Source organism: Hemiscyllium ocellatum, chromosome 32, assembly GCF_020745735.1.
Source record: "Hemiscyllium ocellatum isolate sHemOce1 chromosome 32, sHemOce1.pat.X.cur, whole genome shotgun sequence".
Taxonomy (NCBI): domain Eukaryota; kingdom Metazoa; phylum Chordata; class Chondrichthyes; order Orectolobiformes; family Hemiscylliidae; genus Hemiscyllium; species Hemiscyllium ocellatum.
The window spans coordinates 6,492,665-6,728,692 of NC_083432.1; the positions used below are offsets into that span (position 1 = coordinate 6,492,665).

Consider the following 236,028-nt stretch of genomic DNA (forward strand, 5'->3'; position numbering starts at 1 on the left):
CTCCTTGTCATTTTAAGGAAACTTAAAGCTCAAAATCCCATTAAATTGTAAAATTCAAAGACTAACTCTGCCTTACCATGTTGTGGCTAAACGTTGTTTTGGGCACAGAGTTGACAGTTTATGACATAGTGCTCCTCACCCTATTCCCAGCCTGTCTACCACACCCAGGTCCTGAACATTTCCTGAGTTTGTCTTACTCTCCGGGTGGCCATGTAAAGCATGAAATGCCGACAGGTCACTCCTGTAATCCATAGCCAACATATATTTTCCCTCTTTTAGGATCACCTTCTGTTCGACCTAAATCTTGTCCTTTCACTTTGACCACCCTGGTGGGGTTGGGGGGTAACAACCCTGTAATTATTCCCTGTAACTTGGGATCACCACTGTGAGATGCCCAAATCTTACACGAGTTTAGCAGGTTCAACCTTAGTTATCTTTTCTATTAATCCTGTCCCTTTGTGCCATATCATTCCAGTATGCACTACTTCTCTAACCAATTTACTTTTACTTCCAGGTAGTGTGGTCTTAAAGGGGCTTTAACTTTCTCTGGAATGTATTAACCACTTCCGGCTGTTTTGAATCTGCTGAGCAACAATGGAGCAGAGGGGAGGAGTGCACCATCTTCTGAATGTCATTCCGCTTGCTTCCCAGACGGGAAGAAAAAGGAATTCCGTCAGGCTGCTGCAGGCAGACAGATCACTGCCCTGATCCTGAAAACCTTCAGTTGTTCTATTACAAAGGCTGTGGCTGTCCAGTCCATGACCTGTGCCTCTATATTTATCTCCCTTGACTCCCTTGCATTTGAAAACCACACCCTGTATACCATAGGCTCTCTATTATATCAGAAGAATCACCAATTAAAAAACTTTGGAATTTCCCGATCAACCTGGAATCACTCACCTTAGGATTCCTGGTCCTGAAATTGAAGAGTCATGCAACTGGTTGTCATGTCACAAGTTAGCAGCTAACCATGGTTTGCTTTGGAGACAAACAGCTGGGAATCCCCTACCCTGCAAGAGGGGAGTCCAGAGGGTAATCCGATTTTGATGATGGCTGTCCTTTATGCATCCATTAAGGAGGAATTGTACAGGTGTGTGTTCGGTGGGAAGGCTCAACAGAATCAAACCCAGTGTGTGTGTGTGACCACCTGGCTGGACGCTGGTGTCTCTCTGCAATTGGACGTTAGAGGGTGATAGGTGTGATGCTGCCACCTGCAGGGTGGGTATGGATAGGTCAACACTCAGTAAGGCAGTGATTGATATTAACACTGTCTCAAGGTGGGGGAACACAGTCATGTCCTCATCAAGCCAGTGCTGGTATAGAGGACCGACTAAGGTTGCAATGTTATCAATATGGCTTCTACAGTAGCCTAAATTCCCAAAAATGTCCTTAGGCCTTTGTGATCAGTTGGCAGGGGCACGTTTTGGATGAGGTTCTCATATTTCTAATTTTCCCAGGAGTAATCTATTTCCTGGACAGTGCACTTCCTGCTTAAATATTTGGGTTTTTTGGGGTTGACCTTAACTCAGAGACCATTAACAAAATCTCCTGGAGTGCTTATGTTCCACGGCAAAAGTCAATCATCTGTGTACTGGACCAAGCAGTCCAGACGGGATAAACGCTCCGAGCCCTTAGCTAACCTTTCATCAAAGTTTGAAGGTGACTTATACAAACGTTGAGGGAGGCAGATTCAAGTATATTGGGTGCCCAGAAACGTTGAGGCGAATTAATACTGACACTTTGTGTTCAGCATGATAGACCAAAACCCATTACTGATGTCTCGAATTGTGAAGTAATTAATGCTTGGCATCAGATTGAGCATAGTGTTTGGGCTATTTGCCATGTGGGGGCACTGAAGCGTCGGGGGACAGAGGCGGGGAGGACCTAATTCAGTGACAGGAACTAACCATTTCCTAACAGGTCAGGGAGGGCTGTTGTTCATGGACGTCATCGGTTACAACATTCCCTGCTGTAAGAGGCTCCCAATAGCTTTGGCTATCTCAGTTTCTGCTCTTTTCGGATATGGATATTGAATTGAATTGAACTGAATTGAGTTGAATTTATTATCATGTGTACCGAGGCACAGTGAAAAGCTTTGTCTTGCAAGCAATACAGGCAGATCACAGAGTTAAGTGGCAAAGATAGAAAATAATAGGTAAACAGCGGCAAAAACAAAAATACAGGTACAGGTGAATGTTAAGGGTTTGTGAGTCCATTCAGTATTCTAACAACAGTGGGGTAGATACTGTTACAAAACCAGCTGGTCCATGCGTACCTTCTCCCCGACAGAGAGGTTGTAGAAAAACGTTGCCAGGGTGGGATGGATCTTTAAGAATGATAGCAGTCTTTCCTTGACAGTGGGCCTGGTAGATGGATTCTATTGATGGGAGGTTGGCCTTTGTGATTGTCAAGGCCAAGTTTACCACTCTCTGTAACCGTCCCCAATCTTGAATGGTACAGTTGCCATACCAGGTAGTGATACATCCGAACAGATGGCGCACCTATAAAAGTTAGCAAGGGCATTCAAAGTCATGCCAAATTTCCTCAGCTGTGTCTTGTTGAACCTTTGTAACCAGTGCGTCCACATGAAGAATCCAAGAAAGCTTGTTGTGGATGACCACTCCCAGGAGCTTAACACTCTACACTCGTTCCATCTCTGTGCAGTTAATGTGTAGGAGGACATGAGTAAGTTTATGTTATCCCAGTTCCAGTACAGAAGTTTATATTACCCCAGCTACAGTACAGAAGATTATATTGTCCCAGTTCAAGTGCAGAAGTTTATATTACCCCAGTGCGAGTACAGAAGATTATATTCCCCCAGTACCAGTACAGAAGTTTATATTATCCCCGTTCCAATACAGAAGTTTATATTATCCCCGTTCCAGTACAGAAGGTTATATTATCCCAGTACCAGTACAGAAGTTTATTTTATCCCCGTTCCAATACAGAAGTTTATATTATCCCAGTTCCAGTTCAGAACTTTATATTACCCCAGTTCCAGTATAGAAGTTTATATTATCCCCGTTCCAGTACAGAAGGTTATATTATCCCAGTTCCAGTACAGAAGTTTATATTATCCCCGTTCCAGTACAGAAGTTTATAATACCCCAACTACAGTACAGAAGTGTATATTACCCCAGTTCCAGTACAGAAGTTTATGATTTCTCCATTCCAGTACAGAGGTTTATATTACACCAGTTCCAGTACGGAAGTTTATATTATCCCAGCTGCAGTACAGAAATTTATATTAACGCAGCTACAGTACAGAGGTTTATATTACCCCAGTTACAGTACAGAAGTTTATATTGTCCCAGTTCCAGTTCAGATGTTTATATTACCGCAGTGCGAGTACAGAAGTTTATATTACCACTGTTACAGTACAGAAGGTTATATTACCTCAGCTACAGTACAGAACTTTATATTATCCCCAGTTGCAGTACAGAATTTTATATTACCCCAGTTACAGTACAGAAGTTTGTATTACCCCAGTTACAGTACAGAAGTTTATATTACTTCAGCTACAGTACAGAAGGCTATATTACCCCAGTAACAGTTCAGAAGTTTATGATTTCTCTATTCCAGTACAGTTTATATTGTCCCAGTTATAGTACGGATGTTAATATTACCACAGCTACAGTACAGAAGTTTCTATTACCCCTGTTCCAGTACAGACGTTTATGTTACCCCGTTCCAGTACAGAACTATATATTAGCCCAGCTACAGTACAGAAGTTTATATTACCCCAGTTACAATACAGAAGTTTATATTATCCTCAGTTGCAGTACAGAAGGTTATGATTTCTCCATTCCAGTACAGAAGTTTATATTATCCTCAGTTGCAGTACAGAAGTTTATGATTTCTCCATTCCAGTACAGAAGTTTATATTACCCCAGTTACAGTATAGACATTTATATTACTCCAGCTACAGTACAGAAGTTTATATTGATCCAGTTACAGTACAAAATTTAATAATACCCCAGTTCCAGTGCAGAAGATTATATTACCCCAGCTACAGTACAGAAGTTTATATTACCCCAGTTACAGTACAGAGGTTTATATTACCCCAGTTACAGTACAGAAGTTTATATTGTCCCAGTTCCAGTTCAGACGTTTATATTACCGCAGTGCGAGTACAGAAGTTTATATTACCACTGTTACAGTACAGAAGGTTATATTACCTCAGCTACAGTACAGAACTTTATATTATCCCCAGTTGCAGTACAGAATTTTATATTACCCCAGTTACAGTACAAAAGTTTGTATTACCCCAGTTACAGTACAGAAGTTTATATTACTTCAGCTACAGTACAGAAGGCTATATTACCCCAGTAACAGTTCAGAAGTTTATGATTTCTCTATTCCAGTACAGTTTATATTGTCCCAGTTATAGTACGGATGTTAATATTACCACAGCTACAGTACAGAAGTTTATATTACCCCAGTTACAGTACAGAAGTTTATTTTACCCCAGTTACAGTACAGAAGTTTATATTATCCAAATTCCAGTGCAGGAGTTTATACAACCCCAGTTAGAGTACAGAAGTTTATATTACCACAGTTACAATACAGAAGTTTATATTATCCTCAGTTGCAGTACAGAAGTTTATGATTTCTCCATTCCAGTACAGAAGTTTATATTATCCCATTTACAGTATAGACATTTATATTACTCCAGCTACAGTACAGAAGTTTATATTGATCCAGTTACAGTACAAAATTTAATAATACCCCAGTTCCAGTGCAGAAGATTATATTACACCACTTCCAGTACAGAAGTTTATATTACCCCAGTTCCAGTACAGCAGGTTACATTATCCCGTTCCAGTACAGAAGTTTATAACACCCCAACTAAAGTACAGAAGCTTATATTACACCAGTCCCAGTACAGAAGTTTGTATTACGCCAGTTACAGTACAGAAGTTGATATTACCCCAGTTCCTGTACAGAAGTTTATAATACCCCAACTACAGTACAGAAGTGTATATTACACCAGTTCCAGTACGGAAGTTTATATTATCCCAGCTGCAGTACAGAAGTTTATATTACCCCAGTTACAGTACAGAAGTTGATATTACCCTAGTTCCTGTACAGAATTTTATACTACCTCCGTTCCAGTACAGAAATTTATATTATCCCAGTTCCAGTACAGAAGTTTACATTATCCCAGTTACAGTACAGAAGTTTATATTACCAAAGTTACAGTACAGAAGTTTATGTTACCCCAGTTACAGTACAGAAGTTTATATTATCCCCGTTCCAGTACATGAGTTTATACAACTCCAGTTCCAGTACAGAAGTTTATATTACCCCAGTTACAGTACAGAAGTTTATATTACCCCAGTTCCAGTACAGACGTTTATATTATTTCAGTTACAGTACAGAAGTTTATATTACCTCAGCTACAGTACAGAAGGCTATATTACCCCAGTAACAGTTCAGAAGGTTATGATTTCTCTATTCCAGTAAAGAAGTTTATATTGTCCCAGTTACAGTACAGAAGTTTATATTACCCCAGTTCCACTACAGACATTTATATAATCTCAGCAACAGTACAGAAGTTTATATTATCCCCATTCCAGTACAGAAGTTAATATTACCCCAGTCCCAGTACAAAATTTTATATTACCCCAGCTACAGTACAGAAGCTTATATTACACCAGTCCCAGTACAGAAGTTTATATTACCCCAGTTCCACTACAGACATTTATATAATCTCAGCAACAGTACAGAAGTTTATATTATCCCCGTTCCAGTACAGAAGTTTATATTATCCCCGTTCCAGTACAGACGTTTATAGTACCTCAACTACAGTACAGAAGTGTATATTACCCCAGTTCCAGTACAGAAGTTTATGCTTTCTCCATTCCAGTACAGAAGTTTATATTACACCAGTTCCAGTATGGAAGTTTATATTACCCCAGTTACAGTACAGAAGTTGATGTTACCCCAGTTCCAGTACAGAAGGTTATATTACCCCAGTTCCAGTACGGAAGTTTACGTTACCCCAGCTGCAGTACAGAAGTTTATGATTTCTCCATTCCAGTACAGAAGTTTATATTATCCAAATTCCAGTGCAGGAGTTTATACAACCCCAGTTAGAGCACAGAAGTTTATATTACCCCAGTTCCAGTACAGAAGTTTATATTACCCCAGCTACAGTACAGAAGTTGATATTACCCCAGTTCCTGTACAGAATTCTATACTACCCCAGTTCCAGTACAGAAGTTTATATTACCCCTGTTCCAGTACAGAAATTTATGTTACCCTAGCTACAGTACAGATGTTTATGTTATCCCCATTCCAGTACAGAACTCTACATTAGCCCAGCTATAATACAGAAGTTTATTTTATCCCAGTTCCAGTACCGAATTTATATTACCCTAGTTCCAATACAGAAGTTTATATTACCACAGCTACAGTACAGAAGTTTATATTACCCGAGTTCCAGTACAGAGGTTTATATTACACCTGTTCCACTACAGAAGTTTATATTACCACAATTACAGTACAGAAGTTTATACTGTCCCAGTTACAGTACAGAAGATTATATTCCCCCAGTTCCAGTGCAGAAGTTTATATTATCCCAGCTACAGTACAGAATTTATATTGCCCCAGTTACAATACAGAAGTCTATATTACCCCAGTTCGAGTACAGAAGTTTATATTAGCCCAGTTGCAGTACAGAATTTATATGATCCCAGTTGCAGTACAGAATTTTATATTATCCCAGTTCCAGTACAGAAGTTTATATTATCCCAGTTCCAATAGAGAAGTTTATGTTACCCCAGTTCCAGTACAGAAGTTTATACTACCCCCGTTCCAGTACACATGTTTATATTATCCCCAGTTACTGTACAGTAGTTTATATTACTCCAATTCCAGTACAGAAGATTATATTACGTCAGTTCCAGTACAGAAGATTATATTATCCCCATTCTAGTTCAGAAATTTGCATTACCCCAGTTACCGTACAGACGTTTATATTATCCCTGTTCCAGTAGAGGCATTTATGATTTCCACATTCCAGTACAGAAGTTTATATTACACCAGTTGCAGTACAGAATTTATATGATCCCAGTTGCAGTACAGAATTTTATATTATCCCAGTTCCAGTACAGAAGTTTATACTACCCCCGTTCCAGTACAGAAGTTTATATTAGCCCAGCTACAGTACAGAAGTTTATATTATCCCAGTTCCAATAGAGAAGTTTATGTTACCCCAGTTCCAGTACAGAAGTTTATACTACCCCCGTTCCAGTACACATGTTTATATTATCCCCAGTTACTGTACAGAAGTTTATATTACTCCAATTCCAGTACAGAAGATTATATTACGTCAGTTCCAGTACAGAAGATTATATTATCCCCATTCTAGTTCAGAAATTTGCATTACCCCAGTTACCGTACAGACGTTTATATTATCCCCGTTCCAGTAGAGGCATTTATGATTTCCACATTCCAGTACAGAAGTTTATATTACCCCAGCTACAGTACAGAGGTTTATATGACCCCAGTTCCAGTACAGAAATTTATATTATCCCATTTACCGTACAGAAGTTTATATTATCCCTGTTACTGTACAGAAAGTAATATTATCACAGTTCCAGTACAGAAGTTTATATTATCACCGTTCCAGTACAGAAGTTTAGAATTCCCCAGCTACAGTACAGAAGTATATATAATCCCCGTTCCAGTACAGGAGTTTATGATTTCCACATTCCAGTACAGAAGTTTATATTGCACCAGTTACAGCACAGAAGTTTAAATTGTCCCAGTTCCAGTACAGGAGTTTATATTGTCCTCAAATACAGCACAGATGTTTAAATTGTCCCAGTTCCAGTACAGAAGTTTATATTGTCCTCAGTTACAGTACAGATGCTTATACTAACCCAGCTACAGTACAGAAGTTTATATTACCACAGTTCCAGTCCAGAAGTTTATATTACGCCAGTTCCAGTACTGGAGTTTATGGTTTCACCATTCCAGTACAGACGTTTATGTTGTCCCAGTTACAGTACAGAAGTTTATATTATCCCAGTTACAGTACAGAGGTTTATATTATCCCAGTTACAGTACAGAAGTTTATATTGTCCCAGTTCCAGTTCAGACGTTTATATTACCGCAGTGCGAGTACAGAAGTTTATATTACCACTGTTACAGTACAGAAGGTTATATTACCTCAGCTACAGTACAGAACTTTATATTATCCCCAGTTGCAGTACAGAATTTTATATTACCCCAGTTACAGTACAGAAGTTTGTATTACCCCAGTTACAGTACAGAGGTTTATATTACTTCAGCTACAGTACAGAAGGCTATATTACCCCAGTAACAGTTCAGAAGTTTATGATTTCTCTATTCCAGTACAGTTTATATTGTCCCAGTTATAGTACGGATGTTAATATTACCACAGCTACAGTACAGAAGTTTCTATTACCCCTGTTCCAGTACAGAACTATATATTAGCCCAGCTACAGTACAGAAGTTTATATTACCCCAGTTACAATACAGAAGTTTATATTATCCTCAGTTGCAGTACAGAAGTTTATGATTTCTCCATTCCAGTACAGAAGTTTATATTATCCCATTTACAGTATAGAAGTTTATATTACTCCAGCTACAGTACAGAAGTTTATATTGATCCAGTTACAGTACAAAATTTAATAATACCCCAGTTCCAGTGCAGAAGATTATATTACCCCAGCTACAGTACAGAAGTTTATATTACCCCAGTTACAGTACAGAAGTTTATATTACTGCAGCTACAGTACAGAGGTTTATATTACCCCAGTTACAGTACAGAAGTTTATATTGTCCCAGTTCCAGTTCAGACGTTTATATTACCGCAGTGCGAGTACAGAAGTTTATATTACCACTGTTACAGTACAGAAGGTTATATTACCTCAGCTACAGTACAGAACTTTATATTATCCCCAGTTGCAGTACAGAATTTTATATTACCCCAGTTACAGTACAAAAGTTTGTATTACCCCAGTTACAGTACAGAAGTTTATATTACTTCAGCTACAGTACAGAAGGCTATATTACCCCAGTAACAGTTCAGAAGTTTATGATTTCTCTATTCCAGTACAGTTTATATTGTCCCAGTTATAGTACGGATGTTAATATTACCACAGCTACAGTACAGAAGTTTATATTACCCCAGTTACAGTACAGAAGTTTATTTTACCCCAGTTACAGTACAGAAGTTTATATTATCCAAATTCCAGTGCAGGAGTTTATACAACCCCAGTTAGAGTACAGAAGTTTATATTACCACAGTTACAATACAGAAGTTTATATTATCCTCAGTTGCAGTACAGAAGTTTATGATTTCTCCATTCCAGTACAGAAGTTTATATTATCCCATTTACAGTATAGACATTTATATTACTCCAGCTACAGTACAGAAGTTTATATTGATCCAGTTACAGTACAAAATTTAATAATACCCCAGTTCCAGTGCAGAAGATTATATTACACCACTTCCAGTACAGAAGTTTATATTACCCCAGTTCCAGTACAGCAGGTTACATTATCCCGTTCCAGTACAGAAGTTTATAACACCCCAACTAAAGTACAGAAGCTTATATTACACCAGTCCCAGTACAGAAGTTTGTATTACGCCAGTTACAGTACAGAAGTTGATATTACCCCAGTTCCTGTACAGAAGTTTATAATACCCCAACTACAGTACAGAAGTGTATATTACACCAGTTCCAGTACAGAAGTTTATGATTTCTCCATTCCAGTACAGAGGTTTATATTACACCAGTTCCAGTACGGAAGTTTATATTATCCCAGCTGCAGTACAGAAGTTTATATTACCCCAGTTACAGTACAGAAGTTGATATTACCCTAGTTCCTGTACAGAATTTTATACTACCTCCGTTCCAGTACAGAAATTTATATTATCCCAGTTCCAGTACAGAAGTTTACATTATCCCAGTTACAGTACAGAAGTTTATATTACCAAAGTTACAGTACAGAAGTTTATGTTACCCCAGTTACAGTACAGAAGTTTATATTATCCCCGTTCCAGTACATGAGTTTATACAACTCCAGTTCCAGTACAGAAGTTTATATTACCCCAGTTACAGTACAGACGTTTATATTATTTCAGCTACAGTACAGAAGTTTATATTACCTCAGCTACAGTACAGAAGGCTATATTACCCCAGTAACAGTTCAGAAGGTTATGATTTCTCTATTCCAGTAAAGAAGTTTATATTGTCCCAGTTACAGTACAGAAGTTTATATTACCCCAGTTCCACTACAGACATTTATATAATCTCAGCAACAGTACAGAAGTTTATATTATCCCCATTCCAGTACAGAAGTTAATATTACCCCAGTCCCAGTACAAAATTTTATATTACCCCAGCTACAGTACAGAAGCTTATATTACACCAGTCCCAGTACAGAAGTTTATATTACCCCAGTTCCACTACAGACATTTATATAATCTCAGCAACAGTACAGAAGTTTATATTATCCCCGTTCCAGTACAGAAGTTTATATTATCCCCGTTCCAGTACAGACGTTTATAGTACCTCAACTACAGTACAGAAGTGTATATTACCCCAGTTCCAGTACAGAAGTTTATGCTTTCTCCATTCCAGTACAGAAGTTTATATTACACCAGTTCCAGTATGGAAGTTTATATTACCCCAGTTACAGTACAGAAGTTGATGTTACCCCAGTTCCAGTACAGAAGTTTATATTACCCCAGTTCCAGTACGGAAGTTTACGTTACCCCAGCTGCAGTACAGAAGTTTATGATTTCTCCATTCCAGTACAGAAGTTTATATTACACCAGTCCCAGTACAGAAGTATATATTACCCCAGTTACAGTACAGAAGTTGATGTTACCCCAGTTCCAGTACAGAATTTTATATTACCACAGCTAAAGTACAGAAGTTTATGTTGCCCCAGTTACAGTACAGAAGTGTAAGTGGCCCCAGCTACAGTACAGAGGTTTATATTACACCAGTTCCACTACAGAAGTTTATATTACCAAAGCTACAGTACAGAAGTTTATGTTACCCCAGTTACAGTACAGAAGTTGATATTACCCCAGTTCCTGTACAGAATTCTATACTACCCCAGTTCCAGTACAGAAGTTTATATTACCCCTGTTCCAGTACAGAAATTTATGTTACCCTAGCTACAGTACAGATGTTTATGTTATCCCCATTCCAGTACAGAACTCTACATTAGCCCAGCTATAATACAGAAGTTTATTTTATCCCAGTTCCAGTACCGAATTTATATTACCCTAGTTCCAATACAGAAGTTTATATTACCACAGCTACAGTACAGAAGTTTATATTACCCGAGTTCCAGTACAGAGGTTTATATTACACCTGTTCCACTACAGAAGTTTATATTACCACAATTACAGTACAGAAGTTTATACTGTCCCAGTTACAGTACAGAAGATTATATTCCCCCAGTTCCAGTGCAGAAGTTTATATTATCCCAGCTACAGTACAGAATTTATATTGCCCCAGTTACAATACAGAAGTCTATATTACCCCAGTTCGAGTACAGAAGTTTATATTAGCCCAGTTCCAGTACAGAAGTTTATACTACCCCCGTTCCAGTACAGAAGTTTATATTAGCCCAGCTACAGTACAGAAGTTTATATTATCCCAGTTCCAATAGAGAAGTTTATGTTACCCCAGTTCCAGTACAGAAGTTTATATTACCCGAGTTCCAGTACAGAGGTTTATATTACACCTGTTCCACTACAGAAGTTTATATTACCACAATTACAGTACAGAAGTTTATACTGTCCCAGTTACAGTACAGAAGATTATATTCCCCCAGTTCCAGTGCAGAAGTTTATATTATCCCAGCTACAGTACAGAATTTATATTGCCCCAGTTACAATACAGAAGTCTATATTACCCCAGTTCGAGTACAGAAGTTTATATTAGCCCAGTTCCAGTACAGAAGTTTATACTACCCCCGTTCCAGTACAGAAGTTTATATTAGCCCAGCTACAGTACAGAAGTTTATATTATCCCAGTTCCAATAGAGAAGTTTATGTTACCCCAGTTCCAGTACAGAAGTTTATACTACCCCCGTTCCAGTACACATGTTTATATTATCCCCAGTTACTGTACAGTAGTTTATATTACTCCAATTCCAGTACAGAAGATTATATTACGTCAGTTCCAGTACAGAAGATTATATTATCCCCATTCTAGTTCAGAAATTTGCATTACCCCAGTTACCGTACAGACGTTTATATTATCCCCGTTCCAGTAGAGGCATTTATGATTTCCACATTCCAGTACAGAAGTTTATATTACCCCAGCTACAGTACAGAGGTTTATATGACCCCAGTTCCAGTACAGAAATTTATATTATCCCATTTACCGTACAGAAGTTTATATTATCCCTGTTACTGTACAGAAAGTAATATTATCACAGTTCCAGTACAGAAGTTTATATTATCCCCGTTCCAGTACAGAAGTTTAGAATTCCCCAGCTACAGTACAGAAGTATATATAATCCCCGTTCCAGTACAGGAGTTTATGATTTCCACATTCCAGTACAGAAGTTTATATTGCACCAGTTACAGCACAGAAGTTTAAATTGTCCCAGTTCCAGTACAGGAGTTTATATTGTCCTCAAATACAGCACAGATGTTTAAATTGTCCCAGTTCCAGTACAGAAGTTTATATTGTCCTCAGTTACAGTACAGATGCTTATACTAACCCAGCTACAGTACAGAAGTTTATATTACCACAGTTCCAGTCCAGAAGTTTATATTACGCCAGTTCCAGTACTGGAGTTTATGGTTTCACCATTCCAGTACAGAAGTTTATGTTGTCCCAGTTACAGTACAGAAGTTTATATTATCCCAGCTACAGTACAGAAGTTTATATACCCCAGTTCCAGTATAAAAGTTTATATTATCCCAGTTCCAGTACAGAAGTTTATATGACCCCAGATCCAGTACAGTAGTTTATATTAGCCCAGCTAGAGTACAGACGTTTATATTATCCCAGTTCCAGTACAGAAGTTTATATTACCCCAGTTCCAGTACAGAAGTTTATACTACTCCCGTTCCAGTACAGATGTTTATATTACCCCCGTTCCAGTACAGAAGTCAATTATAGCCAAGCTACAGTACAGAATTTATATTGCCCCAGTTACAGTACGAAGGTTATAATACCCCAGTTCCAGTACAGAAGTTTATATTAGCCCAGCTACAGTACAGAATTTATATTACTCCAGTTCCAGTACAGAGGTCTATGTTACCCCAGTTGCAGTACAGACGTTCATATTATCCCAGTTCCAGTACAGGAGTTTATGATTTCCACATTCCAGTACAGAAGTTTATATTGCACCAGTTACAGCACAGAAGTTTAAATTGTCCCAGTTCCAGTACAGGAGTTTATATTGTCCTCAAATACAGCACAGATGTTTAAATTGTCCCAGTTCCAGTACAGAAGTTTATATTGTCCTCAGTTACAGTACAGATGCTTATACTAACCCAGCTACAGTACAGAAGTTTATATTACCACAGTTCCAGTCCAGAAGTTTATATTACGCCAGTTCCAGTACTGGAGTTTATGGTTTCACCATTCCAGTACAGAAGTTTATATTATCCCAGCTACAGTACAGAAGTTTATATACCCCAGTTCCAGTATAAAAGTTTATATTATCCCAGTTCCAGTACAGAAGTTTATATGACCCCAGATCCAGTACAGTAGTTTATATTAGCCCAGCTAGAGTACAGACGTTTATATTATCCCAGTTCCAGTACAGAAGTTTATATTACCCCAGTTCCAGTACAGAAGTTTATACTACTCCCGTTCCAGTACAGATGTTTATATTACCCCCGTTCCAGTACAGAAGTCAATTATAGCCAAGCTACAGTACAGAATTTATATTGCCCCAGTTACAGTATGAAGGTTATAATACCCCAGTTCCAGTACAGAAGTTTATATTAGCCCAGCTACAGTACAGAATTTATATTACTCCAGTTCCAATGCGGAGGTCTATGTTACCCCAGTTGCAGTACAGAAGTTCATATTACCACAGCTACAGTACACGTGTTTATATTACCCAGCTCCAGTACAGAAGTTTATGTTACCCCAGTTCCAGAACAGACGTTTATATTATCCCAGCTACAGTACTGAAGTTTATATTGCCCCAGTTCCAGTACAGAAGTTTATGTTACCCCAGTTCCAGTACAGAAGTTTATACTACCCCCGTTCCAGTACAGAAGTTTATAATAGCCCAGCTACAGTACAAAATATTGCACCAGTTCCAGTACAGAAGTTTATGTTAGCCCAGTTCCACGACAGAAGTTTATATTATCCCAGTTACAGTTCAGAAGTTTATATTATCCCAGTTCCAGTACAGAAGTTTATTTTAGCCCAGCTACAGTACAGAATTTATATTACTCCAGTTCCAATGCAGAGGTCTATGTTACCCCAGTTGCAGTACAGAAGTTCATATTACCACAGCTACAGTACACGTGTTTATATTACCCAGTTCCAATACAGAAGTTTATGTTACCCCAGTTCCAATACAGAAGTTTATATTAGCCCAGTTCCAGAACAGAAGTTCATATTATCCCAGCTACAGTACTGAAGTTTATATTGCCCCAGTTCCAGTACAGAAGTTTATGTTACCCCAGTTCCAGGGCAGAAGTTTATACTACCCCCGTTCCAGTACAGAAGTTTATAATAGCCCAGCTACAGTACAAAATATTGCACCAGTTCCAGTACAGAAGTTTATGTTAGCCCAGTTCCAGTACAGAAGTTTATATTATCCCAGTTACATTTCAGAAGTTTATATTATCCCAGTTCCAGTACAGAAGTTTATTTTAGCCCAGCTACAGTACAGAATTTATATTACTCCAGTTCCAATGCAGATGTTCATGTTAACCCAGTTCCAGTACAGAAGTTTATATTGTCCCAGTTCCAGTACAGAAGATTATATTACGCCTGTTCCTGTGCAGAAGTTTATATTACGCCAGTTACAGTACAGAAGTTTATATTACCCAAGTTATCGTACAGAAGTTTATATTATCCCTCTTCCAGTACAGAAATTTATGTTTACCCAGCTAAAGTACAGACGTTTATATTACCACAGCTACAGTACACGTGTTTATATTACCCAGCTCCAGTACAGAAGTTTATGTTACCCCAGTTCCAGAACAGACGTTTATATTATCCCAGCTACAGTACTGAAGTTTATATTGCCCCAGTTCCAGTACAGAAGTTTATGTTACCCCAGTTCCAGTACAGAAGTTTATACTACCCCCGTTCCAGTACAGAAGTTTATAATAGCCCAGCTACAGTACAAAATATTGCACCAGTTTCAGTACAGAAGTTTATGTTAGCCCAGTTCCACGACAGAAGTTTATATTATCCCAGTTACAGTTCAGAAGTTTATATTATCCCAGTTCCAGTACAGAAGTTTATTTTAGCCCAGCTACAGTACAGAATTTATATTACTCCAGTTCCAATGCAGAGGTCTATGTTACCCCAGTTGCAGTACAGAAGTTCATATTACCACAGCTACAGTACACGTGTTTATATTACCCAGTTCCAATACAGAAGTTTATGTTACCCCAGTTCCAATACAGAAGTTTATATTAGCCCAGTTCCAGAACAGAAGTTCATATTATCCCAGCTACAGTACTGAAGTTTATATTGCCCCAGTTCCAGTACAGAGGTTTATGTTACCCCAGTTCCAGGGCAGAAGTTTATACTACCCCCGTTCCAGTACAGAGGTTTATAATAGCCCAGCTACAGTACAAAATATTGCACCAGTTCCAGTACAGAAGTTTATGTTAGCCCAGTTCCAGTACAGAAGTTTATATTATCCCAGTTACATTTCAGAAGTTTATATTATCCCAGTTCCAGTACAGAAGTTTATTTTAGCCCAGCTACAGTACAGAATTTATATTACTCCAGTTCCAGTGCAGATGTTCATGTTAACCCAGCTCCAGTACAGAAGTTTATATTGTCCCAGTTCCAGTACAGAAGATTATATTACGCCAGTTCCTGTGCAGAAGTTTATATTACGCCAGTTCCAGTACAGAAGTTTATATTACCCCAGTTATCGTACAGAAGTTTATATTATCCCTCTTCCAGTACAGAAATTTATGTTTACCCAGCTAAAGTACAGAAGTTTATATTACCACAGCTACAGTGCAGATGTCTATATTACCCCAGTTACAGCACAGAATTTTAAGTGTCCCCAGTTCCAGTAGAGAAATTTACTTTATACCAGCAACAGCACAGGAGGTTATATTACCCCCGTTCCAATACAGAACTTTATATTACCCCAGTTCCAGTACTGGAGTTTATGATTTCACCATTCCAGTACAGAAGTTTATGTTGTCACAGTTACAGTACAGAAGTTTACTTTATCCAAGCTACAGTACAGAAGTTTATATTACCCCAGTTCCAGTACAGGTCTATATTATCCCAGTTCCAGTACAGAAGTTTATGTTACCCCAGTTCCAGTACAGAAGTTTATATTACCCCAGCTATAGTACAGAAGTTTATATTACACCAGTTCCAGTACAGAAGTTTATGTTACCCCAGTTCCAGTACAGAAGTTTATACTACCCCCGTTCCAGTACAGATGTTTATATTACCCCCGTTCCAGTACAGACATTTATATTATCCCAGCTACAGTACAGAAGTTCATATTACCCCAGTTCCAGTACAGAAGTTTATATTATCCCAGTTCCAGTACAGAAGTTTATGTTACCCCAGTTGAAGTACAGATGTTTATATTACCCCCGTTCCCGTACAGAAGTTTATAATAGCCCAGCTACAGTACAGAATTTATATTGCCCCAGTTACAGTACAGAAGTTTATATTAGCCCAGTTCCAGTACAGAATTTATATTACCCCTGTTCCAGTACAGAAGTTTATATTACCCCAGTACGAGTACAGAAGTTTATATTATCCCAGGTACAGTTCAGAAGTTTATATGACCCCAGTTCCAGTATAGAAGTTTATTTTACCCCAGCTACAGTACAGAGGTTTATATTATCCCAGTTCCAGTACAGAAGTTTATGTTGTCCCAGTTACAGTACAGAGGTATATATTATCCCAGCTACAGTACAGAAGTTTATATTACCCCAGTTCCAGTACTGAAGTTTATGTTACCCCAGTTCCAGTACATAAGTTTATACTCCCTCCGTTCCAGAACAGATTTTAATATTACCCCCGTTCCAGTACAGAAGTTTATAATAGCCCAGCTACAGTACAGAATTTATATTGCCCCAGTTACAGTACAGAAGTTTATATTACCCCAGCTACAGTACAGAGTTTTATGTGACCCCAGTTCCAGAACAGAAGTTTATACTATCCCTGTTGCAGTACAGAGGTTTATACTACCCCCGTTCCAGTACAGTAGTTTATATTATCGCCAGTATCTGTACAGAAGTTTATATTATTCTCTCTTATTCCTGATGAAGGGCTTATGCTCGAAACGTCGAATTCTCTATTCCTGAGATGCTGCCTGGCCTGCTGTGCTTCGACCAGCAACACATTTGCAGCTGTGATCTCCAGCATCTGCAGACCTCATTTTTTACTAGAAGTTTATATTACTCCAGTTCCAGTACAGAAGATTATATTTCGCCAGTTCCTGTACAGAAGATTATATTATCCCCGTTCTAGTTCAGAAATTTATATTACACCAGTTACCGTACAGTAGTTTATATTATCCCTGTTCCAGTACAGAAGGTAATATTATTCCAAGTTCCAGTACAGACGTTTATATTGTCCCAGTTACAGTACAGAAGTTTATATTGTCCACAGTTACAGTACAGATGCTTATACAAACCCAGCTACAGTACAGAAGTTTATATTACCCCAGTTCCAGTAGAGAAGTTTATATTATCCCAGCTAAAGTACAGAAGTTTATATTATCCCAGTTCCAGTACAGAAGTTTATAATAACCCAGCTACAGTACAGAAGCTTATGTTACCCCAGTTCCAGTACAGAAGATTATAATACCCGAGCTACAGTACAGAAGTTTATATTACCCTAGATCCAGTACAGAAGTTTATATTACCCCAGATCCAGTGCAGAAGTTTATATTATATTACTCCAGTTACCGTACAGAAGTTTATATTATCCCCATTCCAGTACAGGAGTTTATGATTTCCACATTCCAATACAGAAGTTTATATTACCCCTGTTCCAGTACAGAAGTTTATATTGTCCCAGTTACAGTACAGAAGTTTATGTTACCCCAGTTCCAGTACAGAAGTTTATACTATCCCTGTTCCAACACAGAAGTTTATACTACCCCCGTTCCAGTACAGTAGTTTATATTTTTGCCAGTAACTGTACAGAAGTTTATATTACTCCAATTCCAGTACAGAAGATTATATTATCCCCGTTCTAGTTCAGAAATTTATATTACACCAGTTACCGTACAGAAGTTTATATTATCCCTGTTCCAGTACAGAAGGTAATATTATCCCAGTTCCAGTACAGAATTTTATATTACCCCAGCTACAGTACAGATGTTTATATTATCCCAGTTCCAGTACAGAAGTTTATGTTACCCCAGTTGAAGTACAGATGTTTATATTACCCCCGTTCCCGTACAGAAGTTTATAATAGCCCAGCTACAGTACAGAATTTATATTGCCCCAGTTACAGTACAGAAGTTTATATTAGCCCAGTTGCAGTACTGAATTTATATTACCCCAGTTCTGGTACAGAAGTTTATATTGTCTCAGTACCAGTACAGAAGTTTATGTTACCCCAGTTCCAGAACAGATTTTAATATTACCCCCGTTCCAGTACAGAAGTTTATAATAGCCCAGCTACAGTACAGAATTTATATTGCCCCAGTTACAGTACAGAAGTTTATATTACCCCAGCTACAGTACAGAGTTTTATGTGACCCCAGTTCCAGAACAGAAGTTTATACTATCCCTGTTGCAGTACAGAGGTTTATACTACCCCCGTTCCAGTACAGTAGTTTATATTATCGCCAGTATCTGTACAGAAGTTTATATTATTCTCTCTTATTCCTGATGAAGGGCTTATGCTCGAAACGTCGAATTCTCTATTCCTGAGATGCTGCCTGGCCTGCTGTGCTTCGACCAGCAACACATTTGCAGCTGTGATCTCCAGCATCTGCAGACCTCATTTTTTACTAGAAGTTTATATTACTCCAGTTCCAGTACAGAAGATTATATTTCGCCAGTTCCTGTACAGAAGATTATATTATCCCCGTTCTAGTTCAGAAATTTATATTACACCAGTTACCGTACAGTAGTTTATATTATCCCTGTTCCAGTACAGAAGGTAATATTATTCCAAGTTCCAGTACAGACGTTTATATTGTCCCAGTTACAGTACAGAAGTTTATATTGTCCACAGTTACAGTACAGATGCTTATACAAACCCAGCTACAGTACAGAAGTTTATATTACCCCAGTTCCAGTAGAGAAGTTTATATTATCCCAGCTAAAGTACAGAAGTTTATATTATCCCAGTTCCAGTACAGAAGTTTATAATAACCCAGCTACAGTACAGAAATTTATGTTACCCCAGTTCCAGTAGAGAAGTTTATATTATCCCAGCTACAGTACAGAAGTTTATATTATGTCCGTTCCAGTACAGAAGTTTATAATTCCCCAGCTACAGTACAGAAGTTTATATTATGTCCGTTCCAGTACAGGAGTTCATGAATTCCACATTCCAGTACAGAAGTTTATATTGCCACAGTTACAGCACGGAATTTTATATTGTCCCAGTCCCAGTACAGAAGTTTATATTGTCCACAGTTACAGTACAGATGCTTATACTACCCCAGCTACAGTACAGAAGTTTATATTACCCCAATTCCAGTGCAGAAGTTTATATTACGCCAGTTCCTGTACTGGAGTTTATGATTTCACCATTCCAGTACAGAAGTTTATTTTGTCCCAGGTACAGTACAGAAGTTTATATTATCCCAGCTACAATACAGAAGTTTATATTACCCCAGTTCCAATACAGAAGTTTATATTACCCCAGCTACAGTACAAAAGTTTATATTATCCCAGTTCCAGTACAGAAGTTTATGTTACACCAGTTCCAGTACAGAAGTTTATACTATCCCCGTTCCAGTACAGAGGTTTATAATAGCCCAGCTACAGTACAGAATTTATATTGCCCCAGTTACAGTACAGAAGTTTATTTATCCCAGCTACAGTACAGAAGTTTATATTACCCCTGTTCCAGTACAGAAGTTTATATTGTCCCAGTTACAGTACAGAAGTTTATGTGACCCCAGTTCCAGTACAGAAGTTTATACTATCCCTGTTGCAATACAGAAGTTTATACTAACCCCGTTACAGTACAGTAGTTTATATTATCGCCAGTATCTGTACAGAAGTTTATATTACTCCAATTCTTACAGAAGATTATATTACGCCAGTTCCTGTACAGAAGATTATATTATCCCCGTTCTAGTTCAGAAATTTATATTACACCAGTTACCGTACAGAAGTTTATATTATCCCTGTTCCAGTACAGAAGGTAATATTATCCCAGTTCCAGTACAGACGTTTATATTGTGCTAGTTACAGTACAGTAGTTTATATTGTCCACAGTTACAGTACAGATGCTTATACTACCCCAGCTACAGTACAGAAGTTTATATTACCCCAGTTCCAGTAGAGAAGTTTATATTATCCCAGCTAAAGTACAGAAGTTTATATTATCGCAGTTACAGTACAGAAGTTTATAATAACCCAGCTACAGTAAAGAAGCTTATGTTACCCCAGTTCCAGTACAGAAGATTATAATACCCGAGCTACAGTACAGAAGTTTATATTACCCTAGATCCAGTACAGAAGTTTATATTACCCCAGATCCAGTGCAGAAGTTTATATTATATTACTCCAGTTACCGTACAGAAGTTTATATTATCCCCATTCCAGTACAGGAGTTTATGATTTCCACATTCCAATACAGAAGTTTATATTACCCCAGCTACAGTACAGAAGCTTATATTACCCCTGTTCCAGTACAGAAGTTTATATTGTCCCAGTTACAGTACAGAAGTTTATGTTACCCCAGTTCCAGTACAGAAGTTTATACTATCCCTGTTCCAACACAGAAGTTTATACTACCCCCGTTCCAGTACAGTAGTTTATATTTTTGCCAGTAACTGTACAGAAGTTTATATTACTCCAATTCCAGTACAGAAGATTATATTATCCCCGTTCTAGTTCAGAAATTTATATTACACCAGTTACCGTACAGAAGTTTATATTATCCCTGTTCCAGTACAGAAGGTAATATTATCCCAGTTCCAGTACAGAAGTTTATATTGTCCCAGTTACAGTAAAGAAGTTTACATTGTCCACAGTTACCGTACAGATGCTTATACTACCCCAGCTACAGTACAGAAGTTAATATTACCCCAGTTTCAGGAGAGACGTTTATTGTTGTGGTTCTGCTCGCCGAGCTGGAAGTTTTTGCTGCAAACGTTTTGTTCCCTGGCTAGGGAACATCATCAGTGCTGTTGGTGCCTCGTGTGAAGCGCTGCTTTGATGTTTCTTCCCTTATTTATATTGGTTTGTTGTTGCCGCTTCCGGGTGTCAGTTTCAGCTGCAGTGATTTGTATGTGGGGTCCAGGTCGATGTGTCTGTTGATGGATGTTCTTGCCGTTTCCGGGTGTCAGTTTCAGCTGTAGTGGTTTGTATATGGTGTCCAGGTCAATGTGTCTGTTGATGGAGTTTGGGGATGAATGCCATGCTTCTAGGAATTCTCTGGCTGTTCTCTGTCTGGCTTGTCCTATGATAGTGGTGTTTTCCCAGTCAAATTCATGTTGCTGGTTGTCTGAGTGTATGGCTACTAGAGATAGCTGGTCGTGTCGTTTTGTGGCTAGCTGATGTTCATGGATGTGGATTGTTAGCTGTCTTCCTGTTTGTCCTATATAGTGTTTTGTGCAGTCCTTGCATGGTATTTTGTAAACTACGTTAGTTTGGCTCATGCTGGGTATTGGGTCCTTTGTTCTAGTGAGTTGTTGTCTGAGTGTGGATGTTGGCTTGTGTGCTGTTATGAGTCCTAAGGGTCGCAGTAGTCTGGCTGTCAGTTCTGAGACGCTCCTGACGTATGGTAGAGTGGCTAGTCCTTTTGGTTGTGGCATGTCCTCCTCGTTCCTCGGTCTATCTCTTAGGCATCTGGTGATAAAGTTGCGTGGGTATCCGTTTTTGGCGAATACCTTGTATAGATGTTCCTCTTCCTCTTTTCGCAGTTCTGGTGTACTGCAGTGTGTTGTGGCCCTTTTGAATAGTGTCCTGATGCAGCTTCGTTTGTGTGTGTTGGGGTGGTTACTTTCATAGTTTAAGACTTGGTGTGTGTGTTGGTTTCCTGTGTACCCTTGTGGTGAATTCTCCGTTGGGTGTTCTCTCTACTAACACGTCTAGGAATGGGAGTTGGCTATCCTTTTCCTCTTCTCGTGTGAATCGGATTCCTGTGAGTGTGGCATTGATGATTCGGTGTGTTTTTTCTATATCTGTGTTTTTGATGATTACAAAGGTGTCATCAACATATCTGATCCAGAGTTTGGGTTGGATTTGTGGTATGGCTGTATGTTCTAACCTTTGCATAACTGCCTCTGCTATGAGTCCCGAGATTGGTGATCCCATGGGTGTTCCATTGATTTGTTCGTATATCTGATTGTTGAATGTAAAGTGTGTGGTGAGGCACAAGTCCAGTAGTTTAAGTATGCCGTCCTTGTTGATAGGTTTGGCCTCCTGTGTTCTGTTGTGTATGTCCAGTAGGTTGGCTATTGTTTCTCTGGCTAGGGTTTTGTCAATTGAAGTGAACAGTGCCGTCACGTCGAATGATACCATGGTTTCTTCTTTGTCTATGTGTGTATTCCTGATGACGTCCAAGAATTCCTGTGTTGATTGTATGGAGTGTTTGGATCCGCTGACTAGGTGTTTCAGTTTTTGTTGTAGTTCTTTGGCCAGTTTGTATGCTGGTGTCCCTGGTAGTGATACTATGGGTCTGAGTGGGATGTCTGGTTTGTGTACTTTGGGTAGTCCATAGAATCTGGGGGTGTTGTTGCTTTCAGGTTTCATTCTTTGCTGTCCGCTTTGGTTATCTGTCCGTTTTTTTGTAGATTCCTTAGTGTGTTGTTTATTCTAATGGTGAGTTGTGGTGTGGGGTCGGAATCCTTCATTTGGTAGGTGTTGGTGTCTGCGAGTAGTTGTTGTGCTTTACTGATGTAGTCTGATTTATCTAGGATGACCGTCATTCTGCCTTTATCTGCCGGTAGTATGATTATGTTTTTGTCATTTTTCAGTGCTTTCAGTGCTTCCCTCTCCTTGGTGTTGAGGTTATGTGTTTGTCGTTTTCTTATCATCATGGGTACTACCGTTTGTCTCACTGTTTGTTGTGTCTCTTCTGTCAGTCCATTGTTCCTGAGTGTGCTTTCTAGTGCTGCTAGGAAGTCTGCTGTGTTGGCATCCCTGTGGTTGTAGTTGAGACCCTTGGCCAGTATAGTTCTTTCCATGTCTGTGAGCTGTCTGTGGGAGAGGTTTTTAACCCAGTTGTGTGTTGTAGTGTCCTCCTTTTTGTGTGTTAGTTTGTCCATTTTTTCTCTTAGTGCTGTTTTTTTGCGGAGTGTTGTCCTGTTCTGTCCTATAGTGATAGCCTGTTCTATGGTCCGGGTCCATTCCAGATTAGTGGTTTTTGAAATTAACGACTTTTGGCACGCCATTTCTTGCTTGTATCTGTGCAGTCGGTTGTGAGCGTCTGTAATCATTACCTGGACCATCCTGAATCCGTTCTTCTTGGCTGTTTCCCTGGCTTGTGGGTTATTTACTGGAGGTCTGTACTTGACACATTGTGGAAGGATTTGATTTTTTTCTGCATTCGTGGAGGAACCGGAGTTGTTCATATGTTGCGCTGAGGCGGTTAGTGCAGGATTCCCATCTCCTGGCTTGTTTCAGCGTTTCTCGCCCGTAAGTGTTTAAAATCTGATTGAAGATTTGTAGCTCGGGTATCCGTTGTTGTGGTTCTGCTCGCCGAGCTGGAAGTTTTTGCTGCAAACGTTTCGTTCCCTGGCTAGGGAACATCATCAGTGCTGTTGGAGCCTTGTGTGAAGCGCTGCTTTGATGTTTCTTCCGGTATTTATATTGGTTTGTTCTTGCCGCTTCCGGGTGTCAGTTTCAGCTGCAGTGATTTGTATGTGGGGTCCAGGTCGATGTGTCTGTTGATGGATGTTCTTGCCGTTTCCGGGTGTCAGTTTCAGCTGTAGTGGTTTGTATATGGTGTCCAGGTCAATGTGTCTGTTGATGGAGTTTGGGGATGAATGCCATGCTTCTAGGAATTCTCTGGCTGTTCTCTGTCTGGCTTGTCCTATGATAGTGGTGTTTTCCCAGTCAAATTCATGTTGCTGGTTGTCTGAGTGTAGGCTACTAGAGATAGCTAGTCGTGTCGTTTTGTGGCTAGCTGATGTTCATGGATGCGGATTGTTAGCTGTCTTCCTGTTTGTCCTATATAGTGTTTTGTGCAGTCCTTGCATGGTATTTTGTAAACTACGTTAGTTTGGCTCATGCTGGGTATTGGGTCCTTTGTTCTAGTGAGTTGTTGTCTGAGCGTGGATGTTGGCTTGTGTGCTGTTATGAGTCCTAAGGGTCGCAGTAGTCTGGCTGTCAGTTCTGAGACGCTCCTGACGTATGGTAGAGTGGCTAGTCCTTTTGGTTGTGGCATGTCCTCCTCGTTCCTCGGTCTATCTCTTAGGCATCTGGTGATAAAGTTGCGTGGGTATCCGTTTTTGGCGAATACCTTGTATAGATGTTCCTCTTCCTCTTTTCGCAGTTCTGGTGTAATGCAGTGTGTTGTGGCCCTTTTGAATAGTTTCCTGATGCAGCTTCGTTTGTGTGTGTTGGGGTGGTTACTTTCATAGTTTAAGACTTGGTCTGTGTGTGTTGGTTTCCTGTGTACCCTTGTGGTGAATTCTCCGTTGGGTGTTCTCTCTACTAACACGTCTAGGAATGGGAGTTGGCTCTCCTTTTCCTCTTCTCGTGTGAATCGGATTCCTGTGAGTGTGGCGTTGATGATTCGGTGTGTTTTTTCTATATCTGTGTTTTGATGATTACAAAGGTGTCATCAACATATCTGATCCAGAGTTTGGGTTGGATTTGTGGCATGGCTGTATGTTCTAACCTTTGCATAACTGCCTCTGCTATGAGTCCCGAGATTGTTTTTTTATCCCAGCTACAGTACAGAAGTTTATATTATGTACGTTCCAGTACAGAAGTTTATAATTCCCCAGCTACAGTACAGAAGTTTATATTATGTCCGTTCCAGTACAGGAGTTTATGATTTCCACATTCCAGTACAGAAGTTTATGTTGCCCCAGTTACAGCACGGAAGTTTATATTGTCCCAGTTCCAGTACAGAAGTTTATGTTACCCAGTTCCAGTCCAGAAGTTTATACTACTCCCGTTCCATTACAGATGTTTATAATTCCCCTGTTCCAGTACAGAAGTCTATAATAGCCAAGCTACAGTACAGAATTTATATTACCCCAGTTACAGGACAGAAGTTTATATTACCCAAGTTCCAGTACAGAAGTTTATATTAGCCCAGCTACAGTACAGATTTTATATTACTCCAGTTCCAGTGCAGAAGTCTATGTTACCCCAGTTCCAGTACAGAAGTTCATAATACCACAGCTACAGTACAGATGTTAATATTACCCAGTTCCAGTACAGACGCTTATATTATCCCAGCTACAGTACAGAAGTTTATATTACCCCAGTTCCAGTACAGAAGTTTATGTTATACCAGTTCCAGTACAGAAGTTTATAATATCCCAGCTACAGTACGGAATTTATATTGCCACAGTTACAGTACAGAAGTTTATATTAGCCCAGCTACAGTACAGAATTTATATTACCCCAGTTGCAGTACAGAAGTTTATATTACCCAAGTTCCAGTACAGAAGTTGATATTAGCCCAGCTACAGTACAGAATTTATATTACCCCAGTTGCAGTACAGAAGTTTATATTACCCAAGTTCCAGTAAAGAAGTTGATATTAGCCCAGTTGAAGTACAGAATTTATATTACCACAGTTGCAGTACAGAAGTTTATATTGTCTCAGTTCCAGTACAGAATTTTATATTATCCCAGGTACAGTTCAGAAGTTTATATGACCCCAGTTCCAGTACAGAAGTTTATATTACCCCAGCTACAATACAGAAATTTATATTACCCCAGTTCCAGTACAGAAGTCTATATTGTCCCAGTTACAGTGCAGACGTTTATATTATCCCAGTTACAGTACAGAATTTTATACTACCCCGTTCCAGTACAGTAGTTTATATTATCACCAGTTACAGTACAGAAGTTTATATTACCACAATTCCAGTACAGAAGATTATATTACACCAGTTCCAGTACAGAAGATTATATTATCACCATTCTAGTTCAGAAACTTATATTACCCCATTTACCGTACAGAAGCTTATATTATCCCTGTTACAGTACAGAAAGTAATATTATCCCAGTTCCAGTACAGTAGTTTATATTATCCCCGTTCCAGTGCAGAAGTTTATAATTCCCCTGTTCCAGTACAGAAGTCTATAATAGCCAAGCTACAGTACAGAATTTATATTACCCCAGTTACTGGACAGAAGTTTATATTACCCAAGTTCCAGTACAGAAGTTTATATTAGCCCAGCTACAGTACAGATTTTATATTACTCCAGTTCCAGTGCAGAAGTCTATGTTACCCCAGTTCCAGTACAGAAGTTCATAATACCACAGCTACAGTACAGATGTTAATATTACCCAGTTCCAGTACAGACGCTTATATTATCCCAGCTCCAGTACAGAAGTTTATATTACCGCAGTTCCAGAACAGAAGTTTATGTTATACCAGTTCCAGTACAGAAGTTTATACTACCCCCGTTCCAGTACAGAAGTTTATAATAGCCCAGCCACAGTACAGAAGTTTATAATATCCCAGCTACAGTACGGAATTTATATTGCCACAGTTACAGTACAGAAGTTTATATTACCCAAGTTCCAGTACAGAAGTTGATATTAGCCCAGTTGAAGTACAGAATTTATATTACCCCAGTTGCAGTAAAGAAGTTTATATTAGCCCAGATGCAGTACAGAATTTATATTACCCCAGTTCCAGTACAGAAGTTTATATTGTCTCAGTTCCAGTACAGAAGTTTATATTATCCCAGGTACAGTTCAGAAGTTTATATGACCCCAGTTCCAGTACAGAAGTTTATATTACCCCAGCTACAATACAGAAGTTTATATTACCCCAGTTCCAGTACAAAAGTCTATATTGTCCCAGTTACAGTGCAGACGTTTATATTATCCCAGTTACAGTACAGAATTTTATACTACCCCGTTCCAGTACAGTAGTTTATATTATCACCAGTTACAGTACAGAAGTTTATATTACCACAATTCCAGTACAGAAGATTATATTACGCCAGTTCCAGTACAGAAGATTATATTATCACCATTCTAGTTCAGAAATTTATATTATCCCATTTACCGTACAGAAGCTTATATTATCCCTGTTACAGTACAGAAAGTAATATTATCCCAGTTCCAGTACAGTAGTTTATATTATCCCCATTCCAGTACAGAAGTTTATAATTCCCCTGCTACAGTACAGAAGTTTATATTATCCCCGTTCCAGTACAGGAGTTTATGATTTCCACATTCCAATACAGAAGTTTATCTTGCACCAGTTACAGCACAGAAGATTAAATTATCCCAGTTCCAGTACAGAAGTTTTTACTACTCCCGTTCCAGTCCAGATGTTTATATTTCCCCTGTTCCAGTACAGAAGTCTATAATAGCCAAGCTACAGTACAGAATTTATATTACCCCAGTTACAGTACAGAAGTTTATATTACCCCAGTTCCAGTATAGGTCTATATTATCCCAGTTTCAGTACAGAAGTTTATGTTACCCCAGTTCCAGTACAGAAGTTTATATTACCCCAGCTATAGTACAGAAGTTTATATTACCCCAGTTCTAGTACAGAAGTTTATGCTACCCCCATTCCAGTACAGATGTTTATATTACCCCCGTTCCAGTACAGAAGTTTATATTATCCCAGCTACAGTACAGAAGTTCATATTATCCCAGTTCCAGTACAGAAGTTTATATTACCCCAGCTACAGTACAGGTCTATATTATCCCAGTTCCAGTACAGAAGTTTATGTTACCCCAGTTCCAGTACAGAAGTTTATATTACCCCAGCTACAGTACAGAAGTTTATATTACACCAGTTCCAGTACAGAAGCTTATGTTACCCCAGTTCCAGTACAGAAGTTTATACTAGCCCCGTTCTAGTACAGATGTTTATATTACCCACGTTCCAGTACAGAAGTTTATATTGTCCCAGTTACAGTACAGAAGTTTATATTATCCCAGCTACAGTACAGAAGTTCATATTATCCCAGTTCCAGTACAGAAGTTTATATTACCCCAGCTACAGTACAGAAGTTTATATTACCCCAGTTCCAGTACAGAAGTTTATGTTACCCCAGTTGAAGTACAGATGTTTATATTACCCCCGTTCCCGTACAGAAGTTTATAATAGCCCAGCTACAGTACAGAATTTATATTGCCCCAGTTACAGTACAGAAGTTTATATTACCCCAGTTGCAGGACAGAAGTTTATAATAGCCCAGCTACAGTACAAAATATTGCACCAGTTCCAGTACAGAAGTTTATATTATCCCAGTTACAGTTCAGAAGTTTATATTATCCCAGTTCCAGTACAGAAGTTTATATTATCCCAGTTACAGTTCAGAAGTTTATATTATCCCAGTTCCAGTACAGAAGTTTATTTTAGCCCAGCTACAGTACAGAATTTATATTACTCCAGTTCCAATGCAGATGTTCATGTTAACCCAGTTCCAGTACAGAAGTTTATATTGTCCCAGTTCCAGTACAGAAGATTATATTACGCCAGTTCCTGTGCAGAAGTTTATATTACCCCAGTTACCGTACAGAAGTTTATATTATCCCTGTTCCAGTACAGAAATTTATGTTTACCCAGCTAAAGTACAGAAGTTTATATTACCACAGCTACAGTGCAGATGTCTATATTACCCCAGTTACAGCACAGAACTTTAAGTGTCCCCAGTTCCAGTACAGAAATTTACTTTATACCAGCAACAGCACAGGAGGTTATATTACCCCCGTTCCAATACAGAACTTTATATTACCCCAGTTCCAGTACTGGAGTTTATATTACGCCAGTTCCAGTACCGGAGTTTATGATTTCACCATTCCAGTACAGAAGTTTATGTTGTCCCAGTTACAGTACAGAAGTTTATTTTATCCAAGCTACAGTACAGAAGTTTATATTACCCCAGTTCCAGTACAGGTCTATATTATCCCAGTTCCAGTACAGAAGTTTATGTTACCCCTGTTCCAGTACAGAAGTTTATATTACACCAGTTCCAGTACAGAAGCTTATGTTACCCCAGTTCCAGTACAGAAGTTTATACTAGCCCCGTTCTAGTACAGATGTTTATATTACCCACGTTCCAGTACAGAAGTTTATATTGTCCCAGTTACAGTACAGAAGTTTATATTATCCCAGCTACAGTACAGAAGTTCATATTATCCCAGTTCCAGTACAGAAGTTTATATTACCCCAGCTACAGTACAGAAGTTTATATTACCCCAGTTCCAGTACAGAAGTTTATGTTACCCCAGTTGAAGTACAGATGTTTATATTACTCCCGTTCCCGTACAGAAGTTTATAATAGCCCAGCTACAGTACAGAATTTATATTGCCCCAGTTACAGTACAGAAGTTTATATTACCCCAGTTGCAGTACAGAAGTTTATAATAGCCCAGCTACAGTACAGAATTTATATTGCCCCAGTTACAGTACAGAAGTTTATATTACCCCAGTTGCAGGACAGAAGTTTATAATAGCCCAGCTACAGTACAGAATTTATATTGCCCCAGTTACAGTACAGAAGTTTATGTTAGCCCAGTTGCAGTACTGAATTTATATTACCCCAGTTCCAGTACAGAAGTTTATATTGTCTCAGTACCAGTACAGAAGTTTATATTATCCCAGGTGCAGTTCAGAAGTTTATATGACCCCAATTCCATTACAGATGTTTATATTACCCCAGCTACAGTACAGAAGTTTATATTATCCCAGTTCCAGTACAGAAGTTTATACTACCCCCGTTCCAGTACAGGTGTTTATATTATCCCAGGTGCAGTTCAGAAGTTTATATGACCCCAATTCCATTACAGATGTTTATATTACCCCAGCTACAGTACAGAAGTTTATATTATCCCAGTTCCAGTACAGAAGTTTATCCTACACCCGTTCCAGTGCAGAAGTTTATGTTAGCCCAGCTACAGTACAGAATTTATATTACTCCAGTTCCAATGCAGAAGTTTATGTTACCACAATTCCAGTACAGACGTTTATATTACCACAGCTACAGTACATACGTTTATATTACACAGTTACAGTGCAGATGTTTATATTATCCTAGTTACAGTACAGAAGTTTATACTACCCCAGCTACAGTACAGAAGTTTATATTACCCCAGTTCCAGTACAGAAGTTTATATTATCCCAGCTATAGTACAGAAGTTTATATTACCCCAGTTCCAGTACAGAAGGTTATATTATCCCAGCTACAGTACAGAAGTTTATATTATCCCAGTTCCAGTAGAGAAGTTTATGTTACCCCAGTTCCAGTACAGAAGTTTATACTACCCCCGTTCCAGTACAGATGCTTATATTATCCCCAGTTACTGTACAGAAGTTTATATTACTCCAATTCCAATACAGAAGATTAAATTACGCCAGTTCCTGTACAGAAGATTATATTATCCCCATTCTCGTTCAGAAATTTATATTACCCCAGTTACCGTACAGAAGTTTATATTATCCCCGTTCCAGTACAGGCGTTTATGATTTCCACATTCCAGTACAGAAGTTTATATTACACCAGTTACAGTACAGAAGTTTATATTATCCCAGCTACAGTACAGAGGTTTATATGACCCCAGTTCCAGTACAGAAGTTTATATTGTCCCAGCTACAGTACAGAATTTTATACTACGCCCTTTACAGTACAGTAGTTTATATTATCACCAGTTACAGTACAGAAGTTTATATTACCACAATTCCAGTACAGAAGATTATATTACGCCAGTTCCTGTACAGAAGATTATATTATCCCCATTCTAGTTCAGAAATTTATATTACCCCATTTACCGTACAGAAGCTTATATTATCCCTGTTACTGTACAGAAAGTAATATTTTCCCAGTTCCAGTACAGAAGTTTATATTATCCCCATTCCAGTACAGAAGTCCATAATTCCCCAGCTACAGTACAGAAGTTTATATTATCCCCGTTCCAGTACAGTTTATGATTTCCACATTCCAGTACAGAAGTTTATATTGCACCAGTTACAGCACAGAAGTTTAAATTGTCCCAGTTCCAGTACAGAAGTTTATATTATCCCCGTTCCAGTACAGTTTATGATTTCCACATTCCAGTCCAGAAGTTTATATTACGCCAGTTCCAGTACTGGAGTTTATGATTTCACCATTCCAGTACAGAAGTTTATGTTGTACCAGTTCCAGTACAGAAGTTTATATTATCCCAGCTACAGTACAGAAGTTTATATACCCCAGTTCCAGTACAGAAGTTTATATTATCCCCGTTCCAGTACAAAAGTTTATGTTACCCCAGTTCCTGTACAGAAGTTTATACTACTCCCGTTCCAGTACAGATGTTTATATTACCCCTGTTCCAGTACAGAAGTCAATAATAGCCAAGCTACACTACAGAATTTATATTGCCCCAGTTACAGTACGGAAGGTTATAATACCCCAGTTCCAGTACAGAGGTTTATATCAGCCCAGCTACAGTACAGAATTTATATTACTCCAGTTCCAATGCAGAAGTCTATGTTACCCCATTTCCAGTACAGAAGTTCATATTACCACAGCTACAGTACACATTTTTATATTACCCAGCTACAGTACAGAAGTTTATATTACCGCAGTTCCAGAACAGAAGTTTATATTATCCCAGCTACAGTACAGAAGTTTATATTACCCCAATTCCAGTACAAAAGATTATATTACGCCAGTTCCTGTACAGAGGTTTACATTATCTCCATTCTAGTTCAGAAATTTATATTACCCAATTAACATACAGAAGTTTTTATTATCCCTGTTATAGTACAGAAAGTAATATTATCCCAGTTCCAGTACAGAAGTTTATATTGCACCAGTTACAGCACTGAAGTTTAAATTGTCCCAGTTCCAGTACAGAAGTTTATATTGTCCTCAGTTACAGTACAGATGCTTATACTACCCCAGCTACAGTACAGAAGTTTATATTAGCCCTGTTCCAGTCCAGAAGTTTATATTACGCCAGTTCCAGTACTGGAGTTTATGATTTCACCATTCCAGTACAGAAGTTTATGTTGTACCAGTTACAGTACAGAAGTTTATATGACCCCAGTTCCAGTACAGTAGTTTATACTACCCCAGCTAGAGTACAGAAGTTTATATTATCCCCGTTCCAGTACAAAAGTTTATGTTACCCCAGTTCCTATACAGAAGTTTATACTACTCCCGTTCCAGTACAGATGTTTATATTACCCCCGTTCCAGTACAGAAGTCAATTATAGCCAAGCTACAGTACAGAATTTATATTGCCCCAGTTACAGTACGGAAGGTTATATTACCCTAGTTCCAGTACAGAAGTTCATATTACCACAGCTACAATACAGATGTTTATATTACCCAGTTACAGTACAGAAGTTTATATTACCCCAGTTCCAGTACAGAAGTTTATATTAGCCCAGCTACAGTACAGAATTTATATTACTCCAGTTCCAATGCAGAAGTTTATGTCAACCCAGTTCCAGTACAGCAGTTAATATTGTCCCAGTTACAGTACAGAAGATTATATTACACCAGTTCCTGTGCAGAAGATTATATTATCCCCATTCTAGTTCAGAAATGTATATTACCCCAGTTGCCGTACAGAAGTTTATATTATCCCTGTTCCAGTACAGAAGTTTATGTTAACCCAGCTAAAGTACAGAAGTTTATATTACCACAGCTTCAGAACAGATGTCTATATTACCCCAGTTACAGTACAGAACTTTAAGTGGCCCCAGTTCCAGTACAGAAATTTACTTTACACCAGCAACAGCACAGGAGTTTATATTACCCCTGTTCCAGTCCATAAGTTTATATTACCCCAGTTCCAGTCCAGAAGTTTATATTACACCAGTTCCAGTACTGGAGTTTATGATTTCACCATTCCAGTACAGAAGTTTATGTTGTACCAGTTACAGTACAGAAGTTTATATGACCCCCGTTCCAGTACAGAAGTTTATATTATCCCAGTTCCAGTACAGAAGTTTATATGACCCCAGTTCCAGTACAGTAGTTTATATTATCCCAGTTCCAGTACAGAAGTTTATATTATCCCAGTTCCAGTACAGAACTTTATGCTACTCCCGTTCCAGTACAGATGTTTATATTACCCCCGTTCCAGTACAGAAGTCAATTATAGCCAAGCTACAGTACAGAATTTATATTGCCCCAGTTACAGTACAGAAGGTTATATTACACCAGTTCCAGTACAGAAGTTTATATTGGCCCAGCTACACTACAGAATTTATATTACACCAGTTCCAATGCAGAAGTCTATGTTACCCCAGTTCCAGTACAGAAGTTCGTATTACCACAGCTACAATACAGATGTTTATATTACCCAGTTACAGTACAGAAGTTTATATTATCCCAGTTCCAGTACAGAAGTTTATATTACCCCAGTTCCAGTACAGATGTTTATACTACTCCCGTTCCAGTACAGATGTTTATATTACCCCCGTTCCAGTACAGAAGTCAATTATAGCCAAGCTACAATACAGATGTTTATATTACCCAGTTACAGTACAGAAGTTTATATTATCCCAGTTCCAGTACAGAAGTTTATATTACCCCAGTTCCAGTACAGAAGTTTATATTAGCCCAGCTACGGTACAGAATTTATATTACTCCAGTTCCAATTCAGAAGTTTATGTCAACCCAGTTCCAGTACAGCAGTTCATATTGTCCCAGTTCCAGTATAGAAGATTATATTACCCCAGTTCCTGTACAGAAGATTATATTATCCCCATTCTAGTTCAGAAATTTATATTACCCCAGTTGCCGTACAGAAGTTTATATTATCCCTGTTCCAGTACAGACGTTTATGTTAACCCAGCTAAAGTACAGAAGTTTATTTTACCACATCTATAGAACAGATGTCTATATTACCCCAGTTACAGTACAGAACTTTAAGTGGCCCCAGTTCCAGTTCAGAAATTTACTTTTCACCAGCAACAGCACAGGAGTTTATATTACCCCTGTTCCAGTCCAGAAGTTTATATTACCCCAGTTCCAGTCCAGAAGTTCATATTATGCCAGTTCCAGTACTGGAGTTTATGATTTCATCATTCCAGTACAGAAGTTTATATTATCCCAGCTACAGTACAGAAGTTTATATTACCCCAGTTCCAGTCCAGAGGTTTATATTACGCCAGTTCCAGTACTGGAGTTTATGATTTCATCATTCCAGTACAGAAGTTTATATTATCCCAGCTACAGTACAGAAGTTTATGTTACCCCCGTTCCAGTACAGAAGCTTATATTATCCCAGTTCCAGTACACAAGTTTATACTACTCCCGTTCCAGTACAGATGTTTATATTACCCCATTGCAGTACAGTGGTTTATAATAGCCAAGCTACAGTACAGAATTTATATTGCCCCAGTTACAGTACAGAAGTTTATATTAGCCCAGCTACACTACAGAATTTATATTACACCAGTTCCAATGCAGAAGTCTATGTTACCCCAGTTCCAGTACAGCAGTTCATATTACCACAGCTACAATACAGATGTTTATATTACCCAGTTACAGTACAGAAGTTTATATTATCCCAGTTCCAGTACAGAAGTTTATATTACCCCAGTTCCAGTACAGAAGTTTATATTAGCCCAGCTACAGTACAGAATTTATATTACTCCAGTTCCAATGCAGACGTTTATGTTAACCCAGTTCCAGTACAGCAGTTAATATTGTCCCAGTTCCAGTACAGAAGATTATATTACACCAGTTGAAGTACAGAAGTTTATATTACCCCAGTTCCAGTACAGAAGTTTATGCTACCCAGTTCCAGTACAGAAGTTTATATTACCCCCGTTCCAGTACAGAAGTTTATAATAGCCCAGCTACAGTACAGAATTTGTATTGCCCCAGTTACAGTACAGAAGTTTATATTAGCCCAGTTCCAGTACAGAAGTTTATAGTACCCCAGCTACAGTACAGAATTTTACACTACCCCCGTTCCAGTACTGTAGTTTATATTATCACCAGTTACAGTACAGAAGTTTATATTACCCCATTTTCAGTACAGAAGTTTATAATTCCCCAGCTACAGTACAGAAATTTATATTATCCATGTTCCAGTACAGGAGTTTATGATTTCCACATTCCAGTACAGAAGTTTATATTGTCCACAGTTACAGCACAGAAGTTTGAATTGTCCCAGTTCCAGTACAGAAGTTTATATTGTCCTCAGTTACAGTACAGATGCTTATACTACCCCAGGTAAAGTACAGAAGTTTATATTACCACAGTTCCAGTCCAGAAGTTTATATTACGCCAGTTCCAGTACTGGAGTTTATGATTTCACCATTCCAGTACAGAAGTTTATGTTGTCCCAGTTACAGTACAGAAGTTTATATTATCCCAGCTAGAGTACAGAAGTTTATATTATCCCAGTTCCAGTACAGAAGTTTATGTTACCCCAGTTCCAGTACAGAAGTTTATATTACCCCCGTTCCAGTACAGAAGTCTATAATAGCCAAGCTACAGTACAGAATTTATATTGCCCCAGTTACAGTACAGAAGGTTATATTACCCCAGTTCCAGTACAGAAGTTTATACTAGCCCAGCTAAAGTACAGAATTTATATTACTCCAGTTCCAATGCAGAAGTCTATGTTACCCCAGTTCCAGTACAGAATTTCATATTACCACAGCTCCAGTACAGATGTTTATATTACCCAGCTACAGTACAGAAGTTTATATTACACCAGTTCTAGTACAGAAGTTTATGTTACCCCAGTTCCAGTACAGAAGTTTATACTACCCCCGTTCCAGTACAGAAGTTTATAATAGCCCAGGTTCAGTACAGAATTTATATTACCCTAGTTCCAGTACAGAGGTTTATATTGTCCCAGTTCCAGTACAGAAGTTTATATTACCCCAGCTACAGTACAGAAGTTTATATTATCCCAGTTCCAGTGCAGAATTTTATATTATCCCAGTTCCAGTGCAGAAATTTATACTACACCCGTTCCAGTACAGAAGTTTATATTAGCCCAGCTACAGTACAGAATTTATATTACTCCAGTTCCAATGCAGAAGTTTATGTTACCCCAGTTCCAGTACAGAAGTTTATATTACCACATCTACAGTACAGATGTTTCTATTACCCAGTTACAGTACAGAGGTTTATATTATCCCAGCTACAGTACAGAAGTTTATCTTATCCCAGTTCCAGTACAGAAGTTTATGTTACCCCAGTTCCAGTACAGAAGATTATATTATCCCCGTTCTAGTTCAGAAATGTATATTACACCAGTTATTGTACAGAAGTTTATATTATCCCTGTTCCAGTACAGAACATAATATTATCCCAGTTACAGTACAGAAGTTTATATTATCCCAGTTACAGTACAGAAGTTTATAATACCCCAGCTACAGTACAGAAGTTTATATTATCCCAGTTCCAGTACAGAAGTTTATATTATCCCAGCTACAGTACAGAAGTTTATATTTTCCCAGTTCCAGTACAGAAGTTTATATTATCCCAGCTACAGTACAGAAGTTTATATTATCCCAGGTACAGTACAGATGTTTATCTTATCCCAGTTCCAGTACAGAAGTTTATGTTACCCCAGTTCCAGTACAGAAGATTATATTATCCCCGTTCTAGTTCAGAAATGTATATTACACCAGTTATTGTACAGAAGTTTATATTATCCCTGTTCCAGTACAGAACATAATATTATCCCAGTTACAGTACAGAAGTTTATATTATCCCAGTTACAGTACAGAAGTTTATAATACCCCAGCTACAGTACAGAAGTTTATATTATCCCAGTTCCAGTACAGAAGTTTATATTATCCCAGCTACAGTACAGAAGTTTATATTTTCCCAGTTCCAGTACAGAAGTTTATATTATCCCAGCTACAGTACAGAAGTTTATATTATCCCAGGTACAGTACAGATGTTTATAATACCCCAGCAACAGTACAGAAGTTTACATTACCCCAGTTCCAGTACAGAAGTTTATATTATCCCAGCTACAGTACAGAAGTTTATATTATCCCTGTTCCAGTACAGAAGTTTTTAATAGCCCAGCTACAGTACAGAATTTATATTGCCCCAGTTACAGTACAGAAGTTTACTTTACGCCAGTTCCACTACAGAAGTTTATATTATCCCAGCTACAGTACAGAAGTTTATATTATCCCAGTTCCAATACAGAAGTTTATATTAGCCCAGCTCCAGTACAGAATTAATATTACTCCAGTTCCAATGCAGAAGTTTATGTTACCCCAGTTCCTGTACAGAAGTTTATATCGTCCCAGTTCCAGTACAGAAGATTATATTACGCCAGTTCCTGTGCAGAAGATTATATCATCCCCATTCTAGTTCAGAAATTTATATTAGCCCAGTTACCGTACAGAAGTTTATATTATCCCTGTTCCAGTACAGAGGTTTATTTTAACCCAGCTAAAGTACAGAAGTTTATATTACCACAGCTACAGTACAGATGTCTATATTACCCCAGTTACAGTACAGAACTTTAAGTGGCCCCAGTCCCAGTACATAATTTACTTTACACCAGCAACAGCACAGGAGTTTATATTACCCCTGTTCCAATACAGAAGTTTCTATTACTCCAGTTCCAGTCCAGAAGTTTATATTACCCCAGTTCCGGTACAGAAGTTTCTATTACTCCAGTTCCAGTACAGAAGTTTATAATAGCCCAGTTGCAGTACGGAATTTATATTACCCCAGTTCCAGTATAGAAGTTTATATTGTCCCAGTTCCAGTACCGAAGTTTATATTATCCCAGCTACAGTTCAGAAGTTTATATGACCCCAGTTCCTGTACAGAAGTTTATATTACCCCAACTACAGTACAGAAGTTTATATTATCCCAGTTCCAGTACAGAATTTTATATTATCCCAGATCCAGTACAGAAGTTTATATTACCCCCGTTCCAGTCCAGATGTTTATATTAGCCCAGCTACAGTACAGAATTTATATTACTCCAGTTCCAATGCAGAAGTCTATGTTACCCCAGTTCCAGTACAGAAGTTCATATTAGCCCAGCTACAGTACAGAAGTTTATATCACCCAGTTACAGTACAGAAGTTTATATTATCCCAGTTACAGTACAGAAGTTTATAATACCCCAGCTACAGTACAGAATTTATATTGCCCCAGTTACAGTACAGCAGCTTATATTACCCCAGTTCCAGTACAGAAGTTTATATTAGCCCAGCTACAGTTCAGAAGTTTATATTATCCCTGTTCCAGTACAGAGGTTTATATTAGCCCAGCTACAGTACAGAATTTATATTACTCCAGTTCCAATGCAGAAGTTTATGTTACCCCAGTTCCAGTACAGAAGTTTATATTGTTCCAGTTACAGTACAGAAGTTTATATTATCCCAGCTACAGTACAGAAGTTTATATTATCCCAGTTCCAGTACAGAAGTTTATACTACCCCCGTTCCAGTACAGATGTTTATATTACTCCAATTCCAGTCCAGAAGTTTATATTATCCCAGCTACAGTACAGAAGTTTATAATTCCCCAGTTCCAGTACAGAAGTTTATATTGTCCCAGTTCCAGTACAGAAGTTTATATTATGTCCGTTCCAGTACAGGAGTTTATGATTTCCACATTCCAGTCCAGAAGTTTATATTACTCCAGTTCCAGTACAACAGTTTATATTACCCCAGTTCCAGTGGTCGGCCTGAGGTTGAGATGTCTTTCTCATTCCCTTAGTTCCTACTTCTTGGGCTGAAATTGTCTCCAGAGTGTAAAGTGGTCTTTAATTCAAGTTGCCCCTTCCAGTACAGTTCTCCAGGTCATCCCCAAGTATAGTGCCTTGCACGTGTTTACTATGTTGATAAAGTAACTTACATTTAGTTATTCCATGTGAATGAGTATCTGTCCCATGATGTGTGTTACAAAAGGCAGTATTGGATATTGTAACTTCCCTATTGACTGAGCTGACCCTAGGTGCTGGGCTGTCTCAGAAACAGTTCAACCGAAACTCTGAACCTTGCAAAGTTGTGTCAACAACAGCTACTCAATATAATCATTCATGGTAAATGCCGTGCATAGCTGTCTGTTCTGATATAATTTGACAGTGAATTCTGCACGCTGCCTGGCTTACTATCTTGTTTCCCTTGTGATTTTTAACTTTGTCTGCCCCAGTCAAATGCCAGCATCTCCACATCTTATTTAGAAGGGATATTCCACTACCTACAATAGAATATCAGAAAAGATTCATAAGAATAGCTCCAGGAATTAACAACTTCAGATATGCAGCTTGATGATTGAAATTGGGATTATTATCCTGAAGACGATTGAGGGAAAATTTCATAGAGGTGTTCAAAATTATGTAGGGTTTGGACAGCGCAGATAGGGGGATGCTGAAGGAGCAAAGCCACAACATATATTTAAGGAAGGCAACAGAAGAAGCAATGGCAACATGAGGAAACTATTTCTTTAGACATTGTTTAAGGACCTGGAATATGCTGACTGAGAGTGTGAAAGAGGTGTGAGGTATTCTGGAGGGAATTGAACTATTATCTCAAAGAGAAGATTATAATGATTTACAGGGAGTTGCACGTGGTCTTTCAGAGATTTGTCATAGACATGGTGGGTACTCTGTGATTATGTCAAATGAGGCTATGAGGAAATCAGGAACTGAATGCATGACCAGAGCTTAGTGTCAGGGAACAGCATGTTGGTGAGTATAAGTTCTTATCTGAATGATTCGTGATTCAGTTCTTCATTCTGCTTGATAACTGATATGGTGGTTTCCAGCTGGGTTAGATTTATTTTTTTTGTGGATGGCACATTACTGACAATCACGCGCATTTTCAGATAGGCATCAGTGTCATGACTGCAAAGCAATAGTCTGGATATGGGAGCAATCATGTGAGTCATCAGCACTATCGCCAGGATACTGCCAAAATCTGTGGTTGCTGCTCTGTCCAATTCACTCAGCCACATCCTAGTAACATATTTGGTGAACTAAACCTCCGTGCAATACAGTGTCTCCATAAGGAAGAAACACCATAAATCTGCTTATGGTTCATGAATATCCTTTTCCTGTTTGAATGACACAATTTGGTCCTCATGGGGTCATTATTGTCTTTACACTTGGGTACAGAACAAGTCCCTCAAGCCTATAGTGTACAAAGAAATGTTGCAGAATCCAACTGACTTCACTCACACAACGAACTTATGGCCCTAGGTTCTTTCTTGTAAACATTTAAAATGTTGCCTTGATCCCATTCAGATTGAATCAGACCAATGTGAGATGAATGGCAGTTCTCTGAAGCTTGTACACAGTGACAGACACACTCAACTTACCAACTCACTGCATTGGGCACTCTGTGCCTTCAGAACAGAATGTAACCAAGTTTTCATTTTAGTGCAGAGCTTGGGTCAATGCTGAGGGGAAACAAAGAACAGTCCTTTTACAAATTACTAGCAGCCCAGTCCTTCATCCTGCTCAACCATTTCATGTCAACTTGCCACAAAAAGTTCTGTACTTTGTTTTAAAGCTTTGGATTTTCTTGTTACCTGCTGTGCTTATCACTGACCTTGCTGATGATATTGGGAGCAGGCCTTCAGGCAAAAGATTATCAAGTGAAAGATTTTCACAACATCTCAATATGCATTACAGTCAACTTTCAAAATATAGTCACAGTTGTAATGTCGGGAATGCTGTTGCCAAATTGTGCACCGTAAACTCCACAAACAGCAATGAAGTAATGATCAGTTCACTTGCTTCGGTTGCTGTTGAGGAATACAGGAATGGAACTGATAGCAGGTGTGTCTAATGCTGATTTCAATTCCCCTGAGAAAGGCAGCATCTCTGGCAGAGCAGCAGTCCCTCAGCACATTCCAGCACAATACTATGTGCTTATGCCTCTGGAGTGACTTTCTAAACCAGAGTTGAGAATGTTAGCACTGAACCAGTGCAATTTGATGTGTATTCAGCACATACCTGCTGTACTGTGAATATTGGAAATCTTTTGTGCTTCAAAATGTTGTCTCCTCTTCAAAGAGATTCTGACTCTCCAGCAGCTGCAGTCCCCACTTTCTCTCACGTCTTAACACACCTCTGGCACAGATGTGCCTTGAACTGAGACTGCCTGGTTCAGAGGAAGGGACACTATCACTCTGCTGGAAGAGCCCCTTACAAAACAATGGCCACTTCACTCTTGAAACCCGTGAATTTACCCTATACATAGAGCAATTGTGGGCAAGTTTGGGGTCAGTGGCAATAGCACCTTAAAATTGAAAAACCTCAGAAAATGCACTATATAGGCCCATCCACAGAATTAGTTAATGAAGATCGATGAGCATCAGTACTGTTCCATCTGCTCTTGTCCTCTGCCCACTCACATACTTTGTTTTTAAGCACATGGTCATCAGGTATGGCTGGAAACAGGTACATTGGTTGACTCCCTTCCTCACTGCCACCCAGATGCTATACACCCTAACATCTGTTCCAGTTGTTGATTCAATGTGCATTTTAATCAGAACAATCATGACAAGTATGGTATATCTCAGTATTCAGTGCTTTCAACTTTCTTCTCCTCATTGCAATATTCCTCTCACAGTCATGTACCTTTGGAAGTTTTGCTTAAGGTGGTAGTGGGGGGTGGGGGGGGCAAGGACTAATGAAATTTTTAGGGTAAAGGTTAATTGATTCCTGTTAGGCAAATAAATCAAAGTAAATGGAGATGTGGAATTAAAAACACAAAGAAAGCATGATCCTCTTGAATGGTAGAGTAGGTTGAGCGGTTGAATACCTATGTCTGTTCCTTATTCATATGCTCATGGGTATCTCAGTCCTCCTCCACATAGTTTTAATCTCTATTGCTTGAAGAGATCCTATTAAAACTTTGACCTTACTGGAATGGAAGCAAATTGAATGGTGTCAAGGGAAGCTGCTTAAAAATTCAAGGTCACTTTCCATTGCAGAGGTGAGAAACTAACTGAATCATTCTTGGCAAGAAGGGTCTATTGCCAATGAGGGACAATCCAGACACCAATAAAACCCTTGCATGGCTCCAGGGCATTAGCACAATTACTGTTACGATATAAACTCTGAGTTATAAATTTTTTAAACTTTGTTTACGTTAATTTTAGGTTTTGACTTGGAGCTAGTTAACATACAAGCTTTTTTTGTCTCTGAAGTTAATAATTAACTAATAAGTATTTCTGTAGCCATGGTGATTTCTTTTAAAACAGTTTGTGAGGTCTACTTTGGCAGCGTAATGGGTTTTTATTATTTTAGGATTTTCTGACCTAATAGGATAGACAACAGTGCCTCCAGGTTTTTGTTAGAAGTTCTTTTTAAGCTTCAGGAAAATCCCAGAACAGAGAGACTTCAGTTTTACTTCCAGTGGTGAGGTTTTGCATGGAGGTGCATGTATACAGCAGTGCTCCTGAGAAGGGGAGAATATAGTAAACTGGATTACTTTATAAAATAGTGATAATCCCAGCATGAAAGTGTTAGGATTAGGACTGGAAGCTGAGTTTGTTTAAACTCAGATATATGATAGCTGTCAGAAGTTCCAGTTGAAGAGTTAGTTACTTTAAACCTATTGAGATGATAAGTGAAATTAATTCTGGGATGAGGATTGTACAAGGGATTTTTCTTGAAACTTGCAAAGCAATGTTTTGGGATTATACTTTCATTGTGTGTTTAAAACTGAATTTCTGATATAAGTAGATTTTAAAAAGATCTTAATTTGTTTTTCTTACCAAATATCCGTAATATTGCATGTTTGTGTCTCAGTGAGACCACCTGACTTATCCAGTAATAATACCAACTGGAAACGGTCAGAGACAGACCCAGCCAAAATCACCTCTTGGAAATACAAATTGGGATCAGTATTTATGGGAAGTTCTAAATGCATTTTGGCAGAAAATTGAAGAGAAGTCACTGTCTCCATTTTCCTTCTCCAAAGAAGAAATGGGCACCGGTTCCCAGCCCAGGGAAAATCATGAAGGAGCTGAGAATTTTCATAATTGTAACGTTTGTGACAAACGATGCATTCAAGAAATTAGAAACAAATATTAGTCTCAGATTAAAACCCTATCCTTAAAAGACAAAGAAGGAGGGGAAATGCAGGAAAATATGGGCAGAATAACAGGCAGCTATCTGGAGAACCATACCCTGACAGGGACAGGAAGGGACACAGGACATAAACAGAAAAACAGCAGTACATAGGGTCAAAAGCGGAAATAATGGTTGAAAAAAATCACCATTCGTGGTTCTTTAATTGAATGCACATTGTATTCAGAATAAAATTAATGAAATAAACACCCAAATACAGGTTAATAGGTATGATATTATATTACAGAGAAGGGTTACAACAACATTTACAAAAGGACAGCAGGAATGGGATGTGTAGTGGGGTAACATTGCTGTAACACAATTGAAAAAGTATAATAAGTAAGAAATTGAATCAGAAGATGTAGAATCCGTATGGGTGGAGGTAAGAAATAAAAAGGGAAAGGAAACATTGGTAGTAATGGTCTACAGGCCCCCTAATAGTCGCTATACAGTGGGACAGAGAATAAATCAGGAGATAATAAAGGCAGAACATTGACTAGGGGTGAATTTAATCTTCATTAAGGTTGGGTTACTTAGATTGGCAAAGGAAGACACAGGGAAGAATTCAGACAGGAAACCGGATCAGTTCCTATGATAATATGTTGTAATTCCAACCAGGAATCTCCTCAGAAACAGTGACCATAAGTTGGTAGAATTTAGCATTCAGTTTGAGAGGGAAAAACTGGGTCAGAAGCAACTATACTAAGCTCAAATAAGGCTAATTACATAGGAATGAAGGCAGATCTGGCTGGAATGGACTGGGAAAGGAGTTTAGTAGCAAAAACAGTTGAGGATTATTCCAGATATTAAAGAAAATAGTTAATGGCTTATAGCAAAGGTATATCCCAGTGAGAAAGGAGGATTCTAGGAAGCGGATGAACCAACCATGGGTTAACCGGGAAAATTAAGGATAATATTAGACTGAAAGAAGAAAATATTTAATATGGCAAAGATTAGTGATAAGCTGGAGGACTGGAAAATCTTATTAACCAACAAAAGGCAGTCAACAACCAAATAAAGTGTTGATAAACTTACAAGTAATATCAAGACAGATAGAAAGTTTCTTTAAATACATAAAAAGGAAGACAGAAATATATAATGTGAACACAGGCACCTGAGCGACCGAAACTGGATAAATAGTAATAGGGAACCAGAGATGGAAGAGGAATTGAATAAATATGTGCATCAGTCTTCACAGTAGAAGACACTGATAACATCCCAAAAATTAAACAAGCAAGGATCAAAAAGACAGTAAATAAATGTAATAACTATCACCCTACAGAAAAAGTGCTAAGAAAATTAATGGGTCCAATGACTGAAAAGCTGCCTGGATCTGATGAGATGCATCCTAGGATACTGAAGGAAATAACTGCAAAGGTAGTGGATGCACTGGTAGTTATTATCCAGGAATCCTTAAATTCTGGAAAAAGTCCCAGAGGATTTGAAAATGCCAATATAACATCTTTATTTTAATAGTGAAACGGACAAAGAAAAAGACAAATCTAGGCTAGTTAGGTTAATGTCTGTTATTGGGAAAATGTTAGAGTCTATTATAAAGGATATAATAGCAGAGCATTTAGAAATGCATAATGTGATCAAGCAAACAGTACTACTTCAAGAAAGGAAATCATGCTTGACAAATTTACAGGAATACTTTGAGGAGATAACAAGTGAGATAGCTAAAGGAAATTCAGTGGATGCAATATATTTGGATTTTCAAAGGTGTTTGATAAGGTACCACTTCGTGAGTTTTGAGAAGATTTGTAGCTCAGGTTGAGGTTCTGGATGTAGGTTTGCTCACTGAGCTGGAAGGGTCGTATTCAGATGCTTCGCCACCACACTAGATAACATATTCAGTGAGCCTTCGAATGAAGGTACCACCCATTAGGCCACTTTAGAAGATATTTGAAGTAGTGCATTATCATGTATAAAGGATTGGCTAATTAATAGATGACAGAAAATTGACCAAAAAGGGGGTACTTTCAGATGGCAACCTGTAACTAATTGTGTGCCACGAGGATCAGTGCTTATCAGTAATTATTTATAATATAGATTCAGGGCTTGGATGAGAAAAAAGTGAATGTACTATGACCACGTTTGTGCCGTCACAAAAGTAGTTGGGAAGACAACTGATGACAATGACACAAGAGACTGCAGAGAGATAGGGACAGCTGAAGAGACTGAACAAAAATCTTGGCAGAGAGAATACAATGTCATAAAATGTAAAATTATTCAAGTTTGAAGAACAGAAACTGAATATTATTTAAATTGAGGAAGACTGCAGAAAGCTACAGAATAGAGGGATTTGATGTCTTCATCCATGAATCACAAAAAGTTAGTATGCAAGTTCAGCAGGTCTCTCAGGGGCCTGTGTTCACATTTTATATTTCTGTCTTCCTTTTTATGTATTTAAAGAAACTTTCTGTCTGTCTTGATATTACTTGTAAGTTTATCAACACTTTATTTGGTTGTTGACTGCCTTTATTTCATGGGGAATGGAAATTAAAAGTTTTGCTAAAACTATCCAAGGCACTACTCAGGCCATAGCTGGAATACTGTGAACACTTTGGGCCTTTGATCCAAGGAATGATATACTGGTAGTGGGACTGGTCCAGAGAAGGTTCAAAATGCTGATATCAGGTTAAGAGGCACTGTCTTATGAGGAGAGGTTGAGTAGATTAGGCCTTTGTTTGGTTGAAAATGGAAGAATGAGAGACGATCTTCTTGAAACATACAAGATTCTTAGAGGAAGTGATAGGATAGATGCGGAAAAATTGTTTCCCCTTGTGGGAGACTCGAGGGTTAGAGGACATAACCTCAGAATAAGGAGTTACAAAACAAAGCTGAGGAGAGGATTATGAATATTTAGGATTCATTACCATTAACTATATTCAAGGCTGAGATAGGTTTTTAACCGGTAAGGGAATCAGGAGGTACGGGAGTGGGGGGTGGGTGGTGGAGAGATGAGTTGAGGGTTTTCAGATCAGCCATGATCTAAACCAGCAAACTTGATGAGCTAAATGGACAACTTCTCCTTCTATGTCTCATCAGTATCTCCTTTCCGATTTTGCATTCAGTTTCAATTTTATGTTCTGTTTTCATGTGTGTGGACTCACATTATAGCACAAAGGCTGGATCTTGGAATTGATTTTTTTTCGTTTCCTGAGGTTCAACAGTTAACAAATTTGTTTTTCCTTTGACTCATGAAAACATTGTTATTTATTGTTCACAGCAGAAACAGTTAACTATATTTTCAAATTTGACACAACTAAAGGTTTGTGCATGATTATGTCATAGACATTTACCTTTAATCTCAGAGATGATCTTTAAGGTTGGTTCAATCTCACTGAATTACGACCAACTGGATTATAACCATCCTACTAATGGCTAGGTCAAGGAGCTCACACAAGTTGAGTAGACAGACCCAAATAAAAACAGTGCTCGAGAAGCTCCACAGGTCTGACGTGTGGGGAGAGAAATCATTTCATTGCACTTGAAATATTAATTCTGGTTCTATTTCCACAGTTGCTGTGAAATTGTTTCATCAGCATTTTCTGTTTTTAATTCAGTTCCCCAGCATCTGCAATACTTTTATTTGAGATAACCTATACTGGCTATTCCAAGGATGGCTAAACAACATAAAAGCTTATATGGAAAAGGCAAGAATTCAGCACTAAAGCAAAATATTCAGAGCTGGTCAGCTGCAGATATGGATGCTGAGAGTGGGAGAAGGCAGTGCAAAGCAGCTGGGGCAGGTGGGCCCTTGTGAGGAATGCAAAGCCAGCACAGACAGACACTTACAGACTGTGGTGTTGAACTATCAACTGTGTTTCTTTGTTTTTCTACTTCTTAGTAATGTTTAACTTTAAATTTGTTTTCTTTATTTTTCTGCTTTGTTACCAAGATTCTGGACCTAGGGCAACAAGTGGCGACTTGTAAACTTTTTACTGTACTCACTTGAGTACGTGTGACAATAAAGTTAATTCAATAGCCTCCTTCTGACTGTAACAATTCTGTGAACCTGCAAAACGGTCTTGCTGAAACTGAGATTGCCACTTAGCACCTGTCGGGAACTGGATTAAGACTCTCCAAAGTAACATAGGTACAGCCAGCAGATCTTGGCTAGCATACAATCACATTACAATCAGGTTTTGTTTTTAAAACGGAGCAAAGTCTTCATAACTGAGGTACCTTACAGATTGTGTTGGAAACAGTTCAGAGAGGTTTTACTAGACTGATACATGGATAACATTTAAAAGGCATCTGGATAAGTAAATGAATAGGAAGGGTTTAGAGGGATTGAGGCCAAATACTGGTAAATTGGAATAGGTTTATTCAGGATATCTGGTCAGCACGGACCAGTTAGACTGAAGGGTCTGTTTCCGGTCTGTACAGCCTACGGCTCCATATCAGCTCTAGCAAGGAGTGGTTATGCTTGCACACCACAGTTATTATGCAAGTGCAAAGTTTCTCTCTCTCCACTGTCGAGGTACAGTTCCATGGACTATGGTGCAAAAACATTACATTGCTTCATTTTTTTAAAAAACCAGATTGTAAAGTCTCAGTGACTGAGGTACGGTGGGCAGCACAGTGGTTAGCACTGTTGCCTCACAGCGCCAGAGACCCGGGTTCAATTCCTGCCTCAGGCAACTGTCTGTGTGGAGTTTGGACATTCTCCCCGTGTGTGCGTGAGTTTCCTCCGGGTGCTCCGGTTTCCTCCCACAGTTCAAAAATGTGCAGGTTAGGTGAATTGGCCATGCTACATTACCTGTAGTGTTCGGTGAAGGGGTAAATGTAGGGGAATGGATCTGGGTGGGTTGTTCTTAGGAGAGTCGGTGTGGAGTTGTTGGGCTGAGGGCCTGTTTCCACACTGTAATTAATCTAATCTAATCTAATTACTTTACTAAGATGACACACTTCATGCCTGAGCAAAGCCTCACAATTGGAAATTCAACCACTGTCATAATCTTCATAGTTCCAAGAAATGACGCTGATCAGGGTCACCAACTTTGGCTGGTCTCTCTTTCCTAAATCAAAATAAGCAGACCCAGGTAGAATGTGAGACTTTCCAGGTGAGATTAAATAGCCAGTACAGATAGAGAAATGATAGTGGTATAGTGGAAACATCACAGGACACAAGTAACACTCACACTATAGAAACCGGTGAAACTTAGGGAAGAAACCTATTACCCTTACCTAGTTTGCTCCACATGCACCTCCAAACCCACATCAATTTGGTCGACTCTTAATTGCCCCTGAAATGATCCAGCAAGCCGCTCAGTTGTACCAAATCACTAGAAAGTCAAAAACCTTGGTATCAGTAATGATAACTGCACAGCCAGCACTGTCAATTCTCAACACCCTCCTTTCTATCATCCGGGGACTTGTACTAATATTAGAAGAGTTCACTCACAGATTATAAACAATGGCAGGCTGTTTCTTGACTAAAGTGTGTTTCTACGGATATGATTGTAAAGGGGGGTTAAAAAAAATCCATGGCTAAACAAGGAGGTCAAGGACAACGTAAAGTCAAAAGCTAAGGTCCACCATATTGCAAAGGCCAGTGGCTGGCTGGAAGATTGGGAAATTTTCAAACACAAAGGGGTACAAAAAAACCTAAAGAAACTAACACAAAATATCAAGAAGGACAGCAAAAGGTTCTATACATATATAAAAGGGAAGAGAGTCACTAGTGTGAGTGCTGGTCCCTTGGAAAATGAAAGCAGAGTGTTAATAGTGGGGAACGCTCAAATGGTAGAGATGCTAAATCAATACTTTGCCTCAGTTTTCATGGTGGAGGACAATAGTACTGTTCCTATTAGAACAGGCAAGTCAGAGCAATATAAAGGGTAAAACTTAGAATAATCAACTTCAATAGGGAAAAAGTACTCAGCAAACTATTTGGATTGAGGACAGACAAGTCCCCTGGGCCTGATGGCTTCCGTCCTAGGTTATTAAAGGAAATAGCAGTGGGGATAGTAGATCCATTGGTTACAATGTTTCAAAATTCCCTGGACATGGGAAAAGTTCTGGTAGATTGGAAAATGTCTAATATAACACCCTTATTCAAAAAGAGAGGGAGGCAAGATGTGGGAAATTACAGACCAGTTAGTTTACCATCTGTTGTTGGGAAAGATTAGAATCAATTATCAAGAAAGTAATATCAGGACATTTGGAAAGACAAAACACTATCCATCAGAGTCAGCATGGTTTTATTAAGATCAAATTTGCTAGAGTTTTTTGAAGATGTAACATGCAAAGTAGATAACGGGGATGTTGTAGATATATTTGGACCTATGGAAGGGATTTGATAAGGAGTCACACAACAGGTTAATTGATAAGGTTGGATCATATGGGATTGGGGTAATTTATTAGCATGGACAAATGTGTGGCCGAAGGATAGAAGATCGAGTCAGGACAAAAGGGTTTTTTTCTGGATGGCTGGATGTAACTAGTGGGCTGCCACTAGGTTCAGTGCTAGGACCCTAGCTATTTATAATCTACATTAAAGACTTGGATACAGGGATAGAAGGTTCTGTAGCCAGATTTGCAGATGACAAAAATAGGCAGGATGGTAAATTTCAATGAGAAAATAAGAACCTGACAAATGGATATGGATAAGTTAGGAGAGTGGGCCAAAATGTGGCAGTTGCAGTTTAATGTGGCTAGGTATGAGGTCATGCATTTGGGTTGAAAAAAATGGAAGGCAACTTATTATGAGGAAAGACATCAGAGTGCTCCAGTGCAGGGGCATCTAGGTGTACTCAGTCATGAGTCTCAGAAAACCAGCATGCAAGTACAGCAGATAATAAAGAAAGTGAATGGAATGTTGGCTTTTCCAGCTAAAGGAATAGAATACAAAGGTAAGGAAGTATTGTTGCAACTATACAAGGTATTGGTGAAACCGCACCTGAAGTATTACGCACATTTGGTCCCCTTATTTGAGGAAAGATGAAGGGGTATTGGAGGCAGTTCAGAGGAGGTTCACTAGATTGATTCCAGAGATGAGGGGTTTGTCATATGAAGAGAGATGGAACAGTTTAGGCCTACATTGTCTGGAATTTAGAAGAATGGGGGGGATCAAATTGAGGTATTCAAGATGATAAAAGGTGTGGATAAAATAGATGTGGAGCAGATGCTTCCTCTTGTGGGGCATTCTAGAACAAGAGGTTGTAGCCTTATGATAAGGGACAGCAAATTTAAAATAGAGTTGAGGAGAAACTCAAAGGGTTGTGAATCTGTGGAATTCACTACCCCAAAGTGCTGTGGATGCTGAGACTGTGAGTAACTTTAAGGAGGAGTTAGATAGATTGTTAATTGGTAATGGGATGGAGGGCTATGGGGAAAATGGGAGAGAAACATATCAGCCATGATTGAATGGCAGAGCAGACTTGATGGGCCAAGTGGCCGAATTCAGCTCCAATATCTTTTGAACTTATAAAGTCTTGAAAAATAAATGTACAACATTGATATAACTATTGTTAGGATCTAGGACCAAATCATCAGATTGTAAACCTTCTGTTCAGGGTACAGGCTTTCTGATGAGAAAGTTAAGGAATGGGAAGATGTCATGAGGGGTGTGCCACAAGGATCAGTGCTGCTGGGGCCTCAATTCTTTACAACTTATATGCATGACTTAGATGAAGTGATTGAAGGTATGATAATTACTGATGACAGAAAGATGGGTAAGGTGCTGAGTTGTGAAGTGTACTTGTGGAGCCTATAATGGGATGCAGATAGGTTAAGTGAGTGGGCAAAGATTTGTCAAATGAAGTACATGGGAAAGTGTTAAATTTTTCATTTTGATAGAAAGAATAAAGGGAAGCATATTAGAATTTGAATAAGATTTTATTGTCACATGTATCCAAGTATAGAAGTACATGAGTACAGTGAAAAGTGCTCGCCATTCCAGCATCATTTAGGTACCTAGATACAAAATCTTACGTGCAAAGTAGAAAATAAAGAAACAAAGTTAAAAGTTAAACATTACAGTCGTTCTTAGAATAACGTAGAAAAATAAAGAAATAAAAGTTCAACAGTCTAAATGGTGAGATGTTGCAGAGCTCTGAGATGCAGAAATATCTGGGGATCCTCATGCATGAATCTCAGAAGGTTAATATGCAAGTACAGCAACTCATCAGGAAGTTAGATTAGATTACTTAGTGTGGAAACAGGCCCTTTGGCCCAACAATTCCACGCCAACCCACCAAAGCGCACCCACCTAGACCCATTCCCCTACACTACGGGCAATTTATCAATTTAGCATGGCCAATTCACCTAACCTGGAAACCGGAGCAAACCCACGCGCACACAGGGAGAATGTGCAAACTCCACACAGTCAGTTGCCTGAGGCGGGAAGTGAATCCGGATCTCTGGCGCTGTGAGGCAGCAGTGCTAACCACTGTGCCACCATGCTAATAGAATGTTACGTTTTATTGCAAGGAGATTTGAAGAATAGGGAGGTTATGTTTAACTTATGGTATTGGTAAAACCGCATCTGCAATACTGGTAAGGATTGTGGTAAGGATACTAATGTAGTGGAAGCAGTTCAGAGATGGTTTACAAGCCCAATACCTGGAAGAAGCAGATTGCCTTGTAAAGACAGACTAGGAAGGCTAGGTCTTCGTCCTCTCTAGTATAGATGAGTTGGAGGTGACTTAATTGAAACATACAAAATGCTGAGGGGACTTAAGCAGATAGATGCTGAAAGGATCTTATGGAAGAATCCAGAACAAAGAGACATAGTTTAAAAATAAAGAGTTGCCAAATTTAAAACCGAGATAAGGACTTTTTTCCCCCTCTGGTGGACTGAGAGACTTAGCAATCCCCTTCCAAAAATACACTGGATGCAGAATCTTTAAATATTTTTAAGGTAGAATATAGAACACATAACAGCGCAGTACAGGCCTTCGGCCCTCGATTTTGCGCCAACCTGTGAAACTAGTCTGAAGCCCATCTAACCAACACTATTCCATTTTTATCCATATGTTTGCCCAGTGACATTTAAATGCCATTAAAGTTAGTGAGTCCACTACTGTTGCAGGCAGGGCATTCCATGCCCCTACTACTCTCTGAGCAAAGACATTACCTCTGACATCTGTCCTATATCTATCACCCCTCAATTTAAAGCTATGTCCCCTCATGCTAACCATCACCATCCAAGTAAAAAGGCTCCCACAGTCCACTGATCACGCTGTCTCTGGTCATTCTGTATGTCTCTATTAAGTCGCTTTTTAACCTTTTTCTCTCTAACGAATACAGCCTCAAGTCTCTCAACCTTTTCTTGTAAGACCTTCCCTCCCTTTCAGGCAACATCCTGCTAAATCTCCTCTGAACCCTTTCCAAACCTTCCACATCCTTCCTATAATGTGGTTACCAGAACTGTATGCACTACTGCAAGTGCAGCCACATCAGATTTCGTACAGCTGCAAGATGACCTCCAAAACCCAATCTGTCTACCAATAAAAGCCAACACACCGTATGCCTTCTTTACAACCCTGTTAACCTGGGTGGCAACTTTCAGGGATCTATGCACATGGACATGGAGATCTCTCTGCTCATCCACACCACCATTAGCCCAGTATTATGTATTCCTCCTACTCCTTCCAAAGTGAATCACCTCACTCTTTTCCACACTAAACTCCATTTGCAACCTCTCAGCCCAGCTCTGCAGCTTATCTATGTCCCTCTGTAACCTGCAACATCTTTCCGCATTATCCACAACTCCACTGACCTTATTGCCATCTGCAAACTTACTAACCCATCCTTCTACACCCTCATCCAGGTCATTTATAAAAATGACCAAAAGCAGTGGCCCCAAAATAGATCCTTGTGGTACACTACAAGTAACTGAACTCCAGGATGAACATTTCCCATCAACCACCACCCTCTTGTCTTCTTTCAGCTAGCCAATTTCTGATCCAAACCGCTAAAATCACCCTCAATCCCATGCCTCTGTATTTTCTACAATAGCTTACCATGGGGAACCTTATCAAGTGCCTTACTGAAATCCATATATACCACATCAACCTCTTTATCCTCATCCATCTGTTTGGTCACCTTCTCAAAGAACTCAATAAGGTTTGTGAGGCACAAACTACGCTTCACAAAAACATGTTGACTATCCCTAATCCAACTATTCCTTTCTCAATGATTATAAATTCTCTCTCTTGTAATCCTTTCCAACACTTTACCCACAACCAAAGTAAGGCTCACTGGTCTATAAATACCATGGTTGCCTCTACTTCCCTTCTTGAACAAGGGGACATTTGCTATCCTTCAGTCTTCTGGCACTATTCCTGTAGACAATGACAACATAAACATCAAAGCCAAAGGCTCTGCAATCTCCTCCCTAGCTTCCCAGAGAATCCTAGGATAAATCCCACCCAGCCCAGGGGACTTCGCAATTCTAGAAAGTGAAAATAGATAACACCTCCCCCTTATGAACCTCAATCCTGCCTAGTCTAATAGCCTCTACCTCAGTATTCTGCTCAACAGCATGGTCCTTTTCCTGTGTGAACACTGATGCAAAATATTCACTTAGCACCTCTCTTATTTCTTCGAAGTTCATGCACAACTTCTCACTATTGTCCTTCGGCTAAACACCTGTAGAAAGTTTTAGGGTTTTCCTTGTCCTACCTGCCAAAGACTTCTCATGTTCCCTCCTGGCTCTTCTTAACTCTCTCTTTAGGTCCTTCCTGACTAACTTGTAACTCTCAATTGCCCTAACTGAGCCTTCATATCTCATCTTTACATAAGCCTCCTTCTTGCTCTTGACAAAAGATTCAACTTCTTTAGTAAACCACGGCTCTTTGCTTGATCACTTCCTCCCTGCCTGACAGGTACATACTTATCAAGGACACATAGTAACTGTTCCTTGATAAGCTCCACATTTCAATTGTGCCCATCCTATGCATCCTAAATCTTGCCTAATTGCATCGTAATTGCCTTTGCCCTGCTTTAACTCTTACCCTGCAGTGTTTACCTATCCCTTTCCATTGTTAAAGTAAGCATAACTGAATTGTAGTCACCATCACCAAAATGCTCACCTACCTCGAAATCTAACATCTGGCTGGGTTCATTACCCAGTTCCAAATCCAATCTAGCCTCACCTCTTGTTGGCTTGTCTACATACTGTCTGGAAACCATCCTGCACACATTGGACAAAAACTGACCCATTTAAAGTACTCAAACTATGGCGTTTCTTGTCAATATTTGGAAAGTTAAAGTCCCCCTAAACAACTACCCTGTTACTCTCGCTCCAGTCCAGAATTGTGTTTGTTATCCTTTCCTCTACATCTCTGGGACTTTTCAGAGGCCTAAAGAAAACTCCCAGGGTGACCTTTTCCTTCCTGTTTCTAACCTCAGCCCATATTTCCTCAATAAACGAGTCCTCATCGAATGTCCTTTCTGCTACTGTAATTGTATTCTTGACTAACAATGTCACATCTCCCCCTCTTTCACCATCTTCTCTGTTCTTACTGAAACATCTAAACCCCAGAACCTGCAACAACCATTCCAGTCCCTGCTCTATCCATGTCTCCGAAATGGCGGCAACATCGAACTTCCAGGTACCAACCCATGCTGCAAGTTCATCCAACTTATTCCAGATGCTCCTAATGTTGAAGTAGACACTCTTCAAACCACCTTCCAGCCTGGAGGAACACTCCTGCGACCTTGAAACCTTATTCATGACCTCACTACTCTCAACCTCCTGTACACTGGAGCTACAGTTCAGGTTCCCATCCCCTGCTGAATTAGTTTAAACTCTCCTGAAGAGCATTAGCAAATTCCACCCCCCCCCCCCCCACGGATATTGGTACCCCTCTGGTTCAGGTGTAGACCATCCCATTTGTAGGTGCCCCACCAACCCCAGAATGAGCCCTAATTATCCAGGTATCTGAAACTCTCCCTGCTGCAACATCCCTGTGTTCAACTCCTCTCTCTCCCTAGCACGAGGCACAGGTAATAAACCAGAGACAACAACTCTGTTTGCTGTAGCTCTAAGTTTCCACCCTAGCTTCCTGAATTTTTCCCTTACATCCCCAACCCTATTCCTATGTCATTGGTGCCTACGTGGATCATGATCTGGGGCTGCTCCCCCTCCGCCTTAAGGATCCCAAAATCACAATCCGAGGCAGCACACACCCTAGCATCTGGGAGGAAACACATCAACCACGAGTCTCTCTCCTTCCCACAGAATCTCCTATCCGTCCCCCTAACTTGGAGTCCCCAATGACTAATACTCCACTCCTCTACCCCCTTCCCTTCTTAGCAACAGGGACAGACTTTGTGCCAGAGACCTGTATCCCATGGCTTACCCCTGGTTAATTATACCTCCCCAACAGTATATTTGTTTGGGCGTGGGTGGGGAGAGAATCGGCTACAGGGGATCACTGCACTGATTGCTTCTTATCCTTCTAACAGTCACCCAACTATCTTCATTTCTAGGAGTAACTGCCTCCTTGTAGCTCTTACTTATTTTTAAACATTTTTTAAGGCAGATGTAGATAGAGCCTTGATTACCAAGGGAGTAAAAGATTATTGGAGATAAGCAGATAAACAATGATTTTTTTGAATAACTGAGTGGCCAACTCTTGCTCCTGATTCATAAAGTCATACAGCATGGAAACAGGCCCTTTGGGTCAAGCCAACCAGATCCTCCAATCAGACCTTCTCCCATTTGCCAGCATTTGACCCATGTCTCTCTGAACCCATCCTAGTCATATCCCCTTCCAGGTGCCTTTTAAATGTCTTAATTGTACTCACCTCTGTCACTTCGTCTGGCAGTTCACTCCATATATGTAACACCTTCTGTGTGAAAATGTTGCCCCTTAGGTCCCTTTTAAATCCCTTTCACCTTAAACCTATGCCCTCTACTTTGGCCTTGCAAACACATGTAAATCATGTACCTCAGAATCCCCCCACCAACAACTTACTGTATTTGTTTGAATGGGTTTCTTGAAAGGGTGACACAAGTAGATTCTGCTGTAATTTCGGAAATGAATGGGATTTTATACTTGACATGGATAAACTTCCGGGGAAATGAAGGAAAGAGCTGAAGAGTATGGCTAATTGGGTAAGCTCTTTCAAAAATCCGATGTAAACATTTCTGCTACTCATATCTTGCTGAATCATATCTAAAATAGTGAAGCATATGCACTGAAATATTACAAAAAAGAACACATGGAACAGCACAGACCCAAACATCAGCTTCACTGATTCCAAGGCGAGGTGAAATTTATTAACTTTTTCAGTTAGGTATGTTGTGCATCATGGTGACTAAAAGTAAATGGAAAAAGTACCAAAGTACTTACATTTCCATAGTTGCTTTCACAAGCAATTAAATAAATTCTCAGTAACATGGCAGTAGGATCTGCATATTTGAATGAGGTAATGAACAGATAGTCTAAATTAGTGAGGCCATTGATTGATGAATAAATATTGACCTGAAGAATCTGCTGTATCCATGGCCCACTCAAGCTCCAGATGTACAAGTACCCTGTTTCAGCGTGGACCCAATGCATGAATAAAGAGTCAGTCTATGGTCATAGTGCTCAGACATCAGTTGGGAATCGAGATGGTGACATGCCTGCTTGCTTTTGTGAATGGGGCAGTGTGGGTTTCCTCCAGGTGCCCCAGTTTCCTCCCACATTCCAAAGACCTGCAGGTTAGATGGAATGGCCATGCTAAACTGCCCAGTATCTAGTGGTGTGTAGACTAAGTGGATTGGCCATGGGAAATATAGGGTTACAGGGCTAGGGTAAGGGGTAATGTTCTTGGGAGGGTCAGTGTGGACTTGATGGGCTGAATGGCCTGCTTCCACTGTAGGGATTCTATAATTCTAATTGAAACACCCACAAAATGATAAGGGAACTGTCCACTTGTTCTTGCTAATCTTTCTATTAACAGCTACAGAAACAGAACATTTTTCCTTTACTTGCTGTACCCAAATTAGAAAAACACCTTTCCCTGTAGTGCAATAAGTGAAAACAGTTCACTGGCTGTAAGGAGTTTTGAGACTCCTTCAGCAGAAGACAAATGATAACTGTTTAGTCAGAGCTGTGATTTGTCATGATATATGTGAAACTCTCGGTGTTTGCAGTATTCAGTGTCTGGCCCAACTAAGCTGCAGAAGGAGGTCATTGAATGAAAGCTAGCCACCGGGAGTTCAGCAAAACTGGGACTTCGTACTGAGGAGAAATGGTCAACACAACTTCTTAGCATTGAAGCTCGTCCCATTGGTTGTTCTTTCAGCATGGCATTGATAATATCGCCTGCCTACAGCACTTTGATGTGATTACACAGCTGACCTTGCCATGTTGTTACTCTCAAGGGAAAGAAAGTGCCAAATGTCATCAGCTCACAACAGTTCAAAATGTTATCCACAATGACAGATACTGCAGGAGGCAGTTTCTTAAATATTAGTTTAAAACGATTGACATCAGCAAAGCGCAAAATAATTTCAACAAATCTTTCAGCCTCAAATTCCATTCCTTTCAAATTGATTCAAACGCAGGACAATGCTGGTTTATTTATACATGTCAGAAATTTTACAAAGACAAATTTAGGGAAAGAAACTCAATTAAAAATTTCCTATGATGGCAATTACAGAGAATGCACATGTGGGAAACAGGTCGATGTCTCTATACACTTAGGATATTGTGGGGCTTAGAGTAGATTGACAGAAACTGAAGCTGTAAAGCCCTAATGTTTGATTTTAATCTCTGTCTGTCATTTGTCCTGAAACCAAGAATGGTGCTTGAAATGGCAAGGACACTCGTTATTCTCTGGGGATATTCCACTTGAGCACATTTTGACAATTTAGGTCTTTTGACTTTGACTGCAAATGGGCCGTCTTATGAACGAGAAGTCATACAGCAGAGTTATTTCAGGGAAGCAAAAAATGTTCCTACTCAAAAATACTTGAGTCAGTGCAAGTAGAGATAGTCAATTTCAGCTAGCAGGCAATGATGTTACCACAGACACCAGCTTCCCTGGTGCTTGGGGTGCTGGTGGGGGTGGGCAGTGTTCGATTAACCATTATTTTGGACCCCATTCCGATGTTAGCCAATAACAACATGGCAGTCTGAAGGGAAATTGCCTACATTTGGCTAGGTGGCAATCACAACTCAGATTAAGAATGATTACTTGGGCATGTAACTGGAGAGTGATAGTCCCTGGAAAGCCACTCCTGAGCACTAGTTCAGGGGGAAGGAAAACCCTGGAGGCAGTGGCAGCAGGAGGGAAGTAACTTGCTGAAAAGATCCAGATGAATGTATAAATCTTTATCTGATTGGAGACCTGTAGATTTTATCCAATCTACTATCCAGTCTGAACAAAAACACCATGACAGATAGTCAGTAGACTAATACTTTAGATGTGAAACTGGCAATAAGGTAAACTTGACAATGGTGGGCTGGCAGCCTGTTTTTCACTTTGCCTGATTTGCATCAATGTTAATGGATAGAGTAAATTAGGGCTTGGGCCTTGATGTTATTGCCAAAGGTCAACAGCACCCACTATATTTGCATATCATTAACTCAGCAGAAAGATCCATGTTAGGGCTTTCCTCATCATTTTTAAAAATGAAACATCAAAAGAGAGAATTCTTCCATATAATATTACAACGTTGTTCATTTAGTATGTGATTGTTGTTGCTTATTCCACACTATTTGGAGGAATTAGCATACTGCTGATCCAACATATAGTGACAGAGAATTTTGAAAACATATTCATTTTTCTGATTTCTCATATAGTAAAATTGCACATTTTGAGTGGACATTACTAGATTGAAACCAATGGATAAAGTAAAGCCCAGCACTTAAAATGAATCATTATGATCTGAGAACACCTACCTCGCTTGACTGTCAAATGTATATGATAATAGTGAACTAGAAAGAAAGCACAGCAATTGTGGTTAAGTGACAATTCCCACACTGTGCCACCATATGCATTATATATGCCCTGAGCAAGTTGCACTTCTTTTATAATAAACTGGCAATATGTTGAAAGTTCCAGTTTTCACTTCCTGCGATAACATTGTCTTGCCTCAGATTCATCTCAGTTGTTACAGTTAAAGAAGCAGCAATGGTGCCCATTCTCAACGGAGCACAGAGTGCAACTTACTGAAGATCAGATTTCAGAAACATGCCTCAAGTGCTCTCAGGTTAAACAAAGTAAACAACAGCCAGTCACTTGCCTTTGATGGCCGTAAAAGTTGCAGTGAACAGCAATACTGCAAGAAAGTCTATACCCTAAAAAAATCCATTACTTGATTGCTTTTCCTGAAGCACCAAAATTTGAAGCAGGATTCTGACTATCCATAACTTAGGCAATAGTCTCGTCAGTGTTGGTCTCTGCAGTGTTGGAGATAGATAATGGTAATGACAATTATCATAAGGAGAAAGGGAAAGAGAGGTATAACTGAAGATCATTCAGTAAGCAGCACTTCCAACCAGTGTTTCATTCTCCAGTCTTACAAAGGATCTTCTCACGGGAAAACGAAGCACCTGCCCTGACCTTAGCTCGGTCTGGAGCAAATCTTCATATTAAAAAATGCACCTTTTCATAAATATGCAGAGGAGGCCTCCGATTCCTGTCAGAGTGACTAAGGCTAGTAACCGGACCGCTAAGAAGTCCAGCGAGTCTTCAAGCTGAGAGTGCAGTTTGCAAACCTGCCGGTAAGTACTGGCACTGTCACCAGAGTTATCAATCACATGGTTTGCCAGTTTCCGCTTCTGCTCCAATGGCATTTGCGCACCAATGCGGCGCTCTGCCTCCGCCTGCGTCAAATGATTTCGTTTCATCAACCGGGTCAGCTGGCTCTGAGGGTCACTACGACACAATAAACAAAGCAGTTAACCAAATGTCACAAGCATAGCCATACTGACACAAGACAGCACCAAAGGGGCTAGGCAATTGGATTTTGTTTTACTTTACAAGGAACAAGATGCTATGATCTGGAAGGTTAAGCTACAATTCCCACACTATGCCACTATAGGCATAGCCTGAAAGCACTTTCAGTAATAACTTTCAAACATCAAGTGGATAGATACTTGAAAAGAATTGCAAGACTATGGAAAAGAACAGGAGGAAGTGGCAATACTGCTTTACAAAGAGATACAATTATAAAGCACAGATACAACAGGTTAAGTTGCCACGTTTTGCACTGTATTATTCTACAAATTACTCATCACTTTTGATTTTGTTATCTGAGTCAATCAACAAGTAATTTGAGTGGTGTGGTACTAAGCTATATCAAGCAGGAAAAAACAAGTCTCGTTCCCGGTCTGTGTTGTGTGATCTGAGCAAAAACTAATAGTTGAAGCATTTAGTTAAGAAAAGGGAAAGATTAAGATTTAGACAGGTTTCCTATTCCCACTTGTTTTGTATCATCCCCAATTTTCAATGACCCATCCTGTAAAGGGTTTTGTGCAATATTTTTAATGCATTAAAGACCAGCTGACACGTACTCCCTGGGAATGGAGAATAGTGTTCAGGCTACAATGCCTCATAGAACCTTCATACTGACCCCAAAATATGACCCCCAATAGTTTGCTTTTAAAATAGCCAATGTATTGGACACCTTTTTAAATATCAATTTCAACTAGGGGAGATGTCAGAGACAAAGTATAGAATGTTCATAGTTCTTTGGCATATAGACTACTGAGTATGATCAATGACAATACTAGTAGGTTTAAGCAGATTTACATCAACTTACCAATAAACAACAACTGTATGCTTCATAAACCTGAGCAATTTGTTAGTCTCAAACAAGAGTGGAACATCAAGGATAACATACCGGTATCCTGCAGATAAAAAAAATGGTTACACTACTATTTTGTATGCTCACTCCTGTACTATGCCAGGCAAAATGAATCAGTTTTTAGCCTGTGCAGTCTCAGACACCATTGTCTATCAACAGATTACAATTTAAGACAGAAAATCCAAACAGAATGGTAGATTGATGAGGAGACTCAGCAGCACTGTGGCCTTTTTGCCACTTTCACCAGTTTGAATCAAGACTGCGGCCTCAACTTTGCATTCAAGAACATGTGCAATACCCTTTGAGTTGCTTCTTAATCAAGTATCCATCTACCTCTGGATTAAAAATATTATATGATCTATCTTTCACCATTCTCTGAGGAACGAGAGTTCCACAGACTCTCGGAAAAAAATTTTCATCTCTTTCTTCAATAGGAGACCTATTTTCCTTTTAAACTCCCCCCTATTCTAGATCTCCACAAGGAAAACATCCTTTCAGATTTAAAATATCCCCAGCATCTTCTGTGTTTCAATAAGGCCAGCTTTCATTCTTCTAAACTCCAATGGTTAAAAACTAAGCTCATCTAAACTTTCCTCTTAAATAATCCCCTCATTCCAGGAATCAGTCGAATGAACTTCTGAAAAGTTTCTGTTGCAATTATGCCCTTTTTTAAATAAGGAGACAAAAACTGTGCACATTGTTCAGGCTTGGTTTCACCAATATCATGTAAAACTGTCGTAAAACATCCCTATTTTTATACTCCATTCCCCTTGGAAGGGGCGTTTTGCCTTCTTAATCACTAGCTGTACCTACATACTAATGCTGAGAAATTCATGTACCAAACATATAGATCCCTCAGTACCTCAGAGTTCTACAATTTAAATAATATGCTGCATTTTTATTCTTCTTGACAAAGTATGCAAGTTCACATCTTCTGACATTGTATTTCATGTGCCCAAACTTTCAGCTATTCTCAATGTATTCTCAACACTTAGCAGACTCACAACTTAATCTCCTACGCATCTTGATGTCTTCAGCAAATTGAGCTACCATATAGTTCCTTCAACCCAGTCACTGGCATCAATTGTAAATAGTTCGGGTAAAAAATGAGGTCTGCAGATGTTGGAGATCACAGTTGAAAATGTGTTGCTGGTTAAAGCACAGCAGGTTAGGCAGCATCCAAGGAATAGGAAATTCGACGTTTCGGGCATAAGCCCTTCATCAGGAAACCTGATGAAGGGCTTATGCCCGAAACGTCGAATTTCCTATTCCTTGGATGCTGCCTAACCTGCTGTGCTTTAACCAGCAACACATTTTCAACATCAATTGTAAATAGTTGAGGTCGCAGTACTGATCCCTATGGCAGTTCATTTATTACATCTTGCTAACCTAAATATGACACATCTGTACAGACTTTTCTTCCTGCCTGATCCAGATTGCCAATGATTTCCTGCAAGCCCAAACATCCCAAATTCCTTTACCTATCTCTGTAGCATTAGTCGTCAGCACGTTCAGCCGTTATCTGAAAATTTGATGACTCAAGACCACCTAGGAACAGAGGTTTCAGTGGCACGGTGGCTTAGTGATCAGCACTGCTGCCTCACAATGCCAGGGAACCAGGTTCAATTCCAGCCTTAGGTGACTGTCTGTGAGAGGTTTGTACATTGTTCTGTTTGCCAAATGATCCAGTTTCTTCCCACAGTCCAAAGGTAAGCAGGTTAGGTGGATTGGCCATGCTAAATGGCCCATAGTCACCAAGGTTCTGCAGGCTAAATGGATTAACCATGAGAAGTGCTATTGGGTTATGAGAATAGGGTGGGAGGGCTGGGTCTGGATGGGATGCTCTTCATAGGGTTAGTACAGCCTTGATGGGCTGAATGGTGTCCTTCTGTACTGTAGGGATTCTGGGACCAATCCGGATCCCAGGAAGTCTCACAGCTTCAGGTTAAGCATGGGCAAGGAGACTTCTGATTATCAGGTACTGTCCTCCCTCTGCTGGGGAATCGGATAGGCGATGGCTTAGTGGCATTATCACTAGATTATTAATCCAGAAAGTCAGATAATGTTCTGGGGCCCAGGTTTGAATCCCACTATGGCAGAGTGTGGAATTTGAATTCAATAAAAAAAAACTGGAATTAAGAATCCACTAATCACCATGAAATCACTGTCAATAGTCAAAAAAAACCTCATCTGGCTCATTAATGTCCTTCAGGAAAAGCAATTTGCCCTCCTTACCTGGTCTGGCCTACATGTGACTCCAGACCCACAGCGATGTGGTTGACTCTCAACTGCCCTCTGAAATGGCCTAGCAAGCCATTCAGCAATACCAATTGCTGCAATGTTTCAAAGAAATGAAACTCATAGGATCACCTGGCATTGATCTCGGCAGTGGAAAACACAATGGCAGAAACTGTCCTGTCAACCCTACAAAGTCCTCCTTATTAACATCTAGAGCTAGTGCTAAAATTGGGAGAGATTTCTCACAAGCAACAGCATGACATTGTCCATAAGGCATGATTCCGTGACTATGACTGTGTCCCAGACACCACCACTGCTATCCCTGGTCAAGGACAGGCAGGACAGACCCAGCAGTGGGGGTGCCACAGTGGCATACAGTTGGGAGGAAGTTGCTCAGGGAGTCCTCAACATTGACTTTGGACCCCATGACATCTCGTGGCTTCAGGTTAAACACAAGCAAGGAAATTTCCTGATTACTACATACCATCCTCCCTCAGCTGATGAATCGGTGTGCCTCCATGTTGATCAACACTTGGAAGAAGCACTGAGGATGACAAGGACACAAAATGTACTCTGGATGGGGGATTTCAATGTTCACCACTAAGAGTGGCTCAGTACCCATATTACTGATCAAGCCTAAAGTACACAGCTGCTAGACTGGGTCTGTGGCAGGTGGTGAGAGAACCAACAAGAGGGAAAAACATTCTTGACCTCGTCCTTACCAATCCGCCAGCTGCAGAAGCATCTGTTCATGACAATATCGGTAGGAGTGACCACCGCACTATCCTTGTGGAGACAAAGTCCCGCCTTCACATTGAGAATAGTTTCTTATGTTGTGTGGCACTATCACTGGACTAAATGAAACAAACTTTGAACATATATAGCAAATCAAGACTGGGCATCCAGGACGCACAGTGGACCATCAACAGCAGCACAATTGTACTCCAGCATAATCTTCAGCCTCATGGCCTGGTTAACACCTCAATCATTACCATCTATTCAGGGGATCAACCCTGGTTCAATGGAGAGTGCAGGAGGGCATGCCAGGAACAGCACCAGGTGTACCTAAAGATCAGGTGTCAATCTGGTGAAGCTACCAAAAAGGACTATCTACATGACAAACAGCATAAGCAGCAAGTGGTAGAGCTAAGTGATCCCACAGCCAACAGATCAGATCCAAACTTTGCAGTCCTGCTACATCCAATTGTGAATGGTGGTAGACCATTAAACTCATTGGAGGGGGGGATTCAAGATGGCGGCAATCTGAATAGATCAGCCTTGCTAAGCTCTGCACCCAACCAAGACAGTAATTTTTTTACCCCCACCTTAGTTTTTTTTGAAAAAAATTATTGTTAAATGGTAATACAACCACTTAAATCCTTTTCTGAGCATGTGAAACTGACTAAGGGGAAGCAAACACTCAACACTCGAGACACTCGCCAAAAACAGGGAGCAGGCCAGAGACTGCAACTGGGGAAGCAGCTACAGCTCCCTCAGCAGCTGTGAAAGAAATTCCTGCCCAGCAGAACATTGTGGAAGAACCCGCAGCTATCCGACAGCTGATCCGGGAGATGAAGGAAGAAACTCGTAATCGACTGGAGCCCACCTTAGCCATACTGCAAAAGCATGAGAAGGAGTTGGAAGGGCTCAGGATGGGAGTTGAAGAGGTTGAGTGGTAGACCACAGCATCAGAGACAGAGGTCAATTCCTCAGCAGGGCGGATCCAAGCCCTTCAGAAACAGGTTTGGGCCCTGACTGAGCAAATAGATGACCTGGAAAATTGAGGTAGGAGAAAGAAAATCTGGATCGTTGGCCTGTTGGAGGGAGTAGAAGGTGGGCTGCCAGCAAGTTATTTTGAAGACTGATTGCCACAATTTCACGGATGGGACGCCGAGACAGACCGGGTGAAGGCTGACAGAGCTCACCGGGTTGCAGTGCGCAGATCCGGTCAGGGCCAGCGCCCCCACCCGGTTCTGGTGTGATTTCATGGTACAAGCAGAGAGTCATGGAAACTTGCAGAAGGTTGTTGGGGCAGGGGGGACCGCAGGCCCTGACCTATTAGGGAACTAAGATGATGTTTTTCCAAGGACTTTTCTGTGGCAGTGATTCATAACAGGAAATCATTTGATGAGGCTAAGAGAAGGTTAAATGACCTTGGTATTCAATATTCGAAGAGATATCCAGCAGTGCTTTGTATTATTTACAAGGAGATGACGGGGTCATTTAATTCCTTGGAGCAAGCCAAAAACTTCTTGGATACTTTAAAATAGTGTAGATGTATTTATGGACATGGACAATAATGTCTGTGTTTTTTTGGGGAGCGCAGAGTGCTCACTGTTTTTGTTATACCTTTGTGTTTACAACATCCATTGTTTGGTTTCTTCCATTGCTTGGGTTTGGAATACGACTCAAGCTGAAAGAGGGGATGGAGGGGTGTGTGGGAAATATAAGCGCCCTCTGTGGGCAGGAGGTAGAGTCCCCCATTAAGTGCCTTGTGTGTTTTGTAGTGAAGTTGTTTTTGGTAAATAGAGTTTATAAGTCTCCTTTCGAGTATGCTCAATGTGTTGCAAGATTAATTCTTCGTCTCGGCAGGTCAAATGTGATAGGAAAGGATCATGGTTAGCAGCATTCTTAAATGGTGCACCTGGAATATCAGAGGAATTCATTAGGCCAGTTAAAAGAGAAAAGGTATTGTCAAACCTTCCAAAGTAGAGAGTGGATGCTGCCCTGTTGCTGGAGACTCATCTCAATGACAAGGAACACTTGAAGTTACAGCAGGACGGGTTTGATTGGGTGTTTTTCTCAGCTTTTAGAATTCAAGCAGGGGAGTGGCAATACTCATCTAGAAAGGTCTCCCATTTAATTTAATGGATTGTGTTAAAGATGAGCATGGTCAGTTTGTTATTCTTAAAGCCCTTATGCATGGCGAGGAATATGATATTTTGAGTGTCTACTGTCCTCCGGCTTACATTTCTGAAAGATGCACTAAGCTGATGGCCTTGGCATCATGGCATATAATTGGGGGGGGGCGGGGAAAGAGACTTTAATTGCGTTATGGATCCTGTGCTGGAGAAAATATCCTAAGGCCCCCTAGAGCTTTCTTCACAATCTAAGCAGTTGGGTGATTTGTGTGTGGAACTGGTTGGTAGACATTTGGAGATGTTTACACCCTATGGGCAGAGATTTTACATTGTTTTCCAATTCTCATAAATGCCATACAAGGATTAGCAACTTTCCCTTGCGAAGCAGAGGCTGTTTAAGTATGGTGATAGGCCGGTAAATATTTGGCCAGGAAGAAAAATGCCTCCCAGTCTATTGCTTCTATTCAGGATGGGAAGGGCACTCTTACTTACGATGCTAAAAAGATCACTGAGGCGTTTCGGAGGTTTTACTCTGAACTTTACCAGTCTGAATGCTGTGAGGATAGATGAGATAAGATGGAGTTTTTTTTTAGGAATCTGGATCTTCCTGGTGCGTCTGCTAAACAGGCATCTCTCCTTAATGCTAGGTTAACTGCCCAAGAGATACAGGAGGTAGTGAGGCACCTTCAAAGTGGTAAGCCACCTGGCCCTGATGGCCTTCCCAGTGAGTTTTATAAAGAATTTGTAAAGGTACTATCAGGACTGATGCTAAACATGTATAACTATTCATAGTCGGGATTGCCTCCCTCCATCCTTAAGACAGGCGAATACCTCTCTTATCCTCAAGAAAGGGGAGACCCTGGAAGACAGTGCTTCTTACAGACCCATCTCGATTTTAAATTTTGATTTTTAAAATTTTATCAAAGACTCTGGCATCGAGGTTGGAAAGTATGTTGCCCTCTATTGTTAAGGAGAATCAGCCAGGGTTGTCGAACTTCTAAAAATGTTAGGAGACTGCTTAACGTGATTCAAGTGTGCCAGCAGCAATCAGATCAAGGATTGCTGATTTCCATGGATGCGGAGAAGGCATTTGACTGGGTAGAATGGCTGAAGCGGTTTGGCCTGGGTGAAGTGTTTACTAGATGGGTAAGGGTCCTTTACAGTGATCCTCTGGCTGTGGTTCTCGCTAATGGTATACAGACTGATCATTTTAACATTGGTAGGGGCAGTGGGCAAGCCTGTTCCCTCTCAGGTTTCTCATCACATTGGTGATTGAGCCGCTGGCAGAGGCCATTCATTGGGACCCTTACATAGCTGCCCCAAAGATGGGCTCGAAGGTGCATAAAGTCACATGATATGCGGATGATGTTCTCATTTCTCTTTCGAACCTGGCAGTTTCGGTGCCCTATTTGATAGTGTATTAATTCATTTGGCTTTTTCTCAGGTTACCAGACAAATTTTTCAAAATCTGAGGCTATGCCTACTGGGGCCGGGGGTGAAGGAGGTGGGGGGGGGGGGGGGGGGGATCTTAGGGGAATACCGGATGTTGAAGGTGGGTCCCCCTTTAAGTGGGCAAAGGGAGGCTTTCTTTATTTGGGCCTGTTACCCCTCATTTTGATCAGTTATTCAAGGCTAATTTTGTTCATTTGTTTGACAAAATTAAACAAAACCTTCAAAGATTGGGGGTCGTTTCCAATATCATGGCTAGGTCGAGTTGTTCTTATTAAAGTGAATATTCTTCCTCGCTTATTATACCCTCTGCGGATGGTACATTGCTTTTTCCTAGACAAAAGTTTCGGAAATTGAATGGTTGGTTTAGTTCTTTTATATCTGGCGTCATAAGTGGGCGGCACGGTGGCACAGTGGTTAGCACTGCTGCCTCACAGCGCCTGTAGACCCAGGTTCAATTCCCGACTCAGGCGACTGACTGTGTGGAGTTTGCACGTTCTCCCCGTGTCTGCGTGGGTTTCCTCCGGGTGCTCCGGTTTCCTCCCACAGTCACAAAGATGTGCGGGTCAGGTGAATTGGCCAAGCTAAATTGCCCGTAGTGTTAGGTAAGGGGTAAATGTAGGGGTATGGGTGGGTTGCGCTTCGGCGGGTCGGTGTGGACTTGTTGGGCCGAAGGGCCTGTTTCCACACTGTAAGTCTAATCTAATCTAATCTATAAGTGGCCCCTTATCAAGCTCACAAAATTGCAAATGCCCAGGGGTTGGGAGGAGTGGACCTCCCGGATGTCAGAACATTTCAATTGAGCTCCCTTCTACCTTTTGAATGTGATTGGGTCTGTGAGGACTCAACTTTGATATGGTTGGACGTTGAGGCCTGCCAGGCAAAGTGTCCTCTTATTTTGTTTCTGGACAAAATGAGGATAGTTGCGGAACACTGCCGTTTTGGGCATCAACATGAAGGACTTATGTCCGAAACATCAATTCTCCTGCTCCTCGGATGCTGCCTGACCTGCTGTGCTTTTTCAGCACCACACTCTCAACTCTGATCTCCAGCATCTGCAGTCCTCACTTTCTCCAAGTATGCCCTGTCCATTCAAAGCAGGGCAAATCCAAACGGGCCAATTATTGCCCCATCAGCCTACTCTTGATCATCAGTAAAGTGATGGAGGGTGTGATCAACAGTGCTAATCAAGCAGCACCTGCTCAGCAATAATCTGAGCAGTGACGCCCAGTGTGGGTTTCGCCAGGGCCACTCAGCGTCATCCCAGCCTTGGTTCAAACATGGACAAAAAAGCTGAATTCCAGAGGGTAGGTGAGAGTGACAGCTCTTGACATCTAGGTTGCGTTCAACCGAGTGTGGCTTCAAGGAGCCCTAGCAAAGCTGGAATCAATGGATATTGGGGGGCAAACTCTCCAGTGGTCAGAGTCATACCTGACACATTGGAAGATGGTTGTGGTTGTTGCAGGTCAGTCATCTCAGCTCCAAGACATCTCTGCAGGAGTTCCTCATGGTAGGGTTCGAAGCTGCTTCATCATTGACCTTCCCTCCGTCATAAAGTAAGAAATGGGGTTGTCCGCTGATGCTTACACAATGTTTAGAATTCGCGACTCCTCAGATACAAGATGCACTGCAGAAATTCACCAAAAGATCCTGGGACAACACCTTCCAAACCCCCAACCACTTCCATCTAGAAGGACAAGGACAGCAGATGTATGGAAACACTTTCAAGTTCCCCTCCAAGTCTCATCATCATGACTCAGAAAAATATCACTGTTCCTTCATTGTTGCTGGGTCAAAATCCTGGGAATTCCCTCCCTTGTAGCATTGTGGATCAACCTACAGCAGGTGGACTGCAGCAGCTCCCCACCACATTCCCAAGGGCAACTAAGGGTAAGCAATAAATTTTGGCCAGCTAATGATGTCCACATCCCACAATGATGAGGGTCGAGTGGTGGATGTGGTGTATATGGACTTCAGCAAGGCATTTGATAAGGTTCCCCATGGTAGGCTCGTTCAGAAGGTCAGGAGGAATGGGATACAGGGAAATTTAGCTGTCTGGATACAGAATTGGCTGGTCGACAGAAGACAGTGAGTGGTAGTGGAAGGAAAGTATTCTGCCTGGAAGTCAGTGGTGAGTGGTGTTCCTGAGCCTCTAATCTTTGTAATTTTTATTAATGACTTGGATGAGGAGACTGAAGGATGGGTTAACAGGTTTGCAGACGACACAAAAGTTGGAGGTGTTGTAGACAGTATAGAGGGCTGTTGTAGGCTGCGGTGGGACATTGACAGGATGCAGAGATGGGCTGAGAGGTGGCATATGGAGTTCAACCTGGATAAATGCGAAGTGATGCATTTTGGAAGGTTGAACTTGAAAATTGAGTACAGGATTAAAGACAGGATTCTTGGCAGTGTGGAGGAACAGCGGGATCTTGGTGTGCAGGTACATAGATCCCTTAAAATTGCCACCCAAGTGGACAGGGTTGTTAAGAAAGCATATGGTATTTTGGCTTTCATTAACAGGGGGAATTGAGTTTAAGAGTCGTGATATCTTGTTGCAGCTCTATAAAACTTTGGTTAGACCGCACTTGGAATACTTTGTCCTGTTCTGGTCCATAAGACCATAAGACATAGGAGTGGAAGTAAGGCCATTTGGCCCATCAAGTCTACTCCGCCATTCAATCATGGCTGATGGGCATTTCAACTCCACTTACCCGCATTCTCCCCGTAGCCCTTAATTCCTCCAGACAACAAGAATCTATCAATCTCTGCCTTGAATACATTTAGCATCCCGGCCTCCACTGCACTCTACGGCAATGAATTCCACAGGCCCACCACTCTCTGGCTGAAGAAATGTCTCCGCATTTCTGTTCTGAATTGACCTCCTCTAATTTTAAGGCTGTGTCCTCGGGTCCTAGTCTCCTCGCCTAACGGAAACAATTTCCTAGCGTCCACCCTTTCCTTGTACATCTCTATTAAGTCTCCCCTTAATCTTCTAAACTCCAATGAATACAATCCCAGGATCCTCAGCCGTTCCTCATATGTTAGACCAACCATTCCAGGGATCATCCGTGTGAATCTCCACTGGACACGTTCCAGTGCCAATATGTCCTTCCTGAGGTGTAGGGACCAAAACTGGACACAGTACTCCAAATGGGGCCTAACCAGAGCTTTATAAAGTCTCAGTAGCATAACAGTGCTTTTATATTCCAACCCTCTTGAGATAAGTGACAACATTGCATTCGCTTTCTTAATCACGGACTCAACCTGCATGTTTACCTTGAGAGAATCCTCGACTAGCACTCCCAGATCCCTTTGTACTTTGGCTTTACGAATTTTCTCACCGTTTAAAAGTAGTCTATGCTTTTATTCTTTTTGCCAAAGTACAAGACCTCGCATTTGCTCACGTTGAATTCCATCAGCCATTTCCTGGACCACTCTCCCAAACTGTCTAGATCCTTCTGTAGCCTCCCCACTTCCTCAGTACTACCTGCCTGTCCACCTAACTTCGTATCATCTGCAAACTTCGCTAGAAGGCCCCCAGTCCCTTCATGCAGATCATTAACATATAATGCGAACAGCTGTGGCCCCAACACTGAACCCTGTAGATCACCGCTCGTCACCAGCTGCCATTTCGAAAAAGAACCTTTTATCCCAATTCTCTGCTTTCTGTCAGACAGCCAATCCTCAATCCATCCCAGTAGCTCACCTCGAACACCATGGGCCCTCATTTTGCTCAGCAGCCTCCCGTGTGGCACCTTATCAAAGGCCTTTTGGAAGTCGAGATAGACCATGTCCACTGGGTTTCCCTGGTCTAACCTACTTGTCACCTCTTCAAAGAATTCCAACAGGTTTGTCAGGCACGACCTCCCCTTACTAAATCCATGTTGACTTGTTCTAATCAGACTCTGCTTTTCCAAGAATTTAGAAACCTCATCCTTAATGATGGATTCTAGAATTTTACCAACAACCGAGGTTAGGCTAATTGGCCTATAATTTTCCATCTTTTGTCTTGATCCTTTCTTGAACAAGGGGGTTACAACAGCGATCTTCCAATCATCTGGGACTTTCCCTGACTCCAGTGACTCTTGAAAGATCTCAACCAATGCCTCCGCTATTTCCTCAGCCACCTCTCTCAGAACTCTAGGATGTATCCCATCAGGGCCAGGAGATTTATCAATTTTAAGACTTTTTAGCTTTTCTAGCACTATCTCTTTTGTAATGGCAACCGTACTCAACTCAGCCCCCTGACTCCCTTTAATTGTTGGGATATTACTCATGTCTTCCACTGTGAAAACTGACGCAAAGTACTTGTTAAGTTCTCCTGCTATTTCCTTATCTCCCATCACTAGGCTTCCTGCATCAGTTTGAAGTGGCCTAATGTCTACTTTTGCCTGTCGTTTGTTTCTTATGCATTGAAAGAAACTTTTACTATCATTTCTAATATTACTGGCTAGCATACCTTCATATTTGATCCTCTCCTTTCTTATTACTCTCTGTTATCCTCTGCTTGTATTTGTAGCCTTCCCAATCTTCTGATTTCCCACTGCTCTTGGCCACTTTGTAGGATCTCTCTTTTTCTTTAATACATTTCCTGACTTCCTTTGTCAGCCATGGCGGTCTAATCCCTCCCCGGATAATCTTTCTTTTCTTGGGGATGAACCTCTATACAGTGTCTTCAATTATACCCTCAAACTCCTGCCATTTTTGCTCTACTGTCTTCCCCGCTAGCCTCTGTTTCCAGTCTATTTTTGTCGGTTCCTCTCTCATGCCCTCATAATTACCTTAATTTAACTGTAACACCATTACATCCGATTTTGCCTTCTCTCTTTCAAACTCCAGACTGAACTCTACCATATTATGATCGCTGCTTCCTTAGGGTTTCCTTACTTTACTAATTATAGGAAAGATGTGGATGCTTTGGCGAGGGTTTCAGAGGAGGTTTACCAGGATGCTGCCTGGAATGGAGGACTTATCTTATGAAGAGAGGTTGACTGAGCTCGGACTTTCTTAATTGGAAAAAAGGAAGAGAGGGGACATAATTGAGGTGTACAAGATAATGAGAGGCATAGATAGAGTTGATAGCCAGATACTTTTTCCTAGGGCAGAAATTGTTAACACGAGGGGTTATAGTTTTAAGCTTTTTGGCGGAAAGTATAGTGGGGATGTCAGAGGCGGGTTCTTTACGCAGAGAGTTGAGAGAGCATGGAATGCGCTGCCAGCAGCAGTTGTGGAAGCGAGATCATTGGGGATATTTAAGAGACTGCTGGACATGCATACGGTCACAGAAATTTGAGGGTTTGTACATTAGGTTTACGTTACATGAGGATTAATGGTCGGCACAACATCGTGGGCTGAAGGGCTTATTCTGTGCTGTACTGTTCTATGTTCTAAATGAATAACAACATTCACAGTGAAGAATTTCCTCATCTCAGTCCAAATGTTTGGCCTCTTTTCCCAAGCCTGTATCCCATATTTTAAGGCTCTCCAGTTAAAGGAAACATCCTGTCAACAACTCTATGTCAATCTCCCTCAGAATCACTAAGCTTCAATGAGATCACCTTCCATTTTCCAAACCTCCAGAAAATCTGGACACAGGGAAAATTTCATTGCAGGAATGATCTAGAGAACACAAGAGCTAAACAAAATAGATGGGGGAAATCAGAAATGAAACCAAGATTGGAAATCACCAGCAGGTTAGGCAGCATTTGTGAAGATAACCACAATGAATCCATCAGGTCAAAAATCTTTGCACTGGGCCATTGCAATGGGACTGGAGCAAAGTTTGTGAGTGATGACTAAATGATTGAGTCCCTAGGAGAGGTGGATGAATGAATGTCAAGAAAGAGGAATAGCAGATGGGTGACTGAATGGGTGAGTGAGGAAGTGAGAGTGGGAGAGGTGCACAAGTGAACGAGGGGATGAGTGGGTGAGTTAGTGGGTGGGTGAATGAGTGAGGGGTAGAAAATGAATGAGTGGGAATTGTGCATGAGTGAGAGACTGAAAGGGTGGCTGGCTGACTGAATGGGAAGGGTGATGTCAAGACAGACACAAATGTTTCTTTAAGTATACAATAAGGAAGAGAGAGGCCAAATTGATCATAGGTTCCTGAGAGAACAAGGCTGGGAAATACTAATGGGGAACGAGGAAGTGGCAGAGGAGTTGAATTAATACTCTATATCAATCTTCTCAGTAGAAGAGGTTAACCAAAGGACAAAAAGAGGAGAAGAAATAGATACAATAATTATCACAAGAGTAAAAATGCTCGGGAAATTAATGGGACTAAAGATTGACAAGTCCTAGGATACTAAAAGAAATACCTACAAAGATAGAAGATGTCCTGGTAGCATTCTCCCAAGGAGCCTTAGATTCTGGAAAAGTGACCAAGGAAAAGCAAAGTGCAACTCATGCCTTACCTTGTATGAAGTATTTAAAGATCTGTTTGAGCATGGCTTTGTGAATTGCTGGGTGAGTAATGGAATTCAACAGCTGCCGTTTCGCCACGTCGGAGAAGATAATATTGCCCAGTTTCTCCCTGTTGATCTGTCTGTCCTCCAGCAGGATCTCCTCACCAAACGAGCGAACTATTGCCCAATATGCTGGAGAGTCCAGCTCAACAACTATGCAAAATAAACAAAGACAGTCACTGTAACTGTAAAATGTACAAACCAATTCCACAAAAAGGCCATGCCGCTTTGTTCTCATTCATTCAGATGAGGAATTTACTGGCTGAGCTAACATTTCTTTCCCTGTCTAACTGACCTCAAGGAGGTGGGTAGTGAGCAGTCTCCTTGAGCTAAAGCCCATTTGCCGTAAGTACACCCACAATAATGTTAGAGAGGGAGTTCTAGAATTTTGACACAGTGACATTGAAGGAACAGCAATGTATTTCCAAGACAGGATGGTAATGGCTTCGAGAGGAACATTGTGGTGCTCCCTTGTAACTAGTTTCTTTGTCCTTCTTAATAGTTAGTTCAGATGGTGGTGTGTGCAGAATTTTGTTGAATGGTTACAGTGCATCTTGCAGAGATAAACACTATTGTTACGGTGCATTGGTGAGTGTGAAAGTTTGTGGAAAAGATGGGTGGGTAAGTGGGTCTTTATCTTGGATAGTATCAAGCTTCTTTCACTTATCCAGGAGAGTGAATTATACTTAAACACACTCTTGACTTGAGCCTATTAGATGGTCAAGAGATGATGGTTTGATTCTCTCCTGTTAGAGATAGTCATTACCTGGAACTTATCTCACACATTGATTATATGCCACTTGTCGGTGTGTCATCCAGACCTTGTCGCATTGGACATGGACTGCTTCAGCAGATTAAAAGTTGTGAATTATGCCAAATATTGTGCAATCATCAGCAAAATTCCAAATTGTTAAATCTGTAACACCACTGAATGTCAAGGGGCAGTAGTTAGATTGGCCCTTATTGGCGATGGTCATTGCCTGGCATTTTAGTGTTTTTTTATTTATTTACAGGATGAGGCGATCAATGTCTAGGCAGCATTTATTTTTCCAGAGGGCAGTTAAGAAAGAACCGCATTGCTGTGGATTTGGAGTCACACGTTGGCCAGACCAGGTAAGGATGGCAGCATCCTTCCCTAAAAACGATGTTAGTGAACCAGATGGGCTTTTCCAACAATTGACAATGGATTCCTGGTCATCACAGACTCTTAATTCCAGATTCTTTATTGAAATCAAATTCCACCGTTTGAACCCACGTTCCCAGAATGTTATCTGGGTCTTTGGATTAACAGTCCAATGATAATACCACGAGGTCACTGGTTCTGTGGTGTGAATGTACTTGTCACTTGGTAGACCAAACCTAGATATTGTCCAGATCTTGTTCAAGTGCAACATGGACTGCTTCAAAAGCTTTCATTAGTGATGATTGAGTATACTGATGGGTTGGTAACTGGCTGGGTTGGAATTGTCCTGCTTTTTGCTCACAGGGTATACCTGGGAAATCTTCCACGCTGTTGCATAAATGCCAGTATTGTAACTGCATTGTAAGAGCTTGGCTCGGGGAGCAGCAAGTTCTGGAACACAATTCTTTATTACTATTGCCGGAATATTGTCAAGGTTCATAGCCCTTGCAGTCTCCAGTGCCTCTAAACCCGTTTCTTGGTATCACATGCAGCGAATCAAATTGGGTGAAGGTGGTGATACTGATACCATTGGAGGAGGCCTGGATGGATCATCCATTCAGCATGTCCAACTGAGGACTGCTGCAAATGCTTCTGTAAACTCTGCTGTTCGCAAAACAAGTTTGCATTTGTGAGACTTCACTTTAACCTGTAGTGAAACTAAACTTCTTGAGCTCTAGGAAAGAAAGGTCTTATTGGATTTCCTAGCCAGGAGGTTATCCTTGAAAAGTGACCCGGTGAGTAACTGTTCTTATGAAGTGAAAAGCAGGATAACTAAAATATAAACCCAAGTAGAAGCTGAAATGGGGGCAGGCCATACTTTCCGTGTATGTTGTGCAGAACACAGACACCTGGTGCTCAGGAGATGAAGCAAATCCCTCAAAAGAAGAAAACAACTCTGGGAGCTTTTGATGATGCAATGTGTGAGCTAGCTAAAAACAAATGAAACCTAAAAACATGAATAGCTCAGGTATGCAAAACAGCTGGGCTGACTGACAGGCAGCATAGTGGCACAATTGGCACTGCTGCCCCCTATTGCCAAGGACCCGGATTCCGTGGAGTTTGCACGTTCTCCCAGTGTCTGTATGGAGATGCTCTGGCTTCCTCCCACAGTCCAAAGATGTGCAGGTTAGGTGGATTGGCCATAGAAGATTCAGGGTCACAAGGATAGGGTTCAGGGGTATGGGTCTAAGTGGGATGTTCTTTGGAGAGTCAATGTGGACTCCATGGGCCAAATGGCCTGATTCCACGCTGGGACTCTATGATGTATGTTTATACCAAAAGTGACTAGACCATGGACTACGATGGTTGGTCGTTTGCAAAGAAACTCTGGAAAGCCATGTGATAAGACTGTTATGGCCTAAGGGACAGAAAGTTTGCCTGATCAGTGTTAATTGTTCTGGGGACATCAAATGGAACAAATTGTTAGTGAAAGCTACTCAAAGACCCAATCAGGAGTGGGAAATGTGAGAGAACCTAAGTATTAGAAACAGCACTTTGACACTACACCTGTGCTCGGAGAGATACTGATACACTTGTGTGAGCTACCTTTATTAAAGTGAAACTCATAAATTCTATCGAAGTATCATTTGTCTGTTAATTCATATTTAAGCTGACATGGATTTTCGGTTCGTCTGTTGCAATGAAGGTTTTAGAAAAGTGAAAGTTTGTTAACAGAGTTCATTGTAGTCATTTGGGGATTCCTTTCTTTTCAAGTTATTGACCTTTTAGAGGATCCTAACAGGGAGAAAGGATACATTGAATAAGTGAGATGAAACTAAGTAAGATAAGACATGGGTGCAGCATAAAGTGTTTGGGTCAACAGCCTGTTTCTTTGTTGAAATTCTCCATTCAAATTGGAAGATTTGTGATCCACATCTTATCCCAAAAGAAGCAATTACTACAGAGCATTCCATGGATCAGTTACACATCAGGTTAGGAAAAAACCTCCATCATTGTATTTACTGTGGGCAGAAAACTGATCATTAAACAATGACCAAAAGTTTTACAACATTTTCATAAACAAAGAGATCACCATCAAATTCTACCATCATCTGTACTCATTTAACAGTGAAAACTCGATTGACGTACTGCCTTTTCACACATTTATAGTATACCTAAAAGGTAGTAAAACCATGCTGTATTGTAGGAGTGTAATCAACAAGTTTGATACCCAGCCAAATAAGAATCAATTAGAATGCAGATGAAGGCACCACTGTCAACAATGGGACGATTAAAATTTGGGATGTGCAAGAGATCAAAACTGTCGAAGTAGAGGCTGATGAAGATTACAGAAACCAGAAGTGACAAGAAACTGAAGGATTTGAAAACAACACCAATTTTTAAATCTTACATACTGTTTTACTGTGGTGTCAATGTAGGTCAGTCAGCAGAGAGACAATGAGGGAACAGGACTTGCTGTGAATTAGCTTAGGTTTATGGAGGGTACAAAGTCTGAGGTGGGTCCGGGCAGCAATTCTGAGATAACAAAGGAACGGATGGGGGTTTTTACAGCAGAGGGTTTCTGAGGCGGTTCTAGAATGGAAATTTTATGAAGGTGGAACTAGGTTGCCTTCATGGTAGGGCAGCAAATGGGATATGAGACTGAACTTGGGATCAAAAAGGTTGCAAAAAGTCCAATTCACTTTAATGAGAGATAATAGACTCTAGAGACAAAAAATACCTACAGATGCTGGAATCCAAAGTAGACAAGCAGGAGGCTGGAAAAGAACAGCAAGACAGGCAGCATCAGGAGGTAAAGTCTGACGTTTCAGGTATAATTCCTGAAGAAGGAATTCCTTATGTCCGAAACGTCGATTCTCCTGCTTCTTGGATGCTGCCTGACCTGCTGCGCTTTTCTAGCAATACATTTTTCAGCTCTGATCTCCAGCATCTGCAGTCCTCACTTTCTCCCCGTTTCAGGTATAACCCTTTTTCAGGACTGGGGATGTGGATAGGGATAGATGTAGATAAAAGTGGGGGAGGGGTGTAGTGGGGAGGTGATGATTATTGAGGATATTGCTGAATTCCGCTAATTTGCTTTTTGTTATTTTCTAAATTTTTTTCTGTCAGTCAGAGTCCAAATACTCCTGATGTTAAATATGTGGGGAATGTTACTACATGGCTTCACCATCTTTTAAAGGATTTAATAAGAATGAAAAAGGAGCCCCTGAAAACAAAATGATAACCTACAAAATCAAAAAGAAGCCCTCACTGAAATCTCCGGGGAAGTAAACAAAAGTAGTAATTGACTTCTTGAGCTGACAATATCTTCGAGGATTTGAGATGAAAGAGAGGCTGAAGATGGAATTGCAAGTTAACAGGTACAGAGGCATGATGAGGGTTTTTTGGTCAGGGAGGGAGTGGTGATAATGACAGCAGATTTGTAAGGTCAGTAAAAGGGCATTTGCAAAATTTCACAGCCTTACACTACCTATGTATGCTGAGTTTAAGCTTAACTGCTCAGAGCAGTGTCAAGGCACTGGGGAAACCAGTAAGTGTGCAAGGTAACTTAGGGGAGACAAGAACATCGCAGAAGTCCATTGGGAAATTGGGACAAATGCACTGAATGAGATCATAAGTCAAGAAAACCTCACAGTAAACTGAAAAATACTGTGAACATCATGGGAGCAACTAGGACATGAGTTTCATTAGTTCCATTTCTATGATAACAAGCAGCAAACTGCACATGTGCATTACTTTGCAGTCTGAACAACAGCAATCAGGGTCAACAAGGTATGAGCTGAACTGATTATATTTAATAAATCTGGTATTCAACCCATTAATTTGACATAATTGTATTTACTATTTTTACTTAAATGAGTAGTGGGGGATGGGACATGTATTTTGAAGACAGTGATCATACCTCCATTAGATTCAAGATTGTCATAGAAAAGGACAAGAATAAATTCTTAACTGGAGAAAGGCTCATTTTAATCAGATGAGAAATGTTTTGGCGAGAGTGGACTAGGAGCAGATACTTTCAGGTAAATCTGTCTCAAAACAGTGGGATGCATTCAAGAACACAATATGGAGAATAGAGGGCCAATATGTTCTAATAAAGAAACAGAGTGGGACTAACATATCCGGTGAATCCTGGATATCAAGAAATATAAACCATTTGAATAAGGAGAAACAGGGAGGCTCATGGCAGATACCAAGGGCTCAAAATGTGCAAAAAGGAACTTAAAAGGGAGATTAAGACAGATTAAAGGGGGCACAAAAGGATATTGGCAGATAAAATAAAGAAAAATTATAAGTTTTAAGGTATATTAAGAGTAAAAGGATAATGGGAGAAAAAGTGCAGCCCATTAAGGACTGCTGTAGCAATTTACACATGGAGCCAGAGGATGTAGGGAGGGTTCTAAATGAATACTTTGTGTTGGTCTTCACTAGTGAGGGGGATGATATGGGCATGGAAATCAGGGAGAAGGTCTGTGATATAATTAAAGAAATTAGTATAGAGAGTGAGGAGGTTTAAAAGTAAATAAATGTCCAGGGCCAGATGAAGTGTATCTTAGATTATTGAGTGAGACAAGGGAGAAAACACAAGTGCTTGCAATAATGTTCAATTCCTCCCTGGCCACAGGAGAGAAGCCGGAGGACTGAAGGACAACCAATGTGATACCATTTTTCAAGGGAACAGGGGATAAACCGGCTCAGTCAGTCCAACCTCAGAGATGGGGAAACTATCGGAAGCAATTCGGAGGGACAGAAGTAATCTGCATTTGAAGAGGCAGGGACTCATCAAGAACAGTCAGCATGGTTTTGCTAACAGCAGATTATGACTGGCCAACTTGACTGAATTTTCAAAGAGGTGACCAGGTGTGGGCAATGCTTTTGATGTACAGTCAAAAAGGATGGTGCAAGAAAAGCTTTTGATGTGGTCTACCTGGACTTCAGCAATGATTCTGTTAAGTTCCCACATGGATTTATCTCTTGCTCCCTTCTTGACCAAGTGTTGCAGACTGGCACATTCCAAGGTCCAGGACTACGTGTTGAGGGTCGCATTAAAGCTTGGGACAGTTGCTGCCCATACACAGTGTAAAAGATCTGCCCAATGTCTTTCGGCCATAGTATAACACGATCATATGACATAGGAGCAGAAACTAGGCCATTCAGCCAATCTCATTAACCGACTCAACCTGTCCACCCCTCTTACCCACTCCAACCTCTCACCCTCAGAACGTGCAGCCCTCCACTCCCTCCGCTCCAATCCCAACCTCACCATCAAACCGGCAGACAAGGGAGGCGCGGTAGTAGTCTGGCGCACCGACCTCTATACCGCTGAGGCCAAACGCCAACTTGCGGACACCTCCTCTTATCGTCCCCTCGACCACGACCCCACCTCCCACCACCTAACCATCATCTCCCAGACCATCCATAACCTCATCACCTCAGGGGATCTCCCATCCACCGCCTCCAACCTCATAGTCCCACAACCCCGCACCGCCCGTTTCTACCTCCTGCCCAAAATCCACAAACCTGAATGCCCCGGCCGACCCATTGTCTCAGCCTGCTCCTGCCCCACCAAACTCATCTCCGCATACCTTGACACGGTTCTGTCCCCTTTAGTCCAAGAACTCCCCACCTACGTTCGGGACACCACCCACGCCCTCCACCTCCTCCAGGATTTTCGCTTCCCCGGTCCCCAACGCCTTATTTTCACCATGGACATCCAGTCCCTGTACACCTCCATCCCCCATCACGAAGGACACAAAGCCCTCCGCTTCTTCCTTTCCCGCCGCACCAACCAGTACCCTTCCACTGACACCCTCCTTCGACTGACTGAACTGGTCCTCACCCTGAACAACTTCTCTTTTCAATCCTCCCACTTCCTCCAAACTAAAGGAGTTGCCATGGGCACCCGCATGGGCCCCAGCTATGCCTGTCTCTTCGTAGGATATGTGGAATAGTCCATCTTCCGCAACTACACTGGCACCACCCCCCACCTTTTCCTCCGCTACATCGATGACTGTATCGGCGCTGCCTCGTGCTCCCACGAGGAGGTTGAACAGTTCATCAACTTTACTAACACCTTCCATCCCGACCTCAAATTCACCTGGACTGTCTCAGACTCCTCCCTCCCCTTCCTAGACCTTTCCATTTCTATCTCAGGCGACAGACTCAACACAGACATCTACTATAAACCGACTGACTCCCACAGCTATCTGGACTACACCTCCTCCCACCCTGCCCCTGTAAAAACTCCATCCCATATTCCCAATTCCTTCGTCTCCGCCGCATCTGCTCCCAGGAGGACCAGTTCCAACACCGCACAGCCCAGATGGCCTCCTTCTTCAAGGACCGCAGATTCCCCCCAAACGTGATCGACGATGCCCTCCACCGCATCTCCTCCACTTCCCGCTCCTCCGCCCTTGAGCCCCGCCCCTCCAACCACCACCAAGACAGAACCCCACTGGTTCTCACCTACCACCCCACCAACCTCCGTATACAGCGTATCATCCGCCGTCATTTCCGCCACCTCCAAACGGACCCCACCACCAGGGATATATTTCCCTCCCCTCCCCTATCAGCGTTCCGCAAAGACCACTCCCTTCGTGACTCCCTCGTCAGGTCCACACCCCCCACCAACCCAACCTCCACTCCTGGCACCTTCCCCTGCAACCGCAGGAAATGTAAAACTTGCGCCCACACGTCCTCCCTCTCTTCCCTCCAAGGCCCCAAGGGATCCTTCCATATCCGCCACAAGTTCACCTGTACCTCCACACACATCATCTATTGCATCCGCTGCACCCGATGTGGCCTCCTGTACATTGGGGAGATGGGCCGCTTACTTGCGGAACACTTCAGAGAACACCTCAGGGACGCCCGGACCAACCAACCCAACCACCCCGTGGCTCAACACTTTAACTCTCCCTACCACTCCACCGAGGACATGCAGGTCCTTGGACTCCTCCACCGGCAAAACACAACAACACGACGGTTGGAGGAAGAACGCCTCATCTTCCGCCTGGGAACCCTCCAACCACAAGGGATGAACTCGGATTTCTCCAGTTTCTTCATTTCCCCTCCCCCCACCTTGTCTCAGTCGGTTCCCTCAACTCAGCACCGCCCTCCCAACCTGCAATCTTCTTCCTAACCTCTCCGCCCCCACCCCACTCCGGCCTATCACCCTCACCTTGACCTCCTTCCACCTATCACATCTCCATCGCCCCTCCCCCAAGTCCCTCCTCCCTACCTTTTATCTTAGCCTGCCTTGCACCCTCTCCTCATTCCTGATGAAGGGCTTATGCCCGAAACGTCGAATTTCCTGTTCCTTGGATGCTGCCTAACCTGCTGTGCTTTAACCAACAACACATTTTCAACCACATTCAGCCAATCAAGTCTGCTCCGCCATTCAACTGTGGCTGATAAGTTTCTCAAATCTATTCTCCCACCTTCTCCCCTAACGCCTGATCCCCTTGATACTCAGGAACCTATCTATCTTTGTCTTAAATATACTCAATGACCTGGCCTCCACAGCCTTCTGTGGCAATGAATTCCATAGATTCACCATTCTTTGACTAAAGCGGTTTCTTCTTATCTCCCTCGGGTCCTACTCTCTCCTAGCAATGGAAACACCTTCCTAACATCTACTCATTCCAAGATATTCAGTATTCTGTATGTTTCAATCCTTCTAAACTCCATCAAGTATAAACCCTGAGTCCTCAAACATTCCTCATATGTTAAGCTTTTCATTCCTGGGACCATTCTTGTGAACCTCCTCCAAACACACTGCAGGGCTAGTACATCCTTCCCAAGATATGGGGCCCAAAATTGCCGAAGTGTGATCTGACCAGAATCATACAGAGCCTCAGAAGTACACACTTGCTTTTATATTCAAGCCCTCTCAAAATAAATGCATTTGCCTTCCCAACTATTGGCTCAATCTGCAAGTCTATATTCAGAGTATCCTGAACTAAAACTCCCAGGTCTCTTTGCACTACAGACTTCTGAATTTAGAAGATAGTCCATTCTCCTATTCTTCTGACCAAAGTGCATGACCTCACACTTTCCCAAGTTATACTCCATCTGCCACTTCTTTGCCCACCCTCCTAACCTGTCAAAAACCTTCTGCAGCCTCCCCATCTCCTCAATGCTATGTCTCCCTATACCTATTTTTGTATCATCTGCAAACTTAGCCAGAACGCCCTGAGTTCCTTCATCTTGGTTGCTAATGTATAAAGTAAAAAGTTGTGATCCCGAAACCAAGCCTTGCAGAACTGCCATCCTGAGAAGGATCCTTTTATCACCACTCTCTACCATTTAGCCAAGCTTCTATCCATGCCCATATCTTGCCTCTGACACCATGGGCTCTTATCTCACTCAATATTCTCCTGTGTGGCACCTTGTCATAGGCCTTCTTGAGGTCCTGGTAGATAACATCCATTGGCTCTCCTTGGTGATGGCCACCATACTCAGCTCTGCACCATTACTCTCTTAAATCTTTGGGATATTATGTCTTCCACAGTGAAGAATGACACCAAGTAATGAACTGCTTACTGATCAGACGTTCTCAAATGCATGAAACTTAACATTAACAGTTCCAGAGTTTTGAGAAGATTTGTAGCTCAGGTTGAGGTTCTGGATGTAGGTTTGCTCGCTGAGCTGGAAGGTTCGTTTTCAGACTATTTGTCATCATATTAGGTAACATCATCAGTGAACCTCCAGATGAAGCACTGCTGATGTTTCCTGCTTTCTATTTATAGACTGAGACAACACATCTATCTGGGGACAAGCCAAACAAAAACACACACACACACACACACACAAAATTCCTGGAAGCAAGGCATTCTAACCGGAACTCTATCAACAAACACATTGATTTGGATCCCATTTTCCAGCCCCTGAGAAAAAGAACCGGAAATGACCACCATAGGACATGATCTCACCACAAGAAATGACATCACCAACCCAAGGAAACCCAAACATATAAACAGAAAACAGGAAACATCAGCAGTGCTTCGTCCGGAGGATCACTGAAGATATTACCTAATATGGTGATGAAAACGTCTGAGAATGAACCTTCCAGCTCAGCGAGCAAACCTACATTCAGATAAATAGTTCCCTGCATATTTAGGAAATGTCTTTGTTTTTGTGCAACTGGAGACAATCTCTATGAAATGTCAAAGTTCCAATATTTTATTTGTTTTTTCTCCTCTGCAAAAATGTACAGATATGGTTACACCCCTCTTGTACATACTAACAAATTATTTTTATGAATAAAAGATAGTTTCTGAAATAAAGAAACAAACCCCAGTGCTTTGTTTGTCTTATTTAATTTCCTTACTACTTTTAGTATTTGCAAATGAACATCTTGACGTCTTTGCTCATCTACAACATTTAAAACTCTTTTTCCAAGTATTAGGTGGTCTCTTTGTTCTTCTTAACAAAAAGCAATATCACACAATTACCTATATTGAAATTAATTTGTCAAAAATATGGCCATTCTGCAATCTTAAGTCAATTTTTATTTTGTTGTCAGTTTCCTCAGTACAAATTATTTTTACCAGCTTTGAAATTATTCTTTCAACACGTTTACTAAATTTCTCTAAGAACGGTCTCATTAAACATTCATAGGGCAGGTACAATCTGTTTTAAAAGAAAGGGTCCCTCTTCAATGCCCAGTTACTGCATGGGATAGAGGGGACTAAGGTTTCTTTGACCATATCTAGGATGCAGATACTGCATAGTTCACAATATTTTGCAACTATCTTTCCACACTGTCCCATCAAACACTTGTGGAGCAGATTCACAATGTGTTAGGCATAGAGTAAAGTTCCCACAGAAAATTGAATCGAATACTCCCAGAACATATACAACATAAGTTTGATGAAGTTCTTTTCATGCTATTGCATCAAACACACCTAAGGCAGGTACAAAGTGGGGTAATCTTTAGATTAGATTAGATGACTTACAGTGTGGAAACAGGCCCTTTGGCCCAACAAGTCCACACCGACCCGCCGAAGCGCAATCCACACAGACCCATTCGCCTACATTTATCCCTTCACCTAAGGCTAAGGCAATTTAGCATGGTCAATTCACCTAACCTACACATTTTTGGATTGTGGGAGGAAACCGGAGCACCGGGAGGAAACCCACACAGACACAGGGAGAACATGCAAACTCCACACAGAGAGTCGTCTGAGGCAGGAATTGAACCCAGGTCTCTGATGCTGTGAGGTAGCAGTGCTAACTACTGTGCCACCGTGCCACATTATCTGACATGCATTACATGGCCATCCATGTACAGATTCCAATCAAACCGGAAAGGAATGACAATTCATTTAAAAAAAATTATCTCCACATCCGTTTGCACAAAATTAGCCAAATGTTCTACGCTGTTTTGTTTCCTTCCATGATTTGGAGATGCCGGTTGGACTATAACCTGGTGTTGTGTGATTTTTAACTGTTTCTTTCCAGCAGGCATATTGTTAATAACTTACACAACAGATTCTATGCCAGCCTTTTACATGTTAATATGTACTACAGCCATACAAGAACCACTCTTTAACTATCACTGCAATGGAGGTCAATTCCATAGCTAAGCCTGAAGATATGTTAAAGTAATAACTCCTCCAGACAATGCATTTAATTTTTCCAGTCTACTTGTGTACCAAGCATTTCAAAGAGACCTTGATACTTCAATAGGGAGGGAACTTCAAGGAAGAGAAACAACAATCTGTACATTTCACAGTAGTCTCATATCATAAAAAGCTTGTTTCTGTGATATTTAAAGCTTACTCTGTCTTGCTATCTGATCAGCATCCACGACCGGACATCCAAGTTCACGGAACACAGCAGCAACTGTGCTTTTCCCTGAAGCAATCCCACCAGTCAGGCCAACCAGGAACATTTTCTTTCTAATATGGGAGTAGAAAGATTGAGTTACTATTCTGTGCAGCGTAGGGAAGCAGATATATCTGCTCTGCCAGACTGAAAAATGTCATTGTAGCCATTGTGCAACACAGTAGGATTTTAGTGAAATTTCTTGCGTCTATGCACTCCCTTAGTGCAGATGGTGGTGGAACCCCATAAATAGCTGAAAGTAGGAGCACCGAGGTAATAGTTTTGGTTCAGATCATTAATAACTTCCAGTGTAACTCTGAGAACATCAGTTGAGTATAGGGGTGCACTCTTCCATGAATCAAACAGACTCTCAGTCACACACGAATGCAGATCATATGTCTAGTGTGCCAGAGATAGATATGATTCCAATAATGAGGTAAAACTTTGTCTTCAGGAAGAGCGAAGGGGCAAGGGATAAAGAGAACATTTTCCATTGGGATAACACCATTTTTGATCAATGCATGAAAAAAGTAAATTTCCATTCAATAAATAATGCTAAATTTTATCTGGTACGTCTCATACCATCAGGATCATACATGGGAATCTAATCCTAATGAATTGCTAAATAAATCATGACTGCAGATATCACACACTAGACAGAATCCCTTCATGACATAAGCTTTGCCACTATTCTACTTTATTCCAATACCTCTCAAATAGTTTTCTTCCTGTTCTCTGCTAGACATTCTTATTCCTGTTGGAGGAGGAAGAGAGGGGAACAGTAAAAGACAAAATTGCTGGAAATGCACAGCAGGTCTGGCAGCAGTTATGGAGAGATATCAGAGTTAATGTTTTTCCCTCAGTTCTAAGGAAAGATCACTCGACCCAAAACGTTTGCTGTCTTCTCTCCACAGATGCTGCCAGACCTACTGAGCTTTTCCAGCAGTTTCTGTTTTTGTTTCTGATTTACAGCGTCCACAGTTCCTTTGGATTTTTATTTTGAACAGGAAAACTCCATGGACTCCAGTAGTCCTCCAGCTACCTGTGGACTTTGACACAAGTGACAATCATCAATGGGTTTCTATTAATTGGTGGATAAAGATGATTTTTGTGGTTAGAGGAGCACTGGAATCGACAGAGACACTTCCCATGGTTAAACACCTCAACAAAACCTAATAAAAAGGGTAGATCAGCAGATCAGCATCTCTACAAGAGAAAAACCGAAAGCATGAGTGGGAGAAAGAAGCAACTTCTAGTCATGTACTTCGATCCAACTGTCATTTGATTTATTGTAGGCACATGTTTTAGCTCCAGTGATAGGGTAACAAACTTTGCAGAGAGCAAAGGATAGATTTTATCTCAGCTCTAACTTAAGAGCTGGAAATAATGCAAAATATAACCAAAATACTTGGGCAACAATATATTTAGACAGGAAGAAAAGAAGTTGAACATCCATCAACAATCTCAATGATAAGGTTGTCCTGAGTGTCACATGGAGATGAAGGAACAGAAAGTCATAAATGGCCTCAGACTTGCCAGAATGGAAGCATGGGTGCAAATAAAGGTGTGTTTTGGTGGGTTGGCAGATAAGAGACAGACAGAGAGGGAGAGACAGGAAGAGAAAGAATGAATGATACCCACTACCACCAGCAGATATTTCTCTGCAATACTGAGTGAATATCATTTCCAGAGGTACCATTTTTAAAAACTGCAGTCCATCTGCACTTGCTAGTTGAAGAGCAGGGGGCTATTCATTCTAATACCAGAACAATATTTATCTCTCAACCAATAACATGAACAAATTATATAATCATTATCATATTGCTGTTGGTGAGAACCTGCTAGACACAAATAAGTTGGCTGAGCTATCTATATTAAAATATTTCTATATTAAAATATTTCTTCCATGCTGCAATTAATACATTATTAGCTCTTTATGAAGTACAAAGGACATGATCGCTGCAATGGAAATGCGCTTCTTTTACATTGACAATTAATATTTGTTTTCACATATAAATAAAAATTGAAAATACAAAGATTTGCTAATTACATCTTCACCATTTGCGAATTCTTATGCCTGCAAGAAGGATTCTAAACACTATAATTACCCAATGTGATGCCAATACTCACAAATGTCACGGGTCTCATTGTTAAAAACTAGGAGATTTCGCCTGGCTTTATCTATAAAAAGATGTCTAACATTAACTAAATTGATGTAAATAAACTGAAGAAATCTCTTAATATTTCAATTCAAAGTGAGACTATCATCAGCCTGGTGTTCATTAGCAGCTTGTATTGAACCGATAACAAAACTTTATTTTTTGGAGTTGTTAAAGTAATTCATTTATTTAGTTTATTCACTGAAACAATCATTGTATTTCCTAACATTTTGGAACTGGTGGTTGGAACTTATCCAATTGACTTCTATTACAAAACTCATCTGCAGAGTTTTCTGGGAATATATTCCCACAAACAGCAGGACTTTACTGTAGCAGAGAAAGTAGCAAAAAGGGAAGTTTAAAGATGTATGGATTGAACAAGGCTAGTAAAACAGTTTACTGGGTTTATCCTATCCCTGAACAGTTAAGTGATTAATCACCTTCAGATGCACATTGCCCTCATGGTGCCTGAAGAAACAGCCAAGATTAGTGCTTCCAAGAGACTTTCATAAAGCAAAAGGGCCATAGTCCACGAGGAGTGAGAAAATGCCGCAGACAAGATTATCAGGCCAGGCACAGCACAGCGCCATCAATCAACTGGAAAAGTTAGTTGCAGCATCAATAAAAAGAAGCTCAGCTGATTCTTTCATCTGGTACAATGAAAGGAACATAAGACAAAAGAGTCTATGGGGTGATGGGAATTGGAAGGTGGAGGGAGATATTGAAATCATTTATATCCGACCTTGACTTTTCGGATTTGGAGAATGCTGTAGTTACATTGTTAAAATATAGGGAGTTCTGCAGGACCACACCCTTCCCTGCAACGATTTACATTACAGTCCTGTCTCTGGGTTTGCTGTGCAATTTAAACAAGATGGTCTACTTGCCTCTGGTGATGGGAGACATAATCCTTTTTACACTGATTTACTTTGCATCTTATAAAGGCAAAAGGTTCTTTATGTTGGTCCATGCCGCTGAAGCAGCTATGAGTTCAGTTTTATTTGGAAAGGTCTGCAGGGAGAACAGGAATACATCGAGAGAGCAGCTGGGCATGCTGAATGTACTGAACTTGAACAATAAGTAGGGCAGAGCAGCCTGCAATGTAAACATGAAGCAGTCAACTTCAAAAACACAGCTCCACTGGCAACAAACTGATGTACTGCTGCACAAGAAACATCTTAAAAGCATTTTTTCTCATTTCACCGGATTTGCATACATTCAAAGATCAATGGTAATCAATACTATACTGTCAATTAAACAGTCAAATTTTTTTTAGATTAGATTAGATTCCCTACAGTGTGGAAACAGGCCCTTCAGCCCAACAAGTCCACAGCAACCCTCCAAAGAGCAACCCACCCAGACCCATTCCCCTACATTTACCCTGACTAATCTACCTAACACTGCAGGCAATTTAGCATGGCCCATTCACCTAACTTGCACATCTTTGGATTGTGGGAGGAAACCGGATGAAGCAGAGCATGGAAGGAGGCCATTTAGCCAATCAAGTCCATGGCAACACTCCACACAGAGTAATCCAGACCCATTCTCCTGCTTCATTACTGTAACCCTTCTGGTTTACTTCCATCAAGTGCACATCCAATTTCCTGTTGACTGTTACAGAACCGAAGGCTATTCAACCCATCATGCCCATGCAGGCACTCCTAAGGAGGAATTCATGTACTGCCACTCACTCTCCTCAAATCCCTGTACATTCTTCTTCTTTTCACAACACAGGAAGCCACATTGCCCAGTGACTACATTAAAATGAGCCAATGCCATTTCCCAGCATTCTTCCACATCCAGGAACGTTACAGAACTTCACATGCACCCTAAACCACCTTTTAAAAATGAGACTCGTTATAAGAGGTATAATCAGTAAGGTTGCAGAATATAGGAAACTTGGTGGCATGGTAAATATCAAGGAAGAAAGCCTAAGACTTTAGGGCTGGTCAGACAGGAGGAAGGGTAATTAGAATTTCATTCAAAAAAGTGTGAGGTGATGCATTTTGAAAGGACTAGCAAGGCAAAGGATGCTGAATGGTAGAATCCTGCGAAATACAGGAGATCAGAAAAACCTTGATACGTAGGTCCACAGAGCCTTGAAGTATAACAGGTCGAGAAAATGATTAAGGTGGCATATTGGATAGTTATCTTTGTTATTCAAGATATTAATAGTAGGGAAGCCATGATGGTGCTGAATAAACTGTCAGTTAAGCCATAGCTACACCTCCGCTCACCGCATTATTGCAAAGGCATGACTGCATTAGAGACAGTGCAGAAGAAATTCATCAGAATGTTGCTGGGCTGGAGCATTCCAGCTGTTAAGAGAGACTAGACAGATTGGGGGACTGTATCATTTAGAGTAGAGAAGGGAAAGGTGGTTCAACCGTGGGAACATAGTGGCCGTATTAGATCCAAAGAAATGACATCCAAGTCGGACAAACAAAGAAGCAAACATGAGGACTTTCACCAGTTCAGATTTCAGAAAAAGGAGGACAAAGGGTTTGATTAATAAGGGGGAAATAGGGTATGAGAGAAAGAATGAAAAGTGATTCGAAAAGCATTTTAGGTATTTGAAGAAAAAGAGTAAGTGAAGACAAATAGACAAGTAAAAATACCTTGCTTAATTCTGCATTTACGAAGGAGGACAAAAATGTTATGGAACACACAGTCTAGTGAAATCAATACAAGTAGGAAAATGGTATCAGGGAATTTTATGAGCTCAAAGTCAATAAATCCCCAAATCTGATAATCCATAATTCCAGAGTATTTTTGGAAGTAGCCCTAGAAACACTGGAAGCATTGGTGGTCATCTTTCAAGATTCTATAAACTCTGGAACAGTTGCTATGGATTCAAGGATAGCTAACATAACCCAGTATTTAAAAAAGGAAATAGAGAGAAACAGTGAATTATAGACCAGTTAGTCTGACATTAGTGATGGGGAAAATGCTAGACTCCATTAAAAATATTTAATAGCAGAGTACTTGGGATCAAGGACCAGACAAAGACAGCATGGATTTACAAAAGGGTAATCTTATCTGACAAATGTACTAGAACTTTTCAAAGATGTAACTTGTATATTTGAGAAGGGGGACCCAATGGATGTTGTTTGCTTGGAATTTCAGAAGGCTTTCAATAATGTCCCACATTTGAGATTAGCATGTAAAATTTAAGTGCATGGGATTGGGGGTAGTATATTGACATGGACAGAGAACTGGTTGGCAGTCGGGAAACGAGGAGAAATAAACAGGTCTTTTTAACAGGGACCAGTTGGGCACCACAGGAATCAGTGCTATTCATAATATATATTAATGATGTAGACAAGGGAACTAAATGTAACATCTCTAAATTTGAGATGACACAAAACCAGGTGGGAGGGTGAACCAAGGGAAGGATGCAGAGATGCCTTAGTGTGATTTGGACAAGTTCAGTGATTGGATGAATACATTGCAGATGAATTATAAAATGCATAAATGTGAAATTATCCACTCAGATGACAATAGATTGGGAAAGGTGGAAATGCAATGAGACCTGGATGTGCTTGCACACCAGTCATTGAAAGTAAGCCTACAGGTGCAGCAGGCAGTGGAGAAGGCGAACAGGGCATGAGAAATAGGTACAGGAGTAAGTTGTTTGGCCCCTCCAGCCTGTTTCTTCATTCAAGAACATGATGAGTGATAAAGAGTCCACTATTCCATATCCTTGATTTCCCTACTGAGTAAGAATTCACCTATCTCAGCCTTGGATTCTCACATTAGCTTCACCTTCATATCGCTCCAGAATCTCAAGCCTCAGAAGAAATTCTTCGTCCTAAATTATTGTCCTTTATTCTGAGCTTATGTCTTCTTGTCCCAGACTCTCCCATGAGGGGAAACATCCTATCAGTATTCACCCTGTCAAACCCCTTAAGAATCATACATGTTTCAATGAGATAAAACATAAAAAGTAGGTGTAAGAGTAGGATATTCAGCCCTTCCAGTCTGTACTACCGTTTAATATGATTATGGCTGCTCATGTATTTTCAGCATCCCATGCAAGCTTTGACCCCTTTAGCCACAAGGGCCATGTCCAGCTCCCTCTTGAATATATTTAATGAACTGCCCCCAATACCTTTCTGTGGTGGAGAATTCCACAGGTTCACAACTCTCTGGGTGAATACATTCTTCCTCATCTCAGTGCTGAATGACTTATCCCTTATTCTTAGGCTGTAACCCCTAGGTCCAGACCTCGCCAACATCAGGAACATTCTTCCTGTATCAAGCCTATTTCCAGATATCACCTTTCATTTCCTCAACTGCCATACGCACAGTCCCACACTGTTTCGTCCTTGCACATAAGACAACCCTTTTATATGAGGGGGTCATCCTATTAAACTTCTCTGAACTGGCTCCAGTAACTATTGCTCTCAGAAATCCAGGTGCGGTCACACCAACACCTTGCAGAGTTGCAGTCCCTACTCTTTGGCTCAACCCCCCTGAAATAAAGACCAACATTCCATTAGTCTTCCTGATTACCTTCCAGGCCTGTGTTGCAGCTTTCCCTCCATTTAAATAATATTCTGTTTCCCTCAAAAATGAACACTTTCCACTTTCCAACGTTTCACAACATTTTGCCCATTTACTTAACCTATCAATATCTTTCTGTAAATTCTATCCATCCCAACCTGCTTATCCAACTATTTTTGTTATCTGCAAATTTAACTACAGTACATTCACTCCCTTCTTCCAAGACATTTATTGCCAAAACATTTGAAGTTCCACGACTGATCCCTGTGGAACCCCACTGGTCACGAATCTGTAAAAAAAAAAACTCCTTATGCCAGTCACAGCTTCCTACCCACAAGCCAATTTTAGTAGTATTTAGGTTTACATTCAATACCAAAGTAAACAAGGCTATAGGCCAAGTACTGGGAAATAGGATTGGAATAGCACTTCATAGGTCAAAGGGGTGCAGGAATGCTTGAAATGCCATACCACACAAGGTAATGGGCCAAGTATTGAAAGTGTGATTAGTCAAGTGCTTGATGACCATACAAACATAATGAACTAATGGTTTTATTTCCACGCTACAAAGTTCTATGACTCTATCCTTTCAGGCAGTAAGTACCAAATGCCTACCATTCCCTGGTTGATTCTCCATCCTACCATCACATGCTCTCCAAGCTTTCTGGCAAACACTTTAAATCTAGAGCACAGCTAATTGACCCTCTGATAAGGGAGTTCTTCCTATCCAGTCCCCTCATAGCTTTGTGCACTTCAATTAATTCTTCCTGTCCTTCAGCCTGTTCCAAGTATTGATTGTTTCCACGCTCACCAGCCACGAGAAGCGAGTTCCAAGTCACTCCAACATATAGTTTAAGTTCTTTCTCACACACCCTGCATCTCTTGCCCAAAACCTTAATTCAGTATTTCATCCTCCTTGTATTTGAAAGGGCAAGGAGATTTGTTCCAATCTTATACAAGGTGGTTTTGCAGTGCTGTAGGTTCTGGCCCTGCCTCAGCCATAAACTTCAGGCTCGATTCCCACCCAGGATTTAAGGGCCAAATATGGGGCATATTCCCAACACGGTTAGACAGATCAATTGTCAACCTTTAGATGCCAGATTACGAGAGCTCATTCAATCAGCAGGATAAATAAAACAAAATCATTGTTTGAGGGGCAGTTTGCAGCGAGAGGATTGTAGGGAAGAGTAAGGCTACAAGATTGTGTAGTGCAGTTTGTGAAATTGTTAGCATGAATAACGGTCTCTACATCGGATAAATCTTAAGCACAGCCTCGAATGCAGAGAATCCCTGGTGGGACCTTGCACTACATTAAACTCATCTTATTTTGTACTTGCAACTTAGAGACAAAAAAACCTGCAGATGCGGGAATTCAAAGTAGACAAGCAGGAGGTTACACCCGAAACGTTGACTCCTCCACCTCCTAATACTGCCTGGCTTGCTGCGTTCTTGCAGCCTCCTGCTTGCCTACCTTGTATAGTAGGAATACAACCGACCGAAAAGCCTCTGTGCTATAACCGTTCCACGATGGGCACAAACTGCAACTGGGCCTTGGACCCGAGGTTAAAGGCAGGACCTTAACAACGTGCCATCGGAGCTGGCAGTGTCAGACCGAAGGCAGCCGGGGGTAGTGGCAGAGCCGTGAGAGGGGGGTGGGGCCTCAGGTGACATTGGGGAGGGTGAGGGAGCAGAGAGAGAGGGGACACCAGGCCAGAGACAGAGCAGGCCTCAATCCACCTCCTCTGTCACCAACCCTGGCTCGCACTACCATCTAGACAAACCCAACTCACTTTAACCCGACTCCCGGCGCCTCGGGCCCACAAGACGAGAAGCGGCGGCGGGGGGGGGGGGGCACACAGAAAGAAGCCGCTCGCTAATTGGCCGGGTGTCCAACAAACGACCAATCAGTCTGACCTTTACTCAGCCCTCCCCAGAATCCAGGTTCCTGAGTTGAGACCGTGCGGTTTGGGAGTGAATGTGGGTGTACATATATTTGTTACTAGAACTTGTTCCTTCAGAACAGCTTATCATTCCTCTCCTAGACATTTGTACAACTATTTCCGAATTTAAAAGGTTAAAACAACTTCAGCTCCAAGCGGCTCGCGTTGCATGCTGGTATCTGTAGTCTCTATGATGACATATCTGCTTGCCCCAGCGGTGCCACTTGCGGTCGGAGGACTACAATTCCCAGCATGCCGCATTTCCCATCCTCCCGCTGTCACCGCCACAAGGCGCCGACGCATGCGTAGCGTGGACCTATGGGAAAGGCACCGCCGGAGGAAGGGGGCGGGAGGGACGCCGGGCCAATCAGCGGCTGCGTCGCTTCGTGAGTCGCCCGATCGCGGTCTGATCCCCGAATCATGGCAGACGATCATGAGACAGCAACAAAAGATGCGGAGGAGCAAGACGGCTGCGGCAGCGACTGTGAGAATGAAGAGGAGCACGCGCACACTAAAGGGTATGTGAGGGTGGCTGCTGCCTCTGACAGGGCCCAAGGCTCAGGGCTCGGCCCCGGGGAGACGGCGCTGCCTTCACACCTCACCCTCCCCCACCCGCCCCGCACCTAAACCCCGCCCACCTCCGCCGCGCCCATTGGACAGTCCCACTCAGTGACAGTGATAGTAGGCGGGATCCGCCGGCACGGTGCTCCCTGATTGGGCGGTGTCCACGTCCATCAGCGTAGCGAGCTTCCGCCATCCGCCTGAGCTGTTAGTGGGAGCACAAGGTCCCTTTCCCTCTCGGTGTAGGATCACACCCACCTCGCACCTCAGTGGAGGCCCTCAGGGCATTAACACCGGCTTCTTCCCCACACCCCCGTGGCTGCTCAGATCCAGGATTAGGATTTACGCAGCTCCTTGCACATTCTCTGGGTGTCTCACAGTGAGATACAGGCCACTGAGCACTTTTCAAATCCTTGTAATCACATAGCTATACGGTGATGCACATCCCTCAACCATCGCTATTAAGTCTGTTTTTGTGATATTGGGTTCAGTTATCAAGATTGGTTATGACACTAAGCAGTGCTCCCCTCTTTTTGAGTAGCATGGTGAGTCCTTTTACTCCATCTCCCATTTTACCACAGAGGTAGTCAGACCATCTGTGTCTGTGTAAAGGCAGTGCTCAGTCCCTCATCACATTTGTGTGTCAATTGGGATTATGTGCTCATGTTTCTTGAGGCTTGTGTTAAAATTGTGTCAATCCCCAATTCAAAAGGTAACAGAGTCATAGAGATATACAACACAGAAGCAGATCCTTCATTCCAACCAGATATCTTAAATTAACCCAGTCCCATTTGTCAGCACTTGACTTATATTCCACTAAACCCTTCCTATTTGTATACCCATCCGGATGCCTTTTAATCTTGTCATTGTCCCAGCCCACCATCACTTCCTCTGACAGCTCATTCCATACATGCACCACCCTCTGCGTGAAATAATTGTCTCATAACTCCTTTTACATCTTTTGCCTTTCACCCTAAACTATGCCCTCTTTGCTCTGGATGCCCTCATCCCAGGGAAGAGACTTCATAATTTCTTAAGTCTGTACTTGTAGTCAACTGTTCATCCTAATGTTCTGTTCCTACATTGTTTTCCATCTTTGCTAAGGTTGGTGAAGAAGCCCACTTTCTCTTTGTTAGTTCTATTTGCTGTCAGTCTTTGTTTCCTGGTTTGGCACATCTGTGCAGAGTTATCCCAGTAGCTGATTCAAGAGCTGTGTGGCTATACAGACCACAACTTATCTGTTCACCCATCACTTGATGACCTCTACTGGCTCGTGGTTCAGCATTGTTTTGATTTTTTAAAGTTTCTGATTTTTGTTTCCGCACCGCTTTATGGTTTTATCTCTCCATTTTGAACCTCTTCATTGCTTTACCTCTCCAGTCATGCAACTTTCCAAGATCTCTGTGCACTTCACATTCTGTCCTGAGTGCTGAAAATTCCTCCCTCAGTCTTTGGGCATAAAGGTTTGAAAAATTACTACCATGGTTGAGATTTTGGTCAATTGCCCTCTGTCCGATATGTCTGATAATGTTTTTATAAAGTTCCTTGAGAGGTGTTGTTAAAGATATTGTAAAATTGCAAGTGGGTGTTTATTTTAATAGTGTCCACTGGCCTGATGTGCCATCTTGAATTATAACACTTTTGCTAGTCTTTTGTCAGGAGCGTGAACCATCTCTGCAAAGAGATAGTCAAAGTGCAGGTTCTATTGTGGCTTGCAGTTGCTTCTGAATGGACAGTGTCTCAAGTGTCCTTGATCTGACAGAGTACAGGTTGTTAGTTTGAGAGTTTTTGAAATGATATAAGGCTCAAGCACTGCATGCCTTTTTTCTGTTCACAGTGTAAGGTCGTGGAACATGTGTTTCTGAACAGATTGGACATTTCAACATGAGTAGCAACAAACCTCTAGCAAGTTGTGCATTGAGATACAGAATTTAGTTGATTTTGAAAAACAAGGATAAAGACTCAAAGTATTTTCTTAAACTTTGGAAACTTTCTGATCTGATGTTATTCAACAGAATGCACATAAACCTATTTTTGGCCTTCATAAATACTCATAATCCATTTCTTCGTCAGCTCCCACTGAATGTACTTCAAACAATTGATTATATGCAATGAGAACACTGAATGCATCTCCTCTTGTGAGGGCGCATTGGATTTAATTTTCCATGTCCTCCTAGAATACGTCAGCTTCTGCTGAAATGACCAGTTTTCAATAACTCAAGCAATGTTTCTTCAATTCCTTGCAATGGTTGGCCTTATTGGATGGAGACCACCTAGTGAGTGATATAAGATCGATAGTTCCATGTGTACTCCTTGGCCTGTGCGCTGTTAGCTCATCTGAAGCAAGGCAAAATGGAGGAGTTTTAATCTGTTCAAATTCTCAATATTGAGCTATGTTGCCACTATGTTGGTTTGTACATTCAGTGGACATCATGGAGACATCTGTGGTGTCTCCATAGTAGAGTAGCCTGTAACCACTCATGCTTGTTTTTGCTTAAGGTGCTGAAAGCTACCAGCTCCTGGGCTGTGGTACCCAAAGAAAAGCCTCTGTGAAGGAATTTCAGCAAACTCATGAGTTTCTCCCTTCCCCTTGTTGGAAGACCAGCTTTAATCTCCAAACTGTTAATGTAGAAGTTCATGAGTGGAAAATATGAGAGACCAATTGTGTCAGCAAAAAGGCTTGGGGAGAGTGAAGTCAAAGGAAATGGAAGGAAAATTCAGTGCTGGTTGAGTCGTATCTAATCCAAAAAAATGGTTGTGGTTACTGGATGTCCTCTGCCGCCCTGTTTGCCAGTTCCTGCAGCAGCATTAAGCCCAGGCCTTTACCACCCAGAACATTTGCCAATTCTGGTCACCCTCCCAGCCATGGCGCCCCCCTCCCACTCAAATCCACAATAGTGGAGATGTGGATCCCTAAGCTGCAGCTATTGTGAAGTGGGAAGATCTGGAGATTCCTGATAAAGGGCTTATACCTGAAATATCGATTGGATGCTGCCTGACCTGCTGTGCTTGTCCAGCGCCACATTCTTCCACTGTGATCTCCAGCATCTGCAGTCCTCACTTTCTCCTAGTTCATTATGTTCCAGATATTGATCAGGCTCTGGTAAAAGATAGGCAGCATCCTGAGGGAGCCCTGAAGACCTTATGAATGGGAGCTGCATGTCATAATTGAGGTTAGGAACCCTGTAGAAGAAATACATCACCAGGGTGCACTATCTAGGAGGCTTGATGTATCAGCATTGTTGGATAGTCCAGAGACCAAAAATCACATCCAAGTATGCTTGAGTCTGCTTAGTTTCAGAGATCAGACAAGAATGGATGTTTTCAGATTATATTAGATTCCCTACAGTATGGAACAGGCCTTTCGGCCCAATAAGTCCACACCAACCCTCTGGTTGGAGTAACCCACCCAGACCCATTCCCCTATTTACCCCTGACTAATGCACCTAACACTACAGGCAATTTAGCATGGCCAATTCACCTAATTTGCACATCTTTGGACTGTGGGAGGAAACCCAAGCAGGCATGGGGAGAATGTTCAGACTCCACACAGACAGCCACCCGAGGCTAGAATCGAACCCAGGTCCCTGGCACTGTGAAGCAGCAGTGGTAACCACTGAGCCACCATCCTGCTTCTATGGTAGTAGCTACAAGAGCTCTTTTAATTAACTCTTCAATCCCCATTTTACTTTGTTACCTTCAATAGAATCTAGTAGATACTAAAAGACCTTTGACTTTATGATAGAAAATCATTGAAATAGCTGAAGATGGTTGGGTCTATGACACTACCTTGAGAACTTGTGTGTCGAGTTCCTGTGATTGAGGTCATTGACCTCCAACAGCCACTTCAATCTTCCTTTGTGTTAGGTATGACTGCCACCTGTGAAAATTTTCCCTGTTGATACCAATGAGTTCAGTTTTGCTCTGGTACCTTGAGGCCTCACTCTATCACATTGATACCATGGTAGTCACCCTCCCCTCATCTCTCTGTCTCAAGTCAGCTCGTTTGTCAACGTTTGGACTGTGACTGTAATGAGATCAGGAGCTGAATGGATCTGGTGGAATCCAAACTGGAGTGAACAAGTTATTGTTGAAGAAGTGTAATTTGATCGCACTGTCAACAATCCCTTCCAACAGTTTGCTACTGATCGAGTGTAGAATAATGGGATGGTAACTGGCTCGGTTGAATTTGTCCTGCTTTTTGTGGACAGGATGTTCCTCGGCAATTTTTCACATTGAGATAATCGCCAGTGTAAGAACTACTGGAGCAGCTTAGTTTGAGATGTAGGGTACATCCCTTTATAGATATTGCAAAGCAGTTTTTGTTTTTCAACACTAATCACCTTTTCTAGTTTAGGAAGCTCTGCAGCCTATTTGTTCACTGGAAGCTCCCACAAATAGCACCGTGATAAACACTTAAAAACAGATTATCTAGTGCTTATGGAAGCCATATTCAGCCTTCCTTATTACTGAGTCCAGTTTATAGCTCTCACGTTGAGTGGGAGGGTCATCTTGCTCTCCTCCATCATGGCTACACTTCCATGTATTCATGTGTTTACCACTCTTGGTATAATGATCAAAGGCTACTATGTGGTCTACTTTCTACTGAAGGTCTAATGGGTTAGGGATGTCTCAGTGGTTAGCACTGCCGCCTCGTAGCGCCAGGGACCTGAGTTTGATTCTAGCCTTGGGTGACTGTGTGGAGTTTGCATGTTCCCCCCATGTCTGCATGGGTTTTCTCCGGGTGCTCTCTCAGTTTAAGATGTGCAGGTTTGGTGAATTGGCTATGGTAAAATGTGGATTTACGCAGATAGGATGGAAGTGTGCGTTTGGGTGGGAGGATCTTTGGTAAAAACAAGGACTGCAGATGCTGGAAATCAGATTCTGGTTTAGAGGTGGTGCTGGAAAAGCACAGCAGTTCAGGCAGCATCCGAGGAGCAGGATCTCTGGAAGATTCGATGCAGACTTGAAGGGCAAAATGGCCTCTTTCTGTATTGTTGGAATGATGTGATACTGTAGTTAATCCAGATGATTACAAATCGCAGCAGCTCCTTGTGAGTCTCCTTTCACTTGGAATGATCTCAGGATTTGCTGGCAATCTGGAACAGGCCCATTTCCTGCATTTCTAGGCACCTTGGGTTTAAAATGATTTCTTTACTATTTAGGAAATAACAGATTAATTTAGCATCTGATCACAGCCTCACAGCTTCTGTAAGTATGATCTAAATAAATCACTTTTGAAGTGCAATAAATATTGCTTTATATAGAAACAGTAAACTGTCACAACTGGACTGAAATATCACCTTAGCTCATGTGCTGAATTCTATAATTTCTTCACCTGATTTTAAGTGGCACTTAACAATGTTTTAATTAACATTTCAGTGAAGTGTAAATGGTTGGGCTTGAATGTGGCTTAGTTCTGAAGAGCATCTAACAGTAAAATTCCAGAACTTTGACATTATGAAATGTTTTCATTTATTTCTTTATTTTAAATTTTGTTTCCTTCATTTGCCAAGATTTAGAGTTTAAGACCAGAGAAGTTATGGTGGAACTAAATAAAATATTGGTTAGGGCACAGCTAGAGTATTGTGAGCAGTTCTGGAAGGATGTTTTAACACTGGAGACGGTGCAAGGGGATTTACCAGAATGTTGTTTGTACTGGAGAGATTGTTATGAAGGGAGATGGATAAGCTGGGGTTATTTTCCTTAGAGCAGAGAAGATTGAGAAGGAATATGATTAAGGTGTATGCAATTATGTGGAGCATAAATAGGGTAAGACAGGAATAAACCTTTCTCCTTATTGGAGTGATCACTGACCAGGGACCATAGATTTACAGTGAGAGACGAGAGGTTTAGAGGAGATGTGAGGAAAAGCTCTTTCACCCAAAGGATAGTGAGAATCTAAAACTCACTGCCTGTAAGGCTGGTAGAGGCAGAAACCTTTATAATGTTCAAAAAGTATTTAGATGTGCACTTGCAATGTCAAGGTGTACAAAGCTGTGGGCCAAGTGCAAGAAAACGGATTGGATTTGTTGAGTGCTTGTCTTTGACCAGCACAGAAGTGATGGGCTGAAGGGCCTTTTGTAGAGATCTACAGCACAAAAACTCTATATATAAAATTATGTGGAGTATATTTTAGTCAGTGGGATTCAGTATTACTAGATATAGACTTATCACTGTATAGCACTGGAATATAGTGACAGACCTGCCTGTGCCCTTCACTACTTTACAATGGGTTGAAGTTCTGGTGTGTACAATGTGTTCATGTCATCCTGGGTTTACAACTCTAGTGGCTACCAGACTGTATCACTGTTTGACACTGGCATGCAGATACTGTTTGTTTTGTCTATGTTGTACAATCCTGACTGAACAAGAAAAGAAATTAATCCCATAGAGTCAGAGTTTTTATCATGTCAAAAAACGTCCTTCATGTCCAAGCCAGTCATCAAACATACATCAGTTCTGAACCCATTTTCTAACATGCCTATAGCTCTGTGACTATGGCATTTCAAGTATTTAGCTAAATACTACTTGATAGTTCCTGCCTCTACAACACATTTAGACAGTGATTTCTGGATCTACCCCCAAACCCGTGAGTGAATCTTTACTAGACAACCACCTGATGAAGAGCGATGCTCCGAAAGCTAGTGTGCTTCCAATTATACCTGTTGGACTGAAACCTGGTGTTGTGTGATTTTTAACTTTGTACACCCCAGTCCAACAACTGCATCTCCAAATCATGTTTAATAGAATCCACTGTACTTCCTACTGTTAACTTAAATCTCTGCCTAACACCTTGTTGACTACCATACTAAGTATAAATGTTCTCCATATCTACATGATCTATGCTCATCCACCTTGTACACCTCAATTAGATCCCACTGCTCAACCTTTTCTGCTCAAAGGAAAATAACCTGAGCTTCTCCAGCTTCTCTTTGTAGCTGATTCATTCCAGGACACGCAGCATCTTGGTGAATCTTTTCTGCACCCTCCCTAGTGCAATCATATCCTTCCCATTGTGTGGCAACCATAAATGTACTGTGTACTTCTGTGAACTGATGTTGTATTCAATGGTGACTAATGAAGGCAAACATTCCATAAGCCACCTTACCCACACTAGCTCACTGCCTTCAAGGATCTATGGACATGCACAGCAGTGATCCCCCGTAACTATCTAGCTTTTTACCAATCAATGTTTATTCCCTTGTCTTGTTAATCTTCCCAAAATGCATCACCTACACTTTCCAAAATGAAGTTTCATTTGCTGCTGTTCAGCTCATCTGACCAGCCTGTCTATACAGTAATGTAGTTTTCATGAAATAGTCAGAGTCATAGAGGTGTACCGCATGGAAACAGACCCTTCGGTCCAACACATCCATGCCGACCAGATATCCCAACCCAATCTCAACCCACCTACCAATACCTGGCCCATATTCCACCAAACCCTTCCTATTCATATACCCATCCAGATGCCTGTTAAATGTTGCAATTGTACCAGCCTCCAACACTTCCTCTGGCAGCTCATTCCATGCTCGTACCACTCTCTGCGTGAAAAAGTTGCCTCTTAGGTCCCTTTTAAATCTTCCCCTCTCATCCTAAACCTATGCCCTCTACTTCTGGACTCCCCCACCCAGAGAAAAGACTTTGTCTATTTACCTATCCATGCCCCTCATGATGCTATAAACCTCTATAAGGTCACCCCTCAGCCTCCGACACTTCAGGGACAATAGTCCTAGCCTATTTAATCTCTCCCTATAGCTCAGGGGCCAGAAGTCAGTGTAGTGGCCATCATTAAGCTGAAGGTGCTTGGGAAACTGAAAAATCTGAAGGTGGATAAATAATCTGCAATGGATGGACTACATCCCAGAATTCTGAAGGAGATTGAAGAGGCATTGATGGTGATCTTTCAGGAATCGCTGGAGTCAGAGAGTGTCCCAGACAAAAGGCAAATGGCTAATGTACCACTTCTATTTGAGAAATGAGGGAAACAGAAGACAGGAAACTATAGGTTGGTTAGCCTGACCTCAGTCGTTAGTAAGATTGTAGATACCATTAGTAAAGATAGGATTGCAGAGTACTTGGAAGTACATGCTAAAATAGGGTTAAGTCAGCACAGCTTTATGAAGGAGAGGCCATGTCTATTAAGTGAATTAGAATTATTTGAAAGGGTAACAGGCAAGTTAGACAAAGAGTGCCAGTGGACATGATCTATTTGGATTTCTTGACAGCTAGTGATGAAGGTGCTGCGCAGGAGGCTGCTAAGGTAAGAGCCCATTGTGTTAGGACAAAGATATTGGCATGGATAGAGGATTGGCTGACTGGCAGAAGGCTGAGAATAGGGATAAAGGGGTCTTTTTCAGGAAGCAGTTCTGCAGGAGTCAGTGTTGGGACACAGATATCCATGGTATATGTTAGCAATCTGGACAAAGGAATTGAGGGCATTAAGTTTGCAGTTACAGGAAGCAGGGAGGTGACAGAAGGACTTGGACAGGCAAGGAGAGTAGGCAGAGCAGTGGCAACTAGGATCCAGTGTGGGAAAGTGTTAGGTTGTGCACTTTGGTAGGAAGGTTAGGGACACAGTTTATTTTCTATACAGGCACAGGCTTTTGAAATCTGAAGCATAAAGGGGCTTGGGAGTCCAACTTCAGGATTCTCTTAAGGTTAGCATGCAGGTACAGTTGACTGTCAGGAAGGCAAACACAACATTAACCATTCATTTCTAAAGGGCTAGAATGCAAGAGCAGAGATGTATTGCCGAAGCTGTGTGTAAACCTCTGGTTAGAGCGCTTTTGGAATATTGTGAGCCAGTTTGGGCCCCGTAACCAAGCATGAATGTGCAGTGTTCAAAGAGGGTCCATAGGAGGTTTACAAGAATGATACTGGTAATGAAGGGCTTGTCATATGAGGAGCGATCTGGGTATGTACTCTGAGATTAGAAGAATAAGGGAGAATCTCATTGAAACTTGATAGAGTGAACACGGAGAAGAAGTTTGCACTAGTAAGAGATACTAAGACTTGAGGTCACAGCCTCAGAGTCAACAACCTTTAGAATTCAGATGAGGAGGAATTGCTTCATCCAGGGGGTGGTAAATCTGTGGAACTCATTGCCGCAGAGGGCTGTGGAGGCCAAATTGTTGAGTGTCAAAATTATGAGGGGCATGGATACGATAAATAGACAAAGTTTCTTCCCTGGGGTGGGGGAGTCCAGAACTTGAGGGCATAGGTTTAAGGTGAGAGGAGCAAGATATAAAAAAAGACCTCGGGGCAACTTTTTCACACAGAGGGTAGTACGTGTATGGTATGAGCTGCCAGAGGAAATGGTAGAGGCTAGTATACTTACAACATTTAACAGGCATCTGGACGGTATATGAATAGGAAGGGTTTGGGGGGATATTGGCTGGGTGCTGGCAGGCGGGCCTAGATTGGGTTGAGGTATCTGGTCAGCATGGACGAGTTGGACCGAAGGGTCTGTTTCAGTGTTGTACATCTCTGTGACAGAGATGGCTTCTTGATTGGTAAGGGGATCGGGGTTACAGAGAGAAGAGAGGAGAATGGAGTTGTAAAATCATGATCGAATTGTGGAGCAGACTTGGTGGGCTGAATGTTCTAAATCTGCTCCTACATTTTATGGACCCAGGCTGTAGATGGTGACATATCGGCAGTCAGAGGTGGTTGATAGCGAGGGCATGAGTGTGGCTGTCATTGGCTCCCTTTCTTCCCCATACCAGTTCCCTAGTTGAAGCACTAATTGCCTTTGAACAAAACCTTCTCCTACCACTGTAAGCATGATAGCAATTCAAACAGGGAGTGATTCTCTGGTTTCTGGAATGCAAAGTCACTGACTGCAACTGGGTGAACACTGACAAAGGTACTTGAGTGGCTCGTGAATGCCCACTTAAGGCTCTCAGTTAGCAGTGTGATAGGAAAAGTGTCCACTTGGTTTCCATTAACTTACTCAGAGTACAGTGAGTAAGTTAATGGTGGGGTGGCATGGTGGCTCAGTGGCTAGCACAGCTACGTCACAGCACCAGGGACCCAGGTTCGATTCTGGCCACGGGCGACTGTCTGTGTGGAGTTTGCACATTCTTCTCTGTGTGGGGTTTCCTCCGAGTGCTCCTGTTTCCTCCCACAATCCAAAGATATGCAGATTAAGTGAATTGGCCATGCTAAATTAACCATAGTGTTAGGAGTGAATATAGGGTAAAGGAATGGGTCTGGGCGGGATACTCTTTGGAGGGTCGGTGTGGACTTGTTGGGCCGAAGGGCCTGTTTCCACACTGTAGGGAATCTAATCTAATCAGTAGGAGAAAGGGAGGACTGCAGATGCCAAAGATCAGAGTCAAAAAGTATGGTGCTGGAAAAGCACAGCTGCTCAGGCAGCATCCGAGGAGCAGGAGACTTGAGGTTTTGAGCATAAGCTCTTTATCAGGAATGTTGGGGGCGGGGGGGGCGCACGGTGGTGGGCAAGGGGGCTGAGAGATAAATGGGAGAAGGGTTGGGGCTGGGGGTAAGGTAGCTAGGACTGCGATAGGTAGATGAAGGTGGGAGGTGATGGCGATAGGTCGGAGCAGATAGATGGGAAAGAAAATGGAAAAGTAGGACATTTCAAGAGGGTGTTGCCGAGTTGGAGGATTGGACGGGGGATAAGGTGGGGGGGAGGGAGAAGCTGAGGAAACGGGTGGAATCGACATTGATTCTGTGTGGTTGCAGAGTCCCAAGGCAGAAAATAAGGTGTTCTTCCTCCAGGCATCAGGTGGCTAGAATTTGGTGGTGGAGGAGGCTCAGGACTTGCATGTCCTTGGTGGAGTGGGAGGGGGTGTCAAAGTGTTCGGCTACGGGGCGGTGGGGTTGTTTAGTGCCTGTCCCAGAGATGTTCTCTGAAACTTCTAGAATATTGAGATATTGTAGGAAACTATTGTCATAAGATTAAAAGCATTGGGAAACTTTATAGTCACCTAGCCCCACAACTTGCTTCGTGGATAGTTGTAGGGTAAAAGAAGAAATGTTTTTAGCATGTAATGAAGAGTAAGTTGTGTTTTTCAATTTTGCTACTTGATAGACGCACTGCAGACTGCCTTCTCTGATTGGCTGTACATGATGTTTGTAGCTAGGAATGTTGGAGTTCCTTTATTGGAAAGATGTCTGAGTAACACAGCTATGTGACCCTGGAAAATACACGTTTTTTGGCTACACCAATACTCATGTCAGTCCAGCATTGAGGAATACGCACAGCAAGAAAGAACATGGTTTAGCCAGTTTTGTCTGTGCCATCTCTCTGTAAGAACAACTTTTGTAAGTTCTAATTAACTGCCTTATCTCTGTTGTGTTGTAAAGAATTTTCTATTTTCTGCCCATTTTTTCCACATACTTTAAATTTACAGACAAGCTTGTCATATGCTATTTTATCATACCCTGTCCTAATTCTGTTTGTCATTTATGTGTGTTCCATTTTTTCATTCCCCAATATTTCTGAGTAATAAACCTCCTTTGTCATTTTGCTGGGTAATTGAAAGGAAGGAGAAAACTGGGAATGACAGACTGTTTAGCCTAACATCAATACAAGGAAAATACTGCAGCCTATTAGAAAGGATGTGATCTCACACCCTGAGAAAATACCAACAGGCTTACTTAAGAGCATCACTGTTAGTGACGGACCTGTCCATACCAGTTCTTCACCTTAAGATTATGTAGTGACAGGCCTGTCTCTGCCAGTATATAACGCAATATTATACAGCCACTTATCTGTCCCCACCAGAACTGCAACCTAGAGTTGTACAATGGCAGAACTGCACCACCGCCAGTACGGTGCCTCAATGTTTTACAGCGATGGTACTGTGAATTCCGTTGCATCATCGTTCCATTAGAGTTCCTTTTAACTTCAACTATTTAACTTTTCCTTTGACTCAGTAGTCACTATCTCTGAGTCAGATGGTTGTCGGTTGTCGTTCTCCTCTGAAGAGCTGAACACGTATGCCAGGTGGACACATCAGTGAAGTACTGTTGGTTCACTTTGGTAGTATTCATTCAGTTATTTTTAAGTGATTAATGCATTTAGACTTTGGCAATCCATCCCTCAAAGCCCAGATTACTAACCTCTGTTGGTAACTGGATTTTCCAGTTATGTTTTGCTTTGTGAGTGGCTGTTTTTAGTGATGTACCGTAAGTACTGAATGGGAACCTGCTTTGAGTCCCAATCAATAGTATGAAAACCTGCCAATTTATGTGGCTGTTTAGGTTCTGGATGTAGGTTTGCTCACTGAGCTGGAAGGTTCATTTTCAGACGTTTCGTCACCATACTACGTAATATCTTCAGTGAGCCTCAGGATGAAGCACTGGTGGTATTTCCTGCTTTCTATTTATATGTTTGGGTTTCCTTGGGTTGGTGATATCATTTCCTGTTCTTTTCCTCAGGGGGTGGTAAATGGGGTCTAAGTCAATGTGTTTGTTGATAGAGTTCCGGTTAGAATGCCATGCTTCTAGGTATTCTCGTGCGTGTCTCTGTTTGGCTTGTCCTAGGTTGGATGTGTTGTCCCAGTCAAAGTGGTGTCCTTCCTCATCTGTATGTAAGGATACTAATGAGAGAGAGTCATGTTGTTTTGTGGCTAGTTGATGTTCATTTATCCTGGTGGCTAGTTTTCTGCCTGTTTATCCAGTGTAGTGTTTGTTACACTCCTTGCATGGTATTTTGTAGATGACATTAGCTTTGCTTGTTGATTGTATAGGGCCTTTCAAGTTCATTAGCTGCTGTTTTAGTGTGTTGGTAGGTTTTGTGGGCTAACATGATGCCTAGGGGTCTGAGTAATCTGGCAGTCATTTCTGAGATGTCTTTGATGTAGGGGAGAGTGGCTAGGGTTTCTGGACATGTTTTGTCTGCTTGTTTGGATTTGTTGCTTAGAAATCGGTGGACTGTGTTCATTGGGTACCCATTCTTTTTGAATACTCTGGTAAGGTGATTTACCTCTGCTCTATGCAGTTCCTCTGTGCTGCAGTGTGTGGTAGCTCATTGAAATAATGTTCTGGTGCAGGTTTGTTTGTGCATGTTGGGATGATTGCTTCTGTAGTTCGATATTTGGTCTGTATGTGTTGTTTTCCTGTATACAGAGGCTTTGTCCGGAGGCTCACTGAAAATGTTATCTAGTATGGTGATGAAACATATGAAAATGAACCTCCCAGTTCAGCGCGCAAACCTACCTCCAGAACCTCAACCTGAGTTACAAATCTCAAAACTTGCTGTATAGGTTTTATGCTTCAGCCCATGTGGACGTATGAATCAGGAACTTGAGTAGGATACTGAGCTTCTCGAGCTGGCTATATCTTTCAGTATGACCGTGGCTGATCTGATTGTAACCTCAAATCTACATTCCCACCTAACCCATTACATTTCAACACCATTATTACGAGAAATATCTGACTTAAAAATATTCAAGAACTTTGCTTCCACCGCGTTTTCTAGAGGGGTTCCAAAAACTCACTCCTGTCTGAAACAAAGATTTTGCTTCATTTCTGTTTTGAATGAGCACCCCTAATTTTTTTTCTACAGAATGTTTAAGATTCTTCCATAAGAAAAAAACATCCTCTCAACATCTACCCTGTCAAGACCCCTTAGGATTTTTTGCCTCATTTTAAGTCAACTTTCTAAATTTCCCTGGGACAGGAAAGGTTCCAGTGGATTGGAGAATGGCACCCTTATTCAAAAAGGGAGGGAGGCAAAATGTGGGAAATTACAGACTAGTAGTTTAACACCTGTTGTTGGGATAGTGTTAGAATCAATTATCAAGAAAGCAATATCAGGACATTTGGAAAGTCAAAATGCTATCCATCAGAATCAGTATGGTTTTATGAAGGTCAGATCATGTTTGACTAATTTGCTAGAGTTCATTGAAGATGTAACAGGCAAGGTGGATAATGGGGATATTGTAATTGTAATTTATCTGGACTTCTGGAAGGCATTTGATAAGATTAACAAGGTTCGATTATATAGGATGAGGGGTAATTTATTAGCATGGACGGATGACTGACAGAAGACCGAGCTGGGATAAATGTTTTTTTTCTGGCAAGATGTAATTAGTGGAGTGCCACAGGGTTTGGTCCTTGGATCCTAGCTATTTTCAATCTACAACATGGATAGGAATCATAGAATCCCTACAGTGTGGAAACCGGCCATTAGGCCCAACAGGTCCACACCGACCCTCTGAAGAGTAACCCATCTGGCCCCATTCCCCTACTACTCTACATTTACCCCTAACTAATGACTCTAACCAACACATCCCTGAACACTATGGGCAATTTAGCATGGCCAAATCATTAACTTGTACATTTTTGTACTGTGGGAAAAAAACTGGCGCACCTGGAGGAAACCCACGCAAACACTGGAAGAATGTGCAAACTCCACACACAGTCGCCTGAGGCTGGAATTGAACCTGGGTCCCTGGCGCTGTGAAGCAGCAGTGCTAACCACTGAGCCACCATGGTTCTATAGTCGAGTTTGTGGATGAGACAAAAACAGGAAGACCGATAAATTGCAATGAGGAAATAAGAACTTTACAAATGGATATAGGTGGGTTAGGAGAGTGGGCCAAAATGTGGTAGATGGAGTTTAACGTGGTTAAGTGTGACATCTTGCATTTGAGCCGAGAAAATGGGAAGGTGACCTGTTGTCTTAATGGGGAGAGACTTCGGGGTGCTCCAGTGCAGAGGGATGAAGGTGTACTCGTTTATGGGTCACAAAACTAGCATGCAGGTACAGCAGATAATAAAGAAAGTGAGCTTAATGTTGGCTTTTGTAGCTAAAGGAACAGAATATAAAGGTAAGGAAGTATTGTTGCAATTATACAAAGTATTGGTGAGACTGCACCTGGAATGTTGTGCAGTTTTGGTCCCCTTATTTGAGCAAAGATGTAATGGTATTAGAGGCAGTTCAGAGGAGGTTCATTAGATTGAGCCCAGACTGAGGGGTTTGTCAGATGAAGAGATTGAACAGTTTAGGCCAAGCTTTCTGGAATTTAGAAGAATGAAGGTGTTCAAATTGAGTTTTTTTAAGATGATAAAAGATATGGATAAAATAGATGTGGAATTGATATTTCCTCTTGTGGGGCATTCTAAGATGAGTGGTCAAAGTCTTAGGATAAGGAGTAGCAAATTTAAAACAGTGGAGGAAATACTCCTTCTCCCAAAGGGTTGTAAATCTGTGGAATTCGCTCCAGTAAGGTACTGTGGATGCTGGGTCAGGGAGTAAAGTTAAGGAGGAGTTAAACAGATTTTTGATTAATAATGGGATGAAGGGATATGAAGAGAAGGCAGGAATATGGGGGTGAGGAGTATATCAGTCATGATCGAATTGTGGAACAGTCAGGATGGGCTGAATTGTCCTAAATCTGCTCCTATAATTTATGAACGTTTCCTCTTCTAACCTCTATTGCAAGCCTAGCTTCTCCAAGCTTTCCTCAATAGACAACCCCAGTTCCAGTTTTTTTTTGTCTTTTCTGCCTGAAGCTCACCCTTCCTTAAGTAAAGTTGTTTAGACTTCAGTCAAGATTAGAATAGTCCTGGAAATGCACAGCAGGTCAGTCAGCATCCGAGGAGCGGGAAAATCAACATTTCGGGCAAAAGCCCTTCATCAGGAATTCCGGCCTACTTACAGGCCAATCAACCCAACCAGTCCATGCTCCAATTTAAATTAGATTAGATTCCCTACAGTGTGGAAAGAGACCCTTCGGCCCAACCAGTCCACACCAACCCTCAGGAGAGTAACCCACCCAGACCCACTTCCCTCTGACTAATGCACCTAACACTATGAACAATTTAGTTACACTTGGCAAGCTACAAAAAAGTTCAATCATGCAGTTTCGGTGATGTTGATTGAGGATAAGTTTCAGGCAGGACACAGGAGATAATTCTGCAGTTCTTCCTCACGATAGTGTAGGGGAGTCTTTTATGTCCATCTGTGTAGCAGATGGAGTCCCAAACATCACAAAATATGGCATCTCCAGCTGATTTTGATTGTTGTGTTTAAATCCTGGAGTGGGACTTGATTCTGGAACCCCATGACTCAGGTGAGAGTGGCTCTAACTGAGTTAGCATTAACAGTATTTCTGAGGTGTAATTTCTGTTGTTTCACATTGAATAAAACTGTCCACTTTGTATTTCAATAGACTTTCAGTAAACTCAGAGCATTTCAGCAGTTTAAACTGTGTTTCCTGAACATTGCAGGATGTGTCTGTGTTCTGGAATTGTCTGCAAATTGAACACAATACTGATATTACGTGGTGCTATCTGTTGGTAGGCTGTCCAGGCAGTTCTAATGGGCAGAATGTGTTCTAGCTTTCTTCTGCTATTGTGCTGTCCCTACCATGTGATGGACCATATTTTTTTTCTGTACAAATACTGGTGAATTAGTGATCCCTCGCTCCATGGAATGTTAATGTGCTTTACCTCCTAACTGATAATTCGTAAGTAGTGTTGGGGCAAATTAGTATCTCTTAATTTGGTACCTAGACATTTGACTCCGTTTGTGTTTTCTGTTCAGTAAATTCAAAGAAGAAACAGGTTAAGTAGCTACAGAGGCTGTTCAATACATTTCACGATAGTTTACCGCTGTAACTGCTGTAGGGTTATTTTGTAATATCTACTGCTGTTGTACAGTTGACTGAGGATGAGCTGTTTTACTACAGTCTGGCACCAGCAGCAAACATGGGTGTTTTACTACAATATCACTGCTTCATGAATCTTGTATTGCAATTGCTTTGTAAATTAATTAATCCTTGTTATATGAACTTTGCAAATATCTGGAAATGATTCCACAAACGGTAGATGAATGAATAGGTAAATATATTTAGTGTTTAGAGAAGTGGTGAGTGATAAGATAGACAGCAACTGAACTTCCTGTCCTTCAATTAGTGCCTTGCAATCTATTCTGCTTATCTTTACTCAAATCATAGAATCTCAACAGTGTGGAAGCAGGCCGCTTAGACTCTTGGAGTGCTCCCCAACCCTCCAAAGAGTATCCCACCCCGACCCCCCCCCCCCCCCCCCCCCCAACACCGCGTGTCCAATAGTTAATCCAGCTAGCCTGTACATTCCCTGGACTGTATGGGCAATCTATCTAACCTGCACATTTTTGGACCTGGGGAAGAAACCGGAGCACCTGGAGGAAACCTATGTAGACATGGGGAGAATGTGCACATTCCACACGGACAGTCACCTCAAGGTGGAATCAAACCCAGGATACTGGCGTGTGAGGCAGCAGTGCTAACCACTCTGCATCTGTGCTGCCCAAATATCGACAGTGTTCATTTGTCTCAACCTTTTGGATTTCTAAATCTCCTTTCTTTTTTGCCTCTGTTAGTTTAAGTCCGACTCACAACTTCCATCATATGATCTGCAAGAACACTCATTCAGGTTAAGTGGAGCTTGTCTCAGTGGAACAGCTTACTCCATCAGTCTCTGAATACTGGTGTCAGCGACCCATGAACTAAAACCTTGCCTTCTATCCCCATTCTTTCGACTATATGTTTAATTGTGTAAGCAGATTGATGCATGACTCGAGTTAGAACCTAGCGATGGTTATCTTTTCCAGTTCTGAATTTAAATTTGGCCCCTAACTGCTCAATATTCTCAACAAAACATTACTTCTGTTCTTCCCAGTACTAGATATGTCAAGGTTCACACATGGACTGAAGCAATGGATCCTCACACGATGCATCCTAAGAAAATATCCTGACACCTGGTCCCAGGCAGACAACCCAACTTCTGAAACTTCTGTTCAGGGCTGCTGAGAACAGCATCTATTCCCTGACTAAACTGAATTGATAGGCGTATGGTGTGTTCGCTTTCATTAGCAGGGGGATTGAGTTTAATAGCTGCGAGGTTATGCTGCAGCTCCACAGAGCCCCGGTTAGACCACACTTAGAATATTGAGGTCAGTTCTGGTTGTCTCATTATAGGAAGGATGTGGGAGATTTAGAGAGGGTGCAGATGAGATTTACCAGGGTGCTGCCTGGACTGGAGGGCATGTCTTATGAAGAGAGGTTGAGGCCACTCAAGTTTTTCTTATTGGAGTGAAGAAGGGTGAAAAGCGACTTGTTTGAGGTGTGCAAGATGATGAGAGGCATAGAGCGAACAGTCAGAGACTTTTTCCCAGGGCAAAAATGGCTATTCCAAGAGGGCATAATTTTAAGTTGATTGGAGAAAGGTTTAGGGGAAATGTGAGAGGTTGGTTCTTGACACACAGTGATGGGTCCATGGAATGCACTGCCAGCAGTGGTATTAGAGACAGATACTTTAAGGGCATTTGCGCGATTCTAGGATATGCACAAGGATTGTAGCAAAATGAAGGGTATGTAGGTTGGTTTGGATCTTAGAGTAGGATAAAAGGTTGGCACAACACCAAAGGGGTCTAGTAATTTCCGTGTTTCTTTTCCCTTTCCCCATTTGAATGGTATCCTGTACTATGGTCAGTTTTCTTATTTATCTGGCAGCCCTTGAGCTCTTCCATACAGGTAGCAAGTACCTGATGCCTGTGGGTCCAACTCATGTGCTGTGAGGGTCTTGCATTACTACAAGCCCATATCTGCTTGATGTGCGGTCAGACCCTCCTGTCTCTGACCAATTTCCAAGTCTAAAGTTCTAATTAACCCAAGGAGTGTGATTGCCTTTTGGAGTGAAGTGAACAAGTGACTCTCCTATCTCTTGCCCTGCAATGTTTGTTGTTTGGTCTACACCTACACTCATGGCTGATATAGTTCTGCAGTGCATTCCACAGCTGCCTAATGTTGCAGTCATGGTACACAACAACCTTATCAGGCCTACCTAATGCCATTCATTTGGTCACTTAACCAATTGCCAATTTAGTGAAGGAAAGTAAAGCTTGGGGCATAAAGAAGTGGGCACTGATCAGTTGACGTTTTTTTTTTAAAAAGCAGCACCTTCTTCACTCACTGTACCATATTTACACTTAAATTTCATTGCCAGTTTAGCACTCAGTTCAGTAAACATTCTGTTCCTGGACCACTCTGCTTCCCACTGTAAACTGACAGTTACACTTCGAGAAAACAATATCAAAACTTCTATTTTTCCCCCATCTTACTGTCTCAGCATTTTTAACCTCTGCTTTTAAACTCTGTCTTAAGAAACTAGCACTTTAAACTGGAAACATGGTCTGACAAGGATGTTTATATTTGCAGATTCTCACTTTATTTATGCTGAATTAAGTTTCATTTATGTCAAAATAAGCCTCATTTCCTAATGGCGCTGATTCTTGGCACCCTAATTGTCTATTCATGCTTGAGCTGAGGTATTGTGTTTTAACTATCAACAGCGGTGATGGGATGACAGCATCTCCGTCTCATTTTGCCTGATCCCTGCTAAAAGATTGCAAGGCAATAATCTGGAATTCGGAAATGGGGGACACGGAGGCTGATTGTGTGTCCAGTTCCGTACCATCTGAGATCAGCTCACTTGGCACAGATTTCCCAGGGTGGTGTGGGTCACTTTTGCTTTGCAGTTATCAGCTGCTGCAATGAAGGACACAAAATGTTCTGTTCCAATCCAGCTTCAGGATCTTAATTCCAGAGTTTGTCCAACACATATGGTGTCATTCTAGAGTAAAACTATTCTGAAGCTTCTAATAGTGCAGTTTATGTGTGAACTAGCCTGCACTGTGCTTGGGTAATAATTCACCCATGGCAGATGGTCAGTTTTTCATGGGTGGGCTGTTGGAGTGAGACAAATGAAGAAAATGGACTGATGAACCCAAATCATTTAAATCCATTGGCAGGTTACTGCTTACCCTTTATTGAAGTCAAGAGTGTGGTGCTAGAAAAGCACAGCAGGTCAGGCAGCATCTGAGGAGCAGGAACATCAGTGTTTCGGGCATAAGCCCTTCATCGGAGTCTGATCTCCAGCATCTGCAATCCTCACCTTCTCCAAGTCAATGTGTTTGTTGATAGAGTTCTGGTTGGAATGCCATGCTTCTAGAAATTCTTGTGCCTGTCTTTGGCTTGTCCTAAGATGGTGTATTGTCCCAGTCGAAGTGGGTCTTTCCTCATCTGTGTATAAAAGTACTAATGAGAGTGGGTCATATCTTATTGTGGCTAGTTGTTGTTCATGTATCCTGGTGGCTTGTTTGTTACAGTCCTTGCACGGTATTTTGTAAATGTCATTAGTTTTGCTTATTGTCTGTATAGGGTCTTTCAAGTTCATTAGCTGCTGTTTTAGTGTGTTGGTGGGTTTGTGGGCACCGTGATGCCAAGGGTAATCTGGCAGTCATTTCAGAGATGTCTTTGATGTAGGGGAGAGTGGCTTGGGTTTCTGGACATGTTTTGTCTGCTTGTTTGGGTTTGTTGCTGAGAAATCGGCGGACTGTATTCATTGGGTACCCATTCTTCTTGAATACCCTATATAGGTGATTTTCCTCTGTGCTGCAGTGTGTGATCGGATCATTGAAATAACGTTCTGATGCAACTTCATTTGTGGGTGTTGAAATGATTGCTTCTGTAGTTCAATATTTAGTCTGTATGTGTTGTTTTCCTGTAGACGTTGGTTTGAAGTTCCCCATTGGCTGTTCGCTCTACTGTGACATCTAGGAATGGCAGTTTGTTGTTGTTTTTCCTCCTCTTTAGTGAATTTTATGTCAGTAAGGGTATTATTGATGGCCTTGAACACTTCATCTCATTTGTTTCATTTACTGATGACAAAGGTGTCATCCATGTAGCGGACCCAAAGTTTGGGTTGGATGGTCAGCAGAGCTGTTTGTTCGAGTCTCTGCATTAGTGCCTCTGCTAAGGACCCTGATATCAGAAATCCCATGGGAGTAGGTTTTGTTGTTGAAGGTGAAGTGAGTGGTAAGGCGTAGGTCCACTAACTTGACGATATTATCCTTGCTGATGAGGTTGGTGGTGTTTGTTGTATGTGTCTTTGATTCTTCTGACAGTATAGTCAGTGCTTCCTTGGCCAGATTGATGTTGATGGATGTGAACAAGGCTGTTACATCACAGGAGACTATTATTTCATCCTCTTCTATCTTGGTATCTTTGATCCTGAGGAATTCTTGGGTAGAGTGGTGTGAGTCTTCTACTAAGTGTTTTAGTCTTTGGTGTAGCTCCTTGGCCAGTCTGTAAGTTGGTGTTCCAGGTTAGTGAGACTATGGGTCTGAGGGGGGCTCCTGGTTTGTGGATTTTGGGTAATCCATAGAAGCGTGGTGTGTTGGATCCGTCTGGTTTCATTTTTTTTGGAAGTCGGTCTTATTTATTTCTCCAGATTTCTGAAGTTTTTTGAGTAGGGCTGTGATTTGGTTCTCTGGTTGTGGGGTCAAGTCTGTCTCCACTTGGTAAGTGTTGGTATCTGCAAATAGTGCATTTGCTTTCTCAATGTCGTCTTTTTGATTTCAAATGCCTGTCAAGCACCCTTTGTCTGCAGGTAGGATAACAATGTTTTTATCTTTTTTTTAGTCTGTCTAGTGCTTTCCTTTCTTGTATATTGAGTGTTTCCTTCCTTTTTCCTGCTTAATGTTGGTGCAACTGTTTGTCTGATGGTTTGCTAGATTTCTTCTATGAGTTGGTTGCCTTTCAGTGTTGAAGTTGGCTAACGTAGTGCCACTGTTTAAGAAAGGTGGTAAGGACAAACTAGGGAACGATAGACCGATGAGCTTGACATCGGCGATGGGCAAATTGTTGGAGGGAATCCTGAGGGACAGGATTTACATGTATTTGGAAAGACAAGGACTGTTTAGGGATAGTTAGCATGGCTTTCTGTGTGGCAAATCATGTCTCACTAACTTGATTGAGTTTTTTGAAGAAGTAACAAAGGGGATTAATAGGGGCAGAATGATGGACATGATCTACATCGACTTCACTAAGGCATTCAACTAGGTATCTCATGGTAGACTGGTTAGCAAGGTTAGATCACGTGGAATACAGGGAGAATTAGCCATTTGGATACGGATTTGCTCAAAGGTAGAGGACAAAGGGTGCTGGTGGAGAGTTGCCTTTTTGACTGGGTACCTGTGACCACTGGTGTGCCACAAGGATCAGTGCTGCGTCCATTGCTTTTATTCATTGATATAAATGAATTGGATGTGAACATAGGAGGTGTAGTTAGTAAGTTTGCAGATGACACGTAAATTGGAGATGTGGTGGACATCCAAGAGGACCACCTCAGAGTACAACAGTACCTTGATCAGATGGGCCAGTGGGCTAAGGAGTGGCAGGTGGAGTTTAATTTGGATAAACGTGAAAGTTTGGAAAGCCAAATCAAGACAGGAGTTATACACCTGAATGGTAAGGTCCTGGGGAGTGTTGCTGAACAAAAAGACCTTGGAGTGCAGGTTCATAGATCCTTGAACGTGGAGTCGTAGGTAGATAGGATAGTGAAGAAGGCGTTTGGTATGCTTTCCTTCATTGGTCAATGCATTGAGTATAGGAATGTGTTGTGGCTGAACAGCACATTGGTTCAGCCACTTTCGTGATATTGTCTGCAATTCTGGTCTCCCTGCTATAGAAAGGATGCTGTGGAACTTGAAAGGGTTCAGAAAAGATTTACAAGGATTTTGCCAGGGTTGGAGAGTTTGAGCTGTCGAGAGAGACTGAATTGACTGGAGCTGTTTTTCCTGGAGTGTCAGAGGCTGAGGGGTGACCTTATAAAGGTTTACAAAATCATGAGGGGCATGGATAGCGTACATAGACAATTTCTTTTCCCTGGCCTGGAGGAATCCAGAACTAGAGGGCATAGATTTAGGGTGAGAGGGAAAAGATTTAAAAGAGACTTAAGGGGCAACGTTTTCTTGCAGAGGGTGGTGTGTAAATGGAATGAGCTGCTAGTGGAAGTAGTGGAGGCTCGTAAAATTGCCACATTTAAAAGACATTTGTATGGGTATATGACTAGGAAGGGTTTAGAGGGACATGGGCCAAGTGCTAGCAATGGGACAAGCTTATTTTTGGATATCTGGGAGGGATGGAGAAGTTGGATCGAAACCTCTGTTTCCACACTGTACATCTCTATAATTCTATGACCAATGTGACTTCTTCATGAACTTCCTGTAATGTCATCGTCATATGATTTGGTAAAATTGTATCACATTACGTAATTTTCCTTTCAATATAAATGCTCTTGAGTTTTATATTGGAAAATTAGAAAATATTGCCAAAAATGCTAACAATACTTTGTTAATTATGTTTGTCAATATTTGGTAGCAGTGCACCGATGTTATCAGGAATCCTGACTGAAAGTTTGAAAATATTTTTCTGTTCCCAGTTGTGCTGTGTGCCTAACCAGTCAGGCTGGAGGATTCTTTCACTAAAACCTTGACTTTCCAGTTTTCCATTTTTCTCAGGTCAAAATTTTCAAATTGGTTTTCTTTTAAAACAGTAAGAGTCCAGGGGATGAACTGGGAGCAAAGAAGAAGAAAAAGAAACCGAAACGGAAGAAGGAGAAGGGTGGAGGGAAGCTAGACTCGGAAGATCCATCTAAGGTATGGTTCAGATGTTCTGTACCATCTAGCGATCTTGATGCTGCAGACAGCCATTTATCTCCATGTAATAAGGTGTAAGCTTAACAATTTTGAAAGGCATCTGCACATTTCTTGTGATTTGATCTTTTCCTATACAAGTAAGATTTTTTCATGCAGCTGACTATGTATTTCAGTCAATGTTATTCAGTCAAATATTGAGTTTATTCACAGCTTTTGGCACCATAAAACATGGAAGCACAAGTCATCTATTCAACCAATCAAGTCTGCTCTGCCATTCAGTGAGATTGTGGCTGATCTGATACCCCTCCACTCCATTCTCCTGCCTTATTCCGGTAACCCTTGATTCTGTGACTAATTTTAAAAAATCTGTCTGAATTTGTTTTGAGTTTACCTCATGGCCCAGCCTTACTGACATCTGAGAGAAAAAAATGTTTCCTCATCTCTCTCTTAAGTGGACAACTCCTTACTCTGAGATATGCTTTCTGGTTCTAGATTCTGCAACCAGGGATAAGAGCCTCTCCGTATCTACTGTCAAGTATCATCAGAATCATACATGATTCATAAGGTCTTCTGACATCCTTCTAAACTCCAGAAGAATACAGGCCCAAACTACTCAACCTCTCCTCCTAAGAAAACCTCTCCATACCTGGAACCAACCTCATGAACATTCCCTGGACCGCCTTCAATGTCTTGTGCTGTAACCTAACTGTTCACAGTATTCCAGTTGTGATCTGTATAGTTTTAGCAAGACCTTATTAATTTTAGAAATGTAGAAAAAAATGCTAGAGAAACTCAGCAAGTTTAGCAGCACCTAGGGAGAGAGAAACAAAACTAAAGTTTAGACGCCACGATTCCTCTTGAACTGAAAGGAGCTGGAAAATAATGGGTTTTGTACCATTAACAAGGGGGGGGGGGGGGGGAGAGGAGAAGGGTCAAGTGGAACAAAAGGTGAGAGTACCCAGAAGAAAACACAAAGGTAGTATAGGAGGTATAGTTAAGTGAAGGAAGTGTGAATATGAAGTGGAGAAATGCAGCAGCTCTGCTGAGACAAAGCCGACAAGGCACAAACAAAACATAGCTGGAGTGGGAGTAGTGAGATATAATCAAAGTGGTGGACAGCGGTCATTGAATCAATACAGCACGGAAACAGATGATTCGGTCCAACCAACTGAACATAATTCCCATTTTAACTATTAATTCCACATAAAGTGATCACAGTTCAGATGGCCATGAAATGGGGACAGTATACTTACTTTAATCAACCTGCTATGTGTGACACACCAGGGTTTGGGACTTGAACCCAGATTTTCTGGTCCAGATATACATGCACTACCACTGGAGGTCAGTTTAGCTCAGTTAGCTGGATGGTTGTTTGCACAGTAGTTTGATGCCAACAGCGTGGATTCAAACCCACACTGGCTGAGGTTACCATAAACAAAAACAAAAATTGCTGGGAAAGCTCAGGAGGTCCGGCAGCATCTGCAGAGAGAAATCCGAGCCAGTGCCCCAAGGAGTTAAGTTTTGAGGAGTGGCCATTGGACCCAAAACATTAACTCTGACCTCACTTCACAGACACTGCCACACCCACCGAGCACTCCCACCACCCCAGCAACCCCTGCCCTTGTTTTTGTTTGCGATTGACAGCATCTGCAGTTCTTTCGATTTTTACTGAGGTTACCATGAAGGACTCCTCTTCTGAAGCTTTCCCCTTGCCTCAAGGTGGTGGCCCTCGGGATAAATCACCATCTGTACTCTCTCTGTAATAAGAGAGCCTTCCAATGGTGTCATTCTCTGAAGTTGTTAAACTCAACTTAAGTCCTCAAGCTTCTGAGATACCTAAGCAGAAAATGAAATGTTACTCCTCCGGCTTGCGTTGAGCTTTGTTGAGCATGCCCAGGAAATGCTACTATGGAACCACATTGGTTCGTTGAAACAAGTGACTGGCAGTTTGGGTCATTCTTGCAGCCTACACGGAGGTGTTCCAGAAAGCGGTCACTCAATCCATATTTCTTCTCTTCACTATAAAATAGACTGCATTGAGTAATGAATACAATGGACTGGATTGGAAGAAGTGGAAGACAAAATATTGCTTCACCTGGAAGGTGTTTTGGAACACTGGACAGTGAAGAGATGAAAGAGCAAGTGTTACATCTTCTGAATTGCATAGGAAGGTGGGGTTGTGATGAGATGGTGAATGGAGAGGTTGAGCATATCATAGAGTCATACACCACAGAGATAGACCCTTCATTCCAACTCATCCCCGCTGACCAGACATCCCAATCTAACCTAGTTCCATTTGCCAGCATATGGCCAATATCCCTCTAAACCCTTCTTGTCTATATGCATTTGCTGTCTTGTTTTGAACTCTAGGAAGAAGACCTCGGCTATTTGCCCTATCCGTGGCCCTCATGATTTTATAAGTTTCTATACAGTCACCCCTCAGCCTCTGGTGCTGCAGGGGAAATAAAAAGACCCCAGCCTAGTTAGTCTCTCCCAATAACTCAAACCCTCCAGTCCTGGCAACATTCTTGTAGATATTGTCTGCACCCTTTCAAGTTTGACAACATTGTTCCTTTAAAAGGGTGACCAGAATTATATGCAGTATTCTAAAAGTGGCCTTACCAGTGCCCTGTACAGCCAAAACATGACATCCCAACTCCTATACTCAGTGTTATGACCAATGAAAGCAAGCATGCCCAGCTCCTCCTCCTTCACCCTGTCTACCTGCGACTCCACTTTCAATGAACTATGGACCTGCACCTCTGGGTCTCTTTTGTTCAGCAACACTCCGCAGGGCCCTACCATTAACTGTATAGGTCCTGCCCTGGTTGGCCTTGCCAAAATGCAGCACCTCACACTTATCTAAATTAAATTCTGTCTTCATTGGCCCATTTGATCATGGTCTCTTTATACTCAGAGATAACCTTCTTCACTGTCCACTACATCTCCCATTTTGATGTCATCTGCAAACTTACTCTCAATGCCTCCTATATTCGCATCCAAATCATTTATGATATCCATGTTTAGTCATGTTTTGCGCTGACTCCAAATGTTGTTGCCAGATTCAAAGGGGTAATGACAGCAAACATGGACAGTTTTATTTCAACAATATGGCTTCAAAATCCAGTCTGATGTCAGGATCTTTCAGTTGAATGTAATCATTTCCACAGTTAACTTATGAGGTGATTTTAAACCGGCAGAAGTTGCAGTATAGTGTGAAATTTGACATACAATTATTCTTTGAACAGAAACTTAGAGGGCAAGTCAAAATGGCACACAAAAATGTATATAGTTAAAAATCACACAACCCCAGGTTATAGTCCAACAGGTTTAATTGGAAGCACACTAGCTTTCGGAGCGACGCTCCTTCATCAGGTGGTTGTGGAGGACACAATTGTCAGACACAGAATTTATAGCAAAAGTTTACAGTGTGATGGAACTGAAATTTTACATTGAAAAATACCTTGATTGTTTGTTGAGTCTCTCATTTATTGGAATGACCACGCTAGTTTCACTTCTTTCACACGTAAACCACAAAACTTTTCTTAAAAGTTACATTCTCAGGTTAACTGTAACAATTGGTGTCAGCCAGATCAGATGTTGAAAGTTAGCCCCCGTGTTCCCTGTCTGTGCCATAATGTTTAGACTGATTCTAATCTAAAAAGTGAGTTAACAGGGTCTTACATGGATTCATGCAGTTTTTGAGCAAAGTACAATGTAACTCTGCAAGTACAAATTCACCCCACAAATGTATGCGTATGTGTGCATGTGTGTGTGTGTCTGTCTGTCTGTCAGAGGTGGCGGGTTATGAGTGTGAGAGAATGTGTATATGTGTGTGTGAAGTCTGTGAGAGGATGCATATGCGTGTGTCTGCAGGAGTGTCGTGTGTCTGGGGTGGGGGGTTGAAAGTGTCTGTGAGAGAGATTGTATGTATGTATGTGTGTGTGTATGTAGCCTGCCCCCTGTAAAAACGCCATCCCCATACTCCCAATTCCTTCATCTCTGCCGCATCTGCTCCCAGGAGGACCAGTTCCAATACCGTACAACCCAGATGGCCTCCTTCTTCAAAGACTGCAATATCCCCCCAGACGTGATCGACAATGCCCTCCACCGCATCTCCTCCACTTCACGCTCCTCCGCCCTTGAGCCCCGCCCCTCCAATCGCCACCAGGACAGAACCCCATTGGTCCTCACCTACTACCCCACCAACCTCCATATACATCATATCATCCGTCGTCATTTCCGCCACCTCCAAACAGACCCCACCACCAGTGATATCTTTCCCTCCCCTCCCCTATCAGCGTTCTGAAAAGACCACTCCCTCCATGACTCCTTCGTCAGGTCCACACCCCCCACCAATCCAACCTCCACTCCCGGCACCTTCCCCTGCAACCGCAAGAAATGCAAAATGTGCGCCCACATCTACCCCCTTACTTCCCTCCAAGGCCCCAAGCGATCCTTCCAAACCCACCACAAATTCACCTGCACCTCCACGGACATCATTTACTACATCCACTGCACCCGTTGTGGCCGCCTCTATATTGGGGAGACAGGCCGCCTACTTGCGGAAAGTTTCAGAGAACACCTCTGGGAACCCGGACCAACCAACCCAACCATCTCGTGGCTCAACACTTCAGCTCCTCCTCCCACTCCACTAAGGACAAGCAGGTCCTTGGACTCCTCCATCGCCAGACCATAGCAACACGACAGCTGGAGGAAGAGCGCCTCATCTTCCACCTAGGAACCCTCCAACCACAAGGGATGAACTCAGATTTCTCCAGTTTCCTCATTTCCCCTCCCTCCACCTTGTCTCAGTCCCAACCCTCGAACTCGGCACCGCCTTCCTAACCTGCAATCTTCTTCCTGACCTCTCCACCCCCACCCCACTCCGGCCTATCACCCTCACCTTGACCTCCTTCCACCTATCACATTTCCAACGCCCCTCCCCCAAGTCCTTCCTCCCTTCCTTTTATCTTAGCCTGCTGGACACACTTTCCTCATTCCTGAAGAAGGGCTCATGCCTGAAACGTTGTTTCTCCTGCTCCTTTGATGCTGCCTGACCTGCTGTGCTTTTCCAGCAACACATTTTCAGCTCTGATCCCCAGCATCTGCAGTCCTCACTTTCTCCTGTGTGTGTATGTAAAGTGGTTAAGTCTGTGAGGATGCATGTGGGAGTGTGTGTGCGTCAACATCTTATCTGGCCGACACCAATTGTTACAATTAACCTGGGAATGTAACTTGTAAAGAAAAGTTTTGAATCACTCAACAAAACCTGAGAAGAAAATGCATGCAAAGGCATTTTTTAAAATGATAAGTTACTCCTTATAGAAGAAAAAGAAAACTTGATAAATCATTGTGGACCAAATTCTGATCTAGGGCAAATACAGGATACATTAAACAGATCCATTACTAGGAGCATAACTCTGGAGGTGGTCATTTAAATGAGGTTCAGTAACATCAGTATTGCCCTTCCTAAGAACTTGCCATACAGAAACAGGCTGAAGTTTTATTTAGGAGTGTGGTGCTATGTACAGTTAGGAAGTGGGAAGAATAAAAGAGGTGAATTTTCAAATATTTACAAAATACTTCTCATGGTTTGTTGCAATTCCAATAAATATACAAGTAATCCCAGCTGTTTCAAGTCCTGACAATCTGAATGGAATTCCAGCTGATCCCTTCAAATCACTCAATTCCATTTGGTATACAGAGTATGTTATTAACTACGCATTAATGATTAAGCTAAGTAGGCAAATAAATAAAACTGAGAGGAGTGGAGCAGAATGTGGAGACATTATAGTGAACTCAGAAATGTGAAACAATGAGGAGAATTGCAACAGGCATATCATAGACATATGCAGCATATCAACAGGTCATTCAGCCCACTGAGTCCAAACTGACATTTATGATTTACACAAGCTTCTTCCCATCCTTCTCCTAACCCGTTATCAGCATTACCCTCTATTCCCTGCCCCTCAGCTGCTTGTTATCTTCCCCTTCAATGCACTTCTAACAATTTCTTCTACCACCACCTCTGGCAGTGAGTTCCACATTCTCACCATGCTTTGTGTGATGAAGTTTCTTCTGTGTTCCCTGTTGGATTTCTCATTGTCCTCTGGTTATGCTCTTCCCACAAGAGAAGCATTCTCTCTGTTTTAGTCAATTGAAACATTTCAGAATCTTGAAGGCCTCTATTAAATCATCACTTCATATATTTTTCTCAAGAAGCAAAAACACCCTGCCTTCCAATTCTTTGTTGATGTGTATACCCACACATTACGGCCTTACTTTCGGAAATCTACTCTATACCCTGTACACTGCCTCTATACCCTTTTATAAAGCTATTACCAGAACTACACACTGTCCTCTTCAATATGCTCTAACCAAGTTTCAACGCAAACTTAGCTCAGCATCCCGAATTTACAATAATATAACTGTAGAAATAAGGCTGTGAGCTTGGTTTGCTTTTTTACTGGTTTACCAACTTGTAGCACAACTTTCAGTAATTAATGTATTTGTACTCTGAATCCAAGTGTTTTTTTCCCCCCACCTAGTCTTTAATTTTTCAAATAACAAATGGCCTCCCTATTCCACCTCACATGGATCTATATTGAACTTCAATTGCCTCAGCATTGACTGGGATTGCATACAAATTTAAAAATTGTGTTTTTAATTCCAAAGTTGAAAGCTTTAACCTAAATCATGAACAGCAGTGGTCCCAACATTAATCCTTGTGAAACATCAGTTCCCAGATTCTGCCATATTTAACCAGTATCCTTTACTCCTACTCTCTCTAATTTTTAGTCTTAAAGCCAGTTAGCAATTCAATTTGCCACTTGCCCCTATTTAAATTCCCTAATCCTATTCATTAGTCTATTACGAGGCATCTGATGAAGGGCTTTTGAAAATCTAGATAAATCATATATACTGTGGTACCATTATCTACTCTTTCCGTTACTTCCTCAAAGATTCAAGTAAGTTAATTGAACAAGGTTTTGCCTTTTGAAATCCATGCTGATAATATAATATAATGTTTCTTGTTTCTAAGTATCCTCTCTCTTCTCTGCAGAGTACAGATTCCATTATTTTTCTTATTGTTAATGTTAACCTGACCGATCTAAAATTTCCTGGACGTGTTCTGTCTCCTTTCTTAAATACAGGAACTACATTAACTATTCATTATTCTTCAATGCATATTTTAAAATCATTATTAAATATACATAATGATACATGGTTCCTTAATTCTTTCAAAATATGTAGATGCAATCCATTTGGATTAGGGCTTTATCCTCTTTGAGCTTGATTAGTTTATTCTATATGTTCCGAATTTAGGGTCCTGGCAGCTGAAGGCATGGTGGTTGCATCATTATTCTACTGCACTGTTGTTCTACAGCATTATTTGCTAATACTGTTGCCCATTATATTTACCTCAGTTATGTTTTCAGCCCGGCAGAAGTGGGTATTGCAGATGCAGCAACACATTTGCAGCTGTGATCTCCAGCATCTGCAGATCTAATTTTTTACTCGAAGATTTTAACCTACTGCGAATCCTCTTACAAGGATGCCTTCCTTGAAGAAGCTCTCTTCCTCCCTCTACAAGGATTTCAGTGAGTCCCTCTCTCACTGCACCCCCCAGGTCATCTCCTCTGCACAGCCTCTTCCTGACCTCTCCGCCCCCACCCCACTCCGGCCTATCACCCTCACCTTGACCTCCTTCCACCTATCCCACCTCCATCGCCCCTCCCCCTAGTCCCTCCTCCCTACCTTTTATCTCAGCCTGCTTGGCTCTCTCTCTCTCATTCCTGATGAAGGGCTTATGCTCGAAACGTCGAATTCTCTATTCCTGAGATGCTGCCTAACCTGCTGTGCTTTGACCAGCAACACATTTGCAGCTGTGATCTCCAGCATCTGCAGATCTCATTTTTTACTTGCTGGAGATTAGAGTCAAGATTAGAGTGGTGCTGGAAAAGCACAGCAGGTCAGGCAGCATCCGAGGAGCAAGGAAATCAACATTTCGGGCAAAGGCCCTTCATCAGGAATGTGGCTGGGAGCCTTGGGTGTGGAGAGATAAATGGGAGGGGGGTACAGCTAAAGAGAAGATAGCTGAGAGTGCAATAGGTGGATGGAGGTGATGGTGAAGGTGATAGGTCGGAGAGGAAGGTGGAGCGGATAGGTGGAAAGGAAGATTGACAGGTGGGACAGGTCATGAGGATGGTGCTGAGCTGGAAGGTTGGAACTGGGGTAAGGTTGGGGAGGGGAAATGAAAAAACTGGTGAAGTCCACATTGATGCCTTGGGGTAGAAGGGTCCAAAGGCGGAAGATGAGGCATTCTTCCTCCAGGTGAGGGAGTGGCGATGGAGGAGGCCCAGGACCTGCATATTCTTGGCGAAATGGGAGGGGCGTTGAAATGTTCAGCCAAGGGGCGGTGGGGTTGATTGGTGCGGGTGTCCTGCAGTTGTTCCCTGAAGCGCTGTGCAAGAAGGTGTCCGGTCTCCCCAATGTAGAGGAGGCCGTATCGGGAGCAACGGATACAGTGAATGATATGTGTGGAAGTGCAGGTAAAACTTTGAATGTGGAAAGGTCCTTTGGGGTGAGTGGTTGGGGGGGTGGTGGGGTGGGGAATGGGGGGAAATGTGGGGACGCAGGTTTTGCAATTCCTGCGGTGACAGGGGAAGATGCCAGGAGGGGTAGGTGGGCTGATGGGGGTGTGGACCTGACCAGGCAGTCACGGAGGGAATAGTCTTTATGGAAAGCAGATAAGGGTGGAGAGGGAAATGTAATCCCTGATAGTAGAGTCCATTTGTAGGTGGTGGAAATGTTGGCAAATGATGTGGTTAATGCGGAGGTTAGTGAAGTGGAAGCTGGGGAACGGGGGGTTCTGTTCTTGTTTCGGTTGGAGGGGTAAGGTTCAAGGGCAGAGGTGTGGGACATGGATAAGATGCATTGGAGGGTATCTTCAACCACGTGGGAGGGGAACTTGCAGTCTTTAAAGAAGGAAGCCATCTGGTGTGTTCTGGAGTGGAACTGGTCCCCCTGGGAGCAAATGTGGCAGAGGCGGAGGAATTAGGAATATGGGATAGTATTTTTGCAGGAGGTAGGGTGGGAGGATGTGTAATCCAGGTAGCTGTGGGAGTCGGGTTTGTAAAAAAAAAAGTCAGTGTTGAGTCGGTCATCGTTGATGGAGATGGAGAGGTCCAGGAAGAGGAGGGAGGTGTCAGAGATGGTCCAGGTGAACTTAAGGTCGGGTGGAATGTGTTGGTGAACCGTTCGAACTCCTTGGAGCACAAGGTGGTACCAATGCAGTCATTAATGTAGCGGAGGAAGAGATGGGGAGTGGTGTCGTTGTAACTCTGGAAGATGGACTGTTTTGGGTAAGACGACAAAGAGACAGGCATAGCTGGGGCCCATGCAAGTGCCCATGGCGACTCCTTTTATCTGGAGGAAATGGGAGGATTTGAAGGAGAAATTGTTGAGCGTGAGGACCAGTTCAGCCAAACGAATAAGAGTGTCAGTAGAGGGTACTGGTGGGGATGTTAGGAGAGGAAGAAACGGAGGGCTTGGAACCCTGGTCCTGGCGGATGGAGGTGTAGAGGGATCGGATGTCCATGGTGAAGATGAGGCGTAGGGGACCGGGGAAACAGAATTCTTGGAGGAGGTGGAGGTGGAGTGTGTCCTGAATGTACATGGGGAGTTCCTGGACTCGGGGGTTAGGACAGTATCGAGGTATGTGGAGATGAATTTGGGGCAGGAGCAGGCTGAGACGATGGGTCAGCCGCGATAATCAGGCTTGTGGATCTTGGGTAGGAGGTAGAATAGGGTGGTACGGGGTTCCTGGACTATGAGGTTGGAAGCTGTGGGTGAGAGATCCCCCAAAATAAGAGGTTGTGTATAGTCTGGGAGATGATGGTTTGGTGATGGGGGGTGAGGTCATGGCCGAGGGGGCGGTTGGACTCAAGATCACCTTTCACTAATCTGAAATCCTGGTTTCCTTCCTACTTCTGTTCTGTAGTGGTACCAGGGGCTGGGGGACTTTAGTTATTTGGAGAGACTAACAAAGTAAGGTTCTCCAAGGAGAGGAAGTTAATGAAAGATTTAATAGAGATGTTCAAATCGTGAAGGGATTTGTTTGAATGAATAATTAGACTGGCAGAAGGTCAGTAATTGAAGAATGCAGATTAATGGTAATTGGCAATATAAACAAGTGAAAGACTCAAAAACAGCGATGGACAATTGTCTAGAATGCATCACGTGACAGTAGTGGATGTAGAGGGGCTAGTAACTTTCAACAAATACTTGAATGGGGACAGTTTTCAGCACTATGGGAAAGAGCAGGAAAGTGGAATTGTAGTCGAAGATTGGCATGATCCTATTGCTGGAGAATCAACCGCCAAATGCCGCCCTCGTACGTCTTGTGTTCTTTTGCTGTGAACAAACACCCTGGACCCAACAATCTCTGCTTTTTAATTCCACAGTTCTATAAATCAAGTTGTAGTTTCATTAAAAACAGTGCCCTTTACAATTCTACTCAGATCCTTTATCCTTCTTGTCATTTGTCTCCTTACAATGAACAACAACTTGTATTTAACTAGACCTTATAATGTAGAAGTGCTTTACAAAGCATAAATTTTTTTAAAAGATTTGTGGAACAAAAAAATGACATTTCGACTTGATTAAACAATTGGTCAACTGTATGTTTTAAGGATACTCCTTAGAGAGAGGTGGGGAGCAGTGGTTTAAGAAGAGATCTCCAGAGCATTAAATACAGAAGCCTGTTGATAGGGCCTTGGAGTAAAAAGAGTGGAAAATGCAAGGTTGTCCTTGAATTACAAGTGGTTTCACAGATAGGGAGAGACAAAACCCCGTGAAGACTTAGATGTGATCATTTTCACTAACTGAATTATGCACTTAACTGCACTCTATTGAATATGTGCTTATTTTTCAAGTTCCAGTGGTCTACATTCTAAAACTGTCCCTCTGATTTACCCTATCTATTGTATTCTGTAATTTCTTTGTGTCTTAGAGCCCGTATTGTGTGCTCCGATCCTGGTGTTGGGCTTGAATACATGTCCTTCTATCTCAGAAGCAAGTGTGCCACCTACTGAAACAAGGCAATACTCTATTAAGTACAATGACTCTTTGAATAAGGAAAGCATATACCATGCTGATGTATTCATTTAGGACAGCATGAAATGTCACATCATGTGTACAGTATGTATTTTGAACAGTCCTTTTTCTGACTTTACAATTTAATGATTAAAAATATCTTTGCCTGCTCTCACTTGCTACTCCAAAATCTCCTTCGTGTTGTCAAAGCTATCAATTTTTCCAGCCTAAACTCTCATCTCCATATTTACAATGGATACTGTCCCACTAAACCTGTGACACACCCTCCCACCAGCACTGGCATTGCAGAGGTCAAAACATGCTTGAAATATTTAGCAGAGAAAGTGTTTTATGTTTCCGGTCGATGAATTTTAGTCAGAATTAAATACACCTGACATGTTAACTCTTTTTCCTAATCCACAAATTCTGCCAGACTCTGAACACTTACAGCATTTCCTATTCTTATTTCAGATGTCCAGTAGCCGTAGTACTTTGCTTTTGTAAATGACACTACAGTGCTTCCACTGTCTCCCATTCATTATTCTTCCTGTAAGGAAATTCCTGCACTCCAACCAACTTGACTTTTCCACTTCTTACACTGTGTCTTATTTAGCTGGGTGGGATGTCAAGTTACAAGATGAAGTATAAATAAGGACAACTTACTTCTCTAATGCAGAGGCTAAATAACACTTGCGCTCGTTTTTCTAATTATTTCACCACCCTTGACTTCACTTGAAAATTAAACTTACTTTGCACGTGAAGAGTTAAAACTAACAGATGATTGACTATTTTTTAAGGTAACTTTAGCTCTTGTTTTAAATTATAAATACTTAGTTGATGCATGGAGCACCTGGCATACAGGACGTTGAGTTTTAACTTAGATTTCCATCATGGTACATTCCCTGATATCTTTCGCACTATACCCAAGACAGCTCCACTGGAGCAAACCCTGAAGCCTCCCTCTTTGTTAAGCGGGGTAAAGCAGGCACATTGCACTCAGCACATGTGGCAGGGCCTTGGGGAGAAGGATGATGCCCTTACCTTGAGGAATTGCAGTTGAAGAGTGTGGGAGGGAATCTTATCGTGATGTGCATTCTAATCTGTTTGCACAAAAGCCTTCGAGTAACTGTCTGAGAGTTATATTCCTTTTCCCCATACAGTTTAACTATAGCCTTGTATTACATTTTGAAAAAGATAAGGCTTTAGTTATTTTAGAACTGAACTCTTATCAGGATATTTTCAGTGTTATCATTATAGTCATACTAGAAAGTTTGAAATGCAAGTCTGAATCATTGATAGAAGTGTTAACAATTGTATCTTTGACCTTTCGGAAGCTGTGTTTTTCCATATTTTTGTCAGTTATTAACTTGCATCTGACATCTGGGCAGGAGCTGCTAGTAACAGAATGCCAGCCTTGCATTTTGAAAAGGTTATTGATTGTCTCTTATCAACTGTTAAAGTTGAGCGTACTTCCTTTGTCTAGAAGCATCTTCAGCACTCGATGGGTGAGACTGGGAGGAATATGTTTGAGAGCTTTTCATTATTAGCGACTTCTAGGTATTCTCGTGAAATTTCTTATAAATCGCTTGCATATTAGGGCCCACATCTTGGGGACAAGCTGCCAGTAAACCAATAGCACCCAGTAAACCTTTGAGCTCATGTGTGCAGACAAGCCATTTTGATCAGTGTAGGCACCGAGTGATGATCTCATTGTGGTATTACCATAATGCACAGCAAGTACGTTGGCTGTTGATTGGTCAATGTTCAGAAACCATAATAAAATTCACTGTTTACTGTTACACAGTCACTAGCTCTGAGAGACCCATGGTGTAGGAATCTGCTGACCAGGACCATTGTAATATACATTTCTTGTTGGAATGTCACATGTAGAGAGTTTCTTTTTGTTTATTCTTTCATGCGAATCGACGTCTCGGGCATGAGCCCTTCTTCAGGATGCTGCCTGACCTGCTGCGCTTTTCCAGCAACACATTTTCAGCTCTGATCTCCAGCATCTGCAGTCCTCACTTTCTCCTAGTTTATTCTTTCATGGCAAGTAAGCATCACCTGATAAGGTCAGTGTTTGTTGTCCATCCAAAATTGCCCTAGCAAGCCATTCAGTTGAAGGACAGTTTGGAGTTAACCATGTTTCTATGGGTCTGGAATCACATGTTGGCCACACAGGGCGAGGACGGTGGATTTCCTTCTCTAAAAGACATTAATGAAGCTGATGGTTTTTATGGTAGTGATAATAGTTTGTACCATTATTGAGCTTTCACTTTCAGGTTTATTAGGTGAACTTAAATGCCACCAGCTGCCAAGGTACATACATGATAGCTGGCTCTCTGGAGTCTCTTGCATATTCCATCTTACAAATAAGTTCTTCTGCCAGTGCCACTTTGGGAAGAAATAATGGCTAAAACGTTCACAGGAATGTTCTTCAACTTGATTTTCTTACACATACTACTGCTCTCTCACCCATAAACGAGGATTTGATATTCCATTGAATTACAAATGTCTTTTAACATCGTCCTGACTGGTACTACCACTAACTCGTTCAGTTCCGGCTTATTACAGGATGGTATATAACAAGTTGGTACTGAACCAGACAACCATCTGACCAACTCTAAAACTCAAATCTCCTGTTCCTTTTTTCAAATATTACCCACTTTTTATTTTAGATCTGTCTGCATTAACTATCCTGTAGGTAGCTCATGCCATGTGTTTCCTATGCTGCATAACCTAGTTGCATTCAATTTGCGTCCACCCAAACCCACGTTTTTAAACTCGACCTCAGTTCCTCCAGTTCTGTAGTTTGTGACAATCTTGAAAATTTTTGTGATGTAGAAAGCAGATCAGCAAACCTTGGGAATGAGGGTAATATTATCCAAGATTTGAATTTTTATCCAGTTTCTGACCAGTGTGTATCACATTTTTTAGCTGTTTAAACACCTAGTTACAGAACTAAATGTCTGACAAGTTGTAGCACTGAGCTGAGAACTGCTGGACAGAGCTTACACAGATATAGAACATAGAACAGTACAGCACAGAACAGGCCCTTCAACCCACGATGTTGTGCCGACCACTGATCCACATGTATGCAACCTCAAATTTCTGTGACCATATGCATGTCCAGTAGTCTCTTAAATGTCCCCAATGACCTTCCTTCCACAACTGCTGTTGGCAACGCATTCTATGCTCACACAACTCTGTGTAAAGAACCCGCCTCTGATATCTCCTCTATACTTTCCTCCAACCAGCTTAAAACTATGACCCCTCATGTTAGTCATTTCTGCCCTGGGAAATTGTCTCTGGCTATCGACTCTATCTATGCCTCTCATTTTCTTGTATACCTCAATTAGGTCCCCTCTCCTCCTTTTCTCCAATGAAGAAAGTCCGAGCTCAGTCAACCTCTCTTCATAAGATAAGCCCTCCAGTCCGGGCAGCATCCTGGTAAACCTCCTCTGAACCCTCTCCAAAGCATCCATATACGCCAAGCAAATTGCTAACATCTGGAAAGTAGTTTGAATTCGGGTGATGGCGGGCATGGAAGGACTAAATCTGGTGGTATAGTTTGAGAACACTTTGAAAAGAAGGTTTTTTGGAATGTGAGAAGATTCAGATATTCACTTCTTCCTTTTTATGCTCTATACCTTTCAGGTTAATTCTTTGCCTGCCGAGAAGTTGCAGGAGATCCAGAAGGCCATTGAGCTTTTTTCTGTTGCCCAAGGTCCTGCAAAGAGCATGGAAGAAGCTACCAAAAGGAGTTACCAGTTCTGGGATACCCAGCCAGTGCCAAAACTTGGTAGGTATCTGTAATACAGAAAGCTTTTTAGAGGAAGTATTATGCCTGAACAGGTAGAATGCAACATGGCCAGAATATTTCTGTAATCCCTGATGGAATGTTGCTGACAATGCTGAAACCCATTTTAGTGTTGGTGAAACTCTTCTGTTAATAGAAATTTAACCCCCCTTTTTACTTCCTCCAATGTAGCGCTCCTATATATCACCCTCCGTAAACCTCAATTCATTCAAAGTTATTCTCTCCTCTTCTTAAGTCTCAGAATATCCCATTTACCCAACATCCTTAAGCTCACTGATCTACATTTGCTACCATTCTAGTAATACCTTGAATTTAAAACTTTTTATCTTTTTGATTTGAAGTGTCTCCATCCTTATTTCCATAACCTCCTGCAGTTTTACAACCTCTGACATCACTTCTCCAGTTTCGGCCTTTTTGCCCATCCCCAATTATCATTCCCCTTTGTCTTCAGCTGCCAAAATCCTAAACTCTGGCATTGTCTGTCTAAATATCTCTGCCTCATCACACCTCTTGCTTCTCCTTTAAGATATTCCTTAAAACCTACCTTTTTGATATAGCTGTTGCTCACCTGACCTAATATGTGACCAGCCACCATCAAAGACTGTGCTCATTTCAAATGGATTACCTCCAATAAATCCTTATTGTCTCTGTTAGATGGCTATATTGTTATGATTTTATTTTTGCAATACCGAGGATCTTGCATCCATTAGAGTGCGCCTGTAGCATTATCTCCTCACCTATTCTTTACTTGTTAAAATTGGCAGAAGAAGCTAGCTGAGTAGCTCTTTCAAGAGCTGGTGCAGGTACAATTGGCCATATAGTCTCGCTCTACTACAAAATCCTATGATTCTGTAAGCTTGTTGGTCTCTCCAGAGTTGGCAATGTCTGAAACAGTCAGAAATATCATTAGGGGGCATGGGTGATGGGGAAATCTACAATTCTTTTCCCCACAAAAAGTATAAAAATGCTGCTTTATTGGAAATATTTAAGACCCTGGCTGTAATTGAACAGTAATCTTCAGCAGCAATGTTAGTTTTGGAAAAGGAATGCAAAGTTGTCAGAGGATTATAGGCTGGGTGAAGTTATCTTTATTCCCTGATTCATTCCCTGAACTAGGTCTTCATTACAGTCACACCTTCTCCATCTTAAGCTTCACTGCAGCATCTTGTGGGTTCATGTTATATGAGAGAAAGTATTCACGAGTGGAGTTCATCTTTCTTGCAAACCTTTTAGCCATCAAAGTGACTGCGGCAGTCTGGTTATCTTGCTTATTTTCCTAGAACATTCCCTGTGATAGTGATCCTACCTGCCTATCCCATCCTTTGTTTTAGTCATCAGGTCTAAATCCAATGACTTTTCCCCAAGCTTACCAATAACCAATCTGTAGAGTTTTGTTTTACACAGATGATTGTTGAAGCTGGGTTGTTCAACATATTCAAGGATGAAATATGCAGATTTTAATCAGTAAGGGAATCAAGGGTTATGATGAAACAGCAAGAAAGTGGAGTTGAGGCTTATCAGATCACCATGATATTAAATGGCAGAGCAGATTAGAATGGCCTACTTCTGGTCCTACATTTTATTGTCTTATGTAACATCAACCAGTGGGCTTGTTATATTCTCTATGACTAATGTAGGGTAACTTGCTGATCTGTCTGTAACCTGTGCAGATGGCTCTATCCAATAACTGGAATAGTAACGGAGCCTGTGTCCAAAAGAGAGATTGTATTCACACTGTTGCAGTTTAGATTCTTCTTGGAGGATGAAGTGAACTCTCCTCTTGTTTTGCAGGTGAAGTAGTGACAGTCCATGGCCCAATTGAGCCAGACAAGGATAATATTCGTCAAGAACCCTACAGCCTACCGCAGGGATTTCTATGGGATGCCCTGGATCTTGGGAATGCTGAAGTGGTAAGTCATTTTTGAATGAGTGCGTAATGTTTGCACCAGAAAGTTTGTTCTTCATGGCCAAAATATCCTGATTGAATGGGATAGTTATCTTCTAAGTACTAAGAGGAAAGGCATGCTGCACTCTGGTTAAACAATCTCTTCCCCTCTGGAACTGAGATCCAATCCATCCCAGACAGATGGGACAGATTTTAACCCCCACTAACTACCAGTTCTAAGAATTATGTAGAGTTTGCCCAGTGTGATCTGGTCCTGAGGGCCACAGTTCCACAGTATAAAACTGTACTAAATGCAGTTCCAACTTCCCAATCAGACCATGGAATATTGGTGTAAGAACTAGGAATAACATGTCACTATTGGGAGAGAGCATTGTTGTATGATTGACACTGAGTTGTAGTGCTTGGTAGAGAAGGGAGAGATCATACTCTGCAATAATGTTGTAGCTGACCTGGATGTTTTTGATGCTAATATTAGGTGCATGATGTGGAATGGGTTCCAGTCATCAGATTTAACATAATTTATCTAGGCAAAGGGAAGATTTGATGGTAGAAAGGGTGGTATGGGGCAAGGTAATCCAGTAAATTGGTGAATGGTGTACTCTTGTGCTACAGGATATTGGTTGGGCTTGAGTTCATAGCTGTGAATAGTCTATGTCGTGTCTTCTGGGGAATTCCTTGGTTATTCTGGATGGGAGTTCTGATCTCTGATAAAGCTCTTGGGTGCAATAGGCTTCCTTCCAGCCGGCCTGGGAACTCAGAGTCTCGAACAAAGCCGCTGATTTATAAATATGAAAAAATCTGGTCACAAATCTTAAATTGATTTTATTGTTGTCACATGTACCGAGATGCAATGAAAAATGTTGTTTTGAATATATACAGGCAGATTGTACATACAACATGTAGCAGGGTAGCATAACAGAGTGCAGAATACAGTGTTACAGCTGCAGAGAAGGTGCAGAAAGAGAGAGATCAGAATTAATGTTTGAGAAGGCCTTTCACAAGTCTGATAATAGCGGGCAAGAAGCTGTTCTTGAATCTGCTCATATGTTTACTCAAACTTTTATATCTTCTGCCAGATGGAAAAGGGTGGTAGAGAATATAAGCGATATTAATAATCACATAATCATCTGCAGAACCTGATCCAAAAACAAGAAGTGCAGGAAATGTTCAACAGGTCAAGCAGCAGAGTGTTGCCAGGGTTTTCTGTTTTTGTTTCAGATTTCTAGTATCTGCAGTATTTTACTCTTAAGTAATTTTGACTTGTGCAGTATTGAAAACAAGTGGAATACGTATGAATTAATACCCCACTGGCTGTCTGCTTGTAAGAGGGTCAAGAATTTACTGTGAATACGTTGCATGGCTTTCATGGAGCGTTGGTTTGAAACAGCAACTGTTTCAGCATGTGTTCAACAAATGTTTTTTTAATAAAAAGCTTTTTGCAATGTCAGCAACATGTGAGTTAAAGTTACAAGTAGTGTCTCAGTAAAACATTCTGTGTACATGCAACTTGATTTATTTGACTATAAAACACTGATAGGATGCACTGTGTCAAGCTAGGATGTTCTACTAAGGCTGAGAGCCCAGCTGATCGTACGGTTTTCTCCCGAAGCTGTCCTGTACCATGTAGGGAGCAGGATTTAGTGCACCAGGATCTGTTCCAAAAGGATTCCACCTGCACTGTGCGGACACACAATTTGGCATGACCAACTTAATTCCTTACACTCAACTCTGCTTGGCATAATTAAGCAATGTACGAGGTCATTATAAGAAGTAAGTTTACTTTTCAATAGCATGAATATGGTTTTTATTCAAGAGTTTGAATTGTGAGGTTGTTCAACAACTGTTTCTGATAGGAACATATACAACAAATCCTATCTCCTTACTTGACACAGAGTATAAAGTGCTATTGTATTTAGGAGTGTTCACACGCAACATGACACTACACATGAGAAGATGCTATTAAACTGTGTTGAATTTTATTTCAATTCTAATGTTGGGGGTGCTCCCCCATGATGTACAGTGCAATGTTCTGCTACAACCCTGTCTGTGTTTGAACACACAGTTGAAGGAACTGTATACGCTGCTGAATGAGAACTACGTGGAGGATGATGACAACATGTTTAGATTTGATTATTCACCGGAGTTTTTACTGTGGTAAGTAGAGTAACAGGTTACATAGCTGGATTTATAAATTTACTTTCACCTGCAAGAAAATCTGTCCTCGTTCCAACTCTAATTCAGGCTGTATTTGACCTGGATGTGATAACATTCTTGGATCAAGTGACGGAATTTTCTAAAATCTATTATCATCACAACCAGACATAAAATACAGCTATCTCTGCGCAACCAATAACGTGCACTCAAAATAATTATTGAACTATAATGTGAGGGAGATGGGATTTCAATTAGTGCCATAATCCTCGCTTTGTCTGAAGGAGATGGGGTACCGTACAGTCTGTGGGTTATGGGTTAGTACAGTGTGCAATTTGTACCAGTTATACTTTGCTCCCTTTCCTTTATTAATTGGAAATTAAGGACCCCTTCATATACCTCATATAAAATTACCACCCTTCTTTTAAATGTGAAATATTTAGAAATTGAAAAATTAAACAAAAGAGATTTAACAATTGTGATTGTTTTATAAATACTATTTAATTGACCTTTCTATCAAAGTTGCTTTGCTATAATCTGAACAAGTTAGCAGAAAATTTGAAGTCTTCTCCAGTACAAGATAGCTGAATGTATCATAGATACTGCATTATGGAATGATAAACAAATGCTTTGAATATATGCTAATCTAGAATAGGAGTCATGTTGGGGTTAGGGTCACTGTCACTAGTTGGTTCAATATGCTTTGTTAAAATGAACTTGCTAATAAATGTGCATTTGGTACTGATTTAACAGCAACTGATCTGTTGAAGGCAGAAGCTTAATTTCAACAATAAGGAGAACTTTGTACACCCAGTTGCACTTGAAGCCTCACTTTTGTTGGATTCCAAGAATAACTGTAAAAAGTGTGGGCAGTGCTAGGCTGCTTTCTAGGAGTCTCCGTTGGGTCCAGTACTGACCAGCTCAGTGATGTAAAGTGAACAGCTGTAAAGCTATCTATTTTAGGTATCTGAAGAAGTGTGCTGTCAATCAATACACATCTGCTTTCAGGGTACGTAGTTTCCTTCATGACGAATTGAACTAAATATATCATTGTTTGTTCTCTCTAGGGCACTGCGTCCCCCTGGCTGGTTACTTCAGTGGCACTGCGGTGTACGGGTCGTCTCCAATAAGAAACTAGTGGGTTTCATCAGTGCCATTCCAGCTAATATTCAGATTTATGACCAGTATGTAAAATCGTATTTAATTTTTTAGATTAATGACAAGTATGCTTCTTTCTCAATCTCCATCTCTTCCTTTGCTATTGCATCTTCATCTTTGCAAGTGTTTGTGGAGATCTAAAGACAGTCTGTGCCAGCCTGACACTGTGGTGAGGGAATAGAGTTCATGCCAGTGACTTGTCTTGGTCTTCCTTGTGTTTAGTTAGAGGAAGTTGTGCTCATCCAAGATAATATCAAGGTAGCGTATGGTCAAGCGCTGATGATGAGGTAGAGCTACATGTTATCAGCATACCCAGGAAACTGACTCCTTTTTTTGGATGATGTTGCCAAGGGCTAAATGAGAACTGAGTGGAGGCCTAGTATAGATTCATTGGAGATTTCAGAGATCCCTGTGACAGCAAGAAGAGAAGCCATTCTGGAGGATCTCTGCCTACTGTACTGACTTGAGTTAACTCAACATATACATCTGCTTCCTGAGCCTCAACTAACAAAGACATGCCAAACATTTTCTATTTAAGAATGAGAATAATACAGTTTCAACAATCCTAACACCTGCTTGCAGTATTAAGATGAACTCTGGTGATGGACTTTGTTTAGCTATTAGTCTGGTCATTACACATGGTGAAAAATAGCCAGAATCTATTCCTACAATTGTTCTGTCTCTTTAGCCCCCATTGTTTTTCCGTGATTACAGGCAAAACTAGTAACTTTCACTCCTGCCAATTCATTCCTTAGCAGTAAATTTACTCCATCCACAGGTAACTTCATGACTATACTGACTGCAACTCATCCGGGCAACAAGCCGTACAGGCTTTCATTGAACTTTCTGGAGTGAAAATTAAAATCTTTTCCAGCAAAAGAACTTGATTAGCGCCTGTGCTCCTTAGAATAGTAATAGGCTTGGATGCTTCATTTGTAGAGAACGGGGTTGTCTTCCCTTTAGACAAAACCCTTCATATCTCTCATCTACCCAGATACTACTTCTGCACTTACAATAGTGTTTACTTCCAGTCTCTTGCTTAGTTAAAGCCACAATCTGAGTCATGGTGGGTTTCCTTTTCAGGTTCATTGTTACAGGTTTCCCTCACAGCTTCCAAAGTTTTTGAATAAGTAGGTCCCATCTTGTTACAACAGAAACATCTCTGCTTCCATTTTCACCACCACCAGTATATTCTCTGATCTGAGGAGACCATCTTGGAACATTCCCAGCTATTTATTCTTTTACTTGCATCCTTTCATTCTCCCGTATTCTATCCCTTTTGAGTTTATAAGGGTGATGGAAAAAAGATTTAGTTTTATGGATTAGTCATAATTGTCAGCTATTATCGCTTTCGTCCTCAGCAGAACTTCTTATGACTAAAGGTAATGAATTTTTAGAATCTTCTAAGCATGGTTTCAGCCTCCTAATCCTCAAATCCACCTGTGAAAATTACTTTGCTTGACCCTTTCTAATTCAATGTAGGTTTGCCCAGACTGTTTCCTTAAATTCCGCAACCTTTGTCTATACATCTCAAACACAATATACTTTTTCAACAGCATCATAATCCTGAAAACCCTCCTCTGACAGTGAAGCATGAATTCCTGGTCTTTACCTGTCAACTTGTTCCACACAAGCAATGCAAGTCCTCTTTTGCTCATTTCATTTGTCTCGCCATTACCCCAAATAACATGAAGAATGTTACCACATCATGTTCCTCAAATTCTAACAAGGCCTTGCAAACTTAAACATTTCTTTACTGGACTTCAAATAATGGCATACATTTTCCATGCCAGAATCTGGATCAGTGTCTGATGTCTCCAACTTCAGTGACATTGTTTTATGCTTCTATTCATGTTCCTATGCTTTGTCATCTCTTTGAACATAGAACATAGAAAAATACAGCGCAGTACAGGCCCTTCGGCCCTCGATGTTGCGCCGACCAAAGCCCACCTAACCTACACTAGCCAAATAACCTCCATATGCTTATCCAATGCCCGCTTAAATGACCATAAAGAGGGAGAGTCCACCACTGCTACTGGCAGGGCATTCCATGAACTCTCAACCCGCTGAGTAAAGAATCTACCCCTAACATCTGTCCTATACCTACCACCCCTTAATTTAAAGCTGTGTCCCCTAGTAACAGCTGACTCCATGAGCGGAAAAATGTTCTCACTGTCAACCCTATCTAAACCCCTAATCATCTTGTACACCTCTATCAAATCTCTCCTAAACCTTCTTTTCTCCAATGAGAACAGCCCCAAGTGCCTCAGCCTTTCCTCATACAATCTTCCTACCATGTCAGGCAACATCCTGGTAAACCTCCTCTGCACCCGTTCCAATGCCTCCATATCCTTCCTATAGGATGGCGACCAAAACTGCACACAATACTCCAGATGAGGCCGCACCAGAGTCTTATACAACTGCAACATGACCTCAGGACTCCGGAACTCAATTCCTCTACCAATAAAGCCCAGTACGCCATATGCCTTCCTCACAGCACTATTTACCTGGGTGGCAACTTTCAGAGATCTGTGTACATGGACACCAAGATCCCTCTGCCCATCCACACTACCAAGTAGCCTACCATTAGCCCAGTAATCCATCTTCTTGTTACTCCTACCAAAGTGAATGACTTCACACTTAGCTACATCGAACGCCATTTGCCACCTTTCTGCCTAGCTCTGCAACTTATCTATATCCCGCTGTAATCTGCCACATCCTTCTTCGCTGTCCACAACTCCACCGACTTTCGTGTCATCCGCAAACTTGCTCACCCAGCTTTCAAGCCCCTCCTCTAGGTCATTTATAAAAATGACAAACAGCAATGGTCCCAAAACAGATCCTTGTGGAACACCGCTAGTAACTGCACTCCAAGATGAACCTATATCATCAACTACTACCCTCTGTCTCCTTCCAGCCAGCCAATTCCTAATCCAAACCTCTAATGCACCCTCAATGCCATACCTCCGTAGTTTTTGCATTAGCCTACCATGGGGTACCTTATCGAACGCCTTGCTAAAATCCATATACACCATATCTACTGCTTTACCCTTGTCCACTTCCTTGGTCACCTTCTCAAAGAACTCAATAAGGTTTGTGAGGCACGACCTGCCCTTCACAAAACCATGCTGACTATCCTTGATCACATTATTCCTATCCAGATGTTCATAAATCCTATCCCTTACAATTCTCTCTAAGACTTTGCCCACAACAGAAGTGAGACTCACTGGCCTATAGTTATTCGGGCTATCCCTACTCCCCTTCTTGAACAAGGGGACCACATTCGCTATCCTCCAGTCTTCTGGCACTATTCCCGTAGACAATGACGACATAAAAATCAAGGCCAATGGCTCTGCTATCTCCTCCCTAGCTTCTCAGAGGATCTTAGGATAAATGCCATCAGGCCCAGGGGACTTATCTATTTTCATCCTTTCCAGTATTCCCCAGACCTCTTCCCTACATACCTCAAGGTCATCCATTCTAATCACTTGTGACTCAATATTCACATCAGCAACAGTGTCCTGTTCCTGAGTGAATACTGACGAAAAGTATTGATTTAGTGTCTCCCCAATCTCCTCCGCCTCCACGCACAACTTCCCACTACTATCCTTGACTGGACCTATTCCTACCCTAGTCATCCTTTTATTCCTGACATACCCATAGAAAGCCTTTGGGTTTTCCCTAATCCTACCAACTAAGGACTTTTCATGTCCCCTTCTCGCTGCTCTTAGCTCTCTCTTTAGATCCTTCCTGGCTACCTTATAACTCTCAATCGCCCCAACTGAACCTTCACGCCTCATCTTTACATAGGCCGCCCTCTTCCCTTTCACAAGGGATTCCAAGTCCTTATTAAACCACAGCTCCCTCGCAAGACCCTTTACTCCCTGCCTTACTGGTACATACTTAGCTGAAAATGTGTTGCTGGTTAAAGCACAGGCAGCATCCAAGGAATAGGAAATTCGACGTTTCGGAGATAAGCCCTTCATCAGGAATGAGGAGAGTGTGCCAAGCAGTCTAAGATAAAAGGTAGGGAGAAGGGACTTGGGGGAGGGGCGATGGAGATGTGATAGTGGGATAGGGGCGGAGAGGTCAGGAAGAAGATTGCAGGTTAGGAGAAATCCGAGTTCATTCCTTGTGGTTGGAGGGTTCCCAGGCGGAAGATGAGGCACTCCTCCTCCAGCCGTCGTGTTGTTATGTTCTGCCGGTGGAGGAGTCCAAGGACCTGCATGTCCACAAGGAATGAACTCAGATTTCTCCAGTTTCCTCATTTCCCCTCCCCCCACCTTGTCTCAGTCGGTTCCCTCAACTCAGCACCGCCCTCCTAACCTGCAATCCTCTTCCTGACCTCTCCGCCCCCACCCCACTCCGGCCTATCACCCTCACCTTGACCTCCTTCCACCTATCACAGCTCCCACAAGTCCCTCCTCCCTACCTTTTATCTTAGCCTGCTTGGCACACTCTCCTCATTCCTGATGAAGGGCTTATGCCCGAAACGTCGAATTTCCTATTCCTTGGATGCTGCCTGACCTGCTGTGCTTTAACCAGCAACACATTTTCAGCTATGATCTCCAGCATCTGCAGACCTCATTTTTTACTGGTACATACTTATCAAGGACACCCAATAGTTGTTCCTTGAACAATCTCCACATATCATTTGTGTTCTTCCCTTGAAGCCTATTTTTCCAATCCACGCATCCTAAGTCATGCCTCACCACATCATAATTTCCCTGCCCCCAGCTATAACTCTTGCCCTGCAGTGCACACTTATCCCTCTCCATCACTAGAGTAAAAGTCACCGAGTTGTGGTCATTGTCCCCGAAGTTCTCACCTACCTCCAAGTCTAACACCTGGCCTGGTTCATTACCTAGAACCAAATCCAGTATAGCCTCACCTCTTGTTGGCCTGTCTACATATTGGGTCAGGAAACCCTCCTGCACACATTGGACAAACACCGACCCATCTAATGAACTCGAGCTATAGCTCTCCCAGTCAATATCTGGGAAGTTAAAGTCCCCCATAACAACCACCCTGCTACTTTCACTCTTCTCCTGAATCATCCTCGCAATACTTTCCTCTACTTCTCTCGGACTATTAGGCCTGTAGAAAACTCCTGACAGGGTGACCTTACCTTTCTTATTTCTAACCTCAGCCCAAACTACGTCAGATGGCAAGTCTTCCTCCATCATCCTTTCTACCACTGTAATACTATCCTTGACAAGCAATGCCACACCTCCCCCTCTTTTACCCCCATCTCTGACCCTACTGAAACATTTAAACCCTGGAACCTGCAACAGCCATTCCTGTCCCTGTTCTACCCACGTCTCTGTAATGGCCACAACATCGAAGTCCCAGGTACCAACCCACGCTGCAAGTTCACCTACCTTATTTCTTATACTTCTGGCATTGAAGTATACACACTTCAAGCCACCTTCCTGTTTACAGGCACCCTCCTTCGAGATCGATGCCTTGTTCCTAACCTCCCTACACTCAAGGTCCTGTACCCTAAAGCTACAGTCCAGGTTCCCATGCCCCTGCAGAGTTAGTTTAAACCCTCCCAAAGAGCACTAGCAAACCTCCCCCCAAGGATACTGGTGCCCCTCAGGTTCAGGTGTAGACCATCCTGTTTATAGAGGTCCCACCTTCCCCAGAAAGAACCCCAGTTGTCCAGAAACCGGAATCCCTCCCTCCTGCACCATCCCTGTAGCCACGCAATTATCTGTTCTCTCTCCCTATTCCTCGACTCTCTCTCACGTGGCACGGGTAACAAACCAGAGACAACAACTTTGTTCGTTCTAGCTCTGAGCTTCCAACCTAGCTCCCTGAAAGCCTGCCTGACATCCTCACCCCTCTTCCTACCTATGTCGTTGGTGCCAACGTGGACCACGACCTGGGGCTGCTCCCCCTCCCCCTTAAGGACCCGGAAAACACAATCAGAAACATCACGTACCCTTGCACCTGGGAGGCAACATACCAATCGTGAGCCTCTATCGCCCCCGCAAAACCACCTATCTGTGCCCCTCACTATTGAGTCCCCAATAACTATCGCTCTACCTTTCTCCACCCTTCCCTTCTGAGCAACGGGGACAGGCTCCGTGCCAGAGGCCTGAACCTCATTACTTACCCCTGGTAAATCATCCCCCCCCCCCCCCCCCAAACAAGTATCCAAAACGGTATACTTGTTCTTGAGGGGAATGACCACAGGGGGTCCCTGCACTGGCTGCTTCCTCCCACTCCCCCTCACTGTCACCCATCTCTCTGTAACTTTCGGAGTAACTACTTCCCTAAAGCTCTGATCTCTGACCACCTCTGCCCTCCGAATGATCCGCAGTTCATCCAACTCCAGCTCCAGTTCACTAACACGGTCTTGGAGGAGCTGGAGATGGGTGCACTTCTTGCAAGTGTAATCAGCAGGGACGTTAATGGCTTCCCTCAACTCATACATGTTGCAAGAGGAACATTGCACTGCCTTCGCTGCCATCCCTCTAAAAGGTAAACTTTAAAAAAAAACTAGATCTAAAGAATCAAACAAGCAAAATGCAGCACTTACCTGCTTACCACAACAGGTCTTACTGTTAGGTTAGAGGAGGAGGGCGGGTGGGAGGCTCTACCCCTGTAGTGCCTCGGGTTCCTCGCCTGCGCGCTTTTATAAGAAAAAAAACCTTCCCAGGTAACCTAGCGCCAGCGACACCAGCTTCCGGGTCCGCTAGGCGTTTAAAAAAAAATTAAATTTTAGCCGTTAAAAAAACAAAAACTGGACTATACCCGCGACTTAAAAAAACACCACCAGACAGCCGTTACCTGCTCCGCCAATTCTAATTGCAATTCTAATTCTAATTTTCTCATTTTGATTTCCTGATTTATTCTATTTTCATTCCATTATCCTTTTTCACCATCTCTAGTTTCTTTGGTTTCTCGTTCTTCTCAATAACTGAAAGGGGTGGAATGGTTCAGTATTTTTGCCATACTGGTAATCAAGGGACCGGTGTTTGAATCCCACTATGGTAAATGCTGGAATTTGAATTCGGTAAAAATCTTGAACTAAAAGATCCAGTGAAGATCATGAAGCCTTTGCTGATTGTCAGAAAGCCCATCTGATTCACTAATGTAATTTAGGGAAGGAAACAGCTGTCCTTACCTGGTCTTTCATACATGTGACTTGAGATCCACAGCAATGTGGTCGACCCTTAACTGCTCTTCAGAATGGCCAAACAAGCAACTCAGTTGCATCAATCTCTAGAAAGTCTCAAAAAGTAATGAAACGGGCATTGACTAAGGTACTGGAAACTACAATGGTAAAAACCACCCTCTTGATCTTCAAATTCCTCCTTAATAATATGAGGGTGAGAAAAAGATGCTTGACATGGTCCTCACCAGTCTGCCTGCAGCAGATGCATTTGTCTGTAATAGTACCTGTAAGAGTGACTGCTATACAATGCTTGTGGAGACAAAGACCCACATTCACATTGAGACATGTTGTATGACACTATCACCACACTAAATTGGGATAGACTTCGAACCGATCTAGCAACTCAAGACTGGGTATTCACAAGATGACGTGCACCATCATCAGCAACAGAATTGTGCTCCAATATAATCATCACCCTCCTGGCTTGGCAAACCCATTATTCTAACCCATCAAGCTAGGGAATCAACCCTGGTGCAATGAAGTGTGCAGGAGGACGTGCCAGAAGCAACACCCGACGTACCAAAATGACGTATCAACCTGGTGAAGCTACAAAACAGGACATACGAATAGCAGCAAGCGATAAATGCATATAATTTGATTTGATTTTTTTATTGTCACATGTACCTAAGTACAATGAAAACTTCTGCGTGCAGCAAGTAGATCATAACATACAAGAACATGCAGATTATAAGGTGATTGAGCAACGTGAGGCATACAAAGTTATGGCTGAGCAGATGATGTACGAAAAGCAAGATCAACATTAGATTTAAAATTTGAGAGATCCATTCAGCAGTCTAATAACAGCGGGACGAAGCTGTCCTTGAACATGTTTAAGCTTGTTTGTTTAAGCCTTCACATCTTCTGCCTGACAGAAGCAGTTAGAAGAGAGGGGTGGGAGGGGTCAATAATATTGTTGGCTGCTTTTCTGCAGTATCGAGATGTATAGATAGAGTCAATGGATGGGAGGTTGGCTTGCAAGATGGACTGTGCTATGTTCACAACTTTCCATAGTTCCTTTTAGCCCAGTTACCATACCAAGCCATGATGCATCCAGATATAGATCACCATAGAAAGCATTCTGAAAGTTGGTGAGGGTCCTTATGGACATGCCAAATTTCTTTAGTCTCCTGAGAAAGAAGAGGCATTGTTGTGCCTTCTTGACCATCACATCAACGTGGGCGGTCCAGGACAGATTGTTGGTTATCATCCCTCCGAGGAACTTGATGCTGTCGTCCATCTCTACCTCAGCTCCACTGATATATATAGAGCTGTGTCTCCCCCCCCCCCCCACTCATTGCTTCCTGAGGTCAATGATCAGCTGTTTAGTTTTGAGGGAGAGATTGTTATCTTTGCATCATGTCATCAAGCATTCTATTGCCTTCCTGTATTCTGTCTTGTCTTTTAGACCTCAGTTGACAGAAAATGCAGGCCAGGTTTCTGAACTTAACAAGAATTAGTTTTTGTTACAACTGCATACATTATTTTCTAGCTCTACGCAAGATAACTATGAACCACTCATATATAACTGTACCAGTTAAAAGTTTAAACCTCTTATTAGTGTCCCTTTACACAGACACACACACAGACAGACAGACACACACACACACACACACACACACACACACACACTCAGACATGTGCTTTCTCAGAGCCACAAAAAACACATAATGTCATGGGAATGAGGAAAGGCAATTCAATTGCTCATGTCCATAGGGCTGTTTACATTTGAGTTAAGAAATTTCTCCTCCTCTCCATCCAAAACAGCCTGCCATATATCCTGGCCTACTTTGTTCAGGATGCCTCAGTCAGAGGGAACATCCAGCTGCACAGAGTCTGCCCAGCCCTGTCCAGATTTTATATTTTCAGTGAGGTCCTCTCTTATTCTCCTAAACCCCATTGAATACAGGCCCAATCAACTCAATCTGTTGTTATCTGACAAGCCTGCCATTCCAGGAATCAGTCTTCACTGCATTCTTTCTATTTCCCTGGGTAAGGCGATCAAAGCTGCACACAGTAATCTAGTCGTCATACTCACCAAGGCCCTGTACAGCTCCTTAAAATTTATTCCTAAGTTGTGGGCATCACTGGCTTGACATGTATTTATTAAGTCACGAGTGTGCTGCTGGAAAAGCACAGCCGGTCAGGCAGCATCCGAGGAGCAGGCAAATCGACATTTCGGGCATATGCTGTTCTTCAGGAATGAGGCTTATGCTCGAAACCTCAAAGCTCCTGCTCCTTGGGTGCTGCCTGACCTGCTGTGCTTTTCCAGCACACTCTCGACTCTGATCTCTGGTATCTGCAGTCCTCACTTTCTCCTACATATTTATTAAACATCTCTAATTGCTCAGAAGGCAGTTATGAATCAACTGCATTGGGGTGGAAGTCACATGTAGGCTAGACCAAGTAAGAATGACAGATTTCCTACCATAAAGGACATTCGTGAATTGGGTGGTTTTTATCTTACAGCCTGTGGTGGTTGAATGGTCGCCATTAACCTAGTATTGTATTTCACCTGTTTCATCATCTTCCATGGATTTGCATGTCTCCAGAAAGTCATTCTGGGTTCTAGATTACTAGTCTCATGACACTGTCACCATATCCTCCCTTTGCATTAGTTTCAGCATATTTGTCTTCATGACGGTTGTTGTGGGTTCACCAAGTTGGGAGGTTGGTTTGCAGATGTTTTGTCCCCTCTCTAAGTGACATCCTCAGTGCTATGGAGCCTTTTGTGAAGCGCTTGTTGTACTGTTAGTTGGAATTTATTAGAATTTGTTGGAATTTGTCCTCATCCTCCAGAACTTGCTCCTCTCTAACTTTGCTTTCTCCTCACCTAGATTAGAAAATCATTCCTGTGCATATTTCCAAGTTTCAACTTTGATTTTCTTTGACCCTGTTCTCTTTTCCCATCCTTAGCTGTGAAACTTTGGGTCACTTCAGCCTCATTCGCATGAAATCTCCTTTTGTTTCTTTTACTACCTTTCTCCAAACCTGAAAAATGTGATTTTAAAGAATAGAAAGAGTTGGCAGGAGGAGAGAGATTGTATGTCAGGCATTGATAGGGTGTGGGTGTATGTGTGTGCCAGGTGATGAATTTTGGTTCCAGCAGATGGCGTGACAGCTAGTAGGTGCATACCGGGCAGTGGGGATGGACATGCCAGACAGTGAGGATGGGTTTGGGGTATTGGACACACTAAGAGGCTATGTCGAGCCTTGGGGCTGTCATTCAGTGAGAGTATGGGGCCAGTGAGGGGGAGAAGTCTCTAACACTGATGCTACAAGACCTGCTGCTTTACTTTAATTTTCAATGTTTATTTAGTTTATATTGCTAAAATTTCAGTTCTTGTTTTGTTTGCCTGGCAGTTTGAAGAAGATGGTGGAGATTAATTTTCTGTGTGTGCATAAGAAGTTGCGCTCCAAACGTGTGGCACCAGTCTTGATCCGTGAGATCACCAGGAGAGTCAACCTCGAAGGCAGCTACCAGGCTGTGTACACAGCAGGGGTGGTACTGCCGAAACCTGTGGGAACTTGCAGGTAAGATCCATCCTAATGAATGATAAATTTTAATTTTTAAAAAATTTAATCTATTTTTCACAGGATCCCAACAGCATGGAAACAGGCTATTCGGCCCAACAAATCCACACTGACCTCCGAAGAATAATCCACCCAGACCCATTCCCCTGCCCTATTACTCTACATTTACCCCTGACTAATGCACCTAACCTATACATACCTGAACACTATGGGCAAGTTAGCATGGCCATTTCATCTAGCCTGCACATCTTTGGATTGTAGGAGGAAACCCAAGCAGAAACGGGGAGAATGTGTACACTCCACACAGACAGCCGCGTGAGGCTGGAATCGCACCCAGGTCCCTGGCGCTGTGAGGCAGCAGTGCTAACCACAGTGTTCTATAATCCTCTGGCCTCCAGGTGTAGCTCCCTGCCTAAGGAATATTGATTGATAGTCCTTGATATCAAGGCAGCATTTGACCAAGTATAACATCAAGGAACCCTAGCAAAACTGGAATCAGGGAGTAAACTGTTTACCAGGTATGGCAGGTTGGAGCCATACCTGGTAAACAGGAAGATGGTTGTGGTTATTGAAGGGCAGTCATCTCAGCGCAAGAGCACCTCTGCAGGAGTTCTTCAGGGTAGTGACCTAGGCCCAACCATTTTCAGTTGCTCCATCAATGACCTCCCCGCACGATACGGTCAGAAATGGGGATGTTTGCTGATGTTTGCACAATGTTCAGAACCATTTGCAATTAACCCCTCATACTGAAGCAGTCTGCGTTTGCATGCAACAAGATCTGGATAATATCCAGGCTTGGGCTGACAAATGGCAAGTAACATTTCACACCACACAAATGGCAAGCAATGGCTATCATGCATAAGAGATAATCTAACCTCTTTCTCTTGGCATTGAATCCCTCACTAACATAGAGTCATAGTCATAGAATGATACGGCATGGAAATAGGCCTCTTCAGCCCAAACTGGTCCGTGCTGATCATGGTGCTCACTCACATTTGGTCCATATCCCTCTAAACCCTTCCCATCCCTGTCCCTATCCAAATGTTTTTAAATGTTGCAATTGTACCTGCCTCAACCACTTTCTCTGTCAGCCCATTCCATAGACGCACCACTCTACGTGAAGAAGTTACCCCTCAGGTCCTTCGATCTTTTACCATTCAACTTAAACCTATGCTCTCTAGTTTTCAATTTACCATCCCTGGGAAAAAAAAAGTATCTGCATTAATCCTGTCTATGTCCCTCATGATTTTATGCACCTCAATAAGGTCACCCCTCAATCTTCTACGATCCGAGGAATAAAGTCCTATCCTGGCCAACCTCTCCTTATTACTCAGGCCTAGTAATTCTGGAAACATCCTTGTAAATCTTCTTTGGATTCTTTCCAGTTAAATATGTCTTTCCTAAAACAAGGTGACCAAACCTGTACACAATACTCCAAGAACAGCCTCACCAATGACTTATACAGCTGTAACATAACATCCTAGTTCCCTTACTCAGAGCTTTGACCAGTGAAGGCCAGCATGTTAAGTGCCTTCTTCACCACCCTGTCTACCTGTGATGCTGCTTTCAGCGAACTATTTATTTGTATTCTGAGGTCCCTCTGTTCCACAGCACTCCTCAGGACCTTAGTATTTACTGTATAAGTCCTACCTTGGTTTGACTTTCCAAAGTGTAACACCTCACACTTCTCTGTATTGAATTGTATTTGCTAATCCTCAGTCCACCTGATCAAGATCCCTCTGTAATTTCTGAGAGCCTTCCTCACTATCAGCGATACCTCTTAATTTTGATTCATCTGCAAACTTACTAATCATGCCTTATACGTTCATATCCAGATCATTTATGTAAATAGTCAAGAGTGTGTTACTGGAAAAGCACGGCAGCATCTGAGAAGCAGAGGATTTGACGTTTTGGGCATAACTCCTTCATCAGGGCTTCCTGATGAAAGGCTTATGCTCAAAACGTTGATTCTCCTGCTCCTCGGGTGCTGCCTGACCTCCTGTGGTTTTCCACCACCACACTCTTGACTTTGATCTCCAGCAACTGCAGTCTTTACTTTCTCCCATTTATGTAAATAACAAAGGTCCCAGCACCAACTCCTGTGTCATGCCACTAGTCACAGGCCCCCCAGTCTGAGAAACAACCTTCAAGCATCACTCTCTGCTTCCTATCATTGAGCCAATTTTGAATCCAGTTAGCTAGCTCTCCCTGGGTGCAATGCAATCTAACCTTCATGACCAGCCTGCCAGGCAGGACCTTGCCAAAGACCTTACTGAAACCCATATAAACAACATCCACTGCCCTACCCTCATCTATTCTCTTGGTTACCTCTTCGAAAACCTCTAAAAGATTTGTCAGACATGACTTGCTGTGCATAAGTCCCTAATCAGACCATGACCATCCAAATGTTGGTTGATTCTGTCCCTCAGTATCCTCTCCAACAGCTTGCCTACCACTGATGTCAGGCTCATGGCCTGTAGTTCCCTGGCTTGTTTTGTTACCTTTCTTAAACAATGGAACAACATTAGCCACCCTCCAGTCTTCTGAAACTTCACCAGTGACTAAAATGAAGGAAAAATCTCTGCAAGAGCCTCTGGAATTTCTTTCCTAGCCTTCCACAACATCCGAGGATGGATTGATCAGGCCCAGGGGAGTTATCCACCTTATTGCGCTTTAAGGCTGCAAACACCTTCTGTCTGATAATACGTATGTGGTCAAAAACATCCCCCTTTATTTCTTATATTTCCTTAACTTCCTTCAGTAAACACTTGGGAAAATTTTTAATGAATACTTCTCCTCATCTCCTGTGGCTCCATGCTGATCTTTAAGGGGGACTTATTCTCTTCTTAGCCACTCTCGTACTCTTAATATAGCTCTTAATAGAAGCTCTTGGAATTATCTTTAACCTTATCTGCTAGATCTATCTCATGCACTCTTTTTGCTCTCTTGATTTCTGTCTTAAGTGCACTGCTACTCTTTTTATAGCCATCTAGGGATTCACTTGCACCTGACTGCTTAAACCGAATTCCTGAAGAAGGGCTTATGCCCGAAACGTCGATTCACCTGCTCCTCGGATGCTGCCTGGCCTACTGTGTTTTTCCAGCACCACATTTTTCAGCTTAAACCCAATGCATGCTTTCTTCCCATTCCTGACCTCAATATCCCTCAATCAGTTGGGGATCCCCAAACCTGCTTTTACCTTCAGTCTAACAGGGATATAAGTGTCCCTGGATTCTCAATATCACACTTCTAAAAGCCTCCCATTTGCCAGTCATTTCTTTTCCTTCAAATAGATTCACCCATTGACCCCTGCTAGATCCTGCCTAATGGCCCCAAAATTGGCCCTGCTCCAGTTTGTCACTTAACCTGTGGACCTGCCCGATCTTTACTCATAACTTAAAACAGAGAGAGTTATGGTCACTGGATCCAAAGTGCTGTCCGACTGACACTTAAGTCACTTGCCCGACCTCATTTTTTAGGAGGAGGTCCAGTGTTGCACCCTTCCTAGTAAGGCCCTCTACATATTGATTTAGGAAACTTGTTTGGACACATTTGACAAATCTCCAACCAATTATTCCTACAGGTATCTGCAATCTCTCTACATATCTGCTCCGCAAGTGCCTGCTGGCTATTTAGGGGTCTGTAATACGCACCCAACAAAGTGACCATCCCCTCCTTGTTTCTAATTTCTAACCATATGGCCTCATTTTTTTGACCCCTTAAGCACTGTTGTTGTGTCCTCTCTTTTCAAAAGAGCAACTCACCCTCCTCATTCACTTGTACTTCTGTCATGCCTGTAGCTTTTGTATCCTGGAACATTGACCTGCCAGTCCATGCCCTTCTCTCAGCCATGTGTCTGTAATGGCTATAATTATCCCAGTCCCCAGAGCCGGTCCATGCTCAGCTCATCTGCCTTACCTGATCAAGGGCTTATACCCAAAACATCGATTCTCCTGCTCCCCAGATGCTGCATAACCTGCTGTGCTTTTCCAGCACCACACTCTCAACTCTGATCTCCAGCATCTGCATTCCTTATTTCTCCTCATCTGCCTTCCCAGTCAAGCCTTGTGCATTGAAATAATTACACTTTAAACCAGAAGTCTTTTCCCTCCCTTTACTGTCGCCCTGGCGGTCCTGAATAGTAAACTTACTCTCAATGGCTAATGTATTTTCCCCTGACTTCTCGATGGCCCCTCTCTGATTCGGAATCCCACACCCCTACCAAACTAGTCTAAACCCTCCTGGGTAACACTAACAAATCTCCCTGCAAAGATATTGGTCCCTGTCTGGTTCAAGTGCAACCCGACCCTTGAACAGGTCACCTTACCCCAGAAAAGATCCCAAAAACTGAAAATCCTGCCCTCTACACCAGCTCCTCAGCCACGCATTCATCTGACCTATCTTTCTATTTATATCCTTACTAGCAGGTGGTACTGGGAGTAATCCAGAGAGCACTACCCTTGGGGTCCTGCTTTTTAACTTCTTACCTAACTCCCTGTACCCATTTCGCAGGACCCCATCCCTGTGTCTACCTGTGTCATTTGTACAGATGTGCGCAATGACCTTTGGCTGTTCACCCTCCCCCTTCAGAATGTTCTGCAACTGCTCAGAGACATCCTTGACATCCTGGTGGTTACCATTGACCAGAAACTTAACTGGACTTACCATATAAATACAGCTGCTTTAAGAGGAGGTCAGAGGTTAGGAATATTGCCGTGAGTCCGAACTCCCCAAAACCTGTCCACCACCTATAAGGCCCATGTGAGGAGTATGCCAGAATACTCTGTACTTTGCTGTATGAGTGCAGCTCCAGCAACACTCGAGAAGCTTGACATTATCCAGGACAAAGCAGCCCACTTGATTGGCACCACATCCACAAACATACATTGCCGCCTTTACTGACACTCAGTAGAACCATCTACAAAAGGCACTGCAGAAACTCACCAAAGATCCATCTAAAAGGACAAGGGCAGCAGATACATGGAAACACCAACACTTGGAAGTTCCCATCCAAACCACTCACCATCCTGACTTGGAAATATATCGCAGTTCCTTAAGTGCCATTGCATCAAAATACTAGAATTTCCTTTCCTGAAGTCATTGTGGGTCTACCTACAGCCCTCAGAACCTGCTGCAGTTCAAGAGACAGCTCACCACCACCTTCTCAAGGTCAACAAGGGCCAGGCAATGACTGGCCCACGAGCAATACCAATGTCACATGAGTGAATACGTAAAGACATGGGAATCTATGCTGTTGTCTCTGTACTGATGTCCAGTGACAGTCACAGTTGATTCCTTTATTAGTGTAACCCCAGCATCTCGGACTAGACAAATCCATTATGTTCTCCCTGGGCTGGATATTAGTTAAAGGAATGGTGGGTTCTTTTCAGTAGGCAATAAAACTGATTGTGTGCAGTGTGACAGACCATGTGTTATGCTATTCTTGTTAATACCCTTAAATTGAGCCTTTGCCTTGTGAATCCTTTCAGTGTGATGCTGCTTAGAGGGTAAGTTCATTTCTTAGGGAGTGTGCAATTTTCTAGTCACTTCTGGCAACATATAAAGCTCTCCCTCTCCCTGTAGCTCCTTCATAGTTGGGAACATAGAAACAAGAGAAGTCATTTCAGCTCCTCTAAGCGATTCCCCCATTTTTGATCATGGCAGATCATCTGTCTCAACACTATATTCCTGCAGTATTCCAATATTTATTTATATCATTAGCAACTAGAAATCTATCAATCTCTGGTTGGAACTTATTCAATAATTGAGCTTCCGTCACCCTCTGGGGTATAGAATTCCAAAGATACACACCCTCTGAATGAAGAAATACCTCCTCATCTCATTCCAAATAGCTTGCCTTTTGTTTCGAGACTGGTTCCCTGGTTCTATTCCATAAAGCATGGTGAAACGTTCTTTCTGTGCCTGCTTTGTCTGTCCCTTTAAGATTTTTATAAATTTCTAAGAGATCATATCTCGTTCTTCTAAACTCAGGAGAATACAGATCTAGTCTATTTTCTTTAATCTTCCCTCATGACGATCCCACATTCCAAGAATTCCTCTGGTGAACCTCCACTCTACTCCCTCAATGAAGCAAGCGCACGATATTCCAGGTGCTGTCTCAGTACCACTCTCTAAAATTGACAAAGGCTTCTTTGTTTCTGTATTCAAATCCTCTTGTGATAAAGACTAACATACTGTTTCCCTTCTGAATTGTTAGCTGCACTTGCTTTCAGTGACTTGTGTATAGCGACTCCTACATCCCTTTCAGTATCAGCATCAGTATTTTCCAGTCTCTCACCATTTAAAAAATATTCTATTCCTTCATTCCTCCTACCAAAGTGGGTAATCTCTTGCTTAATTCACATTATATTCAGTCTGCAATGCTCTTGCCCACTCAGTCAGCCTTTATAAATCCCCTTGAAACCTCTTCATGTCCTCATCGATTCGCATTCCCATGTTTTCTATCATCTACAAACTTGTCAGTATTCCAGTTGATCCCCATGTCCAAATTATTAACAGAGGCTATGACTAGCTGGGGCCCAAACATTGATGCTTGCACTTCCTCACTGATTACTAATTTCATTCAATTCCAAGTTCTAATGGATCTTAAGTTATTTCAGGGCTTTTCTGTCTCTTCGTCTGTGAAGACAGACACAAAGTACTTGTTTAGTTTCTCTGCCATTTCTCTTGTTTATTTTTATAAATTCTCCAATGTTTTCCTGTATTGGACCCACATTGACTTTGCTAAAAAAAATGTTAACATACTTATGAAGCTTCTACAATTTGATTTTTATGTTTCTTGGTATTTACATGTCAATTCTATTCTCATTTTCTTTAAAACTTTCTTGATCCTCCTTTGCTGAATTCTAAAATTCTCTTGATCTTCAGGCATACAGCGTGTTTGGGTGACTTCATAAGGCCCCTCCTTTGATTGGTTACTATCTTTGGACATGACTCTCTCACTTTTTTCCTGCTTGGTATTTGAGTCTTAAAGAAATGTGTGTTTGTTAAAAGCCAACCATTAATTCTGTAAATATTAGTCAGTTCCTTTCAACTGTCAAACTTTTCAATATACTTTCCTACGCAACCAAGGACAATTTGCTCCTCATACTTTCATGAATTGCCCTTGTTTAGATTTATGACTCTAATTTCAGATTGAACTATATCTTTTTCAAACCGAATGGGAAAATTCTGACATACTATAGTCACTATCCCTAAAGATGATTACTTCATCCTTTCTCATTACATAGTACTAGATCTGAGACAGCCTACACCCTGGTTAGTTCCTCAACACATTGCTCCCAAAATCTGTCTCAAACACATTCAGAGAATTCTTCCCCCTCAGCATTGACCTCGTTATGTTTACCCAGTCTGGATGTACGTTGACCTACGGCCATTGTAACCCCCTTACTCCATGCACTTCTAATTTCCTGATTTGAACCCCTATAATTCCCCTTGTGTTTGGTGGCCTATAAACCACTGAAATGTTTGATTTCCCCCTGCTGTTTCTTGGCTCCATCCCAATAGATTCTACACTGTACTCTTTTTGTTTTGGCAATACTCCCTCACTGCTACGCTGATCCCATCCTTGTAATCAGCACAACCCCACTTCCTTTTCCTTTTACCTATTCAAGCCGAATTTCAACTTTCTTTTTGTATTTACTCACCAGTCTCGGTCACTTTGTGCCAAGTCTCATAATGGCAGTTGAATCTTTAATTTTACTTCTGCTGGCATCGTCAATTCACCAATCGTGTTGTGAATGCTGCATTCATTTAGAATGCATGTAATTCTGTTTTCTGAACACTATTCTATTGTATGATTCTGGTTCATTCCAGAATTTGTTTTCTCTGTTTTCCACTTGCTTTACAACTTTTCCCCTGTCCATATTCAGCTTTGTTTTTAATCTATCTGAATTCCTTCTGGTTGTCAATACGTTGTGGTATAATCTTATCTGTGACTGTAGCAATGCCCAGATGCAGACTGGAGTGTGGTACACAGTTAGAGTGTTGAGCTGCAACCTTGTTATATCCCTAAGACTTTTACGATGAGCAGTGAGTATTGCTCCAGGAGTGGGCCCAAGAATATATTTTGTATTCAATGTTGAGTTTGGGTATAGAATAAGGCATGAGTCACAGTATGCAAAGCTCTCTATTCTGTCAGTGACTGACTGGAGTATTCTGTGATCTGTTGGGCAGGTACTGGCACAGGTCACTCAACCCACGCAAACTAGTAGAGGTGAAGTTCTCCCATCTGAGCAGAAACATGACTATGCAACGAACAATGAAATTATATAGACTGCCAGAGGTGAGCCTAAACACTATCTCAGTAAAACCTGTCTTTAAATATTACTTCTGTCTTGTGTGTCGAGTCGGCCGCCTTCATTATCATGTTAAACATTGGCCCTTTTATGTTTCATTATTTACATTTCTTTCTTCATTGCTCATTTCTAAGTAGTGAATAGCTAAGCAGCAAGTAATCAATCACATTGTTTGCCTCCAATATTTTCTAATTCGACTCTAATCATGTTTCACTGACAGAACCCTCAGGCCGTGACTGGTCCTTGCTCACCTTTGAAAAAACATTACTGTGTCACGAAACACTCCCAAATAAATTGTAGGCTGGCCCTGAACATTCTACTTTCTCACCATTTCAGTAGATCACAGTCCCTCAGGGCTAAGGCTCTAACTCATAAACTACTTCTCATTGCTCAGGGGAACCTCATAGAGGAAATTCTAACTGGAATGAGAAAGCTCATCATGAATATCATCTCTGTCCCATTTGGCCTTTGTTGATTGAGAAATCAAACTGAGAAATAGTAAGTGCAGGACTGCAGTTGGACAATACTGTGTGGTGTCTTCAATACTAGCAATGAGGAATGAAGGCAAAAACTTTTGGAGGCAATCAGTTCGATAGCCAGTTGAGAGAGACTCGCTGTCTAGCCTAGGATGAGCTGAAGAGTTTCACTGATCTTCATCTGATGAAAATGTTAAAATAAAACAAAAAATGGCAGATGGTGGAGATTTGAAGAAGGATCATTGACTTGGAACTCCTCAGATTTTGAGTTTCTCAAGAAATTTCTGTTTTTGTTTGTTTAAATGCTTTATTCAGCTCATGAACAGTCTCTGCAATCTCCATAACCTGTTCCAGTCCTGTAACCCTCTGATAACTTTGCATTCCTCTGGTATTCGCCGCAATCTTCTTCTCAACATTGACCTCTAAGCATCTACGTCCTAAGCTCTGGAACTTTCTCTTTAGCCACTCTGCATCTTTCGTTTAAACTGCTTCTTAAAATCTACCTTTGTATCCATGCTTTTAGTTATCTCTGCTAATATTTGCTGTAGATTATTGTCAGATTTTATCTGAATATGCTCATGTGACACACCTTGGGATGTTTGCAAAGGTAAATGTGTTATTCCTGTATAAGACACTATAGTGTTGTAGTTCAGAAACAACCTTTTGTGCTTAAGTGGCTAACTAGCTAGTTGAACAGTTAAGGTGGAGATCTAACACTAAATTCATACACCCTTACGCCCATCCACTTGCACTTTTTCTTAAGCTCTTTTGTTGTGGTTCTGTTCGCCGAGCTGGGAGTTTTTGTTGCAAACGTTTCGTCCCCTTTCTAGGTGACATCCTCAGTGCTTGGGAGCCTCCTGTGAAGCGTTTCTGTGTTGATTCCTCAGGCATTTATAGTAGTTTGTCTCTGAGAATGTCACCTAGAAAGGGGATGAAACGTTTGCAACAAAAACTCCCAGCTCGGCGAACAGAACCACAACAACGAGCACCCGAGCTACAAATCTTCTCACAAACCTTAAGTTCTTTTATTTTGCATTATTGCTCTAAGCAGAGACATTTTAATGGACTGTATGGAGACTTCATGGAAATATGGTGCTAAACCTCTTGACCACTGATTCGGGTAATCCAAAATTTATGCTATCAAAATGGTCAAAATCTTATCTTTTGAGCATTTCCTGAAAGAGTGGAATACTGCCTGCCCTGGAAGGTTTCTGCACCTGAAACAAGAAAAATCATGTAGAATTTTGCTTAATTGTAGCTTCTAAGCCAGATGATCATTGATTCAAGTTTTGCTCCAGAGATTCGGCCACAGAATTCCGGCTGACACTCCTGTGATGTGTGATTGTGCTATCTTTCAGATGAGACATTCCACTGAGCTCTGGCTATCCAGTTGAGTGGATGTGAATGATCCAGTGGCTTTATTTGAAGCAGAGCACAGAACTCCCCATGTCTGAACGGGCATTTATCTCTAAACCAACAACTCTAAAACAGATTGCTATTTTGTTGTTGTTTGTGTACAGTCCTATTGTATGTAAGGTAGCAACCGCACTTTTCCTAGGAGAAAGTGAGGACTGCAGATCAGAGCTGAAAATGTGTTGCTGGAAAAGGGCAGCAGGTCAGTCAATATCCAAGGAACAGGAGAATCGACGTACCCGAAACATCGATTCTCCTGCTCCTTTGATGCTGCCTGACCTGCTGTGCTTTTCCAGCAACATATTGTTCAGCACTGCACTTTTCCTGACTAATATTCACTGTCTGGCAGCATTGCATCCTACAGCCAATTCCCTGCGTCAAAGGTGCATAGAAAGAGCCTCTAACAGTCTCTAGTGCCTGCTTATTAGCTCCTGGCAGTGCTGCAAAGTAATAATTTTGCTTTTAAAAGCTCTTTGGAATGGCTTGAGACTTAACTTGCTTATTAAGTGCAAATCCTTTCTTTAAGAAGGTATGATAAAGATTTTGTGAGGATGAGGATTGCCATTTACCAGCTCAATGGTAGTGCTGTTGTCGAGAATAATTTCATTTTTTGTGACGAATGGCACCACCATGGAGACATTAGTGGAACTGCACCTGATAAAGGCAGCTTGGGAATTTAAAGTGTATTGCTGGAATATCTCATCTGATGGGAACGTTCCTGGAGGATCCACCCATTTGTCTCACAGCATTACACCCGAAGTCCAGTTCCCAAGTCAGAGACAATGAGAGTGCATAGAAGGCAGCTAGCAGGCTCCTGTGCCTCTTTACTAAATCCTGGCTATACAGTGCACTGTTTCACTGCTGCTGCTTCCTTGCACCACCTGTTGTCTGATTTGAGGCACACTCCTAGGAATACAAGTTCAGGGAGGTTAGAGGGGGGAGGGGTTTGTGGAGCTGGTAGGGGACGCACCACAGCAAATATGACACTTTCTGTGGAAAGAGGAATTCTTGAACAAATGGTCCGGTGATTTATCATATCCATGGGTGAGGATGACTTTTAAGTCTGGGGCAGGAAATCTGTTAAGGCCTCAAGGTGATCAAGTGAAATGCATGATAACCTTTTTTATGTCTAGAACTGTGATTCTTGAGTGTTGGAATGACAGTTGAAGTTAAATGTAAGTAAGGAAATAAAATTCAAAATTGACAGCGTGCTCAAGGTCTTGATTTATTTTCAATACTTGTCTGGAGCTCCAGTAACAGGAAATGGGTAACAAAGGTGATCGGTAATATCCAGAGACTAAGCTAAAGGTTGAGATAGTTGGATTTAATTTTGCAGAAGAGGTTTCGTATATTTTGAAAGGAATTGATCACGGCAATTTTTACTATTTAGTGAATAGTCAAATCCTAAGGGACAAGAGATAAAAATAAATGAGGAATTTAGGGATAAGTAAAGAACTTAGGTGGGAGAGACTACAGTGTTTTTTTAACCAGTGAGTCATGCACCTGTGATGTGGGGTAGGGTCTGGACAGCTGAATAACCTGTCCAGAAATGTGAAAGGTTTAAGGACTTTGTAAAATGGTACTGAGGGTGTGAGCATAAAAAACAAATCTTAGGTCTTTTGCTTCTTTCTGAAAATTCTGATGTTTTTCTAATGTTCCAGACCACAAAAACACCTGGCCTGCGACCAATGGAGCGTAAGGATGTGAAGCATGTGTGCAGGCTGCTGAGGGAATACCTGACACAGTTCTATCTGACCCCAGCAATGAACGAAGAGGAGGTTGCTCATTGGTTCCTACCTCGGGAAAATATTATAGAGACTTATGTTGTTGAGGTATGTCTGACTCTCTGAATCTTGATAGATATGAAGATGAACCTTGCTGTAGCAACAAATAAATAAAGTGCAGTTTAAATCTTCTGTCCTCGGATGAATACATTGGCCAGAGATAAATTTCCCACTCCTTGTAGCTATCTGGTAACTCCTGCAGGAATTTAATGTAAGTGGGTATAGGGTGAGGAACACTTTGTCTTGGCTGTGTTGACCCTTTTGTCCAAACAGTCATTGCTGGATCTCAGGAGAAAAGTTGTATAATCCTGATAATAGTACTCCATTTCCCTCACTGTAGAAATCCATACAATGTTGTTACAGGTAGACTCCACTTTTAAATACATTCTAGATATCTCGTTACCGATTGCTTGCTATAATCCTCTGTATGTAACCATTATAACATCTCTACAAAGCAAGTTACTGCTCAAGTCTTTTTGCTACCCCAGCATGAGTTTAAGTGTTATAATAGATCACCCTCTGATTATAACTAGGAGAAAGTGAGGACTGCAGGTGCTGGAGATCAGTCGAGTGTGTGGTGCTGGAAAAGCACTGCTGGTCAGGGAGCATCCAAGGAGTGGGAGAATCGACATTTCGGGCATAAGCTCTTCATCAGGAATGAGGAGCTGATGAAGGGCTTATGCCCGAAACATCGATTCTCTTGCTCCTGGCATGTTGCCTGACCAGCTGTACTTTTCCAGCACCTCAGTCCCGATACTGGTGTAGCTGGCAAGTTCTGTTAATGACCATGGATGTGCCACTGTGCAGCTCACTTGTGAACCCTAGCAGGAATCGACAGCTTTAGTGGAAAAGGAGAGAAAATTAAAGAAGGAAGACTGGGGACTGACTCTCAAATTCTGTCATTGGGTCAGTGGATTAGTTGGCTGTTCAGGTGTAAAATGGTGGAGGCTGGTACAATTAAGCATTTAAGAGGCATCTGGATGGGTATATGATTAGGAAGGTTTAAAGGAATATGGGCCAAGTGCTGGCAAACGGGACTAGATTAAATTAGGATATGTGGTCGGCATGAACGAGTTGGTCTGTAGGGTCTGTGTCCGTGCTGTATATTTCTGTGAATGACTTAATTTCAATAATTGTGTAAAGCATTTACTTTTGCAGTGGTTGGATTGAGTGTTAAGCAGTCTTATCTTAACACCTCAGATTCAGTTCTGTGATTTGAGTTGACAGTGACCTCAGGATGACAAAATGTGGTCTTCTGACTGTGAAATGGCATTTGCATTGGCTTTTATTTTCTGGTTAATGTGATGCAAATTCATTTCTCCACTGCCATGCATACATTGCGTAAATTGATAGGAATCTGAGCTGGTCTGTCTATTGTAGCCCAAGTAGCTATCTGTTCTCTGTCTTTCACCTCATCTGTGTCTCTTTTTATCTTTTATGGTCTTGGGTTCTCTGTGTGTGTTTCTGTCATCCCTTGCCTGTGTGTGTATTTCTCTCCCTCTGTATGTGTATGTGTGTGTGTGTCTGTATCTGTCTGTCTGTCTCTCTCCCTCTCCCTTTTTCTCTCTCCTCTCTCTCTCTCCTCTCTCTCTCCTCTCTCTTCTCCCGCCCCCTCCCCCCTCTCTCTCTCTTTTCTCCCCGCCCCAACCCGTGTGTGTGTCCCTATTCAGTTCCCTTGGAGTCCTGCTTCCCTCCCTCTAGTATTTATTTCTCTTCTCATGCTGTCTCCCTGGCACTATCCATCTCATGCCCTGCCCTTGTTCTGTACTTGGGTAAAGATGCAAGATAAGTACATGATGTGCTATTTTAGCTGTTTGACAGAGAATGCCAGCTCCATCTTTAGGACATACAGTAAACAGTAAGGCTACAAGTTTGCCAGGTTATTTGTAAATGCTGTTTTATTTCACAAACAAGTGACTCACTTCTCCCAACTTGTTTCTTCAGAGCACTGATGGAGAATTGACAGACTTCTTCAGTTTTTACACTCTCCCTTCCACCATCATGCATCATCCTGTCCACAAGAGCCTGAAGGCTGCTTACTCTTTTTATAATGTGCACACCAAGACTCCTCTCGTTGACCTCATGAATGATGCCCTCATCCTTGCAAAGTCGGTAAGTGATATCTCTTTTATTCAATAAAATTAGGAACTAATCAAACTGCCTCTTAATTTACAGTACATATTTTACGGAGGAGGTTGAAGATTAAATCAGGACTAAATGCTATATCTGGCGTCCTAATAATTATTTAGACTGGAGCCAGTCAATTTCACACCATTTCCATAACCCTGAGTTGCAATCGTGTACTGAAAACACTGAATGCACTTAGAGAAAGATATCAAAAAAATTTTTCAGACAATGGACAACTTCATTCTTTTCGGTCGGACACTGGATTAGGATGGGTCAGAAATTGAGAGGAACATTATCCAAATTTTCCAAGTCTTAAAAGCGTTGATAGTTTTTAGAATTGAGTTTAAGTGACTGATCAGGCCCCTGAAACTCCAGTTATAGAACAGAGAGCAGCATGGGAACAAGCCTTTCGGCCCACCATGACGATGGTGCCATTCTGAATTAATCCCATCTATCTGCACATGGTCAGTATCCCTCTATTTTCTGCTTATTCATGTGTCTGTCTTAATGCTTGTTAAATGCTGCTATAGTATCTGCTTCCACCTGCCCTGCCTGCACTTCTCCAGGTACCTATTGCTGTCAGTGGGGAAAAAAGAACTTGCCTCACACACCTCCTTTTAAACTTTCCCCTGTCATGTTAAGCTTATGCCCTCTCTTGTTTTTGACACTTCCATCCTAGTAAAGACATTGACTATCCACCATTTTTATGTGTCTCATACTTTTATATAACTTTATCAGGACACTCCTCAGCCTATCAAAACAAATCCACATTTGTCCAGTCTCTCCTTATAGCTAATATACTTCAATCTAGGCAACATCCGGGTAACTGTCTTTTTCCTCCACTATCCTCAAGTAGGTAACCAGAACTGCTCACAGTGCTCCAAATGTGGCCTAGCTGCAGTGTGTCTTTCCAACTTTAGGATGCCAACTTTCCATGTCCTTTGAAATGAAGGCAAGCATGCCATAAGTTGTTTTTACCACGTTATCCACTCGCATTGCCATTTTCAGGTAGCTATAGACTTGCACCCCAAAATCTCACTGTATATCGATGCTCCTAAGTGTCGGCCATTTCCTGTACATTTTCCTCTGGCATTTGACCTCCCAAAACGCATCACCACCCACTTGTCTGGATCAAATGCCATCTGCCATTTTTCTGCACAACTTTCCAACTGATCTACATCCTGCTGAATCCTTTTCTCAGTCTTCCTCACTCTACAGAACTCCAGTCTTTACTTGTCTGTAAATTGGAACCCCCATATTTCATCCAGATCATTTATAATTACAAACAACAGATGTCCCAACATTGATCCTTGCAGAACGCCACTGGTCACAGACCTCCAGTCAGAAAAAAACACCTCTCTGCAACTACTGTCTGCCTTCTATATGTTAGAGAGTTGCTAAATGTTCTGCTGACTATTCCACATGTGTGTATCTGCCTCTGTGTAACAGCTTGCATCAATCCAGTCTATCGGATTCTGTCCAACCACTTGACAATACCATCACTGGCATATGAACGGACTGAAGTTATCAGCTATCAGTGTGCCTGGTCTCGGACGATTTTTGCCAGCTACCGAGGAGTACATCAGAAAATTCTTACATGTTCAATTTATTATATAATATATAAACTGTCACTCTCCTTCCCCTGCCCAACTCCCAATCTTCCTTCCTTAAGAGCTACATTTGGCACATGTTTTGGTGCATCCTTCTCTCACACCAAGTTGTACCGTCAACGTTAGAAAGAGTCATAGTTCCTGCCATGTTCTACAGTGCTGCCTGAGGTAGATCAGGATAAATAGTTAAGAACACTGTGCAGCAGCAGCCCATCACAAACCCTTGGCCCTTCATATACAGCTCCCAGCTCCACTCTCTGGCTGAAGAAGTTTGAAAACACCACTGCATTCCCTGGATTTAGGTGAGGCTGGGAGTGAAACCAAGAGGGGCTTTGGGCTCAACATTTTGCTGAATGTATTTTGTTTTTGTGTCTCTAGAGCCAGCCAGACATCTACTGCACAGAAAAAGGCCCTTCAGCCCATCAAACCTGCAACACTTTCAAACAACCCACCCATCTATTTAAATCCTATTTTCCAGCACTTGGTCCATTGCCTTGACATCGCAAGTGTACATCTACATGCTTCTTAAATGCTCCGAGGGTTTCTGCCTACAATTTCCTGAACAGGCAGAGAATCGTAGATTCCTACCACCCTCTGGGTTGAAACTAATTTCTTCACATCCCCTTTAAACTTACACCTTCTGGTCTTCCTCCCTCTTCCAAGGGGAAACAGTCTTCTTTTTTCTATTCTGTTGTGCCCCTCATAATTATAAACATCTCAATCATTTACCCACTCAGTCTCTTCTGTTCCAAGGGAAACCACCCCAGTGTATCTGAAAAAAAAACAAAGAACTGCAGAAGCTAGAATTCAGAAACAAAAACAGTAATTGCTGGAAAAAACTCAGCCAGTCCAGCAGCAACTGTGGAGAGAAAACATAGGTAATGTTTCAGATGCAGTGATCTTTCTTTGGAACTGGACTTCTGTTCTGAAGAAAGGTCCGTTCCAAAGAAGGGTCATTTGATCTAAGACATGAATCCTACTTTCTGTCCACAGATGCTGCCAGACTTGAGTTTTTCCAGCAATTTATGTTTTTGTATCAGTCTATTCAATCTCTGATCATAACTAAAGCTGTCCAACCCAGGCAGCATCCTGGAAAATCTCCCCTGCACCTTCCCTGGAGATATTACATCCCTCCTATAATATAGATTCCAGAACTGTATACAATACTCTTTAGCTATGGCTTAACCAATGTTTTATAGAGTTCCAGCATAACCTCCTGCTATTGAACTCTATGCCTCAGATAATGAAGGCAAGTATCCAAAACGTCTAGTAGTGTATCACAGTGATCAGAGCTGATCCCTTATTGTTTCTGATACTTATAAATAATGTAGATGAGAACACGGAGGGTATGATAAGTAAATTTGCAGATGACATGAAAATGGACGAGGGGGTGGGGTTCATTGTGAGGAAGAATGTCTTAGATTACAGGAAGGTATGGATGGATTGATAAAATGGGCAGATCAATGACAGATGGAATTAAACCCTGAAAAGTGTGCAGTGATGCACTTGGAAGAAGTAACAAGACAAGGGATTGCTCGATGAATGACAGGACACGAGGAATCTCACATGAACAGAGGGATCATGGGATGCTTGTCCACCGATCCCTGAAGGCATCAGGTCGGATTAGTGGGGTGATTAAGAAGGACACTTGCTTTTATCAGCTGTGACATAGATTACAAGAGCAGGGAGTTTATGTTGGAGTTGTATGAAACTGCTTAAAACGGGAGTACTGTGCAGTTCTGGTCGATGCACTACCAGAAGGATGGAGTGGAGAGGAAACTCATCAGAATGTGCTCTCTCCATCAGCGTTGCACCACAAGTGCTCAGGGCTCCGCAGAACTCAGCAGTTCCACTTCATCCTCCAGTTCATTAGCCGTTCTAACAAGAAACCTTTTCCTTTCAGGCATCAAAGCTCACAAGATGCAACAACTCAGGCCCTCTGGAACCTTCCCTCCCCTCCCCTTCCCTCTGCTCCAACCCCTCCCCAACCCCACTCCCTGTCAGGTATTCATCATCCCTCCTAACCTTCTGCTCTCCAATGCTGAATGTTCTGTACTCAGTAAAGCTTTATCCCTCTGCGTCCCCACCTTAATGAATTTCGGGCACGGCTCGACATTGAACTTTTCTTCTGTCAACTTCACCTCCGTGTCAATTTCATTGGGCAAGAGTCCTCTCCCCACCCCACAGACCCCTTCGCCAAGCTCCAACATTCTGTCTCCACCGGGACCCCTCCCTCCCTTTTGGCCTTTTTCCTGCACTCGACCTGTTCATTGAGAACTGTCAACGTGACATCAGTCACCTCAATCCCCTCCCCCATTCCAATCTATCTCTCTCCCACCTGACTGCTCTCTGTGCACTTAGAGCCAGCCTTGACTTTGTTATTAAGCCTGCTGTTGTGGTCTGGCGAACTGCTCTCTGCATTGCAGAGGCTGAGCGCCAGCTCTCAGATACCTCCTCCTATCTTCCTCTGGACCATGACTCCACCATGGAACATCAGGCCACTATAGCAACTATGGCCAGTAATCTCATTTCATCTGGTGATCTCCCCCACACTTCCCTCCAAGCTGATAGACCATCCAGCCCTGCACAGCCTGCTTCTACCTCCTTCCAAAAATCAACAAACAGAGCTGGCTGGGCAGACCCATTGTTTCTGCCTGCTCCTGTCCCACAGAAGTCAGTTCTTCCTACCTTAACTCAGTTTTTACTCCTCCGTCCAGTCCCTGCCCACTTACATCTGTGACTCCTCTGACACTTTTCACCAGTTTCGGAATTTCAAGTTTGCGGGTTCTAACCGCCTTCCCTTTACCATGGACATGTGATCCCTTTACACATCCATCCCCCGACCAGGATGGTGTCCAGGCTCTCTGCTTCTTCCTAGAGCAAAGGTCTGCCAGCATAACTGACCCTGAGTTTGCAGTTGTCTGCCTTCAACAGGCCACCCTGTTCCCTGGCCCATATCTCGGTCTTAGGCATGCTGCAGTGCTGCAAGAACAGCTCCTCCAGTTTCCTCCAGGTAACCCTGCTAGCCTTCAGCACTCCATATCAAGTTCCATAACTTTAGGGCTTGAATTCTCATATGTCCCAGCCCCCTCCCCATGTACCAGGCCATGTGATCATATACTGGATTAGTGGTGCTGGAAGAGCACAGCAGTACAGGCAGCATCCAAAGTGCAGCAAAATCGACGGTTCGGGCAAAAGCCCTTCCTGATGAAGGGCTTTTGCCCGAAACATCGATTTCGCTGCAATTTGGATGCTGCCTGTACTGCTGTGCTCTTCCAGCACCACTGATCCAGAATCTGGTTTCCAGCATCTGCAGTCATTGTTTTTACCCCATGTGATCATAGTTTGCTATTACACACAATGCATTGTCAGGCACTCTCAGTCTCCATTAAAAGCTATTCACCCTCCTGGTCAGATTGTTATCTATTCCTTAGTCTGTCCAACTGTTCTGTCTCTTGGGGCTCTATCTCTTACTCCTGACCCTGTCTCTCCACTCTAACATTTGTGTATAAACCAGCATTTTCCTAGCTCCCATCAGTTCTGAGAAAATAACGCGAAACATTAAGTTTGATTTCACTTCACAGGTGCTGTGAGACCTGCAGAACTTTTCCAGCAATTTCTATTTTTGTTTCTCACCAGGGTGTTTGGATGGAGCATCTAAGCTGTGAAGAGAGGCTGGGACAGGCTTGGACTGTTTTCTTTAGAGCAGCAAAGGCTGTGGCAAGGCCTGATTAAGGGGCATGGACAGGAAGCAGCTCGTCGCCTGAAGGGTCAATAATGAGGGACACAGCTTTAAGGTAGTGGGCAGGAGGTTTAGAGGGGATTTGAGGAAAACCTCCTTCAATCAAAATCTGGAATGCACTGCCCGGGAGGGTAATTGAGGCAGGCAACCTCACAACGTTTAAAAAGGTCGAGCGCTTAAAGTGTCATTACAGTGCTTTGGCTGTAGCCTTGAATGTTAAGTGGGATTAATGTAGATACGTCAGCACAGACTGGGTGAGCCATAAAGCCTCTTCCTAACAGTATAACTCTGTAGTCTGAATTAAAACACGCATGCTGAAATTGCTCAACAGGCCTGGCAGCTTCTGTATGTGCAGGAACAGAATCAGTGTTTCAGACCAAGAATCTTTTGTCAGAACCGTGTAACTGGTCATGCCATTGCCAGAGGGATTTGGCCAGGAGGAGTTGTCTTCCCAGAAACTCTGTATCGGAACAGCCAAGAGGAGCTGAATGTTAGGTTTGGTGTTCTACTCTTGTAGAAGTCCATTTATAGTGCTACTGTGTATGCCTGGGGCTTACATGATTAGATTAGACTTACAGTGTGGAAACAGGCCCTTCGGCCCAACAAGTCCACACCGACCCGCCGAAGCGCAACCCACCCATACCCCTACATTAACCCCTTACCGAACACTACGGGCAATTTAGCTTGGCCAATTCACCTGACCCGCACATCTTTGGACTGTGGGAGGAAACCGGAGCACCCGGAGGAAACCCACGCAGACACGGGGAGAACGTGCAAACTCCACACAGTCAGTCGCCTGAGTCGGGAATTGAACCCGGGTCTACAGGCGCTGTGAGGCAGCAGTGCTAACCACTGTGCCACCGTGCCGCCCTGCTCTCAATCCCTGTCTTTCAATGGTGCCAACACTGAGTCTGTATCTAGTTGGAGCAACTGCACAGCTTGTTTCAAATAACCTGTTGATTATCAACCTGTAAATCCTTCCGATTTGTCTGTGGCAAGTAGTAAGAGTGAGAGAGCTTCAAGGTCACCAAACTGTGTGCTCGCAGTAACACAGCAACTTGGCCACATTGCGGGTTCTTGCCATGAGCAAGCATCGCTCTAATTCTGAGGGGCTGTTGCAAACAACTGTTCACAACTCACATAATTTCACACACTGTCTGTCTGTCTCTCTCTCTCTCTCTCTCTCTCTCTCTCTCTCTCTCTCTCTCTCTCTGTCTCTCTCTGTCTGTGTCTCTGTGTGTGTGTGTGTCTCTCTCTCTCTCTCTCTCTGTCTCTCTCCTCCTCTCTTGCCCCCCCTCACTTCCCCCCCATCTCTTTCTCTCGCCCTCTCTCTCTCTCTCTCACTATCTTATCCTCGCTCTCACCCTCTCTCTAACTCCCACTTACTCTTTCACAAACGCACACTCTCAGACACCTATCCTTGTTTGCATCCACCCTTTTTCACACACTGTCACTCACGTGGCATAACGTTAAACTAGTATAATAGGAGATGCTCCAACAAGAATTTGGCCAGAGTGCATTGCAAAGGAAGTTTTACTCTACCTTACCTGCATCTGCTCTGGGAGTGATTGTTTCTGACACTGCATATTTAAACTTTACACCTCTAACGTTTTTACATCCTGTGCCAGTTTGATCTTTGAATTAATTGTTAAATATATTTCTATGGAAGTGTTTGTCCTGTCTGAATATTTCAAGGCAGATGTGTCCGGAGTCTGATTTTCTGTTCCATTGTTTTTTCTTTGTCAACAGAAGGGATTTGATGTTTTCAATGCACTGGACCTGATGGAAAACAAAACCTTTTTAGAAAAGCTGAAATTTGGAATTGGAGATGGCAATCTGCAGTATTATCTATACAATTGGAAGTGCCCCAGCATGGCTGCTGAGAAGGTAACCCACAACAAGCTGTTTATATACAGACCGTCATTTGATGTTCACTCTTTTTCAAAACAGGCTTTGTTTGAATCCAGGTCTGGATCTGCTGCTGCTGAAGTTGGACCATAAGCTTCCTTTGACTGATGCAGGGAACGTGGAATGAGAGAAAACAGTTTTAAAATAGGGACTTGAAGTTCTGGGGCTCAGGCAGAAGTCTGGAGTTAAGGCCACAATCAGATAGCCACAATTTTATTGAATTGTGACGCATGCTCAATGGCCGAGCTTGCATCTTCAGACTTGAATTGCAAGTGCACATCAACAATTTGGCATACTGCAGAACTAACACAACAATGAAATTATATTGGGCAATTTTGCAGTGTCGAGTTGTGTTTAGAGAGGGCAGTATTTACAATAACCAATGCTTTTGAGTGGCCCAGTGGTTAGCACTGCTGCCTCACAGCACCAGGGTCCCAGGTTCAATTCCAGCCTCGGGTGACTGTTTGTGTGGAGTTTGCACATTCTCCCCGTGTCTGCATGGGTTTCCTCCGGTTACGCTGGTTTCCTCCCACAGTCACAAAGATGTGCAGGTCAGGTGAATTGGCCATGCTAAATTACTCATAGTGTTGGGTGCATTAGTCAGAGGGAAATGGGTCTGGGTGGGTTACCCTTCAGAGGGTCTGGTTGGGCTGAAGGGCCTATTTCCACACTGTAGGGAATCTAATCTAATCTTTACTCAGTCAGGTCTATAGGTTTCTGTATCTTCATTACTGCTGCCACTGCTGAATATATTGCTAGGCATTGACTCATCCATATCAGATAGAACATGACAGCACAGTACAGGCCTTTCAGCCCTCGATGTTGTGCCAACCTGTTGAATCAGTCTGAAGCCCATCTAACCGACCCTATTCCATTATCATCTGTGTATTTATCCAATGACCGTTTAAATGCTCTTAAAGTTGGCGAGTCTACTACTGTTGTAGGCAAGGCCCCTACTACTCTTTGAGTAAAGAAACTACTCCTGATCTCTGTCCTATATCTATCACCCCTCAATTTAAAGCAATGCCCCCTCGTGCTAGCCATCACCATCTGAGGAAAAAGGCTCTCACTGTCCACCCTATCTAGTCCTCTGATCATCTAGTATGTCACCTCTCAACCTTCTTCTCTGGAATGAAAGCAGCCTCAAGTCCCTCAGCCTTTCCTCATAAGACTTTCCCTCCATACCAGGCAATATCCTAGTAAATCTCCTCTGAACCCTTTCCAAAGCTTCCACATCCTTCCTATAATGCGGTGACCAGAGCTATACGCAGTACTCCAAATGTGGCCGCACCAGAGTTTTATACAGCTGTAAGGTGACCTCATGGCTCCAAAACCCAATCCCTCTACCAATAAAAGCTGACACACTGTACCCCTTCTGAACAGTCCTATCAACCTGGGTGACAACTTTCAGAGATCTATGCACATGGACACCGAGATCTGTCTGCACATCCACACTACCGACAATCTTGCCATTTACCCAGTACTGTTACTCCTTCCAAAGTGAATCACCTCATTCTTTTCCATATTAAACTCCCATTTGCCACGTCTCAGGCCAGCTCTGCAGTTTATTCATGTCCTCTGTAACCTGCAACATCCTTCCACAACTCCATTGACTTTTGTGTCATCCGCAAACTTACTAACCCATCCTTCTACCTCCTCATCCAGGCCATTTATAAAAATGACAAACAGCAGTGGCCCCAAAACAGATCCTTGTGGTACACCACTAATAACTGAACTCCAGGATGAACATTTCCCATCAACTCCCACTCTGTCTTCTTTCAGCTAGCCAATTTCTGAACCAAACCGCTAAATCAATCTCAATTCCATGCCTGCGTATTTTCTACAATAGCCTACTATGAAGAACCTTATCAAACATTTTACTGAAATCCATATATACCACATCAACAGCTTTACCCTCATCCACCTGTTTGGTACCTTCTCAAAGAACTCAATAAGGTTTGTGAGGCACGACCTACCTTTCATAAAACTGTGTTGACTATCACTAATCAAATTATTCCTTTCTAGATGATTATAAATCCTATCTCGTAATCCTTTCTAACTCTTCACCCACAACTGACGTAAGGCTCACTGGTCTATAATTACGAGGGTTGTCTGTCCTCCCCTTGAACAAAGGAACAACATTTGCTATCCTCCAGTCTTCTGGCACTGTTCCTGTAGACAATGACAACATAAAGATCAAAGTCAAAGGCTCTGCAATCTCCTCTCTCAGAGAATCCTAGGATAAATCCCATCCGGCCCAGGGGACTTATCTATTTTCACACTTTCCAGAATTGCTGACACGACCTCCTTGTGAACCTGGATCCCATCTCGTCTAATAGCCTGTATATCAGTATTCTCCTTGACAACGTTGTCTTTTTCCTGTGTAAATATTGACGAAAAATATTCATTGAGCGCCCCTCCTATCTCTTCAGACTCCACGCACAACTTCCCACGACTATCTTTGGCAGGCCCTAATCTTACTGCAGTCATTCTTTTAGGGTTTTCCTTGATCCTACCTGCCAAAGACTTCTCATGTACCCTTGTGGCTCTCCTTAGCTCCCTCTTTAGGTTGTTCCAGGCTAACTTGTAACTCTCAATCGCCCTAACTGAGCCTTCACATCTCATCTTTACATAAGCCTCCTTCTTCCTCTTGACAAGAGATTTGACTTCTTTAGTAAACCACGGCTCCTACACTCAACCACTTCCTCCCCGCCTGACAGGTGCATACTTATCAAGGACACGCAGTAACTGTTCCTTGAATAAGCTCCACATTTCAATTGTATCTTTTCTCGGGGGGTGGTAGATGGGGTATAACTCAATGTGCTTGATGTATCCGAATGAGTTGGGTGGGCACTATTTCGTTCGGATAATTGATTATTTGGTTAATTGATTTCTTCTGGGGCTCGGAGTTTTCTGTGAAGTCTGCTCCCCGTTCAGGAGACTAGGCAGCAGCACACTACACGTGCCCTGCCCGTCCCTAACCGTGACCCTGCCCCCACCCCCGCTTTCTAAACCCTGTCCGCCCCCGCCCCAACCCCATCTGCCCCCAACCACGCCACCCCGTCCATCCCCACCCCACTGTCCACCCCAGCCCCCACCCACCACCCGGGGCAGCCGTACTGTACGCCAACAATAAGACTGCTGATGTCTTTGTGGGGTAAGTCTCCAAATCACCTGCACATGCGCGACACACACACACACCTTTTTACTGCAATACTTTGACAGGTTCCACCTTTGCCCAGACAATGTTGGAGAGATTATCTGGGGAAGGGGGTTTAGGGTACACCCCTGTGTAGAACTTCAGAGAAAGTGTGTGGGGAGAGAGAGAGGGCGGGAGGTCAGCCATTTGGAGGCGGTGCCTGGTTGTCCAGGACTGTTCTCGGCAGCAGTGAGTCGAGTTCGTTTTTAATCGTTGTACCTGTAAACCAAAGACACAATCAGGGGTGAAACAGCTCTTTGACATAATGTTTCTATCGGGACTTTGGGAATCCTGTGCCTCCATAAGGAGATCTGCCAAAGGCCAGGCCAGTCTGGAGCAACCATGCATCCATGATGATGTGTCAGGTCACTTGAGGCAAGTGGGCTGCTGTTATCCCATTGCCACCATGCACAGAAATTAAGGGAAAGGGAGATTTCAAGGGGGTTGGATAGGCATGTTTATACTGTTTGCATGCTGACCTGGAGAAGTGAGATTCACGGGTTGAGCACCTCAGAAGGGTAGATGATGTTGGGGGTCTCTAACAGGTTTACAATGTGGCTGAAAGACAGTGGCTGAGACCACTGGCTGTCATTTCAGTTGTGAAGCACGTGGAAAGCGTGCAGTGTTGAGAACAGCCGTGCCCACACACTATCACAATGGGCAGGTTAGTTGAGCTGGCATGAGGGTGGCAACTAAAACCGTTCACAGGGAATTGATAATGGCCATGAACATGTATTGTCAATGTGGGAACTATAAGGTCCACCCCCCATAACCGCTGCTGGGAAGCTCTCTGAGCAGAGCCAGCTAAACAGTGGGTGGTGTTAAAGGGGGGGGGGGGGGGGGGGAATGCCTGTGGTGTCTGAGAGCCAATGCTGTGTTCATGCATTGTTACCTCTGCTCTCACATCTATTTGATGCTCATCATAGACACCACCATGCTGCCAAGTAGCGACACCCCAGACAGCACCAAAACATCTAGGACCTGTATATAGATTGGAAAACCAGATGCATGGTTTAAAAAAAAACAAGGTTTTATGAAGGAAACAGAATGCAAACTGTCTGCACAGCATTGTTAGCTGTGGCCCCCATGTGCCCTCAATATAATTTCCTTCCTCCTCTCCCTCCTGCTGTGATGCACTGATCCAAAGGTAGGGTGGAAGGAGCCTCCTCTGTAGTTGAGCCTTTTGGCCCTGAAGGTTTGGGTTGGTGCTCTCTGGGATTTGGAGAGTTACCTTGCCAGAGGCAAGTTGACCTTCTCGGTCTGAACTTCCAAGGATCAGAGGGGCAGGTAAGGTGGAAGGCCTGGATACCTCTGTCTCAGGGTGGAAACTGCAAAGGGGCCTGTCTATGCCACCTCCTGCAGCTAGATGCTTCCTGGCACTGTCCTGCCTCATGTGAAAGGAGGGCTGGTACAACAGGACTGAGATCAAGGTTTTTGGCCCCACACTTGCCTTTGTTTCCAAGAACCAATGCTTGGGTCATAGAGCATAGGTGTTTGCAACTCTCCAACATCCCATGAGGGTGCTAGGCCTGTCTCTCAATGGCAGCCCCAAGTTGTCCATCGTGACAGACACATGGTCGCCACTTGGTCTAATGATGACTCCTCCCACCTACCCCTCAGCCTCGTGGTGACTCCTCCCACCTACCCCTCGGCCTCGTGGTGACTCCAGCTGTTCTTTCTTCGCAGGTTGGGCTTGTGTTGCAGTAAATTTGCCATCACTGGAGCTGGGAAAAGCCACCGATCAGCCATATCGGGGAAGGTCTGCTGATCCCTGGTCTGACAGCGCTGAGTATGGAAGATCACGGAATGGGAGGGAATGGAGCTCGTGGATTTCAGACCGAGAGTTTACAGATTATACCATCCCATAGACATTTACTATTCTGCCCAACTCTGTCAAATCAAGATTATATGCATTATACATGATTTTAATAAATGGATTAGAACCTGTCTAATTGGAAAAGGCACTCTCAAGTATGCAAAGATTGAAGGCTTCTTTTATATCTCTCTGTGGGATATATTTGACTTTGGGTTCTCTCATCCAAAAACATTGCATCAACTACAATATGTCTCATTCATTAAAACTCTAAGAATCCAATTGCTTTACATTTTAACCTGAGTAGAGTTCTTTTCAGTGGATGATATCCTAATTGTGGAACCTTTGGGCAGTCTCTTTCGTGAACAGACTTTAAACACTCTCGAGCAGTATTTCTAATTTGCAGCGTTGTCTTTGCTGGGTGTTTCTAGGTTTTAGAATTGCAGGAATTTTCTCTGTGCTTTGGAGAGTTTCTAAAGAGGATGCTGCGCACTGCAATTTTAGTTTCCAAGAAGTCCAGCCTACACACATTATTTGGGTATTGGGAGTTAAATCTGTGAAGAGTAATGTGCAGGAGTGAGGGTAGCACTTGGTGTTAACATTCAAATTTTCTACCAGAAATTGCAAATACATAACAGTTAATGTAAATCAATGTTAACAGTGGGAGCAAGTCTTAATGCAATATCCAACAGTCAACAATGCAATGAACGGGTGTGTATGTGTATGTCTCTGTCTGTCCATCTCCATGGTGCTCTTGCTTTCTCTTCAGTTAGTGTAATCCTTACCTTTTATGGTCCGTCTAATGTGGATGGCAACTACTCTCCCGTTGTCCTCTCACTCTCATACATGCTGTCTTTCTTTACTGAACTTCCGTTCGTTCTTTTCCTCCTGTGATAACTATAAATCTCATGGATTAATGAGAATTAAATGTCATTGCATTGTGGTGAAATCTCTAAAGTGACTGATTTGAATGCTGTATTCATAAAACAAATTTGCATCTAAAATGTGCTCTGTGCAATCTGAAGATTATCTGTGCCACCCCTTATTGTATGGGCAGGTATCTTTCTAAGTCTAAATCTGGTTGAGAGTTGGTAAAGTTTGGTGATGGTTAGTAGAACCTGGACAGTGAACCATACTGAGACCTGCATTTTCCACATGGGATTGGGGTCAGTTGCATGGCTTCCCTGTTTACATTGGATCTAAGCTGCTAAGATCCTGCTAACCACCTGAAATGACTTTAGTTTTCAGCAGTTTTCTTTTTTTTTCAATTTTGTTTGCTGTAATTTATGACTGTGAGAATAACATTCTATGATGCTCAGGGACTGTGTTTTACATTGTTCCGGAACCTGCCCTATTATTGAACATGTACCTGCTGTAAAAGAGGAAAGCTCGACATAATTCACTAAAGCCAGCAGTGTGCCTTTATTCTGTTTCTAGCTGTACCATGAGCACCATGTCTACAAAACTGTATCTCATCTCTTTCAGCCCTCCCAAAGTGAAATGTAGATATCAAGGACAAAAGGCTATTTACATGTAGCACCTATCCTGTAGTGATTGGATATTTGCTTAGCATTCCAACTGTAACTTAAGTGGAGTAGCAATGACACTCTAATTAGTAATGTGGAAATTGGGACCAAAGAAGATGAATTTTCATTAACGGAAGAGAAAAATAGGGTGACGTGGTGGCTCAGTGGTTCGCACTGTCTGTGTGGAATTTGCACATTGTCCCTGTGTCTGCATGGATTTTCTCCCACAATCCAAAGATGCGCAGATTAGGTGAATTGGCCATGCTAAATTGCATATTCAGGGATGTGTCGACTAGTTGCATTAGTCGGGGGAAATGTAGAGTAATAGGGTAGGGGAATGGGTTAGAACATAGAACATAGAAGGATACAGCGCAGTACAGGCCCTTCGGCCCTCGATGTTGCGCCGACCGAATCCTACCTAACCTATACTAGCCCAATAACTTCCAAATGCCTATCCAATGCCCGCTTAAATGACCATAAAGAAGGAGAGTTCACCACTGATACGGGCAGGGCATTCCATGAACTCACAACCCGCTGTGTGAAGAATCTACCCCTAACATCTGTCCTATACCTTTGGGTGGGATACTCTTCAGAGGGTCCATGTGGACTTGATGGGCTGAATGGCCGGTTTCCACACTAGTTATTCTATGAAAATACTGCAAATTCTGGAATGAAAACTAACAATGTTGAAAATACCTTATAGGTTTGACAGTATCTTTAAAGTGAGAAACAGAGTTAGTGGTTCGCATTTAGCATTTTCTGGTTTTATTGCATGAACTCAGTTTTTAATAGTTCTAGAGGACTTGTTAACTATTTATGGAATGAGGGAATCATTTTATTGCACAGAGGACCATTAAAAGACAGCCACGTTGCTGTTGATCTGCAGTTCCGTGTGGAGCAGACTGGGTCAGATTGGCAGATTTCCTTCCCTGAAGGACGTTAGTGAACCAGATGAGCTTTAGTAACATTCCTTATGGTTGCCGTTGGGCCAGCTTTTAATTTCAGAGTTTTTGAATGCAAATTTCACCGTCTGCCGTAGTGGATTCAAACCCATGGCCCCACAAAATTAGCTCCGGTGACATCACTTCCCCTGCTGGCATTAGAAAAAATGTTGAAAGCCCATTCAGTTCATTAATGTCCTTTTGGAAAGGAAAGCAGTCTCGACATGGTCTGCTCTGTGTGTGACCCCAGTCCCGTACTGATGCCCTTAACATCTCAATGGCCAGCAGTTAACTCCTGAAGGTACTCACCATGTGATTTTAAGACCCCTGGAGATGAGAGTAAATGTAAATCTTGCCTCTGTCACTCACATTAAATAACAAAGTGAAAAAGAGTAGGAATTGGGAATGATCCCTTTTTCATTCATTGTTAGATACTACATTCTGTTATGACCTAAATGCAACATAGTATGTCCTAACCCATCTCACTTTGTGTTCTTAACCAATTCTGACCTGGTCTTGTTCAGCCCTCGCTTCTTCACCAAATCAGGGAGTTTACTACGTATCATACAGAAGTACAAAGTTAACATTTCACAATATCGACAGAGATTGAGTGAGACTCTGCTGTGGTTCCATGCTTATGAACCCTACGATCTGTTTCCTGTGTTCTGTTGACCCACTGTCATTTTCTGGAAGTATCTAGTTTGTTCTGAGTTCTCTTTTGTCATAGAGTCCTTTCGCATGGAAACAGACAATTTTTCTGACTTAAACATGGTGGGATTTGATTTGATTTATTATTGTCACATTCAGAGTCATCGACATGAATACAGACCCTTCAGTCCAACTCATCCATGCCAGCCAGATATTACAAATTAATCTAGACCCATTTGTCAGTATTCCTATAAACCCTTCCTATTTGTGTACCCATCCAGATGCCTTCTAAATGTTATAATTGTACCAGCCTCCACCAGTTCTTCTGGCAGCTCATTCCATACACTCATTGACTCTCAAATGGAGTTAGTTAGATTCACACAAGACCCATCCCCACCTCTTTGCTCTCTCCCTGTAAGTAACCCTACATTTTCCCATGACTATGGGCAATTTAGAATGGCCAATCCTAACCTCCACATTGTTGGACAGGGGGGGAGGAAACTGGAGCAAATCCACACAGACCCCGGCAGAATGTGCAAACCACACAGACAAGTCACCCAAGGGCAGAACTGAACCCAGATCCGTGGCGCTGTGAAGCGGCAGTGCTAACCGCTGAGAGACTGTGCCTGCCTCACCAGTTAACGACAGCATGGCTGATGTGTTTTAGTCTCAATTCCATATTCCAGTTTGTAGCCCCCATCAAACATTTCAATCTTGGATTATTTTAAATGACCCAGCCTCCATTACTTTCTGAGAAAGAATTGCACAGATTAGTAACCCCCAAAAGAAAAAGTTCTCCTTACTCTTAAATAAGAGACACTTTTTTTTATATATAAAGTTCTCCCTAGTTTTAGACTCATCCACAAGAAAAATGTTCTCAACCCTTTAAAGGCCACTTTAATACAAAGAGCTCTACCCAGTTGTCTTAAACTCTAATAGGCCTTAACTGCTCAACCTTTCTTCATAAGGTAACCCTCTCATCCTGGAGTTCTGAAAAGAGTCGCTGGAACCCAAATGTTAAATTTGTTTTGTCTCCACAGATGCTGCCAAACCTGATGAGTTTCTCCAGCATCTTTCTTTTTTGTTGCCTTTCCCAGGAATCAGTGAAATCAACCTTCTCTGATCTGCTTCTAATCCAGTTTTTTTTAAGGTGACCACATGTGATCTAACTCAAGACCCAATATAGTTGTGGAACCCTCTTACTTTTGTATTCAACTACTCTTGTAATAAATGCCAACGTTCCATTCACTGTCGTAAACACTTGCTGCACCTGCATACCAACCTTTTGTAACTCATGTAGCAGGACATCCAGATCCCTATGTAGTCTATAGTCCTGTTTAGTTAAGTAATGTACTTTGTTTCTGACCTGTCAACATGGACAAGTTAATATTTTCCCATATATTGGAAACTTTAGCTCACTCCCAACCCCTAACTTCATAGAATGCCATGTCCTCTTGATAATTTACATTCCCACCCATTTTTGTGTCATCAGCAAATTTACTGCTATGTGTTCAGTCCTTCAACATTTTTGAGTGGAATTTGTCGAGGAAGATCAGCTCATCAGATACTTCTCCAACATGGCTTGGTCAATTGTACCCTTAAATGTACAAGGGTAGGCTTCTTGAGCCATTTGACCTCTTGAGCCCACTCCTTCATTCAGTGTGATCATGACTGGTCTATTTGTGCTTTGAATTCTACATTCTCATCTGTTCTGGATAGCATTAAATTTCCTTGGCTAACAAATATCTCTACCTCCACCTTAAAAAAGATCAGATCCACTGTCTTCTGAGGCAATGAGTTCCAAAGTAACGCAATCTTCAGAGAGAGACAGAGAATCCTTTTGTCTCTAAAAGGACAACCTGTAGTTTTCCACTTTTTAAAAAAAAATGTTCATAACCTTATGAACCTCAATTAAATGACTTCACTCTTACGAATGCCATGAAAACCAGCCCAGATTGTCCAATGTTTCCTGGTAAGCTAACTTATTGTATCAGATAACAATCCAGTAATAAAACTCTTCTGAAACACTCCAATGCATTTTCATCCTGACTCAGTTGAGAACAAAACCATATGCAGTATTCCAGATATGATCTCCATAATGCCCCATATAACTGAAGCATAATGTTCTTATTTTTATGTTCAATTTGTCTTGTAATAAAGCAAAACATTTCATTAGCATTCTCAATTGCTTGTTTTATTCACATGGTAATCCTTTGTGATTTACAGACAAGGATACCCACATATGACTGGACCTCAGAATTCCATAGTAATTCTTCATTTAAGTAATACTTAACATTGGCAGCAAGACTTTAAAAAAGAATCAATTTCATAAATTTCCCAATCATTCACCATCTGCCAGAATTTTACCCACACACTCAATCAACCTGTCAGTCCCCAACCTCATGTTGTCTTTCGAGCGTACTTTCCTACCTATCTTTGTGTAGTATGCAAGTTGACTACCATGCTTTCGTTTCATTGATATAAATTGTTAAAAGCGCTCTGTGGGTCACATCCTAATCTGCAGTGTATGTTATTACTTCAAAGAATTCCAACAAATTGGTTAAACTTGATTTCCCTTTGATGAAACCATGCTGTCTCTTCTGGAGTATTTCCAACAGAGAAATACACCTCCTTAATAATTGAATCTAACACTTGACCTGTGACACCATAAAGCTAACCTCCATAGTTTTCTGCCTGCCTTCTTTAATAAAGGGGTTATGTTTGATACTTAGTTAAATTTCCAAAATCTAGTATATTTTGGAAAATTAACATCTACTACTTATTAGTCACATCCTTTTCAAAACATTGTTGAAGTTTTTTTTTAGATTAGATTACTTACAGTGCGGAAACAGGCCCTCAGCCCAACCAGTCCACACCGACCCTCTGAAGAGTAACCCACCCAGTCCCATTTCCCTCTGACTAATGCACCTAATAATATGGGCAATTTAGCATGGCCAATTCACCTGGCCTGCACATCTTTGGAATGTGGGAGGAAATTGGAGTACCTGGAGGAAAAACACACACACACGGGGAGGATGTGCAAATTCCACACACACAATTGCTCGAGCCTGGGACCCTGGTGCTGTGAGGTAGCAGTGCTAACCACTGAGCCATCATGCTGCCCTTGTATGAATTTTCAGACATCCAACACCACCTCCTCTAATATGGTTTCCTTCTTTATCCCCAGATCTATAAGTATAGTTTAATCAACTTAGTTTGTGCTAGAATACATGTAGAATTCAAAAGTAAAGAGACAGTCCACAGCTCGAAGGAGATCTGGTGTTCATTAGCATAGGATTTAAGGAGATCCCAGAAGCTATCACCTGTTCAGAGAGTGGTTAATAAAGCATACAGTAACCTAGACTTTATTAAAAGAAGTATAAAGTACAAGAACAAGAAAGTTATGTTGAATGTGTATAAGACAACTTGTACAGCCTCAGCTGGTGTATCATGCTTTATGAACAGTGAAAGCATTGGAGAGGGTGCAGAAAAGATTCATGAGAATGATTGAGAAGAGTAAGAAATTTCAGTTAGGAAAATAGAAAAATCAGGACTCTCCTTTGAAGAGGAACTGGCTGCAGGCAGACCTGACAGAGCTGCTGCAGGGAAAGAAAAACTTGCAGGTCATGGAAGCTTGGGAATTAATGGCACGGATTTAAGGTAATTTCCAACAAAAACAGTAGCAGCAAGAGAAAAATCACGTGGTGACTGTTTAGGATTTGGAATGCAGTGTCGTGGATTGTGCTGGAAACACGTTCAATAGAGACATTCAAAAAGGAATATGACTATTATCACTAAAAGAAGATTACAAATGTCAGAGGCTGAATGCTGACGTCGGTGCTGTAACAGTTCCGTGATTTTTGTCTAGTAACCTTTGAGACGTTTTCTCAAATGTCTTTCAGAAATCAAAGTGTATCGTATCTACTGGTTTGCTTTTGTCTAACTTGTTTATTATCTCCTCAAAGAGGGTCTGATTAATTATTCAAACATAATTCATCTCTTCATTAAACCACGTTGACTCTTCCTGTTAGAGTTATAGATGTCCACAGAACAGGAAAAAGAGTCTTCAACAATCAAGTCTGAGCCAGTCAAAAAGAGCCCACTTACCTATTCTGATCCCATTTCCCAACAGTCTTGTATGCCTTGACATGATAAGTATACATCTAAATACTCCTTAAGTGTTATGAGGGTTTCTGACCCTCCCATCCTGACAGGCAGTGAGTTTCAGATTCCAATCACCCACTGGTTTTAAAACAAAATTCCTCCCATCTCCTTGAAACCTCCTGCCTCTTAAGTCAAAAACTATGCCCCTGATCAATGATCCCCTGCATTAAGGGGAGGTGTTTCTTCCTCTTATCCAACCTCTGCCTCCCATTATTTTGTACATCTCCATCATGTCCCCTCTCAATCTCCTCTGCTGTAGGGAAAACAATCACAGTCTGTCCAATCTCTCTTTGTAACTAAAACTCTCCAGTCCAGGTATCATCCTGGTAAAAATAGTCTCCTCTGCACCCTCTCCAAGTGCTATCACATCCCTCTTATAATGTGAATTTCAGAACTACAAACTAGTTGTGTGCTAACCAATGTTTTTATACAGTTGCAGCATAACATCCCTGCTCTTAAACTCTGTACCTCAGATAATGAAGGCAAGTATCCCATGTACCTTCTTAATCACTTTGCCTTCCTGTCCAGCTGGCTTAAGTATGAACATCAAGCTCCCTCTGATCCTCGGTGTTTCCCTGAGTCTTACTGTTCATCATGTATTCTCTTGCCTTGTTTGTCCTGCCCTAGTGCATCACTTATCCGGATTGAATTCCATTTGCTGCTGATCAACCTATCTCACCAACTTATCGATGTTATCCTGTAAACTAAGCCTGCTCCCCTCACTATATACCACCTTACCTAGGCTTAATCGTACTGATTAACCTTCCACCATTAAAGTTTAGTTTGTTGAAATATGTCATAAGCATCAAGGGTCTCAACACTAATCCCTGTGGGAGCCCACCATATGCAGAATTCCAGTCAGAAAAGCACACAATTCTGGATCCAATGGGCTCTTGCTTTCACTATCAGTTTCCATGCAGAACTTATCAAAATCCTCCCTGAAGTCTGAGTAAAGTACACTGAATGCATTGCCTCACCTACAAACCTGGTCACAATGTTGGGTCACAATTTTTCAAATGCCCTGCTGTGACCTCCTTCATGATATATTCTGGTATTTTCCCGAGATGGGTTTTCAACTAACTGACTTGTAGTTTCCTCCTTATAGCTTTCTGTCTACCTACTTTCTTGAGTAAAGGTGTTACATTCATGATTTCTGCTGTGGTCTCTCCAGAACTGAAGCAATTTTGGAAGGTCACTATCTTGCATCCTTTTTTCTCCATCAGGGAGCTTTCCATGCATATCTACCTTTAGATGTCCCCTGTTTGGTACCTGCATGTGCAGCCCAAATTCACTCCAGCTTCCTAATTTTGTGAGTTCTGAGGAAGGGTCACTTGACCTGAAATGTTAACTTCAAATTCTTGCCACAGATGCTGCCTGATGCTGTCTTCTAGTTGGTTCACAGTCACTAAGAATTCGGAATCTCTTTATTATTCTTGTTAAGTGACACCCTCTATCTTGCCTTCTAAGCCCTTGTGATCTGTTAGCATCCATCTCCTATTAATAGGATTTCTTTGAACGTTTTATGATCTCATTCTTTCACTCCCAGTCTCATTCTTTGAGTTTGCAGTGTAGTTTTTTTGTACTTCATGGCCTTAACCATTTGCTCCTCATGTTATGTTTCCACTAGTTAATAGGTCAATACTTAGGGGGTCACAATTTCAAGACTGTCAGCAAGAGAGCTCGAAGTTGGATGAGGATAAACTTCTTTCCTCAGAGAGTCGTGAGGATTTGGAATGTGCTGGGAGAGTGGTGGAGGCAGATTCCATAGCAGGTTCGCAAACAGAGTTAGATTACTTACAGTGTGGAAACAGGCCCTTCGGCCCAACAAGTCCACACCGACCCGCCGAAGTGCAACCCACCCATTCCCCTACATTTACCTCTTTTTCTAACACAATGGGCAATTTAGCATGGCCAATTCACCTAACCTGCACATCTTTGGACTGTGGGAGGAAACCAGAGCACCCGGAGGAAACCCACGCAGACACGGGGAGAATGTGCAAACTCCACATAGTCAGTCGCCTGAGGCGGGAATTGAACCCGGGTCTCTGGCGCTGTGAGGCAGTAGTGCTAACCACTGTGTCCCCCACGGTGAATGCGTATTTGAAATTCATAAATTTAGAGAGGTGCATCGATGGGGCTGGAGAATGGGACTAGCTCAGTAGTTTCTTTTAAGAGCTGGTACAGACATGATAAGTTGAATGGCCTCCTTCTGTACTGTACAATTGTGAATCTATTATCCTGTAAATTCATTCAGCTTTTACAGTGTCCTTCCTAGCTCTATTTCCTGGCATTTCCCCATTGACTAGTCCCTTCTGATAACTATTTGATTTTCATACTTCTGGTGGTTATCCTTTGGTGCTCATGACCTAATGTTACCCATCAAACTGATCTATACATCATCAGACAATCTATTAACTGCACCAGTCTGAACTTGATAGCTCTGAAATGTTTGAGTGTGAGAGGCACCTTAACCCCTCGTTATTTTCCATAACTCCTTAGGGGTCTGAAAGTTTGTGATCCATACTGTTTGACATTGAGGTTCCCTTTAAAACTGAGTTCTTTTCGTACTCTACATTTAATATTTTTTGTGTAATGTGAGACCTCATTTAACTTTTACTGTTGTAATCAGCATAGACAATAGCCCCAAAATAAGTGTTATCAATGGGGCACAATAGCAAAGAGGGAGAGACAATCCAGGAGCCATCATCTTCTTGGGAGAAGATAAGAGTTCCCGCCCGTCACCCAGAAGGAAGAATAAAGACTGTTACCACTGAAGCTGCACAGTTTCAAAGACAAAAACTCCACCACTTCAAAACAACTGCCCCACCCCCCGCCCCCCATTCTACAGAACTGCTTAGGGATCCGAACTGCATTCTCAGCTGAATTGGATTTGATTTATTGTCGTCACTGTACCTTGGTACTGTGAGAAACTAAGCTCACACACTTCAATAATTTCAGTCCGAGACAAGATCTGAATCAGTCGTGTCATTTATTTCACACTTGCAAGCGGGTGTGATGTCCACAAGGCAGGGACAAACACACACCGAATTCAACAAATACTCGATATTTATATAATTTGATTCCTTTTTTTTATTTCATTGCTCCCCCCCACCCCCCCACCCCCATTTACATCCCCCACTTCCCTAAGACCGGTACCTATTACTCCTGTTTATCTCTTGCCTTATCCGGCCTTGTCTATGACAAAATGCTTATTTCTGGCCTCACGAGGCCGTTTGACCTCATCCTGCTGTGGATTATTGTTAGGCATATCCTTTCTTTACCATTATCTACTCCCTCCATCTGTGCCGCCCCTCTCATACAGATTGTTAAGACCCTTTTAATTAGGGTTTGCCCTGTCTTTCTGTAAAAGTGGGAAACAGATGTTTATACCTACTGTTTGTACAGGCGTATCGAGCTTAACTGCCTCTCCTCACAGCACCTTATCTAGTCGCCTGTAATATCTACCATTGTTTTGCAGTCCCGTTTCATTCTTGCATACAATTTTAGCTCATACAAAAAAAACAATTATGCATTTCCTCCACATAGTTTCCATTCTTGTTGACTCACCTCTTGGCTGAAACAATTACACACTGGTGTGAGTTCATTTACTTTGTATAAGCAATTATCATTGCAGAAGTAACACTACTTTACCTATATCCCACAGTACAGTGAAAAGTTTTATTTTGTGAGCAGTACAAACCAACCAAAGACATACAGATCATAGGGTTCTTAGTGAGACATCTGCCGCATTTGTGTATTTCCTTCCTTACTGATTCCAAAACGAAAACTTTCATGGGTACCACAGGTACGTAATCTGCTGCTTCTTAAGAAATGTAATAAATTATCAGGAAATTCCTTTGAATGATCAGCTGTCTATATGAGGTGACTCATCAGGAACCACATTCCGAACCTGAAATCAGGAGTCACAGAAGTCGGGGTTAACCTCAGTTTCAGGTGAGAAGTTGGGAAGCAGCAGTCCTAGATTGGAGTCAAATGTGTGTGGAATAATTCTTAAGTGAAACCAGAAAGTGACAACGGATTTGGCATTTTTTAAACAACAGTTCATAAAGGCTAGATTGTGAAAACAGTTGTAGCTGGAGCAAGAGATGTGTTCAGGAGTGGTGGAAGGCTAGGATGGGATTATGAGGCTATTTTTGTTTGAGTCTCTAATGAGATTCAATAGTGTAAGAATTAGGTTTTTTAAGAAGTCTGCAATAAACCGGGCTACACCACCCCTGTTTGTGCTTTGCAGCTGAATAAAACAATACAAGAGAGCAAGATATAGAACAAAAGTGACAGCTTACACATTCAATTAAGACAGGAGATGGAAACATGCAGAGACACGCTATAAAAAGAAACAGATAGAGAAAATATTGGAACAATGCACTGAGTTATAAACAGAGAATGCATGATTGATGGGAGAATGAGAGGATTCAGAGTGCTGTGAGGGAATTAATTTAACATAAAACATTGTCTCTTTCGAAGCAGATTACATTCCTTGTATGGCCAAAATTAAACTACTCCAGATGGAAATTAGCCAACAATGATCAATGATTGCTGCATTCTCTCTTTCAGAGCTGCTGGGAAAACAAATGTTAAGAGTGGTAGGTGTGGTGCTTTCAGGTATTGGTGGGACAGATAGTTGAATGCAGTCCCTGCCTCTGTTGTCTGTTGAAGCAATGCTTTGCCATGTGTGATCACAAGAACCATATGTTAACTGAGCAAGGGGGAGGTGAAGAGGGACCCCCTCCCCACTGTAGTTAACAAGGGATCCACAACTGCACACAGACCTCTGTCACTACCTGAGGTTCAGGTCTTGAGGGAAAATCTGGGTATTACGGCAGATAAGGGTTCTGATGTTCTTCTCCTGAGGGCAAAAATGGGAAATGTTTAGAATCTCATACTTCCACCATGTTTTAGTTACATCAAATAGTCACCCATTGAAAGTCCCAGAGTGTTTGCAAAAAGGTTTATTGGCTGTTAGTGAAAGTCCCAGTCAGAGGAGAGAGAGGATCTACATAGGGTTGAATTTCCCAAGCCTCAAAAGCCTTTTTTCCAAAACGGCCATCAGTCTGTAGTGCACTAGTGCGTGCAACAGTAACCTGCCATGTTAACACAGCCTGTGAGGCAGGTCTGTAATGGTCTTTGCAGGAATTCAGTAAATACTAAAGCAGCAGCTGTCTCGGGTCCTTCATCCAGAGGCTTGGGACACATGAGAACCCTGTGCAGAGGAGGGAGAGCCCCACGTTCACTGCTTCCACAGCAATCAGCTGGGAAACTACACCAGAGATTGCCATAGTGTTATATTGTGTCACCATAGTCCCACCAGCCCACAGGGCTGTTCTCTCATATGAGAAAGATGACAGAAGATGGTTTAGCCTGAGAGTCACCGTACCTCAGATGAGGAGAGAGGATGGGAAGGAGATTCTTTCATAGCAACCTCAGCCGGTGATGGGAATCAAACCTGTGCTGTGGGTATCACTGTGCTTCACAAACCAACCGTCCAGCCAACTGAGCTAACCCCACCCCCAATTGCTACCATAAACAGGATAAGGAAGAGCCTGACAAGGACAGCAAATTCTGCTTCCCACCTCCTCCCCTTTCCCATTCATATGAGTCCGAAGCCAGTCAAACAGCATGCAGAGAGATGACAGGTAGCAATACAGATTAGGAGGACCACACGAGGACTCAGCAGATTGAAACAATACTCACTCAAAACCCTATTCCAATAATTCGGGTTTATTATGACTCCTCCAAGCTTCCCAGGGAGATTGAACACAGAACAGTACAACACAGGAACAGGCCCTTCAGCCCACAATGTTGTACCGAACGTGATGCCAAATTAAACCTCTGTCTGCCCATGGTCTATATCCCACATTCTTTGCATATTAATGTGCTGATCTAAAAATCTCTTAAGTGCCGCTATCGTATCTGCCTCCACCACCAGATGGTGCTATTGGTCCAATACATTTCCTTGTGGGAGACCAGTACTGTGGTTCGTGGAAGCCCTCAGTAATTAATGCTGGATGACTTCTCACAGCCATTATCCAGGAGCTTTGCCCAGACCCCATCAAAGGTTCACCACAAACCTTGACAGGGTTCAATGCAGAGGTCCCATGCCAACAAGTTGAATCTTGATGGAACCACAAGCAAGAAAATGAAGAGTCAGGTAACAATGTGCAAATAGAAGGCATCTGTGACTGTGTTGTAATCCTTACTGAAGTCTCAGTATTTTTTAAAAATCATTTTTAGTTTGGAGCTGGCAACTGGGGGCTGAGGGCTAAAGGCGAACTCTGGGCTGTGAGCAGCAGCTTATTTTTTAGAAGAGAGAATGGACAAACTGGTGTTTGTTTTTGAGGTCTAGTCTGGGCGTTAATTGTAGGTTGATTCTGATTCAAAGTATTTTATAGACTTTCCAACTCTGGAGAGGCATTCTGCTCAAACGTGTAGCAGATGTTTAAGAGTTAACTGGGCCTTCATAAGGAATTATGGTGCCCATCAGCCTAACAAAGAGGAAGAAAAATAAGACAGAAAAAGAAGCCAAAGTTTGAACTACAATAAATTACACAGAATTGTGAACACAGCTCAGCTTTCCATCCATTGAGTCTCCCTATACTTCCCACTGCTGCAGGAAGGCAGCTAACATAATCAAAGAGCACCCCCCCCAACCCCAGTTATACAATCTTCCACCCTCTTTTATTGGGCAGAAAGTAAAAACGTTTGAAAACATGTGACAGTAGTGCCAAGAACAGCTGCTTCCCCACTGTTCGTAGTATCCCGATAGTGTGGAAATAGGCCATTTGGCCCAACAAGTCCACACTGACTCTCTGAAGAGTAACCCACCCAGACCCATTCCCCTACCCTATTACTCTGCATTTACCCCTGACTAATGCAACTAACCTACACACCCCTGAATATAATGGGAATTTAGCACGGCCAATCCACCCTAACCTGCATATTTTTGGATTGTGGGGGGAAACCGGATCACCCGGAGGAAACCCATGCAGACACGGGGAGAACATGCAAACAAACAGTCACTCAAGGATGGAATCAAGCCCATGTCCCAGTGCTGTGAGGCAGCAGTGCTAACCACTGAGCCACCATGATCTCTCATATACTAGACTTGATATTTCTCTGCACCTTCTCTGTAACTGTAACATATTCTACATTCTGTTCTATTACTCTGATGTACTTGTGTAAGGTATGGTTTGTCTGGATAGCATGCAAAACAATACTTTTCACTGTGTCATACGATTGTACTATAGACACCCAGTAGTCAGCGGAAAATTGAGAAACAATTTTGTAAGGAGATCTCAGTTATCTGTAAGAATAGTAGGGTGGTTATGGTAGGGGATTTTAACATTCCAAATATACACTGGGAACGCCATTATGTTAAGGTCTTGGATGGAGATGAATTTATTAAGTGTGTAAAAAAAAATTTTCTGATTCAATATATGGATGGACCTACTAGAGAAGATGCAAAACATACCGTACTCTTGGGAAATAAGGCAGGGCAGGTGACTGAGGTGTCAGTGGGGGAAGCATATTGGGGCCAGCGACCATAATTCTATTTGATTTAAAATAGTAATGGAAAAACCTAGACAGGTCCTAAAAGTTAAAGTTCTAAATTGGAGGAAGGCCAATTTTCACAGTATGAGGCAAGAACTTTCAAAAGTTGATTGGCGTAGATGTTTGAGTAAAAAGTGAGGTCTGCAGATGCTGGAGATCACAGCTGCAAATGTGTTGCTGGTCAAAGCACAGCAGGCCAGGCAGCATCTCAGGAACAGAGAATTCGACGTGGTATTCCTGATGAAGGGCTTATGCTCGAAACGTCGAATTCTCTATTCCTGAGATGCTGCCTGGCCTGCTGTGCTTTGACCAGCAACACATTTGCAGCTGGCGTAGATGTTTGCAGATAAAGGAATGGCTGGAAAATGGGGAAGCAGGAGGGTAAAAAGGGGACATGAGATAGTTTCAGCAAATAGAGTTAAGGGAGAAATTCTACAAATGCATTAAGGACAAAATGCATTAAGGACAGTAAGGGTAACTAGGGAGAGAATAGGGCCCCTCAAATATCAGCAAGGCAGCCTATGTGTGGAACCACAGGAGATGGGGGAGATATTAAACGAGTATTTTGCATCAATGTTTACGATGGAGAAGGACATGGAAGAAAGAGAACAATGGGAAATAAATAGTAACATCTTGAAAAATCTCCGTATTACAGAGGAGGAGGTGCTGGATATCTGAAAGTGTATTCAAGGGTGGCACAGCACTAGGGACCCGGGTTCAATTCCATCCTCAGGCATCTGTCTGTGTGGAGTTTGCACATTCTCTCCGAGTTTGCGTGGATTTCCTCCGGGTGCTCTGGTTTCCTCTCACAATCCAAAAGATGCACAGGCCAAGTGAATGGGCCATGCTAAATTTCCCATAGTGTTAGGTGCATTAATCAGAGGGAAATGGGTCTGGGTGGGTTACTCTCCAGAGGGTCGGTGTGGACTGGTTGGGCTGAGGGGCCTGTTTCCACACTGTAGGGAATCTAATCTAAAAAATAATCCCCAGGACCTGATCAGGTGTACCCTAGATCTCCGTGGGAAGCTAGGGAAATGATTGCTGGGTCCCTTGCTGAGATATTTGGATCATCAATAGTCACAGGTGAGGTGCCAGAAAAAATGGAGGTTGGCTAATGTGGTGCCAACTGTTTAAAAAAGGTGGTAAGGAAAAGCCTGGGAACTATAGACCAGTGAGCCTGACATCGGTAATGGGCAAGTTGTTGGAGAGAATCCTGAGAGATAGGATTTACATATATTTGGAAAGGCAAGGACTGATTAGGGAGAGTCAACATGGCTTTGTGTGTGGGAAACCATGTGTGGTGCTGGAATAGCACAGCCAGTCAGGCAGCACCGGAGAGCAGGAGAGATGACATTTCGAGCATAAGCTCTTCATCAACTCTGATCTCCAGCATCTGCAATCTTCACTTTCTTCACGTGGGAAATCATGTCTCACAAACTTGATTGAGTTTTTTGAAGAAATAACAAAGAGGATTGATGAGGGCAGAGCAGTAGATGTGATTTATATGGACTTCAGTAAGGTGTTCGACAAAGTTCCCCATGGGAGACTGGTTAGCAAGGTTAGATCTCATGGAATACAAGGAGAACTAGCCATTTAGATACAGAACTGGCTCAAAGGTAGAAGACCGAGGGTGGTGGTGGAGGGTTGTTGTTCAGACTGGATGCCTGTGACCAGTGGAGTGCCACAAGGATCGGTGCTGGGTCAACTGCTTTTCGTCATTTATATAAATGCTCTGGATGTGAACAGAGCAGATGACACCAGAATTGGAGGTATAGTGGACAACGACAAAGGTTGCCTCAGATTACAATAGGATCTTGATCAGATGGGCCAATGGGCTGAGAAGTGGCAGATGGAGATTAATCTAGATAAATGTAAGGTGCTACATTTTGGAAAGGCAAATCAGGGTAGGACCTATACACTTAACAGTAAGATCCTGGGGAGTGTTGTTGAACAAAGAGACCTTGGAGTGCAGGTTCATAGCTCCTTGAAAGTGGAGTCGCAGGTAGATAGGATAGTGAAGAAGGTGTTTGGTATGCTTTCTTTTATTGGTCAGATTATTGAGTACAGGAATTGGGAGGTCATGTTGCAGCTGTACAGGACATTGGCTAGGCCAATGTTGGAATATTGCGTGCGATTCTGATCTTCCTGCTATCAGGAAGATGTTGTGAAACTTGAAAGGGTTCAGAAAAGATTTACAAGGATGTTGCCAGGTTTGGAGAGTTTGAGCTATAGGGAGAGGTTGAATAGGTTGGGGCTATTTTCTCTGGAGCGTCAGAGGCTGAGGGATGACGTTATAGAGGTTTATAAAATCATGAAGGGTATGGATAGGATAAATAGACGAAGTATTTTCCTTGGGGTGGGGGAGTCCAGAACTAGAGGGCATAGGTTTAGGGTGAGAGGGGAAAGATATAAAAGAGATAATGGGGACAACTTTTTCACGCAGAGGGTGGTGTGTGCATGGAATGAGCTGCCAGAGGATGTGGTGGAGGCTGGTACAATTAAAACATTTAAAAGGCATCTGAATTGGTTTTATGAATAGGAAGGGTTTAGAGGGATATGAGCCAAGTGCTGGCTAACGGGACTGCATTAATTTAGGATATCTGGTTAGCATGGATAAGTTGGACTGAAGGGTCTGTGTCCATGTTGTGTATCTTTATGACCCTGAATGTGACAATAATAAATCCAATCAAATCCCACAGTTTCAATCAGAAAGCTTCAGGATGGAGGTTTGATTGGATCCTGGGTGCCTCCTCATCATTAACTTATTGAAAGTTCAGAGAATAGAATCTCAGTTATATGTAATAAGTGACAATTCCTCAGAACTTACTGGGAACTATTACCTTTGACTGTTGTCTTCAGAAAGCAAGCAAGATACAATTCCGTGTCTTGTGATGTTCCAGATTGTGGATGTACCTTAAGTAAACTGGCCAGTCACATCTCTTTTTTTTTAAAATTTATCCCTTAACTGTATCTGTTTATCTGTAACAGTATCTGTTGTCAGTTGATGAGGGTTGGAATTAAAGAATTTTATGGTGTAAATATAAACATTATGATAGGCTCATCCAGAACATTAGGAGGTATGGGATACAGGGAAATGTGGCTGTCTGGATACAGAATTGGCTGGCCGAAAGAAGACAGCAAGTGGTAGTCGTTGGAAAGTATTCTGCCTGGAGGCGGATGACCAGTGGTGACCCACAGGGATCTGTTCTTGGGCCTCTGCACTATGTGATGTTGGGGGATGGGTGGGGGGTGGTATGGGATGGTGTTGGGGCAGGCAGGGGTGGTATTGGATGGGTGTTGGGGGTGGGCTGGGGGCAGTATTGAATGGGTGTTGGGGGCAGGAAGGGGGCTGCATTGGATGGTGTTGGGCGGGCGCGAGAGCAGGTGGTGGGAGGTATTGGAAGGTGTTGGGGGTGGGCTGGGAGCAGGTAGATGGTGGTATTGGACTGTGTTGGGGGCAGGCGATGGGAGGTATTGGATGGTGTTGGGGGCAGGTGGGGTGTGGTATTGGATGGTGTTGGGGTGGGCAGGAAGGTATTGGACGATGTTGGGGGTCAGGTGGGGGGAGGTATTGGTTGGTGTTGGGGGGGCGGGGGTGGTATTAGGTGTTGGTGGGGAATGGGCGGGGGTAGTATTGAATGGTGTTGGGGCAGGCAGGGGTGGTATTGGATGGGTGTTGGGGGGCAGGCGGGAGCGGAATTGGATAGTTTTGGGGGCGGACGGGGATCGGTATTGGAAGATTTTGGTTGCAGGTAGGAGGTGGTATTGGATAGTGTTGTGGGGCAAGCGATGAGGTATTGGATGGTGTTGGGGGACAGGGGGAGGGATTGGATGATGTTGAGGTTCTTTTGGATGGTGTTGGGGACGGGCAAGGTTGGTTTTGGATGGTGTTGGGCACTGGGTGGGTGGGGTCAGTATTGGATGATGTTGGGGGCGAGCGGAGGTGTTGGGGTTGGGGACAGGCGGGGGGTGGTATTGGATGATGTTGGGGGCAGGTGGGGGAGGTATTGGTTGGTGTTGGGGTAGGCGGGGGTGGTATTGGATGGTTTTGGAGGGTAGGCGGGGTGGTATTGGATGGTTTTGGGGGGTAGGTGGGGTGGTATTGGATGGGTGTTTGGGGGTGGGTAGGTGGCGGTATTGAATGGGTATTGGGAGGCAGGCAGGGGGCGGTACTGGACGGTGTTGGGGGGCGGGCACTAGGGCAGGTGGGGAAGGTATTGGATGGTGTTGGGTGGCCTGGGGGCAGGTGGGTGGTGGTATTGCACTATGTTGGGGGGCAGGCGGTGGGAGGTATTGGATGGTGTTGGGGGCAGGTGTGGGTTGGTTTTGGATGATGTTGGGGGCGGGGGATGGTATTGGATGATGTTTGGGGCGGGCGGGGGCGGTAATGGATGGTGTTGGGGGCGGGCTGGGGTTGGTATTGGATGATGTTAGGGGGCGGGCTGGGGTTGGTATTGGATGATGTTGGGGGTGGGCTGGAGTTGGTATTGGATGATATTGGGGGGCGGGCGGGGGTTGGTATTGGATGATGTTGGGGGGCAGGGAGAGGTATTGGATGGTGCTGGGGTAGCGGGCAGTATTGGTCGGTGTTTGGGGCTGGCGTGGGTGGTATTGGATGGTGTTGGGGGTGCGGGGGGGAGATATTGGACGATGTTGGGGCACGGGCGGGGATGGTATTGGGCGGTGTTGGGACCGTGCGGGGTGTGGTATTGGATGATGTTGGGAGCATGCAGGGGTGTGGTATTGGATGGTGTTGGGGTGGGCGCGGTATTGGATGGTGTTGGGGAGTGGGTGGGGATGGTATTGGATGGTGTTGGGGGCAGGTAGGTGGTGGATGGGGTAGGAGGCGGGTGGGGGTTGGCATTGGATGGTGTTGGGAGGCAGCTGGGGGTTGGATGGGGTAGGCGGCAGGTGGGGGGGCGGTATTGGACGGTGTTGGGGGTGGGCAGAGGGAGGTATTGGATGGTGTTGGGGTGGGCGAGGGAGGTATTGCATGGTGTTGGAGGGCAGGTGGGGGTTGTTATTGGATGGTGTTGGGGCAGGCGGGGGCGGTAATGATGGTGTTAGGGGCGCGGGCTGGAGTTGTTATTGGATGCTGTTGGGGGCAGGCAGGGGAGGTATTGGATGATGTTGGGCGCGGGTGGAGGATGGTAGTGGACGGTGTTGGGGGCGCGTGGGGGTGGTATTGAATGGTGTTGGGGCAGGCAGGGGGCAGTATTGGACCGTGTTTGGGACAGGCGTGGGTGGTATTGGATGGTGCTGGGGGCGTGCGGGGTGTGGTATTGGATGGCGTTGGGATTGGGCAGGGGATGGTGTTGGGTGGTGTTGGGGGCATGTGGGGTGTGGTATTGGATGGTGTTGGGGGTGGGCGGAGGATGGTATTGGATGGTGTTGGGGATGGGCGAGGGATGGTATTGAATGGTGTTGGGGATGGGGAGAGGTATTGGATGGCATTGGAGGACGGGCTGGGATGGTATTGGATGGTGTTGGGCAGCAGGGGTTGGATGGGGTGGGGGGCGCGGGTGGGTTGCGGTATTGGATGGGGTGGGGGGATGTGGGTAGGGTCCGGTATTGGACAGTGTTGGGGGCGGGCGGTTGAGGTATTCAACGATGTTGGGGGCAGATAGGGTGAGGTATTGGATGGTGTTGGGGACAGGTGGGGGTTGGTTTTGGATGGTGTTGGGGCGGGCAGGGGAGGTGTTGGATGGTGCTGGGGGTGTGCGGGGGGAGGTATTGGGTAGTGTTGGGGGTAGTCGTGGGTGGTATTGGATGGTGTTGGGGGCGGGTGGGGGATGGTATTGGACAGCGTTAGGGAGCATGTGGGGTGTGGTATTGGACGGTGTTGGGGGCGTGCAGAGGTGTGTTATTGGATGGTGTTGGGGTTGGGCGGGGAATGGTTTTGGATGGCGTTGGGGAGTGGGCGGGGATGGTATTGGATGGCATTGGAGGACGGTTGGGAATGTTATTGGATGGTGTTGGGTGGCAGGTGGGGGTTGGATGGGGTGGGGTGCGGTATTGGATGGTTTTGGGGGCGGGCGGGGGAGGTATTGGACGATGTTGGGGCGGGTGGGGGATGGTATTGGTGGTGTTGGGGAGCGGGCGGAGTCAGTAATAGATTGTGTTGGGGGCGGGCGGGCGGGGTTTTGATTTGGATGGTGTTGGGGAGTGGATGGGCTGGGTTGGTATTGGATGATATTGGGGCGTGCGGGTGTTGGTATTGGATGGTGTTGGGGGCGAGCAGGGAAGGTATTAGATGGCGTGGGGGCGGGCGGGGGAGGTATTGGCTGGTGTTGGGGGCAGGCGGGGGAGGTATTGGATGGTGTTGGGGCAGGCGTGGGGAGGTATTGGATGGTGCTGGGGGCGGGCGAGGGATGGTATTGGACGGTGTTGGGGGCGCACGGGGTGGCATTGGATGGTATTTGGGGTGGGCGTGGGTGGTATTGGATAGTTTGGGGGCGTGCAGAGGTGTGGTATTTGATGGAGCTGGGGTTGGGCAGGTTGAATGGTGTTGGGGGGCGTGCGGCATATGGTATTGGATGGTGTTGGGGATGGGCAGGGGATGGTATTGGATGGTGTTGGGGGCGTGCGGGGATGGTATTGGATGGTGCTGGGGGCATTCAGGGGATGGTATTGGATGGTGTTGGGAGACGGGCTGGGGTTGGTATTGGATGGTGTTGTGGGGCGGGCTGGGGTTGGTATTGGATGATGTTGGGGGCAGGTGGGGGTTGGTATTGGATGGTGTTGGGGGTGGGCAGGGGCTGGAATTGGATGGTGTTGTGGGGCGGGCTGGGGTTGGTATTGGATGATGTTGGGGGCAGGTGGGGGGAGGTATTGGATGATGTTGGGGTGCGGGGAGGTATTTGATGGTATTGGGGGCGGGCGAAGGGAGGTATTGGATGGTGTTGGGGCGGGTGGGGGGAGGTATTGAATGGTGTTGGGGGCAGGCGGGGGAGGTATTGGATGGCGTTGGGGGCGTGCGGAGGTGGTATTGGATGGTGTTGGGGATGGGCGGGAGGAGATATTGGACGATGTTGGGGCACAGGCGGGGATGGTATTGGGCGGTGTTAGAGGTGCGTGCAGGGTGTGGTATTGGACGGTGTTGGGGGCGGGCAGGGTGTGGTATTGGACGGTGTTGGGGGCGTGCAGGGTGTGGTATTGGATGGTGTAGGGATTGGGCGGGGGATGATATTGGATGGTGTTGGGGACGAGCGGGGTGTGGAATTGGATGGTGTTGGGGGTGGGCGGGAATGGTATTGAATGGTGTTGGGGTTGGGCGGGGGATGGAATTGGATGGTGTTGGGGCAGGCGGGGGGTGGTATTGGATGGTGTTGGGGAGTGGGCGTGGATGATATTGGACAGTGTTGGGGACAGGTAGGTGGTGGATGGGGTAGGGGGCGGGTGGGGGTTGGCATTGGATAGTGTTGGAGGCAGTCGGGAAGGTATTGGATGATGTTGGGAGGCAGCTGGGGGTTGGATGGGGTAGGCGGCAGGTGGACGGTGTTGGGGTTGGCCGGGGATCGTATTGCATGGTGTTGGAGGGCAGGTGGGTTTTGTTATTGGATGGTGATGGGACAGGCAGGGGCGGTAATGGAAGGTGTTGGGGGCGTGGGAGGTATTGGATGGTGTTGGGGGCGTGGGCTGGGGTTGGTTTTGGATGTTGTTGGGGGCAGGCAGGGGAGGTATTGGATGATGTTGAGGTGCAGGGAGAGGTATTTGGATGGTGCTGGGCGCGGGCGGGGTGTGGTATTGGATGGTGTTGGGATTGGGCGGGGGATGGTATTGGATGGTGTTAGGGGGTGTGCGGGGTGTGGAATTGGATGGTGTTGGGATTGGGCGGGGGATGGTATTGGATGGTGTTAGGGGGTGTGTGGGGTGTGGAATTGGACGGTGTTAGGGGGCGTGCAGGGGTGTGGTATTGGATTGTGTTGGGATTGGGCGGTGGATGGTATTGGATAGTATTGGGATTGGGCGGGGGATGGTGTTGGGTGGTGTTGGGGGCATGCAGGGTATAGTATTGGATGGTGTTGGGATTGGGTGGGGGATGGTATTGGATGGTATTGGGGGTGGGCGGGGGATGGTATTGAATGGTGTGGGGGGAGAGGTATTGGATGGCATTGGAAGACGGGCGGGGATGGTATTGGATGGTGTTGGGCAGCAGGTGGGGGTTGGATGTGGTGGGGGCGCGGGTGGGGTGCTGTATTGGACAGTGTTGGGGGTGGATGGGGCAAGGTATTGGATGGTGTTGGGGACAGGTGGGGGTTCGTTTTGGATGATGTTGGGGGTAGGCGGGGGTTGGTATTTGATGACGTTGGGGCGGGCAAGGGAGGTATTGGATGGTGTTGGGGGCGTGCGGGGGAGGTATTGGGTAGTGTTGGGGGCAGTCATGGGTGGTATTGGACGGTGTTGGGGGCGTGCAGGGGTGTGGTATTGGATGGTGTTGGCATTGGGTGGGGAATGGTTTTCGAGGGTGTTGGGGGGTGGGCGGGGGATGGTATTGAATGGTGTTGGGTGGCAGGCGGGTGTTGGTATTGGATGGTGTTGGGGTGGGGCAGAGATATTGGATGGCGTTGGAGGACGGCCAGGAATGGTATTGGACAGTGTTGGGCGGCAGGTGGGGGTTGGATGGGGTAGGGAGCGCGGGTGGGGTGCAGTATTGGATGGTGTTGGGGGCGGGCGAGGGAGGTATTGGATGGTGTTGGTGGCAGGTGGGGGTTGGATGGGGTGGGGGGCGCAGGTGGGGTGCGGTATTGGACGGTTTGGGGGGCAGGCGGGGGAGGTATTGGATGGTGTTGGGGCAGGCAGGTGGAGGTATTGAATGATGTTGGGGCGGGTGGAGCAAGGTATTGGATGGTGTTGGGAGCAGGTGAGGGTTGGTTTTGGATGGTGTTAGGGCAGGCGGGGGATGGTATTGGTGGTGTTGGGAGCGCGGACGGAGGTGGCAATAGATTGTGTTGGGGGCAGGCGGGCTTGGTATTGGATGATGTTGGGGAGTGGGCGGGCTAGGGTTGGTGTTGGATGATGTTGGGGGCATGCGGGTGTTGGTATTGGATGGTGTTGGGGGTGGGCGGGCTGGGGTTGGTATTGGATGATGTTGGAGGCGAGCAGGGGAGGTATTGGATGGTGTTGGGGGTGGGCGGGCTGGGGTTGGTATTGGATGATGTTGGAGGCGAGCAGGGGAGGTATTGGATGGCGTTGGGTGTGGGCGGTGGGAGGTATTAGATGGTGTTGGGGGCGGGCGGGGGTGGTATTGGATGGCGTTGGAGGTGGGGAGAGGTATTGGATGGTGCTGGGGCGGGCAGGGGGCAGTATTGGGCGGTGTTTGGGGCAGACATGGGTGGTATTGGATGGTGTTGGGGGTGTGCAGGGGTGTGATATTTGATGGAGCTGGGGTTGGGCAGGTTGGATGGTGTTGGGGGGGCGTGCGGCATATGGTATTGGATGGTGTTGGGGTGGGCGGGATGTGGTATTGGATGGTGTTGGGGGCATGTGGGGGATGGTATTGAATGGTGTTGGGGCAGGTGGGGGTTGGTATTGGATGATGCTGGGGTGGGTGGGGGGAGGTATTGGATGGCATTGGGATGGGCGGGGGGAGTTATCGGATGGTGTTGGGGCGGGCGGGGGGAGGTATGGAGGGCGTTGGGGCAGGGAGAGGTATTGGATGGTGCTGGGGCGGGCGAGGGATGGTATTGGACGGTGTTGGGGGCGCGCGTGGATGGTATTGGATGGTGTTGGGAGTGGGCGGGGGAGGTATTGGATGGCATTGGGGGCGGGGAGAGATTTTGGATGGTGTTGGGGATGGGCGAGGGGTGGGATTGGACGGTGTTGGGGGCACGCGGGTGCAGTATTGGTTGGTGTTCGGGCGGGCAGGGGCAGTATTGGATGGTGTTTGGGGCAGGGGTGTGGTATTGGATGGAGTTGGGTTTGGGCGGGGTGTGGTATTGGATGATGTTGGGGTGTGTTTGGGGATGGTATTGAATGGTGTTGGGGTGGGGCGGGAGATGGAATTGGATTGTGTTGGGGGTGGGCGGGGGGTGGTATTGGAATGTGTTGGGGGTGAGGAGCGGTATTGGATGGTGTTGGGGGTGGGCGAGGATGGTATTGGACGGTGTTGGGGGCAGGTGGGGTTGGATGGGGTGGAGGAGCGGGTGGGGTGCGGTATTGGATGGTGTGGGGGGCAGGTGGGGGTTGGTTTTGGATGATGTTGGGGCAGGTAAGGGGTGGATGGGGTAGGGGTTGAGTGCTAGGTGGTATTGGATGGTGTTGGAGGCGGGCGGGGGAGGTATTGGATGGTGTTGGGGGCACGTGGGGGTTGGATGGGATAGGGGACAGGTGGGGGCAGTATTGGACAGTGTTGGGGGTAGGTGGGGGCGGTATTGGATGGTGCAGGGGGGCATGAGGGGTGTGGTATTGGATGGTGTAGGGGAGTGGGCGGTGGATGATATTGGATGGTGTTGGGTGGTGGGCGGGGGATGGTACTGGATGGTGTTGGGGTTGGGCGGGGGATGATATTGGATGGTGTTAGGGGCGTGCGGGTGTGGTATTGGTTGGTGTTGGGGGGCATGGGGGTGTCGTATTGGATGGTGTGGAGGGTGGGCAGGGGATGGTATAGGATGGTGTTCGGTAGTGGGCAGGGGATAGTATTGGATGGTGTTTGGGGCGGAGGGGGGGTGGTATTAGACAGTGTGGGGGTCGGGTGGTCAGGTGATGGTATTGGATGGTGTTGGGGGCGCGGGTGGGGCACAGGGGTGGGTGTGTTTGAGGGCGGGCAGAGACTCACGCACGGTGTTCTGTTGCCTAGTCTGAACAGGGAACAGACTTAATAGAAAACTCGGAGCCCCAGGGGAAGACATTGAATTGATTAACCGAATAATCAATTATCCGAACGAAATAGTGCCTGCCCATCTCTTTCGGATTATTGAGGTTCCCCGGATTAAACAGATTCCACCAAAAGTTTGTTGCAAACTTCAGCAGTGTGGTGGCACTGCTAACAGATTTACTAAAGAAGAACACAAGGTTTCGGTGGACAGAACAATGCCAATTTAAAAACCGTACTAACCACAGCACCAGTTTTAGCTACACCAAATGTTTTGAATCCCTTCAAAGTTGCAATCAATTCTAGCAATATAAGAGTTGGAGCTGTACTTCTACAGGAAGATGTTGATGGAATTGTACAAATTGGTGACTTTTCAAAGAAACTCAATACCCACCAGAGAAAATACTCTACCGTCAAAAAAGATTTATTGAGGTTGGTACTGGCCTCACGACATTTCGATGTGTACGTGATGAACGCTGTGATTAGATTAGATTACTTACAGTGTGGAAACAGGCCCTTCGGCCCAACAAGTCCACACCGACCCGCCGAAGCGCAACCCACCCATTCCCCTACCCCTACATTTACCCCTTACCTAACAATACGGGCAATTTAGCATGGCCAATTCATCTGACCCGCACATTTTTGGACTGTGGGAGGAAACCGGAGCACCCGGAGGAAACCCACGCAGACACGGGGAGAACGTGCAAACTCCACACAGTTAGTCGCCTGAGTCGGGAATTGAACCCGGGTCTCAGGCGCTGTGAGGCAGCAGTGCTAACCACTGTGCCACCGTGCGACCCACTGTGTTGGAGACCATTGTGTATTCAGACCACAATCCGCTTACATTCTTGAAAAGATTTAAAAGACAAAAATATCAGACTATTTCATTGGAGTCTTATGTTACAGACTTTTAATTTACAAATGATACATGTTGCGGGTTGTAAAAATGTGATAGCAGATGTGTTATTGTGGATTTAAGGGAAAAAGTGTAGATAAGATTTGACTGATTCCAATGTTATATATGTGCAGAAATATAACTTAGATTAATGACCTATGTACTCAACATTAATGAGATTAGAAAAAAACATCTTTTCATTATGATGGTTCGTATTTTCTTATGTGGGGATGTGTTATAAAGTTGAAGGTGTGTACTGTATTACATTAGATTCCCTACAGCGTGGAATCTGGGCCCTTCAGCCCAACCCGTCCACACCAACCCTCTGAAGAGTAGCCCATTCAGACCCATTTCCCTCTGACTGATGCACCTAACACTATGGACAATTCACCTGGCCTATGGGAGGAAACCCATGTAGACACGGAGAGAATGTGCAAATTCCACGCAGACAGTTGCCCAAGGCTGGAATCAAACCTGGAACCCTGATGCTGTGAGGCAGCAGTGCTATCCACTGAGCCACCATGCTGTCTTATTCTCCTTAAGAGAGAGAATACTGTTCTGAACTGAGGGATTACAAATACCTGTGCATATGACAGGATGGCAGTTCCAGAGTGCACTGGAACATTGAAATTATGTCACATTTGGCTGTGAAATGGAAACCTAAGTTTTAGTTTTGACAACAATTCAAATTTAACCAATCAATTTAAATTATGCCCCAGGATACTAAAACCCAATCGAATTTGAATTTATAGTTTTGCCAACATGGAACCAATGAGACGATCTGATGTTGGAGGTATAAGAATGTGGCCATTTTAAAAATTCATCAGAGAACAACTGCTGTAGAGAGAGAAAAACTGCTGAAGAGTTCATGCTCATCAAACAATTTGCTCTCAAAGAAATTAGAAAATCCTCTCTACCAAAGATATCTTTTCATGTGAAACATACTCATGGTAAAAAGAAAAAAGATGACTTAGGGAGATCGCAGTTAGAAGAGTGAAGACACAGAAGGAGACAGACTGTGTGATTTTGAGATTAAGTTGATGTAATTTTAATAAATGTCTTATTGGAAGAGCATATTGTTATTGAGTTGGAATCAGAGAGTCAGCAGTTAAGAGAAAGGGGAGGGCTTAGCTTTGTGAATAGTTTTTTTATGTTTAATGTTCATTTTTAGAGTAAGAAATAAATTGATATTATTTTTATTAAATAGTGGAATTTAGGAGTTCTCTGACATTCATATTTAACAGATTATGCAGTCTTTTCTGGGTGTTGGGTTTAATTAACGGAAAAGGTCATAACAGTAAAAATCAGAGTAGATCAAAGGGAACCAATAGTTATAGGGTATTTGGATTTCTAAGAAGACATTTGATAAGATGCTATCTGAAAGTTTTTGCATTTGTAAAACCCCATGATGTTGGAGATGGTTTATTTTCATGGATAGAAGATTGGCTAATTAATAGAATTGTGATAAAAGTGTCATTTTGGGTTGGCAGGCTATAAGTATTGGAGTGCCACAAGAATCACTGATTGGACCACATTTAGAACATAGAACATAGAACAGTACAGCACAGAACCCCTTCAGCCCACGATGTTGTGCCGACCACTGATCCTCATGTATGCACCCTCAAATTTCTGTGACCATATGCATGTCCAGCAATCTCTTAGATGTCCCAAATGACCTTGCTTCCACAACTGCTGCTAGCAAGCATTCCATGCTCTCACAACTCTCTGTGTAAAGAACACTCCTCTGACATCCCCTCCATACTTTCCTCCAACCAGCTTAAAACTATGACCCCTCGTGTTAGCCATTTCTGCCCTGGGAAATAGTCTCTGGCTATCGAAAGTCATAGTCATAGACTCTGTACAGCACAGAAACAGACCAACTTGTCCATGACGACCAGATAGCCTAAATTAATCTAGTTCCATTCGCCAGCATTTAGTCCATATCCCCTTAACCCCTCCCTATTCAAATACCACCAAAATGCCTTTCATAGGGGGGAATAATCTGCTTTTGGTTTGTCAACCAGGGGAGAGTTGGTGATCAATGGCCAGTGATGTGCCTCAGAGATCAGTGTTGGGACCGCAATTGTTTACAATTTGCATCGATGATCTACAGTTAGGGACCAAGTGGAGCATGCCAAAGATCACAAATGACATGAAGTTGAGTGGGACAGCAAAGTGTGCAGAGGACACTGAAAGTCTGTGGAGGGATATAAATTGATTAAGTGAGTGTGTAAGGGTCTGGCAGCTGGAGTATAATGTTGGTAAATGCGAGGTCATCCACTTTGGTCGGAATAACAGGAGTATTATTTAAATAGTGAAAAATTGCAGTGTGCTGCTATGCAGAGGGACTTAAGTGATCTTGAGCATGAATCACAGAAGGTTGGTTTGTAGCTATAACAAGTAATTAAGAAGGCAAATGGAGTTTTGTCCTTCATTTCCAGAGGGATGGAGTTTAAAAACAGAGGTTATGTTGCAACTGTACGGGGTGCAGATGAGGCCACACCTGGAAGAGTGTGTGCAGTTTTGGTCTCCTTACTTGTGAAAGGATGTACTGGCACTAGATTGGGATACAGACGTGGTTCACAAAAAGTAGACGTTTGGCTTGTGAGGAGAGATTGCGTAGACTGGGATTATACGCATTGAAATTTAGAATCTTATGGATACATATAAAATTATTAAAAGGGAATAAATAAGATAGAAGCAGGGAGGTTGCTTCCACTGGTGCGTGGAACTAGAACTAGGGGCATTACCTCAAAATAAAGGGGACCAGATTTAGGACGAAATTGAGGAGGAACTTCTTCACTAAAGTCTTGTGAATCTGTGGAATTTCTTGCCCAATGAAGCAGTTGAGCCTACCTCATTCAATGTTTTTAAGATGAAGATTTCTGAACAGTAAAGGAATTAAGGGTTATGGTGAGAGGGCAGGTAAGTGGAGCTGAATCCACATAAAGATCAGCCATGATCTTATTGAATGGTGGAGCTGGCTCAAGGGGTCCTAGTTCTTATGTTCAAAATCTCATCCAGCAGGACCCTCTAGGTCTCTGCCCAGAAAGTAGGGCATCAATATCCCAAATGCCAGGAGTCTGTGGAGGGATGTCCCAAATGGATAGTGCTTGTCCGGTGCACCATGGTTCCTAAAGATAGCATGGGCACAAGAGATGTCCGTGAATTCCAGAATACCCACTGAGTAGTGAATTTGGAGAAATGCTGTGTGGTAAAGTGGGGCTGGAATTAGATGTGAGAGCAGGGTTGGTAGTTAATGAGTTGAATTTAATGAGATATACAGAAAGATCTTGATAGGCCATGCAGTGAAAATCCCTTCAAAAAACTCCACACAAGTCGCTATCAGTCAAAAATACATTGATTCAGCCCATACTCTCAAGTCATTAAAGTTCCGTTTGTTCTTCAAGATGCAAAAAACAAACTCTCCTGGTACATATAAACAGTATTGTCCAACTTTCACTTCTCAGTTAATAGACTGAAAGGAAGAATCGGTGAACACTCATTAAGTAATCCAGAGGGTCAGATTACTGTTCCTGCGACATGGGTAATGGCATCTGGTGGAACTTTAACTTAATTCATAAAGCTAGAATATAGAGCTGGTCTCAGCGATGGTGACAACAAAACTATCATCAATTATAATAAAAACCCATTAAAAACTAAAACGTTCGACAAGGTTCCCCATGGGAGACTGATTAGCAATGTTAGATCTAATGGAATACAGGGAGAACTAGCCATTTGGATACAGAAGTGGCTCAAAGGTAGAAGACAGAGGATGGTGGTAGAGGTTGTTTTTCAGACTGGAGGCCTGTGACCAGTGGAGTGCCACAAGGATTGGTGCTGGGTCCTTTATTTTTTTGTCATTTACATAAATGATTTGGATGTGAGCATAAGAGGTATAGTTAATAAGATTGGAAATGACACCAAAATTGGAGGTGTAGTGGACAGTGAAGAGGGTTACCTTAGATTACAACAGGATCTGGACAAGATGGGCCAATGGACTGAGAAATGGCAGATGGAGTTTAATTCAGATAAATACGTGGTGCTGCATTTTGGGAAAGCAAATCTAAGCAGGACATAAACAATTAATGATAAGATCCTAGGGACTGTTGCTGAACAAAGAGACCTTGGAGTGCAGGTTCATAGTTCCTTGAAAGTGGAGTCGCAGGTAGATAGGATAGTGAAGAAGGCATTTGGTATGCTTTTCTTTATTGGTCAGAGTATTGAGTACAGGAGTTGGGAGGTCATGTTGCGGCTATACAGGACATTGGTTAGGCCACTGTTGGAATATTGTGTGCAATTCTGGTCTCCTTCCTATCGGAAAGATGTTGTGAAACTTGACAGGGTTCAGAAAAGATTTACAAGGATGTTGCCAGGGTTGTAGGATTTGAGCTATAGGGAGAGGTTGAATAGGCTGGGGCTGTTTTTCCGTTGGAGGCCTAGGGGTGACCTTAGAGAGGTTTACAAAATTATGAGGGACAAAGATAGGATAAATAGGCAAAGCCTTTTCCCTGGGGTCGGGAAGTCCAGAACTTGAGGCATAAGTTAGGGTGAGAGGGGAAAGATATAAAAGAGACCTAAGGGGCAACTTTTTCATGCAGAGGGTGGTACGTGTATGGAATGAGCTGCCAGAGGATGTGGTGGAGGCTGATACAATTGCAACATTTAAGAGGCATTTGGATGGGTATATGAATAGGGAGAGTTTGGAGGGATATGGGCCGGGTGCTGGCAGATGAGACTAGATTGGGTGGGGATATCTGGTCGGCATGGACGGGTTGGACCGAAGGGTCTATTTCCATGCTGTACATCCCTATGACTCTAACTGCGGATACTGTAAATCAGAGACAAAAATAGAAATTTCTGGGAAAGCTCGGTGGGTCTGCAGCATCTGTGGAGATAAATCAGGGTTAATGTTTCGTTGACATTTCCTCAGAACTTGACCTGAAACATTAACTCTGGTTTCTCTCCACAGATGTTGCCAGACCTGCTGAGCTTTTCCAGCAATTTCTATTTTTGTCATAGTAAAAACCCATCTGGTTCTGTCATATTCTGTAGGGAAAGAAATCTTTCATGCTCCATGATTGATTTTGACTGGTGATGTAGACTCAAGGGATCACAAGGGCTACTTCCATTCCTATGTTTGTATCTAATGGTAACTTTGGCCTTAAAGGATATGATTAGATATTAGATTCCCTACAGTGTGGAAACAGGACCTTAGGCCCAACAAGTCCACACTGACCCTCTGAAAATAACCCACCCAGACCCATTTCCCTTTGACTAATGCACCTAATGCTATGGGCAATTTAGCATGGCCAATTCATCTGACCTGCACATCTTTGGTCTATGGGAGGAAACTGCAGCACCCAGGGGAAACCCACACAGACACAGTGAGGATATGCAAACTCCACACAGACAGTCACCCCCAGGCTGGAATCTAACCTGGGTCCCTGGTGCTGTGAGGCAGCAGTGCTAACCACTGAGCCACTGTACCATAGTCCAGATCACATTGTAAATATTCCATTCTGTTTAACCTCTTCCCTGTATCATCTGCCAGTTTTTGCAGAGTCTGATTGAAGTTCTGTTCGCTAATTTTATGTCATTTTTGGATATTGACTACAATGCGAGCATCCGTTTAAAAAATCCTACCTAATGACTGTGATTGGAATTCTGGTTTCTCACAGGATTTTATTCAGAAATTATTTGGGCATGAATGTTCCAGGCAAAATCTGTTCAATGTTTTTTTAAAAGGAATTTCACAATGAGGTTTCCACAGAAACGTTATCAATTTGCATCAACTGCTCAAATAAAGGAAATGATACAGAGTAAACGAGCTTGTTAGTCAAATATACAAAATCCAAATGATTTTGCATTGCTAGTTTATTAAAAACTGCCCTGATTCACTGTGCTACCATGGTGAATGTGCAGCATATCAAGTTCAATTAACCCTGTTTCATTTTCAAACTATACAACCCCAACTGACAACAGATTATCCTTTGCGGTTCTGTGTTTCTCTGAGGTGGTCTGAGACGCAAAGTGATATTTGAATGACCTACAGCAAGCATTCCCCACATGTAACAATGTCCAGATGTTAAACACAACACTGCAGTATGAGAAACTGAAACTACTTTTGTGATCTTGAATCTTACAGATGTATCTATGTATCTTTTAGATTAGATTAGATTAGACTTACAGTATGGAAACAGGCCCTTCGGCCCAACAAGTCCACACCGACCCGCCGAAGCGCAACCCACCCATACCCCTACATTTACCCCTTACCTAACACTACGGGCAATTTAGCATGGCCAATTCACCTGACCCACACATCTTTGGACAGTGGGAGGAAACCGGAGCACCCGGAGGAAACCCACGCAGACACGGGGAGAACGTGCAAACTCCACACAGTCAGTCGCCTGAGTCGGGAATTGAACCTGGGTCTACAGGCGCTGTGAGGCAGCAGTGCTAACCACTGTGCCACCGTGCCGCCCACAATCTTATTGTTCCACATAATTTAGTTCTTGATTCAATGGATTTCTTTCCCCTTTGATGACCTTTGCAAGTCATGAGGCAGTAATAGAACATAGAACATTGAGCAGTATAGCACACCATGTTGTGCCAAACATTTATCTTAATGCCTAATACATTCAATCAACATCAAAACCACTTTCCATCTCTCCATTCCCATCCTGCCTATGTTCCATTGGCAAGGATGAGTTGGACCGAAAGGTTTGTTTCCATGTTGTACATCTCTATGACTCTATAATATGGCTATCAGACTTTCTATTACCCTTCTTCATTTCTTGTTGTTAGACCACTTTATATTTTTCAAATTCAAGTGTTGTGCATTGTCTTCAATCTGTCGACTGACTACCCTTCAATAATTTTGAGTGAGTTTTGAGAAGATTTGTAGCTCAGGTTGAGGTTCTGGATGTAGATTCTGCTCAACGAGGAAAACTACATCTAGAATTTTGTTAGCATTAGCTTTTTTCCAACACAATCCTGCCCCCCAATCATATCACTGTAATGCTTTCTGTTTGTAGTCAATTACAGCATTACTTCCTATCTTTGCACAAGTCCTGCCTTCCATCTTGCTGCTACAGCACACTCTATAGTCTCCAATTTGTTCCAGTTTTGTCTACAATCATCTGACCATCAGATATTGCATGCTGCCTCTCAACTTACATAACTCATTTAGCATGTATAGCCTTCCACCTCTTTGTTACAGTATTCCCACCAATCTCACCATTGCACTTTCATGCCTCACAGCACCAGGGACCCAGGTTTGATTCCAGCCTGGGTTGACTGTCTGTGTGGAGTTTGCATATCCTCACTGTGTCTGTGTGGGTTTCCTCTGGGTGCTCCAGTTTCCTCCCATAGTCTAAAGATGTGCAGGTCAGATGAATTGGCCATGCTAAATTGCTCATAGCATTAGGTGCATTATACTACTTATAATCTATCCATTACAATTCCATGTATCATCCTACCATCTCTGAATCTCGATAATATCGACCAACTTGCATCCACTTCCTCTGGACCTGTGTGGCTTTGAGGATGAAATCTGTATAACTACTGTTTATCGGGACAGCACTCCCTAATTCCACCTCATGCACAAAAGTATTAGTCTACCCCATCTTATTCCTGCATACATCCTCTCAACTCTGCAACAAACCTTTCAACTCTGCTCTATGCTCCTGAGACAGATAGCTCACTATCCGATCCCATTCCTCAAGGACTTGCTCATTATTTAATGTATTTTGAGGCACTTTGATACCCACGCCATCTGGATTTGATTTCTCACTCTGCGGGGCAGTAACTAACACCTGTTCCTCCAGTTCCCTGTCTCTACCATCGTAAGGTTTCAACATATTCACATGACATACCGAATATAGATTATTTTATCCAGCACCTTCACCAGATAGTTTACCTGACTCAACTTTTTGTCAACTTGGTCGGGGCCACTAAACCTGGCTTTGAAGGGATCTCCTACCACCAGTGACAATACTAATATATCATCTGCCACTTGCTTCATTGTATGCTGTGCCCTCTTCGGATGCTGTTTAACTAACTCACCTATCTGATTTAATCTCTCACTCACCTTAAATACATAATCCAAGTGTGAGATTTCTGACTCCAGTCCCGGCAATTTTTCTTTAATTAATTTCAAAGGCCCTCTCACTTCATGTCCGAATATTAACTCGAAGGGAGTGCACTAAGTAGATTCACTTGGGGCATCTCTAATGGCAAACAATATGAATGAGATACCTTTATCCCAATCATTCAGGTAAGCCTGACAGTATGCTCTCAACATGGCCTTCAGAGTCTGACGCCAACTTTCTAAAGTTCCCTGGGGTTCAGGATGGTACGCACTAGATTTAAAGCTGTGGACCTTAGCTGTCCATGACTTCCTGAAACAGCCTAGCGGTAAAATTAGACTCTTGGTCTGACCGAATCTCCCTGGGTAACCCATACCATATGACGAAAGCTACTGACTCTTCTATCACCCTTTTTGCTTTGATACTCCATAATGGAATTGCCTCTGGAAATCTGGGAGACACATCTATTATGATTAGCAAGCGCTGGTTCCCATTTTTAGTTTCCAGGATGAATCCTACACTATCAGTTATACCCACGAAAGGTTCTTCGAATGCGGGAATTGTCAACAAAGGTGCTGGTGTTGTTTATTAATTTTAATTTTTATTGATCTTTCTCCAAAAAAAGAGACAGCATAACGAGGTGCAATCACAAGCAAATACAGTCAACAAAACCCCGATCACACTCCCCACAGCTTATACCTCCCCCAAAATGCAAAGAAAAGGAATGACAAACAACCCTAATAAATATAAGCATAGACAAAGCACAAGACCATAACAAACTAGACCAGCAGTAAGATAACTGCATTAGCAAAAGAAAAAGAAAGAAAAAATTGCCACAACAGAGGTTACCTCAGTGTGGAACCGTTAAAAAGGCAACACCCTTAACATTTGAAAGAAAGTGGTTCCAGGTGTCTGTAAAGTTGTTAGAGGAACCAGATAAGGACAATCTAACCTTTTCCAATTTAAGTGAGTAAAACACATCTCTAACCCACACTAAACAGAGCTCCCTGCTCTTCAGAACTGTCAAGTACTCTTGAATATTCAGGACCCAGCCCATTCTGTCACCATACCCTACCTGTTTATTCCGATGCTGTAGCAGTTCATGCATCTTGTTAAGACCGTGATGAGCATTCAGATACGGAGCCCATTAACTCATTTTTTTAATATAGAGTTATAGAGATGTACAGCACGGAAACAGACCCTTCTTTCCAACTTGTCCATGTTGAACAGGTATCGTAAATTAATCTAGTCCCACCTGCCAGCACTTGGCCCATATCCCTCCAAACCCTTCCTATTTATATACCCATCCAAATGCCTTTTAAATGTTGTAATTGTACCAGCCTCCACTACTCTCTCTGACAGCTCATTCTGTACACATACCACCCTCTGCGTGAAAAAGTTGCCCCTTAGGTCCCTTTTATATCTTTCCTCTCTCATCCTAAACCTATGTCCCATCCCAGGAACAAACTTTATCTATTTACCCTATCGACGCCCTTCATGATTTTATAAACCTCTATAAGGTCACCCCTCAGCCTCCGACGCTCCAGGGAAAATAGCCCCAGCATCTCCCTATAGCTCAAATCCTCCGAACCTGGCAACATCCTTGTAAATCTTTTCTGAACCCTTTCAAGTTTCACAACATCCTTCCTATTGGAGGGTGACCAGAAGTGTACACAATATTCCAAAAGTGGAATGTCCTAACCAATGTCCTATGCACCCACAACATAATCTCCCAGTAGTATCGTTCCCTGGCCTGATGCAGCCATGATTGTATGTTGTCTCCTCCTCTGGTTACCATTGCCCTTGCCTTGCTCTATTTCCTAGTCCTTTCTGTTTAACAATCTAAACGTCTCCTCATTCAAACCTTCATAGGCCCCTCCACCAACCCCCTCCCTCCCACACTTTGTTCAAGTCCCTTGTTGGATTCACCCAGACCCTGGTCTGGTACAGTTGAAAGGTAAATGTGGAGAAAATCTTTTTATTCCAGTGTTAATAAACATGAATTGAGCCAGGAGAACCAAGGAGTGTGATAGGGGAACAGTTGCTCAGAGACCCATCCGTACTAAGCAAGCAAAATGAAGCAAGATGTGTTGGATGGAGATGAAGGCCGAAAGATTAGAATCAGTTCTAATAGCTGATCATGTGACCGTAGTGAGCCTCTATCAACATCTTTGTGTGTCGGCAGAGCCGAAGGTAATCGAACAATTTAAGACAGGTCACTGCAATCTTGGAGTAGTCATGAGTTACAAGTCATGTGGGTGGTCTATAGGAGTGGGGTTTGCTGTTTCAGGCCTCTTGGTTGTCATAGCATTCCCAAGGTTGTCAAAATCCACAGAAAGGGAGGTAGCCCAGAGGACGAAATAATGTCTCTAAGATTAGGAACCAGTTTATGCTGGTTCTCTTGTCATTTTGTATAATACTGCAGCACAGTTAATTAAAAATCAATATTGTCATTAGTCAGTACAAAGAAGGCCCTGTGAGTATAAAATCCATTTGGGCCTAAGTGGGAGCTGTTTCATTGCCATTGGCTTAGCAATCCTTTGTAACAAGTTAACACAGGGATTTTGCTAACAATCAGTGGTGTTACAAAACATTGTTAGAGATTTTGTGTGTGTGTGTGTAAACAAATAATGGCTAAGAGTGAGTCAAAGAAGGAGTCAGATGGGAGATAGAAGCCCGATCAAAAGGGTAGGTTTTTCGAAGTGGCTTCAGTTGCTAGCCAAAGAGAAACTCCAGTAAAGAAACACAGTAATATGCAGAATTATCGGCCTTACTGGACCATCATTTCAGTTTGTACAAGTTCACTTCTACCTCTATGTCTCTGTAGTGATTTGAACGAGGGCCAAGTGGATCCTGTCAAGTATGAGTTCCCTGGTTGGGGCTGTTAATCTGGTCCAGTCAGGGAGGTCTGGCTGACAGATCTAAACAGGAGTATCAGACAACAAAGAGCAAAGAACAATGCAGGACATGAACAGGCCCTTCAGCCCTCCAAGCCTGTGCTGACACATTTTGCCCTTCCATACTAATCCGTATCCCTCTATTCCCTTCCTATTCATGTATTCGTCCGGGAACTTCTTGAATACTGTTACGGTGTCTGCTTCCACCACTCCCTCTGGCGGTGCGTTTCAGACACTCACCACCCTTTGTGTGAAAACATGCCTCAAACATCTCTTTTAACCTCCAGTCCCCGACCTCCCCATCCCTTGAACCTGTGTCCCCTGGTAATTGACCCCTCCACCTGGGAAAAAGCCTCATACTTGTCACTTCATCCATGCCATTCACAATCTCATAAACCTCTGTAAGGTCACCCGACAACAGCTTGCGTCCAAGTGAAAACAAACGCAGTCTATCTGAACTTTCTTCATCACTAAAGTTCCCCACACCAGGTAACATCCTGGTAAACCTTTTCAGTTCCCTCTCCAAAGCACCCACATCCTTCAGTTAGTGCAGTGACCAGAACTGTACGCAATATTCCAAGTGAGACTGAACAAAAGTTCTACAAAGCTGTAGCATAACTTGTCTATCCTTATACTCAATGCTGCTTCCAATGAAGGCAAGCATGCGGTACGCCATTTTTCCCACCTCATCTTCCTGTGCTGCCACCTTCAGTGACCTGGGGACCTGCACACCCAGATCCTTGAACTGAGGCTCTGTTCACACTAAGTCAGTAAATGTGGAGCTGGAGATAGCACGGCAGGTCAGGCAGCATTAGAGGAGAAGGAGAGTTAACATCTTGGGCAAGACCCTTCATCAGGACTCTGAGAAGCTGGCTTTGGGGAAGCACTCTACATTTCTAGCTAAAGGGTGACTTGGCAATGGGATACCGGCCTTAGTGGAGTTATTTCCAATGGGCTGTGAGATCTGTCCAGGATCTATCCCAGTAAAACACGATCACTGTCAGGGACACGGTCAACTCACGTTCTGCCTACCCTCAGGCAGGAGTAGCGGATGTTGTCAGAGAGCCATTGCTCAGGAATCCATACCTCCATAGTCACGGGTCCCAGTGCCTGCTGCAGGGAAGGGCTGTTGCAGTGAGGGTGACCAGGGTCGGGGGCGTGCTGGGTGGTGGGTGCCATGTCTGTGAGGGTGACCAGGATCGGGGTGGTGCTGGGTGGTGGGGGTGGTGTCTGTGAGGGTGACCAGGGTCGGGGACGTGTTGGGTGGTGGGTGCCATGTCTGTGAGGGTGACCAGGGTTGGGGAAGTGCTGGGTGGTGGGGGTCGTGTCTGTGAGGGTGACCAGTGTTGGGGATGTGCTGGGTGCGGGGGGCCATGTCTGTGAGGGTGGCCAAGGTTGGGGACGTGCCAGGTGATGGGGGCCATGTTTGTGAGGGTGACCAGGATCGGGGTGGTGCTAGGTGGTGGGGTCGTGTCTGTGAGAGTGACCAGGGTCGGGGATGTGCTGGGTGGTGGGGGCCATGTCTGTGAGGGTGACCAGGATTGGGGACGTGCTGGGTGGTGGGAGTCGTGTCTGTGAGGGTGACTGGAGTCGGGGCCATGCTGGGTGGTGGGGGTCATGTCTGTGAGGGTGACCAGGGTCGGGGATGTGCTGGGTGGTGGGTGCCATGCCTGTGAGGGTGACTGGGGTCTGGGACGTGCTGGGTGGTGGGGGTCGTGTCTGTGGGGGTGACCAGGGTCGGGGACGTGCTGGGTGGTGGGGTCGTGTCTGTGCTTATGCCCGAAATGTTGATTCTCCTGCTCCTTGGATGCTGCCTGACCTGCTTTTCCAGCAACACATTTTTCAGCTCTGTGAGGGTGACCAGGGTCAGGGGCGTGCTTGCTGGTTGGAGCCGTGTCTGTGCTGGTGACTGGGGTCTGGGCAGCGGTATGTGTCCGGTTCGTGGCCACTGCCATTCGATGCCTCAAAACAGCGGTGCTCGGATCCAACGTAATGTACCAGTTGGAGGATGGTCAGGTGTACGGCGCGATCCCGTCCGCGCTCAGCCCTGCCTGGACGGAATTTCACATTGGCCCCAAGGTCCCATACTTCCCCCGGTAACCTGTGCCCCACAACCTGAGCTGCCTACAGGCCCACTGCTGTTGCACACCATCCACCTCCTCTCCCTCATCCACCGCCCGCACGCCTTGGCGTGCCCATTTACCACCGGGCAGTGGAAATCCCCAGTAGAGGACTCTCAACGTGGGAGTTCTCCCCCTTTCTCTCGGGGATCTGGGGTGGAGGGTGCTGCATGCAGCAGTCCCCTGCAACCGCAGATTGTAGTGGTTCACAGACTCCCAGCCCAACTGCTTGTTCTGTGGCTCTGCGGAGTCTGTGGGCCATGTGTATGTAGGTTGTCCCTCCCTTTTTAGTTACCTGAAGAACCTTTTGCTGTGTTTTTGTCTTTGGGCAGCTGGTGATGAGAGGAGAGGGCAGGTCAGAAAATCCCCTCATGGGTCTGCTCCTGGACCTGGCCAACAGGTCCAGGCAGCAGGCCTGGGAGTGGGTCATATCTGCTGACTGCCTGCCCCACTTCTGTGGTTATGTTTGGGCCTGGGATCCTTGGAGAGGGAGCACACTGTGTCCACTGATATTCTCCATGTCTTTAGGGAGAGATGGGCACTGCTGAGGGGTGGGGAGGGGAGTGGGGGGTGGGTGGGTTGGAGTGCTTAATTTCCCCCTCCAAATCTATTTTGATTTAGATTTCCCCCCTACTTCGGTCCCTACCCTCCCCTTCACTTTCTTCACCGAAGTATTGCCCTTATCAGGCTCTGCTTATTAATGTTTCACTGGTCACATGGGTGCTTTCCGACTGTTGGTACATAGAAAATAAAGTGTTTGCACAATGGTGTCTTTTTACTGAGTCGCTACACGCACACACACAGCCACAGGGAGATGGAAAAAAGGAGATAAAGGACCACATAGTGACCACATACTGGCCCCCTTGGAGTTTTCTTACTGATGTTACCTTCTGGGCTCAGCCCCATGCTCTGGAGCTCCCTCCCCACACCCATCCACCCCTTTCCACGTTTAAAACATTCTTTATTCAAGCTTTTGATCATCTGACCAGAATTATCCTCAATATGGCTCAATGTCACATTCCATTTTGTGTCACCCTTGTGAGGAACTCTGGGAAGGTTTGTTCTGTTAATGGCGCTATAGAGGGACAACTTGTAATCACCTTTACAATGTTCGTTGGGAACAGATCCCAGTGTCCTTGATAAGGAAAGAGAGCAGGGACCAGGTCAAAGAGAATTCATTATAAGATTATTAACAACCACATGCTTATGTAGAATATGAGTGAAATGTTCGTTATAATACAATAAATCCTCACTTAACACTGGTTTGGTCACGTTGGCATGTTGTAACATTGCGATTAAATAGTGAGTAAAACTTGTACCCCCCTGCATACAGAATTTGCTGGTGGGGGAGAAAAGCAGTGGATGGAATCCTTCCAGATTCCAATCTCCACCCTGATGATGCCCACAGCAGCCTCTACTGCCTCACAGCACCAAGGACTCAGGTTCGATTCCAGCCTCGGGCGACTGTCTGTGTGGAGTTTGCACATTCTCCCCCGTGTCTGCATGGGTTTTCTCCAGATACTCCGGTTTCCTCCCACAGTCCAAAAGATGTGCAGGTTAGGTGAATTGGTCATGCTCAATTGCCCATAGTGTTCAGGGATGTGTAGTTTAGGTGCACGAGTCATGGGAAATGTAGAGTAAGAGGGTAAGGGAATGGATCTGGGTGGGTTACTGTTTGTAGGGTCAGTGTGGACTTGGGTCAAATGGCCTGTTTCCACATTGCAGGGATTCTATGATTCAATTCACGTGACCAATTCCGACTCTTAGGTGAACAATTAATTCCCATTTAAAGTCCATTTTCCATCAGCACTGGTATCCATCTGGATGAGGCTGAGAGGTGAACTTACAGAGGTTTATAAAATCATGAGGACCCTGGATAGGATAAATAGGCAAAGTCTTTTCCCTGGGGTGGGGGAGTCCAGATCTAGAGGGTTTATGGTGAGAGAGGTAAGATATAAAAGAGACCTGACAGGCAACTTTTTCACACAGAGAGTGGTGCGTGTATGGAATGAGCTCCCAGAGGAAGCGGTGGAGGCTTACAACACTTACAACATTTAAAAGGCGTCTGGATGGGTATATGAACAGGAAACGTTTAGAGGGATATGGGCCAAGTGCTGGCAAATGGGACTAGATTAATTTAAGATATCTGATTGGCATGGACGAGTTGGACTGAAGGGTCTGTTTTGGTGTGTACATCTCTATGACACTATGTGACCTTGTGTTATGTGGGAAACACATCAATCAAACCTGTGCAGGGTTACTTGCAGTCTCCCAGCATGAGGGCAGTGACCCTCCTCATGACCAGGGATTTGAGTAATATTGCATTAGGCAGGGGTTAGTCCTGAGAACCCCCCCCCCCCTTTCCTTGTCGCTGAGCACCCCCCTGCCTCACCCTCACTCACCATGTGGCCTGGGATACAACGATTACCCTCGCTCCTGGCTGAGGGCTATTGAGGTAGCAACTGCTCGAACCCTCCCCCTGGTGGCACGTCCGGCTTCTGATTGGCTGACAAGTTCTGTAGACAAGGCGTCTGCACCCTGGGGTCCTTGATCCTGGGAGGGCACCCACTGTTGTCCTGACAAATGCCTGAATGGAACAAGATGTGCTGTGGCTTTGTGAAAACAGCATCAACTCCACAACTCACAATCCAGATATCCTTTTAACATCACTAATGTTCGGCATTCTGTCATTTAAAGTCTTTTCCCTGGGGTCGGGGAGGCCAGAACTAGAGGGCATAGGTTTAGGGTGAGAGGGGAAAGATATAAAAGGGGCAACGTTTTCACACAGAGGGTGGTACGTGTATAGAATGAGCTGCCTGAGGATGTGGTGGAGGCTGGTACAATTGCAATATTTAAGAGACATTTGGATGGGTATATGAATAGAAAGGGTTTGGAAGGATATGGGTTGGATTGGGTTGGGATATCTGGTCGGCATGGACTGGTTGGACCGAAGGGTCTGTTTCCTTGCTGTACATCTCTATGACTCTATGCGTAATTTACCAGACGGATCCTGATCTGTGGCTTGCATATCCAGCTGGAAGGTTACTTTGACTAACAGCCCATGGTTCTGTTTATAAATCTCATTCCTCAGCCTCTGCTGGTGAACAGTAATATCAGAGGGCCATGCGATTCGAGATACTTTTCATCAATCTCTCCAACTGTTGGGACTGCACCTACAGACTGACTTTCAGTGACTGGTGCACAAGGATACCCAGGTCCCACTGCACCTCACCCTTCCCCAATCTGTCATCATTCAGATCACAACCTGCCTTCTTGTTTTTGCAACCAAAGTGGATAATCTCACGTTTACCCACACTACACTGTATCTGCCATGAATTTGCCTGCTCACTCAACTTGTTTAAATCACAATGAAGGATCTCTACATCCAGCTCACAGTTCATTCTCCCTCCCAATTTTGAGTCATCTACAAATCTGGAGATATTAGATTTAGTTCCCTCATCTAAATCATTCATATGTAATGTGAATTGTTGGGGTCCACACACTGATCCCTGAGCTAACTCACTGGTCATTTACCTTCCACGCAGAAAATGATCACTTTATGCCTACTGTTTGTCTCCTCTCTGCTAACCTTGTCAGGGCACTAGCCCCAAACCCATGGTGCTTTATTTTTAAATGCTAATCTTTTATGCGAGACCTTGTTGAATGCTTTCCAAAAGTCAAAGAAGTCCAATGTGTGCAGAAGGGTGTGACTGAATGTTGCTTTGACTGAGCTTTATTCATTATTCAATCTGTTCTGAAATGATTATTTGATAAGTTTACAAGTTTCCCATGTCATTAACTTCTGTTGGAGGTATCTCACACACACACACACACACACACACACCTAATTGAAAATTAAGCTGACTGTTCCTGCCTTGATTGGATAGTTCCTAAAAACCCGTGAAACTGGAAAATAAAGAACTATGAAAATCAGAAACAAAATTATAAATTGCTCACAAAACTCAGCAAGTCTGGCAGCCTCAGTGTATAGAAAGCAGAGTTAATGTTTCAGGCCTATGACCCTTCTTCACAGCAACCCTCAATTTCAAACAAGGGTCACTGAACCTGAAACATTAACTCTGCTTTTTCTCCACAGATGCTGCCAGACCCTGCAGAGTTTTGCCAGCAGTTTCTGATTTTTGCTCCCGTGAAACAGCCAGGCAGAGATGTGTGCTCCAAGATATGAAAGCAGCAGTAGCAGATAGAGGGAGATTCCCACAAAACCCAATAGGCTGGAGGAGAAAGTCGCATCAAGAAAAAGAGCAGAACTTTTTCAAGCAAGGAGTCCATCAGAGAAAAGGATCATGAGCACAGAGGCAGGAAGTCTGAAAAAGAAACTCACAGAAAATACCATCAGTCCACAGTTCAGGCAGGAAGATGCAGTAGTTGATGCTGCTTCAGGAAGTGTTTCTAAAGCTAAGGTAGATATTGTTTTGAACAATAAGGGTTATGGTGAGAGGCCGGTAAGTGGAGCCGAGGCCATTATCTGACTGAATGATGGAGCAGGCTCACAGCACCAGACGGCCTACTCCTGCTCCTAGTTATTATGTTCTAAGATGGGTCTTGATATCTCCTGTATTGTTGTTCAGCAAGTGTGTTTCCAGTTTATATTTTTTAAAGTGGTGCGGGCTAAGAAACAGATCATTAGTCTGACAATAGGAACAGAGGAATCACTAGTGAAGGTTAATTCCCCTTCCACAATGCAGGTAGCTGCACGATAGACTGAGAGAGACAGTGTGTGTGTGTGAGTGTGTGTGTGAGTGTGTGTGTGTATGAGAGAGAGTGCGTCTGAGCATGCATGTGTGTGTGTGTGTGTGTGTGGCAGCATGTGTGTGTGCATGTGAGAGTGAGTGTAAGAGTGTGTGTGTGAGTATGTTTGAGAGAGTGTGTGTGAATGTGTGTGTGAGAGAGTGTGTGAGTGTAAGTGAGTGTGTATGAGAAGTGTGTGTGTGTGTGTGTGTGCATGAGCATGTGTGTGAGAGAGAGTGACTGTGTGTGAGCGTGTATGAAAAAGTGTATGTGTGTGTGTGAGCATGTGTGTGTGACTGAAAAAGTGTGTGTAAATGCGTGTGTGTAAGTGAGTGTATGAGAGTGTGTGCAAGTGCGCATGTGTTTGAGAGTGTGTGCATGTGCATGTGTGTGTGTGAGAGAGTGTGAGTGCATGTGTGTGCGAGTGTAAGAGTGTCTGTGTGTGAGAGTGTGTGTGTGTGCATGAGAGTGTGTATGTGTTTGTGTGAGTGTGTGTGAGAGTTGTGTGTGTGTGTATGAGAGAGTGTGTACGTGTGAGTATGTGTGTGACAGCGTGTGTGTATGTGTGTGTGTGTATTTGAGAGAGAGAGTGTAAGAGTGTGTGTGAGTGTGTTTGAGAGGGAGAGTGTGTGTGTGACTGTGTGTATGAGAGAGTTTGTGTGTGAGAGTGTGTGTGCGCACGTGACAGTGTATGTTTGGTGTGTGAGTGTGTAAGAGAGTGTAAGAATGTGTGAGAGAGAGTGAGTGTGTCTGTAAGTGAGTGTGTATGAGAGTGTATGCATGTATGTTTGTGAGAGAGAGTGTGAGTGCCCTACGTGTGTATGCGAGAGTATAAGAGTTTGTGGGTGTGAGTGAGTGTGTGAGAGTGTGTATGAGAGATGGTGTGTATCAAAGTGTGTTTGTATAAGAGTGTATGAGTGCGTGTGTGTGCATATGTGTGTGTGTGTGAGAGTGTCCGCGTGAGTGAGAGTGTCCGCGTATGTGAGAGTGTCCATGCATGTGTATAGGAGTGTGTGCGTGAGAGAGTGAGTGTGTGTGTGTATGTGCGTGTGAGAGAGAAAGTATGTGTGTGTGCACGTGTATACCAGAGTGTGTGCGTGCATGCAAGAGTGTAAGAGTGTGAGTGTGTGTGTATATGTGTGTGTGTGTATCTGAGAGAACAAAGTGTGTGTGTGCATGTATGCGCCAGTGTGTGTGAGAGAGAGAGAAAGTGTGTGTGTAAATGGGTGTGTGAGTGTGTGTGTTTGTGTGCGATTGTGTGTGCGAGAGAAAGCGTGTGTGTGTGCATTTGTGTGTGAGAGAGTGTGAGTGTTTGTGTGCATGAATGTGTGTGAGAGAATGCTTGTGAGTGTGAGTATGTGTGGGAAAGTGCATGAGTGTGTGTGTGTGTGTGTGCGCGCGTGTGAGAGAGTGCACATGAGTTTGAGAGCGTGTGTGAACAAAGAAAATTACAGCACAGGAACAGGCCCTTCGGCCCTCCAAGCCTGCGCCGATCCAGATCCTCTATCTAAACGTGTTGCCTATTTTCTAAGGATCTGTATTCCTCTTCTCCCTGCCTATTGATGTATCTGTCTTGATACATCTTAAATAATGCTATCATGCCCACCTCCACTGGCAACGCGTTCCAGGCACCCACTACCCTCTGCGTAAAAAACCTTCCACACATACCTCCCCATAACTTCTCCCCTCTCACTTTGAACTCGTGACCCCTGGTAATTGAGATCCCCACTCTGGGAAAAAGCTTCTTGCTATCTACCCTGTCTATATCAGGCACCAACTCAGAGACACCTCCTCCTACTGACCCCTCAAGCACTCTCACCTCCCATCACCAAACCATCATATCCCAGACCATCCACAAACTCATCACCTCAAGGGATCTTCCACCCACCAGCTTCCAACCTCATAGTCCAGGAACCCCACATCGCCCAGTTCTACCTCTTACCCATGATCCACAAGCCTGGCCACCCTGGCTGACCCATTATCTCAGCCTGCTCTTGTCCCACTGAACTCATCCCTGCATACCTTTCCACAATCCTGTCCCCCTTTGTCCAGAAACTCCCCACCTACATTTGAGACAACACCCACGCCCTTCACCTCCTCCATGACTTCCGTTTCCCCGGCCCCATGCTTTATCTTCACTATGGACATCCAGTCCCTATACACATTCGTCCGCCATGACCAGGGCATCCAAGCCCTCCATTTCTTCTTCTCCCACTGACCCAACCAGTACTCCTCTACTGACAGTCTCGTTCAATTGGCTGAAATGGTCCTCACCTCAACAATTTCTCCTTTGAATCCTCCACTTCCTCCTGCCAAAGGGGTAGCCATGGGCACATGGTTGGGACCCACCTATGCCTGTCTCTTCATTGCGTATGTGGAACAGTCCATCTTCTGCTGCTACACTAGTACTAACCCCCACCTTCGACGTCAAGTTCACCTGTACTATCTCAGGCATCTTCCTCCCTTTCGTGGACCTCTCCATCTCCATCTCTGGCGACCGACTAAGCACAGACATCTTCTACAAGCCCACCAACTCCCACACCTACCTGGGCTACATCTCCTCCCATCCTGCTTCCTGCAAAAATGTTATCCCTTATCATCAAATCCTCAGACTCCGCCGAGGACATGCAGGTCCTGGGCCTCCTCCACCACCACTCCCTCACCACCCTATACCTGGAGGAAGAACACTTCATCTTCTGCCTCGGAACCCTTCAACCCAGGGCATCATTGTGGACTTTACCAGTTTCCTCATTTCCCCTCCCCCCCCCCCCCCCCCCAGCCTACCCCAGTTCCAACCTTCCATCTCGGCATCATCGTCATGACCTGTTCTACCTGTCAATCTCTCTTCCCACCTATCTGCTCCGCCCTCCTCTATGACCTATCACCTTCATCTCCACCCCCATCCACCTATTGTACTCTTTGTTACATTCTCCCCAGACCCACCCCCTCCCATTTATCTCTTCACCTTGGAGGTTCTCTGCCTTCATTCCTGATGAAGGGCTTTTGCCTGAAACGTCAATTTTTCTGCTCCTTGGATACTGCCTGACCTGCTGTGCTTTTCCAGCACCGCTCTAATCTAGACTCTGATTTCCAGCATCTGCAGTCCTCACTTTTGCCATAGATAGTTGGGGACTTGTCCAACTTAATGTCTTTTCGAATACCCAACACTTCCTCCCTCCTTATGCCAACCTGACCTAGAGTAATCAAAGATCTATCCCTACCCTCAGTATCCATCATGTCCCTCTCCTCTGTGAATACCAATACAAAATACTCAAGAAGAATCTCACCCATTTTCTCTGACTCCACGCATAACTTTCCTTCTTTGTCCTTGAGTGGGCCAACCCTTCTTCAGTTACCCTCTTGTTCATTATATATGAAAAAAGGCTTTGGGATTTTTCTTGACCCTGTTTGCTAAGGATACCTCATGACCCCTTTTCTCCCTCTTAATTCCTCATTTCAGATTGGTCCTACCTTCCCGATATTCTTCCAAAGCTTTGTCTTGTCTTCAGTTACCTAGACCTTCCGTATGCTTCCTTTTCCCTCTTAGCTAGTGTCACAATTTCACCTGTCACCCATGGTTCCCTAATCTTTCCATTTCAATCCCTCATTTTCACAGGGACATGTCTGTCCTGCTCTCTAATCAACCTCTCTTTAAAAACGTCCCATATATCAAATGTGGATTTACCCTCAAATAGCTGCTCCCAATCCACATTCCCCAGCTCCTGTTGAATTTTGCTATAATTTAGCACTCTTCCTTTAGAATCACTCTCGTCTTTGTCCATGAGTATTCTAAAACTTATGGAATTGTGATCACTATTCCCAAAGTAATCCCTCACTGAAACTTCAATCACTTGGCTGGGCTCATTCCCCAACACTCACATGCACACACACACAAATTCTAATATGACCCCTTCCCGAGTTGGACTATTGGCTCTAGAAACCCCTCCTGGATGCTCCTTATAAATTCTGCTCCATCTAAACCTCTAACACCAAGTGAATCCCAGTCAATGTTGGGAAAACCTGTTGCTCCTACATCTTTCCATAGTTTGTTTACGTATTTGTACCTCTATCACTGTTGGGAGGCCTGTAATACAGCCCTAACATTGTTACCACACCCTTCCAATTTCTGAGCTCTGCCTATATTGCCTCACTGCTCGAGTCCTCCGTAGTGCCCTCCTTCAGCACAGCTGTGATATCCTCTCTGACCAGTGACGTAACTCCTCCACCCCTTTTACCTCCCTCTCTAACCCGCCTGAAACATCAATATCCTGGGATATTTAGTTGCCAATCATGCCCTTCCCTCAACCAAGTCTCAGTAATATCAATAACATCATACTCCCAGGTACTAATCCAAACCCTAACTTCATCTGCCTTACCTACTACACTTGTCACATTAAAACAAATGCACCTCAGAATTCTATTAAGTTGATAAGACATGATCTGTGTGTGTATGTTTGAGTGAGAATTTGTGTGTGTGTGCATGTGAGTGTGTATGTGTTTGTGAGAGTTGGGGGGTGGGTGGGGTTGTGTATGTGTGTGTGTGTGTTGGGGGGGAGTGGGGTTTGTGTGTGTTGGGGGGTGGGTGGGGTAAGTGGGGGTGGTTGCACAAATGCATTTTCTCAGCTTCTTAAATATTCACGCATGGGTAAAATGTCAAATTATAGGGGTGGGAGATCAGGAGGTAGTGATCCCCCACATGGGACCTTCTGAGAGGCCCATATCTGAGAGACCCCCAAACAGCTACCTGTGAACATCAATCAGCCTCTGACCATCACCCCCTCACCTCTGGAGGTGTCGGAGACCAGGCGGAAGGAGGCTCCACTCTTCAGCGATACTCCCCTTGAGGTACTCCTATTGGGTGTCCAGGGCAGAAGGAATTTTGTTTTGCCCAATAAACTACAAGAGACAATTGTGACTGACCAATAGCAGCCTGGACAGAGGAGGCTACAGAGGTCAGCAACTAGAAAGAAGCTGTTGCCAGTGCCACAAGAGGATAGGGACATTGAAATAGGCCATTCAACCCTTTGAGCATGTTCTGCCATGAAGTGAAATCATGGCTTACCTGTGGCCTAACTGCATATCCCTTAATCTTTTGTTGAGCAAAGTTTTTATCTCGCTCGGATTTAATATTAACAACTTATCCAGCATGTTTGTGAAAGAAAGTTCCAAACATCTCCTGTCGTTTTGGTTTGGAAGTTCTTCCTAACATCTCTCCCAAATGGTCTGACCCTAATTCTCTGACTGTATCCCCTAGTCCTAGAATTTCCAACCAGCGGAAATGTTTATTTTACCTATTCTCTTCTCCTGTTCATATCTTGAAGACACTGATCAGATCACTGCTTAACCTTCTAAATTGTAGAGAAAAGACAGGCCTAATTTCTATAAACAGTCCTCACAATTAACTCCTGAAGTCCAGATATCACTCTTGTCCACCAGTGTTGTATTTCCTCCCTAAGGTATGGTGCCCAGATCTGCTCATAGTGCTCTAAGTAGGGCCTAAGCAGCTTTTTGTATAACTGCAGCATAACTTCTCCTTCAGTCCCCTCGGTATAAACACCAGTATTTCCATGGCTTTCTCGATTATTTTCTGCACCTGGTTTGTGCCATGTTAAAGATCTTTGCACCTGAACCCCCAAGTCTCTTTGGACATTCTTTGTATTTAACATCTATGCTTTTTTTTTGCTGTAAACTGGATAACCTTGCTTACACTTAACTCCATCTGCCACAGTTCTGCCCATTCACTTAGATTAGGTTCCCTACAGTGTGGAATCAGGCCCTTCCACCAGCCCTCCGAAGGGTAACCCATTTTCCTTTGAAAGATGCACCTAACACAATGGGCAATTTAGCATGGCAAATTCACCTGGCCTGCACATCTTTGGACTGTGGGAGGAAACCCACACAGACATGGAGAGAATGTGCAAACCGCACACAACCAGTCCCCCAAGGCTGGAATCAAACCTGGGACCTTGGTACTGTGAAGCAGCAGTGTTTACCACTGAGCCACCGTGCCGCCCGAAGTCAATCAATATCCATTTGTAGTTTGATGCTATCACCTACAGAATGTCACCTACATTTGTGTCATCAGCTAATTTGGATATAAAGTTTTCTATGCCACTATCTGATCATTAATAAATGATGTGAATAATCCAGACCAGAACAGATCCTTGTGGGACACCACTGGTCACATGTTGCTAACTTGAGTATATTATGTCCACTTTCTGTCACCTGTCACTTAACAAAATTCCTGGTTATGTCAGTAATTTGTGCTCAATTCTAATACCTTAACAGTTAGCTAATAGTCTCTTTTGTGGGTTTTTATCAAAAAGCTCCTAGTAGTCCTCATAAATGACATCCATAGACATAGAGGTCTACTACCTCAGTCACCTCTTCAAAACTTTTAGTGAGACAGGATGAATGATCTGTTGTACTCCGCCAGGGCCCATACCACTGTCTACCCGAAGCTAATTCACACTTATCGGGGTGTGACACAATTGTAAGGCTCTCAGTGCACAGGGCTGTATTTCAGGGGCATCTCCATCAGATACCTCACATACAGTCAACATCTGTCACTTCATTGCAGCTACCAATGTAACACGGTTGTACTGCTTCCCTCCTAGTTCACACTTAAAACAGAGTGGGACAGTGGCTCAGTGGTTAGCACTGCTGCCTCACAGCACCAGGGACACAGGTTTGATTCCAGCCTCAGGTGACTGTCTGTCTGGAGTTTGCACATTCTCCTCGTGACTGTGTGGCTTTCCTCCGGGTGCTCCGGTTTCCTCCCACAATCCAAAGATATGCAGGTTAGGGTGAATGGGCCAAGCTAAATTGCCCACAGGGATGTGTAGGTTAGGTGCATTAGTCAAGGGTTAATGTAGGGGAATGGGTCTGGGTGGGTTACTCTTTGGAAGGTCGGTGTGGACTTGTTGGGCCAAATGGCCTGTTTCCACACTGTCAGGATTGTATAAAAAGAGTTACAACACCTTTCATCACAACTGATAGAACACACACATCTGACAGCTTTGCACTAAAGGACAAAAGCTCAGGTCAGTCATTAAGGACGTGATAACAGTGTTTGGAAAGTGGTGACAGCATTGGTGCAAGTCAGCATGGATTCACTAAAGAGAAGTCATGCTTGACAAATCTTCTGAAGGCTTTTGAGGATGTGACCAGTAGAATAGACAAGGGTGAATTGGTAGATGTTATGTATCTGGACTTTCAAAGGGCTTTTGACAAGGTCCCACACAAGAGATTGGTAAGGAAAATTAAAGCTCATGTTATCGGAGGTAATGTATTGACATGGATAGAGAATTGGTTGGCAGACAGGAAGCAGGGAGTTGGAATAAATGGGTCCTTTTCAGAATACCAGGCAGCGACAAGTGGGGTACCACAGGATTCAGTACTGGGACCCCAGCTCTTCACAATACACATTAATGATTTGGATGAAGGAAATAGAGTCATAGAGTCACAGAGATGTACAGCATGGAAACAGACCCTATGGTCCAACCCATCCATGCTGAGCAGATATCATAACCTAATCGAGTCCCGTTTGCCAGCACTTGGCCCATATCCCTCTAAATCTTTCCTATTCAAATACCCATCCAGATGCCTTTTAAATGTTGCTATTGTACCAGCCTCCACCACTTTCTCTGGCAGCTCATTCCATACACGTACCACCCTCTGTGTGAAAAGGTTGCTCCTTAGGTCCCTTTTATAACTTACCCCTCTCATCCTAAACCTATGCCCGCTAGTTCTGGATTCCCCCACCCCAGGGAAAAGACCTTGTCTATTTACACTATCTATGCCCCTCATGATTTTATAAACCTCTATAAAGTTACCCCTCAGCATCCGATGCTCTAGGGTTCAGGGCTTTAAGGGGTAAGCCATTCAGGACTGAGATGAGGAAGAATTGCTTCCCTCAGAGAGTTGTGAACATGTGGAATTCTCTCCCACAGGAAACTATTGGGGCCAGTTCATGAGAGATACTTAAGAAGTAGCTGGACGTGGCCCTTGGGCTAAAGGGATCAAGGGGGATGGGGAGAGGGTGGGAAAGTGGAAGGGCCAAATGGCCAACTCCTGCATCTATTTCCTATGTTTCTTTGTTTCTGTGACAAGGATATGACCAGAAGAGATGCCCTTTTGAGCTCAGCGCCACTTTCCTGCTCTGGTCAGGTTTGTTGGTGTCAGCCAATGGGACTGCCTCACTTGGGTTGACTTTTCCACTTGGTGAGGCTTCACGCTTAAGCACTTGACAAGACAAAGCTGGACTTTGTCTGACAGACAGTTCATGAGCTGATCAACATGGAGAGGTTTTATCCCCAGCAGCGTGAGCATTTACAAATGAATAGCCTTTTCCTGAAGGAGCCATGTAAGACATTTGGGCTCATCTTGGGTTGGATGATGGTCCTGCCTTCCAGATAGTCAGGTTTATGAACATGTGCATTTCCTGTTTGTATCTAACATGATTGTGCCGGTGAATGGTGTTCCAGCTGGCTGGGCTGATCATGAGAACTCACACCATCTCATTAATGCAAGACAGGTTCCTGCCAGTGAGATTCAGGAAGGTTCTGAGAAAGCTTTACAGCACAGTCTTCATCTGCCGCCAGGAAACAGCTATTTGCTGTCCATCCAATTCCATTCTCAACCTGCCCTTGGAAAAACTCCAGGAATGGAATATCCCACCCCCTCATTGTTCATACAAAGTATCACAAAATGTTTCTTTCAGAAAGTTGTGTTAGATTTACAACTATAATGACACATTGGAAATATCAATTTAAAGAAGACTTATTCTTGCCTCACCCAATAAGTTACCTCCAGTCTCTTCTTTTGCTTTAGGAATGTTTTTAAAAGCTGACAGAAGGCAAAGGTAAAAACTTGAAGATCTGGGAAATTAGGCCTCACCAAGATGCAACAAGCAACATTTTCTCACAAAATGACACTTACAAAGAAAGCATGACCATAGTCCCATCATGCAAATCACCATCAGAAACTAAAAGTTGGTTTCAGCCATATTCGTGTAATATTGTTTACGATCTGATATTGAGAGTACACGGTATCCTTGCACTAATCTCCAATTCATTGGTTTTCTCTGTGGAATTAAAAACTGAAAGAACTGTGGATACTGTGAATCAGAAACAAAAACAGAAGTTGCCGGAAAAGCTCAGCAGGTCTGACAGCATCTGTGGCAAGAAATCAGAGTTAACTTTTTGGGTTCGGTGACCCATCCTCAGAGCGTGAATTCTGATTCCTCTTCACAAGAGCTGCTTGACCCTCTTGTCTGGCAACCTCTGTTTTAGTTTCCCTGTCGGATGTTGGGTGCAATATTATTCCGGAGGTTGTGAATAGCTCACATCTCCATCATCCTGCTCGGGTATGAGTAGATTCCCTAAAGTATGGAAACAGGCCCCAACAAGTCTACACCGATCCTCCAAAGAGTAACCCACCCAGACTCATTTCCCTCTGACTGATGCATCTCGCACTATGGACAATTTAGCATGGCCAATTCACCAGACCCGCACATCTTTGGACTATGGGACGAAACCAGAGCACCCAGAGGGGACCCACACAGACACGGGTAGAATGTGCAAACTCCACACAGACTGTCGCCCGAGACTGGAATCGAACCTGGGACCCTGGTGCTGTGAGGCAGCAGTGCTAACCACTGAGCCACCGTGCCACCCCATTGGTGGAGTTACTACAAATGTAACACTGTTGACTGACACCAGCCATTATTAATTATCCAGAGAGTGTTTGTTCAGAATTTATTCAATAAGTACATTAGTTTACAGGACTGTAACACACAGTCCATAATTAGTGATATTTGACATTGATATCTCTTCATTCCTGTAATCTCCATTTGCACTCTTATTTTCCTTCTCGTTTTGCCTCTGTCTCTTCACTGGGTAAACTGTTACAGGCAGGCACCCTCCCGTGGGAACTTTGGCAACTCTTCAATAATCTTCAATATCCAGCCTTGTTGAGCAACACAGGTGAACTCAGTCTTACATCCACACTAACTGCTGCTAACTCACTCAGTACAGAGCAAGTGGCACACTTACTGACTGGGCCAGGAAGGTTTCCCAGTCCCCTGAAGGAATCTCCAACTCTCAATTACACCTTTACGTGTTCTTCAGTTGTACACAGACTCTCAACAGGTGCACCATAGGAACAGGAACTGTACCGAGTCCCCCAACCCCTTTCTTACCCTTTGGTTACGTGAATGTCCCCTGAAGCTGGATGGGAGAGAATCGTACCTGTAAGAGCTGGTTCTTTTGCTCAGTGCTGGAGCTGGTTTCCTCAATTTCTTGCAGCAGCATTTACTATTTTTAAATGTTTTTGCTTTGTTTATGGAACTTATAAACATAAAAATCAAACAAAAATACTTTAAATGGGAGAAAAGAGAAAGAGTAGTCAGGAGAGACCATGTGGGAGGCCAGAGAATGGCTCTAGACTTAAAGATCAGTAAAACCCAAGCAGTGAACTTTGACAGCAGACTGACTGAAACTTTAAACATTTCTGCAAATTGGAGTCAGGATGAAGATAAAGAAAGAGTGCAATTTCACAGCTGACCTTGGAGAGATCTGATTACCAGAAGGACTCACAGCTGGGAGTGTCAGGAATTACAGCCTGATCAGCTCAGTGTTTGTTCTTAAATTTTTTTTTGTCAATATACAATAGTGAGTAGACTGAAGGTTTTTAAAAAAATGTTTTCCTGATCTGCCTCTTGATTAAGCTTTTAATAAATATAAAATGTAGGTATGAAGTGATCCTGGAGCAGTGTTTTTAGAGCAGTAAGACGGTGCTATTTTCTGGGTCTGTAGATTGTCAAGGTGTAACGATGGCCTTCAGTAGAGTGATGTGCTCTTCCTATTGGATGTGGGAGATTAGGGAGAATTTCCATGTTTGGATGATTGTGTCTGCAGGAAGTGTGTTTGGTTGCAAATCCTATTGGATCATATGGATCAGTAGTTAGAGGCAAAGACAAATTTACAGGAGCTAGGGGATGTGATGGGTGGCAATTTTAGGAAAGTAGAAAAACCACAGATACAGTCAGGTAGATGGGTTCGCTCCAGGAGAGGTAGGAGAGGGAGGCAGGTGGTACAGGATTCTCCTGTGGCTATCCCCATCTCAAACAGGTGTGCTAGTTTGGAAAATTTAACGGGTGATGGACTCTTAGGGAAATATAGCACGAACAGTCAAGTTTCTGGTAATGAGACTGGTTCTACTGTAATGAGGGGTATGCCAGGTTCCAAGTGATCGATTCTGATAGGGGACTCTCTATTCAGGGACACAGACAGATGTTTCTGTGGCCAGCAGTGAGACATCAGAATGGTGTGTTGCCTCCCTGGTGCCAGGGTCAAGGATGTCTCAGAGATATTCTCAAAGGGGAGAGTAAACAGTGGGGCATCATTGTTCATACTGATATTAACAACAAAGGAAGACAAAGGAATGAGGTTCTGAGGAGACAATATAGGAAACTAGGAAGGAAGTTAAAAACTAGGTCCTTGAGAGTAGTAATATCTGGATTACTCCTGGTGCCATGTGCAAGTGAGAGTAGGAATTGGAGGATAAAGCAAACAAATATGTAGCTGAGGAGCAAGTGCAAGGGACAGGGATTCACATTTTTGGAGATTTGGAATCTCTTCTGGGGTATAAGAAGGATGGGTTGCATCTGAATTGGAAGGGACTAATATACTGTTGGGGAGATTTGCTACACAGGAGGATTTAAACTAGTGGGGGAAGGGGGTGGGTGGGTGGTGCAGGGACAGTGGGACCCGAAAAGACAGTGAGAAACGAGATAACCTTATATTGGTACAGTTGGGAAGAAGAGTGAGTCAAATAGTCAGGACAGGCAAGAGCAAGGAAGAGAATAAGGCAAAACTGATAAATTAAACTGCATTTATTTCAATGCAAGGGGCCTAACAGGGAAGGCAGATGAACTCAGGGCATGGTTAGGAACATGGGACTGGGATATCATAGCAATTACAGAAACATGGCTCAGAGATTGGCAGGATTGGCAGCTTAATGTTCCAGGATACAGGTGCTATAGGAAAGATAAAAAGGGGAGCAAGGGAGGAGGGGGAGGGGCATTTTTGATTGGGTATAACATTACACCTGTACTTAGGGAGGATATTCCTGTAAGTATGTCCAGGAAGTTATTTGGATGGAACTGAGAAATAAGAAAGGGATAATCACCTTATTGGGATTGTTTTGTAGACCTCCTAATAGTCAGAGGGAAATTGAGAAACAAATTTGTAAGGAGATTTCAGTTACCTATAAGAATAACAGATGGTATTGGTAAGGGATTTTAACTTTCCAAACATGGACTGCCATAGTGTTAAGGGTTTAGATGAAGAGGAATTTGTTAAGTGTGTACAAGAATATTTTCGGATTCAGTATGTGGAAGAACCGACTAGAAAAGGCGCAAAGCTTGACCTACTCTTGGGAAATAAGGCAGGGCAGGTGACTGAGGTGCCAGTGACAGAGCACTTTGGGGCCAGTGATCATAATTCTCTTAGATTTAAGATAGTGATGGAAATGTGTAGCCTGACCTAAAAGTTAAAGTTGGAGCTAAGCCAATTTTGAGGGGATTAAGAAAGAACTTTCAATAATTGATCGGAAGATGCCATTCACAGGTAAATGGACAGTTGGGAAGTGGGAGATGTTCAAAAATGAGATAATGAGAGTACAGAGACAGTATGTTTCTGTTGATGTGAAGGTAAGGCTGGTGGGTGTAGGGAACACTGGGTGACAAGAGAAATTGAGATTCAGGTCAAGAAAAAGAAGGCGGCATGGATTAGATATAGACAGATGGGATGGTATACTCAAGAGGGAAATCAGGAGGGCAAAAACAGGACACGAAATAGCTTTGGCAGATAGGATAAGGAGAATCGAAAAAAGATTCTACAAATACGTTAAAAACAAAGGAATAACTAAGGACAGAAATGGGTTCCTTAAGATCAGTAAGGTAGTATATGGGTGGAACCGCAAGATATGTGTGAGATACTAAATAAGTATTTCACGTCAGTATTTAGTGAAGAACGATCTAGATACTAGAGAACTTGGACAAATAAATTGTGATAGCTTGAAAAGTGTCCACATTACAGCGGAAATGGTACTGGATGTCTTAAAAAACGTAAAGATGGATAAATGCCCAGGAAATGATTCCTGGGTCCCTGACTGAGATATTTGTATCTTCAAAACTACCAGTGAGGTGCCAGAAAACAGAATGGTGGCTAACGTGGTGCCATTATTTAAGAAAGGTGGTAAAGGAAAGCCAGGGAACTATAGGCCAATGAGCCTGATGTTCCTGGTGGCCAAGTTGTTTGAGGCAGTCCCAAGGGACATGTATTTGGAAAGGCAAAGACTGATTTGGGATAGTCAGCATGGCTTTGTGTGTGGGAAATCATGTTTCACTAATTTTGAGTTCTGTGAAGAAATAACAAAGAAGGTTGATGAGGGCAGAGGGGTGGATGTGATCTATATGGATTTTAGTGAAAAACATTCCACAAGATTCCTGATGTACCATAGCCCCCTCCAAAAACCACTTGGAACCCAGGGACAGCTAGCCATTTAGATAGTGAACTGGCTTGAAGGTAGAGGAGAGAAGGTGATGGTGGAGGATTGCTTTTCAGACTGGAGGCCTGTGACCAGTGGTGTTCCAGGATTACTGCTGGCTCCACTGCTTTTTGTCATTTATATAAATGATTTAGATGTGTACATAGGAGGTATGGTTAGTAGGTTTGCAGATGACATCAAAATTGGATGTGTAGTGGACAGTGTAGAAGTTTACTTCAGAGTGCAATAGGATCTTGATCAGATGGGCCAATGGGCTGAGGACTGGCAGATGGAGTTTAATTTAGATAAATGTGAAGTGCTGCATTTTGGAAAGGTCAATCAGGGCACGACTTATACACTTAATGGTGGAGTCCTGGAGAGTGTTGCTGAACAAAGAGACCTTGAAGTGCAGGTTCACTGTTCCTTGGAATTGGTGTCACAGGTAGATAGGATAGTGAAGAAAGTGTTTGGAACACTTTATTTATTGCAGAGTAAGAGTTGGAATGTGGTGTAACTGTACATTGGTTTGGCCACTTTTGCAATTTAAAAGGCATCTATGAAAAGGAAGATTTCGAGGGATGTGGGCAAAATGTTGGACTAGATTAATTTAGGATATCTAGTTGGCATGGACGTATTGGACCAAAGGATCTGTTTCTCTGCTGTACAACTCTATGACTAATCTTTACCTTAATCTATTTACCAGCTTTGGTTCTGTCACCTCACAAAAAACATAGCACTACTGTGCTGGAAGATCCCAGACTTGTAACTCTCTGCCTTTTCTCTCTCCACACAGGCTGCCTGACCTGTTGAGAACTTACAGCATTTTCCACTTCCAATTTAAAAAATCTCTCAATCTTGGAGCTGTGAAATTCACAGCTGAACCCTGCGTTACCACCTCCTCCCCCTACCTGAACTGCAACAAAGTGCTTCCTGACTTCCTGTTCTGAACAGTCATGGGTTAATTTTATAGTTTTATAGCTTGTCTAATTCACAAGCCCCCAGCACAAGCAACAGTTCCTCTCTAAAGCAAATAAATAATTTCACTGCATAGATAAACACATCTGTCATATCAAAAGTACATTTTATGTTCAAGTGAACTGTACAAGTTGTGCTCACATTCTATTGAATCCTGGAACATTTCTCGTACAGGAGCAGGGATGTGTTGTTGCAGTTATACAGGGCCTTGCTGAGGCCACATCTAGAATATTGTGGGCAGTTTTGGTCTCCGTTTCTGAGGAAGGATGCTTTTGCTCTCGAGGGAGTGCAGCGAAGGTTTCCCCTGGTTCCGGGGATGGTGGGACTGATGTACGATGAGAGATTGATGAGGTTAGCGTTGTATTCGCAGGAGTTCAGCCGAGTGAGGGGGGGAATCTCAACAGAACTAGACCGGGTAGATGCATTGAGGATGTTTCCAGTGGTGTCCAGAACCAGGGCTCACAGTCTGAGGATTCAGGTGGAGTATTTAGGATGGAGATGAGGAGACATTTCTTCACCCAAAGAGGGGTGAGCCTGTGGAACTCATTACCACAGGAAGGAGTTGATGCCAAAACATTGAATGTATTCAAGAGGCAGCGAGATACTGCACTTGGAGCGATTGGGATCAGAGGTTATGGGAGAAAGCAGGATTAGGCTACTGAGTTGGACGATCAACCATGATCATGATGAATGACAGAGCGGGCTCAAAGGGCTGAATGGCCTCCTGTTTCTACTGATGGGGGATGCCAAATGATCCACCATGTCTTGCATTGATTGAAAATGAGCTACACTGCTGACTCCTAAATTTGACTTTGTCAATGACACAAGACTAGAATCAGTGGAAGCCCACAGCGATTTTGAGACGTCTTTCTGCATTGATCTGGAAAATGTCACAAACAGGAACAGAATTGATCAAAAAGGCTAATGGAATGCTGGCCTT

At 43.0% G+C, this 236,028-nt stretch overlaps 2 protein-coding genes across 4 annotated transcripts; one reads left to right on the forward strand and one right to left on the reverse strand.

Moving 5' to 3' along the window:
* Window positions 1-58,031: 58,031 nt before the first annotated feature.
* dcakd (dephospho-CoA kinase domain containing) lies at window positions 58,032-94,873 on the reverse strand. 3 transcript variants are annotated; one of them, XM_060848657.1, is made up of 5 exons: window positions 94,855-94,873; window positions 86,234-86,352; window positions 74,257-74,460; window positions 61,251-61,338; window positions 58,032-60,364 (listed from the first exon to the last, which is right to left on the reverse strand). In XM_060848657.1, exons 2-5 carry the CDS (start codon window positions 86,343-86,345, stop codon window positions 60,079-60,081), a joined length of 690 nt encoding a protein of 229 aa, XP_060704640.1. In that variant the 5' UTR covers window positions 86,346-86,352; window positions 94,855-94,873; the 3' UTR covers window positions 58,032-60,078. The 3 variants fall into 3 exon arrangements, with proteins under 3 accessions (XP_060704640.1, XP_060704638.1, XP_060704639.1); XM_060848655.1 differs by lacking the exon at window positions 94,855-94,873 and adding an exon at window positions 94,731-94,798; XM_060848656.1 differs by lacking the exon at window positions 94,855-94,873 and adding an exon at window positions 94,412-94,720.
* A 356-nt stretch (window positions 94,874-95,229) lies between these two features.
* On the forward strand, window positions 95,230-181,439 carry LOC132830830 (glycylpeptide N-tetradecanoyltransferase 1-like). The gene is made up of 12 exons (XM_060848705.1): window positions 95,230-95,398; window positions 118,803-118,905; window positions 133,663-133,807; window positions 135,617-135,735; window positions 137,794-137,885; window positions 138,950-139,066; window positions 149,587-149,757; window positions 157,954-158,062; window positions 161,626-161,796; window positions 163,693-163,860; window positions 170,977-171,114; window positions 176,021-181,439. Exons 1-12 carry the CDS (start codon window positions 95,301-95,303, stop codon window positions 176,039-176,041), a joined length of 1,452 nt encoding a protein of 483 aa, XP_060704688.1. The 5' UTR covers window positions 95,230-95,300; the 3' UTR covers window positions 176,042-181,439.
* The last annotated feature ends 54,589 nt before the right edge of the window (window positions 181,440-236,028 follow it).

Excerpts from the sequence above, each read along its gene's own strand:
- dcakd (XM_060848657.1), bottom strand. The coding sequence starts at position 86,345 with ATGTTCCTGGTTGGCCTGACTGGTGGGATTGCTTCAGGGAAAAGCACA. Across the intron at positions 74,461-86,233 it reads TGATCAGATAGCAAGACAGA|TTGTTGAGCTGGACTCTCCA; the intron begins GTAAGCTTTAAA and ends TATTTTGCATAG. Across the intron at positions 61,339-74,256 it reads CTTTAAATACTTCATACAAG|GATACCGGTATGTTATCCTT; the intron begins GTAAGGCATGAG and ends TTTTATCTGCAG.
- LOC132830830 (XM_060848705.1), top strand. The coding sequence starts at position 95,301 with ATGGCAGACGATCATGAGACAGCAACAAAAGATGCGGAGGAGCAAGAC. Across the intron at positions 137,886-138,949 it reads TCACCGGAGTTTTTACTGTG|GGCACTGCGTCCCCCTGGCT; the intron begins GTAAGTAGAGTA and ends TGTTCTCTCTAG. Across the intron at positions 139,067-149,586 it reads AATATTCAGATTTATGACCA|TTTGAAGAAGATGGTGGAGA; the intron begins GTATGTAAAATC and ends TTTGCCTGGCAG.